The sequence below is a fragment of the Lepidochelys kempii genome, chromosome 12 (assembly GCF_965140285.1).
Source record: "Lepidochelys kempii isolate rLepKem1 chromosome 12, rLepKem1.hap1, whole genome shotgun sequence".
NCBI lineage: Eukaryota > Metazoa > Chordata > Testudines > Cheloniidae > Lepidochelys > Lepidochelys kempii.
This window is the reverse complement of record NC_136391.1, coordinates 10,651,445-10,890,098: the sequence shown is the minus strand read 5'-3', so window position 1 is coordinate 10,890,098 and position 238,654 is coordinate 10,651,445. Positions and strand designations below refer to the sequence as shown.

Sequence of the window (238,654 nt, the reverse complement as noted above, 5' to 3'; positions counted from 1 at the left end):
GAACTGCCAGCACACTGGACAGAGCAGTGCTGCTAGTAGGGACCAGGGGAGCATGACAGAGCTCCTGGCTGGCTGCTGGGGTACAGGCTGAGGCCCCAAGGCAAGAGAAAAGAGGATGCTGGGGCCACGAGGAAGTGGCCAGACAATTTGCTGCAGTAGCCACTAAGAGAAGTGACTGAACAACGGACTGCAGGTCTCCCGGAACGGGGGAACACAGAGTGCGGCACAGCTGGAGGGCTGTGTCGCTGAAGAGGATGCTGCGATCCTTGGAGAGACCTGGGTCCTAGAGCAGGAGTGACAGCGGTGAGGCACCACCCGAAGAGGGCACACTACCATGCAGAACGAATTCCCAAGACAGCCCGCAGGAGGTGTAACAGTGGTGAGCGAACTCCTTTAGATGATACAGTGTATGAAAGCTTTTTGATAGGCTGATGCTGCAAAGTGCTGAGAATGAATGCTATTAATGGTTTAAATACAGCATAACTTAATCTAGATGTACAACATGGGGATTTCTTTTCACTAAGCAGCAAGTATACCCCTCCTCTGAATGACTGACCATGAACCACAAGCTGAATTTTTTTCCCCCAAGATTTAAATTATTTTTGACAGGTCAGCTAGACTAAGAGCCTTCAGGGATCCGTCTTTCGTAAGGAATGGTGCATTCGGAGTAACAATACGCAGTCATTTTTAATGAAGCCTATCACTTTGCACCTGCATTTCAAAGAACAAGGGATATTTTCTGAACAATATTTATAGAGCCTTTAAATGCTATCAGTGCTTTACAGTAGGTAGAATGTATCAAACAACAAACCTCCTCCAAAGCTGCAGTTATTTTATTTTCAAGATCCGTAAGATACTGAGGGTTTCTACACTTGATCATCCTATGCTGAGAATGACAGGGGAAAAATGTTGCCTTTCATTCATTTTGTCAGTTACGACAATTGCTTACCAAGAAAAGTGTCCACTCCTCAGAGACCCTTTGAAGACAGAAGCGCTACTGGGTGATGATGAGTTCAAAAAATATATATTTGAAAAGGCAGTGTTTTGCACAGAAATGTTTTCCATTGGAAACCTAGATCTCAATCTTGAGCTCCATTTCTCTGAAAGCTCTATAGATTCATGAACCTTTTCAGTGATTCAAGATACATGAAGGATATGCATCTGTCAAGGTTCCTCCCCCACTCTGAACTCTAGGGTACAGATGTGGGGACCTGCATGAAAAACCTCCTAAGCTTATCTTTACCAGCTTAGGTCAAAACTTCCCCAAGGTACAAAATATTACATCCGTTATCCTTGGACTGGCCGCTACCACCGCCAAACTAATACTGGTTACTGGGGAAGAGCTGTTTGGATGCGTCCTTCCCCCCAAAATACTTCCCAAAACCTTGCACCCCACTTCCTGGACAAGGTTTGGTAAAAAGCCTCACCAATTTGCCTAGGTGACTACAGACCCAGACCCTTGGATCTTAAGAACAATGAACAATCCTCCCAACACTTGCACCCCCCCTTTCCTGGGAAATGTTGGATAAAAAGCCTCACCAATTTGCATAGGTGACCACAGACCCAAACCCTTGGATCTGAGAACAATGCAAAAGCATTCAGTGTTTTACAAGAAGACTTTTAATAAAAAATAGAAGTAAATAGAAATAAAGAAATCCCCCCTGTAAAATCAGGATGGTAGATATCTTACAGGGTAATTAGATTCAAAAACATAGAGAACCCCTCTAGGCAAAACCTTAAGTTACAAAAAAGGTACACAGACAGAAATAGTTATTCTATTCAGCACAATTCTTTTCTCAGCCATTTAAAGAAATCATAATCTAACACATACCTAGCTAGATTACTTACTAAAAGTTCTAAGACTCCATTCCTGTTCTGTCCCTGGCAAGCGCAGCATACAGACAGACCCAGACCCTTTGTTTCTCTCCCTCCTCCCAGCTTTTGAAAGTATCTTGTCTCTTCATTGGTCATTTTGGTCAGGTGCCAGCGAGGTTACCTTTAGCTTCTTAACCCTTTACAGGTGAGAGGAGCTTTCCCCTGGCCAGGAGGGATTTCAAAGGGGTTTACCCTTCCCTTTATATTTATGACACGCCCCCCAAATCTCAGCTAGGGTGAAACACTGGCTGGGATTTCTTCCTGGAGCTCTAGGAAAACAGAGTTAATAAGACACATGCATCTCTAAATATACTACCAAGTACATAAAGACTAACAATATTTTCCACATCTCAAGGACGATTTTAACCAGTTGATTCTGGGAAACTTTCACGGGAGAGTGCATCAGCCACTTTGTTAGAAGCTCCTGAGATGTGTTGGATGTCGAAATCAAAATCTTGGAGAGCTAAACTCCACCGAAGAAGTTTTTTGTTAGTTTCTTTGACGGTGTGAAGCCACTTTAGTGCAGCATGGTCGGTTTGCAGGTGGAAACGCCGTCCCCAAACATATGGGCGTAGCTTTTCCAGAGCGTAGACAATGGCATAACATTCTTTTTCAGTGACTGACCAGTTGCTTTCCCTCTCAGACAGTTTTTTGCTGAGAAACACTACAGGGTGGAATTCTTGATCAGGACCTTTCTGCATTAAAACTGCTCCCACACCACGCTCGGATGCATCTGTGGTTACTAGGAACGGTTTGTCAAAGTCTGGGGCCCTTAGTACAGGGTCAGACATGAGTGTCGCTTTAAGCTTGTTAAAGGCCTTCTGACACTTTCCGGTCCACTGAACAGCATTTGGCTGTTTCTTTTTGGTTAGGTCTGTCAGTGGGGCAGCGATTTGGCTGTAGTGCGGTACAAATCGTCTGTAATAACCGGCCAAGCCTAAGAAGGATTGAACCTGTTTCTTTGACTTTGGGACAGGCCACTTTTGGATAGCATCCACTTTGGCCTGTAGGGGGCTGATAGTTCCTTGACCCACCTGGTGTCCAAGGTAAGTCACTCTGTTTAGGCCTATTTGACACTTCTTAGCCTTAACAGTTAGTCCTGCCTCCCTTATGCGCTCAAGGACTTTTTGTAGATGTTCCAGGTGGTCTGCCCAGGAATCTGAAAATATGGCCACATCGTCAAGGTAGGCGACTGTATATTCTCCTAATCCCGCTAGGAGACCATCTACAAGTCTTTGGAAAGTGGCGGGTGCATTTCACAGCCCGAAAGGGAGTACATTAAATTCATACAGCCCGAGATGTGTGATGAAGGCTGACCTTTCCTTGGCAGATTCATCTAGCGGTACCTGCCAGTACCCCTTGGTTAAGTCCAAGGTAGAGATGAACTGGGCCCGTCCCAGTTTCTCTAATAGTTCATCAGTGCGTGGCATTGGATAGTTGTCTGGGCGAGTTACAGCATTTAGCTTACGGTAGTCCACGCAAAAACGTATTTCCCCATCTGGTTTGGGAACTAGAACCAATGGAGATGCCCATGCACTTTCAGAGGGGCGGATTACACCCATCTGTAACATATCCTGGATCTCCCGTTCTATAGCAGTTTTAGCTTGAGGAGACACCCGGTAAGGGTGGACCCTAATTGGGTGAGCATTACCTGTGTCAATGGAGTGGTATGCCCGTTCAGTCAGTCCTGGGGTGGCTGAGAACGTTGGCGCGTAGCTAGTGCACAGCTCCTGGATCTGCTGTCGCTGCATACGCCCAAGGGTCATGGAGAGGTTCACCTCTTCCACACCACCAGCACATTTCCCTTCGTAATAGACACCTTCAGGCCACTCAGCGTCGTCTCCTCCCTGGGCTGTAAACTGACAAACCTTTAATTCTCTGGAATAAAAGGGCTTTAGAGAATTAATATGATACACCTTAGGCTTTCGGTTGGAGGTGGGGAATGCTATGAGATAATTAACAGCTCCCAGGCGCTCCTGGACCACGAATGGCCCTTCCCACGATGTTTCCATTTTATGGGCCTGGAGCGCCTTTAAGACCATGACCTGGTCTCCTACTTTGAAGGAACGCTCTCTGGCATGTTTATCATACCAGGCTTTTTGCTCTTTTTGAGCATCCTGTAAGTTTTCTCTAGCAAGGGCTAAAGAGGTTCGGAGGGTGTTTTGTAGGTTGGTTACAAAGTCCAGAATGTTAGTTCCTGGAGAAGGTGTAAATCCCTCCCATTGCTGCTTCACCAACCGCAATGGCCCCTTAACCTCACGGCCATATACAAGTTCAAATGGGGAAAACCCTAAACTGGGATGCGGTACAGCTCTGTAGGCAAAGAGCAACTGCTGCAATACTAGGTCCCAATCATTGGAGTGCTCATTTACGAATTTACGTATCATGGCCCCCAAAGTTCCATTAAACTTCTCCACCATGCCATTTGTTTGATGATGGTAAGGAGTGGCAACCAAGTGATTTACCCCATGAGCTTCCCAAAGGTTTTTCATAGTTCCTGCCAGGAAATTAGTCCCTGCATCTGTGAGGATGTCGGAGGGCCAACCTACCCTGGCAAAAATGTCTGCTAGTGCCTGGCACACACTTTTAGCCCTGGTGTTGCTTAGAGCTACTGCTTCCAGCCATCGGGTGGCAAAATCCATGAAAGTCAGTATGTACTGCTTTCCTCTGGGTGTCTTTTTCGGAAAAGGACCCAGAATATCCCCAGCTACTCGCTGAAATGGAACTTCAATGATGGGGAGTGGCTGGAGAGGATCTTTGACCTGGTCTTGGGGTTTTCCCACTCTTTGGCACACCTCACAAGACTGGACATAGGTAGAAACATCCTTGCGCATTCCCTCCCAGTGGAATGATCCCCCCAAATGGTCTTTGGTCCTGTTCACCCCAGCATGGCCACTAGGGTGATCATGGGCTAAGCTCAAGAGCTTGGCCCGGTATTTAGTTGGAACTACCAACTGTCTCTGAGGATGCCAGTCTTCCTGGTGTCCACCAGAAAGAGTTTCCTTGTATAAAAGTCCTCTTTCTACAACAAACCTGGATCGATTAGAAGAGCTGAGAGGCGGTGGGTTGCTCCGTGCCGCCGTCCACGCTCTCTGGAGGCTTTCATCTGCTTCCTGTTCGGTCTGGAACTGTTCCCTTGATGCTGGAGACATCAGTTCCTCATGGGATTGTGGACCTAGGCTTGGGCCCTCTGGAAGCGATATAGGGGATGGAGCTGTTTCTGTTGACTGTGAACCGCTCTCCACTGGTGCACTATGTTGGGATTCAGGCTCCGGCTGAGCCTCTTGTGTAGGGTTATCGGCTGCTGCCAGTTCAGGTTCGGTGGGGCCCTCTGGTGTTGAGGTTGCAAGTACTGGATTCAGTGCTGACATGGGGTCTGGTGTTGGTTGTTTGGCTGGTTCCGGTTCTGGGACTGGTTCCGTCTGGGTCTCTGGGACTGGATCCACTACTGCTGTTGCAGACATTGGCCTGGGGTCCGGGTCCATCACCTCTGACCGGGCCCTGATAGAAGTTTCCGGAACAGAGCTAGGCCTCACGGCTTGTTTAGCCTGGCTGCGGGTGACCATTCCCACCCACTTGGCCTGCTTCACATGATTGGCCAAGTCTTCCCCCAACAGCATGGGGATGGGATAATTATCATAGACTGCAAAAGTCCACATCCTGACCAGCCCTTGTACTGGACAGGCAACTTGGCTGTAGGCAAATTGAAAGAGTTGGACTTGAAGGGTTGAATCGTCACTTGGATCTCTGGGTTGATTAAATTGGGGTCCACTAAGGAAGCATGGATAGCTGACACTTGTGCTCCGGTGTCCCTCCACGCGGTGACCTTCTTCCCGCCCACACTCACAGTTTCCCTCTGCTCCAAGGGTATCTGGGAGGTATCTGGGCCTGTGGACCTCTGGTGTGATTCCGGTGCAATGAACTGTAATCTGTTGGGGTTCTTGGGGCAGTTGGCCTTTACATGCCCCAGCTCGTTACATTTAAAACATCGTCCAGCTGACGGGTCACCGGGGCGAGGTGGGTTGCTGGAGAACGGGGTGGTGGGACGATAAGGGGTCTGGAGGGTTCTTTGGGAGGTAGGTGGGGCTTTGGGCGGCCCCCGGTAATAGGGTGTGGTCTGGGGTGGTCCCTTCTGGTCTCCGCTCCAACTGCGACCAGTTTTCTTCTTCTCTGCCACCTCCACCCATCTGGCTCCAATCTCTCCTGCCTCGATTACAGTTTTGGGTTTCCCATCTAGGATGTATCTTTCTATTTCCTCAGGAACACCCTCTAAGAATTGTTCCATTTGCATTAGGAAGGGCAAATTTACTGGAGATTCAACACTTGCTCCTGATATCCAGGCATCCCAATGTTTCACAATGTGGTAGGCATGTCGGGTAAATGACATGTCTGGTTTCCACCTTAGGGCTCGGAACCTCCGACGAGACTGCTCGGGTGTTATCCCCATTCTGACTCTCGCCTTGGATTTAAACAGTTCATACTTGTTCATATGTTCTTTAGGCATTTCAGCTGCCACCTCAGCTAAGGGTCCACTGAGCTGCGGCCTCAGCTCTACCATGTATTGGTCAGTAGAGATGTTGTACCCAAGGCAGGCCCTTTCGAAGTTTTCTAAGAAGGCCTCAGTATCATCACCTGCCTTGTAGGTGGGGAACTTTCTGGGATGGGAAGTGGTACCTGGAGAAGGATTGCTAGGGTTTGTTGGTATATTCTGCTGGGCCTTTATCCTCTCCATCTCCTCCACATGCTTCCTTGCCTCCATTTCCCTCTTGTGGGCAGCCTCCTGTACCTCCTTCTCCAGCCGCATGAGTTCTATCTGTCTTTCATGTTCCCTTTGTTTTTCCTCAGCCTGAAATTTGGCTAATTCCAGCTGTAGTCGAGCCGAGGATTTGGCCATTCTAACCTCTCTGTTTTTAACTAACTTTACACCCGAGGTTTAGAAATAAACAAACAAAACTTGGCTGTAAAATTTTGCTGTGCTGGAATAGAATACCTATTCTCTGATAGTGATTGTCAGCCTACAGAAAAAGACAATTCCCTTGTCTCTGCTCTGGGCCCAAATTAAAGCAAAAAACCTCCAACTACTTGGAAACCTACTTACCCAGCCCAAAGAAAAAAAAAATTTCTTTTCAAACCTGTGCTCCTTGTAAAACAAAAAAAAATCAAAATCCTAAAAAAAACCCTGCCACTTTTGTCTCCAGGCAAATGGGTAGAGCCACACACCCCCTATTTACTTTTAGGAAGAAAAGAAAAAAAAAACCTCTGGTTTGGAAGACTGTGAATTTCCCTGCAGGAGTTAAGTACCCTGCCTCCAGGCAAAGAAAACCTGCAATTCACAAGATAATCCCCTTTTGTCTCTGCTTGGCCACAAAGCAGAGAGAAACCAAGCTGCTTTCAGTTTCAAAGCTGCTTTCTGGACTTCCTAAAAATTCCTTTTTAAAATCTGTATTTCTAGTTCAAAAAATCTCAACTGGATCTCAAAATGATTTCAGGTTAATCCCACCACTGCGCCACCATGTCAAGGTTCCTCCCCACTCTGAACTCTAGGGTACAGATGTGGGGACCTGCATGAAAAACCTCCTAAGCTTATCTTTACCAGCTTAGGTCAAAACTTCCCCAAGGTACAAAATATTACATCCATTATCCTTGGACTGGCCGCTACCACCACCAAACTAATACTGGTTACTGGGGAAGAGCTGTTTGGACGCGTCCTTCCCCCCCAAAATACTTCCCAAAACCTTGCACCCCACTTCCTGGGCAAGGTTTGGTAAAAAGCCTCACCAATTTGCCTAGGTGACTACAGACCCAGACCCTTGGATCTTAAGAACAATCCTCCCAACACTTGCACCCCCCTTTTCCTGGGAAATGTTGGATAAAAAGCCTCACCAATTTGCATAGGTGACCACAGACCCAAACCCTTGGATCTGAAAACAATGCAAAAGCATTCAGTGTTTTACAAGAAGACTTTTAATAAAAAATAGAAGTAAATAGAAATAAAGAAATCCCCCCTGTAAAATCAGGATGGTAGATATCTTACAGGGTAATTAGATTCAAAAACATAGAGAACCCCTCTAGGCAAAACCTTAAGTTACAAAAAAGGTACACAGACAGAAATAGTTATTCTATTCAGCACAATTCTTTTCTCAGCCATTTAAAGAAATCATAATCTAACACATACCTAGCTAGATTACTTACTAAAAGTTCTAAGACTCCATTCCTGTTCTGTCCCTGGCAAGCGCAGCATACAGACAGACCCAGACCCTTTGTTTCTCTCCCTCCTCCCAGCTTTTGAAAGTATCTTGTCTCCTCATTGGTCATTTTGGTCAGGTGCCAGCGAGGTTACCTTTAGCTTCTTAACCCTTTACAGGTGAGAGGAGCTTTCCCCTGGCCAGGAGGGATTTCAAAGGGGTTTACCCTTCCCTTTATATTTATGACAGCATCTGTTCACTTTCTTAATTTGCAATCTTCCCTTACTTATTGAATGTTTAAATTTTATATCAAGGAGTAAGAAAGTACTTAGCAGACTTTAAACCTTAATAAAAACATTATCCACAACCATGGATGTTTCCAGAAAGTTGAAAGTACGAATAATGGCATAAAAATATAGCTGTAGCAGAAAAATGACTGCTGCTTTGCCTAGGCAGGCAGAGTATACAGATCAGTAGGTTACAATTTCTGAGAAGTAGGAATAACAACTAGATCTTATAGTGGTTTTTATCACTAGATCTCAAAGTGTTTCACTGTCTTTTAATGTATATATCCTTAAATACCTCTGTGAAGTATGGACATAATATCCCCATTTTTCAGAGATGCTAAGTGACTTGCCCAAAGTCACACAGGAGATCTGTGTTCAATTCCCTGCTCTGTCATAGGCTTCCTAAGTCCTAGGCTAGTGCCCTAACTACAGTACTGTCAACTCTAAGCATTAAAAGTAAGATTCCCCAAAATGAACAACTTAAACAGAAGTTTTAAATAACTCCTAAGCCTTTTTGTTTGCCTTCTGGCATTTGAGTCTGTCAGGTTTGTGATTTCCAGCTTCTCTCTGAAATCATGAGGGCTAGGCACCTCGTTAAAAGAATGGAGAGTCACATGATTGCAGGAGCTGGGCTTTAAGAAAAAGCAAATATGGCAAGCGATGGCAACGATGCTGCAGAATAAAGAAAAAACACTATTGTTAATAGGATGTTATGGGTCAAATTTTTCAAAAATTGCATCTAAACTTATACAGCAATTTTGCCATTGCGGCAAATGATGCAACTCTTTGACCATAGACCAGATAATTAAATGGCTAAGTCCCATCACTTGCATCCACAAAATTTTGCCCATAGTGAATTTCACCCGTGAAGTTTGAGGTCACAAAATTCAAAGCTGGGTTGAAATCCTTCAGACACACACACACACACACACATATATATATATATATGTTCAAATTACCTGAAAGTGTAAGGAATCCAGGCAAATTAAGGAGATGTACAGATTGCAGATAGAGAAAATAGTTTACTATTTATGCTGTGCTTCAAAAGCTATTGAGTGGAAGTGGCTGCTCCACATTGTGAAGCGAAGCAGAATAAAACACTATCCCTTTATAGTTAGAAAAAGCAGACTTGGTGAATGTAATATGAAAGGATTTTTCTGTGCTGCAGGGGGAGAATTATTACGTATGAAACTAAAAGGAAACTGTCTGTAGGTGAATTCATGGGATATTTCACAAGGGCATCACTAACCAGGTTATTTCAGTCACAGTGTCGTACAAAGTCATGCAGCGCTGGTGCTCTTTTGCATATATAAAGGGCTGACGGCATAAAATGCATGTCTGTTCACAGGTGAATATGAGATGCTGATCTTATTAATCCATTCATAGTTCAGGTTTTTGGTATACTTTTCAGTGTTTGTACTTGTACAATATATATATCTGCAACATATTTGGTTGTGTGATAATATTTGCAATAGGGATCATTTAAAATATATTGTGAACTGTACAATTCTATTGCCGTTTTGGAATGGCAGATCTGAAAAATTTTCTCCTACACAAGCTTACAGCCATTCCACCTTATGGTATCATCCTATCCTATTTCACAAGCTAAGCAACATTGAGCTGGATCACTACTTGGCTGATGCTAAGAGATTCCCCGTCTAAATGTTGGTGATGTGTTGATTCAGGTGATGGCACTTGTGTGCTCCCACCATGATGAACAGAGACATTGCACTCCTTTAGAGACTTACTTCAAGATGTCTTAAAACAGAGAGCTGATTGCTTGCGGTCACTAAAGTGCGCATGGCACTTCTCGTAACAGTGGGGTGTCTGGGCCAAATTCCTACTACATTCATAGTTTCTGTTGAATTACAGCATTCTTCATTCCCACTGTCATGTAGTGTTCCTATGTGTTAAACAGCTTTTGTGTTCCACCCCAAAGATGACTTCATTCGTGGGTGAAGTGATCCATACGTATAGCTTGCATATACATTTGTGAAGCATTTTTGGATTCTTCAGGATGAAACTTTGATTTAAATGTTGAGGCCCAAAACTAATCCTGGGCTGATGACAAGCCCTAATGATAAGGATATGTTTTGGGGCAATTCAGGTATTTGCGTTTGCAATGATCTGTGCAGCCAAACCTTGAGGCTTTATGCACAATATATTTGTACTATTAAATTTGGCTGAGTGGGGAGTTTGAGCACTCCTTCCTCACATCCCTAGCTAACGAAGCAAATTTGCCAAGTAGTGGTGAAGGACTGAAGAAGGGTACAGGAAGCAGTCAACTGTAATATCCATAACAGAGAATTAAAATGATTAGTAGATTGTCTAAAGAGGACACATTTTATTGAAGCTGTCATCTTTCAAAAGCCTTCAGACCCAGATGCATCCTCTGAGCTCATCTTTGTTCAGTTTGCCACCTTGAACATCATTGGACCCTAAAGTATACTTTTTAGGGCCCATTGAATTCTATAAAGTATCTTAAAGTGATTGTAAGTTGGTCATAAATTAGAAGTGATTTAACTAATCAGAGGAAGAACACCCCAAAAGCTGTAGGTTGGGCACCTCACTGTATAGTTTTTATCCCTTGTGCTATGCATAGACATTGAGTTGTAGGCTGAAGTGATCTTAATCTGACCTGTGTAAACAATCTGTGTACTGAGTAAAATGCCCCTCTGTGCAGCATTTGAGTCCTCCCTAAACCTTATTTTGAGGGCTTAAATGATGGCTCTCTGAATAAGAATAAATCTGCTCCAGTAGGTACAAAAGGAACAATATTCTTTCTCAGTGACCTGTTTCAACCTAAGACTCTGTGAAGGTATAGCTCAGTGATACACAGTGTAGGTGAAATCCTGGCCCTGTTGACTTCAATGCGGCCATCATTTTCACCCTACCTCAACATTGCTTCACAAGCCTATAAAATATCATATACACTTCCCTCCAGAAAGCTGTTCTTGGGTTTGAGAGCTACAAATGTTGATTGTATATTATTCAGCTATGTTGATCACCCCTCCATAGTTTAAGTTAGCTACGTGAGCAAGTTCTGTCAAAAGGTACTAAATATGCATTTCAAAATGCCTGCTAACTTAAAATTGTCATTCCTCTTGGTCTGAAAAATCTAGGCAACCACCAATCTATTTACAAATTTACGAGGAGGCATATGGTGTTGCATATGGTAATTCAGTAAATAGTGATGACCTCTGTATCTTTCCAGAAAGAAGGGCTATATAACGAATGCCAGCTTAATGTGTAGATTGTTTTGTTTACATTTCATTCAGGAAATGTGTAGAGCATGTACTGAAATACTAATGCAATTCACTCAAACTGATATACAAAACTTTCAAGTTTAAATATTGTAGTCAAGTCCGATAAATCTGATGGCTGTTGCTGACTTTTTTCTCCCCCATGCAAATAACACCATGCATTTCAGCATTCTGTGTAAACCAGTGTGTCCTTCACAAACCAACCTATTTTGAAAATGGAAGAAACTTCCTTATGTCCAATTCCTGCATTCAATGGAAGTCTTGCCTGAGTTATTCTTGAGTAACTCATAACAGGATTTTGGCCTAAATAAACATGTTTCTACAATATGGGATACTTCTTCTGAGGGAAGTATTGACCACAACTGTCGCTTTTTTTGTTTGAGTGGTAATTCTGCCTATGAATATCTTTATTGTGTAGTAACAGACTTCCTTCAGACTCGTCACTAAAGTTATTTATTGGAAATAAACTCCTCAACACAAAGTTTAACTCAAATTATACTATGTAACACACATACATATTTAACTGGCATCTTATAGCTTAATAGTTTACTGTCTTTTAGATGAGACGCAAATTTGATATCTTTACCACTGGTGATCATTCAAGAGCCCATGGCACTTCTTGCATGAGCATAAGGCTTAGTAATTCAAATTAGGATTTGGTCCCAGCTCCAAAACTAATTACATCTTGCCTGCCTACATTTCTCCTGCCATTTCAGTGGGCTCTGATATTCTTTACTTTGTTTTAAACTGTTGCACACAGTTAAACAGCAGCTGCTGCATTGTATCCCAAAGGTATTAGCATTTTGCTGGTTGGTGAAATCAATCCTGTACATACATGTAGCCCTAACTTGACACTAATGAAACTATTTGCTTTAGTAGGCACTAAGCTCACTAGTGTTTGGTGGCTATAGCTTCTAGTTTGTATGGTAGGTAGTCTAGGATTCTTTAGGATGGTAGATGCTGTTTTAAAAGTAAAGTGTTCCCGATTTCAAAATAATTTGAGACTTGCATTAAACCTTGAAGTTCAAGGCTTCCTAGCATATCTGATGGGCCGCATGCAGATGCTGCAATAGCATATGCCTCCCAATATGAGACCTGTTTATCAGCAGAGAATTGGCTTCTGAAAAGAGGTTTGGTTTAATTAGGTTTCTCTCTTGGGACTGGCTTGATGGTATCTTTCATGTGAAGAGCTAAACTTGGCAAACCGTGAAGAGAAGCAAATGAAAGGAAAAGGCAGCCTTGTGTGTCAAAGTATCAATGACAGGTTTTCACTAGCTGACTATCTGTATGTGTAGGCTGCCATGGCTAACTTAGAATCTGTGCATTGCAGCAAGAGAGTTTGGGAAAGGGTGAGGTCACAAATATTTTATGAAAGTTCTGGCTGTTGTAAGACATTGTATGAGACCTGCAAGATTTGTATATACTTTGAAGTGTTTATGAACTTCTCTAGTACAATCTGAAGTCTCCTTTTAAATACTGAGAACTTGTCTACATAGTGTGGCAATGTGCACTAAAAGGGTGTGGATTTTAAAGTTTACACCAACATGTTGCACATTAGCTGGTCTGTGTAGACCATTCTGGTGTACACTAAAAGTTCCTTAGTGGTGTTTGTAATGCAGTTTTTGGATATGCTGAGTGCCAAGAGCCAAGCTTTGTGCATATTGGTGTATTATCTCATCATATTCCTCCATGTCTAACTTCTAAACATTTAAAGTGTTTCCCTCCCCATAGACCAATTTTATAAGGTATTAATCAGCCAAACAAAATTTCCCACAGAGTTTGAGCTACAGACTAAGTAGCTACAGTTGCAAATTTTTAGATGCAGCAGGTCTGTCTGCCAATAGCAGGCTCCTTTCCTTGACACAAGGATTGTTTACATGATGACTTGTGCAGCAAGCCAGGATGTAAGCATACAGTGCGCTAGGCTTCCATGTGGTAAGTTTCCATGTGGACCCTGTTACTGAGCAGTTAAACTTCCATATTGGACTTTGACGTACTGCCATTTCAAAGAGGGGTAGGTCCGCTGCTATAGCCAAACAGCTGATGCAAGTGGGGCCACTGGAGGCTGCTGCATTCAAAGCCCCACTACTGCCATATATCCCAAGAAGAAGGTGGGTGGGATGAGAGAGAAGAAAAGGTGAGAGGAAGGAAAATAGTGAGTGAGAGAAGGGAAACTTACCAAAATTTAATCACACATCTCATGCACTTTGTAGGATGTTCCGATAGACCTACTCAATTATGAAAGGATTCCTGTTCCTAAGGGTCCTGCACTTAGGATGGAAGAACCCAATGCACAGCTACAGACTAGGGACCGAATGGCTAGGCAGCAGTTCTGCGGAAAAGGACCTAGGGGTGACAGTGGACGAGAAGCTGGATATGAGTCAGCAGTGTGCCCTTGTTGTCAAGAAGGCCAATGGCATTTTGGGATGTATAAGTAGGGGCATAGCGAGCAGATCGAGGGACGTGATCGTCCCCCTCTATTCAACATTGGTGAGGCCTCATCTGGAGTACTGTGTCCAGTTTTGGGCCCCACACTACAAGAAGGATGTGGATAAATTGGAAAGAGTCCAGCAAAGGGCAACAAAAATGATTAGGGGTCTGGAACACATGACTTATGAGGAGAGGCTGAGGGAACTGGGATTGTTTAGTCTGCAGAAGAGAGGAATGAGGGGGGATTTGATAGCTGCTTTCAACTACCTGAGAGGTGGTTCCAGAGAGGATGGTTCTAGACTATTCTCAGTGGTAGAAGAGGACAGGACAAGGAGTAATGGTCTCAAGTTGCAGTGTGGGAGGTTTAGGTTGGATATTAGGAAAAACTTTTTCACTAAGAGGGTGGTGAAACACTGGAATGCGTTGCCTAGGGAGGTGGTGGAATCTCCTTCCTTAGAAGTTTTTAAGGTCAGGCTTGACAAAGCCCTGGCTGGGATGATTTAACTGGGGATTGGTCCTGCTTTTGAGCAGGGGGTTGGACTGGATGACCTCCTGAGGTCCCTTCCAACCCTGATATTCTATGATTCTATTTAGCATGATTTGTGTTTTATATAAATATTCTGCACTGGGAAGGAAGCTGGTGAAGAGTTTATACTCCCAGCAAGTGTTACAAAATAGTTCTACATGCATGTGGAACACCTTTGGCTGATCAGATCAAAGCTTTTTCCCCAAGCCATTCTATAATCTCACTTAATCACTGACACAAAGAGACAGATTTAAGTGAAGAATAACAAAATTCCTCAGAGAGGAATTCCATTGGTTTTAGCAGTGAATCAGTCCCTCAGTTCTGTGTCTCCCATTTCTACACAATGCATGTTGTGCTTGAGTATATTTTCAAAGTGTGAAGAATTCACTAGGATTGGTTCTATTTCATTTATGCTCTTATTTTTTTTTTAATTTTAAAAAAACAGGCTAAATTACTCTTTTTTGGGAGATGGTTTGAACATGCCTGATCTCTTCTGCACTCTTTCAAGTCTTGCTGTAGTAGATGCAATTGACCATATGCTTCAGATGAAGTTTAACTAGTAATTTATACAGCAGTAATCCCATCCCCCTATCACCTGTTGTTAATTTCTCCTTGATATACAAAAAAATGTCTCTAGTCTCTTCCCAGACAGTATTAAGATTTCATACACTGCATCTTCTGACTAGTGATTATCAGGCTTGCTATATAATCTAGTTTTGCATCTTCCACTCATTGCTGACGGTAACTGAAAGACAAATGAAATGGGGCAGCTGCTATGTTAAAGCTGCTGTTTCTGGATTTAAGGCCTTTCAGTGTGCCTGCTTGGAATCTGAACTTAACTGTTTCATATTCTGGTGTCCAAGTCGCCATTGAAGTATGGGAACCTTATGTGATTTTTCTTTTTTTAATACTTTCCCCACCTTTGAATAGTGGCATTCCAGTGTGTTGTCAGCTTTCCCATCGTTACCTAATCTAAATCACATAATTCTGTCGAGACAGAGGAATACTTGAGAGCCTCTTATTTGTATCTCCACTTCAGTTAGCTCTCTGGAACATGTCCTTTTTTTAGCATGTCTGTTTGAAAGATTCTGTACCTTTCACAAGTCAGTTCTGTTTCTATCATTCACTTCTTGATTCCTCATTTTTCTTTTTCTGTAAATCTAATTTTTCAAAGGTCTGCTGTCTTTGTTTCCAAAGGCTAATGCAAAGTAATGGTTTAATCTCTGCCATTTTCTTTTCCTTTAATTCCTGTCTGTATCTGAACCCTCACAATTATTCTTTAGAAGGCCTGATCCTTCAAAGCAACAATGTATTTTTGGTTCATAATTTTTTTAAACCTCAAGTTCACTCAGTCTAGAGACTAAAGAGATTTATTACCGCTTTCTATGTGTACTAGAATCATTGATGTGGTGTAATGGATTGAACACGAGACCTAGGAGTCAACAGATCTGGATTCTATCCCTAATGCTGCCAGTGATTTTTCTTTATATGATCCTGGGCAAATCTCTGTGTCTGTTACCTCTTTGGTAAAACAGGCAAATAAGCACTTTGGCCCAGATTGTCAGAAATATTTATTTCAATGGAAGTTAGGAGCCTAAATATCTTTGAGGATCTTGGACTTTATGTATAATTATCTGCTGTATAGAGGGCTAGCAGAAAGCATATGCACTGCTTAACCCTATTTTAAGGACTCCTTCCTGGGGGAGAATTTCACTCTATGAGCACAAATTTAACAATCTTGTTAAATGTTCCAGTTAAATATAAAGCCTTCCCTTTGGATGACCAACTATATGTCCTTTTGTATTTGTGAAAGTAGTCATTATAACTTTAATAAATAAACAATTTGAACGATGCCTGATAGTAAAGAAATATTACATCAGTGACCTAGTCTGTCTAGATTGTGACTGTGTATTGACTATCTCCATCACAAACACTGTTGCCACACAGCCAAGATTTGAGGTACCTGAGCAACCTTCTCTGATATCTACCTTACTCCATCAGACTTCTGGCCAAGAGGGACTTTATGCCAGGGCCAGCTGGTGTAGATTCATCAGTACTTCTAACCAGAGCCAATCCTAGACCAAATGGCACCCCGGCAAGAGGCGTCATCGGCACCCCTTCCATTTGTTAAACTTTTGAATATCTTATTTTTTTATTGCCTTTTTAGCCCATTCATGACTTTGCCTGATTTGCATGCATGATTTATCCCTCTCATATTAGACGATAAATTTGCACGCTAGGATCTGTAAATCTGTATTTATCTTGCCATATAAGCAAATAAAAATCATTTCCTCTAAGCTTATAAAACTTTTTAATTTTAAGAATAACTGAAATGTACTAACATCAAGAAATTGAACTGTGCGCCAGCATTGGGTGGACCAATATTAAATAGTGTTACAGTTAGAATATTAATCCTAGTCCTTTAGTTTAAAAGGTCTCTATTCTTGCCTTTGCTCTTGCAAACTGAAGCAGTGTCAGAGAGCTCCAAAATCTGGCCAATGGCATTTTCAAATGATAAAATAGCAAGCCATGTCAGTTTCTCATTGGCCATCATCAATCAAAGATGTTTTAATGACCATGAGCTTTGAAAAGCTGTGCTCACCACGCGACTGTGACGGCACCATGAGCAGAATCTTCAAAGCTATCCACGCACCAGAAAAAGATAATGTTCCTTTACTTGAATACCAGTCATCCTCATTGTCAACAAATCTTACTGTAAATGACATCTTTTCACTGTGACTAATGTTGGGAGTGCAGTCCATTATTACAGTGTAGTACTTAGCTTTGCCAAGTCACATCAATATGTTATCAAGCATCTTCCTTGCCATAAGGTCAATCAATTCATTTTGAATTGTTTTGCTGCAGTAAGGGTCCATAGCTTCTTTATGAAGTACTTGACATTGGTACTATGTATGATGTTGTATTTCCCACGGAGCTCTGCCAAACGGAGGAAATTACCATTATGTTCTGTGAACAACTTATCTGACAAGCCCCAGAAAGTCAAATTATTATTTGCAAGGAAGAGGATAATTGAGATTAGATGCTTGAGCACGGTCCTCCGATGCTGGGTTTCTACATTAATAATGTACTGATTTTCTGCACCTATGCATTTATTCATCTTGAGCCTGGACTCTGCCTCCATCCATTTGGAATAGGCCATAAAATGGCCAGGTGACTTTTCATGTTGCTTCAAAGCATCAGCTAAGTTATGTCAGTAATTGTACCCAGAAAGCTCAAGCAATGATTTGGCATTCTTGTCAAATATTTGACAACAAAAGCAGAACACTTTGATTTCAAGTAAACTAGCCAACACCAATTCAGTTTCTCACCATTTGTCAAGCACTCTTTTGCAGTGTGACTTTAAGAAGTTTCAGAGTAGCAGCCATGTTAGTCTATATCAGCAAAAAGAACAGGAGTACTTATGGCACCCTAGAGACTAACAAATTTATTTGAGCATAAGCTTTCGTGGACATAAGCTTTCGTGTCACTTCTACTCATTTATTGGAAATGTCATATCCCTGATTTTGCCTGGCCCATTCAAAATTGTATGATCAATATCTACAGAGTTTAGGATTGCCGCCCATAAAGCAAGATCTGATGTATCGATTTGTGGTGTGCAGTTTTTCTCACTGCTGTTTCTGTCATCATCTGAGGCTGATTCGTTTTTATTGTTTCTCTCCTTTTCATGTAAACCAGATTTTTCTTTGTCATTACTCTCTCCTTTTCATGTGAGCCACTTTCTTCTTTATCATCACTCTCCTTTATGCCGCCAGGAAAATTGGATGATTCTCCATCCTTTTCTCACATTTCCATTCCTTATCTTCAGGCAAACCTGTTAATTCCTTAGTAATAAGACTTCCATCATTTATGCTTTGCTGCTCAGTTTCTTCTGCATGATCACTACTGCCTAAAGCCTGGTCTATGTTGTTCTGTTTCAGATATTTTCCCATCAAATTTGCCCCTTGCTGCAAACTAGATTGCAGCTGAGCTTTTCACTTCTTATACTGAGCTCTTGAAGGCTTCTTTGGGGCATCTTTTATTTTTTACGGGGGGGAAAACAGACAGTATTAGGGAGAGCAAAAGTCATTGTTCCACAGTCTTAGAAAGTCATCAGACATGAGGTGTTAAGCATGACAAAAGACATAACAGTATTTCTTTTATATTGAGTAGATAAATATCTCTGGCATCTCATTAAATATGTCCTTATTAGTTCCTGCTTACACTCTTGAAGTTTTAAAACACAAGTACACTTTCACAATTACACAATAAAACAAGGTTCACAATATCGCAGCTGGGCTGTCACTTTGTTCTTATATCTCACTGACTGACTGGTGGTGCTCCATCCCTCATATACCCAGGAGGGCATGGCTGATAACATTCTGGGAGATTTCAGGAAAATATAGCTCTCAGAAAGTCTGGAATGTTCCACAAGAATCTACAAAAGTCCAGAACATTCTAGGAGGTTAGTGAAAAAATGAATCCACATACGGAATACCTAAAATGTTTTACTTCAAATGTTCTATTTTCCCTTTTGTCATTAACAAAAAAAAACACCCTGAGCCTGGCATCCCCTCAAGCCTGGCACCCCATGCGGTCACCTGGGTTGCCTGCATCTAGCCCTGCATCTAACCACTAAAATCTACCAGTAACTTTCAGCTACAGTAGATACCAAAGAGAGAGTAGGCCTTAGTAAAGCCTACAAAATACAATGGGTGGAATTAGACACTAACACCAAGAAAATATAGGACATACAGCTCGCTGTTAGTTACAGTGGAAACAGAGATGTAACTCTGCTTTACAGATAATGTGTCAGTCTGCCCAACTGCACCTGTAAAAAACCCTTTGGAGTAGTACTGGAGAAAAAAAGCATATTATAGTTGGTTGTGTCTTATGCCATTCCCGCTTAGAGTTTAAAGTATTGATTTTCTGAGAACTCAAACACAGGAAGTAGAGGAGTTACTCAAAGGATAAGACTTAAGCTCCAATAACAGCTTGAATTAACTAATATTTAGCGAGGCTAGATATGCATCACTTTCTCACAGCCAGAGTACTGAGACCTGTGAAGAAGGAGAAGCTAATTCTCTGAAAATACAGAATGTACTCCTTCTATCTAAAATATTGTAGCGGCCAGTCTCGGCTGCCAGGTACATAATTTCTGGTATAAACAATAAGACTTCACAGTTCCCAAATAATCCTGTAAGGTGGTGGTGTTTGCAGTGGTGGCAGTCCATCACAGTTTAATCATGGCGATACAACAGAAACTAATAATATAATTAGCTTCTCAAATCTTCAAAGACTCTACTTTGAGAAGTCTTAAAGCTGACTGATTCTATCATGCTTAAAAATTGGGGACGTGATAGTACTAAGGACTCTTTGCCTATACACCTCATTCCCGAATCCTGACTGCATGCTCATCAACGCATAGGGCCAAATGAATCCATGGACTTCAATGAAATTACAGTAGGGATGCACGTGGGCCACTGCAGGATTCATTTCCCCCTATAATGTAACTTTCAGTTTCAGTATAATGTAAACTACAGTTTCAGTGCTGTAAAGTGGCAGTGTAGACAAGGTCTAAACTCATGACACTCTGCGAGTGACTAAAGGTCACATAACGTTGAGAATTTAAACAATTAGCAGAAAAGTGAAGCTGAACCACATTTAGTGGAAAAGGGCATTGTAAAAGCTATAAAAGAACTTGGATTTTCAGTATAGAGAACTATGAGTCCTTGGGTTGGAAAAGTAACATCCATTTGGTTTTAATGCCAAATGCTTTCTTCTTAGATATTATTTCAACACAAGGATCAGTAACTTTTCAGTACAAACCTCCCTTCCAGTAAGACTAGATAACAGGGTTGAGATTTCAGCATTTTATAGCTTTGTGAACTACATAAATCTGGACAGCCAAGTGCTCACAAACCCTACTTGAGCACACTCAACCTGAGTGAATAGGTTTGTGGTGACCTATTAGTATATGCAAACACCTGTGCACCTATCTAGTTGTGGGGTTTGTACATGCAAAAGGCAGTGCATGCAAATATTCTGATAAAATGGAGGCTAATTGAAAATTTGGTCTAAATTCTTGGTTGTCTTTTCCAGAAGTAGTTTAAAACCCACTTGTTAGAGAGGCTTGTTGCTTCATTTAAATATGCACAAAATGATTTTTTGTATATGCCTCTTACTAAGATATTTACACGTATGCTCTGTACAAAACCTTTCTCTGAACAATTAATGTGGGACTGAAACTGTCAGTTAAACTTGTTTCCTTTCATATAATATGGCTTGAAAACCACCTTCTGCACCCTCTTTCCCTCAGCAGTTTTTAAATGGGTAATTATTTTTAAGATTTAAGGTTGGCTAACCCCTAGACTGTAATTTCCTTGACAATGCCACCTACTTGTCTATTGAGACATGGAATATTAAATCAAAATGACATTATTTAAAATCTCATGTGGAGGTTGTGCTTTAGTAGAATTCTGCAATCTTCCAACCTGAGTACATGCAGTCATCTGTGCCCAAATTTTTCATGGCTTTAGATCTGTTATTACAATGACTTGTTGGGAATCAAGGATTTTTAATTCTCTAATCAAAATTGAAAAGCTTTTTATGAAAGCTTCAGATTGTCATTACTTTTTCAGACTAGTATTTTTGTACCAGATGCAGTTGTAAGGAGATATTGCCAATGCTTCGTTTAAAGCTCTGTAAATACACCTAAGTTAAAAACAAATGAGGATTTTCATTGTTTAGAATTTGTCAGTACTTGTCAAATAAGCAAAATTCTTCTGTCTAAGTGAGGTGGTACAGCTGCTATTTTCTCAGATCATAATTCACCAGCAACTGATATAGAAATATCTGTTTTGGTTTTGGACCTTAGGAGCAATATCTTGGCAGGCTGAAATATATATTGCAACAAAACCCAATCAAATAAAGGTTAACTAGAATGCTCTGCTTTCTTTTCTTATTCCACTATAAAGTGTTTTGGAACGCTGGGGAGGGCAGTCATGCCGCACTGCAAATGCAAAATTGTACTGCTTTGGTAGGCTTATTTTCATAGTGTGTATACATTATAACTAAGTATTTTTTGCCATTTTTGCTCTTCTTCTAAACTATTACATGATCTCATAGGCGCCAACTCTGTGGGTGCTCCAGGGATGGAACACCCATGGGGAAAAATTAGTGAGTGCTCTGCACCCACTGGAAGCCAAGCTCCCTGCCCCACCTCGTGTCTGCCTCCTCCCCTGAGTGCACCGTGTCCCTGCTCCTCCGCCTACCTCCTAGCGCTTGCTGCCGCAAACAGCGGTGTGCTCAGGGGAGGAGGCAGGGAAGAGGCGGGGACATGGCGGGGATTTGGGGAAGGAGTCGGAATCAGGGCAGGGAGGGGGCAGAGTTGGGGTGGGGACATTGGGGAAGGGGGCAGGGCCGGGGGCAGAGGGGGGTCAAGCACCCACCAGCGTGAGTAGAAGTCAGCGCCTATGTATGATCTACCGGCATATAGTAAATTAAGATAAATTTTAGAAGGAATTACAAATACAATCTACATATGGACAGTCATTTAAATGTGGAATACTTTTGCATATTCTGGAATACAATTTTATTTCTTTCCATAACTGAGATGACTGAGAAGCTATTATTTGCAGTTGAGAAAAATGTTATCTAGCTAAACTCATGTGTAATATTTGCAAATGCCAGATGATTCAAGAGAAGTTAGTCTCAACTGTTCAAATGTGCTTTGATTCACTCTCATGCTGGATGTTTCATACAAAGAGAGGTGTGATGGGCTGGATCACAGAAACCCCTTTGGGACTGCCACTTGATGTGCCTAGACTACCTCTGAGCCCGTTTTCCCTGCCAGCTTGGGACTTCAGTACCTTGCCTTGTTTGAGCCAGACACGATTGCCTGCTGCAAACACAGATCCAAGTCTGAACCACGTCCTCCACAAGCTGCAAGATTAACTGAAAACAGCTTAAGAAGTGCTCCTGTCTCCAGCACTCAGATACCCAGCTCCCAATGGGGTCCAAACCCCAAATAAATCCACTGATAAATTGTTCACCCTCTATAACACTGAGAGAGAGAGATGCACAGCTGTTTCCCCCTCCCCCCAGTATTAATACTTACTCTGGGTTAATTAATAAGTAAAAAGTGATTTTATTAAATACAAAAAGTAGGATTTAAGTGGTTCCAAGTAATAACAGACAGAACAAAGTAAATTACCAAATAGACTTAGACTTACGTGTTTTATTTTAATACAGTAGGAAACTAAATGCAGGTAAATCTCACCCTCAGAGATGTTCCAATAAGCTTCTCTGACAGACTAACCTCCTTCTAGTCTGGGTCCAGCAATCACTCACACCCCCATAGTTACTGTCCTTTGTTCCAGTTTCTTTCAGGCATCCTTTGGGGTGGAGAGGCTATCTCTTGAGCTAGCTGAAGACAAAATGGAGGGGTTTTCCAAGGGCTTATATAGCCTCCCTCTTGTGGGTAGAAACCCCCCCGTCTCTCCCTGTGTAGAATTACAGCTACTAGGTGGAGTTTGAGTCACATGGGGAAGTCACATGTCCATATATGACTTAGTTCTTTACAGGCTGATGCCATGTTAGCCCAAACGTTCCCAGGAAACCTCAGATGTGGATTGGTGTCTATCAAGGTCCATTGTTGGCCAAGTACTCCCAATTACTTGAATAACCCCTTCACACTGTGTTGACCAAAGCTGCCTTAGGTGCTTTCTACAGCAAACACTTTAAATACAAGCATAGAGCCAATGCTCATAACTTCAGATATAACAAAATACGTGCATGCAAATGGGATGAATACATTCAGTAGAACATAACCTTTGCAAAGAAACGTTACATGGAATATGTAGCATAAAGCATATTCCAGTTATGTCATATTTAAATTAATAAGCATACTTTTATAAAGCATTATGGGGTGCAATGTCACAAGAGGTTCTATTCTGGAAAACTCTTTATTACATTAAAAAGCTCTAATAAAAGAATGGTCTGGCTGTAAAGCCAAGAACTCCGAAGATGAGAAATGCAAAATTACGGTTGATCACTGCCTCATTCAGTTAACAGGACTGACTGTATTCTGCAAATCAATCAGGGCTACATAGTGGCTGAGGCTGTTTTAAGATGCTCATCTGCTGCAGAAATTGAAGGTTGTGTAGTGAATGAGACACAGGCGATCATAGGAAGAGAAGTGATGATCTTGTGGTTGAGGCAATTGACTGTCATCCTGGGGAACTGGATTCTATCCATGTAGTTAGGTTGCACAAGGAGACTGAGTTAAGAAGCAGCCCTAGTTCTAGCATTTCCTAACTTTTGAGTGTTTGAGTTTGTAACTGTGTTCTTAACCTAGTTTCTTTTTAAAAACATAGGAAATCAGATAAAACATCTCACACAAAATATATCCTGTGGAACCAAATTGACCCCATGTGGGTTGTCAACAGGGTTGGAAACTTTAGGTCCACAGCACAGACCTGTCTGTGACACTGGCAGACCAAGTGCCAGCTTATGTCACAGTCCCCATATCTCGACTGAACACTGACAAATGCATAGCTGTAAGTGGATTCCTCCCATCAACTGAGTTTGCAGCTCAGAGTACATAGCAGGAGGGGGATTTAAAAAAAACCCTAACGAGAAATAACAGATTATCTTTATGCTGCTTGGACTCGGGGGGGGGGGGGGCGGTTAGGTGTGAGCAAGAGATCCTTAGCTGCTTAGTCTGAGTTAGCCCTAAAGGACAGATAGAGCTTGCTTATCCTAGAAGTGTCTAGTATCTTTTGAAACGGAAGATAGTAACTTATTTGTGTGTGTGTGTATATATGTGTGTGTGTGTGTGTGTATCTTTACCTGCTTTAATCTTGTAAATAAATTTAATTTCCTTTTCCTATTTAATACATCTTTATATAGTTTTATTATAGGATTGGCTACAAACGTGTCTTTGGTGTGAGATCTAAGGTGCAACTGACTTGAGTTAAATGACTCGTCCTTTGGCACTGGGAGTAACCTGAATATTGCTGTGATTCTTGGTGTAAAGGTCTATCTATCACAAAGGTATGCTGACCTAGGTGGTGAGATAGATCAGCGTACTCTAAGAAACTATCGTTGACTCCATGATTAGGCTGTTTTAGCACCTGAGAAGTTTACACTTGAGAATTGGCTGGTGAAATTTAAGTATAGAATTCACAACCAATTTGGGGTTTGTGCTGGTTCCTAACAGTCTGCCCTGAAGTTGGTATTAATGCCTTTGAGTCACTACAGGCAGAGTTATGCTATCGTGTGATGAAGTAATGGGTAGAAGTAGCAAGTTGTCATCCCCTTTATATCAACCGCTAGTTGGGACAAGAGACGCTATGGCAGGACATTTCCCAGCTATATACTAGACAACAGAGAAATGTTAAGATTCAAGAATTCTGTGTTCCTTTCTAAGTTCTGGAGGAGTTGGTGGTCTAGGGGTTAGACCTTTCTACCCTCATCCCCTCAACAGAAGTAGGATTGGATCAAGACTTAAATTCCCATATACTGTTTCCTGAAGCCCCTAGCTTCCTCCCCCAACATGCTATAAAAACTCCAGGGCCCTAGTTTAGTGAGGGAGAGGGGTTGCCCTTGGGGCTCCAGGCTTCAGCTGCTGGGCTGGTAAAGGGAGCTTAGGGCTTCTGCTCTGCAGGGAGGCAGGGCTCTGGGCTGCAGCTATGGGGAGGAGGTTCTCAGGGCTTTAGGACCATGGGAAAGGGGTATGCTGGGGCTTGGCGCTTCAGCCCCATGGGGTGCACCAGGGCTCCCTCTGAGTTTGAAATATTTATCAGAGCTCCACTCCAGACAGCTCTGGATGAATTTAAGCCCTGGATTGGACTCAATATAGAAGAAGAGGAGGACAGGGAAATGTATCCATAGTTTGACCAGGGGTCACGATCTTCTTATCTTTGTTTCTAATTCAGCATTTGCACTAATATCTGATACTGTGGTTCAGAAACAGCCAATGAATTAACAAACTATCCTCTGCAACGTGATAATCATTAAAGTTATGAGATTGAACTAAATGTCTCATATTTGATTTAAACAGTAATGGGGTTATCAATTTCCTGTGTGCAATAAAAGGATAGCCTGCAACCCAATCCTGAAATATTAAAAGATCAATAGCTCTCGGGGAGAGGAATTGGAAAAAGGCAGGGACAATTGTACAATCACCATTAAGGAAGGAGAAGATTAGCAGCCCAACACAGTAGCCTAACAGGAGCTCAACAGCAAGTAACCATCAAATAAACAGATTATTGGTAGGGGCTAACACTGGGAAAAACTTTCTTTGTGAAATCTGAGAACAGCAGAAACTCACCTGGATTTGGCTTTCATTATACATGTCAAGTATGGCCAGGTTTACCAGTTCTTTTTGATGTCAGCAAGCCTGGGACAAGTGTCATGCAAATCTGGACTGAACTATGGTTTCAAGGGAAAACCAGGAGAAATTCCTTTGAGGGTGAAAGAGGGGGAAGGGCAGAGAACAAAGAAGGCAGTTAAAATTTGGCTTGGAGGGAGGGCAATGGAACTTTTTTTTTTTTTTTTTTTTTTAAAGCACAACCTCTGACATACTGGCTGGGCAAAGTGGTCTTCATAGCAATTCAAAAAGGCAGCACCTGACTTAATGATGGTCTATCTAGAGTTGGCTAGCAGCTGCTAGTGTGGTGAATTTAAATTATAAGAAGAGTTATGAGCAGAAAAGGGTGAGGAGCAGGCTCTCTGTGTTATAAATTAATGAAGGAATGAGTATTTACCTTTCCTTCACAGCATAGCAAAGCCATTTACAGAACATACTAGCTGTATATGCTATCACAAACACAGGGTCCCTACTCTAAGGGGCATGCAATCCAAGGTCCTAATCAGTGCGCTCTAAATGGGTGTGTCTCTGTGCTGGACGGATCACTGTTGATACAGGGATTTGTCTGTTGAAGCTCATTGCAGGATTAGGGACCTGTCCTTTATTTGTGAAAGTAATCCTCTGGGATAATATACATGGTAATACAGTTGGACTATAATAAAATATTGGCAAAATCCTTTAGAAATGTACCTCTGTAAATAATGCAGGAAGAAAACATGTCGTCATGCTCCCTCCTCTTGTTCAAATCATAGATACAATTCAGATGTAGAGCCATGAAAAACCTTTATTGTACATGGCTAATAACTGCTTTATTAATCTCAGGAGAGAAAAATGTTTTGTTCTTGGCTACAAAGAATTTTTTAAAGGGTGGAAAAAAATCCAAGCCACTCTGCTCAAATTTACATGATAACCTTAGAGGCGCTATGTCACATTTTAATACTCTCATTTTACCTTGCAATATTATTTCAGGGTTGTCTTTTATAAGATGTATCATGCTGGAAACCAGAATCTAAATATATCAGATAACTTAATGGAAAACTTGTTGATATTATGTCATCCCTTCAGTGAGGAAGCTTACTGGTGATAACACCCCCAAGCAATTTCTGCTAGGATTGTTTGTGAAAAAGAATTTTTATTCCAGGAAATCATCAGAAAGAACATTTAAAAATGTAGGGATTAATTCCAAACCCACTGAAGTCAGTGGAAAGACTCCCTTTGACTTCAGTGCTTTGAATCAGGCCCTCACAGTGTCCCATTCTGCAAAGCTGTTGGATCTTCAAGAGCTCCTTCCAGGCTTAGAATGTCTGGCCACATACATACACAGATGCATCCTGAAAAAAACAATCGTATCAATTTCTGACTGTTGAGGTGCCTGGTAGAATTAATAACACATGGCTGACATGATACAGCCTAACAGTAATTTCACAGCTGTTACGATGCATCATTCATGACAGGCAGTAATGGAGATATGTGCCACGATACCCTGCAACTGCCCCCAGGTCAATCCCTTAGTGTGAAACCATCCAGGTGTTAATAATACCTGGAGTGTGTCTCAAAAGCCACAACTGTAAAAATATGTACCTGTCTTTAGCTGTTAAGCACTTTGCTGTTTTCCTGTTTTTATAAAAAATGCCAAAATGTGCCAGAGTGATTACAAAACTGCTGCTAAGTTTCAAAGCTTCTTCACTTTGTCACGTAACTTCCATTAAAATCAATGAGGTTCATGTTGGTAAAACCCAGAAGGCCAAATTTTCAGGAAGCCTCCCCCCATGTTAAGTTAAATGTTGGCACATATTTGTGCATACAGTGTGTATGTGTAGAAATGTGTGTGCAGAAAGTTTGAGGGTACACCTTTGCATACTTACTCAGAGAATACTCTTTTATAAAGTAGCCTATTTTATTCATGATATATACATTTTACAGCTGAGAAACAAATCTGAATGAGGGGGGGGGTTGGTGTATTTTTGTCTCATTCTAACACAAAAAAAAACCTCATACTGCTTTTAAACACACTTCAAATTTCTTCTCTTCCATTCTCTTTTGCAATGCAGCTTGCATGTGAGAGACACAACAGATATTGGCCATTGCTACCACTTTTTGCGTGGCTCTGTAAGGCACAAAAGGCTAGATGAGCTGGCCTAATCAGCCCACTGAGGATTCCCTTACTTTGGGAGAATCCTTGACTATAGTAGAGCCTTTTATAATTGGCCTTTATCACCCCTCTCTTCATTGCCCCAACTTAGTTTTGTGGCTGGGGAAACAGGACATGCTGAAATGCTGCTGCTTTCTGGTGATTCCCCAGCTGGCCTTGCAGACCCATAGGGGATTGTTCACCTCTGTGCATTAGTTTTCCCCATCTGTAAATGTGGATAGTAGCTGCCTATATCATAGGAGTGTTGTGCTTTTTAAATTTGTGAAGATAACACTTAGGTAGCATTTATTACTGTAACTTTTATCATATTTTATCCTGTCACTGTATATTTGACACTGACCTGAGCAAAAAGCATCAGGGATGATATTTTGCTTTCTCTCCTCCTCTTCTCTCACCTCACGTTAAATTTAAAGTGTAGTATTTGAATGTTGGGGCCACAAAGAGAATCAATATAATCTGTCCCCAATCCGTTTATAAAGAGACTGCTCAAACTTTTTCCTTTTACAACAGAAAAGGAATTTAAACCCTATTTACGTTAATTTCCATGTCATGTGTGTTAAACATTTTCCTCCAAAAGATGGACATTTATGTTGGGTATCATTAGGTGACATCATTTTAAAGCCACTAATATCACAGGCAACTCAAGAGCTGTCACTCTGATCATGAAATGTAAGAACATGTCATTTTGGGCTCCTCACAGACACTGCAATTAATTTTAAAAATTTATATTCTGTTGCCCTTTAAGGGTGAGATAAAGAATACTGTTTGAAACTTAATGAGTTCTTGGCTAGAAATCTTTGGAAATGTATATTTTTAACAGAGGTAATTTTGTCAGAAGGTTGGCGAGAAAGAGTGGTTGCTGCCTCTTTATGCCTCCAAGTAAGGTGAAAATTGCATTTTCATTATGTTCCTTTTGGTGGTAGAGGTGAATGGTGAAACTATTGTGGAGGAGGCTCTCAAAACCAGCATGAGGGCTTGATGCTTTTTTAATGTGCATGTCAGACTCAGATCAGTCTTCTTGGTTTCAGTATGCAGAAGGGATATGCTACTTCTGACTCCAGCCCAACAAGGAAGTTATACTCTTGTTTAGACGTAGCACAGAGAATCTTTAAGCATTCGTATGTTTTTCACTTGGCAATTGTAACAAATTAAATCTTGAATTGAGACATGATTGAGCCTTAAACACATTTAAGGGCAGATATTGTTTTCTAATGGTCAAAACACAGGACCTAGGTTATGTATTCCTGATTTTTCCCCACACTCACTGTGTTACCTTGGGTAATTTGCTTAAATTTTCTGGGACCTTTTCCCCGTCTGCAAAATGGGAATACTACTTTGCAATCTTTTAATGAAAAAGCATTTTAAGTTGAGTACTATTATTATATTCTGTATGCCAGGCAATAATTTTTTTTGCCTATGTATCCTACTTGTTTTTGAGTTATTGAAAAGGCACAAAATGAGGTGGATTTAGAAGAGAAGAGAGACACCTCTTTTAAATGCTATCTGATTATTTATTACAACTCCTATTTCTTCTAGTTACAATCCTAAATATATTCCTTGTTAACTAATTTAAGAGGCTCTTCTTTTATTAGCATCACACACTGGCAGTATTTTGCTGATTTATATTGGGGACGGGGTCTATGAATTAGCATATTTATTTCTTTATCTGAAAGGGTGATGTTGAATGCTGATGCATATCATTTGTACAGTTCATGTATCACTTTAAGTGATTGTGACCTACCCAGGGTACAATCCAGACTAATGAGTAGCTGTGTCACTCCTGTCCTCTGACCTGGGGTGCTCTTTACACTGCTTTGCTGCTGTAGCCTCCAGCCTGGACACCTTACAGACAGCCTCCAGCATGCAAGTCACTCCCAGCTATGATTGTAAGTGTGTTGCAACCAATCAACCACACCTTGACTTTTACCAGCCTTGGTTATATTGCAGGGTAACCCCAACGCACACCCAGTCCTATATTTTTCCTTAAGGAAATGTATGTCCTGTGCTACCCAGCCTTCTCCTGGACAATACAAATGTATATAAAGTCTGTCATTTGATTATTAGAAATGATATGCACACATCTTGTTACCAAAAATGGTGTTTTCCAGATACTTCGATTTAAAAACAATGGATTAGGTAAATCAATAAAACAAGTTTATTAATTACAGAGAGAGAGATTTTAATTGAATACAAGTAATGAGGCATAAAAGTGAGAAATGATTGTAAGAAAAATAAAGATAAAATGCAACTGGTGCCTAATTTAACAAACTATGCTAAATTCAAGGCAAAGTTTTTCTCATCACATGCTCTCAGCAGTCTTACTAGCTGAACATCTTAGGCCAAGACCCCTTCTCCAGTTCAATGGCAGCTTTCTTTGTTCCTTCTAGCGTAGTGAATCGATGGACAGAAAGAGAAAGAGGAGGGGTACCTGTCGGTGTCTTTCCCCTTCTTTTTGTAGTCCTGTCTCCGCTTTGAGAAGCAATTTCCAGCTGGGAACAAAACAACAGGCAGTCTGTGTGGAAGGGAATTTGCCCTTGCTGTTTCTTTTCTAAGATGTGGATTTTATGCCCCTGCCCCCTTTCCTACTAAAGACTGCCCACTTAGCAAGTAATGGTCCATCAGGTGTCAGCTTGCCCTTTGACTCTGAGGAACTGGTTTGGCCACTCCCCAGGTGTCTTTGGAAAACATACTTTTAGTCATGATCTCAGTTTATGTTTATAACTTTGGTATAACTCTCTTGGGTTTGCAAGTGCTTCCTTGGTGATCTTCTTTCTTGTCTATCTGTAAATAGTTATATTAAACTACAACTAGAGCTATATATGTTAGTTTACTTTGGGGGTTCCCCCCCCCATAACTTCTTTCCCAGGACTGGGGCCTGCCTCTGTCTCAGGGCTTCAGGTCGTGTGGCTCATGCCTGAAGCCCATGCCCAAAAGGGACCCACACGATTCCTATCTCAAGTGCCTGGGGGAAAGTCACCAGCCAACAGGTGCAGAATCTGCAGGGACTTTACCCCCAGAACTAAAAAGGAGCGGAACTCTTGGCTGAAACTCCTCCTCTCAGAGTCAGCCCTTCGCCCCCAGACAGCGCTGGACCTGGCACCAGGAACTTCAGCGCACAGTGCCCCGGCCTCGGTGTGGGAGGCTTCTGTCCCAGGCAGAGCTATCACTGCACATCAGCGTCAGAGAGCTCCGAGCGTTGAGACTAGCTTGCCAGACATTTCAGGCCTGTCTTCATGGCAAATGTGTTTCAGTGTTGATGGACACCACCACAGCGGCATTCCATATAAACAAACAGGGTGGTGCTTGCTCCTCTCCCAAGAAGCCCTCAAACTGTGGGACTTTTGCATTGCCCACTTGATACAGTTAGAGGTGTCATACCTGCCGGGCTCACCAAACGAACTAGCTGATCACCTCAGCAGGTCCTTTCATGGCTACAAACGATCTCTCTGCTCAGACATTGTCAGCAATATCTTCCAGAAGTGGGCCCTCCCCAGATAGATCTGTTTGTGACACGGAGTGACAGGAAGTGCCAGCAGTTCTGCTCCTCCCTGAATCACAGTCCCGGCTTCATCTCAGACACCTTTCTCCTCTTGTGGTCAGGAAGACTACTGTATGTATTCCCACCCTTCTCTCTCATCCACAAAGTCTTCCTTAAGGTCTGGCAAGACAAGGCATCGCTTATTCTCATAGCACTAGTGTGGCCCTGCCAACACTGGTTCCCCACGATGTTAGACCTCTTGGTGGACACGGCCATGTCCTTGCCCATGATTCCGAACCTCATCACGTAGGACCACAGCTGCCTCCAGCATCCCAATCTGGAGTCTCTACATCTCACAGCCTGGAAACTCCATGACTGAACTTGTTAGCGCTCCAGTGCTCCGATTCGATTAGGGAGGTTCTTCTGGGCAGTTAAAAACCCTCCACTCATGCCACTTATCTGGCCAAGTGTAAACAGTTCTCTGTTTGGCCCTCTCAGATGGGAAACCTTCCACTCCAATCCTCAATCCCCTTTATACTGAACTATTTACTCTACTTAAAGCAACAGGGGCTGGCGGTCCCTTCAATTAAGGTGCACCTGGTTGCTATTTCCGCTTTCCACCCAGGTGCGGTAGGATGGTAGTATTTGCTAACCCCTTAGTTGGATGCTTCCTTAAGGGGCTAGACAGACAGGTGCGGCAACCGATCCCCCATGGGACCTCAACCTGGTCCTCTCCAGGCTCATGGAACCCCCACTTCGAGCCTCTAGAAACCTGCTCTTTGCTCTGCCTCTCTTGGAAGGTGGCTTTTCCTAGTGGTCATAACTTCGGCCAGAAGGGTGTCTGAACTCAAAGCGTTAACTTCTGAGCCCCCTTATATAGTTTTCTATAAGGACAAGGTGCAGTTGCGGCCGCACCCAGCCTTTCTCCCCAAAGTAGCTTTGCAGTTCCATGCAAATCAGGACATTTTCCTGCCAGTGGTTTTCCTGAAACCGCATGCCAATGACAGGGAGCGTATGCCCCATTCCCTGAATATTAGATGTGCATTGGCTTTTTACATTGAGAATACAAAGCCGTTTAGAAAGTCGATGCAACTCTTCGCCATCACTGGAAAAAAATTAAAGGGCTTCCTATCTCATCCCAACAAATTTCTTCTTGGATCATGGTCCGCATCAGGACGTGCTATGGACTGGCAAAGATTCCAGCCCCAGCGTTGACAGCGCACTCCACCAGAGCATGGGCTTCATCTGCAGCATTTCTGGCACAGGTCCCCATTCAGGACATCTGCAGGGTGGTGACATGGTCATCTTTCCATACCTTTACATCACACTACGCCACCACACAGCAGGCTAGGGATGATGCTGCATTTGGTAGAGCAGTGCTTCAGTCTGCAATGTGGTGAATTCTGACCCCTCCTCCGGGGAACTGCTTGGGAGGCGCCTACTTGGAATTGACATGAGCAATCACTTGAAGAAAGAACGGTTACCTACTTTTTGTAACTGTTATTCTTAGAGAGGTGTTGCTCATGTCCATTCCAAGATTCACCCACCTCCCCTCCATTGGCGCGTCCAGCAAGAAGGAAAAGAAGAGGCAGTGGGTTGGCAGGGACCATGAAGGCACCATTCCAGGGGGCTCCACAGCCAACCCGATGGGTACAGCTAGGGGAAAAACCTTCCGACTATTTTGCACACGGTGCGCACACAAGCAACACATCTCGAAGAACAACTGGTCCAGTGTCTTAACCGTAAAACCTTATGTTCCTCCTAGAGAGTTAAGTCCTGATTCTGGAAAGAGTTGGGCCTTGATGGGCAGGTACTTCCATTTGGAACGATAGGTGGGTGTAACCCTTTGCAGACTGGGGTCTTAAATTTATTATTGTAAAATGCTTGAAAATACTTTTTCTATATAAAGGCATATAGATAATTTTTGTATTCATTATGGTATTTTTATTAACAACGTAATTCTGTGGTTTTTGCCTTAATAAAATAAACAGATATATTTGAGAAACAATGTTAGTAACATTCTTCCTCTTGGCAACCATGCCTATTTGTAACCAAAGAAGTGAAAATTTGTTAAGAGCAAATATAACTTCCCCATTATAAACACTTACATAAGGTATAAGCAGTGCGGAATCCTTTTTTCATCCACTTTTTTTAAGTAGTCATCTGGCCAGGCAGCAGAGACTTTAATTGAATTTTAATAAAAAGCACTGGTGGGAGTACACCAAAATCATCCTTTTTTATTTCTTGGGAAGATTGTCCAAATCTTATCACCTATTGGGGAAACTTCTCCTAGAGAGAAGTAACAGAGCTAATGTATTTCTAGGAAATCTCTGCCTTGTTTGTCATTTTTAGTAGGAAGGCTGCACTAGCTGCTGGCTGTAAAATTAATCCAGATTATTTCTCTGTCTTAGTCTTAAAGATATTTTGAGTGTTTTCCATATATGGAAAAAGCCTGTAGAAGGATGCACAAAAGGCATCCTCCTTTCCCCTTTGATCTATTACACAGGCAGCATCAGTTTTGCATGTTTTTAATGGGAAGTGCAAGAATTGCCTGGTGGTGGGAGAGCTCAGTTTCTTCATTTCCCCTCCTTCAGCAACAGTATGTCCTGCCACTCAACCACCTTCTTCTGTAGCTCCTCCCCATTTCAGCCCATTTCTACTTAAAGAAAAGCTTACTTTACTGCAGTCACTCCTAGCCCTGGGACGTTAGCTGCCAAAAGAGACACTATGTCCATAGGACTGACTCTGTTGGCACAACTGTTTTCTTTGTCCTTCCACAGAGAGCCAGACAATGAATGGAGACTTTGTATAACCTTATTCCTCACAGAAGTTGAATGATTATATCCTAATGTAGTTTTCCCAGGGGGCTGTTGCAAAGCTTTTTTCACATTTATCACAGTTCTGAACATGGATTAGTCATAGCTGATTCCTCTTCACTCAAAAATGAACAAACTCAGGAGAAGTTGCTGTGAGAGTATTCCTCTCTGCGGCTGCTGTGCATTAACACCTATAAGTAGATGTACACATCCCATCTTCACTGTTGGCCTGCCTGTGATGAGTGAACCTTCAAATGGCCATAGGCTTGGTTCATGGGTATTTCAGATTCGTATTTGAACTGTCTGGTCTCCAGAAGCCAGTTGAATGACCATATTGTCTGGGATGTCCCATTTCTCCTGAGTAGGTCTCCTTTTCAGACAGCCCACTTACCCTAATTCAAGTTAAGCATAATGGGATAAAAAAGTTTGTAGGTGACCAGATCTATCCTTCCATTACTCCTTCAAGATTAGCAGTTTTCCCAGTAAAGTGTGGAGTGTTCCCTTTGGCAAACGTTGTCTTTGCCTTGTGTTCAAATGAAGTGATTAGACACTGCTTTTAATGCCTAACTTGGGCATCCAGATATGAAAATTGGGTTATTTGGAACGGAAAATAGTAGTTAATGATCTACCTACGAGGAATTTAGCCTTTTGCTCTCAGTAGTTCTGAAATGCATGAGCACAAAAGAGTCTCAGCTCAATGTATTCTCATCAATGCTAGTACAGTTACATAACTAAAGCCCAGCACATCAAGCTGAAAGTCTAGTATGAAGACAAATGGTTGTGCCCTTTCCATTGCTAGACAAAATGTATCTTTTATAGCAAAAAAGGCCATATTTTGTGCAATTTAATTAGTTATTTTGCTAGTAAAACATGCCTATTATTGTTATACAAGCAATTTTCTTGCAAAGCATGGTGGTGTATTTTAGACTTAAATTTGGCACCAGATTATTTTTTCCTTTCAGGAAACTAAAGCGGTCTACTTAACTAGTGTTAGTACTATAGCTTTTAAGATTCAAGTCTTAGTTTGGATTGAATGGTAACATATTTGGCAGCAGCTCTTAAGATATTAATTGCATACTTAAGAAGAGTTATCTGAAGAGCTCTTTTTTTTTTTTAAACGAGTAAGTAAAATATAAGTGTTTGCATTTTTACCATCATCATAGTAGAAAAAAGTGTAGATTTTGTTCCTAGGCTGGGAAATTTTCATGGCAGTGTTGCAAATTTGAATTATTATCTGTAAAGTACCTATGACAAAAGTATGCAGGTACAATAAAATAATTACAATACTGAACACAGTAGACTTGATTTACATACAAAATCATGTCCTGAATGAAAGCTTGCATGGCCTAAAGCATCAATAAACAAAATATAGTGGGGTGGGGTGGGGAGGAACAGTCCAAATCCTGACTAATTATTGAAAACATTAAAGAGGATTTGAACCTTGCCAAACTCAGGATTAGACACTTGGGAGCAAATGGGAGCTCCAGAGGTCAGGCACCAGAATGACACATTCTAGGTACTAACAGCCACGTTGGCCCAGTGAAACATCACTTCAAATGGGTTTTGTGGTGGGTTGCACAAAGAACAAGTGAGTGCATGACTTGGTCCCTCTACACTGAAATGCATTAATTTTTAAGAGCCTGTGAGGGGGATTTCCATGAGTGATAAATGGCAGACAATTTCTGTTGGCTTCTTAACTAACATGCTTGCAAGTTTACACAATGGAGTAGTTATGGTTTCATTAAGAGAGCCACAGTGTTGCACTGACAAGATGAAAAGGGAAGAAAAATACATGGGTCAGCTAGAGGTGGTGTTACTTTTCCCAGTACTCACAAGCCAATATTATACTTTACGTGACTCTCCTTGTCTCAACCGAAGTAACAAGTAAGAGCCTTAAGGGAACAGTCAGACCTGTATCTTCCATATTGCACTTGCAGACTATTGCTTTCCAGCTGTCTGCTAATTTCAGCTGCTAGACTTAGGTGTGAGAAAACATGGTTACATGCATCTATTTGACTATCGGGTTTTTATTATCTATATTTTTATATGGCTTTTTAGTGGAATATGTTTGTATGTATTAAAAGCCTGGAATGCACTAAAAGCAAACAGACTGTTTTACCCACCAGTCTGTTTCTCCCACCAATTGCGTTCAAAGCAGTGATCTTTTGTCCTGTGTGAATGACTAAGGGCTTGTCTTCAAGGTGGGGTAAGATGTTCTTTGGGCATGTGATTTCTAAAGTGCACGAATGTGTTGCGCATTAATTCGTCTGTGTAGACCCTGGTGGTGTGTGCTAAAGGTTCCCTAGGTCTAGTGCACTTTAATATAATGCTGTTTCAAATAGCACTATGTTAAAGCACACCAGCAGGGTCTACTTGCACCAGTGAATCCACAACATTAGTACTCTTGAGAAATCACACCTCTATAGTTCAGCATTACCCCACCATCTAAACAAGCCCTAACTCTGCAGCGTCTCCCTTAGATGAATTAAGCGGACTTTAGTAATGGATCACAAACTACTCCCTTGTAGTGCTTTTAGCAAATGTCTTTTCAATATTCTAGCTACTTTTCTGGAACAGGAGAGACCCTGGTAATGAAGAGACATATCTTGGGCCCTACCAAATTCTCGGCCACTAAAAACGTGTCACGGACCGTGAAATGTGGTTTTCCCCCCTGTGAAATCTGGTCTTTTTTGTGCTTTTACCCTATATTATACAGATTTCACAGGTGAGACCAGTCTTTCTCAAATTGGGAATCCTGACCCAAAAAGGGAGTTGAAGCGGGGTTGTAAGGTTATTTTAGGGGGATTGTGGTCTTGCTACCCTTACTTCTCCACTGCCTTCAGAGCTGGGTGACTGGAAAGCTGTTGCCCGGGTACCCAGCTCTGAAGGCAGTGCCCTGCCAGCAGCAGTGCAGAGGTAAGGATGGTAATACCATACCAGGCCATCCTTCCTTCTGCGATGCTGTTGGCAATGGCTCTGCCTTCAGAGCTGGGCTCCCGGCCAGCAGCTGCCGCTCTCCAGCTGCCCAGCTCGGAAGGCGACGCCGCCACCGGCAGTCGCACAGAAGTAAGCGTAGCAGTATTGTAACCCTCCCACAATAACCGTGTGACCTCCACCTCCAATTCCTTTTTCCATCAGGACCCCTACAATTACACTACCCTGAAATTTCAGATTTAAATAGCTGAAATCATGAAATTTATTATTTTTTAAATCCTATGATGATGAAATTTACCAAAATGGACGGTATCTCGACATATCTCATGCCCTGGAACTGTTGTTTCAGCTTATTATTATAAGTTTATTTTTAAAGACTGTTTAAATGAAAAACTTTGATAAAGCTTTTCTCTGATATGTGAACAGTTTAACTACAGTAGTTGCATAGTGTTACTAAATGGTTTTCTTTGTTCGGACTTTCATACAAGTTGGCATATATCCGAATCACCTGCAGTGACATTAAATGGGAACTGTATGTGGAATGTGTATGTAAAAAGCGGAACCATTAACGTATTAAAGAGGGTGCTTTTTCTTGTAAATTGCAACACTAAAAGATCCAGTGCTCTAGAGAGGGATTCTTTGGTTCGTCTCCAAGCCTGTAGAAGACTTGAAACTTTAAGGAGAGGAAATACTGAGAATGTTTCTCCTGGGAAATAAACTGCATTATCTAGCACTGAGCGACATGTGTAGAATATACACTCTTTATTTGAGAAGTTCCAGGAGGGGTGGGGGTGGTGGAACAATTTCACATAGAGTACACAAAGTTCAATGTTATTGTCTGGCGAACATCCCACTAAAGAACCTGGAAAACATCAGAAGTCTTGTTACTTAGGCTGGAATTTCTTCTGCTGTATAACTGTGAATGTATTAGGTATAGTATCGTGCATGCTATGTACCTCCTTAGCCTGTAAGGTTCTGTATACTGTAGGGCTCAGATCCACAACCCTTAGTTATCGTAGATAGATACTGTAGGATAGTAATCTCATCAAACCCAACAGGATTACTAAGCATGAGTAGGGGTTACAGAATTGGGGCCTTAGATATGACTCTGCAGAAGATAGTTATAGTGTTGCTTCCGTTAAAGTCAATGGAAATCTTACTGCTGACTTCACTGAGAGCACGATTAGGGCCAATGTGTACATTTCTACCCTTTATAAATGTACATGGATCTAGAATGTCATTGCAAGATCTTTTAAATCAGACCTTAGTGAGGCACTCGTCGTTTTCCAGCATTCCCACCCCCACAATGTGTCCCACTTGAGGTCCAAACTGCTTATATTAGAGATACAGAGGGGCAGTGGCTACTATTCTAGCCTATAGGCTAAAGTAGAGTAACTCCTCACTAATGTCAGGGTGTCCCCCTCCCCCTGCTCCTGCACCCCGCTTACCCCTTCTCTGTAGAGCAGGGTGGGGACAAGACAGGGCTCAGGACAGAGGGAACTTGCTGGCCACAGCTTCTGTCTCAACTTCCTGATCTACTTAAAAAGGCAATGTACTTAAAGTGGTGTCAGCATACTTAAAGGAATAATGTGCATCTTTCTCTCTCACACAGGGTGTGTGTTTCTGTCTCTGTCTGCCACGCTGTCTCCCCTCCCTCCATTCATGCTGCCTTGTAGAGTGTGAGGCTACATTAACAACAATGTGTTATCCCTTGAGGGCTCAGCGAAGTGCTAGTTTGTCAGTTAGCAGTAAGGCATTCCCTGGGAAATATCCCACCTTCTTCCACCCTCTGACTTCACCACCTCAACCAAGCTTCACAATCATCCTTGCTGTGTACAGTGTTAAACTGTTTGTTTAAAACTTATTGTGTATGTGTATGTGTATATGTATGTATGTAGTTTTTTGTCTAGTGAAAAAAATTTCCCTGGAACCTAACCCCCACCATTTACATTAATTCTTATGGGGAAATTGGATTTGTTTAACATCGTTTTGCTAAAAGTCGCATTTTTCAGGGACATAACTACGTTAAGCGAGAAGTTACGGTAGTAGCTGCTGAGAGGCTGTGCTCTAGCCTCACTGCCTTCCCATGGATTTGAGTTGGTGGATTTTATTTTTCAAACGCCTACAGAGAGGCTGCAGGCAGAGATGAATTTTACTCTGTTATTTAACTAGAGGATGCATTGCTAAAATACTTCAGTATTCACGGTGCACAAGTCAGTTAAAAATATTAATAATTAATGTTTATTATAATAGTGCCTAAGGGCCAACCAAGAATGGGGCTGCTGGTGCACAGAGTAGGAGACCGTCCATGCCCTAAAGAGCTTACAATCTAAATAGACATGACAGACCTGGGTTGGTGAGGGGTAGAATACACCAGCAGAGTGAACAGTGGGTTGACAACAAATGTCATGTTAGTGCAATGATTTCTTTCTTGTTGGTAGGTTTAGTTAGGAGGGCATCAGCTAAATGGAAAGAACAGGGAAGGGAAGAGGGGACATTGAAAGGAAGAGGAAGAAAGGGTAAGAGGAGTGATGGAGAGGTGAAGAGACTGTGGGGAAGAGGGAGGGTTGGAGCAAATAGCCAATCAGCACAGGGCAGAGAAAGTCCAGTCAGAACTCTAGAAAGATTTCCAAAGGTCCCTTCCTTGGCTACTTTTGCCCCGACTGAGTCCTGGCTGGTTCCTCTTTGCAGCTTTCTTGCAAGCCTATGTGTGGGGGGAGTGGGGTTGGAGGGGAGATACAACCTGGGTCCTAATGCCTCCAGAATTGGAAATAAATACCTTACATCTCCTGGCATTTATTGATCACTAATCATATGTAATCCCTTTAATTAAGGAAGAATAACTTATCATCCTCCCATTACTAGAAAGGTGCTCTGTCTTTGTTCAACCTATACCTCTTGATTGTCTTTTCATACACCTGTACTGTCATTCTCTTGTATTTAAGTTTCTTCCACTTGCTGTAGAAAAGTCCCTCCAGATTTTTCCAGTGGCTTAATGAGACATAATAATCTGAACATCTCGAACCATTTTCAGCCTTATAAGGGCAAAGAGAGATGATGTTCCCTCTCTATCCACTCCCATTCAGGAGTGTTTTTAATTTTAACCCTTTGAACTGTAGTGGCAAAATTCAAAACCTCTTCCCATATACCATTGGCCCTAGAGCATATCCATTACTGGCAAAATCCTGTTTGTGAGAGCAATGGGATGTGAATAGGGGAACATTCATTGGCCCAACAGATGTGACAATTTATTTTCTCTGCCCATTTGACAAGGAAACTTTTTCTTTTGCAACCAATTTGTTGTATGTGCACATTCAGATTTAAAAAGTAGGATTTTTTTGTTTAAAATTTCATCTTTATCCATATACATTTCACTGTAGTTTGATACTTAGAAAGTTTAGGCTGTTAAAATACTATATTTTATGCTTGTTTACTTATTGGTAATTGGAGAAAACTAAATTTTATTTTGTTTGTGGCTCATGAATGAATCATTACATCCCATTTAAATTGGAGGACATGTAAATATTAGGAGACTGTTTGTTTTGAAAAATTGTGCTTATAGAATTGTGTATTCAAAAATGCTCATGCAATGTAGATGCCTCATTCTTGTGTAGTTACTACAATTGTATTTATATGCCAGATAGTTTTTGTTGCGTGGTTGTCATAAACATACATACAATTTATATAGGCTAACTTGCATATCTAATATCGGAACAATAGGGTAGTCTAACACTCAGATAAGTTACTATAGCGTGTATGAGTAATTGATGCAACTGCTGTATCCATCTTCATAAGAAATCTTACATAATGTAAATCTAATTTCAGGTGAAGAAATTTTCAGATACACATATACAGAAGCAGCAAGGATTGAATGAAAATCTGAAACAGAAAGAACCAACTATACACATTCTTTTCCAGGTATGTTACTTTTGCTTTTATAATTGAACCTTAACTTAAAGTTTGATGACCCAAGCTTGGAAACAATTTGTTAGTTTACTAATGGCATGGTATTTCTTTGTTATAATCCTAAAAATACTAGAAGAATTGCACTCTTGCTTTAGTCTTAAGTAAACAAAACAAAAACTGGCTAAGAACCTGTATTCTAGCAGATATTCTGTACGAGTACTATATATTAATTTCCATATTTCCTGTCCACCTGGCACTTTGTTCAGTTGCATGCAATGGCACTCTGATTAATTATTTGTGTTTATGGTGGTACCAGCCAAGATCAGAGCCACATTTCTCTAGGCACTATACATACATAGTAAAAGATAGTCGCTGCCCCTAAGAGTTTACAAAGGGTGGAAGAAGGTAAGTGTTCGTTTTGCCAGTTAGAGGGGATATAATTTTTTAGAATGGAATTAATATACAAGCATGGATGACTCTTCTATTTCAAGTAGTATTGTTTAGTTTCTGTAATTTGTCATTTTGTTGCTGATAAACATAATTTAGAAGCATGGGAAAATAGCACTTTGTGAAACCCATTAACACATACAGCAGGGTGGATTAAGCAGAGGAATGTAGACAGGACTGAAGTTCATCAACATCAGCTCTTCAAACCTAGGAAGTTGAGTCTGTGATGTACACTCAGAGATGAAGATAGCTCCATGCCCTACAGAAAGGTGGATGGATGCCCAGGGTTGTTGCTAATGTACCATGGCTGAGACCATGACCAAAGTTAGTGATCAGTTCAGTCATATGAGTGGGAACAAGACCTAATGTCAAACCCCCAGTTATCCTTTTGATGCTGTTGATATCTAAAGCCAGTCACATTTGAAATTGGTTCCTGTGAAGATTTCAGATGAAACACTTTTACCGGAGAATTTGTTTTGATTCGAGATTTTTGTTTGAAAAATTTGTTTCAAGTTGAAATTTTCATTTCAGTCTTCAAAAATGAAAATTTCAGTTTTCAGATTTGTGATATTCTCTGTCCCCACTGTCCCTTACTTTTACTTTAAATTAAACTACACTGCAGTAATTTTGAAGCATTCAAATGAAACTCTGCTTTGTGCAGAACAGAGTCAGCCTGTGGCTCTCACCTTCACAGGAGGTCCCTGAAACAAACATTGTGGCTGGATTTTTAAATGAGCTATATAACTTTGACCATTAGTAACACCTACAGCTATACAAGCTAAGAGATAAGAGTAACCACATTTCATGATTCAAAGCCTGGCATGATTTTTTATCACTTGAGAATGTGGGGATTAGGAAGGAATTTCTCATATGCAGAATTGGGGTTGTTGACAATTTGTTTTGGGTTTTTTTGGAGTGGGGGAAAGAGGGACAGTTACTTTTCTCTTCAGTATCTGATACTGAACACTATTGGAAGAAGCGGAATGCTGAATTGCCTGCACCAGTAGATCTGTTCTAGGTTCCTTTGGTATAACTGTCACTGTTAATTTGCAATACAATACACAGTGCCTAAATTCCCTGCATACCAAATATATCTTATTGTGTAATGTTTATTTTGTTTATACAATAATGACGATTTTAGCATACAGTTTATTTATAAAACGGTACTGCTGCAACTGCCTTGATTACAGTGAAAATAGTTACAACAGTCTCCTCAACCTTTATGGATGAGGACTCAGGCTTTATTGCACATTTATCAAGCTCCTACTAAAAGGCACCAACTGTATCATACCAGTAAATAACATCCTCTGTAGATGTTCTCAGAACTCACAAAGAGGAATTGCTTGGGTCATTTCATAGATGACCATTTACATGCCTTTATTTGCAGCAAGAGGATAGCTTCGGTGCTGAGGGTCTGCTCCTAAAACATTAGGCCTGCTTGGATTATCATTTTTTCAAATTACTTTACACATAATGTTGAGAGCCATTCAGTAATAGATGCTTAATCCATCTCTAAATTAATGAACAGCAAAAACTGGATTCAGGATGGACTAGCATGTCAGGTTTCAAGCTGCTTTCTTGAAAGGCCTTCTTGTATTGGAGATAACACTGATAACTATGTCAGTTTTTTTTATCTTGGATTTCCACCGCAGCACGTCAATATGTGACCTGTGAGACTATCCAGTTCCTTTCAGTTTCTAGCCACAGGTTTAAAATGATTTTAGTCACACATTTGTTCTGCATTTTAACAGCTATATCAAAAATTAAAGGAAGTTGAATAGTAAATTTTCTTACACTGGAAGTATTGTTGAACTGCTTCTACTTTAGATGCCCTAAATGAAATAATCCCAAAACCACACTGCTCTCTAGTTACACCTCAAATAGGAATCCACTAACTCTTCTATTTTCCAGGTTAAATAATACTACTCTTTAATATATGATGAGACATTGCAAAGGACACTATAGGCTTGATTGTGCAAGGTCTCAAGTACATAAAAAAATAAGAATGGCCATATTGGGTTAGATCAATGGTCCATCTAATCCAGTATCCTGTCTTCCGACAGTGGCCATTGCCAGATGCTTTAGAGGGAATGAACAGAACAGGGCACTTTATCGAGTAATCCGTCCCTAGGCTTGCCAGGCATCCAGTTTTCAACCGGAACACCCGGTTGAAAAGGGACCCTGGTGGCTCTGCTCAGCACAGCTGACCAGGCCACTAAAAGTCCGGCTGGCCACAGCATCTGGCTCCACATGGCTCCTAGAAGCGGCTGGCATGTCCCACCAGCTCCTGGGTGCAAGGGCGGTCAGGGGGGCGGCTCCCCGCTCTGCCCCTGCCCATGGTGCAGGCGCTGCCCCAAGTGCCAGCTCCACAGCTCCCATTGGCTGGGAACTGCGGCCAGTGGGAACTGTGGGGGCGTTGCCTACAGACGGGGTAGTACACGGAGACCCCCTGGTCCTGGCCCCCCTGGGCCTAGGAGCCAGAGGGACATGTCATTGCTTCCCGGGAGCTGCCTGAGGTAAGCGCCGCTGGGAACCTGTGCCCTGCACCCCCTTCCACACCCCAAACCCCTGCCCCAGCCCTGAGCCTCCTCCTGCACCCAAACTCCCTCCCAGAGCCCGTGCTCCGCACCCCCTCCTGCATCCTAACCCCCTCCCACACTCCGAACTCCGTGGCCCCAGCCCGGAGCCCTTTCCGGCACCCCCAACCCCATATCTCTGGCTCCACCCCAGAGCCTTCAGCCCTAGCTGGACCCCTCACTCCCTCCCACATTCCAACCCCCTGCCCCAGACCAGTGAAAAAGAGCAAGTGAGCAAGGGTGGAGGAGAGTGAGCGACCGAAAGAGAGGGAATGGAGTGAGGGGGGGGGGGCTCAGAAAAGGTGTAGGGGCAGGGCCTCGGGGGTGGGACAGAGCAAGAGTGCTCAGTTTTCTGCAATCAGAAAGTTGGCAACCCTTGTTGGATCATATTAAAGAAGTTCTGTATTAAAATCACAAATGAGTTTGATTCCCCAGAGTTTAAATTCCAGGGTACTACTAATTAAGAGGTCTCTTGGTTTTTGGTACTGTTTCTCTCCCTCTATGTATGAAACTTGCAAGCTGCTAATTGTGTTAGTACATTCTAAGACAGAGTCTGTTCTCAAAGCAATTCACAGAGAGAGAGACTCAAAGCAATACTCTAACAACAGAAACAGCACCCAGAGACTCCCCACCCTTTTGTTGTATTAACCATTGTGATTAAAATAGAGATAGAGGATGTATGTGGATGGATGCTTGGTGTGGATAATAACTGAATGATCAGGGAGGTGCCAGCCTAAGAATCCAGTGTCCATCGGCTGAAGAAGGCGTCAAGTGGAAATAACCAGAGGACCCCACCCGGAGGGCAGACTGGAATCCACCCAACAGCCTCAAGAATGGGAGAACCAAAGAACAAGATAACATCTTGGAGCCGTCAGGAATGTGCTATCTGCTGATTGATTCAGCAACAGCATGATGAAGCAATTCCCATAGACTGGCATAGGAAGAAATTCCTATAAAAATAGACTCTAAAAAGTGAGAATTTTGGGGGTCTGATTCTGCAAACCAACTTCCAGGAGCATCAGATGAGCATCTGACAAGGCCCTGCTCCCTCCTCATGTCCAGGCCACCTGGCCAGTGGCTTGGCATGAGCAACTCTAAGGCTGGTAACTATGATAACAACCTTGCAGAACCTGTGTGTGTGGGTGTGTATGTGTGCGTGTGTGTGTTTGTATGAATGAATGTGTGAATAAATATGAGATTGAATGGAATGTTATAGCTATAACTAACTGCTTACTATGATTCTTTCTGTATTCACAATAAATGTGGTATTTTGCCTTTTTCCCTTTAATAAGATCCTGCTGGTTTTTATTTTATTGGTATAACACCCTATCCATCCCCTGTCATATGGTCCCAGCTTCTGGCAGTAAGAAGTTTAGTGACACCTAGAGCATGGGGTTGTATCCCTGACCATCTTGGCTAATAATCATTAATGGACCTATCCTCTATGATTGTATCTATTTATTTTTTGAACACAGTTATATTTTTGGCCTTCACAATATCCCTTGGCAATGAGTTCCACAGTTTTGGCTGTGCTTTATGTAAAGAAGTGCTTCCATATGCTTGTTTTAAACTTGCTGCCTATAAATTTTCATTGGGTGGCCCCTGGTTCTTGTGTTATGTAAAGAGGTAAATAACACCTCCTTATTCACTTTCTCCATACCATTCTTGGTTTTGTAGACCTCTATCATATCCCCCCTTAGTCATCTCTTTTCTAAACTAAACAGTCCCAGTCTTTTTAATTTCGCCTCATACAGACTCTGTTCCATATCATTTTTGCTGTCCTTTTCTATATTTTTTCCAATTCTAATATCTTTGTTGAGGTGGGGTAAACAGAACTGCATACAGTATTCAAGGTGTGGGTTTAACATGGGTTTATAGGATGGCATTAAGATACTTTCTGTCTTATTATCTATCCCTTTCCTAATGATTCCGAGGATTCTGTTAGCTTTTTTGACTGCTGCTGCACATTGAGCAGACGTTTTTAGAGGACTATCCACAATGAGTCTAAGATTTCTTTCTAGAGTGGTGACGGCTAATTTAGACCCCATCATTTTGTGTGTGTTGTTGGGATTATGTTTTCCAGGGTGCATTTCTTTGCATTTATCTGAATTGAATTTCATCTGCCATTTTGTTTCCCAGTCACCCAGTTTTGTGAGATCTGTTTATAACTCTTTGCAGTCAGTTTTGGACTTAACTATCCTGAGTAATTTTGTGTCTGCAAACCATGTCACCTCACTGTTTACCCGTTTTTCCGGATCATCTCTGAATATGTTCAACAGCGCTGGTCCCTCAACTTCCATTGAAATACATTGCAAGTAAATGTACTCGGCACTAGAGCCGGTCAGGAAATTTTTGATAAACCTTTTTCTGTTTGAAAAATACGGTACATTGAAACTAAAACTTTTACCGAGAAAGGACTGGTTTTGACAAATTTCCCATTTCAGTTTTTTTTTTAAAAGTTTTGCAATTGTCAGACTCTTCATTATGGCATTTTCAGAACAAAGTTAATTTTTTTTTCCAGTTTGAAATGACTTTATTTTAAAATTTAAGATAATTTATAATAAAAAAAAAATTTAAAACCAAACTGGAATGTTTCATAATTATCAAAATGAAACATTTTGGTAGAGCCAAACTGAATTTTTTTTTTCAGTTTGCGAATGTTTTTGAGATTTTTTTTGACTTTCTGTTCCAATTTAGGATGGGGGAAACTTTTCCTGTCCTGGAAAAATTTGAGATTTTGAAAACTTTTTTTCTGCCTAGTGTCTCACAATAGATTCAGCACTGTGCAGATTTGAATCCTACTTAGATTAGAAGCCGTTTTGTACAACACCTACCACAATGGGGTCCCGGTGCGTGATTGCGGCTCTTAGGCACTACGGTAATTCAAATAATACATAATGATACAAAAGCTAGACCGAAATAAATGTTCGACTGACTGGTTACAGTTACAGCAAGGACTGGGTTCCAACCACCATAAGAGATTCCTGCACCACTTTAGCATACCAAAGGCTTGCTGCGTGTAATTTTATAATTACAATGCCTAGAAGGCCCAGGTGTGTTTTGAATCCCAGTTGTTCTGGACACTGTACAAACATAGTAAGGCAGTCCTTGCCCCAAAGAGATTACACTTTGAGGAGACAAGTCACACAAAAGGAGGGAGGGGAAATAGAAGTGCAGAAGGAGGAAGTGACTTGCCCACGGTCACACAGCAGGCCAGTGGCAGACCCAGGGATAGACTCTATATCTCCTGAATGCCAGTCTAAGGCACTATCGGTAGAGGGACTACAATGCCTCTAGATGAGTCATTGCAAGGGATCAAATGGACAAAAATTACACTTTCACACATGCTTTATATCTTTCTCTATTGCCATCTATAATATTCTGCCGCGTGCGCTGAGAATTCTCTCCTCACTTCATTGCTTTTTTTTTTTTTTTTTGAATGCAGGTTCTTTTTTTCCTCTCTCCTTAGTTGCTATGTTTTTGACACGTGTTTGTGGTTGACAAAGATGCTTTTGCCACATTTTACTTTTGAGATTTTATTTCCTGGTTTGCCTAAGGATAGTTTCCATTTTATAGTTTTTTTTCCTCCCCACTTCTTTTTTCTTGGTTTTGTGCTCTTCTTCTTAGTCCACTTTTTAATATTGTTTTGTTTTGTTTCTTCCAGGGCCTAATTAATCAATTAGCTTAGGGTCGAATCATTCAGACATAGGTGCCCGTGCCCTGGCCCTGGCCCTATCTTAATCTCCAGGGCTCATCACCCTGTGGCAAAGTATTTGTTGGGATAGTGTAATACTTAAAAATGTCCCCTGCAATTAGCCTTTTAATTTCAATATTGTGTAGAAGAGACCTCACCTGACTATTGTTAAGCCAAAACTGATATTGCCATATGAATGTGGGTATTGCAGTGCAAGTTCTACATGGTTTATAGAGCACTTTAGTATACTTTGTGCAGACCTTCTTATTTGACACTTTTCATATCCTACTGGGAAGATTAGGCTGAACACATTTTTGCATTCAGAGTTTACTGGTCAGTGTCTTTCTTTTCTCTCCACCCAACTTCAAAAAGAAAAAAACATCAGAATCTACATTTGGTATAATGACCATATATTTTATTTCTGTGACTTCTCTGGCATTTGTCCTGAGTTTTAGACAACGCCATACATTTAACAGACGACTGGAAAAACTCCGGAATGGAAGTTTTGTTTTGAAAATCTTAACCTTTCAATTACTGTCCCTATTCTACTTATGCTACATTGATGACATCTTCATCATCTGGACCCGTGGAAAAGAAGTCCTTGAGGAATTCCACGATGATTTCAACAATTTCCATCCCACCATCAACCTCAGCCTGGACCAGTCCACACAAGATATCCACTTCCTGGACACTACAGTGCTAATAAGCTATGGTCAAATAAACGCCACCCTATACCGGAAACCTACTGACCGCTATACTTACCTACATGCCTCCAGCTTTCATCCAGACCACATCACAAGATCCATTGTCTACAGCCAAGCTCTAAGATACAACTGCATTTGCTCCAATCCCTCAGACAGAGACAAACACCTACAAGATCTCTATCAAGCATTCTTAAATCTACTGTACCCACCTGCTGAAGAGAAGAAACAGATTGACAGAGCCAGAAGAATACCCAGAAGTCACCTACTCTAGGACAGATGAACAAAGAAAATAACAGATACCACTAGCCATCACCTTCAGCCCCCAACTAAAACCTCTCCAGTGCATCATCAAGGATCTACAACCTATCCTGAAGGACGATCCCTCACTCTCACAGATCTTGGGGGACAGGCCAGTCCTCGCTTAAAGACAGCCTCCCAACTTGAAGCAAATACTCACCAGCAACCATACACCACACGACAAAAACACTAACCCAGGAACCCATCCTTGCAACAAAGCCTGTTGCCAACTCTGCCCACATATCTATTCAAGGGACACCATCATAGGACCTAATCATATCAGCCACACCATCAGAGGCTCGTTCACCTACACATCTACCAATGTGATATATGCCAGCAATGCCCCTCTGCCATGTACATTGGCCAAACCTGACAATCTCTACGCAAAAGAATAAGTGGACACAAATCAGACGTCGAGAATTATAACATTCAAAAACCAGTTGGAGAACACTTCAACCTCCCTGGTCACTCAATTTCAGACGTAAACGTCACAGTTCTCCAACAAAAAACCTTCAAAAACAGACTCCAGTGAGAAACTGCAGAATTGGAATTAATTTGCAAACTGGGCACCGTTAATTTAGGCTTGAATAAAGACTGGGAGTGGATGGGTCATTACACAAAGTAAAAACTATTTCCCCATGCTAATTTTCCCCCTACTGTTACTCACACCTTCTTATCAACTGTTTGAAATGGACTATCCTGATTATCACTACAAAAGTTTTTTTCTCCTGCTGATAATAGCCCACCTTAACTGATTAGTCTCATTACAGTTGGTATGGCAACACCCATTTTTTCATGTTTCAGAGTAACAGCCGTGTTAGTCTGTATTCGCAAAAAGAAAAGGAGGACTTGTGGCACCTTAGAGACTAACCAATTTATTAGTTTTTGGTTAGTCTCTAAGGTGCCACAAGTCCTCCTTTTCTTTTTGCCATTTTTTCATGTTCTCTGTGTGTGTATATATATCTTCCCACTGTATTTTCCACTGCATGCATCCGATGAAGTGGGTTTCAGCCCATGAAAGCTTATGGCCAAATAAATTTGTAAGTCTCTAAGGTGCCACAAGTACTCCTTGGTTCTTTTTGACCCTTCTTTGTATGTCTTTTTGGAGCCTACGATGTTCTAGATGTTACTGCAAATAATTTAATTAAGTTATCATGAGTTTCCTTTCAGTACCATAATTAGATTTTTAATTCTGAGGCTATTTGTGTAGATGGATGGAAAATTTAACGTTTGTGGGTCTATCCACTGCATTTGCAACCCCCCCATTTATACATATAGATACAGGGTTTTTTTTTCTGTTTAGGAGGTATTTGCCTGCAAATATTGTGTGCACAGTTAAAATAACTCAGCCATCCTCATAGCCAAACTTTAAAATTGCACCTGCAAGTTTTGCTTTCATAGGGCTGAATCCAATTCCTATAGAAGTCACCAGGAAGATTCCTGCCCACTCTGTGCCAGTTGTCTACGCTGTCTCATAGAATCCCCGTAAAGGAGTGCTGTCGCAAAAGTAAAAACTTTTGTTCTCTGGTTCAGAGGGATTGCAATATATGTATCAGGGCCCTCCAGAGGCAGGCTGCTCTGTGCTCAACTTTGGAGCTGCGCTGATGAGGCACCTAGTGCTTTTACTTTGGTGCAGAGCGAACCCCCAGCACTGGGTTCCTCCCGGCACTGATCCCCATTGCCAGTGCTGAAGAAGAAACCTAAGAAGATGGCACCAAGCAAGCCCAACCAAGCTTATGCCCACTCTGGACCCACAAAAGGGCTCAACCCCAGAGAGTTTCTTCCCCCGAAAGGACCCACCACCGACTCCAGGGAGCAGTAAAGGGCCCAAGCCAACAGTGCTTTCGACACCCTCCCAGTTCCTGTTCACTGGCGGCAATGGTGACCTGCCAGACCCAAGCCTCGACAGCCCTGCCCTGGTCACCAGAAGGGGACAACATCTTGGGCTTGGAGGCGCAGTTCAACTCTTTGCCCAGACAGCAACACAATTGGGCTCCAGAGGGCACATCTACGGCATAAGTGCCATCCTAGCAGCAAGGCCAGTGGCCGACCCAATGGCCTTATTGGAATGCCTGGGGAGTTCCCATCATGCCGTTGCCGCGCTCCCACGAGTCCTCAGTCACCGAACCAGATACAGGATGAAGGCAGTACTGATGGTACCGGACTCGATGCGGGATGCTCCGGTAGCCATCACGGGTGAGGAGCCACTAGCCACCCCTAGGCCGCCCTCTCTGGTGTGGGAGGACACCACCAGCCCTCCGCTGGTAGTCCAATCCTCCTCCTCCTCTCTGGACAAGTCGATGGCGGGCCCCTCGAGAGCTAGCCCACCGGACGATTTTAGGGCGCATCAGGTGCTGCTCCGCAGGGTGGCTTCCAAGTTGGGCCTCAAGGCAGAGGAGATGGAGGAGCAGATGGACACATTGTTTAATTTGTTATCAGCATCCACCCTGGCCCACATCGCACTCCTGGTGCGGTCCTGAACATTGCCAAAAACATCTGGCAAACCCCGTCCTCCATCCTGCCCACTTCCAAGAGGGCAGAAAAGAAGTACTTCGTTCCCATGAAAGGGTTTGAGTACTTGTACACCCACCAGGATAGTTGGTCATGTCGGCAGCCAACAAGAGGGATAAACAGGGGCCCACCTCTTCCATGCCTAAGAATAAAGAGGCCAAAAGGGTGAATTTCTTCAGTCGAAAAATTTATTCTACAGCTAGCCTCCAGTTTTGGATGGCGAACCACCAGGCCTTCTTGGGTCCCTATAACTTTAACTTGTGGGACTCTCTCCTGAAGGTCAAGGACTCCATGTCCCTGGAGTCCCCAACTCTGGTGGTGGAGGGGACTGTGGCAGCTCGGTGCTCCCTCCAAATGCCCTGGGATGTGGCTGATTCAGATGCCTGAGTGGTCACCTCGGCGTTGGCCATGCGGCACAGTTCCTAGCTCCAGACCGCCAGCCTGTCCCAGGAGATGCAAGCCTCTATTCAGGACCTCCCATTTGGCAGTGTCAGCCTTTTTTCCGACCAAACGGATGCTCGTCTGCATAGCCTGAAAGACACACGGGTGAACCTCTACTTTCTGGGGATGCACACACCTCAGACATTGAGACAGCTGTTTCAGGTTCCCCTGCCACCTCGACAGTGGCAGCCTCAGCAGGCACCTGCAAGGAAAAGGAATGTAGGGCTTAGTCACTGCCACCCTTCATCGTCCCAGTTTCCTGCACAGCCTCGCCCGGCAAAGCACCAAGGGGGCCAGAAGTGCTTATTTTGAGGACGCATTCGGGAGTGATGCACCAGCCAAAAGTCCGGAACCTTCCCACCTTTTCCTCAACCACCTTTTTTCCCTACCTCTGAGCCTGGTTGCGGGTACATCGGACTGTTGGGTCCCAGACATAGTGGCTTGGGTTTTTACCCTGCAATTTTTGGCTGCCCCTCGCTCCTGCCTCCCCATTTCCCCATCCTTCTTCAGGGATCCTTTTCACAAGCAACTCCTCATTCAGAAGGTTGAATAGCTCCTTGGCTTGGGGACTGGGGAAGGAGGTTCCTTGGGATATGGAGGGAAGAGGATTCTTGCTACTTCCTAATCCTGAAGGCAAAGCCTGGATTTCAGACCCATTCTGGACCTGCATAGCCTGAACAAGTCTCTCAAGAACAAGTTGAAGTTCTGTACGGTCTCCCTGGCCTCCATCATCCTATCCCTGGATCCAGGGAACTGGTACGCCACTCTTGACTTAAAGGACTCTTATTTTCATGTCTCCATATCCCCGGGACACAGGCATTTCCTGCATTTCATAGTGGCCAGGCACCTCTTCTAGTTCACAGCGCCACCCTTTGTCCTGTCTTTGGCCCCCAGAGTGTTCACAAAATGTGTGGTACTAGTGGCGGCTTACCTGAGATGTTGAGGGGTCCAGGTCTTTCTGTATCTCAATGACTGGCTCATCAAGGGCAGGTCTCTGGGGAAGGTGTGCAGGAGCCTTGATCTGATGTGGTCCACCTGCGTGACCTGGGCCTGTTAAACACAGAAAAGTCCATATTAATGCCAGTCCAAAAGTCCATGTTAATGCCAGTCCAATGCATAGAGTTCATTGGAGTGGTCCTCAACTCCATGTGGGCCAGGGCTTTCCTTCAGGAAGTGTGTTTTCAGGCCATGTCAAATTTAATCTCCCACATAAAGAGCCAGCTCGCCCTGGCCCACATGTGCCTGCAATTGATGGGCCACATGCACATATGTGGTCAGCTACCCCCGTCTTCATCTGTGGCCTCTGCAAGCGTGGCTAGGCTCGGTCTACACCTCCAGTAGGCATCCACAGGACTGAGTGGTCACAGTGCTGAACCATGTCCTCCTGTCTCTGGATTGATGGCGGGATCCCAGGTCGGTGCTGCAGGGAGTCCCCTTTGTGATCCCATCTCCATTGATCACCCTGGTCTTGGATGCATCAGATCTGGGTTGGGGAGCCCATCTGGGCGAGCTCAGCACCCAGGACCGGCCGCTGGCTCCACAATGATCTCGCCTTTCATATCAATGTCAGAGAGCTCAAAGCGGTTCGCCTAGCCTGCCAGGCCTTCTTCACCCACCTGAAAGGCAAGGTGGTGGAGGGCCTCACAGATAATACCGCTGCGATGTATTACATGAACAAGCATGGCGGTGCCAGGTCTTCAGCCCTTTGTCAGGAAGTACTCAGCCTCTGGGACTTTTGTGTGCAACATACCATTCATCTGGTAGCATCCTGGCAGATCGCCTCAGCAGGACCTCCTCGTCTCGCCATGAATGGTCGCTCCATCAGGAGGTGATCAGCCTAATCTTCCACAGATTGGGGACTCCCCAGGTGGACCTGTTCACTTCCAGGCAGAACAGAGAGTGCCACATGTTCTGTTCTCTGCAGGGCAGGGACAAGGGCTCCCTGTCGGACACCTTCCTGATTCCGTGGTTGGGAGCACTGATGTACGCCTTCCCACCGGTGCCGTTAATCCGCAGAGTCCAGCTCAAGGTGAAGCGACAAAAAGCAACGATCATCCTCATAGCCCCAGCGTGGCTTTGTCAACACTGGTTCGACATGTTGCTGAGTCTTCCGGGAGCCACCCCGCTGCAGCTGCCTCTTCAGTCAGATTCACTGTCCTAGAGCCATGGCAATCTGCTGCGTCTGAACCTGGCAGTGCTGCACTTAACAGGCTGGCTACTGCGTAGCTGAGTGGGGACGAAAGGTGGTGTTCTGCTGCTTTGCAGCAGGTTCTTCTGGGTAACAGGAAACCCTCCATCAGGGGCACCTATGTGGCAAAGTGGTAGTGGTTCATGTGTTGGGCCTTGGATCATCACGTTCATGCAGAAGAGGCCCCACTGCAAGGCATCCTGGACTATTTGCTCCATCTTAAGCTCCAGGGCCTGTGACTATCCTCGGTCAAGGTTCACCTGGCGGCCATTTCAGCGTTCCACCCTCCGTTCCAAGGCAGGTCAGTCTTCGCCCATCCAATGATGGTTTGGTTCCTGAAAGATCTGGAGCACCTTTATCCACATATCCGGGACCCGGGCCCCCTTTGTGACCTGAATCTTGTGCTGTCAAGGCTCATGCCCCATCAAGCCCTTGGCCTCCTTCTCCCTTCTGCTTCTCTCCTGGAAGGTCGCCTTCTTGGTTGCTATAACTTCGGCCCGTAGGATGTCTGAAATCAGGGTGCTCACATCGAAACCGCCTTATATGGTCTTCTATGAGGACAAGGTCCAGCTGTGCCCACACCCAGTCTTTCTGCCAAAGGTCGTCTCCCAGTTCCGTACTAGTCAAGACATATAGCTACCGGTCCTGTGTTTAAGCCTCATGCAACAGATGAGGATCGCAGGCTGCATACCCTAGGTGTCAGGTGGGCACTGGCCTTCTACATAGAATGAACAAAGCCATTCCGTAAGTCTATGCAGTTGTTTGTTGCTGTCGCAGACAGGATGAAGGGTTGTCCAGTGTCTTTCCAGAGAATCTCGTCCTGGATTACGGCCTGCATCCGCTACTGTTACGAGCTGGCAAAGGTGCCCCCGCCGACGATTGTGACTGCTCATTCAACTAGGGCGCAGGCGTGCTTGGGTGTTGATCCAATAAATCTGTCGAGCCGCCACCTAGTCATCCATCCCCACATTTGCTTTGCATCATGCCCTGACCTAGCAAGCTCAGTTTTGGCACAGCGGTGCTCCAGTCCGCAAGTCTGAACTCTGAGCCCACCACCGAGGATTCTGCTTATGAGTCACCTAGAATGGAACTGACATGAGCAAGCACTTGAAGAAGACAAACCAGTTACCCACCTTTCGTAACTATCCTCCTTCGAGATGTGCTGCTCATGTCTATTCCATTACCCGCCCTCCTACCCCTCCATCAGAGTTGTCGGGAAGAAGGAACAGAGAGGGTGTAGATTTGGCAGTGCCTGATATACCGCGGCACCCCAGAGAGCGCCACAGCCGGCCCTACAGATACCACTACGGCAAAAGTCTCCGATGTCCATGCAGATGGGCGCACACATACCTAGAATGTAATGGACTTGAGCAACACGTCTCGAAGAACTACAGTTACAAAAGGTGAGTAACCGTTTTTTCCTCTGTGGCAGCATATCCTCCTGCCTTGTGTGGTGAATGCAGAATTTGCACGTAGAAGTTTACCCTTTACACTTGGATCTTTTGGGGCACAGTCTGGCCCTAATATAAAATTAATGTTTTATTAAATGTGCACCTGGAAAAACCTTCATTTAAAGAATGACCAAGCCCTTTCACTCATACCTGCAGACTTAAGAAATAGCAGTAGAGATTATCATATTTTTATTTATGTATACAAGAAAAGTTGAATCGTTGTCTCTAACGGCCTGTGAAGAGAAAAGTATGTCTCTTTTTATGGGTGGCTGCTTCTGAACAAGGTAGCTGGGGGAATTCAATAGGAAGTACCCATTGTCTTACCTTTCTTGTGCTATAGGCTCATTAAACTAGTCAGATGATGACTGTAAGAAGGCTAGCTAGCATTCAGATGTACGGTTCATGATGATGTGGTAATGTTAATAAAATCTTCATACATGAGTTTGGAGTGACTGCATAACTCACAAGGGGTAAAGCCAGTTATTCATCCCAAATAAGTGCCAATAATCTGTATAACACAGATAGCTTTGCATCTTGTTGATGCCATATTTTACAGTAAAATTCTGAAGTATTTCTGAACTAGTTTTAATAGATCCTATTGTTCATTCACCTCCATTTCCAAAGCCAGATTTACTTAGGACCATGAGTCCAACTGTGCAGGCTTGAGAGGAAGAGAATCTGTGTTATGTACTGCTAACTAACTGCACCCAGGATGTGAAGAAAGTGGGAGTGGCTCTCTAGAGAGGGAACTAGAAGCTAGGACACAGGAGGTGCTGGAGGGAAATGTTAGGTGATAGGTATAACCCTGAAGCATAGGGTTGCCAGGTGTCTGGTTTTTGACCGGGAAGTCTGGTTGAAAAGGAGATATGGCAGTGTGCCGTCAGCCAGAGACAATGCATAGGAGGGGCTTGCGGGGTCAAGTGTACCCCCCCAAGATTGGCTTGCCGGGGGCGGGGAAGGAGAGGGGCTCTGTCCTTCTCTCCCTGTGCCTTCTGGCACATTCAGGCACTCTCCTTGGCAGCTGTGCGCAGGACGGAACTGCTTCTTCCTGAAAGAACCTGGCTAGGGGGTAGCAGAGGCCCAGGGACAGGGACTGAGCATGCAGGGAAGAGGCGGGTAACAACTCTGGCTCGCTTGGTCCCTGTCCCTGTCAGCAGGGCCCAGGCAGGGGGCGGCCTTATGCTGCCCTAGCTACTAGGGGCAGGGGTCAAGTGAGCGGGAGCCCCTCCCCGCGGCATGTTTCTAGTTCACTCGGTCCTATCCCTGGCACCTGGGCCTCAGGGGAAAGAGGAAAGGGAGGAGGCGGTGCCTCGGAGGCAAGAGGAAAGGGAGGAGGCGGTGCCTCAGGGGAAGAGGCAGGGCAGGGGTGTCCAGTTTTCTGCAATTAGAAAATTGGCATCCCTACTACAGCAGCCCCTTTAACTTCTTAGTTCTACTTACTCTCCTCCATGCACAGTTGCTGTCTGAGAGGCATGCTTCCTCCAGCATGCCTTTCTAGGGCTGGCCCTTTAAATTTGACAGAGACAGTCGGCTGTGACTCCAAAGTGGCCATTTTGTAGTTAGGATCTGCTTGCCGTATCCTTCTTTTCCAGCTTGTAAGTACCTGTTATGCTTTTCCCTGGCTTTCCCTTTTTTATTGCTGAGGAGGACATAGCATGGGGACAGCTGAGCTCGGGGAACCAGGTTAGTCTGGTGTTTGTTAGAATTTGTCACTTACCAGTAAAGCTATATGCCAGGAAGAGGGATGAGTTTGGATTTAAACTCAGGGGCTGTGTGCTCTGTTGTGGACATGGTCATCCCATTCGCATTTCTTACTAGAGGTAGGATTTGCAGACATTCCCTGCACAAAGGAACACTGGCAGGCAGAACAACAGCTGCAGTAGCAGTAAAAAGAGACTTTATTCTCACAGTAGCACACAAGGGTTTTAGTTGTAGTTTATGAAAGAGTAACAAGCCCAGGTTGCAGCTCCACAGGAATTGCAACAAGTCCAAAATTTTGGTGGGGGAAAGAATTATTTTTGTGACAAGTTGTTTGTGTGTGTTGGGTTTTTTGTTAAAGACGATGGCTGCTGGGAAGCTGCTCAGAGGTGTGAAATGTTAGTAGTTGGGGCAGAAATGGATGACTAGATAGTGTAGATGATTCAGTCAAAAGTGCAAGATAAATGTAGTGTAACACACTGGGCTAATCACTGCCACATAAGAAATGTGAAGGCCAAGACTATAACAGAGTTCAAAAAAGAAATAAGTTCATGGAGGCTAGGTCCATCAATGGCTATTAGCGAGGATGGGCAGGAATGGTGTCCCTAGCCTCTGTTTGCCAGAAGCTGGGAATGGGCAACAGGGGGATGGATCACTTGATGATGATCTGTTCTGTTCATTCCATCTGGGGCACCTGGCATTGGCCACTGTTGGAAGACAGGATACTGGGCTAGGTGGACATTTTGTCTGACCCAGTATGGCCATTCTTATGTTCTTAAATCACAGAACCATGAGAAGTTACTTTTAGAATGTATTTTCACTACTTTGCTAAAGCCCTACTTTATGTGATAGACATGCTGGTGAATTCGGGCTTGGTAACTTAATTAATGGCAACTCTGTCACGTCATGGAAGAGATTAGGCAAAAGCAGATATACAGGAATCACTTTAGAGTATAATAGATATTTAAAAATTGCATTTTTAAAAAAATGGTGTTTAAGGAGCAGGTCAGTATTAGTCCAGGTGATATTTTACTGGTAAAGGGAGGGGGAATTAATTTTATCACGTTGCCTACAAGATTTTTATTCACAATGCAAATATAGGCAGTACAGACTGAGAAGCAGAGTGCTATAGTTGTAGACATTAAAAGTATGTGGCACATTTTTATTCATCTTAATTGTTAGCTCAGCTTAAAGTGCCATAAAATATGACCTTTTTCAATTCAGATGATAGCAAGCCTCTTTTATGGAGCTTACCACTTCTCATGCCTAGCTCAGTGACAATGTTTTCTGATTATACCCATTTAAAGTGAAAATCCTTCTGAGTTTCTGTGACTAGAAAGTATGGATTGTTTGAGCCATTGGTGAGACACATTTAGAACATACATTATTTATTTTTGTTACTGTTTTTGGTACCAAAATTTTATGCTTAACTAGTCTTTTCAATATGAGATAGCTGCTTGGAAATATTCTTGTCCATTCTTATTTACAATGTCTTGCTAGATAATAAAGGGGTTGTTATCCATGGCTGGCCTGGCAGTCTAATAGCAGCCTGATGCAGAGAAACAAATCTTTGGGTCATGAGCACAGCTCAAGCTCGAGGAGTGGAAGCATTTCAAAGGTGGTATGCTCAGCACCTAAGAGGAAGAGAAGAGAGCACTTATATGCTGCTGTATGGTGACTTGACTGTCTTTGGTCCGAGCATTGGCTTGCCCAGGAAGGAATCACGTCTCTCTCTTCTTCTTTGACTGTTACAAAACCCTAACATGGGATATAGGATATGTTGGAAGCACAGCATTAGAAAAGAGGGAGAGAAATTATTTCAGGAGACCACAGAGGGTGTAAATTCGGAAGGCTGACAAATTTAAGGTAGATGGAACACATAGTTCAGACAACAGTTAACAAAATGAATAAAGAGCTACAAGAACTGATTAAAGAAGAAGATTAACAGTACTAATGTGTCTAGTTTGGAGGACAGCAGCAGATCCTTTGAGCTATATTAACTACTAAAAATAAATTCTCTACTAGGAAGTCTCAGTAGCTTCCAAATATTGACAGATGGTGCAGTACTCTAATAGTTTGCCAAGTACAAGGAACAAATTGGATTATTAATACAAACCTGGAGGTCCACTAATGTAAATGATTTGTCTTTACTTCTGAATGATTTCATATGCAACACACTGTAAGAGTCTTGCTGTTCTCTAGTTATGCAAAACACGAACAAATAAAAATGTGATTAGTTCAGCCGCCATTCAGTTTTCAGGTAGAATAATCAGTCCATATTCTGTTGAATCAAAAAGGTGATTTAAGTTTTTGTTTGTTTGTTTTACACAAAAGACTCTTCCTTCCTCTCATTGTTAATATTATGTTACTGGTTTATATCATTGAACACTTCCTTATGTGATGCAATGTAACTCAAGTAATGGATGTAGTAAATAAAAGGGGTTTTGCATCTCCCTAAGTGGGAAATACATTTAGATTCCCCAAATTTAAAAAGACATTAGATAAGTTTAATGATTTTATTCTGAAAGCAAGTATAATTAAGTGCACTGCTGATGCAGTCCACAGAATACTAAGATAGAGTTCTTAGTTTTAGTGTTTAGAATTTAGGTGAAATCCTCAGTGAGAGATATTAAGAAAACAATTGTCAAACACTGTGCAAATGTCCCTATAAATTGGGTGTTATCATGAGTCTTTTTTTCTGGCTAGCAGTAGCCCCATGCACAGCCCCTCCTTTTCCCAATCCATTTCACACCTTGCAGAAATCATTTATGTAATGTGAATATAGATAAACAGGCAGGGCCGCATTGTAGTGAGTAGAAAGATTCCCATTACCTTCAGTTTGCTTTGAATCAGGTCCACAGCCTTCTCCCCTAAACCCAGAATACCCCTTTGACTACGTGCATGGAGGATCCACAGAGCAGCCTCTTGGCTGCTGTTATAGGGAGTGAAAGTTGAAGTAAACGCCTGCCACTCCATATTTACCCTCATATCTGTAAGTTTTCTCACACAATAACCTGCAAGAAATTGGAACCTGAATGGGACAATTTGAAGAGCTAGAGGTTACTTTGTTTCATTCCTTCCTTCCTATCTTTTAAATTATCCATTCCGGAACTGAGGTATATTAATGGAATATTTGGGTGAACTTCCACAGTATGTGGCTGTAAACTAAAAGTTTCAGCCTCCTGTTAAGTTATCATATTACAGTGCACTAAATATATTGAACCATCAGAAGGAAGATGAACATCCCTTTAAAAAACAACAACACTATTCTTAGCAAGTAGCTGAATTATTCTAAAACTCAGATCCAATTGATCATTCATCCATAACAGTTAAAAATGGATTTATACTAGAGGTCCCTGGTTCATCTCGTTTTTTTTCCCCTGCATGGGTGCTCACCAGGGATCCTAGTTTTCCCTGATAAAAACCTCGAAGGTCTCCGATTAAAAAAACCCTATAAAAATCCGTGGTTTTCTGCAATGAAAATGAAATGCTGAACTTTAGTTTCCCTAGCCACAATATATATAGGTATCAGTTGAACACAGTCTTTTATTGATTATAATTTTTAAGCAAGTTTGAAGCCTACTATCAACATGAAATTTCTCCTTGTCAAACTCAGTGACACAGTCTTTGGGGTGATTTTTAAAGTTTTCAGCATCTTTTCATAAGTTTAATTATGTCTGGAGACTGAAGTGAAATTTGAGATGCATTAAAATACGAACCCCTATGATGCCATTGAGTAACCTCTATACGCTGGAAGCAGTTTATTGAGGTATGTTTAGCTATGTAAATTTAAAGCGCATTCAAAAATAAGCCACAAGATGATGGGGAAGTTGCATGCATTGAATAAGTGACACTGGTACTTTTAGTAAAATTTAGTTAATAGTTAATATATATTTTAATTTTTTCCACAAAATTTAAAAACTGAAGAGTCTCTGTAAAAATACAAAATCCACATTTTTCTGTCGCGGATGGATTTCTAGGATCCCTGGTGTTCACCAATGGTTTTGCAGTTGCACACAGCCTGAGATTCAATTTATTATGTTGAGACCATTTGACAGAGACAGTGCATTTTTAGGGATTTATTTGCGTGGTAGTAACAATATTCAGATAGGCTCCCACCCAAAGCACAAATCAAAAGTAGTATGCTGTATTCCTTCCTGTTCATGCATCATTACCAGTAATCTTAACCAAAAAAGTGTATCCAATTAATTCAGATTAGATGAGATGATGCATGAGCCAGAGTGAACGTAGCTTTACATGCAGATTCCAGGTAGAGTTTGGAGTGGAAAAAAATCTTATCTTAAGGAAATTTGGTATGGAGTTTGAAAGGCTATAAGCATGGTGCTCTAAGAAGCCTTCCACCCCCTCCCCCAACTCCTGCTTAGATTACAACTACCTTATAGTATTCTGTCATATATGCCCTAGATTGGGACTAAGGAATAGATTTGGTCAGAAAATGGTGAACGTCTTTCACATAAAATTTTTACCTCTTTTTGACAATTTGTCAGTTTCAAACGATTTTTTTTACTAGCTCTATAAACTTTAAAAAAGGCAATTGTTTTGAAGATTTGTGCTTTTTTTCAACAAAATTTCAAAAATTCTGACTAGTTTTTGTACAGAAAGACTGACATGCATTCAGAAGCTCATAATTGTGACAGCAAACCAGTATATTCCTTAGAATTTATTGTATTGCTTTGTCTGTTTCTCCCTATCTCAGCTGCTTTCCATCTAAAGTAACTCACCCAATTTTGCTGTCAGTTACACTGGTGCAAGTCTAGAATATTGCCTTTGATTTAATTGACACTTCTGGTGGTGTGAATCTAGAGCAAAATTTGCCCTGCTGATTTCCCCTGCCTCCCCAAGTCTTCCTGCTTTTGCTCTGTTGCTCATTTGTTTTTAAAGACAAGCAGGTCGTGACTTCTTCACCGTTTGAATGCAGAGAACCAGGCTGTGGAAATGAACAGCTCTCTCCGCTCTGTTGCGTCTGACCTTTTAGAAGCTGAGGCCCCAATTGCCTGATCCAGACAGCTGAGGAAATATTTCCAATAGAATAAGCAAATGGTTCATTAATAATTCAAATTGAATGAGTTAAGACAGCCAGCCCATTTGTTATTCAGTGTTTGAATTAGTATAATCTTATTTCCTTTTATTTCCTGTGCTGCCTTTATTAAATCCTGTCTCGTCATTGCATGTGATTAGGTCATATCATGAAATAATCAAAACAGTTAGTGTGCTTCTTAACAGCATGTTATGTTCATTCTGAGAGTGACGACTGGACTGAATGGATACAAGTGGAAATTTATATAAATAACTGAAATGCTTCTAAATAGCTTACAGCCATAAATCACTTTGTGCTGTGATCCCAAGCAGATCTCAAACTAACTGCAAATTTAGACCAACCTAGTACTTCAGCAGGAGACTTACAAGAGACAACTATCAGAAGGGTAGCAGTGTTAGTCTGGATCTGTAAAAGCGGCAGAGTCCTGTGGCACCTTATAGACTAACAGACGTATGGGAGCATAAGCTTTCGTGGGTGAATACCCACTTCGTCGGATACATGTAATGGAAATTTTCAGAGGCAGGTATAAATATGCAAGCAAGAATCAAGTGGGAATAACGAGGTCAGTTCAATCAGGGAGGATGAGGCCCTCTTCTAGCAGTTGAGGTGTGAACACCAAGGGAGGAGAAACTGCTTTTGTAGTTGGCCGGCCATTCACAGTCTTTGTTTAATCCTGAGCTGATGGTGTCAAATTTGCAAATGAACTGAAGCTCAGCTGTTTCTCTTTGAAGTCTGGTCCTGAAGTTTTTTTGCTGCAGGATGGCTACCTTTACATCTGCTATTGTGTGTCCAGGGAGATTGAAGTGTTCTCCTACAGGTTTTTGTATATTGCCATTCCTAATGTCTGATTTGTGTCCATTTATCCTTTTACGTAGGGACTGTCCAGTTTGGCCAATGTACATAGCAGAGGGGCATTGCTGGCATATGATGGTGTATATTACATTGGACATGCAGGTGAATGAACCAGTGATGGTGTGGCTGATCTGGTTAGGTTTTGTGATGGTGTCGCTGATGTAGATATGTGGGCAGAGTTGGCATCGAGGTTTGTTGCATGGATTGGTTCCTGAGTTAGAGTTACTATGGTGTGGTATATAGTTGCTGGTGAGAATATGCTTCAGGTTGGTGGGTTGTCTGTGGGCGAGACAACTAGGTGCTGCAGAATGAATTAATAAACTGCCATGTTTTTAGTCAAATTAAGAAACTAAAATCCTGGAAACTTGTGGTCAATAGAGATACTGTGCTATTGCATTCTTCACAAGACTAAGGGCATTAACTATTGTACCCTGACCAGATTTCTTCCCAGGTAATTACACTCTCCATCTCTGTAGCGTCATCTGCATACAGAATTCTTTAGTTCTGACCATATGCTGTTGTTCAATGTTGTTCTGAGTTCTATTCTGTCTACTATTCTACTGAGTTTTTTAAATGCGCCTAATTCTGTAGTATCTGAGCACCTGTTAAACAGCTGCTGCATTTCAGTTCCAAAAATGATTTGGGAGGAGAGGTGCTATGCACAGGGAAAGGTTGGGGTTTTTTTTCGTAGCTGTAAGATAGATGGTACTGCACGAGGAAGGTGAGAATGCAGAACTCAGCTCTATGTTAAAATACAGATATTCAGTTCCCAAATAAAATACATCTAGGTTTCCAAATGATATGAAAAACCTATGATGGTCATGATATGGAGATTTATGCTTCTATTCCATATTAAAAAGTGTGCATAGCTGTGTAATGCAATCCTGCATTTCCTGATTGGTTCCAGCCTTTATAAATTAACCATGAGCCACAAGCCTAAGGCTGATACCCAGAGATTATTGCAAATAAATTGGAGACAGTGTGAATATGCTTGAATCTGAGTGATTTTTTTTAAATGGGTTCTGTAGACTTATAGATCAGCTTATGTTTAAATTTGCCTACAATGCTTTCACTGCTTTCCATGAACAAATTTGGATGATGAAGTGTCCCAAAATGCATTTGAAGGATTTTCATTTGCAGCTAACCTCTGCACATGTTAAGTATTAAGAGTCACTTATCACTATTTTATTTTTATCAAGACTGAAACGTACTGATGTTTTTTGTTTTGTAACATGATCAACAATGTGGGACAGTAGCAACGTTACGAGCCAGGAGAACAATATGCAACCCACCCTTATAAGAATCCAGATGATAGAAATAAAATTGCACCATGTATTGCTGTAGGATCTAAATATACTAGTCGTTCCTGTGCTCCACTGTTTTACTCAGGAATGTCTTAAAGTTCTTGTTATAGAGGAAATTCATTCTTTCCAATGGCAAAACAAAGATGACCACATGGTTACATTCCTCACAGTGTAGTAAAAATATAACTTTGATAATTATCAATTCTATTTCTGCCTGTCATTTAATTATTAGGCATGAGTAGAGTAGTATATGTGACCTGGATTCCATTCTCAGAATAAAGTGAGCAGTTTAGTAGTATTCAGCTTCAAACAATGAAATATTTTGACCTAACATCCACCTGGTCCCCAGTGATTTCGCAAAAACGTTCTGAACGCTCACAGGGGGAGAGGGTAGGGAGGGTTGGACTTTCATTGGTGGGATGACGTTAGCCCAGAGCAGTTATGAAACAAAATGGTCACAGGGTTGAGAAGTCTGGGATGATTACTTGAAATCAGCCAAGTTAGACAAATTAATTCAGAGTAGTAGCCGTGTTAGTACGAGGAGTACTTGTGGCACCTTAGAAACTAACAAGTTTATTTGGGTATAAGTTTACGTGGGCTAAAACCCAAATCATTGGATGCATGCAGTGGAAAATACTCTGTGTGTGTGTGTGTGTGTGTGTGTGTGTGTGTGTGTGTGTGTATACACACACACACAGAGAACATGAAAAATGGGTGTTGCCTTACCAACTATAAAGAGACTAATCAATTAAGGTGGGCTATTATCAGCAGGAGAAAAAAACCTTCTGTAGTGCTAATCAGGATGGCCCATTTCAAACAGTTGACAAGAAGGTGTGAGTAACAGTAGGGGGAAAATTAGCATGGGGAAATAGTTTTTACTTTGTGTAATGACCCATCCACTCCCAGTCTTTATTCAAGCCTAAGTAAACGGTGCCCAGTTTGCAAATTAATTCCAATTCTGCAGTTTCTCACTGGAGTCTGTTTTTGAAGGTTTTTTGTTGGAGAATTGCGACTTTTAGGTCTGAAATTGAGTGACCAGGGAGGTTGAAGTGTTCTCCGACTGGTTTTTGAATGTTATAATTCTTGATGTCTGATTTGTGTCCACTTATTCTTTTGCGTAGAGATTGTCAGGTTTGGCCAATGTACATGGCAGAGGAGAATTGCTGGCACATGATGGCATATATCACATTGGTAGATGTGCAGGTGAACAAGCCTCTGATGGTGTGGCTGATGTGATTAGGTCCTATGATGGTGTCCCCTGAATAGATATGTGGACAGAGTTGGCAACGGGCTTTGTTGCAAGGATAGGTTCCTGGGTTAGTGTTTTTGTTGTGTGGTGTATGGTTGCTGGTGAACATTTGCTTCAGGTTGGGGGGGCTGTCTGTAAGCGAGGATTGGCATGTCTCTCAAGATCTGGTGAGGGATCGTCCTTCAGGATAGGTTGGTCCTTGATGATGCACTGGAGAAGTTTTAGTTGGGGGCTGAAGGTGACAGCTAGTGATGTTCTGTTACTTTCTTTGTTCACCTGTCCTGGAGTAGGTAACTTCTGGGTACTCTTCTGGCTCTGTCAATCTGTTTCTTCACTTCCGCAGGTGGGTATTGTAGTTTTAAGAATGCTTGATAGAGATCTTGTAGGTGTTTGTCTCTGTCTGAGGGATTGGAGCAAATGCAGTTGTATCTTAGAGCTTGGCTGTAGACAATGCATTGTGTGATGTGGTCAAAAACAGACTCCAGTGAGAAACTCCAGAATTGGAATTGGAATTAATTAATAGCCCACCTTAATTGATTAGTCTCATTTCAGTTGATATGGTAACACACATTTTTTCGTGTTCTCTGTGTATATATATCTTCCTACTGTATTTTCCACAGTGACGTGGGTTTTAGCCCACAAAAGCTTATGCCCAAATAAATTTGTTAGTCTCTAAGGTGTGTGACAGGGTCGGGCCAGATGGCTACAGGAGAGTGATAGAAGGCAGATATATTAGCCCCAGGTTAAGCAGGTCCCTTTTCCCTGGGTGAGGTAACAGTGGCAGTTCCAGAATAATCAGGAACATGCTGGAACCAATTAAGGCAGACAGGCTAATTAGGACACCTGGAGCCAATTAAGAAGCTGCTAGAATCAATTAAGACAGGCTTATCAGGGCACCTGGTTTAAAAAGGACCTCACTTCAGTCAGTGAGGGGTGCGCAAGGAGCTGAGAGTAAGAGGACATGCTGCTGGAGGACTGAGGTGTACAAACACTATCTGGCATCAGGAGGAAGGTCCTGTGGTAAGGATACAGAAGGTGGTGGGAGGAAGCCATGGGGAAGTAGCCCAGGGAATTGTAACTGTCACACAAGCATTATACAAAATACTGTAGACAGCTGTGATCCACAGGGCCCTGGACTGGAACCCAGAGTAGAGGGTGGGCCCGGGCTCCCCCATCCCCCCAAGTCCCTATTGGGTACGGGAGGAGTTGACCTGGACTGTGGGTCCCACCAGAGGGGAAAGTCCCTGGCCTGTCCCCCAACCCACTAGGTGGATCAGCAGAGACTGTGGGGATTGTTCTCCTTCCTTTTCCCCATGCTGGCCAGTGATGGGGTTAGGGCTGCCATGAATCTCTGAGGCAAGCAAATCCGCCAATAAGCGCAAGACCCACCAAGGCAGAGGAGGAACTTTGTCACAGGTGCCACAAATTTGTTTTTTGACAAATTAATTCAACTCATTACCTTAGCGTTCCACAACAAAGGTTTCCTGGGAAAGAATGCCTAGGATTTAATTTGTGCTGCTGCCAAGAATAGAAATAGTGTGTGGGCAACCAATAAAGGGAAATAAACAGAACACTTCTGAAATAGATGTGATTTAAAAACTAGAGAAACATCTCTTTGCATTAATCTGAGGAATGAATGACTCTCTTTGAAAGACCAAATTACAATGTAAGGAATAGATTTGGCAGTACAAATAATTCAGAGTGAGCGGGGGAAAATCCATAAACCATCAAGCTAAGTTCTGCAAGCAGAGGGATGATCCTAGTTGTACTGCAATAATGCATCACTTACTATAGTTGCCCAGGGTATAGTTTCAGTTGATGCATTTTCTAACTACTGTAGAAATGCCAGGATATTATAAAAGCGTCTCAAATGGTTTGATTGAAAAGGTAATGCATTATGTTAAAGTTCAGTAAAGTCATTGGATACTGTAGTAGTTATTGTTAGCGCCAATATAGTGATGTTTAATTTCAAGTTGTTTTTATAAGTGTTAATTAGTTAATCTTCATAACAGCTGTCAGGTACTGTAGGTAAACAGAACTGGGTCAAGTTTATCTGTGATGTACATTTACAAATGGGGAAAACAGAGCCGTGACGGCAAATAGGTAAATTGTGTTAGAGATGGGATTACAATCCAGTGATCCTGGTTCCCAATCCTTTTTCTCTTCCCTGATATACAAAGACATGCTTAATTACGCTGCAGGTCAAGTTTCCACATGAATATCCTGGATATAACTTGAAGAACGACTCCTTTGTCTTTCGTTAAAAACAAAAACAATTTGCATATTAACTGTATCACTATGTATGAAACCAGATCCTAATGTGGTTATTATAAAATAACTTTGGGGCAAATTCTGCTCTGTTTGAAAACAACCTAAGTGATTTACTTTAAATAAACTGCTTTTAAAACAAAGAAATAGTAGCTTTTTAGGAATTTAATATTAATGGATTAAATTCTGATCTCTGTCACACTTCTGCATTTCCACGAAAGTCACTGGATTTGAGTGGGAGCAAGAGTAGAATTTGGCCCATTTCTCTTTCTTTTGAGGTTTGGGACCCTTTTGGTTGTGTAGGAATCAGGCCCCATTTAGTCTTAACACATTACTGTCCAATGACATTCTAATTCTTCTGAAAGATTTTTATTTCATTTAAGTGTGTGACCCATTTAAATTCCAAGTGAAAGATTATAAACCACCCTTTCTGACTTACATTTTTAACTTCCCTGACCTTTTAAAAATATTCTGTTGTTGTTAGGCTACCATAGCTACAGAAGCCAAGACCTTTCCTTTGATACTGAATTGCTTTCATTATCCATATTTTAATTACATTGATCTGGCTTCTACATACTTGTCATTCAAATTTGCTTTTCAGTTAGAGGAGAATGACTAAAGAAAAACCTTTGTCTGCTATGTGTGCTGTGTAAGTCATGACCTTTGAGTTCAGTATTCATTTTTATGGGGTTCACAAATAGTCTTTGTCACCAAAAATACCATCTTATACCTATTACCAAACAGCTATCAAATAAATAAAACGTTGGTCTACAGTAGGACCTTCCTTTGGTCCCACGTTGTATTTTATATTGTCTCATGACGGTTGTCATCTACTTGGGGGTCAGGACTATGTCTTTCATCTGTGTCATGCTTTCTTCTGTACCAGCCCTCAAGCATGAAACAATTTTCCAAACTCACTCATAAAATTACTACCCTGTCCTCCTTCAAATCCCTTCACAGTGATGCATGTGGGAAAGTACCACCTGATAACAGCCAGCCAGCTGACAAGTCAGGATTACTGATAAATACCAATATTTCTTGTTTGTTTATATCTTAAAACTAAAAAACCCAACAACATAACTGAATTTGAGTAAAAATTAGGTTACTGTATACACAGGGCTCAATACTTCAAGTTGCTGAGCACTCTGGCCCTGATCTAGCAAAGCACATACTTAAACACGTGAAAAGTCTCATTGGGATCATACATATCGGATACGTATGATTGGGATCAATGGGACTACTCATACTTAAAGTTAAATATATGCTTCACTGGATGGGGGTCAGACTCTTCAGTACCTTGTAGGACAGAGTCTGTAGTTTATAATACATTTATCATTTTCACCTATTGAAGATAACAGAATAGAATACAAAATACATTAGACTAAGTTATATGAGATCATATCTGGACTACTATAGAGCACCGATATTATTCATCTCACTAGTAAAGTTCCTTCTCTACACTTAAATTTCACACTTAAAAATATATATCCAAAGTGTGTGAGCAAAACTCAGATAGGAGTTAATTTAAATATTGGGGAAATTGTGCCTTCAGTTACACAGTAACTTGTGATTTTCATAGACTTTCATGGGTATAACAGAAGAATTTATCTCAGACCCTTCTGTCGTGCCCAAAATCCTGAAAACTGAGGATATACTTAGAAAACAGATATATTTAGAGCAAATTAAATAGTCACTTTGCTGATAGATTAGTGGACAGAACCATTAGGGACCAAATTTTTTCTCGGTTATACAGGAGTAAATCCATTGGGTCCAATGCTCAGGCCTGCCTGACATTTGGCTGGTCTTATGTGATACGGCCTTAGAGTAAGCCAGAATTGCCAGCCTCTTGACAGGCTCTGGCATTTTTTACACCAGAGGTTGTGAAATTCAGTGGTTGAGAACCAGCTGTTCCCGCTCTGTACCACTGGAGGATTTACACACACACACCAGGGGACTCCTCTGGTGGCCACTTTTGTCAGGTTCAAACTATCTTCAGGCCTGGGGGTAGGGGAGCCTAGGGAGGTGGAGGAGTTTTTCCTAGCAATGGGAAGAGAGGGAGAGGATAGACAGTCTTGGGGGCTCCTTTAGACAACTGATAAATACATTCTCCTTTGAAAAGTGTGATGCAATAAAGCCATTTGAGACAATGGTCATGTATTTCACAATCTGGTATGTAAGGAGCATGTGTCAGTAAGGAAAAGGGAGGTAACCAAGGATCTCTTTTTTCACTCACACTACCTGTTTCTTAGCACATTACTAACTTCTCTTTTTTCATATGGTTTCTCTGTACTGAAATGTTATGTTCTTAAGTTGCAGACCTACAGCATGTGAGGTAGTATATCCCAGTTGGCTGTTACACAGTTTAAGCCATGAGGCGTTTTTATTAATCCAGGTTTCAGAGTAACAGCCGTGTTAGTCTGTATTCGCAAAAAGAAAAGGAGTACTTGTGGCACCTTAGAGACTAACCAATTTATTTGAGCATGAGCTTTCATGAGCTACAGCTCACTTCATCGGATGCATACTGTGGAAAGTGTAGAAGATCTTTTTATACACACAAAGCATGAAAAAATACCTCCCCCCACCCCACTCTCCTGCTGGTAATAGCTTATCTAAAATGATCACTCTCCTTACAATGTGTATGATAATCAAGGTGGGCCATTTCCAGCACAAATCCAGGGTTTAACAAGAACATCTGGGGAGGGAGGGGTAGGAAAAAACAAGGGGAAATAGGTTACCTTGCATAATGACTTAGCCACTCCCAGTCTCTATTCAAGCCTAAGTTAATTGTATCCAATTTGCAAATGAATTCCAATTCAACAGTTTCTCGCTGGAATCTGGATTTGAAGTTTTTTTGTTGTAATATCGCAACTTTCATGTCTGTAATCGTGTGACCAGAGAGATTGAAGTGTTCTCCGACTGGTTTATGAATGTTATAATTCTTGACATCTGATTTGTGTCTATTTATTCTTTTATGTAGAGACTGTCCAGTTTGACCAATGTACATGGCAGAGGGGCATTGCTGGCACATGATGGCATATATCACATTGGTGGATGTGCAGGTGAACGAGCCTCTGATAGTGTGGCTGATGTGATTAGGCCCTGTGATGGTGTCCCCTGAATAGATATGTGGGCACAATTGGCAACGGGCTTTGTTGCAAGGATAAGTTCCTGGGTTAGTGGTTCTGTTGTGTGGTATGTGGTTGCTGGTGAGTATTTGCTTCAGGTTGCGGGGCTGTCTGTAGGCAAGGACTGGCCTGTCTCCCAAGATTTGTGAGTGTGTTGGGTCATCCTTCAGGATGGGTTGTAGATCCTTAATAATGCGTTGGAGGGGTTTTAGTTGGGGGCTGAAGGTGACGGCTAGTGCCGTTCTGTTATTTTCTTTGTTAGGCCTGTCCTGTAGTAGGTGACTTCTGGGAACTCTTGCGGCTCTATCAATCTGTTTCTTCACTTCCGCAGGTGGGTATTGTAGTTGTAAGAATGCTTGACAGAGATCTTGTAGGTGTTTGTCTCTGTCTGAGGGGTTGGAGCAAATGCGGTTGTATCGCAAGGTAACCTATTTCCCCTTGTTTTTTCCTACTCTTTCCCCCCCCCCATGTTCTTGTTAAACCCTGGATTTGTGCTGGAAATGGCCCACTTTGATTATCATATACATTGTAAGGAGAGTGGTCACTTTAGATAAGCTATTACCAGCAGGAGAGTGGGTTTGTGTGTGTGTGGGGGGGTGGGTGAGAAAACCTGGATTTGTGCTGGATATGGCCCAACTTGATTATCATACACATTGTAAGGAGAGTGATCACTTTAGATAAGCTATTACCAGCAGGAGAGTGGGGTGGGGGGAGGTATTTTTTCATGCTTTGTGTGTATAAAAAGATCTTCTACACTTTCCACAGTATGCATCCGATGAAGTGAGCTGTAGCTCACGAAAGCTTATGCTCAAATAAATTGGTTAGTCTCTAAGGTGCCACAAGTACTCCTTTTCTTTTTGCGAATACAGACTAACACGGCTGTTACTCTGAAACCTATGTTCAGATTGACTAAAAGGCTTTGATATCCGAATTCTCTCCAGCTACAGTGTCAAGCAGAATAACAACCAACCATGTATGATTTTTTCCAGACCAATCTGTCCCTCTTCATCCAGGTTTTGTTTGAATTGCTCTACAATCTGAGGCCAGTTGTGCTTGTGTTGCTCTCTCCTGCCGAGTTAGCTGCAGCTTTAAATAAACCTCCTCCCCCCACACCAACCAGTGCTATCAATCAGTATTTTCCTAATCCTGAAGCTAACAGAAAACAGTCATATGGCTGTTAATGGGGGGGAGCCATAGAACCTGCAGTTACCATGGTAACACTGTTCCCTGGGGTGTTACCAAGCAGAGATGAATGCTGTGAAATTAAGCTCTGCTCAGTAGGTAGGGGGGTACCTTTCCGTGGGGTGGGGTGGGATGAGGAGTGAGTTACACTAAATCCCCAGGTAGATTATATACTGCAACTGGCATATTAGTGTTCTACATTAACTCTCTTTCTGTCATTCTCTGCACCCCACTCACATGCTTCAGTGCCTTAGCTCCATATAGCATGAGGGAGCTCTGCATATTAAGGCACAGGCGAGAGAAATCCATCTTCCATGTAAGATATTACAAGATGTATGTGTAAAAAAGGGGGAGAGTGAATTCTGACTCTAATCTTATCTGCAACCCAGTCATCCTGACAAGCAGTCAAGTACCTGAAGTCAAATCCTACCCTCATTTACTGTGCACTCACACAGCCCCATTAGTAGTAGTTGCAAAAGGGATAAGTGAGGCCTTACATAGTGGAACTGCCTTTGTTCTGCAGCTATCAGGGACCTTTTGTACTGTGGCAGAACTTACTCCAAAGTGCACTTGTATTTTTGATGTGGGGAGTGTGTGTGTGTAAGACAGACCCATAAATGTACACAGTGCTATGTATTAGGTAACTTCTTATTTATTAGTTGTATTACTATAGTGCCTAGGAGCCCTAGTCATGGACCGGGACCCCCGGTACAGTCCCTGCTGCAAAGAGTTTACAATCTGAGAATAAGACAAGACACAGCAGCCTGACAGTGCCAAACAACTAACAGATTTCCGCTTCAGAGATAAGTCTTAAGTAGTGGTCCTCAAACTTATTTGATTGGGGCTCCTCTTCTTTGTGCCTAGTTGTTTATACCCCCCCTCCCACAAGTACATATACTGCCACTCAGCTCTGAAGGCAGAGCAGAGAGCAGCGGCTGCTGGCTGGGTGTCCAGCTCTGAAGGCAGTGGCATGTCAGCAGCAGCATAGAAGTAAGAGTGGCAATGTGAAAAGTGATATTCATCAATATCACTTTTCACAGCATATTTAGGGCCCCATTGCCATCCTGACTTCTGCACTCCCGGTGAGGAATTGGGGGGAGAGGGGAAGGGCTCTGGCTGTCCCCTTTATCCCCACTTCCCGGGTATGCACAGCTCTTCTGCACGAGCCCCAGTCACCCAGGGCTGACAGCCAGACCACTTTAAAAAAAAAAAAAAAGGCACACAGCCTGTACCTCCCTTGGGATGAATCAAGTGATCCATCTCATAGTTTAAGAACCGCTGGTCTAAAGGAATAAGTAGCTACACTATAGTATGTCATGTTACAATGCAGAAGACGCACAACCACATCTAAGAGACCATGAAGGGTACCATTCCACACAGCAACTAATAGGTTTCTCATTAATATATGGGGAATGATATGAAAAAAGAATTGTTTTTAAACTGAGGAATGTTTGTTTTCTTGTAAAATAGAAACAGAATAAAAAGAGGATATTTGGGTTTCAAAAGTGTAGACTTATGTCCTCTCCCGCTTAGTCGTAAAATACATGCAGGTGTCACCCTACTCTACAGTCAGAGCTTCACAAACAAAACAGTTTGACCCATCCATGGGCTAGATTAGACCTGTAAGGCACATCCCAGAGTGAGATAAAGTGCAGAGCTCCTCTGCACAGGGCAGTATCAGGAAAGCGGAAGTCCTCTCTGCGCACCCTCCAAAAGCCCAACATGCCAGGTATGCACATCCAGTACTAAACACTCCTCGGGGCACAGCCTGCTTCCTGTTGCACACTGTTCCTTCTTTGCCGTCTGCATAAAGAAAGGCTTGGACAATTGCATGGCTTTCTCCCTGCTCCCTTTGGGTGCCTTAACAGTCTGCTCTTTACTGAGTTCAGGGACTGCAATTCTTTGACAGCTAAGCAGACACTGCAAGGGATAGGGAGGCCTCCTTTTTCCTCTCCCAACTATCATACCCTTGCGTAAGGGCTGGGCAGAATCTGGTTCAGAATAAGAGGCTGGTTACTCATGAGTAGACCTTGTACAAGTAATGGTGATTTTTATGGCCATCATATACACTAATTGGAACTATAGTTGTGTCTTTGGTGGATATGGGCAGGGGAGAGGGAGGAGCTGGGGTTGGAGAGGATGCATGCTAAATACAGATACAATCATTTATACGTACTATATATGCCAGGGTTGCTTACTTGAACTTTCCTGGAAAAAACGGAGACTGGTTATGTAAGTGGAAATTCTGTGTTTTTTTGCTGATGCTTTTTCAATCATTTTAGAAATTGCATTGTTTAATGTAAAACCTGGGTTGGAAGACATCCATGAAGACTGAAAGCTTCATAAAGCCCAGGCAGCTGCAAAATTTACTAGTCTTTGTTAGATTAAGTAGAAGTGTCTTTGGCGAAATAACAGCTAATTAAAAACCTCTAAATTACAATAGTTTTACCTCTGTTAGACTGATTTTACTTCAGAGCCATAAAACAATGGAGGTTTCAGAGTAGCAGCCGTGTTAGTCTGTATCCGCAAAAACAATGGAGTAGAAATAATACTAAATACATTTAAATAGTGTCCTTCATGAGATTTTTTTTTTCTGGAACATGACACTCAAATGCTATTCAGTACAGCAATAAAGAATCATGTCTTTAATTTACATTTAAAAGTAAAAATGCAGCCAAATGGTCAGATCCAAGCTAAAAGCTAATTAAACTAATTTTGAGTTTACTGTGGATATTAGCCGCGTGGACATAAGAACAGCCATACTGGGTCAGACCAAAGGTCCATCTAGCCCAGTATCTTGTCTTCTTCCAACAGTAGCCAATGGCAGGTGCCCCAGAGGGAATGAACAGAACAGATAATCATCAAGTGATCCATCCCCCTGTTGCCCATTCCCAGCTTCTGGCAAACAGAGGCTAGGGACACCATCCATGTCCACCCTGGCTAATAGCCATTGATGAACCTATCCTCCATGAACATATCTAGTTTTTTTTTGAACTCTGTTATAGTCTTGGCTTCACAACATCCCCTGGCAAGGAGTTCCACAGATTGACTGTGCGTTGTATGAAAAAATACTTCCTTTTGTTTGTTTTAAACCTGCTGCCTATTAAGAATTCAAAGGACTTATTGAACTTAAACATGGAACAAATCAAAGAGCTGTTTTGCCATTGGACATACATCACTGGCTAGAAAGTTAAGATGGCTAAAGGTCTGGAACATGGATTAGACCCACTGGAGGCAGTTGAGTATATTGTAGCTATAAGAGTTTAAATTTGACCTTACTATCACACAGATAAGTGTTATAAATAATAATCTAGTCAAAAATTATAAAGGACAGCAGCTCCATTGTCAAGTCTTTCTTGTTAGGCACTGGTTTTGCCTGGATGTATCATTTAGATGTGACAGAAGGAAGTCTTTCATATTCCAGAGAGAACCTTCAAAAGGTAAATCTAATCCCCAGGTACTTTCTCAGTAGGGCTGAGAGAGGGGAATAGATACTGAAATTCTGACTGGGAGTCGTTGTGTAACAGATTACATTGTTAATACAGAGTTTAAATATATACATACATGGAGATGGTATACAGGTGATAAATCAGAAAGCCATGTGATACATTTATTTGTCATGCACTTTTGACTGGCTCACCTGCCCTCTGCCCACTGAAGTATTTCCCTGTGACCTATTTTAATATATGAAGAGCCTGAGAATCTACCAGTGTTGTTTTGTTTTAGTCAGCCTCCAAAATGTTTGCTCCAAATGTTTCTACCCCAAAAATATGAAAATACTCCAGAATCAGAAGTAGCTCAGGCCCAGGATTGGCAATTAGAGCTGAGCAAATATTCGATAGGTTTAGTTTGGTGGCCAAACCAAAAACCATGAAGAAAGGGTGGAAAGTAGATATCCTTTTGAACTGAAACGGATTTGTTTTTGTTGTTCTCAACAAAATAAAAAAAACCACCCAAAATTAGTTCAGGTCAAACAAAGCCTTTTTCATGTTGGTTCCTTCATATTTAATTTCAGAAATGTAACTTTCATTTTTGCTTTCAGGGTGGATTGTATGTGTGTTTGTGAATTTTGCATATGCTTTTGGCAAATAAACAGTTCCAATGCCCTGAAAGATGCGTTTTTCAGAGAATTTACAATTTTCCAAAAATATTTCACCCAGCTCTGAGTGCTAGGCCAGTGACAGGTTTTCTAGACCCAAAGTGTCATGATTTTAAAGTTCAATATCTTGTGAACCTAGAAGGATAGAAACAGGAACTTTATGCCATTGGGTTGTAGAGATGTACCCCTTTCCAACAGAAGCCAGCACTCACTTCTAGCCCTGGAAGGGTCTGAGATGTTGGACTTTATATTATTACATTACTATGTATAAAAAGCTATCTGGTATCATTTTTAGAGGTTCAAAAATGTCATTTTTTCCTCCATATCTGATCCCTGCACAGCTGGAGTCTTTGTTAAGCTTGGTGTCTTAGTTACCAACAGATGGATACAAAAATAGTCCTAAATTTAAAAAAAAAGAAAATTGAAAATACATCATCAGAATACATGATGATGTTGTATGATACGTAAGTATGACTGGTAATAACTCACATATGGCTTTGCCACTTGAGAATAGTGCTCCTAACCCAGACACACTAATCAAATTTTCATACTACATCATCATATAGTCTTTTTAGCATATGAATGCCATTTAAGATGAATTTGTCTTAGCGTGCCCTCCTAAAGCCGGCATTATGATGATGATAGTGCAGAGCAGCTGTGATACAGTGCAAAGTGATCTTGACACATGAGTGGGTCATCTCACTCATGGGATAGCACCATTTGCTTCATTAACACTACTTATGTAAGAAAGGCAGGATTTAGCCAGGGTTTTGTAATATAAGTTGCAATTCTTCAGGATGAAAAGTGAAATTTACATATGTAACAGAATGATTTAGCCACTGAAGCTTGAGAACTATACACCTGACTTGCAAAACATTTTGTAAGCCACAAACCTTCATAGTAAAGGTTTATTAACACTGCTGAGATAATAATTTGGAGTAATAACTTACTCAACAAAGTTTGCCTTTTTTCCTGTTCATGGAATTTCCTTGAACAGATCAAATTTCCCAAAATTATTTACAAATTTAATTTATTGTGGCTAGCTACTTGAAATCATGAGATTTGAGCTGTTGGTTGTTCGTCATTGGTCACAACGCATTTTTTCCTTTCCTTCATTGAATGAGCATAACTCTTACAATCAGATTTCTAGGGCAAAGCTTGATAAATTTCTTTTTTCCTAGATACTTTTAGCATACACCTTATCTGAGTTTGGAGCTCATCATAAATGTTTGATATACTGTGGGCACCAGGGATTGAATAATGACCACCCATACTATACTTCTTACTGTAAGCATTTACCATTATGAAGATGTCAGTGACTAAGCAGCATTGTGGCACAGTTGTCTCTGAGAGACTAGAAGTTGTAAGTTCTAATCTTATTGGTGTCTTAGAATCCCTCTGTTGTCATAGACAGCTCATATTCTCCAAGAGCTGAATATTATTAGTAGGCCAAATACTGTAGTCAATACTAAGATGAAACTGCCATTGAAGGCAATGGAATAACAATATATTCATAGTTTTCAAGGCCAGAAGGAACCATTGTGATCATCTACTTTGACCTTATATATAACGTGGGCCAAAGAACTTGCCTGAAATAATTCCTAGACATTGTCAGTGATAGAGAATACATGGCGACCCTTAGTAAATTGTTCCAGTTGTTGATTACTCTCACCATTAAAACTTTTCACCTCCTTTTCTATCTGAATTTGTCTAGCTTTAACTTCCAGCCATTGGATAATGTTATACCTTTATCTGCTAGGTTGAAGAACCCATTATTAAATTTTTGTTCCCCATATAGATAATTATGGACTGTAATAAAGTCACCTCTTAACTGTCTCATTGTTAAGATAAATAAATTGAACTCTTGTAAGTCATATTTTCTATCCTTTAATCATTCTCCTGGCTCTTCTCTAAACTCTCTCCAATTTATCTACATCCTTCTTGAATTGTGGGCACCAGAACTGGACACAGTATTCCAGCAGTGGTTGCACCAGTGCCAAATATAGAGATAAAACAACCTCTCTACTCTGAATCAAGATTCCCTTGTTTGTGCATCCCAAGATTGCATTGTCTCTTTTCACCATAGCATTATACTGGGAGTTCATGATCGGCTGGCTATCCACTATGATCCCCAAAACTTTTTCAGTCACTGCTTCCCAGAATAGAGTCCCCCATCCTGTAAGTATGACCTATATTCTTTGTTCCTAGATGTGCACATATACAGGTAGCCATATTAAAACACACATTGTTTACTTGCACCTAGTTTACCAAGCAGTCCAGATCACTCTGAATCAGTGCACTCCTCCAATGTTTGTGTCATCTGCCAACTTTATCAGTGTTTTTTTTCTTTCAGATCATTGATAAAACTGTTAAATAACATAGGACCAAGAACTGATCTCTGAGGGATCCCACTGGAAAAAAAATCTGACAGTATTTTATTGTAGACCTGCTAGTGCTACATAATACTCATAGGTTTCAGAGTAACAGCCGTGTTAGTCTGTCTTCGCAAAAAGAAAAGGAGTACTTGTGGCACCTTGGAGACTAACCAATTTATTTGAGCATGAGCTTTCGTGAGCTACAGCTCACTTCATCGGATGCATACCGTGGAAACTGCAGAAGACATTATATACACACAGAGACCATGAAACAATACCTCCTCCCACCCCACTGTCCTGCTGGTAATAGCTTATCTAAAGTGATCATCAAGTTGGGCCATTTCCAGCACAAATCCAGGTTTTCTCACCCTCCGCCCCCCCCCACACACACACACACAAACTCACTCTCCTGCTGGTAATAGCCCATCCAAAGTGACCACGCTCTTCACAATGTGTGTGATAATCAAGGTGGGCCATTTCCTGCACAAATCCAGGTTCTCTCACTCCCTCACCCCCCTCCAAAAACCACACACACAAACACACACAAACCAGCTGGTTTTTGGAGGGGGGTGAGGGAGTGAGAGAACCTGGATTTGTGCAGGAAATGGCCCACCTTGATTATCACACTCATTGTGAAGAGAGTGGTCACTTTGGATGGGCTATTACCAGCAGGAGAGTGAGTTTGTGGGGGGGGGGGCGGAGGGTGAGAAAACCTGGATTTGTGCTGGAAATGGCCCAACTTGATGATCACTTTAGATAAGCTATTACCAGCAGGACAGTGGGGTGGGGGGAGGTATTGTTTCATGGTCTCTGTGTGTATATAATGTCTTCTGCAGTTTCCACGGTATGCATCCGATGAAGTGAGCTGTAGCTCACGAAAGCTCATGCTCAAATAAATTGGTTAGTCTCTAAGGTGCCACAAGTACTCCTTTTCTTTTTGATAATACTCATAGTTTGTCATCCTTACTGACATTTGACGTTACTCTGAACGTGCTGGATTTTTGTTTTTTTAAGTCCCTTGTTCTTGCTGTCAATGTAGGGGAATAAAATATTTTAACAAATTTAAGTATCATTTAAAAAAACTTATAAATTGACACCCTATGAAGTGTGGTATGCCTGGCTAAGCAAGAGCTAGACAGTGTGGAAACCAGTTGACATGGGGCATGACAGCAAGGTTAAGGCAACATGCAATATATATGTCTGTTCCCCAAGATTAAACTTCAAAAATTTCATCCTCTAAGCAGTAATAAGCATGTCTGTGGCTAACACAAAGCCTTTAATCCTGAACTAGCACAAACCAAGCTAAATACACTTTAATCTTACACCATGCATTGTTCAGGCAGAACAAATGAAAATCTGATTTAAGAGGTAACTCTATTCACTCCATCTGCCTCCTACTAAACAGGAAATGAACTTTGTATTCTGATACATAAGTGAAGCTCTGCCCCGAATTAAAACGCATCAGATTGCCTGAATGTGGAAATTAACCACCTGATTGAAAGTGCACCTTATAAATATTAACTCTGACTGCATTCTAAAAATAGAAGGCATATTAAAACATCAAGCGTAATAAACATATGGCCTCTCCTTAGCACTCGTTACTCTTTATCCACTCCATTTTCTGCTGGGATGTTGCAGGAGAAACCTGTCATTTGACCTTTCCCTCAGTGGATTAATTTGTTGAATAAGGAGCAGAGTCTGGAGTTTACAGCTGGATCCAGTAGGGTGCTGGATTGAATGTTACTAAAATAGCCTTGATTTGTGAAGAAATAGAGGGGTAGAAAATTGAAACTCAGGAAGGGGCTATGATTGCACTGGATGTTGATGCTGATCTAATACAAACATTAGGGATTTGAGTTAAAGATGTTAAGAGTAGCATTATGCTGTGGTTGGTCTGATTTCAGAGGCAACCATTTGAATGTTTATGCCAGTGCTGCAGAGCTCTGTGACTAGAGCTTTCCAAGATGATAGTAAGGTCTGACAAGCTTCCTGAAATAGCTCTAGAATTTCACTTTGAAATTCTTTTCATCATTTCACCCCAGCTAATTACCACTTAGACTCAGAGAGAGTTTAAATTACACCATATTATGGGGAATTTATGAAAATCTGCCAACAAAGGTTCTCCTAACATGATCATAACTACAATTGATAAACATTAATTACTTGTTGCTGGAAGTCTCTAAAGATATTTCCCGAGTAGGTCTCAATGCAAGCTCTGTTTCTTGGAGGAGAGAGATGCTTCTGCCATTTGGAAAATTGTCTACTTCTGCCAGTGGATCATGCTGGCTGTCAAACAAAGAAACAAACAACTCCCTCCCCCCCAAAAACCAGCCAAATAAAAATGCCCTTAAAACAAATAAATAAACCCACCATGAGTGTTTTCTAAGTCTTGTTTGTAGTGGTGGCAAGGTAATGTGATACTTGTTCCCATTTGAAAGTTTTGTTTTTTAATGTCTCTGGTGATATTTTATTGTGGTAACATTAATTGTCAGAGCACCTTGAAGTCTTATAGGTGTGTGTTTTAGTATTTATAACTAAATAAATACAGTTATATATACTAGCAGTGAAAAGTACAAATACAGTGTAGCATATTCTAAGGTAAAATGTGGACTTCTAATACCAGCTCAGGTTGTTTCTATCAACACAGGTTAGTAAACTGTTCTATACCCGCTAGTACTGGTGACAATGTCATTTTTACATGCTAATATAAGGGTAATATTTTTGAGTATTCACTATAAGACTACCATCAAATTCAACAGGTATTGTACATAGTTGTTATATATTTAATACTGTTGATCAAAATATTTACTAGTAGTCAAAGTTGAAAATGGACAATTAAAAAGAGATGTAAGCAAAGGAAAAATGTGTTTTGGAAGAAAGATGGAGAGCTGAAGAGGGGGAGATGCAGGAATGATGCTCTATGTGATGGCAGCTGTAGAAAAGGCTTTCGCATGTCAACATAGGTGAGATTGCATGAAAGGAGTGATTGAAGAAGGGAGTAAAGAGAAATAAGATCTATGGAGTAAATGGTGTTAGACCACTATTTTGCATAAAGTTTCTTTAAAATCAATAAAATATTGGAATACATGTGCTGTAGTTTTCTAAAAGTTGCATTTTAAAAAAGCAAGACAAAATGTGATTTGGAAAGTCCATCCCAGTATTCAAATTCCCACCTGCATATATTTAGACTGTAAGTTTTTTTGGGCAGGGCCTGCCTCTTGCTATGTGTTTGTATAGTGTCTGCACTGTAATATTTCACCCCTGTTGTCTATATTTCAATGCCAGCTTGCATTCCAATAATACTCCGAATGAGGTGTTCTTGTAAAGATTCTCACCCTCACTGCTGGATGCTGAAAGCTCTTGATCAATTTATCTTAGAAATCTGAGTTCTTGCCAAAGCCACCCAGCATGTGAAACATTTAGCTATCTGATTTGGTCTATAAATCACTGAAAAGGAGGTGAATGAGTCTACAAATGTTAATGATTTCTATTGAACAGATGAGCAGGAATTTATATATAGTACGTGAAATTTCCTATCTCCACAGCGCTATTTGTTTTCAAAGCCATGTGAATAATACAGGTATCTCAGTAGGAAACTGCATACTTTCTGTAGCAGTCAATTTCAGAAACAAAAGTACATTTTCTCTGTCATTAGACAGCTCCCTATGGCATACAGCCTCTATCTAGTACGTTTTTGTGTTCTTAAATTTCTTTGGTATGTCTTTCCAGTGTCCCTTCTTGTCTGAATGCTTCTGATGACAACAGCAGTATATATTGGTGATGACAGGAAAGATCATTACTATAGTATATCTACCACATAATTTGCTACTCAACTTGCATTGTCTGTTCGAACCAGACCTTTCTTTGCACAAAAACCTGTGTTCTCCCATTCATTTCACTATCCAGTTCAAATTTGCCTTCCATGATTGTAAAATATTCCATAAATTTGCTTCAGTCTTGTGACAGACTGACCTGTATTACCCTGGGCAAGCTTTATGGAATTAAGATTAAATTTAAACCTTACTGAGTAAGTTTTAACATCTTTGGAGTTCATTGTATTAAAAGTGCCATTGCATGTGTGTTATTGTGGAAATGTGTGTACTTCCATAGGAGAACAGCAGAGGGTATTAGGCAAATTCACTAGGTAGTAACATCTTCAGAGAAGCCAAGCTCCTCCTTCCTCCCACTCTGCCCTGATTGGTATGCATATACTAATTCAAATTGGATTCTCCAGGGAGAGACAGACAATGAAAGGGGTTTTGGATAAATAGCTTGGCTTTAAACTGCCTCATGGACTTCTTTTTGATCCAGCAAATGGACAAGACACCTGGTCCGCAGAGGACCCGAATCCTTAGGGTAGGGTTGGAAAGACTGGGTACTGGTTTTGGGATGAACCCGTGATGAACGGGTAACCACAAGGAATCTCCCTTGGGCGAGGGGTTGACAGACTGGTCCTGTCAGAATCCATGTTAGGGTTGAGGTTAATTCTTGTAAGCCTGTGGGTTCTTTTATTGTTTAATGTGTTGTCTCTACTGATTTTTACCTTAAGAATAAAATAGGCTTGATAGAAGAAACTGCATGGTTCTGAAAAATTTACCAATTGCAACTACACCTACATCTATGAAATCACATCTGTTAACCATCTCTTAAGAGAGAACCAGCAGGTGTCCTGGCAACTTGACTGTGCTGGGAAATACACAGTGAAGGTATTCAATTGGAAATACCCCAGTCAGAAGAGAGAGGAATTTGTGTCTCCATCCAGGCAACAGCTGGAGAGCTGGAAGTCTGACGTTTGGGTGCACTTTCTGGACTACTGAGGAAAAATACAAATGCAGTTGCCCTGAACTGTGACAAGTCTATTTTGCCTTTATTGTATTTCTTTACTTGACTCTCAACATTAGTCTTTTCTGTACCTTCATGGTCCCATTAAATATGGTGAGACAACTTTTTTGTCTGCCTTTCCTGCCACTTGGAGCATCCTTCTCCAGCTTAGCTCTTTTCGAATCTCATCGGAACACTTATCTTTTCTTCCTTGTGTGCACCTTCTAATTTCTGTTTTCACCTGCTATTATTTATTGTTAGAGTTCAGCAAAGAGTACAGGAAAAATTCTATGATAATCCATTTGAATACTAATTTCATTTAGTCCCCCTGCATGACTCTCTGGATTCTCTTTTCTGCAAATGTTCAAGAGGGCAAGCTTCACCGCATAAGTACTGGGGGGGCTTTAAATTCAACTATCCACTAAAAATGAAATTATAAAAATTCATAAGGATAAAGTATCTGAAATTTAGACTTTGCACTACGTTGGTAAATTCCATCAGTCAAAGAATGAAAATCGTGCTATGTGATGCATGTGGCTTACCAACATTGAGCAAATTCTGAATATTTTAATGACTTTTTTCATAAACAGTTCTTATTGGGAAAAAGTATTCAAAGAATCAAATAAATTAATTTCAAGATCTGCTCACGAACCTCTAGCAAACAGGGAAAAGAGACTACTCATCTCAATTTATTCAAAATTGTTACAGCATGAGATGCTTTTCCCTTCAGCATTCTTTTCTGTTGTCAAATTGCAAAGGGACTTCCTCACTAGTCAAATGAAAGCCTCTTAAAACTTAAATTTGAGGCTCAATCTTACATATAGACCTTGTAAAGGATATATGTTATGCTAAAAAAGTCTCTGCAAAGCATCTCCCTATAGTATGCAGAGTCCCAGTACTTCTTGGACAGACAAACAAACATGCTTTAAGACAAATCCGCAATGTTTGTTCAATAAAAACAATACATTACCTTTCATCTTTTTCCTTAAGTTAAATTGAAATAAAGAATTCATGAACAATATTAGATTTTATTTGCTGACTAAGAGAATTAATGTTTCAAAATTTCACAAGGTTATCTAATTTAGTGGAAGTCAATTCAGTTCCTATTGCAAATAATTAGACTAATAAGAACATAAGTACAGCCATACTGGGTCAGGCCAGTGGTCCATCTAGCTCAGTATCCTGTCTTCTGACAGTGGCCAATGCCAGGTGCTTCAGAGGGAATGAACATAAAAGGTGATCATTGAGTGAGTGATCCATCCCCTGTCATCCATTCTCAGCTTCTTGTGTTATGTGAAGAGGTAAATAACACTTACTACTTTCTCCACACCATTCTTGATTTTATAGACCTCTATCCTATCCCCCCTTAGTCATCTCTTTTCTAAACTAAACAGTCTCATTCTTTTTAATCTCCTCTTATATGGACTCTGTCCATACCCCTATCATTTCTGTTGCCCTTTTCTGAATTTTTCCCAATTCCAATATCTTTTTGGAGGTGGAGTGACCAGAACTGCGCACTGTACTCAAGATGTATTCATACATCATGCAGATTTTTTCTGTGAAGATTTAACTTCTGTGTACAACTTTTGCACATTAGAGAGAAGAAGATAGGTTCACAAATGTGTGTAGTGTGGTATAGAACTTTATCTGTTAGACTCCTGTCACCTTGTCTGCACTGAAAATGTCTAGGTGACAATGATATGAAGCCTGTGCCTTGTATGCATTGCTGCTAGCCCTGGTGATGCTGTACAAGTGCTAGAGCAGTGGAGAGAATATTTGAGACAGCCGGTTAGATTGCACTCACTCTGTGGGAAAGAGCAGTTATGCCTGCAGTGTGGATTTGCCCTGATCACAGCGATTGCTGTAGCAGCAGTAGTGCAAACTCCTAGTTTAGAGAGGGTACGCAGCTGTAATCCGTGATCTGACGTGGTGCAGCTTGTCCTGGTTTCAGGTAGTCATAGCAGTACATAGTCGTTTAAAGAATAAGAGAAGGAGCAGATTGTCCACAAACACTAAATGTGCTTGAGAATGGTGCTTAGGCCCATTTCTCAGCTATCAGAAATCAGTCTAGAAGGAGTCAATTTTAATGAGTCAGAAAGGAACAGTAGAGGGAAAATTATCAGTGAAAAGAGAGGAAGGAGTAGAAAATAAACGCTGTTGCTTCATGGATAAAGGGATTCAGAGAGAAATCCTTTTGACTTCCAAACAAAAATTTAAAGGAAATGTCTGATTTAGTACAGCAGTTCTCAGACTGTGGGTTGGGACCCCAAACTGGGTCATGACCCCTTTTGAATGGGGTTGCCAGGGCTGGCTTAGACTTGCTGGGGCCTGGGGCTGAAGCCCAAGCCCCACTGCCCAGGACCAAAGCCAAAGCTTAAGCCCTGGGCCCCCTGCCCTGGGCAGTGGGGCTTGGGCTTCAGCCCCAGGCCCCAGCAAGTCTAAGCCCGTCCCCACCCCCAAGGGCAATGGGGCTTGGGCAAGCTCAGACTTCGGTCCCCCCCTCCTGGGGTTGTGAAGTAATTTTTGTTGCCAGAAGGGGTTCGTGGTGCAATTAAGTTTGAGAACCCCTGATTTAGTATAATATTAGGGTAAATCAGGAAATTAACAGGACTATTATTATCTGAATCAGGGGTGGGGGTGTGTGTGAGCATGATGGTGAGTAAGATTATTACTTATACTGCTCAGGGAAGAATAATAGATATAAATTGGCTACCTGAGCAGGGCTAGTTACTTTGAGGTGAATGACAGAAATAATATTAAAAATTTTATTATAGGAGACTGTTATGACCCTTCAGGACAGCATGAAAAGAAAAGGCAAAGATTTGGTATGATAAGGGATATCTGCGAACAGGCCAAGACACTGATCATAGCCTATTTGGACATTGACTGGAATTATAATTTCAAAACAACAATGGAAATATGCTTCCCTTTTTTAAAAGAATCACTGCAGAGTCTCCTTCTTTTCAGAGGAGGGTCTAACAGCTTCCTAGCAGAAAGACAGTTATACGTTTACCTTAGGAAATGAGCCAATATAAGATATATAAAAGACACAAAATAGTTTGAACCTCAGTGATTTGATCATTTGATATTGTAATTAGAAGTGAGATTAGGGCAGGCTCAGGAAGTAACTGAACAAATATAGTGGACTAACTTTGGAAGGAAAATGAAATTATGTATAGACAACTGATTGGAATCCACTGGAGAAAGGAGAGATATGTATAGAACAGTTCTTTATGAAAGAGATAAAGGCATGGATTCTGTTATACTCTGAGAAGAAAGCTTGCAAATTGCTTCCTTGAAATAATGACATACAAAATCTGTTACCCCAGAGATCCTGTTAGGAGTATACTTTCTTGTAAGATTGTACTGTTCCATTAGGAATGACTAAGGGAAAATGTAACAGGAGTTAAGTTTACTTAGTATCTAAAGGAGAGAGCCACTTGGATGATATCCCTGAATATTTTTTTTTTCAGCCACTAAATCTGGGAGACTCCACCCTTTCATGAACTGAAGTAGAGGGAGGTGTTGCTTTCCCACATCACATAGTTCCCCGGTCGTTTTGCCCCCTACCCCTCTCTGCTGTTCCATGAAAAAGAAGCTGGAGCTAGTTACTTTTAAGGCACTCTGGAGAGGGGCTTGCCCTTCAAAGTACAACTAGCACTCTGTGATTATGGAGCCTAACCAGGCTGCAGAGATGTAGGTCAGCTATCTACCTGAAGAGTGCTAAAATCAGGATTTACCCATCTTTCAAATACAGAAATAATGAGTTCAGTAGTTGTGGGCGAAGCCTGGAGAGTTTAAATGAGAAATGTTTATGGAAATTCTTGGAAGGAGAGTGATGGGAACCAGCCAGCACTGCTACGAGAAACTAAATATCATGAATCAATATCTTATTGGCTATTACAGCTAGAGTAGATACAACAAAAACCTTCTTCTCTTGACTGTTCAGTCACCATTTAAGCCTGAGTAATGATGAATATGTTGCCATATTTGGCTCATTTTTTATTTACCAAATAAACTGAGATTTTATACAAGAGCGAAAGCTCAGTTCAGTGATGTTGGAAGGCTAAGTCTGCCGAGATGCCACAGAGAAGTGAGGGTTATGCCACTTGTATAACCTGTATCCTTTCCCAGGAAAGGCAGGTATTATTACCCACTGAATTCCATTGGGGTTTCCACTGGGAAGGCCAGGTGTAAATTTCTATTGAGGCTGCATTGGAATTCTGCAGGTAGAGGGTTCACTTTAATCAGTATCAGCTCGTCACATCCACTCCAGCCAACACTAACCACATTGGACTGGCACTCTGTGTTCCTCTGTTACAGGGCAGGTTGCTGCCTGCTTATCATCTCTCCTTAATACACTTTCCACTTATGTAGACTCAAGTGAATCTGGGTTCATCACTTTTAAAAATACATTATTTCCCTCCTTTTTTTGCCCCAGGACATCCTTAGAAACGGTGGATATGAAGACTCGATTTAATCATAGTTTTCTACATAAAAGTGCATTCTTGTTGGTTGTTATAACCATAATACATATTCTTCACAACTCCGAGATAGATGTAGGTTTCATTTTTTGAAGGTACACACTATACATTTGTAAACAGTGATTTATTTTGAAAACTTTTCAGATTAGTTTTATGGCTATATCAGAAAATGAATGATTGTTTGGTTATTTCATTTACCAAAGGTAACTGAAGCAAATATTTATGAAGTCATTGGGAGGTGAACTATCTCCAATTCAACAGGTTAATCATTAATATTCGGAAGATTTTCTTGCCATGCTGTATTAGGAGGAGAACTTTACCAGACAGACATTTAAATTGTTTTATTTAACTAAAACAACAATATTAAGTATTCTGGATTTTTTTCTTCAACAGCAAACATAATATTTTAACAAAACAAGCATATGTCCTTCACGTCTCACATTTATCTCCAGACTTCTTCTCCTTGTCCAGATCTATTCCTCCCCCAAAATCTTCTATTCATTGAACTTTTTGAAACTTTGCACTTTTAGAGAGAGGTAAGGGATTGGCTCTGTGTACACAAATTTGCAGAGGGACAATAGAGTTGAAATCTGTTATTTCTTACCTCTATATATTATTTATTTAAAAACATTTTAGCTGTTAACAAACATGTTATCTCTGGAGACACAAATCCACAGTTTGAGAACTGCAAAACAAACTAAGCATCTCTGATGGTATCTTCTAGACTGAACACTGAGTCCCACTGGGTAGATAGAAAGATTAACCTAAATAATCTATACAGAAGCCTGTGGAACCCCATAAGATTGGGTCCCTAATCCATGAACTATTGGAATTCATTTACAAAACTCTTCTTAAACATTACATGAATATATTATCTCATACTATAGAATTAGAATTTATAATCCCTATTCCATGATGAGATATCTTTGAGCTATAATGGTATCTTAATTAAAACTATCTTTATATAAAATGCTTTTTGAGGAAAAAACTTATAAAAAAATCTGATTTAAATAAAAAAAATCCAATTTTTTTTAAATTGATCTTTATCCACCCTGTTAGAAATGAGATCATTCAATCTCAGTATATTTTTTGCTTGGTGAAATAGTGCAAATTAATAAAATAGCTGAGCTTTGAAGTACCTGAGATGAGGGACCATTCTGAGATCACGTGTAAGGAAGAGGCAAAGATATGAAAATGGATTACAACTCTTTGAAATCCTGTGGTTAGGTAAAAGAGCATAGAGTATCTCAGAGCACAGAAAAATGATGATATACGAGCATCGTGGTTTTTGTTGTTGTTTTTTAAAGGGAAGACAGCAGCAATGTGGTAATCTTACATTTTTATTCTGCAGTGTTCAGGTATGCTGCAAGGAGCTGTTGTCATAAAGCAGATTAATTTACTGCCCCAAAAAGAAGCACAGTATTATACACGTACTAGGCTTTTTCTGTTTGCAAGATTTTTCACCTTTGTCTGTTTATGGGCTTTTTAATTATATGCAAAATCTGTTCATTGTAATCAAGAAAAACTTTGAGAAATATGGCATGCTTTTCATTAAATGACCGATGGGAGTGTAACAGCAGCTGCAAGAATCATTATAAAACCATTGCTGTTATTTGGCATATGTATACTTCAGTCACTATGAATGAAATATTTCTTTCTGAAGATAAGATTTTCTATATAGTCCATCTGATTAGGCTTTGGCCTGGTCTACACTACGAGTTTAGGTTGAATTTAGCAGTGTTATCTCGATTTAACCCTGCACCCATCCACACAATGAAGCCTTTTTTTTTTTTTTTACTTAAAGGGCTCTTAAAATCTGTTTCTTTACTCCACCCCGATGAGGGGATTAGCACTGAAATCGACCTTGCCGGGTCGAATTTGGAATACTGTGGACGCAATTCTATGGTACTGGCCTCCAGGAGCTATCCCAGAGTGCTCAGTTGTGACCGCTCTGGACAGCATTCTCAACTCAGATGCACTGGCCAGGTATACAGGAAAAGGCCCATGAACTTTTGAATTTAATTTCCTGTTTGGCCAGCGTGGCGAGCTCACCTGCACAGGTCACCATGCAGAGCTTATCATCACAGGAGACCATGCAGTCCCAGAATCGCCGAAGAGCTCCAGCATGGACAGAACAGGAGGTACGGGATCTGATCGCTGTATGGGGAGATGAATCCATGCTGGCAGAACTCCGTTCCAAAAGACGAAATGCCAAAATATTTGAAAAAATCTCCAATGGCATGAAGGACAGAGGCTATAACAGGGACTCGCAGCAGTGCTGCATGAAAATTCAAGTTTCAGAGTAACAGCCGTGTTAGTCTGTATTCGCAAAAAGAAAAGGAGTACTTGTGGCACCTTAGAGACTAACCAATTTATTTGAGCATAAGCTTTCGTGCGCTACAGCTCACTTCATCGTCTTCTGCAGTTTCCACAGTATGCATCCGATGAAGTGAGCTGTAGCTCACGAAAGCGTATGCTCAGATAAATTGGTTAGTCTCTAAATTTAACAACCGACCAAAAGTGGCGCCTTAGGTGCCGACTCCGTGGGTGCTTTGGGGCTGGAGCACCCATGGGGAAAATTTGGTGGGTACAGAGCACCGACCAGCAGCTCCCTGCCCCGCCCGGCCCCAGCTCACCTCCACTCTGCCTCTGCCCCTGAACGTGCCGCTCTGCGAATTAGCTGTTTGTGCGGGAAGCCGGGGAGCGCTGAGAAGCAGGTGGCAGCTTTGTGCTCAGGCCCAGGGAGGCAGGGGCGGAGCAGAGGTGAGCTGGGGCGGAGGGGCGCAAGGAGGGCCTCCCGCGCCACAGCAGGTAACCTGGGGGACAAGCAGGGGAACCACTCCCCGGCCCAGCTCGCCTCCGCCTACCTGGGCCTGAGCGCGAAGCCACCGCCTGCTTCTCAGCCCTCCCCGGCTTCCCATGCGAACAGCTGATTCGCGGGAAGCCTGGGGCAGGGGGCGGAGAAGCAGGGCAGGGTGGCACATTCATGGGAGGAGGCGGAGGCGGTGCGGAGGTGAGTTGGGGCCAGGCTGGGAGCTGCTGGTGGGGGCTCCAGCCCCAGAGCACCAACGGAGTTGGTGCCTAAGACGCCACTTTTGATGTGATCAGTGGGGGGAGTGGCTGCTCCCTCTGCTCCCCGCCAGCTATGCTACCCCACCCCTAGGAGCCAGAGGGACCTGCTGGATGCTTCCTGGGAGCTGCCCCTTGTAAGCACCGCTGGGACTCCCCACCTTGTCCCCCAGCAGGTCCCTCTGGCTCCTAGGGGCAGGGCGGGGTGGGCACCCACTACGGTGGCCCATGAGACCCTCCTGCCCAGTTCTGGGGGCAGATGGGACGGGAGTGGATGGGGTAGCGGTTCTGGGTGGAGGGGCGTCAAGGAACACAGGGGGTTGGATGGGGCAGGAGTCCCGGGGGGCGGAGGTGGGGCAGGACCCCGTCGTGGGGTGAGGAGGGAACCGGTTGTTAAGATTTTGGCAGCTCATCACTGCTTCCAGCCCTACATTTCTATGATTCTATTATTCTGTGAAACTCTAGATTTCAAAGAGAATGCCAAACTTTTGATATACAAACTACACGGAGCTCTAGCAAAAAGACAAGTTGGAAGCGTCTGCATGCCTTTTTATTACTACTATTGTATTCCTCCGGTAGTTCTAGAACAATGGTTTTCAACCTTTTTTTCGTTGTGAACACCCCTAAAAGTTTTCAAATGGAGGTGCAGATACATTTGGAAATCTTAGACATAGTCGGTGGCCCCCCAGGGGTCCGCGGACCACAGGTTGAAAACCATAGTTCTAGAAGCAGGCTAGATTATTGATGAGCAAGGACATATGGTTTGTGTAGCACAAGCTATCATTTCATTAGAACTGCATATTTTAAAATTAAGATTCTCATGAAAAATACTGGTTTAAATGAAGGGAAATCTCTTGTTAAACTTGAATATTCTAAAACACATGGAATTCTTCCATCCCTAAGTTGGTAACTAATTTGGATAAATCAAATACATAAGTTTTACTAAACTCTGATCAATTTAATTCTTAGTCATGGGGTTTATTCATACAGGTTTGCCTGAACAGAATAGCCCTTGAGCACAACACATTTCTTTCTAGGTACAGTGTCTTCACATAGCTGATAACTCTGTGCAAGCTCCTTTCTTCTCAAGGCCTTCAGGAGTCTGATATGCAGAGGAGTTCAAGTGGGGACTTGGGCAACATTGCTTCAGTGTGTGCTGCGCATCTGTCTCCTTGCTCAGGAATCTGAAAATGGACTCATGATTCTAAATGGTGGATTTCAGACATGCTGTTTCCTGTTAGATCTTTGAATATCCATTCTGCAGTTGTACCCTACAATGGTCTCTGTCTTCGTTCTTCTCATGGCAAGGAGACAACATCTTATTGTGTTCCAGAATACAGTGCTTGTATATAAATTCAAATGTGTGTGCATGGATTTAAAACATCTTATGACAAACAGTTGTCACTTGGAATAATGTGACCTTTTCCATTAGCAGAATCCCTTAAAGTGCTTCTTGGTAATTGTATTTTCAAGTACTTTGAGTCACTTAATGTAACAGTAGCTTGCAGATCCCAGTCCTGAATTCTAAAGAGTGATGCTCTTACCCCACCTTACTGAGTTATATAAAAGCAATTTGGTTACACTCTCACCTGAAATTCAAACCTGGACCAGTTTCTGAGCTTCACTTTGATCTACTGTCTTGTCAGCAACCCTTCTTTTCCTTTTGCTGTAACTTTGTGTGTGCGCTCATGCTCTCCTCCCTGTATCCCTCACCGCACCCCTGACTGATTTTAATAGCTTTAACAGATTGCAGATTTCTTACAGCTATGAGTTCTCCACAAGATCACATGGTAGATAAGTTGTGCTTTTCTTGCCAAAGCTCCTAGGTTTGATCTCCACTAACTGGCGTGATCTTCTCTGTATTCAGTACAGTTCTTTACAAATGCTCTTTAGGAATGAGGCATGTCCCCCCAGTTATTTAATTCCATTGATACTATTGAATTCGGTCAACTCTGTCCAAAAGGAGGATTTCATAGTGTCGTTGTCGTTATTACATTCTGGAGCAGTTATGTTCTTTGAGATTTTTGGGGCAAAATGAAGATTTAACTTTGAACTGCTGGTTTATAAAGAGACAAAAAAAATAATCCCACCTCAGATATTTTGCTTATATTGGGGAGTATTTCACTCTTAATTCCTCCAAGAAAGTGAATAAATCTATGTCGGTGTTTTTGCAGTAGTGGAGCATAGCACTGATTTGTAATGCTAGGAAAAAGAGCAATAAGAACTGCAAGACTTCTTTGTCTGCTTCCTTTCCTAATTAAAGGGGAGATTTTCAAAGGCGCAAAGAGTTCGTGTGCCTAACTGCCCTTTGTTCCTTGGAAAATCCCTCTCCTATCTTTTTAGGGCTTGTCTACACTGTCAATTAACAGTGCTGCAATTTTCTCTCTCAGAGCATGTGTAAAAACACCCCCCAGCGCAGCAAGTTGCAGCGCTGTAAAGCGCCAGAGTAAACAGTGCCCCAATGCTGGGAGCTATGCCCCTCCTTGTGGTGCGCCGCGACCATACAAGGCACGTTAAAGGTCATTCAAAAGATTTTTCCTCTCATTTGAACAAGTTTTTCTTTTAATCAGTTTTACAGTTGTAGTTCAAACCTTTGTAATCTAACTTGCAGTCACGTAGCAATAAAACTGCACTCTCCCAAATGTGTTGTTCATAATATAGGCAACCACAATGCCTATTGGAATAACAGGTCTTAAATTTGGTTCTCCACTTGTGAGGTAACTCCCTTCCCTTCCCTTCATGTGTCAGTATATTTATCTCTGCATCTGTAACTTTCACTCCATGCATCTGAAGAAGTGAGGTTTTTACCCACGAAAGTTTATGCTCAAATAAATCTGTTAGTCTTTAAGGTGCCACCGGACTCCTTGTTGTTTTTGTGGATACAGATTAACACAGCTACCCCCTGATACTTGTGGAAAGGATGAGTCTTGTGAACGAAAACTGAAAAATGCTACCTAAAAATGGCAGAGCATAATAACTCATTGTTGACTATTAAATAAATGTGTTAGCTTTCCTAATACTCATTTTCATGGCTCCAGTCTGCAACAAAAATGAAGGCTTTGTTAGTTTATTGCTAGTTATAAAACATGTTGGCTTAGGTTCAGGTCCCACTGAAGTAAATTCTTTTTGCTGTTGACTTCATTGTACCTGTATTTGCTCTAGACTTCAATTTTGTCAGAGGTATCTAGATTCAAGTTCTTTTCTATACTAACATTTCTATCGCCAATAACTAACTACTGTGAATAATTAAAATACTGTATGCTTATTCCTTGGATGTAGAAGCTCAACTCCTTGTCAATCAGTCAATTATATATATTGTGACAAAGTTCCTCCTCTGCCTTGGTGGGTCCTGCGCTTATTGGTGGATTTGCTCGCCTCAGAGGTTCACGGCAGCCCTCAGTTTGGCCACTTTCGTGGCTCAAATCTGCCGTTCACTCAGTTGGCCTCATCACTGGCCAGCATGGGGAAAGGAAGAAGAACAATCCCTGCAGTCTCTGCTGATCCACCTAGTGGATCATGGAACAGGCCAGAGACCTTCCCCTCTGGTGGAACCCACCGTCCAGTTCAACTCCTCCGGTATCAAGCAGGGAGTTGGGGGGATGGGGGGAACCCGGACCCGCCCTCTACTCCAGGTTCCAGCCCAGGGCCCTGTGGATTGCAGCTGTCTACAATGGCTCCTGTAACGGCAGCGTGACAGCTACAACTCCCTGGGCGACTTCCCCATGGCCTCCTCCCAACACCTTCTTTATTCTCACCACAGAACCTTCCTCCTGATGTCTAATAATGCTTGCACTTCTCAGTCTTCCAGTAGTACACCTTCTCACTCTCAGCTCCTCGCACACAGACCACAAACTGAAGTGAGCTCCTTTTTAAACCCAGGTGCCCTGATTAGCCTGCCTTAATTGATTCTAGCAGCTTCTTGATTGGCTACAGGTGTTCTAATCAGCCTGTCTGCCTTAATTGTTTCCAGAAAGTTCCTGATTGCTCTGGAACCTTCCCTGTTACCTTACCCAGGGAAAATGGACCTACTTAATGGACTGGGGCTAATATATCTGCCTTCTGTCACTCTCCTGTAGCCATCTGGTAAATAGGCCTAATGGCCTGTGATGGGATGTTAGATGGGGCGGGATCTGAGTTACCCAGGAAAGAATTTTCTGTAGTATCTGGCTGGTGAATCTTGCCCATATGCTCAGGGTTTAGCTGATCGCCATATTTGGGGTCGGGAAGGAATTTTCCTCCAGGGCAGATTGAAGAGGCCCTGGAGGTTTTTTGCCTTCCTCTGTTGCCTGGGGCACAGGTCACTTGCTGGAGGATTCTCTGCTCCTTGAAGTCTTTAAACCACGATTTGAGGACTTCAATAGCTCAGACATAGGCGAGGTTTTTCGCAGGAGTGGGTGGGTGAGATTCTGTGGCCTGCGTTGTGCAGGAGGTCAGACTAGATGATCATAATGGTCCCTTCTGACCTTAGTGTCTATGAATCTGGCCCGACCCTGTCACAATATATATCCAGTAACATCTAGAGGCCCCAATTAGATCAGGACTCCATTTTAGTGGATACTGTATAGACATGTAGTAAGATAGTCCCTGCTCCAAAGAGTTGAAAATGTTAGTTTAAGAAAAGCCTTAACAAGCAGGTGAAACAAAGAGGGTTGTGATGGACCAGTAATTGTAATTACATGGTAATAGTAATATTAGGGTGCTTTTCCTGGTTTTGTTGTTTGCCGAACACACATCCATGAGCAGATTAAATTTCAATAATAATTTAAATACCATCACCTCAGAAAATATTCTGTTTTCATAGATAGGAATATTTTTATTTTATGATCCCATTACTGCTCCTACAACTCCTATGAAGAAATGTGATGCATTCATCCTTTGTTGCTCAGTGGCTGGCATTAGTTTCCTTATTTTCAGTTAATGCCACAATATATATTTAAAATTAATAGCTACTTTGCTGCAAAAGCAAAATCCTATTGATGGAGCTGAATTTTTCTTATCTACACAAATTACCCCTGAATGATACAGTCTGTGATTCTGCATGCCATGTGGCACCAGCCTATAGTACTTGTCGTTGCCCCCCCCCGGTAGACATTTCACTTCCCCGACCCGTAGTAGACAATAGATGTTTTCTGGTTTGCTGGTGAACTGCAAGGAGATAAAGTATTCCACCATTTTAGTTGTGTTGAGTCTGACTGAAAAAACTGAAGTGTAATGAATTGTGTGGCTTTTTTCTTTGCAAATTATAGGAAAAGAGAAGGCTAGTACAAATGAGAGAATAGGGTTTAGAAGTCTGGCTTTTGCACAGTTGGAGGTTTCTTGCAATTTACTTGTTTGCAGCTCCATCTGCTTCAGAAAGCAATAATGAGCCACTAGTTGGCATACTGGCTGATTAGAAACCTCTGCCAATTTAGAGAGGATTGATGGATTACTGATGTGTGACTGTTCAAAAGCACACCTCTCCCTGCCATTGCAAATTAGAAGGGATCTCTCATTTCAGCATATAAATTACCTTATCCTCTTAGAGACAGATTTACACTTACAGTGAGATGTTCTAGGAATATAAATATTCATCACATGTTATATTTGAGGTTCTGTTTTCAATGGTTGAGTGCAAACAGCATCTTTTGCTCTGGCAAAGACACTTCATATGTTACCCTGGTAGACACTGATCTGCATAATATTATGCAAGTGAAGGTGTGATTGTAACATAGGAAGATACATGTGTGCTACCTTTAATTTGGTGAGCATGGGTAAATAAGCACATGTAGATGTGATGGTATGGCTTCAGCATGAGCTAGCTGCCTTAGTACAAACTGTCTTGGGAACCTTGTGTGCCTGCTGAGATGGCTAGCTCATGCTGGAGCCCAGGCAGCTGTATCTACACTACTACTGTCACCTGTACTAGCTAGATTAAAACTATAATCCCCCTCTCACTTGCAGCATAGACATACCCTTAGAGTAGCTGGTCTTTCAGGGGGAGATTTTCAGAGGCACAAAGAGCAGTTAAATGCCCAATTCCTATATAAAGTCAATAGAAGTCGGGTGCCTAACTCCCATTTGTGCCTTTGAAACTCTCCTGTCCCGTTTCCCCCCCGCCCCCCCCCTTTCCAAATGGTCAGGTGAAAATTCTTAATAGTATATTTTGAAGTTTCTTTATATACTGTTTTAGAAGGATCCAGAATGGACCTGTCTCCAGATCTATGAGAAATTTCTCTCACTCCCCTTTGGGATCATTGCACAGTAGAATTACCCCTGCTGATTCCAGAGCTGCTGTGATGAATATTTAAGCATGACATTCTGTGCACTGGAGAGAAAAGACTGTATGAAGAGAACACTGCTGCAGCCTTTTATTTTTTTTCTTCTCTGTCTCTATTATTTTTTGTGGTAAATTAAAGTGTGTGTGTGTGAGTGTGTATACACGTACGTATGTATATATGTGTCTATGTATACATGTATATGTGTGTGTATGTATATGTATATATGTGTGTGTATCTATATATATATAATAAAATAAAATACTCTGCATTGCATGAATGAAAGCACTCCTCTATAGAGCCATTAGCACCAAACAGAGGGAAGACAAGCAGTGTTAGGTAGGCAGACCAGAACCAAGAAAAAGCCCCCAATTCTTTCCTGCTATTATTAAGCTGCTGTATAATCACATAACAGGTTTACCAGCCAATATTAATATATGCAAATATAGAATTTAAAGTTTATGCACATCTACACACTCATTAATTCACACAGACAAAATCTTAGTGGAAAAGTCAAGCAGGCATGTACAGTACAAATGAACAACTCACATAAAGACTAAGACTCCGATCCTCCACGTTGTTCTGCCTGAGCGGGTTCCCAGAGCCTATGCTAAACCCTGTTAATTTTATCAGGGCTCAGCATGGGTCTGCCCATATGGAACAAACTTGAAAGATTGGGGCCTATGGACAAATTCTTCTCTGAGATAATCTAGCTCCCATTGAGTCTATTCTAACCTAATCTGAAGGAGGAATCTGGCCCACAGGAAAAAATACAGCATTATCAATTGTAATGTGGGCCATGGTCTGCACTTAGTTACAGTGTGCAGCCCCACTGAGGTGCACAAACTGCACAAGTGTAATAGCATGTAGAACTGGGCCCATTGTATTTAAATAATGTGAAGTATGGGATTCAGGGTTGGGCATTTATCATAGCCACACTCTTCAAATACATTGATGTGGTTTGCAGAAGTGCTAATATTTAGTAATTTACCATCTGGTTAACTACTAAGCATTTCTCATTACTTTGTGATTCCACCCCTGCACATATATGATTTTTTATAAGAAGAAATACCTGGATTGTAAGAGATTTGAGGTAGGGATTGTCTGTTTATTCTGTGTTTGTACAGCGCTTAGCGCAATGGCATCATGGTCCATGACTGGTGCTCCTAGAGTGCTACAATAATAAAACAATTAAAAGGAGGTGGGGAGAAACAGATAAGTAAGCCTCCAGTGCCAGCAGCACTGTATGAATGGAAGACAGCTGTGTTTAATACTTTTAGTGGGCCAGATTCTGAAGTCCATGGTCTCGCTCTTGTTTTATGTTGTTGTGTGTGTCCCCGCTATGTGTGTACTTTACTACGAAATCAACAACAGTGCAGTTACCAGAGAAACCTACCTGTGAGGTGATCACATGTACCCAAGACAGAGAACAGCCAGCTAACCTACTCACAGCAAATAGGTTAGACACTCTCTTTATTTTTTTGCAACACTTTCAAGGTAATTACCTAGACTACAATTTAAAAACAAACATTTCTTGTCAGCTTGGCTGACTTTTCCTCACATACTGATATTTCACAAGCAAAACTGGAGATGATTCTTGTTTTGTAAAACCTGTGTCAGATGGCTCTTGGTTTTATAAAATCCAAATAAGAGGTGATCCAGATTTTATTTATACAATTCTGCAAAGTTTAGCTAGTGACAGAGTTGGATAAATGGTCTTGGCCTATCTATAGATACACAAGGGTTTGAGCAACTTCTTCCTTTTTTAAAGAAAATAAAGCTATAAAAATTGAAGGAAAAACGTGTAATTAGTGTAAAAAGGGAGTAATGTGGTTGTGAAACACTAGAAGTGTGTATCATGCAGTTAATATCCATGCAATATGTCACCAAAATATTGATACTTATTGATAAAGCCCCCTTAGTAAATCATGTAGCTGGCTCTTCTAAAAGCAAAGAGCATTTCTACTTGCCTAGACAAGACCTGTCTTCGTCTGAGAACCCTGCTTGAGCCAGTGTAATCCCTTCAGATTTGTAATGCTGCTTCAAAAATAGTGCATGGAGCCCCACTGGTCCTGCAGTCTTTGTACACCCAACACTTCTGTGGGCATAAACGGTGGGACTGGGTCCAGATCATGCTCTCCAGAGCCACACTTGAAAGCATTTGTGTTCTTCCATGACCAGTGCATTGCCAAGTTTTATGGCAGTTTTGATTATATCAGGGGTGGGCAAACTACGGCCTGCGGGCCGGATCCAGCCCCTCAGGGCTTTGGATCTGGCACCCCCGTGGCGCTGTGGGCCCTGCTCTGCTCCGGGAAGTGGCAGGCACCACATACCTGCAGCCCTTGGGGGAGAAGGGGCAGAGGACTGAGCGCGCTGCCCTTGCTTGTGGGTACCTCCCCCGAAGCTCCCATTGGTCGGGAACGGGGAACTCCTCCCCCGAAGCTCCCATTGGCTGGGAACAGGGAACTGCAGCCAATGGGAGCTTCAGGAGAGGTACCCACAGGCAAGGGCAGCCCGCTCAGTCCTCTGCTGCTCCTCCTCCCCCAGGGGCTGCAGGAACGTGGTGCTGTCAGCTTCGCAGAGCGGCGTGGGGCCAGGGTCAGGGCAGGCAGGCAGGGAGCTGCTGTCCAGTGCGTGCTGCTGCCACCCCTGAGCAGCTCCAGGTAAGCTGGGCCAGAGCCCGCACGCTGAACCCCTCCTATACCCTGCACCCCAACTCCCTGCTCTGAGCCCCCTGCTGCGCCTTGTACCCCTCCTGTACCCCAATCCCCTGCCCTGAGTCTCCTCCCACACTATCCACCCCCTCCTGCACCCTAACCCCCTTTCCTGAGCCCCCTCGTACACCCTGCACCCCTCCTCTGCCCCAACCCTTTGCCCTGAACCCCTTCCTGCACACTGCACTCCCTCCCACACCCCAACCCCCTGCCTCAGCCCTACATTTATGGCCCTGCATGCAATTTCCCCACCCAGACGTGGCCCTCAGGCCAAAAAGTTTGCCCACCCCTGGATTATATGGTGCTATATGGTGCTAGGTTTGTAAACACTTAGGTTATCTACTGGTTTATTTTCTGCGTAGCCTGTATCCTTGGAATAGCTTTCAGGCATCCTTAGATAATGTAATTTTTCTTGGAACTACAAATACAGTGTTCTAAACCAACATACTTGCAACTTGCCAGTTAATCTCTTCCTGGTCAGCTCACAAAGGTGTTTCTATTGGTGTATTCTATTGCAGAGAAGATGTCAGAGCTCAAAGGGTGAAAACCACAATGCCAGATGGCTCTCTGCTCTGCATTATTAAAATTATCTCTTATTTTTGCATAACAGCATTTACATGAGATGAGCCACCAAACATGAACCATTGACGATGATTTCTTCCAGATTGTTGCTTCCTTTTATCGCATGTTGCTGTCTGTACAAGCACAGTGCACAGCACCTGCATTTTGAAAACATTGAAACTAAAGATAACTTTAATGCTCATTGACATGCACAGAGTGAAATGAATTCAGTGGTAGAAAACAGAGGATTGTCACAAAAGAAAAGACAAAGATACAGGTAAAAGCCTACCAAATCCACTCTGTGAATAACAAATACAAATGTGGAGGAAAGAGGAAAGCAAACCGTGATCATATTTCAGTAAGTTAAGAGTTATGATGAAATTGAACTGGATTTGAGTCTGCTGATTTTCTGCCCCTCTTCCCCACCATTTCTCCCACTCTGTTACACAGTAGTTATGCTATACCTCATGGAAAGACGTATCTGTTATGTCCTTGTGGCCTTTGTGATTTACAGATTCCTCATGTTGTTGGAATTCCCTCCGAGACTCCTTTCCACTCAGCTTCTGAGAGCTTAGTTTGACTCCAGTCTCATTACTCAGGTTCCTTTATTTGACATACACTAAAGCTAAACTTAGTTGATCAGTCTCAAGCATAGGGAGTGTATAGGAAGTACCATACATCAAAAGTTACACAGAAAACCTCTTCCTTTATATAAATTTACACTTACACATTATGTTGTCTTTACTGTACATTGCATCACACATTTTGGGATTGGCTTGGTTACTTTGTTTGAACCACTCCTTGGACAGCTTGCTCAATCCACTCACTGTCCATGCACGACTTACTGTTTACCTCATCTTACATTCTAGGCTTATCTTGTCTATTGTAAATGGTTCACTGGGTGTACCCACTTATCTTAGCTAGTATGGACGTTGTGTCTCTTAGCTTACCGACTGTGACATCATCTGATTAAAGTATGACCATGCAAACCATTGTTGCTCCCACTGTTATATAATTGCAACAAATCTTATACAAAGTGTGACATATGGCCAGAAAGGGTTAAGCAGCTTGCAGGCTAAATGACCCAAAGTCAACCTTTAGTGACATGTTAGAAAAGTATGTGAATGTAATTAGGGCCACTCCATGGTAGATAGCCTAGAACTTTGAAATACAAACCTATATTGTTAGAAATCAGAGGTGATGCTAATTGTATGTGTGTACTCCTATCTTGTTAAATGTTCGCCATGTAAATAGACAGTTCCTGTCTGTCACTATAGCTATTGATTCAGAGATCAAAAGGGAATATTAACATTTAGATGAATCTTGGGTGAAATAATGTGATCGTCTATATATCTCTTTAAAGTTTGTGATAGACTGCCTAATGGATAAATTGACTTATGTTAATTTGTGTAGCTAGTTACTGATGATGCTTAGGAAATAGATCTACTTTGTCTCCATAATTGTCTATTGTTCGCCGAAGGACTCTGAGCTGTCAAAGAAGATTATTATGATTATGATTATTATTATTATGAGAAGATCTGAAACTGTATAAAAACCCGTTTGGTCCTAATCCTTTTTATCTCAGACCTGCTTAATGCTTCATTCAGGGGAAGCTTAAGTCAAAAGGTTGAGATCTTCAGTCCTGACTGAATGTCCCTGAAAATGGACATTGGACTATACCCTATAAACTAATTCTGAAAGAACTTTCTGCAACTACAAAGCTGACCATCTCTACTATGAATTTGATCTCAAACACTGTACTCAGATCTGTATGTATACTGATCTTTTAACCAATACACTCTCTCTCTCTTTTTTTTTTTAATTTAGTTTAGTTAGTGAGAATTGGCTGCAAGCGTGTATTTGGGTAAAATCGGGAATATTCATTAACCTGGAAGTTAATGTGTCCAATCCGTTGGAATTGGTAGAACTTTTCTATATGATGAATAAGATTTTCAGTGACCCTCATCATATTTAACTTGGGTATCTGGGTGGAGGCCTAAGGCTGGTTTACTTTAAGGGAACTGTATTGTTGGCTTCTGGGTAACCAATGAGGTATTATAGAAGCTTTTTTGTGCTGGCTTGGTAAATCTAAGTATTGGAATGTTCACCAGCTTTGGGGATTGTCTACCCCATTCTTTGCAGTTCACCCTAATTGAGTGTCCTCAGTTGGCTCCCCTGGGCCTCCGGTCACACCAACCCATTTACCTATCTTGGTTAGCACAGACATTCTGTTTCCAGCCTGCTGATCCATTTACCTGCCTAATCCTGTCTCTCTCAAGAAATGAGTCCTTACTCACATCTAATTACTCCTCTTAAGCCAGACCTGCATATGTTAGAAAATATCATCCTTATCCAAAAAAGAAGGTTTAGGTGGTTGGGCATGTACACCATATAGAAGATGGGAGACCTAGTAAGCAAGTGTTTGAATTGTCTTGTCTTCCTTGAATGCTCCTTTAGTATCTCAATTGTCCAGTGGCCCCACTGGTTGTTTCCTTCTTCTGATGTGCTCTTCTCTGACTGCTATTTTCCTCTGGATAAATAAATAAAATGGTGTTTTGAAGAAGCTGTTCTGAGTCACTGCATTTACCTGCTGGTAAATGAATTCCAAAGAGAATTCTTTTGCAGGTGCTAAACCCAGTTAGGACTGCTGAGGAATCACATTTGGTGAGGCTGTAACTCAGGATCCGGTCTGTCAGTGGGTGAATCACAGGATTCTAACCAGGGATAGGAAAAGGCAGGGGACTGCATTCTGCAGAGACCAGTGAGGAGTCAAAGGTGCAAATTATCCTGTAACTGTGGCACAAGGCTTAGATGACAAAATATGGAAGATACTATCTAACAGCAGCTGTAACATTTGGCTTTCTGACAGCATTTGCAGATGTTTTCTTTGGCAATTTTATAATTACTTCTTGTAATGTAGTTCTTGTTATGTATTGTTCTGAATTATTCCAATCTCACTTTCCCATATTCTCATTTTTAGTCTTTGGAACTGACACCTTTTGACCTATTTATAATGCAATCCCTTCCCCATTCCTTGGAGGAGGCTATGTGTGGCTTTGTTGTGGCATACTGCATGTGGACATTAGGTATGTTCAGTGCTCCTAAACCAGGCTTTCTTGTTGTGTTTTGTTTTTTAAATCTAATAGAAAAGTGTTTTGGTGGCTGGCCAAATGACCATAACATTACTGGGATAAACAGTATATGAGATATGCAGTACATTTGAATGCCATAAGAACGGCCATACTGGGTCAGATCAAAAGTCCATCTAGCCCAGTATCCTGTCTTCTGACAGTGGCCAATGCCAGGTGCAACAGAGGAAATGAACTGAGCAGGTAATTATCGAGTGATCCATCCCCTGTTGCCCATTTCCAGCTTCTGGCAAACAGAGGCTAGGGACACCATCACTGCCCATCTTGGCTAATAGCCGTTGATGGACCTATCCTCTATGAATTTATCTAGTTCTTTTTTTGAATCCTGTTATAGTCTTGGTCTTCACAACATCCTTTGGCAATGAGTTCCACAGGTTGACTGTGCCTTGTGTGAAATACTTCCTTTGTGTTTGTTTTAAACCTACTGCCTATTAATTTCATTTGGTGGCCCCAAGTTCTTATATTATGGGAACAAGTAAATAACTTTTCCTTATTTACTTTCTCCACACCAGTCATGATTTTATAGACCTCTGTCATATCCCCCCTTAGTCGTCTCTTTTCCAAGCTGAAAAGTCCCAATTTTATTACTCTCTCCTCATACAGAAGCTGTTCCACACCCCGATCATTTTTGTTTCCCTTTTCTGAACTTTTTCCAATTCCAATATATCTTTTTTTTGAGATGGGGCAACCACATCTGCATGCAGTATTCAAGATGTGGGCATATCATGGATTTATACAGAAGCAATATGATATTTTCTGTCTTATTCTCTATCCCTTTCTTAATGATTCCCAACATTCTGTTCACTTTTGTGACTGCCACTGCACATTGAGTTTTCAGAGAACTATCCATAATAACTCCAAGATCTCTTTCTTGAGTGGTAACAGCTAATTTAGACCCCATCATTTTATATGTATAGTGGGGATTATGTTTTCCAATGTGCATTTATCAACATTGAATTTCATCTACCATTTTGTTGCCCAGTCACCCAGTTTTGAGAGATCCTTTTGTAGCTCTTTGCAGTCTGCTTTGGACTTTAAGTATCTTGAGCAGTTTTGTATCATCTGCAAATTTTGCCACCTCACTGTTTACCCCTTTCTCCAGATCATTTATGAATATGCTGAATAGGACTCAGCTCAATACAGACCCCTGGGGGACACCACTATTTACCTCTCTCCATGCTGAAAACCGACCATTTATTCCTATCCTTTGTTTCCTATCTTTTAACCAGTTATCGATCCATGAGAGGACCTTCCCTCTTATCCCATGACAGCTTACTTTGCTTAGGAACCTTTAGTGAGGGACCTTGCTCGTTGACCCCCTCAAAGAATTCTAATAGATTGGTGAGGCATGATTTCCTTTTACAAAAACCATGCTGACTCTTCCCCAACAAATTATGTTCATCTTTGTGTCTGAAAATTCTGTTCTTTACTATAGTTTCAACCAGTTTGCCTGGTACTGAAGTCAGGCTTACTGGCCTGTAATTGTCAGGATCACCTCTGAAGCCCTTTTTAAAAACTGGCCTCACATTAGCTATTCTACAGTCATTTGGTACAGAAGCTGATTTAAATAGTAACCAAAGTTAGTAGTTCTGCAGTTTTACATTTGAGTTCCCTCAGAACTCTTCAGTGAATACCATCTGGTCTTGGTGACTTATTGCTGTTTAATTTATCAGTTTGTTCCAAAACCACCTCCAATGACACCTCAATCTGGGACAGTTCCTCAGATTTGTCACCTAAAAAGAATGGCTCAGGTTTGGGAATCTCCTTCACATCCTCAGCCATGAAGGCCGATGCAAAGAATTCATTTAATTTCTCCGCAATGGCCTTATCGTCCTTGGGTTCTCCGTTAGCATCTCGATCGTCCAACGGCCACAGTGGTTGTTTGGCAGGCTTCCTGCTTCTGATGAACTTAAAATTTTTTTTGCTATTACTTTTTGAGTCTTTGGATAGCTGTTCTTCAAATTATTTTTTGGCCTTCCTAATTATATTTTTACACTTCATTTGCCAGAGTTTATTCTCCTTTCTATTTTCTTCACTAGGATTTAACCTCCACTTTTTAAAGGATGCCTTTTAGCCTCTCACTGCTTCTTTTACTTTATTGTTTAGCCACAGTGGCACTTTTTTGGTTCTCTTACTATGTTTTTTAATTTGGAGTATACATTTAAATTGGTGTCTTTAAAACGTTTCCCTGCAGCTTGCAGAGATTTCTCTTTTGGCACTTATCTTATAATTTCTGTTTAACTAATTTCCTCGTTTTTGTGTAGTTCCCTTTTCTGAAATTAAATGCTACCATGTTGGGCTGCTGTGGTGTTTTCCCCACCACAGCGATGTTAAATTTAATTATATTATGGTCACTATTACCGAGTGGTCCAGCTATATTCATCTCTTGCACCAGATCCTGTGCGCCACTTAAGACCAAATCAAGAATTGCCTCTCCTCTTGTGGGTTCCAGGACTAGCTGCTCCAAGAATCAGTCATTTAAGGTGTCAAGAAACTTTATCTATGCATCCCATCCTGAGGTGACATGTACTCAGTCAATATGGGGATAGTTGAAATTCCTCATTATTTATTTATTTATTTTTATAGCCTCTCTAATCTCCCTGAGCATTTCACAGTCACTATCACCATCCTGGTCAGGTAGTTGGTAGTATATCCCTACTGCTGTATTCTTATTATTCAAACATGGAATTACTATCCATAGAGATTCCATGGTACAGTTGGTTCATTTAAGATTATTACTGCATTTGATTCTACGCTTTCTTTCACATATAGTGCCACTCCCCCACCGGCATGACCTGTTCTGTCCTTCCGATATATTTTGTACCCTGATATTACCGTGTCACATTGATTATTCTCATTCCACCAATTTTCTGTGGTGCCTCTTATATCAATATCCTCATTTAATATGAGGTACTCTAGTTCACCCATCTTATTATTTAGACTTCTAGCATTTGTATATTAAACACTCTAAAATCTTGTCATTGTCAGCCAGTGAATGCCTAAGTGTGAAATCCCTCCCTGAGGGCGTTAGTCTGTATTAAGAAGTATGTAGGCCTTGTGCTGGCCCTCTGTATAGGGGTGAGATTTGGCACCCAGTCAAGAACCTGGGGAATGGGGCGAACTATTTACAAACCACCAACACAATGGAAGCCTTTGCATTTATTTGAGTGGGCATTGGATCGGATCCAGAGATAAAATTACTCTGTCACTTGGGAACCCAACGTGTTTCTTGGGGGTTAAAACTTTATTACAATAAATTTTAATCTGTAGGATGGAGTAATGTGCTACTCACCATGAGTATAGGTGGCAGAACTGGATGCTAAAGAACAGACATGACTGACAAATAAAATTGTAATATACATGAGGAAAGCACAAGGTTAAGATAGGACATAGATTATGGGAACATGATGACATGGTTAGTGGGTTAGGGATACATCATCTAGGTGGTTCCAGAAAGCTTTCTTTAAGTGTAAACAATTTGCAAAGTAACAGTAAAAGAAATAGCTGGGGAAAATTTTCTTGCATCTCTCTAGGTGAAGTCTTTCAGTTGCAAAGGATTTGAAGGGGTAAAGTCTAAATTCTTGCTTTTTCATTTGCAAGACTGGAAGACTGAGAATAGATTTGGACAGAGGGGAAAAGGAAATGTTTTGATAGAAGGTCTGAGGGGGCTTACAAGAAACTGATTGTGGTATTAAAGACTGTTTTATTTTTTTATTATTATTATTTTGCTTTTACGTATTTACTTTTAATCCATAAAGGCTGTGTGACGCCATTCTTTTCCAGATGTAAAGTGGAAATATTGAAACCTAACTACATTTGCTAAGTACTTTGAGATCTCTAGATGAAAGATGCTATTTAAATACAAAGTATTGTTGTTGTTATTATTATTTAAATTGGGGCTCTTATTTTCTATGCAATAATATCTAGTTGAATCAAATCCCTTTAATCTGAGACGCCCTTTCTTCTCAGTTTTCATATGTCAGCTGGTTTGAATCACTCATCTGGTCATTCCCCAGTGATCTTAAATCCATGTTATTTCTAATTGTTTTTGTTTGCTAGAATATTTTGACTATCCTGGCTTTGTTAGTATTTATATTAAAAAGCTGTTTGTTTGTACACTTCAGGTTAAACTTGTATCAGTGGAGTTGCACTACTGTAAAAGCAGTGTAACCAAGAAGAGAATTAGGCATACTGCATCTAGTATTTTTCCCAGTTATTCAGTGGAACACACACCTTTATTTTAGCAAATTAACCTCAAAAGTCCAGGTGAATTACTGCATGACTTTAGCAAAGCTTTTGATATGGTCTCCCACAGAATTCTTGCCAGTAAGTTTAAAAAGTATGGATTGGATGAATGGACTATAAGGTGGATAGAAAGCTGGCTAGATTGTTGGGCCCAACAGGTAGTGATCAACTGCTCAATGTCTAGTTGGTAGCTGGTATCAAGCGGAGTACCCCAGGGGTCGGCCCTTGGGCCGGTTTTGTTCAACATCTTCATTAATGATCTGGATGATGGGATGGATTGCACCCTCAGCAAGTTTTTGGATGACATTAAGCTGGGGGGAGAGGTAGATACGGTGGAGGGTAGGGATAGGGTCCACAGTGACCTAGACAAATTGGAGGACTGGCCAAAAGAAATTTGATAGGTTCAACAAAGACAAGTGCAGAATCCTGCACTTAGGATAGAAGAATCCCATGCACTGCTACAGGCTGGGAACCGACTGGCTAAGCAGCAGTTATGCAGAAAAGGTCTCTGGGATTACAGTGGACGAGAAGCTGGATATGAGTCAACAGTGTGCCCTTGTTGCAAAGAAGGCTAACGGCATATTTGGCTGCATTAGTAGGAGCATTGCCAGTAGATCAAGGGAAGTGATTATTCCCTTCTGTTCGTTACTGGGCAAATATATAAGCTCCTCAGGAGGAACAGCAGCTCAGTCTGCTCTACCTCACTTCAGGGCTTGGAACTCTCTCCTGCCTAATGTGGTAAGACTCCCTGAGCCTGCTCCAGCTTTGCTCTTGTTCCCGCTCTTGTTCCCACTCTGTTCCTAGTCCTGCTCCAGCCTTGCTCTCATTCCAGTCTCGCTCCAACTCCATTGTGGACTCCTGATACTGGCTCTGACCCCTGACTCTGACCACTGGGACTGACAGCCATGGCTTCGACCTCAAGGCCTGATCATCCCCATCATAGTTTCTGACAATGGGAAGCTTCTGTCTGAGGTACCTGAAAGGTTGTGCCCTTCACTAGGAAATCTAAGCAAAATTCTCATGGCTGCTATCACTGGTCCAACAACACTGGAATAGTACTGGTGGGAGCCCAAGTATTAACAAAACTGTAGCACCTTCCTGCAGCTTAACTACCTGGTAGTGAAACCCAGTCAAGAGTCGGTTGAATTAACCCAGAGCTTTTCCCATTATGTCAGTTAAACTGCTGAGGAGCCTTGCACTAGGCAACTGGCAGTGCAGCTGAATGGATTGTAGCACAAGTAAGAATTTTTAGTGGTGGTACTGTGGTGGTACTGTAGTGGTACTGTAAACCATGGTGCAATGATTGGTTTGTCTATCAACTGAAAATTGCATGTTAATTGCAGGGGCTTTTGTAGCCATCTTGGTTCAGTTGATGAAATCACCCAACTGAGATGAGCCTAAAACGTAGACAAACTTCCTGAGACCAACATCTCATTCTCAGTGTGACTGCAGTGGAGATACCTGACTGTAACCCTCCCAATCATACTCTCTATCCACCACTGAGAAAATCAATTAAAGATATTATGACTGTCTATTACACTGTTTCCAGTCAGAAAGCCACTGTGTTGGGCAAATGCTTGTTCCTGATGGGTAAGTACAAAGTCCTGTGTTGTTTTTTGTTTTATTCCTGTTTTGGCTGAACAAGTTAAAATACAATAGAATCAAATCTGGTTTTGTTTGCACAGCATTCACAATAAAGGTAAGACAAGTCCCTTTACAAGGAATGATTTAGATGGCATGTGGTGCAATGTGACAGCCACCTGCATATGCACTCAGCATTACTTCACTACTTAGACCCATGTTATCTATGCAACTGCATAGGGACCTCCCTGCCCAGGAATCCCATGTACATATGCCTGACTTGCCAGTAGGGGGACTGGTTACAAGTGAGGCTGGAGATAGGTAAGGGTTGCACACACAGCTTTTGACATTGGGACATTTTATTTTATTGAGAGAAGGAAAGCTGACCAGGGGCTGCAACCTTCTGCAGTAAGATGTGACTGAGTTAAGTCACATTTAATGGCAGCTATTCGTGACTTGAAACAGGAGAGTAGAGGCTGTAGGTTTATTCCGTGTTCTTTTCAAAACATGTCTTGTGACCTTTAGTTTTCTTGGAGAGTGTCTTCTGGAGGTCTCCTATGGAGGGGCTCAGATTCTATGGTGATGGGAAAAGAAGAAATGCAAAGAAAAGTAAAGCAGAAAGAAACGGTGAATCACTGGAAATCCACTTGGACCTCTTCACATTGAAGTCCTTGTATTGGCAAAGAGGGGTTTCATAAGGACTTCAGGGTTTGGGGCTCCAATGTGGCACCTGAACCCCCTCTAAAGCTGTGCTCCAGAGCTCAGTCTTAAAATGTGGCATGAAACAAGCTCCTTTATTCCCGTCTCTGTTTTTTCTTTGCTGCATTAGGATTGGTGCTGCTGCAGATTATCACAGTCAGTTAATAATAAAGAGTTTCAATCCAAAAAGAGAGAGCATGCACCAGTGAATTACATAACTGAGAGTCGCATCACGGTTGCTGATCTGACACCACATAACAATAATGTATGATGGCTAGAGTTACCCCTCCATGCTCATGTTCTTTAGCTGCTATATTCATTGCTGGTAACTCAGTTAGCTAGGGAACCACAGAGAAAATGCATCTGCTGACCTTCAGTGAGTGCTTTGGTCCCCACGCTGAGATACTAGTTGAAGCAGATGGGGTAGAGCAGCATCAGTTTGTAAGAATCTCCAAGGGAGGATGGATTTTCACAGACATTTCAAAGTCTGGGAGGCATGAGAGTAGGCTTTCCAGCTCTGTTTCAAGTTTCCAGGCATGAGCATGCATGCGATTCATGAAGGCATATCCTGTCTGCTCTCTTCTGCCAGCTGGCTCTGTTATTGTGAGCCTGCAGTGTGCTGAAATGGACAACAGTCCTGCCCATAAACACAGGACCCTCACAGATTTCAATGGGAAGCCCACGGGGTATTGACACATACAATAATCTAGTGCTGAAGCTCAGGATTCCTGTAAATTTCAGTATTCTACCAGCTCAAATTGAGTGAGAATAGCAGTTAAAGCAGGAATACCATACAGGATCCATGCACACTGTAAAATGTATGCCCAAAAAATGCATGAAGCCTAACTCCCTGACATTGGTGCTTTTGCCCACCAAGAATCAGGGATTGTTTTCATTTTGGTGGGGCGATAGCACTGTGGCACAGAAGGAATGTTTTTTTTTCTAATGTAATTATCTGGAGTGAGGGGTAGAGGGTGAGAGCGATCCATTTTCTGTCTGTGAAATTTGACAGTATATTTAAAATGTTTAAATGTAGGCTGTATCTCTAGCCTGGAGGGCAGGAGAACAGGCTTTTAGGGGTTTTTCTGAGAGTCTGACAAAGGGAAGGTTTTTTATTTTTTTATTTAAATGTTTTTGTTAAGTAAACTGGACAAAAATTGTGTGTGGGTGGAGTTTAAAGAAAGAGAGGATTCTGCTTTTCCTACAGTCTTTGCAGTTCCCCACTAATGTTTAGATAAGTGGAAAGAGAGTGACTGAAACTCCTCTGTCACCCAGTAGCTAAGAAGGAGAGAAAGCTCTTTGGATGACTTGTAAACTTCAGGCTTCAGACCGTGCACTAATCTGCTACTGAACTTCCACTGATGTTCGTGGGAGCTGCACTTTCAGACTGAGGGCACTGTATAGCTCATGAGCTCTGCATCTGTGCTAACACAATGATTCTGCACTTATAGTAAATAAATAGATAAATAACTTATGGTTGTAGATTTGTCACAACATCTCACTAGTATTTGCATTTCCCCAGTGAATCTTCTCAGTAACAACACAATCGAGGAATCAACCCTATAAAACAGTCTGAGCAACATATGGTAAATAATTATGACAGGAATAAGCATTTATTCATAATAACCAGCAAACATGTATACTAAACGTTCAGATATTTAAATTAAAATTCAAGTGAAGCCCAACTACCATTAACTAATTTCTTGGAAATAATCATTGCTCAAGTGCATATTGAACTTTTTCACCTGCCCATTATAGGAATGTGTCTAAATGCTGCTCCTCAGTTGAGATGTTAATATTCAGGTCATGTCACAAGAGCGGAAAGACCAAATATATATATATAAAATGAAATAGGTTAATGATCATTTTCAACCTTAACAGAAAGGGAATGCAGTATCTTTGGTGTATACAACAGATGCTTCTATACAAGAGACAAGAGTCAAAGAAGGGAATAGAAGAGATTCAGGATTTCTGGAGATAATGCACAATAACTGGTTGATCAGTAAACTAGTTACCCAAAGGTTACATAACTGACTTATTTCACAACACAGAGGCTATGATTTTCATAGCAGCGTGGAAGATACTCATCTTTCATTACTTTTTTAACTCAGGTGAAACTTCTCCAGTCCAGACATAAAATCCCTGGCTGAGATTTTCATATTAAAGCATCAACTCGGATTCCAATGTCACTGTTTGAAATCAAGAAAACAGTTAAACTCTCAGCACCTCTCAGCTTCTTCATTTCAGACCCAGCCTTCAAAATCAAATGATGCTCCCAGAAAGTTTTCCCTGAGGTTGTCACAGTTCCAACAGATGATCTGTCTGGTATGTTGTGATTCCTGGGAAAGCTCAAGTGTTTTTCCTCAGACAGAGAGCCGCTCTTTCATAAACAACTAGAGAGTTCAACCTAAGGGTGATTGAAAAGCAAATGCATGTTTTAAAATATCAACACTTGTACCAAAACACAGATTTACCTAGAGACACTGACAGTTTATACTTGGTGGATAATGCATGCACCATGATAAGGGATCTTATTAATATTAAATACCTGTTTAATTAGCACTAATGTGACTGGGGAGCTCGTTATGAATATCTAAAACTTATGCGGGGGGGAGTGGCACTATATGTGAAAGAAAATGTAGAATCAAATGAAATAAAAATCTTAAATGAATCCACATGTTCCATAGAATCTCTATGGATAGTAATTTCATGCTCTAATAAGAATATAACAGTAGGGATCTGTTATCGACCACCTGATCAGGACAGTGATAGTGACGATAAAATGCTAAGGGAGATTAGAGAGGCTATCAAGATAAAAAACTCAATAATAGTGGGGGATTTCAATTATCTCCATATTGACTGGGTACATGTCACCTCAGGACGAAATGCAGAGACAACATTTCTCGATACTTTAAATGACTGCTTCTTGGAGCAGCTGGTACAGGAACCCACAAGGGGAGAGGCAACTCTCAATCTAGTCCTGAGTGGAGCACAGGATCTGGTCCAAGACGTGACTATAACAGGACCGCTTGGAAATAGTGACCATAATATAATAACATTTGACATTCCTTTGGTGGGAAGAACACCTTAACAGCCCAACACTGTGGCATTTAATTTCAGAAAGGGAAACTGTGCAAAAATGAGGAGGTTAGTTAAACAAAAATTAAAAGGTACAGTGACGAGAGTGAAATCCCTGCAAGCTGCATGGACACTTTTCAAAGATACTATAACAGAGGCTCAACTTAAATGTATACCCCAAATTAAAAAACACAGTAAAAGAATTAAAAAAGAGCCTCAGTGGCTTAACAACCATGTAAAAGAAGCAGTGAGAGATAAAAAGGCATCTTTTAAAAAGTGGAAGTCAGATCCTAGTGAGGTAAATAGAAAGGAGCTTAAACACTGCCAAATTAAATGTAAAAATGTAATAAGAAAAGTGAAAAAGGAGTTTGAAGAACAGCTAGCCAAAAACTCAAAAGATAATAACAAAATGTTGTTTAAGTACATCAGAAGCAGGAAGCCTGCTAAACAGCCAGTGGAATCCCTGGACGATTGAGATACAAAAGGAGCACTTAAAGACAATAAAGTAATCGCGGAGAAACTAAATTCTTTGCTTCAGTCTTCATGACTGAGGATGTTAGGAAGATTCCCAAACCTGAGTCGTCTTTTGTAGGTGACAAATCTGAGGAATTGTCACAGATTGAAGTGACACTAGAGGAGGTTTTGGAATTAATTGAGAAACTTAACAGTAACAAGTCACCGGTACCAGATGGCATTCACCCAAGAGTTCTGAAAGAACTCAAATGTGAAATTGCGGAACTATTAACTACGGTTTGTAACCTATCCTTTATATCAGCTACTGTACCCAATGACTGGAAGATAGCTAATGTAATACCAATATTTAAGAAGGGCTCTAAAGGTGATCCTGGCAATTACAGACAGGTAAGTCTAACATCAGTACCGGGCAAATTAGTTGAAACAATAGTAAAGAATAAAATTGTCAGACACATAGAAGAACGTAAATTGTTGCAGAAAAGTCAACATGGTTTCTGAAAAGGGAGATCATGTCTTACTAATCTATTAGAGTTCTTTGAGGGGGTCAACAAATATGTGGACAAGGGGGATCCAGTGGACATAGTGTACTTAGATTTCCAGAAAGCCTTTGAGAAGGTCCCTCACCAAAGGCTCTTACGTAAATTAAGTTGTCATGGGATAAGAGGGAAGATCTTTTTGTGGATTGAGAACTGATTAAAAGACAGGGAACAAAGGGTAGGAATAAATGGTAAATTTTCAGAATGGAGAGGGGTAACTAGTGGTGTTCCCCAAGGGTCAGTCCTAGGACCAATCCTATTCAACCTATTCATAAATGATCTGTAGAAAGGGGTAAACAGCGAGGTGGCAAAGTTCGCAGATGATACTAAACTGCTCAAGATAGTTAAGACCAAAGCAGACTGTGAAGAACTTCAAAAAGATCTCACAAAACTAAATGATTGGGCAATAAAATGGCAAATGAAATTTAATGTGGATAAATGTAAAGTAATGCACATTGGAAAAAATAACCCCAATTATACATACAGTATGATGGGGGTAATTTAGCTACAACTAATCAGGAGAAAGATCTTGGAGTCATCATGGAGAGTTCTCTGAAGACGTCCACGCAGTGTGCAGCGGCAGTCAAAAAAGCAAACAGGATGTTAGGAATCATTAAAAAAGGGATAGCAAATAAGATGAAGAATATCTTATTGCCCTTATATAAATCCATGGTACACCCACATCTTGAATACTTCATACAGTTGTGGTCCCCTCATCTCAAAAAAGATATACTGGCATTAGAAAAGGTTCAGAAAAGGGCAACTAAAATGATTAGGGGTTTGGAACGGTTCCCATATGAGGAGAGATTAAAGGGGCTAGGACTTTTCAGCTTGGAAAAGAGGAGACTAAGGGGGGATACAATAGAGGTATATAAAATCATGAGTGGTGTGGAGAAAGTGAATAAGGAAAAGTTATTACTTGTTCCCATAATAGAAGAACTAGGAGCCACCAAATGAAATTAATGGGTAGCAGGTTTAAAACAAATAAAAGGAAGTTCTTCACTCAACGAACAGTCAACCTGTGGAACTCCTTGCCTGAGGAGGTTGTGAAGGCTAGGACTATAACAGGGTTTAAAAGAGAGCTGGATAAATTCATGGAGGCTAAGTCCATTAATGGCTATTAGCCAGGATGGGTAAGGAATGGTGTCCCTAGCCTCTGTTTGTCAGAGGGTGGAGATGGATGGCAAGAGAGAGATCACTAGATCATTACCTGTTAGGTTCACTCCCTCTGAGGCACCTGGCATTGGCCACTATCGGTAGACAGGATACTGGGCTGGATGGACCTTTGGTCTGACCCAGTATGGCCATTCTTATGTTCTTATGTTACGTTATGTGATAGCAAGTAAGAATACAATTAAAAAAATTCCCAAGAATGCATTACAAAAAAAGTACTTCAATATTGGCAAATTGCTGTTTAGTTTTACTTATGATGTATTAGTAAATTAACTATTACAGGTTTTGTAGAAGTAAGAAAGGCTTAGTCATAGACCTCAGTAGAGCCCTCTTCTAAATCTTTGCTGTGAAATGGGGAGAGACAACCACCAATATTGCAGCTTACTGAAGAATTGACAAAGAAGTTTCTATTGTAATATGTAGCTGGGGAGCCTTTATGTATATTATGATTTATCCACAAGATTATTCTCCTTTTTAACCACCCCCTTCAGCAATTATTTAAAGGTTGGGGCACCTAAATCCTCTGCTTAACCAGATACATCATGTTCTGCAGCATTTTAAGCTTTCTCAGCTTGCCACATCAGTGTGTCTTTAGGATGAAGTCAAAAGTTCACATGGATTTGTGAATCTACTCTGGCATATGCAGCTACTACAGTTGCAGTCAGTATGCTGGATATTAGCATGCCTTAATACCCTGTTTTTATGTTCAAATGCCTTATTTCAATTCAAAGATAGGGGGATAAATGTGCACAGAAAATAGTTCAAAAATGTGCAGTCATTGGGCCCATAGATGTATGCCAATAAGCTGTAGTGTATTTTGGTTTCTGTGATGTGGGGACTCATGTACTGGGAAATGGGCTGAGATCACCAACTTAGTTCACATGGACTTCTGAACACTCATTTGAGGGTGACTATTTTTATCATCTTTTACTCATAATATTGCATATTGAAACCTCAATATTTCAAGGTGTCTACTGATTTACATAGATTACAAGGACAGAAGGGACCATTGCAATCATCCTATATAACATAGGTTATCAAACTTCCCCAAAATAATTCCTAGACTCTAGAGCATATCTTTGGTGGGGGGGAGGGCTCAGTTTTTGGATGCTCAGCTTAAGATGCCTTAAGTGGCCTGATCTTCAGAAAGTGCTGAGCACACACTTTTTGAAGGGCGAGGTGTTCAAGTTCTTGTAGGTGTGTGTGCATCCCATGCACAGGTCACAGAGAGGTTTCCTAGCAGTGGTTCTGCCCACAGCAGAGGTCCTCAAACTCCAAAGTAAGAGTATTAAGGGCAGAACTGTGCCAGTCCTCTTTCAGTTTCTTCTTGACTTGCAAACTGCATGCCATCATCTGTGGTTGGAACTTTTATGTTCCCTGAGAACATAAACTTTTCATATACTCTAAAAATCTTTATTTTATTTCAAGAACTTTTTGTTCTGTTTTGTTTTGTTTTCCCCAGGCAGCAGGTTCTCTGGGTCCTGCCCAGTACTGGAAGAGCCTATGCCAAGGTCCCCAGGTTTTAAACCATGCTCAGGCTGCAGAAACCCTGTGCTTGACAGTGACCCTCATTCATGCTGTCTCAAGTGCTTAGGTAAGGGTCACATTAGAGATGGGTGCTGTATTTGTCCTGCTTTCAAGACCAGGACAAAGGAGATGAGGGAGGAGAGTCTCCATTATGTCCTCATGGAGGCTACCCTTAGACTGGCATTGGAACCCCTATGGTGGTCGAAGGGTAGTTCTTTGACTCCATCCTGAAGTGCTTCCCCAGTTTTGCCTGCATACAAGGCCCATAGGAGATCTGCTTCTTCAGAACAGTCTTCTCGGAGGCCCAAAACTTCAGATCAGGCCAGGGAACAGAAACATAAGAAGAATTTGGCATCAGTTTCTTCAAAGTCCAGAACCCAGGATTCCTCTCTAGAAGATCATTCTGGTACCACAGTTCCCCAGTACCAGCTCACATGGAGAGACCTGAGTATCGACTCCAGTGCCCTCCCAGGGACCATCAAGACTGGTTACCCGTCGGCAATGGAGCAGTCATCTTTGCTCGCTGCGGAACAGAAGCTCATGTCTGTACCAATTATGCTAAAGGCTTATATCACAGCCAGGGACTTGTTAAGCCTGTTGGTACTGTTGTCACCATTGCTTCAGGTCAAAGTCCATTATCTGGCACAAGTGCAACTGCTGAGACTGTTGGCACCAGTACACTCCATTTTGGGGCTATCAGCTTTGGGCTCTGTACTGTCTCCTTCCACCTCTTCTGGTTCAGTACTGGATCCCCCACACTGCACATTCCTGGTAGCCAGGAGGCTGTCCATGCTTTCCCTGATACTGCATCCCCAATGCAGATTTAGATCTCGGTCACCAAGGACCTCTCCGAGTACTGTGCCACTTTGGCTCAGGATACTCTGATTCTTCATCAGACTGTGAGGTAGCCTCTTAGGTATCTCAGTGCTCAGAGTCCAGCACTTTCTGCCAATCCTGTTCCTACATGTATTGGCCTGGGTTGGAGAAGACTTCAGCCAGCAATTGGGACACTTGACCAGACATGCCTTGGGGGATGCCTCCAGCATCCGGATCTAGATCACCCATACCTTATATGGAGCTTTCCCAAGGGAGAGCTTTCTCCTGACAGTACCAAGAGAACTGTGATGGTTGGTACCAATCAGCCTTCAGATTCCGATGCTCAGGACTCACTGCAGACTGCCCTGGTGCTGCAGGAACAGCCTCAGGAGAAATCTTTACCTTTCCTTCAGGCATCCTCCTCATCAACTGATGAAGCTCTGGTACCAGAGGCATCATCCTCAGTTCCTGATGACTTCAAGACATATCAGGAGCTCCTCAGAAAAATTATAGCATCTCTGGGATTCAAGTGGAGGGGAAAACCTACAAACTGATTGACATTCTCCATCCCCCTGTGGAAGGAAAAGCCCTGCCTATCAGCAAGGCCATTATGCAGCCAGCCAAAATACTCTGACAACCCTCTTCTTCCATTCCACCTGTTGACAGACAAATGAAACATAAATACCAGGTTCTATCCCATGGGTCTGAGCAGTTCTATATACATCCCACACCTGGCTCACTAGTAGTGGCCACAGTGAAGGAGAAGAGCTGGCAGGGACAGGTTAAGGCTACTCCCAAAGACAAAGATGCCAAAAAGCTCAACCTGTTTGGTAGAAAAATTTATTCTGCAGCGAGTTTACATTGCCAATCACCATTCTCCATTGTTGCGGGTTGACTTCTTTAACTGGGAGACAATATTTCAGTTTGTGAGCAAGCTGCCAGAAGGTTTCAGAGAATAATTTTAGTCACTCATTGCTGAGGGCCACCTCATCTCTCAGTCAGGCCTACAGGTTTCTTTGGATGTGGCAGATTCTGCAGCTAGGGCAATGGATGAGTATGGGATTCCTATGGGGGTGCAACACAACTGAGGCATGTGCATTGTTCTCATCAAAACAGATGTGGTGTTGCACACGCTGAAAGATGATGATGAAGAGGACAAAATATTGTTCTCAATACCAACCTAGTCAGTAGTATTACACCTTACATCAGGCCGTCCAATCTAAGAGAAGACAAAAGTACCAGATGGAGATCAAGGACTTCTGCTTTCTTGGTCTCTTCATCTTGGTATCCCAAGGCCTTGAAGCAGCTGATTTGACTCTTGTGTCAAGAACAGCATACTCCCTTGAGCTGGATCTTACTGGCCCTTCCCCACCTTTCCAAGACAGGTTTTCCTATTTCCTGCACAACTGGCCTTCCATCACCTCAGACAACTGGGCGCTAAGCATAGTGGAATCAGTATATACACTGTATTTTATTTCTCTCTCTCCCAGGTCCTCCTCAGGCAAATCTGTACTAAGACAAAAAATGCAGACCCTATGTTCTTTGGGAGCCATAGAAGAGGTACTCTTCTACACTGAGGTAGGGACTTCTAATCCTGTTATTTTCTAATACCCAAAGCCAGGAGAAGTGTCAAATCCATCCTAGACCTTTGGAATCTCAACAAATACAACAAGAAAGGTTCTATATGGTAGCCCTAGCTACGATTATCTCCTCCCTGGATCCAGGATATAAGCACACTGCCCTTGGCTTACAGGATACCTCCTTCCATGTGGCAATCCTTCCTGGCCACAGAAAGTTTCTGAGGATTGTCACAGAAGACAACCATTATCAGTTCACCATCCTGCCTTTTGGCCTGTCATCAGAACTTGAGGTTCTTTACCAAGCACATGGCAGTAGTGTCAGCTTACCTTTGCAAAACAGATCCATGTGTATCCTTACCTGGACAGCTGATTGGTTTGCGGTTGTTCCAGACACCAAGCACAGGCCGCTGTCCATCAAACTCTGCATCTCTTTAATGCCCTGAGCCTAAAATTAAACAAAGAAAAGTTGATGTCACCTTTGCAAAGGATAGAATTAATCAGAATGGTCTTGGACTTGACCTCTGCCAGGGCATTTTTGCCTCTCTCAAGATTTCAGACCATATGGGACCTCAGTGCATTCCTCAAGGACCATCCTCAGATCACTGAGAGGAATTGCCTTAGGCTCCTAGGTCACATGGCTACGTATGGTCACAGATGACTACACCAGCACCAGAGGAGGAAGGAGAACTGGCTACTTTATGGGAGGCAATTGGCTGCTGGCCACCAAGGTGAAGAACTAGTATGTTGTACTTGCAACAGGAGGTGAGGAGTAGATCAAAAATAGGAGGCTTACAGCCACTGCACCCAAGAGAAGGAGGCATAGAGTGCTGATAATCAGTGACTTCCTTCTGAGGGGGATGGAGGCATCCATCTGCCGACCTGATGATGTGTCCCAGGAGGTGTGCTGCCTGCCTGGACCCTGTGTCCAAGACATTATGGAAAGTTCGTCAAGGCTCATCCGTCCCTCTGACCACCATGTCAGGCTGCTCATCCACGTGGGCTCTAATGATACTGCCAGGCATAACCCTGAGCAGATCAACAGTGTCTGTAGGGGTCTGGGAGCTGGGATGAAGGGATTGTGTTCTTATCCATCCTCCTGGTTGAGGGTAAGGGCCCAGGCAGGTATATGCACATCCTGGATATGAATGTATAGTTGTGCAGATCATGTCGGTGGGAGGGCTTCAGCTTCTTGAACCATGGGATGCTGTTCTGGGAAGAGATGGGGCCCACTGACTAAGATGGGGAGAGCATCTTTGTGCACTGACTAACCAACCTAGTCAGGAGGGCTTCAAACTAGGTTTTAAGGGGCCAGGTGAGAAAAGCCCACAATTAAGCATAAAAAAGGTGACTTTAACAGAGGGCTCGTTGTTTGGTGGGGATATAAAATTTTACAGTAGGGTCCTAGGATCAACAAGAGGGAAATCACCAGGGGGAATCTGCTCAGCATCTTATATGTCCATACACAGATGCAAGGAGTATGGGGAATAAACCCAGTAGAACTGGAAGTATTAGTACATATGCTAAATTTTGATTTAATTGGTGTCCCAGAAACTTTATGGGGTAAGTCTCATGACTGGAATATTAGTATAGTGGGATATAGCTTGTTCAGGAAGGACAAGGAGGTGTTCCATTATACATGAAGAATACATACACTTGTTCTGAGGTCCAGAAGGAGGTGGGAGGCAGACCAGTTGAAAGTCTCTGGGTAAAGATAAAAGGGATAAAAAATAGTGGTGATATCATGAAAGTGGCGTACTATAGACAACCAAATCAAGAAAAGGAGGTGGATGATGCATTTCTAGAACAAATACCAAAAATATCCAAAACACAAGACCTGGTAGTAAGGAGGGACTTTAACTATCCAGACATCTGTTGGAAAAGTAATAAGGCAAAACACCAATTTTCCAATAAGGTCTTCAAATGTACTGAACATAAGAACAGCCATACTGGCTCAGGCCAAAGGTCCATCTAGCCCAATATTCTGTCTTCTGACAGTGGTCAATGCCAGGTGCCCCATAGGGATTGAACAGAACAGGTAATCATCAAGTGATCCATCCTCTGTCGCCCATTTCCAGCTTCTGGAGACAACTTTTTTCTTTTCTTTTCTTTTTTCAGAAAGTAGAGGAAATAACCAGGAGGGATAGCCATTTTAGATTTGATTCTGACCAACAGGGAGGAACAGTTAGTGAATCTGAAGTTGAAAAGCAATTTGGGTGAAAGCGACCATGAAATGGACAGATTTCATGATTCTAAGAAAAGGAAGGCATGAGAGCAGCAGAATAAGGAGAAGGGACTTCAAAAAAGTAGATGTTAACAGATTCAGATAACTGGTAAGGTTTAAGTCCCATGGGAAGGAAACCTAAGGGGAAAAAGGAGTTCAGGAGATCTGGCAGTTTCTAAGGAGACAATATTAAGGCACAACTGCAAACTATCCTGATGTAAAGGAAAACTAGGAAGAGGCCAGTATGGTTACTTCAGGAGCTCTTTATTGACCTGAAATCAAAAAGAAACCCTACAAAAAGTAGAAACATGATGAATTGCTAAGGAGGAGTACAAAAGAATAGCACAAGTATGTAGGGACAAAATCAGAAAGGCTAAAGCACAAAATGAGTTACACCTAGCAAGGGACATAAAACGCAGAAAGAAGAGGTTCTTTAAATAAATTAGGAGCAATAGAAAGATGAAGGAAATTGGAGGTGATGTACTTAGTGGGGAAGGAGAGCTAATAACTGAGAACATAAAAATGGCTGAGATGTTTAATGCCTATTTTGCTTCCATCTTCACTGAAAAAGTTAATGGTGACCAGATTCACAACACGTATTACCAACAAGGGGAAAGGAATGCAAGCCAAAATAGGGAAATAAAAGATTAAAGAATATCTAAATAAGTTAGGTGTATTCAAGTCCGCAGGGCCTGATGAACTTCATTTTAGAATACTGAAGGAACTAGGTGAAGCAGTCTTGGAACTATTGGCAATTATATTTGAGAACTCACAGAGGCCAGCAGCATCCCAGAGGACTTTAGAAGGGCAAACGTAATATCTTTTTTTTTTTTTAAAGGGTAACTAAAAGGACCCCAGGAATTATAGATGACTTTGATACTTGGAAATGTTCTGGAACAAATTATTAAACAATCAGTTTGTAAGCACCTAGAGGATAACAGGATTATAAGGAATAGCCAGCTTCTATTTTGTCAAAAGCAAATCATGCTAAAACAACCTAATTTCCTTCTTTGACAGAGTTCCTTGTCTAGTGGATAAGGGGGAAGAACTAGATGTAATAGGTCTGGTTTTTAGTAAGGCTTTTGATGTAGTCACACATGACACTGTTGTAAGCAAATAAGGGAAATGTGGTCTAGTTGGGTGCACAACTGGCTGAAAGACCTTACTCAAATAGTAGTTATCAAAGATCCACTGTCAAACTGGGAGGCTGTATCTTTTGGGGTTCTGCAGAGGTCAGTCTTGGGTCTGGTAGTACTCAATATTTTCATTAATGACTTGGATAATGGAGTGGAGAACATGCTTATAAAATTTAGATGACACCAAGCTGGGAGAAACTGCAAGCACTTTAGAGGGCAGAATCAGAATTCAAAACAACCTTGACAAATTGGAGAATTGATCTGAATTCAACAAGAGGCAGTTCAATAAAGAAAAGTGCGAAATACTACACTTAGGAAGGAAAAGTCAAACGTACATCTACAAAATGGGGAATAACTGGCTAAGTGGTAGTATTGCTGGAAAGGATGTGGGGGTTAGTGGATCACAAATTGAATATGAGTCAACATTGTGATGCAGTTGCAAAAACAAAGCTAATATCCATTCTGGAGTGTATTAACAGGAGTGTTCCGTGTAAGACATGGGCGGTGACTGTCTGCTCTCCTTGGCACTCGTGAGGCCTCAGCTGGAGTTCTGTGTCCAGTTTTGGGTCCCACACTTCAGGAAGGAGTTGGACAAATTTCAGAATCCAGAGGAGAGCAAGAAAAACGATAAAAGGCCTAGAAAACCCTGACCTATCAGGAAAGTTTTAAAAACTTGGCATGTTTAGTCTTGAGAAGAAAAGGCTGAGAGGGGACCAAATAACAATGTTCAAAAATATTCAGGGCTGTCATAAAGAGGACTCTGATCAATTGTTCTCCATGCCCACTGAAGGTAGGACACGAAGCAATGGGCTTAAACTGCAGTAAGAGAGATTTGTGTTAGATAATAGGAAAAATGTTTTGTAACTGGAGTAGGTTTCCAAGGGAGGTTGTGTAATCCCCATTACTGGAGGTTTTTAAGAACATCTGTCAGGGATGATCTAGGTTTACTTGGTCTTGCCTTACCACGGGGGGGCTGGACTAGATGATATCTCCAGGTCACTTCCAGCCCTACATTTCTATGATTCTGTGCCAGGCTGCATCTCAGAACGTTGCAGGCATGGCCTGAGTAAGCCTGTCGTCCTCAGATTCACCATATAGACAAGTTGGTATGCATTCCAGAAAGGATATTATAATCTCTGACCTGATAGATCAACAGCTGCTTTTCAGTATGTTATGCTATCAAAGGGATTGCGCCTCCTGACAAACTCACAGCTCACTCAGAGCACATTCGGTGTAACATTTGTGGCACACATCTCAATTATGGATATCCATCTGCACGGCAGTGACATGGTCTTCCGTTCATACATTCACCAGACATTATGCACTGTCTGCTGCATCAAGGGAAGGTACACGCATAGGGAAAGCGGCCCTTCAGTCCCTCTTCCAATGAGGTTCTGAGCCCTGCTGTCTGGAATAACAGCCTGAGCATCACTTACAGTGTAATGGACATATGCAAGCACACAAAGGAGAAAAATGGTTACTCTCTCATAACTTGTTCAAGATGTGTTACATATGTCCATTGCACAATCCACCTCCTTTCCCAATGCAGTGAAGTCTACTATTGGCTTCCAGTACAAAGGAACTGAAGGAGAGGGTGGTGACTCCACCTTTTATGTATTATTTTCAGAGCATGAGGCACTTGGCTGTCTGCAGGGCCACTCCAGCAGGTACCACTAGGGAAAACACTCTGGCACCAGTGCACAGGTTGTATACTCACCTATAGTGTAATAGACACACACAACACATCTTGAAGGAAAAATTACAAGAAGGTAAGTAACCATTTTTCCTTTAAGATGTCTCAAATTAAACTGAGGCACCCAAAGTCGCTAGTCACCTTTGAACATTTAAGTATGAATAACGATTCTGATTTTTTTAAGAGCACAGGAATTCCTTTGCATCACCTACCTTTTTAAGATGGATGGTTCAGGGGTTAGGGCACTAGCCTAGGATTTAGGAGACCTGGATTCAATTCCCTACTCTGCCACAGACTTTCTATGAGATCTTGGGCAAGTCACTCAGCCTCTCTGTGTCTCAGTTCCTCATCTGTAAAATGGGGATAGTGGTACTGCCCTGTTCATAGAGGTGTTGTGAGGAAAATAAGTACATTAAAGATAGAGGGCTGTGCAAGTACTGTAGATAGAAGGTTATTTTCAACATAACTAATTGCATTTCATAGAAGACTAGAGACACTATGTCCTTCTGGGTGGGTTGCAGCATCTTTCCAACCTCAATGCTGCGTGAAAGCCCCTTGTATCTCTACAGCAGAAGCGGGTACTCAGCTGCTTTGCTGTTTCAAGAATTTACAGGAGACATCACAGTGTGTGTTCAGTAATAAATGCACAAATGAGTGTTGTGCATCCAGTGTTATTAAAGTCTTGAAGCCTGTGACATTTATTTAAAAATATAGCACTGGCAATAAAGAGCATTAAACTGTGTTTTTAAGCATGTTGCTTTTATAACATAATCTACCCATGATTATGAAAGTAGGCCTTGTTATGAGCCCTGAGGGGATGCAGCTTAAGTACATGTGTGGGTAGGAGGACAATACAAAATTGATTATTATTAAAATTATTTTTTTTCCCTGGAAAGCCCATAAACCTCTTTGTTGTTTTAGCCTTCTAAATACACTATTGAGAGCAACACAATGGGGGAACATTTGAACTGAACTGTACCCTATTAGATAATCAGTGACTAAAGTACTGAAACAGGAATGTTAAGCATGAGATTCCTGGCTCTTCTCAGCACCAATCAACTTTTGTTTCACAGCACTTCATCACACAGTAGATTCCGGATAGATTTCTATACTTGATAAAAGATAATGTGTAGACTGGCATTGAGCATTAGTGACTGCAAAACTGCGTGGGCTGAATGGCATTTTTGAAGAGACCCAGCTATGGAAAGACTGCTTAGAATTGGTTGACTCAAATTGTTTGTTGCAATGAATTACCCAGGGAACTTCACGCTTTTTTCTATTGGAGACTTGTTTGCTGATTTGGTTGATTGAGTGTGTGTGTGTGTGTAGACAGTGGGTCCTAAGCAAGTAGTCAAAGTGAACATTTCATAATTTCTGGTGTGTGGTTGGTTGCCCATGTCATATAATGTCATTTTTCCTGCCTGACTGGGTGACTGAAACTGGCTGAACAGAAGGATAACAAATGGTCAACAGCCAACATTCTTTTTCACCTAGGGAAACAGGGGTTGGTATTAAAACGGCCATTCCCCAAACATTTGAGCAAACAAAACCTGCACTTGAGAATGTTTGTTTGCAAATGGGAAATAAGAGATACAAACAGAGTCAAACAGAATAGCTATTTGGAATCCAAACAAAGGTTCGCAAACATGGGGTTTTAAAAAAAATATTTAACCAGCTTTATTTTGTATGTCCTATCACAAAGACAAAACTAGGAAGTATCTGTTTTCAGGTGTGTCTAGTAAAGGAAGTTCTGAGTGCTGCAGAGAATATTCAGTGTGACAATATTTAACCTAATAATTAATGTTTGATTTTAAAGAGAGGATTTCCTTCTTGGACAAAGTTTTCAGAACATACCAAATTTAAACACTAATCCGTAGCATTTGCGTATTGCTGCTCTTTGTTTTTCTTTCTCTTGTAATTTTAGTGATGTATGTATACATGTATGTTCATATGTGTATATAATATATATCTTGTACATGTACATAAAAGTCATGGAAAGGCTACAGATAATTATATACAAAGAATCATGTTCAAGAGCCCTTTGAATAGAAGCAGCCATGCTTAAACATGAATGTTTCTAGGCTGCTGTTTATCTAGGTTGGAGTTTTCAAAGAAGCCTGTGAGACTTGGGTGCCTAAGTCCTTTACACTCTGAAAATTTCAGCCCTAGTGAGGGCATGAGCAACAGCAACATCTTACTGCCTTTACTGCTCACTATCTGTGCCTCTTTGCTTCAGCGAAGTCACAGGGCTTAGCTGGTGACGGAACAGTCACTTCCAAAGTGATTGGCTGTGATCTTAATCACAGGGTGATGAATTCGTTGCATGCTCAAGACAAGATGTGCTAGAAGGAAGAGAATTTTCATTAGAACATATCTTCAATAGCAATACCAAAGGGAACAAATAAAAATGCTGGACAAGAAAAAATGTCCTTTGGTATGATGGTTCATAGCTTAGAGACTGGGTGCTTAGGCAATTGCTAATGGGCTATCCAGCCTTTTATCTCTGTCATCTGTTCAGTCCAGCACAGGCAGTTATAGCCAAAAGCTGAACCAGCTGAAGGCTGTTTAGTGCCCCATGTGAGTTTATAGTCTCCGACTCTAGTCCCCAATAGATAGATAGATGTCTATCACAAAACTATTTAGCATTGCCTGCTAACAGTGAAGGAGCATGGAGATAACTACATTCTCACCCTCAAAAAGGGCTCCACAGATCATGGTATAGAGGTACTTGTATAATATACAGATTTGGGGCATGTCTTTCAGTGGCTGGACCTAAAGATTTTAACAGCCTGCTACATACAGTCAAGGGAGTTACTCCTTTAGGTCACGTTGTAGTAGCTTGTACTTCTGGTTCTGAGCATCCAAGTTTGTTCTGTTCATGAAAATGGTTTCTGCATGTATGTGGCCATGGCACACTGGACTTTCAGGTATTTCATGTACTGTGGATTCACTTCTCTGTGGATACACTTCAGTTCCTAGTGCTGAAAATCTAGCACTTGTCAGAAGCTAAATTCACATGATATATTAGGACTAAAATTAAATAAGCGTTCTTCTTTTAGCAGGTTTGCTCTTGTGTTCGCTCCAGTTTTTGTTGTTGTTTTTTCAGTCTTATTGGTACACTTGGTGAACCCAGCAATAATTATCTCAGATAGAAATCTACTGTGTTTGACTCCCATTGACAGTGAAGCTCATTAGACCCCTATTATAATTATTACCCTCTTTATGTACACCTTGTTAAACACTTAAAAAGCTAGGATTCCAAAGGATGCTGTTTTAAGAATGTATTTAAATGATCAGGATGAATTATGTAAGGTGCTTAACAGTATGTTCCCTCCACTTCACTTACAATTTTACAGAACTCAGGATGTTTAATAATCAGTTACTCTGCCTAGCAGTGCTCTGATGCTCAGTATGCATTTGCTTCATTAATGCAAATTTGTCTCTGGAAATAATCCCTGTAAAGGCTGTGTGGGAGATCTAGGCATGACCAACAAAGGGCTTCTTTACTTGCAGCATTTATATGAGTGTACCTGATAGGACCTGCAAAATACAGCACAGGTCGGGGGAGTTCCCAGCAATGGCACTGCACACAGCCATAACAACTAACGCAGAGAACTGTTGTGGCCATTTAAAAGCCAACAGATGTCACTTGGTCGCTATCGTTTTAACCTATTCAAAGTACAGTGAGACAGTCAGACCACCAGTAGGTGGTAAGGGTGGACTTTTTTAATGGCAACCACTTCGATGCCAAATGGAAGCGCATGCTCAACGTTAGGTTTGGCAGAATCTGATTTTTTTTAAATATTATTTCAGCAGCAAATAGCGATGTTTGTTTATTTTTAAGCATTTTTTAGATTTAAATTGAAGAAAACTTGCACAGTTGTATGAAATTGTGTGTGTGGTGTGGGGGGGGAGCCAACATCACACTTCAAAATATACAAAGTAAATTTCCTTAATTCAAACTCTAGTACATTCTCAAGCATTATTTTCCTTACTTTGCCTATCTGTACATTCAGATGATCATCTGTGGAAATATTTTGTCTTCAGTTTATGTGTGTACAGTGAAATTACTGTTTATTGGCATTTACCAATACAAATATAATCCTCTCAAGCCTACTCATAATGGAATGAGAGTTCCATTTCCACTTGGTTTCATGACCAAGGTATCTTATGGCAGTGTTGAGCATGTGACATGCACAGCTATCTATCCTAATAAAGAATCTGCAAGGATTCCTTAATACTTTTAGAGATGCATTTCTGCTACATAAATTGACTCTTTAAAAATTATATGGGGTCCCACATTTACCACAGCTTGGTGATTTCCAGATTAAATTTGTTTAGTTATAAGTAAATACTTGCAACACTGCAAGCTTGTCATTGGATTTGGAAATCCGCTATGGCTCATGCGTCACCAATAATAAAGATTCTACAGGGAAATGCTGCCCTCATTTGTACCTGCACAAACCTATTAACTTCAATGGTGATTTGCAGATGTTACTGAGGGTACCAGTTGATGATAATGGGCCACACAAATGGCCTGGTAAATTTTACGTAATTGATTATTATACTGATGATCCACATGCCAAAAAAAAAAACAATAAAAAAAGATCAAGTTCAGTCCCAGAGCTGTGCTGGCTCTGTAGGGGCTGATTAGTAAAAATAGAATTTTTCACATTAAACTTAGTTCCTCTGGCTCTGAGTATACACACAGAAAGCAGCCCTGTTGAATAAAAAGGTGCCATTTTTACATTGTCACTCTTTTGACCATCGTCAAACTTTAGTCCACTACGATCACTTTTTCAATTAAATAATTATACTACCAAGATATTGTTTTCCCAATGGCTCCTCTTCAATATCATTACAGCAATAGAACCGCAATTGAGAAAACAGGGGTCTGGGAGATGTTTGTATGCTAAAAGTTCTGTGAGGACCATACTGTTCATATTGGGGATAAGCCCGCGTCTAAATGAAGATGCAGATTTCCAACACCTTAAAAATCAGTGTTGTTTTGATTAGTTGATTTGTTGAGTTTGATTTGTTGTCTCATCTCCTTCTCTAGTTAGGCACATAGCCTCTGCTGATTGATTATATAACAACTGCTGTGTTAAACATTTGACTTTCAATTGCAAGTAAAAGAATTTATGACAGTGTTGGCACAGTAAAATTTTAAAAACCCAGTGTATTAAGTATTAACCATATTTACCTTCAGTGCTACTATATCTTCATATGATAATGCTAAAAGAAAACTGTAATTATTAATTTTAAATTGCTAAATATTCTCTAGAAAGAGTATGTATATAAATATATATACACACAAATATCTATAGACATATATAGAAATGATATTTTGAAACAGTTTTTTAAAATCCTATCATTTTTCACTAAATCTATTGTGCAGCTGTCTCTGAGTCTGATATTTTGCTAATACTTCATTAGATGGGGTCACCTCTTCCAAAAAAAAGTGAGAAGGAAAATGCAGCTCACCATTGGAACAAATGGAAGATTTGACACCTTCAAAGCTCTGTTGCAACATGAATTAAGAAAAAATAGAACTTTGGTCAATTTAACAATTGGTTAACTCATGGTTATAACCACACTTAACTGAAGGACAATTAAAATAACAAAATTTAAGAAACGTATAGAATTTAACCTCCAGAAACTTTGAGACATCTAATTTTTTCCAGCTGATGACAATACTGAGATCTATACAATACTGTGCTCTAACATGCAACACCAAATTATCTGAATAGTTGCTTATTGTTTGCTTGTTCATTAATTTTTTTATTATATTTAAGATGCCAGTAAACGTCTCATACTGATATATTATTTTGTATTATGTAGTGTGGTATAATGACTAGGCTGCTGTTGTCACAGTTTTGCTTGCCTGTTTTCTTTTAAACAAGGATCACTGTTCAAACAACAGAAATGAGCAGTAGCAAGATTGCTCTTATTCTTGCTTTTCTGATACAAAGATTTAAAATATTTTGAGTGGCTGGCACCAGCAGCTATAAATGAGAAAAACACTTCTGAGGTTTCACTACTGTTTGGTTGTGCTAAATGTGCCCACCCATTCATATATATAAATACAATGGGACACATGGACTAGGAACCGCTGGAAATTTGAGACTGAAAGGCAGCACTGTAATGCAATTAGAGACATTCTGACATGAGCGAGTATCTGTTAGCAAGCAATAAGAACAGTAGAGTTATAGGCTATTAAGTGGAAAGTGCCAGAAACCTGGTTCTTGTCAATCAGTGTTAATACATTTCCAAAGATGCTTTATTTTTGAGCAATGCTTCCTATACTAAAGCACTAACGGCGTCCAATCATACAGAACATATATTTTGTAATTTTTCAGGATTTCTAAACAGGATTCCTAAAGGAGAGGAACAGACTTTATCTATACTGATTTTGTCTTTTGAAAAACTGTAAAGTTATTATGCTTAAAACTGAAAAAGAAATTTAACTTTAAGAGCAAGTAGGAGTATGTTGCAATCAGCCATTTTTTCCTGTAAGAAGTGAGAGTCTGGAAAGACTGTTCAAGGATGCTCTTTTGGGAGCATGAATAAAAAGTAAATAATTGAGAGCAAAGCTGATGCCGGATAGTGTATCAAAGAATTTCATTATGTTGGGGAATTGAATGGGCAGCTGCATATGCAAATGCTAGTTACCCCCTTTGTATGTATGAAAGACCAGAAATGGGTCTTTATCAAACCCTTGGATCTGAACCCATGTGAATGTCACACATTTTATGATCCAGTTCCTGTTCCAAACTGCATAGCAGGTCCTCATCACTGCACTAGGCCCCAGCCTCTTAACTATGGCTCTGGAATCCTGCTAATTTTGGGAAAGTTCTGTCCTGGATTCTGATCCAAACTTTGTGATTCCAGTGTCCCTTGATCAAAATCAGATGGGATTATCTATCAAATATTGTAGACACCAGCACTTAAGAGCAAAATATTTTGTAAAATCTGAACAAAATTCAGCCATAGCTTGTTTAAAGATGTCAAGAAATCCCTCTGTTCCCCCAGCCAAAGTACAGGTTAACTAGACTGAATATAAAAATCTATTATTCTATACAGTAGCTCCTCACTTAACGTTGTAGTTATATTCCTGAAAAATGTGACTTGAAGCAAAATGATGTTAAGCGAATTCAATTTCCCCATAAGAATTAATGTAAATGGGGGGGGGAGGTTAGGTTCCAGGGAAATTTTTTCACCAGACAAAAGACTATATTATATATATGTATATACAGTATAAGTATGTATATAAGTATGTATATACAGTATACACAGTATAAGTTTTAAACAGACAGTTTAATACTGTACACAGCAATGATCATTGTGAAGCTTGGTTGAGGTAGTGAAGTCAGAGGGTGGAAGAAGGTGGGATATTTCCCAGGGAATGCCTTGCTGCTAAATGATGAACTAGTACTCGGCTGAGCCCTCAAGGGTAAACACATTGTTGTTAATGTAGCCTCACACTCTACAAGGCAGCACAAATGGAGGGAGGGGAGACAGCATGGCAGACAGAGACACACACCCTGTGTGAGAGAGAGAGAGATGCGCATTGCCCCTTTAAGTACTCTGACGCCACTCTAAGTACATTGCCCTTTTAAGTTAAGACAGCAGCTGCTGCCAGCAAGCTTCCTCCGTCCTGAGCCCTGTCGTGTTTCTCCCCGCCCCCACCCCACTCTGTGGAGATGGGGTAAGTGGGGGCAGGAGCGGGGGGAGGGGGACACCCTGACATTAGCACCTCTCTCCCCCTGCCCCTCCGCACCGCAAGCAAGAGGGTCCCGGGAGCAGCTCCAAGGCAGAGGGCAGGAGCAGCACATGGCAGTGGGGGGAGGGACAGCTGAACTGCCGGCAATTGGTAGCCTGCTGGGCGGCTGCCACACAGGGAACTTAGGGGAGTGAGGAGCTGATGAGGGGCTGCCGGTTCACCCTGGTTCCAAGCTCCCACCAGCTCGCTCCAACGGGCTGCTGTTTCTGCAAGCAGTAGACAAAGCAGGCGGCTGCCAAACAACGTTATAAGGGAGCATTGCACAACTTTAATCGCACATGTTCTCTAATTGATTAGCAACATAACAACAAAACAACGTTAAACAGGATGACTTTAAGTGAGGAGTTACTGTATATCTTCTCTGTTGCATATACGGATATGAAAGAATTAAAACAATCCAGTCTAACAATGTTACAGTGATGGAGTGGGTTTAAAAACAAAACAAAAAATCATTTATGATAGAAACTGGAACAGATTTGAAACACCATGATGCAAGAAGTAGTGCCCTAATCTTAATCAAATTCCTGATTTACGGAAGGTCAGTGAGCTGTGTTTGGTGAATCTCAAAAATTTTGGTTTAGATGAGAATTTCAATGGTTGGATAGTTCTCTGGAAATCTGTCATGAGGACTGCAACTCATGAAAACAGGGTCTTGAAAGATTTTCAGTACATCCTGTTTCTGAGCCTGAACACTATGTGGTGCATTTTGGCAAGTGCTGACTCTTTTATGATCACCACAGTACAATATTAATTCTATCTGCTCAGAGGCAACATGATCAGGATAGGATATGGGAGTGAAAGTCAGGAAACCTGATTTCCATTACCAGCTCTGACTCAGACTTTCTGTGACACCTTGGCCAAGTCACAGCCTGTCTGCCTTTCAACTTTTCTATATGTGAAGAATTGTAATTAATTTCTCCTACGTACTTTGTAAGCAGTGGATGAGAATCTCTATAGAAGTACTATTATTTATTAGCAAAGACTCGTGTGTTTACTGTAGCTTACAATAACTTCTTACCAGGTGGTAAGAACCAGTTCAGCAGTATAAAAAGGCCAGTGCTATGGAGAATGACCACTAACCAACCCATAGTTGGCTAATGAGAAGCTTGAAGGTCATGGGTGTCACGTGAGAATGTATAGCCTCACCGCTTAATGGGAAACCCACACACAATGTATGTAGCAGATATTGTATTCTGGCCTCTTGTCGGTTTTAGCAGAGATGGTGACATATGAACAGGAAAAGTTTTTCTCCAATTCTGGCTCTGGCAGCCAAAGTTAATATTGTTTTCCTTCACTAAGATTAATTAAACAACCTGTCTGCAAAGATCAGATTTATTTGGCCATTATTGAGTTACACCAGCTCCTGTGAAAGAGGAGGCTAAACCAGACCAAAAATGATTTTGTAAATAGAGCCCATTCCAGTTCTATTGTATAAACAGAACTTCGTAGCACAGATTCACATGCTTCCATGCTGTGGTTGGCCTACTACCACTCTGCACCAAATAAGGACTCAAAATAAAGATCGTTCTACTTTTCAGGTATTCAATGAGATCAGCAAGCGGGTGGATGAGATTTTTCCAAGTCCTGCCCAATAGCAAGTCTCCCTTGAAACTCCTAGTTGTATGCCTGCTGTTTTTCCACACTTGGCAGAAATATATGTTATGGAGTCTTACTTCCATCATTTGCCAGTCCAAGAGACTGCGAGAACCTTCTTAAGATTTATTGCAATGTGCTACTATAGGAGCATTCTGAGAATTTGAGAGGCACGTTATGTGCAACAGCATAATATATGAGCAGAGGTAGCTTTGGTTTTATTTTTTTTGGTCTATCCCCTCCTCAATTTGTATAGAACTGCACACCCTAAAACGCAGGTTTCCACGTGGCAGATGTCTAACTGCTCAGGTTGTTTGTACAAATTCCTGGGGCACACACAAACTTGGATAATGCAAAATTATAGGCCATTTTTGCAAATTTAATACTATCTTTTCAAAATGCCTTACAAAACTGCATAATTAATAATCATTAATAAAACACGCTTTAACAAAAGCCATTTGCTGAGTTCTCTGGCCTAAGAGTATATACTCTACACTGCTATGCAGGAGTCAGAAGTTTGCATCACAGTCCCAATCTCTTGCTCTTCAGGGTGGAAGGGTTTGGGAGTACTGTGGTAGAAGGATATCCATCTCTTGGGGCTGAGAGAGGAGTATCCTACATCACTCAATCATAATGCTTCAACTGATTAAAGAACAGCCTGGGTGACATCCCATAAAGACTTCACGTGGAAGAAAAAGTGTAATGACATCACCCACAAAATAAGGGTTTTAATAATGAAGTATGTATCCTTGGTCTTTATACATCACTAAAAGAGTTGAGTGTGCATGTCTGTTTTCATGTCCACATAACTTGGGGCTTGCATTTTTGAGGCACTTCCATTTGGAAGGTTTAACTTACAGAGATTCATTCATAGGGCAGAGGATTTTGGTAAAATTAATGGCCAAAATTCTTTTTTCAGCAATGAGGTTAACTGAGAGCCTCCATTCTCTGCCATGCTAAACTCTGTGAAGTTCTACAGATAATGCTAAGTTAGTTATTTTTGATACCTTATCAGCTGCTCATTCTAGTATCTGAGAAAATGCTTCTATCCTTTCTCTTTCTTGTGTGGAACTCATGCAGACCTCTCCAAGCAATACCACAACCCAAACAAGTGATATGTTTGTTCTCATGCATTGTCCAAATGCACCTGTGTTCAAGGTGGTGTCCCCAGCCAAATGAAAATTAGTAGTTTTCTCAAGCAATGCATGTAGCTCACTTATGACGTTTATTCAGGTTTCATGAGACAGTTAGCAAAAGAATAGAAAATGACATTGCACAGTTTTTACCTGGAAAAATGCTTCCTTCTTTTTTGTTATGATCCTAAATACTGCAACCTAATTTGCATGGACAGACCCCAATGAAATCAATAGGGCTCCATTTGGGCAGAGGATACAATGGTAGTATTAATGCCCAGATTATGGGGGCACTGGTTGTGATTCCATTGTTAGAGCTGAGTTTTACATTTAAAGCAAGGGTTAAATCTCTTATGTCTGAATGATACATTATGTCTTCTCCAAATTTACAGCATTTAGAGTACAGAAATAAATTCCCAGAAAATTTAAAATAAATCTGTTGCAACAGGGCAGAATTAAGGCTACTTGCAGGGCTGGTTGAACATTTTTAGCAATTTTGATAGAAAAAAGAGTGACAATTATAACGAAAAATGTATCCCATTTTTCAGCTAGCTCCCATTATTTGTCTTATAAACATGTATTTTCATACATTAACATGTTTGGATTTTAAATCTAATCTTAACTCTGAATTTCATGGATATACAATACTTGTATTCTGGTTAATTACCACAGTCTATCATTTAAAGTTAGTGATATGTATTTTCAACCTTAACTCCAGTTTGATATAGGGTTTTGTGGGGGTTTTGGTCTGAGAATTTGTAGAGAATTTGGGACTGGTAAAAATACCTGATTGAGAGCTCTGGAGATGGTAGTAGTCTCCTGTCTATCCACACAAGAGGCAAAGCACAGTGCAATATTGACCACCAATAGGTCTCAACCGGAAAATAGAGAAACCCACCTCTAGGTGTGAGAGAGTAGTTTAGGTTCCATGCCAATTCAGTACTTAGTTTCTCTGCTGAGACACAGAAAGGATGTCAATTAAAACCAAATGCTCTGCTGAGTAAACACAACTGCAACCGCCAACTCATGTTATATAAGCTGTTAAGTAGCCAACAGAAGGTAACTTTCTCTTCCTACTGATCTGACTCTAATAGAGTTGGACAGTTACCCCAGGACTGAATTAGATCTATAAAGTTGGTATGCTTCGTATCCCATTCCAAATACCCTGAGCTACCAAGGCTGTGCCACAGGGAGTTAGGTGTGCAGCTCTTATACAAATTCAATAGTAGTGATGTGCCTGATTCCTTTAGGCTCCTTTGAAAATTCCAGCCCAAGTCCTCAATACCTTTTTGTTCTTATAAAAAGTTGCAGAGTGCATAGCACTAAACTCCTCAATAAGCATGCTAAATGCAGTGCTGGGTCCATTCATTTAAATAGAAAGTGATCTGAGCATTTGTGGATTTTTGCTGTGGACCTTCATTTGCTGGCTGACAGCCCTGGCTAGGCATCCTACAAGACTTATGAGTACACATTTAAATACGTTTTTACAGGATAGCTCAATTAATTTTAACAGCATGTTTACAATGGGTTATGCCTGACGGTAGCTTATAGATTCAAGTTACGGGGCATTTGGAGATTGTTTGATTAGCTCATTTTAAAAGATCATGAAAAAATGTGCCAAATACATATTAAAATTCAAGTCTATAACAACACTCCTTCCTCCCTGCATAACAAATCCTTAGGTGGACTGTATGCAGCTTTATTCATCTGCGTCAGTAATACTCTTATTTCAATACCATGTGCCATAGACCCTGTGAGAATTCGCATCCAGGAGTTGGTGGTGAGTGGAACTTGCAAAAGCTGTAAAACTCTCATTGACTTCAGTAGGAGCAGAGTTATGGTGCTTTTGAAATTCTCTCACAGTATATCTACGATGACTGCCTAGAGCTGCATCACCATGTCATGTTCTCATATAGGACAACAAGATTTCAGTAAAAAATTTTGGGTCTGTAATGATTTAAGATAGCAACTCCTATCTTTAGGGTGCTCAACACTTTCCATTATAAAAGATACTTGTCACCTTGTCTTTGAGAAGGTGTCACAGCCTATTGTTTGGAGACTTCTATAAGTGTGATGCATATGCAAATCTTCCAGCAGTCCCAGTTTTTGCAGGACAGTCCTGCTTTGACCCACAAATCCCCTTGCCCTGCGCTGATTGAAGTGGCTCCTGTCCTGTGGGGCTGGCTGGGTTTAGCTCCCCATTCCAGGCATTGCAACCCAGCTCCAACAATGGGGTCATAGTGCTGCTTGGTTCTGGGGAGGGGAGGGTGCCAAATTTGAGCAAGTGGCATTGTGACCTTCTGCGCCATGTCACAATGTCATGCAACTCACTTAAATTTTGCTTGGCTGGCCCCCCATCAGGGTTAATAAGAAGAATCGCTTTGTCTAGAATTAACACACACTCTCTAAAAAATCCAGGTAATATTTACTGAGATATTCCAGAGATGTGCCCTTTTTTCTCACCAGTTTTAAATCTGTGAACAATGAAATAGTACAATACGATTGAGGTATAATATGGTATTCACAATGTAGCTGAGCAAATAATTAAGACTAATTGAATCAGTTAACATTTTCTCTTTATTTACATTTTAGAAACTCTCATCACTAATGAATCATTAGCAAATTACAAGTATTATACTAAGGAAAAATAAAAATATATATAATGTAATTTTGTCAGATAATTCAATTATCAGTATCAGCTCAGGAAAAAGACCTGAGCATCGTTGTCTTGCTATGCCAGAAGGACAGGAGACCCTGGATGTGGTTTAATTAGGCCACAACTTTATTATTAACTGTCTGGGAGTGTACTGTGCAGGTAAAAGTGTACAGTGCATGATCATTTCAGTATATACCTGGGGGACTTCTGTCAGCCCTCCCCAGGGGTGAAAGTAAGTTAGAGGACTTACTGGTATGCTGGAGTCCTGAGCAGGAGGCGTGGCCTCAACTGGAAGAGTCAGGGCCTTAAATCCCTGGGCCATTTAAATCTTGATTTAAAGGACCAGGGCTCCAGCTGCGGTAGTGGCGGCTGGGAGCCCGGGGCCCTTTAAATCACCCCCGAGCTACCAGATGCAGAGGCAGTTGGGAACCCCGGGGCTCCAGCTGCCGTTACCACAGCAGAGCCCCGGGCCCTTTAAATCACTGAAGAGCCCTGGGGGCTCCCGGCTGCCACCGCTATCCCTGGGCTCTGGCAGAGCTTTAAAGGGCCTGGGGCTCCACTGTGCTAGCGGCTGCCGGAGCCCCGAGCCCTTTAAATCCCCACCTGAGCCGTGCTGCCCAAGCCCTGGGGTAGCAGCAACTGGGCTCCATCGGGAATTTAAAGGGCCCCGGGACTCCAGCCACTGCTATCGGCCCTGCCCTTTAAATCCCTGCCAGAGCCCCCCCACCCCAGGGCTCGGACAACAGGGCTCAGGTGAGGATTTAAAGAGCCCTTTAAATCCCTGCCACAGCCCCGCCGCCGCTACCCCAGGGCTTTAAATTGCCCTCTGGGAAAGCCGGTCCCAGTGCAGCACTCTGGCTCTTACCGGTACGCCGTACCGGGGCGTACCAGCTTACTTTCACCTCTGGCCCTCCCCCTTTGCCATCCTGGTCCCCAGCCTACCCACTATTTGGACCTTACTATCCCCCGTTCAAGTGAGGGTTAAGGTGAGCTATAAAGGAGAGGGGCTGGCTCCCTGCCATGCCAGTCACAGGAGCCCAGATCCTCCACCCCCCGTTTCCACTCCTTTAACAAATACCTTCTTTAAATCCTTTACCAATGCATTTATCGGATCACTGTATCCCTTCACTGTGGACAGTTCAATGAAGACATCTGCTCAATGTGTAGCAGCAATCAAAAAAGCAAACAAACTGTTAGGGTGCACGAAGAGTGTCATGGACAATAATATCAAAAATGTCATTATGCAAATTAATAATACACCCTCGCCTGGAATACTGTATTCAGTTCCAGTCACTCTGTCCCACAAAGGATATAGCAGAAATACAGGGGGTTCTGAGATAGGTGGCAAATGACTTGAGGTATGAAAAACTCTCGTGAAGACAGATTTAAAAGATTGGGACTGTTTAGAGAGGAGATGAATAAGAGGAGACATGATAAGAATAACCGTCAGCATGGATTTGTCAAGAACAAATCATGTCCAACCAACCTGATAGCTTTCTTTGACAAATTAACAAGTCTTGTGGATAGAGGAGACGCGGTGGATGTGGTATATCTTGACTTTAGTAAGGCTTTTTGATACTGTCTTGCATGACCTTCTCATAAACAAACTAGGGAAATACAACCTAGATGGAACTACTATAAGGTGGGTGCATAACTGGTTGGAAAACCATTCCCAGAGAGTAATTATCAGTGGTTCTTAGTCAAACTGACAGGGCATATTGAGTGGAGTCCTACAGGGATCAGTTCTGGGTCAAGTTCTGTTCAATATCTTTATCGATGATGTAGATAATGGCAAAGAGAGTACACTTATAAAGTTTGCAGATGATACCAAACTGGGAGGGGTTGCAAGTGCTTTGGAGCTGGGAGCTGCGGGCGGCTGTGCCTGCGGACGGTCCACGTAAACAAACTGTCTTGCGGCCCACCAGCAGATTGCCCTGACGGGCCGCAGGTTGCCTACCCCTGATGTAGACAAACACCTGTCAGGGATGGTGTAGATAATATTTAGTCATGCCATAAGTCCAGGGGACTGGATTAGGTGACCTCTTGAGTCCTATGATTCTGTGATAAAAGTAATGTATACAGAAGGTAGATTGGGAACTTCTGTTCTCCCTCCCTAATAAAGATGAATTCTGGAAGTAAAATATAAATCCTCATGCTTCAGGGCATCCATCAACCTCTAATTACTTGTGGTACAGCTGGACAAAATTTTTCATCCAAAACTTTTTTTCACTGAAAAATGCAGTTTTGGATTGATCGAAACATTTTTTGAATTTGTGTTGAATCCGCTGAATTGTTTCAGTCAAAAAAAATTAAAATGTTTCATTTTGACAGTCTGGAAACAAAACATTTAATATTTTTGATTCAAAATGATTTTTTTATAAATTTACTTAGTTTAATTTTTTTAAAATTAACATCTTAAAAAGCTGAACCAAAATGTTTAGTTAGACTGGAAACAAAATTTTAAAGACTTTTTTGGTTCAATGAAAAATTTGATATTTCTTTATTTTGGGTCAATCTGAAACAATGAGAGTTTTTTCGGTTTTTTGTAACAGCTAGTGAACCAAAAGATCAGTTATTTACACAACTCTAATTTGTAGGAAACCTGCCCCCAGGCAAAGTTATCTCATAACTGCCTATTGCAGGGGTTCTTGAGCACAATTCTGAAGCTGCCAGCCCTGGCCATAGTCAGAGCTAGGCTATTGAACAAGATGGACCACTTGTCTAATCCAGTATGGCAGTTTGTGTGAGTCAGCTTCACCACAGAGAGACACATCGTCTATAACATTAACACCTTTAAGGTCTCTGAGTTTATCATTCTGTATTCAAACTTTGTGTTACTATATTCCGATTTATTTATAAGTTAATCAATAGATTCCAAGAGTAAAATTTCCAAAAGCTTCCAAGCTAAATTCCCTCTAAGCTGCGTGGCCGTGCAGCTGCCTATTAAGCGCCGCATAGGCACTCAGGGCTGCAGCAGGGAGAGATGCCTCTCCCCAAGCCCCGGATCTGCTGCAGCGTCCCGACCCAGCCCAGTCCTGGATCTGCTGCAGCTGGGGGCCAGGTGCCCCTCCCCTGGCCCTAAACGAGCCTGGCCTGGACCTGCCGTGGCCAGGGGACAGGCGCCCCGACCCAGTCTGGCCTGGACCTGTCACGGCCGGGGGAGATGCGCCTCTCTCCCCCCAACTCAGATGCTGCTGGGGGGAGTCCTCTCTCCCCACCGGTGCCTCGGGGAGCCCCACTGCACCCCAAACCCCTCATCCCCAGCCCCACCCCAGAGCCCACACCCTAAGCCGGAGCCCTCACCCCCCTGCACCCCCACCTTCTGCCCCAGCCCTGAGCCCCTCATCCCCAGCCCCACCCCAGAGCCCGCACGCCCAGCCAGAGCTCTCACCGCCTCCCTGCACCGCAACCCTCTGCCCCAGCCCTGAGCCCCCTCCCACACTCTGAATGCCTCGATCCCATCCCGCCACATGAATTTTGTTATGTGCACCAATATGGAGGTGATATGTCACACATCACCACCATATTGGTGCAAATAACAAAATTGATTCCACACATGGGTGGGAAAAATTAGAGGGAACACTGCTCCCAAGTTGCTTAGGAGCTTAAATCTCATTGACTTGAGGGATTTAAGAGCTTTTTAAAATTCTACCCTTTACAGTCATGCAAATTTGATTGTAGAATGGTAATTCAGAAACCTTAAGTGGTATTGTGGTTACAGATGATGTTTCTCATTGTGGTAAAGCTGACTCACATAGGACCTGCCATAGTGGATCAAACCAGTGGACTATTTATTTCAGTAGCTTAAGTCCCATTTTCAAAAAAGGCAGCTCGGAGACTAAACTCACTGTAAGCCAATTTGATGTAACCTTCTAAGTCACTTAGGTGCTTTTGAAAAGGGGACGTATGCTCCCAAATCATTTACAGTACAATTTTTAAAAGCTCCTAACTCTTCATCAAATCACTATGCAAGTAGATAGGGAATTTTTAATTTAATTTTTTAGTAGGTGCATCTATTGTTAAATTAATAAGACATGCAAATAAACAACCCAAGGAACCACTAGAGCTTGTCTCTCTCACCAAGAGAAGTTGGTCCAATAAAAGATATTACCTCACCTTCTCTTTAGTGCACTTTTGGGGCCACTCTAGATAACAGAAAATACTAATTCTAAAAATCTTTAGTTGAAATCTTTTCACCAGATGCCTTGCTATCACTTCAACCAAGAACTTCCACCCCAGCAGGTTTAAGAAATTAAGTTCTTTTTTTAAGACTTCAAACACTTAGTAAACGACTAAAGACAACTGCTGTTTACCTTCTGTATGCTTTAAGAATACATTTCCTTGCACAATCTTCAGTTCTCCCTTAATCCCTCCAACCCCTGTGAATAAAGCATTGGATTACCAAGTAATATCCCTCAACATGAGGAATTACGCATTTAGCCTCAGGTTCCATTTAAACCACTGCACTAGGAGAAATATTACTGATGTCATTGTTCATGTTTTCAAAACCACAAACTGCTGCTGACACGTACAGAGCCCTTTCCTTCTTGGCATTGCAGAGAGCTGGAGTGGCACAAATTTCACATTTCTTCCCCTGTTTTGTTCTGTTGGTTCATTTGCTCTTTGTGCATCTTGTAGGTGATGGGTGGGTGGGGGCACGTTCTGGTGGCTAAGGTACAGGACTGAAAGTCAAGAGATCTAGGGTCTGTCTGTTCCTGGCTCCTACTGATTCTCTGACAGGGAAATCACTTAACTTCTCTCTTTGTTTCTGTAAAATGGGGATATTTTACTGTCTCAGGGGTATTGTTCAGCCCTTCCTCTGAATTGATTTGTTTTTGCCATCAGAAGTCATAGTCAACAATATTTTTGTACAAATCTCCTTTTTTAAAAAAATAGGTATACAACAGCATATTGAGAACATGTTGAATGCAAGAGTTCTTTATGCTTGTATAATCGACTCGGTGAAGCCATTTTCATTGATCATATTATAGCTCACTTGAAGAATACTTAATATACAATTTATTGACCCTTAAATCCATAACAGACTTGCATTGAGTGTGTGAAGGCCTACTTTAGTTAGCTTTACTGTGTCCTGTCATCCAGTAGGTGTTGACTATATTATTTACAAAATTGACACCAGGAATCATATGTCCCCCTGGGAGCCATTGGATCTACCATGATCTATTTAAGGATGCTTTTGTCCAAGGAAAATCGATGTGATAAATTATGTCTCTATCATAGTTCTACTTGTTTGGTATGGTATTTTTAAAGAGGTAGAAAAGAGAGGAAATATTAAATTTAAATTGAGTTTCTAATGTGGAACAAAATCAGTCTCACCAAAAAGTTACATATCATTAGACAAAAAACTGGAATATAAATCCATGTTCTACCCTCTCTTCCCATGCCCCAAACAATTGTGTGTTATTTAGCCAGGAGACAGTTGCAGATTAGAGCCTTTCAGGCCTACTGGGTAATCATGTAATTAGGCAGGGGTTTTAAAAAAACATTTTAAGTACCTAGTAGATTAGAGAGGGTTCTTCACACATCTTCTGGTCTACTGGATAATTACATAATTGGATGGGATTTAAGTTACTTTGATTTGTACATACCAGACTGGAAAGATGCCTTTCTGTGTAGTCTCTTTACATTATTTTAAAAGCCCTAAAATCTTTTGGAAAAATTCAGGAGAGCAGATTTATTAGTTTTTCTCCATCAGCACCACCCCAAAGTGCCAACAACTGTTAGATGGTAAATAGTAAGTCAGTTGCTTGACACTTGCAAAATAAGACTTTTCTTTAAACTGAATAACTGATTTTATGTTATTTATGAGATTATGAAAAAATGTGTTGAGCTGATTTTAAAAAAAATTTACACTTCTCAGTCAGACTCTGGGAGGCTGGAGCAGTTCCATCGGCCCAGAGAACTGAGAGACTTGTAGGGCTCACTGAAACTCCAGTGAATAATGTTGGCCTCCTGACATTAGCAAAGGGTGTGGTTAGCTTTTGAGTGATGGGGAGAATATGACTCTTCTCAAAGAGAGGACTTGGTGTCAGCTGTTTAGGGAAAGGGACTCCTTTTAATTTTTCATTTGAACCCTCTTCCGAGTGTCGCTATATCCGTACTTGTGTGGAGCATTGTTGGTGGGCCAGATTCTCCTCTCAGTTTTTTCCTGATGTATTACCATTGACTTAAATAGTTATTCCACTAGTGTAAATGAGAGGAGATTCAAGCTGATGGAATTTTGGTTGAAGGGGAAACCCCTGCTTTTATGAACACTCTCATGGGATCTTTTCTGTTCACATAGAACAGAAAGAACTTCAGCTTTCAGGTATCTTATTCAGCAGAGCATTTAAGCATGTGGTGAAGTCCCATTTAAGTCAGTAGGAGTTTAAGCATATGCTTAAGTGCATTTCTGAATAGGAATTGACTTGAAGTCTCATCCATCTGACCTCCACACAGTAAAAACTGAACGGAGTTTCTTGCACACCTTGCTTCAAAAGGTTGAATAACTGAGCTGATGCTGAAACTTTAACCTGTGGTCCCAAGGAATCTAGAAACAGATTCAGATCTGATGCTTAGACTTCTAAGCTCTTTGCTCCAGAGAAGGATCAGACAAAGATTTGCAAAAGTGAGTCTTATTGCAGCCTCCAAACCAAGCAATCTAGACATCCATTTTTTAATTAAAATAAGAGGGATTGTTCCACATCCTTAGTAAAGGTTCAGATCCTCCTGTACTATCGCTAAAGTCAATGGAAGTTCAGCCTTTTACCTGCGTGGAAGAAGGAGTAGGGCTGAAATGTAATTTTTGGGAGGAACCTAAATTTCCTCTTTACTGTGGTGGTTGGATTTTGCAAGGCATTGTCATATAGAAAGAAACTCAGCCTAATGATTGGGTAATTTAGATTTTTGTTTGCACTTCCCAGAACAAAACAGGCTCGTTGCTGATGGTAGTTTTGTGTGAAAAGAGAGGAATTCCAGTTCACCTTAGTAATCATTGGTTTCAAGACTCCGATTTTAGAAATGTGATGTGAAGGCCTTATCACAATGGAAAGAAAACCTAGAACTAGGGAAGAATTTCTCATCCCTTTTAAATGGATAACATGGCTGGGAAAGAGGAGAACTATTGACACCACAAATTATAACGGTGTTATTTTTATTATTACTGTTGACCTGTACAGGAGACTCTGAGGCTGCACTCTGGTTCTTCATATTAAGCACAGCAAAGAAATATGTTAGCGGTGGCAACATAAATCAATACTAAGAGCTTGGCCCAATGGGAGGGAAATTTACATAGTGAAAGAAAATTGAGGAACTGTTTTTGTTTTTCCTCCAATAGTATTCAGTGCAGTGTCTAACCCAAGCTTCTGCACATGTTCACTCTCTCAATAGCTAGACTTATTCTTCCTATACAGTTGTTTTGCTTGCTGTAACACATTTAATAGAAATGCCCATTAGAAGACCTAAATATGCACTAAATCACTTAAATTCACTGTCAGTGCTCAAGCAGTCATCAGTGGATCCAGCCCCAAACATTAACTCTGACCATGCCAATAAATATTCTCTTGCAATCCTCATTTTGTCCCCTCCCCAAGTACGAAAGGAAAGAGATGAGCATTGTAGCATAGCTCACTATATCCCCTTTCTTTCTCATTTGGTAGCTATGCCTTTAGTCAGCATGGCTTAATACTGTACAAATTCTAGGTTTTAGAATTATAGAAATCAATTATAGAAGGGATTTTTATTCCAAAAATTAATAAACACTTGTCACTTCAGTCTTACTAGCAGTGTTGACAAAGACACTGATTTGAATTTGTTTAGCCTAAGGTAAAGAATATAAAATCCTTTTATCCATGCTGTTACTCTCTTAGAATCATAGAATACCAGAGTTGGAAGGGACCTCTGGAGGTCATCTAGTCCAACCCCCTGCCCAGAGCAGGACCAATCCCCAACTAAATCATCCCAGCCAGGGCTTTGTCAAGCCTGACCTTGAAAACTTCTAAGGAAGGGGATTCCACCACCTCCCTAGGTAACGCATTCCAGTGTTTCACCACCCTCCTAGTGAAAAAGTTTTTCCTAATATCCAACCTAAATCTCCCCCACTGCAACTTGAGACCATTACTCCTTGTCCTGTCATCTGCTACCACTGAGAATAGTCTGGATCCATCCTCTTTGGATCCACCTTTCAGGTAGTTAAAAGCAGCTATCGAATCCCCCCTCATTCTTCTCTTCCGTAGACTAAGCAATCCCAGTTCCCTCAGCCTCTCCTCATAAGTCATGTGTTCCAGACCCCTAATCATTTTTGTTGCCTTTCGTTGGACTCTCTCAATTTCTCCACATCCTTCTTGTAGTGTGGGGCCCAAAACTGGACACAGTACTCCAGATGAGGCCTCACCAATGTCAAATAGAGGGGAACGATCACGTCCCTCGATCTGCTGGCAATGCCCCTACTTATAAACCCCAAAATGCCATTGGCCTTCTTGGCAACCAGGGCACACTGTTGACTTGGCAACAAGGGCATGCTTATTTCATGCTCCTTTATCATGGCTGTACTGATTACTTACCTTTTCCTGTCTTCACTGCTGTCCACCTGTTGGTTAAGTCCCCTGTTTCTCAGTTTGAGCAGAGTGGAGTTGCCATAACTGTTGCTACTCTAATGCAAATTTTAGAGAACAGTATAGCGAAGACTTTTTCATTTTGGTAAACAAGCATCAAATTGTTCTCAGTCCTTTATCACAATGTGCCTTTGCCTTCAAACCCTCATCACATAAATATTTTCTTGTTCATCCAAGGAATTTTATGTCACTCCAAGACAGATTAACTTAAGTGATAAGATGCTAAATATAATACTGTTTTACAACTACCTACAAATAACTGGCAAATAGAATTTGATGAGATGTAGATATATTTGATTTAAATAACAGTGCAGCCTCAAGGAGAGAGAGATTATAAAATTTAAAAAAACTTGCTAATGTAGTACTCAGGTTAAGACTTTAAATTTGCAACAGCAGAGAATTCAGTGTTATAATTTTCATGAAAAGAAGAGGAGTACTTGTGGCACCTTAGAAACTAACCAACTTATTTGAGCATAAGCTTTCGTGAGCTACAGCATCCGATGAAGTGAGCTGTAGCTCATGAAAGCTTATGCTCAAATAAATTGGTTAGTCTCTAAGGTGCCACAAGTACTCCTTTTCTTTTTGCGAATACAGACTAACACAGCTGTTACTCTGAAACCTATAATTTTCATGGTAACCTTAAACTCATTTGCATTGAATGGGCCGGATTCAGAAGTACAAGTGAATGGAGTTATTGCAGATTTACATCATATAGCTGAAAGAAGATATCACCCAATGTTTGGCAGACAATCACACATTGCCATTTAGAATGAAATGACAGCAACCAAAAGGAAAATAACCATTGACTTAGAAGAAAAACTGGTGTGAGTGTGGGGGGAACGAGGGGAGAACATGTTTTAAACCTTGAGTAAATATTAAGTATATTTTTACTTTTTTGTCTCTCCAGGTTTTTCATCTGCCCCATCTGAGATTCATTATGGTACCTTGCAGTGAGCAATGACCTCCTCTGAAGACTATAGGTGCCAAAAAGAGAGAGACAGTGGCCTTGTTTCCCTCGTACTTGACAAAGTGAAATGGTGCTCTTAAGGTGATAAGTGTTTACTACACTTGCAAACCCAAACTGTTGGCTGGACAATTTTTCCCTGACCTCCACCGCAGTGTTCTGATGGACGGTTGACAGTGACATCATGTAGTAGTCCCTGAAGTGTTGTCATAACTGAGTTGCAATGGTTTTATACACTTCCCCATTTCCCAACAGCTTTCTATCAGTTCTGCATTCCTTTTCCTGGGGCCTGATTTTCCCATGTTATTGGTTTGCAGATAGGCTTGTGGCCTCCTTTGTTCCTACCACCTATGAGAAACGTCAAAGGGCAGATGATCCATGCTACTTTCAAGCACTCTGCATCATTATTACCACTCCCATCTACTTGGCACTGCTGGTGGCATCTCTTCCTTTTGCCCTGATTGGCTTCTTGTTATGGTCACCTCTCCAGTCAGCTAGAAGGCCATATATCTACTCCAGGTTAGAAGACAAGAGCCAGGTCAATGGAGCTACACTACTTACTGAATGGAAAGCTACAGGCAATGGGAAAAGCTTCTGCTTTGGTAGTGCCAATGTTTGTCTGCTACCAGACTCTCTGGCAAGATTTAACAATGTGTTCAACACACAGGCACGGGCTAGAGAAATTGGGCGGAGAATCAGAAATGGGGCAAGCAGACCACAGATAAAAATATATATAGATTCCCCCACTAACACATCCATCAGTGCAGCCAGTTTCAGCAGCTTGGTCTCTCCCCAAGTTGGAGATGGCACTAATCGTGCTGTCAATGTAGGCATCAAAAGGACATCATCTATGGAGTACAAAGGAGACAATTCTGGCTCAAATAACAGTGAGGATAGCAGAGATGCTAAAACTGGAGGGGAACTAAATGAGGGAGAGGACAACAACACATGTATTGTGCGCATAAGTGGGGAGGATAATGGCCACATTTCAGACCCAGAAGCGGATGCCATTAGTGGCCAGGCTCATATCAGTAGCCCAGCAGAACACTCATTGGAAGGTGAAAGAGAGAGCCCAAAGGGTCAAATACCCAACCATAAACAGAAAGAAGGAGATTCTGGGAGTTTAGACAGCTACACTGCCTCACGAGAGTCCCTGGTTAAGGTTCGCATTGGAGATGGAACAGTGGACCAAAGTAACATTAACAACAAGCTCCTTTACAAAGCTTCGGTCATGAAGAAGACCTCTGTGAGGAAAAAGAAGCATATGGATGAAATCTTTGACCATGAGATCTCTGCTTTCTTCCCTGCCAACTTGGACTTCCTGTGTTTGCAGGAAGTGTTTGACAAAAGAGCAGCAGAGAAGTTGAAACAGCAGCTCCATCACTATTTTGAATACATTCTATATGATGTTGGGGTCTATGGCTGCCATGGCTGCTGTAGCTTTAAGTTTGTTAACAGTGGCCTGCTTTTTGCCAGCCGCTACCCAGTTATGGATGCTGCCTATCACTGTTACCCCAATGGAAAAGGAACGGACTCCTTGGCTTCCAAGGGGGCCTTGTTTCTCAAGGTAAGGCCCTTTCTTTTTGAAACCCGTAATTGTCTCTAGTGCACACTTGGTTATAAATAACCTGTACTATTGGTCAATAAACTTTGTTAGAGATGGGTCAGAGAAGCAGTTTTCAGATCTGGATTACATTTAGGCTAGAATTTGTGGTTTAGGGAATGTACTAAGGTGATAGACGTGCATGAAACGTTGAAGATTTGGGGGTAGAGTTTGAGTTCAGATTTAAGGGTGTCAAAGTATCAAGCTGTTCTCTTGGGATTTTGCTCTCATTTTGACGAAATCTCTTTTTAATAAAACATGTATGCTTTAAATAAGCCTCGAGAGACTCATTAACAGGTGAGGGATAATGATGCTAGCATTCACTCGCACTGTGTGTTTACAGAGCAAACTGGGGATGTTTGAGGGACAGGCAGCCTCAAAACAAAACAAAAACTAAAATTATTTCAAGAGATATGTGAACTGTCTTTTTAGCATGTAATGATGCCTCTCCCATTGTGTGAGGTGACAGTTGATAAAGAAGTAAGCAAAACCAAAGGAAAATGTTTGGCACTGAAAATTATGATAGTAGTTTATGCAGAGTAAAAGATGTAGTGGAGGACAGTGGTGAGTACCAAGTGCAAAACGAGTGGACCAAAAAGTCTGGGGAGCCTGTTTCACGTAGTGACTATTCAAGAGGGTTGTCTTGTAAAATTTTCCAGGCTTTGGAGAGCAGGTCTGAGATGCTTCTCTTTGGGAGGACAGTTTTCTACAATCAGAGTGCAACTGCCCATTCTGTTTTCCACATCAGAAGTTTGGGAGCATTATGTTTTTTTCACTTTCTTAGGACAATTAATTTAAATAAGATGATAGTTGTGAGAATATATGATCTGAAGTAAAGAGTTGTGCTTGTCAGAGTCAGAGGAGGCAGATACTAGACATCTCCATAAAATGAGCTGGTTTTGCAAGACTGGCAACATATTGTGTTGAATTCTTATGAGACTGGCTGTATATCTCACCGGAAACTACAAAGCACACCCCTTCTCATTTTGGATTTGACCAAGAACCAAAACTGTAAGGCTAGACTCAGATCCAGGGTTTCTAATCCAAACGTATCCAAAAATCCCCAGGAATATTAGATTTTAGGTTCTGGCCTTTGATATAGTGTGAGGAGTTTTCCCAGGGTGCAACCTGGACTGTGGGTCTGCTGAGTCATCCTGTCCCACCAACCTGGGCTCCCTCTTACACTGTGATGCTATTGGAAAGCTAAAAGCCTCTGGCAGGTACTGCACTTACGCAGACATCCACAGGCAGGGACACACCCAACTGAGTTGCACGAATGCTTCTCCTAGCCACTCATGAACCAACAATAGAGAGACTCCAGCAAATTCCCTCCAGCTCCCCAGCCTTGCACCCCTGAACTGTACTATCTTGCCCTGGACAGAAGCCTGACCAGTGTAAGTTCATTACCCAGTCTGCCCCTTCCTCGATGTTGAGAGGACACACACTAGCCTTTGTAAGCTGAGCTGAGATTTCCTAAACACTTCATCCAAAACACATTGTTTTAGGTAAAATATAAAACAAAGGTATAAACTACAGAAATATAGATTTTAAGTGATTATAAATAGTAAGTATAGAGCTCAAGGTTGGTTATCTAAGAAATAAAAGTAAATTTGCTATCTGAGTACTAGAATCTAAACAGGATTTGAATCGAGCAGTGTCTCACCCTGATAGTATAAACAGGCCACAGATCTTCAGTACTCAGGCTGGAACTCTCCTCCAGCCCAGGACCACCCTTCCCAGTTCAAAGTCTTTGTCCTCCAGACATGTTTCCAGATGTTGAGTTGTGGGGAGAGTGAGGCCAAGTAATAATGTCACTTCCCCTCTTGATAGTTTCTTCCAGCTTGCTGGAAAGATCTATGCTTGTGACATGGAGATCCACCCCCATTGGTCAAGCAGCCTCCATAGTCTACATGATGTCTCTGAGAAGTCTTCTGGGATGGTTGGGAGTGTGGATTCCCTTTAACAGACCATGAGCACATCTGGCTACTCCATCGTTGTACCTGAAAGGCTGGTTGTGGGTGTTCCCAACCTCAAACATATTTCAGTAACACACATAGTGCAAAACTTCATTACTTCACATACAATGATAGCACATACAACCTAACAGGATATTAAAGTTCAACAGATCAAGAATTTTAAAATGATACCTCACAAGGCATACCTTGTACAAAACATCATCATTATGTGTCAGTGGTGAATATGGGGGTTCCAGGGTACTGCTTTAAGGTACAGAGTGCCACATATACCTCCAGTTTAAGAATTTTCTCCAATAATTTAAGTCCAAGGTTTCATTTACAAACAATAAAATGTTTCAAGTGCTCAAGCAGATACATTTTTCTTGCAGAAGTGCAGTTTAGATTGTTCAAAATCCATTGTTGCAGTAGTCATTAAGAATAAGAGACTGAAAGTACAGCTTAATAAGGTTCAATGCAAGTAATGAACAATGGGAGCTCCTGTAATTTTTTCTATAAGGTGTATAGGTGAATGGATAGCTGATAGAATGTTTTGGTAAACCCTAATAACAATCAAATCAGAACCTTTAAATATGGGAATTAGAAGACAAGCAAACATACACATACATACGGTATATAATTTGTAATCAATTACCATTCCTAATGTATATTACATATTACAGAACCAAAATCTGAGGTCTGTACACCATGAGCTAATGAGGTTCACATTTTGGACCTGAATTTTGTAGCCTGAGGTATGTTTATCAATAAAAAAAGAACTAAAGTTTGTTCTGTCATCATTCAGAGCTGCATACATAAAACAAGTATAAACTCTCTACAATATGGAAACTACTCAGGTCACAGTGATTCCACTTCAATTTGTGCATATATTAAGGATTAAGAGATTGTTTTTAATCTGCTTTCAGCTGCCCATTGCTGCGTCATTGATTTGTTACCCTGCTAGGAAGTCAGCAGTGTTTCCATTCCCCTTGCAGAAAATTAAGCCTCTTTTCCAGATACCATTGGGATAATAGACTTAATTATTGATTCAAGTTCTTAAAGTCACAGTTTAGTAGGGGATGAGGGACCAATTTACTATAAAGACTCCAGAAGGGCCAAGATCACTTAAATTGGTACACATCTCAGACCCAGCTTGAAAACAATATTTGTTTCATGCCTGTGCGATTCTGACATATTGTATTTTATTCCCCAAATGTTTTTATTCTGAATTAAGTATACTCTGTACTATGAAATGCTTTTCAGTTTGAATTGTACATTAGTGGTCACAGGTCATTTCTTGCATCAGAAGATGCAGGATGATCTATATAGTTTAGCTTTGACACAACTTATTTAGTAAAAAAAAGTTTTTAACACTTCACAAACAGCAGAGTTTATGTATTACTGAAACGGTAACCTACAACAAATGAGGGGCTTGGATATTATGAGCCTGAGCCAAAGACCACTGAAGTTAGCAGGAATCTCCACTGATTTCAGTGGGCTGTAGATAAGGGTTTATATGGGGATGTCTGCATCTGTACAGAACATATAGTCCTGCAGACATCTCTGCAGCTGGGAAGTGTATTTCCTGCGGGAAGCAAATACCATGCAATGGAACACAGCCTGGAGGACAATTGGTATTGTAAAGCTCTAGAGCTCTTATCACGGAGTGACATAATTCATTTTGTTGTGTTTGGAACAATAGTAATGAGATTTCATAGGACAGACAACTGTGTTTTTAATAAGAGCTTAACTAGACTACATGTGAGGAGAGGCCATTCTAGGTAATTTTCAGCAGATCTCTGTCCCTAAAAGTCATCCAAGTGCCAGTACATTAAACCAAGGGAGCACTAAGTTAAATCATCACATCATCAGCATAAAATCTCTCTGATTGTAAAATACTTTTTTTTGCCATACCTGAAAGTTGTCTTTTCAAATTAACTGTTTCATAGAAAATATGGTGACCATGCTTAACAGTAATACAGGAGAGCAGCATCTGAGCTTCTCCCTTGACCATGGGGGAGCCACATGGCCATGAGGTAATCAGCTGCCTATTTCCTTCAAGCTGGAACATGGTGTGTCTTACAAGAGTTATAACATGGAAAATGTCCCTGACATAACGCCAGGTGTCTGGCAGTCCTATTCTCCACTAATTTTACAGGCTTCATCATTTGGCTCTTCTTAGTCTTATCTCATTCTTCATTCTCAGCCTCCAAATGCTCCCTGGAACCCCTCTTCAATTTGCTGTCCCCCACATGCTCATTTTGCAAATATATTCCCAAGCAATCCTCATCTATCTTCTCACAAAGTACATTCTTTAGATCCTGTTTTGATTTTCCATAGTCATTTGGGAGCCCCTGATTGGAACTGGATGTCGCTAGTTTCCAGATTAAGTTTTTCATTTGCTAGTAGTTATTCCCAGATTGCTTTGGACCATATTCAACCTAATCTGATTTAAATTAAGGGTTTATCTCAGCATGAGTCCATGTAGTCTTGTTGAGGAAGAGCCTAGCTGCTCCCCATTCTAATTTCAGGGATGGAGTTAAAATTACTCTTTATGCAGGCAGGCATATTGCAGGACTGTGTGATTAGATTCTGTCTGCTTCATGTGGAAAAGAGAACATGCTGCCATTTTAGGAAGAGGAAAGCTATCTCTTTCAAAAACAGAGTAGTACTTCAGAGTCTTCCTCTTACCTCTCCTATACCACAGATTCAGCTCTCAAGGTAAAAGAGGAATGACCTCCGTACTGTGGGGGAGAGGCTGGGGGAGGGGGGGAAGAAGAGTTGATTGGGGTGAGTGTCATGGGGTTATGTATTTAATCATGTACAGTTTCCAGCCATCATGATGACAAACTCTTAAATCTTGCAGAATCTCAGAAAAAAAGCTAGCTTCCAAAATCAGAAGAATGTTCACAGGGGAAAGGAGGGTGTGGATGTGTGTCTTATTTTATTGGTATCATCTGTCCCCTGCTACAGAGCAAATGCAGCATGAAGCTAGATTAAATTTAAATTCAAAACTGTTTGAAATTTGAGTGGCTTTTGCATTACAAAATGAGACTATTTCACCAAAAAATTCCCTACATTTCACACACTTGCATCTTTGAAATAAGCCCTTTTTCCAGTCAAGAGGGAGCTCCGTTATAAATTAGGATTACCCTGCCCCCGATTGGGAAGTTCTGGATTTTGAGGGGCTTGTGTAGACAAACAATATAGTTTATCTGGGGCTATAGATAGCTGAAGTATCAGTAGTAGTATCTGTAAAACACTCAACTCTTACCTTGTGCTTTTCATCTATAGATCTCAAAGCACTTTATAAAGAAAGGTCTGTATCTTTATCTCTATTTTGCAGAAGAAGAAATTGAAGCACAAAAAGCTGATGTGACATATTCAAGGTAACATAGTAGGTCAGTGGCAGAGCCAGGCCTAGAGAGAGAAGAATGGAATCCAGAGCCTTTTAATATTGGTTCAAACCTAGCCTTGATCAGTGGTGGCTGACTTGATGCCAGCTGACCGCTTTTCATAGGCCTGTGTAAAGGTGGATTTTATAGTCCATCACAGAAGCCACCATCATCCTTGGCACTTTGGCTGGCAATTTCATGAGCTAGACCACGGATTAGGCATGGAAGCTTGAACTAATTTCTCCTCTGTAGAAGGTGATATCTCCAGGTCAAGATTAAGGCATTCTAATAGGCTTGGCAGAACTCAATTTTTATTATTTTTCGAATTTTGACAACTGGTACTGATTATTTTATTTTTCCTGATTTTTAATTATTTTTACAGTTGTGGGAAATGGAGGGGGTAGAATTGGGATTAGGGCTAGGGCAGCGCTGACAGCAGGGCTACAGGGGGTTGCCAGAACTGATAGCAGGGTTGCAGGGGGCTCCCTGTTGGGCAGCGGGGCGAAAGACACCTGGGCAGAATGTGCAGGGGAAACTGTAGTCCTGGGCCAGCATATCAGAGACCCTGGGCCAGGGTTGCAAGGAGGAAAACAAGCTCTGGGCTGCAGGGGAGGCCACCCCACTGCTGAACAGTTCCTGCCCAACGTGGGCTCCAACACTCTTGGCTGGTGAGTAAGTGAGCAGGGCCATGACAGCAGAGCTGCAAAGGGCTGATGACACTTGATCCCAGCAGGTGCAAGGTGTAGAGAAGGCTGCAGTCCTGGTGGGGCAGAGCAGAGACCCCTGGCCAGGATTGCGAGGAGGAGGAGGAAGAGGGAGATGAGCCTCCGGTCACTGGGGATACCTCCCCACTTGAACAGCTCCGTCCCTGGGCAGGAGCCATTCAACAGTGGGATGGCCTCCCGCACAGTTGAGGTTTGGCCTTCTCCTGATGGCCCTGTCTTGGGGTCTCTGCTCTGCCCTGCCAAGACTGCAGCCTTCCACACACCTTGTGCATGTAGGATTCCAGTGTCACTGGCCTGTGGCTGTGCAAGGAGCTGTCTGCAGCTCCATTGTCCTTCCCTCCCTCCCTCCCATAACTGCAGGGCTACAGAGGGTTCTCTCTACTGCTGCAGGGTTGGTGACACCCAATCACTGCATGCGCAAGGTGTTGCACCGAGTCACTGTTGGAATTACTGTTGGAATTTTTTTGTGATTTCAGTGTGTGAGCTGAAATCCATGTTTACTGACATCTCTCAATTTAATTAGAATCCTGCCAAGCCTATGTATTAGCAAGACAGTGAGGGGCTGTTGCTTCCTGTATGCTCCATGTTCTGTTGGTAAGTGGAGAACTTAAGTCTTCAGAACTGTCAACCCAGCACCTTGTTCCCCTGAACCTCTGGCAGGGTTCTCCATCTCAAACATGAGGGTCCCTTTGGTACATAATAACAGAGATCTAGGAGAAAAAAATTCTACTCACATCTAAGAGACAATTTAATAGCTAATGCATTAAATCAACTGGTCTCTGCTGCCACTGAAGACTAATGAGAAAAAGTTACCAAACACTCCGGAAAACCAATCCATTTTCATACTCTGACAACTTGGGCCCTGCAAGACTCTGCCTTGGATTTGGTGACATTGTGTTCTAGCACAGAGTTCCCCATTTGTTGCCTCGGGAAACAACCTTAGACTCTTTTGCAGATTTTACATCTCCTGTCATATCCTTTAATGTTGTTTCACTACAAAAAGGGGAGAGATATCTTTGCAAAGTATGACTGGCTTACATGCTCTTCTGTGCTCATGATGATGTCTGTGAACGTCCATGGTAGTCATGAACTTTGCTTTAGCGTGAGTGCATTCACACACAAGCACACACATTTTTTTGTCCTACACTCAGCTGAAGAATAACTTAGTATCATAAATTTTATATAAAAGAGAATGTGTTATCTCCACTAGGTAAGGGAAAAAATCAGTCCATTTTTATTCTGAACAAACAGTGCACTGTATTTGTCAGAAGGTGAGGTCTTACCCGCAACCTCTTTTAAGCATGGACTTTGTCTTATCCACTTGTTCTACCCAAGAGTGTATGCCATAAAATTTGTCCACTTCCCTGCCACTGAAACTCCAATGCTCTTCCAAGCTGGGTTCTGATATTTGATATTTTTTATGTCTGCATTGTGATATCATTTTGTATCCTATGACCTAATCTTCTTTCCTACCACGGTACAAGTTGGGGATCTCAATCTCCCCATCTCACTATAGTACATTCTGGCTAATATTAACACCCTGTCTCTCTCCTCTTCTGAACAAAGAATAGCACAGTGCTGTAATGAAGTGTCCTGGTATGTGGACATCTTTACTTACACGCAACATGCTACAGAATACAGCATGTCCTCAGTTACTATGTATTTGTGTCTATTTCATAGATGCTTACAAATACAATGTTACTGCATAGAACAGGAAAATGGCTTAAAATAAACAAGTTTATGTAATGGTTTAGATAAACTCAGAAACTTGTATATTTCTGTATTGACAGTGGCCTGTTCTTTATAAATCAATGTTTTTGCTGATAGGACAAAGATAAGAAAATATTTGTGAGTTCTCATCAGGGATCCTAGTTTTCCATGAAAAAAAAACAAACTTCTTCAATAAAAAAACATAAAAATCTGCATTTTTCCATAACTAAAATGAAATCTGACCATGGGAGCCCTGCTGCCCGGCCCTGAAGCATCAGTTTCCCATATTCCTGTGTGAACACTAGTGGTATGGGGTTCTATTGTATATGTTGTTTTTTTTTTAAACCAAATGTAAAAATTAAAGATTCTCTGTAAAAACGCAAATTTTGCATTTTTCCATGGCAAATAGGTTTCTAGGATCTCTAGTTCTCATCGACATAAGATATTTCTACACTGTGACAGCGCCTGGATAAGCTAACTTGGGCTTGTGGGGCTTGGGCCACAGAGATAAAAATAGCAGTGTAGATATTCAGGCTGAGGCAGGAGCCCTGGCTCTGAGACCTATCTTCCTCGTGGGGTTCATGGAGCCTGGGTACCAGCCCAAGCCTGACTGTCTACACTGCAGTTTTATAACACCCCTGAACCCAAGTCAACTGACTCAGACAAACTGCAGTTGTCTTTTATTGAAGTGTAGCTACACCCATAGTTTTTCTCATAGAGCAGTGTGTTCTATGGCATTTTGCCCTGCATTTGAGTGGGAAAACTATGCCACCACCTAATCTTAATTCTGAACTCTCCGAAGTGGAAGTTGCTTTGAAAAGGAGACTCCAGTTGTGTGCAATTTCAATCAAATAGGTAATGGAGCTTTCATCCACAGTGTCGTCTAATAATTGTTTCGTAGTAGCAGCAGCAGCAGAAGCATGACATATAGAAAAGGAGTGTAGTTTCCTTGCAGATCAAGCACCATCTGATCCATAGAAATGTAAGGTTGGAAGGGGCCTCAAGAGGTCACTAGTCCAGCCACCAGCCCCATGTTGAGGTAGGGCCAAGTAAACCTAGAGACCATTACTGACCTGTGTTTGTCTAACTTGTGCTTAAAATCCTCCAATGGTAGAGATTCCACAAACTTCCTTGAAAGCCTATTCCAGTACTTAACTATCCTTATAGAGAGTTTTTCCTAACTCCTCCTAGCTTGGTGTCATCCACAAATTTAATAAGCATACTCTCCACTTCATTATCCAAGTCATTACTGAAAATGTTGAATTTTACTGGACCCAGGACTGACCCCAGCAGGATCCCACTAGATATATCCTCCCACTTTTACAGGGAACTATTTATAACTACTCTGAATATGGTCTTTCAACCAGTTTTGTACCCACCTTATAGAAATTTAATCTAGACTACATTTCCCTAGTTTGCTTATGAGAATGTCATGTGTGACTGTGTGAAAAGTCTCACTAATACCAAGATATATCCCATCTACTGCTTTCCCCCCATCCAGTAGGACAGTAATCCTGTCAAAGAAGGAAATTCGGTTGGTTTGGCATGTTTTTTTCTTGACAAATCCATCTTGCCTATTATTAATTACCCTGTTATCTTCTAGGTATTTACAAATTGATACTGTTCCAGTATCTTTCCAGATATTGAAGTTAGGCTGACTGGTCTATAATTCTCATTGTTCCCCTTTTTAAAGAGAGGTACTATATTTGTCCTTCTCCAGTCCTCTGGGACCTCACCTGTCCTCCATGAACTCTCAAAGACAATCGCTAATATTTTCGAGATTGTTTCAGCTAGTTCCTTAAATACTCCTGGGTGAATTTCGTCAGGTTCTGTGACTTGAATACATGTAACTTATCTAAATATTCTTTAGCCTGTTGTTTCCCTATTCTGGCTTGTGTTCCTTCACCCTTGTTAATATTAACTGTGTTAAGCATCTGGCCATAATTAACCTTTTTAGTGTCAAGTTAAACAAAATAGGTATTAAACATCTGAGCCTTCTTGATGTCATACATTATTACCTCTCGTTCCACACCAAATAGTGGACCTGCACTTCCCTTCTTCTTTCTCTTGCTCTGAATGTATTTATAGAACACCTTCTTACTGCCTTTTATGTGCTTTGTTAGGTGTAACTAATTGTGTCCCTTTTTGATTTTGTCCCAACATGCTTTTGCTATTCTTCTGTATTCACCTTTAGCCATGTTCCCACTTTCTGTAGGATTCTTTTTGATTTTCAGGTCATTAAAGAACTACTGATGGGACCATATTGGCTTTATGCTATTTTTCCTGTCTTTTCTTTGCATTGAGATAGTTTGCTATTGTGTTTTTGTGGTGTTGTCTCTTTGAGGACTTGCCAGCTCTCCTATATTCCTTTTTTCCCTCAGACTTTCTTCCCATGGGACCTTACCTACCAGTTCTCTGAGTTTGTTAAAGTCTGCTTTTGTGAACTCCATTGTCCTTACCTTGTTGTTCTCACTCTTTCCTGTCTTTAGAATTACATATCCTTTCATGTTCACTTTCACCCATATTGTCTTCTACCATCAGATTCACAACCACTTCTTCCCTGTTAGAAGCCAGTCTAAAATGCCTGGCCTCTTGGTTACTTCCCCCACCTGCTGAACCTAGAAGTTGTCCCCAGTACAGTGCAAGAACTAAATGGAGATTTTGTATTTTGCTGTATTACTTTTCCAACAGATACCTGGGTAGTTAAAGCTGATCTCTGTGTAGGGCCCTCCGATGACCTACGTGGATGTTGACTCTGTGTCCATTACTGGCAATCTTATCATGTAACCAAAGCTTTTGGTGACCATGTGATTGTTGACCCTGTAGCAGCATTTCTTGATAAACATGTTGTGTAATTTGTTGGATTCCATCCTAATAATGCATCTGTATCAAGAAAGCCACTAAAACCGATCTAGTCCTGATGAATTGCTGGTTTCGGCTACAAATATGATCACCACTTCACAATTTGCCTGAATAAATACATATTTCCCAGACAAAAGCTATGTTTAAGTAGAGTTAAAGGTAAGAGTAAATATCCACAATTTCAGGTAAATTACAGAGATGTTGTAATTGTTCCAAAAATAAGCTTTATAGCCCCAGGAAGTTCACAGGTTAAACTTAAAAGAATTCCAAACATCTTAAGAGTATGTAAATGTAGAGTTAAGACATTCAGACAACCACTGAGAACAATGAGCACAGCTGTGGTTTCAGTCCCATTGAGAACGATGGAAGATGGCTGCCATTTTGAAAGAAGGCAGTTATTTGTGGAATTCTCAGCAGGAAATTATTGTATCCTTCAGCCTCTCCTGAAAGAGAAACTTTTAGCTATGAAGAATAATGAGAAAAAGTGACCATATGTCCTAAAACAAAATATTCAAATGTAAACAATGCGCAAGATTACCGTGAGTTTTAAGTATATCAGAAGTTTGAAGGTGTTTTGTTACTGAGCCATTGGGGGAAGGAAAAAATAAAAAATAAAATAGAGTGAAACTGGTTGCTAAATTTCTTTATGAACCCATAGGAATTTCAATTCCTAAAGTAAGGAACAGATTTACTTGTAAATTCTCAGAAATTCATGCTGTACTCAGACTCTTCAGAGTAAGTGCTGTAGTTTTAGTGAGGATACACTATATTTTTCATACATTCAAAAGAAGAGTTTTAATCACTACTTCAGGTGCACAACACAACACATCCTTAATTATGGATTTACCACTAATATCTCCATCATAGATTATAGGATAGTCAATGACTCTGAATGCAGCTGATTCTATTCCAAGTCTGTTCTGAAATGCACTTTTTAGCATTTGTCACTCCCTGGAGGTTTCTTTTAGCTGATCAAAGAGGAGTTCCTTGAATCACCCTCTAGGGAGAGATTTTCTTTTTACGTTAGTGATTTAAATAGCTTTTACTTTGATAAAGTTTCTTCACTCTCCTTCACCAGCTCTTCCTGTTTCTTTCCAGACAGACTCCCTGTTTCAATACCACATTCAACAAATACCTATGTTTTGTAGAACAGTAAGTGGTAATGTGATTACAGATACCATAAGTTACCATCATTTAGTTTTATTTGTATGATTGATTTGGAAACTTTCTTCCTGAAGTGTGGAACATTCATTAGGTGCTTGTACTTGTAATGGGTTATGGAAATTGTACAATCTTATTACCCTATGTTCCAAGCTCACAAGGTGTAGTTTGGATATTTATTCCAATGCATTTGAACCATTTGAAGTCTCTCTTTCCCACCTCCCAAGCCATCTAACTTCTTCCTTTCCACCTGACCTTATCTTCCATTTCCCAACAACTCCCGTAACCCCAGTCCCTAGATCCCTTTTCTCAAGCAAAGAGCTTCCTCTCACCAACACCCAACAAGTTTCTTGACAACCAGCTCCCCCTTTTTGACGCCCAACATGCCCCTCCTTCAGTGACGTCATATTTTATTATCATGTTTATTATGATAGTGCCAAAGGGCCAACCAAAAATGCATCTCCACTGTGCTAGGTGCTGTACAAACACATCATAGTAGATGGTCTCCACCCCAAATAGCTTACTATCTAAATAGACAAGGCAGACAAAAGATGGCAAAAGTTGTAGAAACCACAAGCAGAAAGAGCAGTGTGATGGCAGCAATTGTACTGTTTTTGTTGCACTGCGGTGGGTTTTCTTAGGATGGAATCAGCTGAATGGAAGAAGGACTGAAGAGGACAGGGCTGGGGAGAAGAGAGTAAGGAGGGGCAGGTGTGGAGTGAAGTTAAAGATCAGTGATTTCTGGAACTCGCAACATTCAGGAAAGCAGCCAACCCAGAGTAGGTGTTTAGATTTGCTGGTGCTCCAAGATGGATTTCAGCATTGGTAGGAAATCCATCTTGGATTTGGGACTGGGAAGGGATGTGAATGTATGTATAAAGGTAGTTAGCTTACTTATTTTGTGAACTGAATAAAAGATTATTTGGGGATCTGGGCTGAGGGTTGGGATGGTTCTTGAGTTTTTTTATAAATTTGTTACCCGCATACCTGCAGTTATCCTAATATGTATAAAAGGGGCATATACTGCCATGCATGGTTTTGTTTAGCAACTTTTAAAAGCAGTTCCATTTAAGTCAGGTAGGTGACCTAAATATTTTCTACACACTCAACTTCTGTCATCATATAGTTTTAATGCAAAAAATATTTAGCATCTGCTAGGCCTGGATGTATCAGACACTGGTATATTTTGGGGGTTTTGTTTGTTTTTAATACCATGTATCTCCACTCTGTTACAATTAATATCTTTAAGAAGGATATTTTTCCCTCTTTAGTGACAGGAAAGTCTGAATTACCGGCCCCATCCTTTCTCTTTTTGCGCTTGGGAGAAGTTAAAATGCTACAAGGATAGAGCATGGGTGGAGAGATTATGGAACATAGGCGTATCCTTTCCACAGCCAGTAATTGCCAGTTAATGGTATTGATCATATCCAAATAGTTTCACTTTCCCCCTTCACTCCACTTTAAAACTTCTGCAAATCTTGCTAGTCCCATTCTCCCTTGCAGTTGTTTCAGCATCATATTTTCCCCCCAACTTCAATGTGAAGTCAACTGCTGTGACATGAACTCAGAGCAGTAGTTGGTAGGATGGGTACCAAAGAGAGTTTTGAGCTAATCTCACTAACATTTTAACTTACATGTAATTTATTTAAATTTAATGTGCTTAAATAATATAGTAATAATACATTAATTATGTTATGTTAATAATTTATCTCCTTTAGAAACTACAACAGATCCCTGAAGGCAAGAGAGACAGAAAGCTGCCAAAATAGTAAAATAACAATTTTTGGAGATCTTGTAGAACCTATCTAAACTAACCAAGAGAGACTACAGGCAGATAGTGTAGGAATAAAATATATCTTCTTTGGAAGCTTCACAGAGTCATTAGGCTTGGTCACCTAACCCATAGGATAGCAATGCAATGGAATCACCAGTAGAACTGGTGGACGTTTTTCCATTGCAGCTGTTTTTCAATAGAAAATTTAGTTTTGACTAAAAGAAATTTTTATGAAAAAAAGACTGCTTTCTGCAGAAAATTTAGACTTCTAATCAAAGAGCAGAACAACCAAAAAATTTTAACTGAAAATTTCCAGACAAAACTCAACAACTTAATTTGGACATGTTGAAATACTTTTTTAGACATTTCTGGTCAAAATGATGTGGTTCACCATTTGTAAATCAAAATATTTTGACTTGTTTCAACCTTAAATCAATTCCAGTATAGGAGAATTCTTTCCTGCAATATATTTTAAGTGCTTTTTCTAATCTAGTTTAGATATTCCAAGCAATAGGATTTCCACCACTTTTCTTGGAGATTATTCCAGTCTAATTGATCTATGAGGAAGATTTTTCCTGATATGCAATCTAAATGTTCTCTTCTGGTAGTTTCATCCCCTTATGCTTAATTATACCTCTCAATAATCCCTCTGCATTATTGGTTTTTACAGGAATTGTAGATGGCCATCGTGTCACCCCTTAAATATAGCTTGGTGATGGAATGTGTATATAGCCCTTCACTCATTCTTCATAAGTGAATCCCTCCAACCCAGCAATCATTTTGTTGTTCTTATCCTTGCCAATATGTTTGTACCATTCTGGTTCTTAGGTGCCCAAAGCAAATTCAGTATTGTATTCGATTTATGGTCTTGCCTCTTGACTGCGAGTTGAAAAGATAGGTTGTAACTTCAGCATCCTGCAAGATTTCTGAACCCAATCCTGAAAGTGAAGTCTTCAATTAAGTATATAAATAGCTCTGCCTAGTCACAAGAGCTGAGATAGCATCAGGAGAAGCAATTACTTGAAAAAGAGAAAAGGAGAAACTGAAGGGAGAAGGTAGAACACATCTCTTAACAATAGGAATTAGGGTTTGTCTACTGGGAAGAAATTGCTCAGATATGCTGGTCAATTTCCCTGGCTTAGACATGTCCCTTAGAAAATGTTTTGCCATGGGAAATCGTTGAGGCACTTTTGATAGAAGTATTCATTAGGTGATTTGTTGAAAAAAATTGAGAGATTACTATAATGGAATATTCTTACTCCAATCACGGGGATAAACTAGATACTCCAGTTTTTTCCCTTTACTACGTGTGTTGTCTCTCAATATGTATCTATCTCTATTAGCTTTTATATAGAGATAGATATATAGCTTTTATATATAGATATACAGACTCTCTCTCCCTCTCTCAGTAGCTCTGTCTATAACATATAGTTCAAACTCACATTCTGTGTTCTTCTTGAGATTTCTCAGCATTCCCTTGCATTTGAGCCACGTTGACGGAATCTTATTAGGAGGATTTTCCTGTAGTGGTAGCCTACTGTGCTTTATATATTATAAAGTCCTATTTATGTGTCATGCTCCTGTTCTTAATCTGGGATGCTTTATTTCCATGGAAAATAATAACACCATTGAGTCTACTTATATATCAGAATGGAAAGCCCCTGTTTGAGTAGTTTGTTTGAGCAGCAGTGCTCCTAAACACAATGTTTGTCGTTAAGGAGAGAGAATTATTGCTGTAATCTCATACCACTATGCTTGTCAGCTTGAGCTAGTCTTACCTCACAGTATTAAGGTAACTGTCTGGAGTTTTGCCATGATGTTAGGCAAATTTATCATGGAGTTCTATCATTTGGAGGTAAATCTTCAAATTAACTCGTCACTATGACAGCTTGTGTTTTGTTACTCATTATAAAGACAAATTTAGAATCTGAATAGCAGCCAAACCCTATAAAATGAACGATTTTTCTCACCCTAACAGAGGGTGCTGGATGTATACTGCATCGCACAATTCTGTCTTTTGGAGAGATTTGTGGCATTACATTGTTTTCTCCCCTTTTCCAGCTTGGGGTTTGTAGCGAGGCGGTCACCCCGCTCTGGCCCTGAAAGGGTTAAAACAGCCCTGGGAAAGGACTGCCCCGGTGAACCAATAGGGTAGGCTGATTGGGGAAGCAGCCACAGTTTGGGCCACACCCCAATCAGGCCACAACTGGCCCTGTATAAGGGCTCAGGGAGGAGCTGGGGGACACTCTCTCTCTAGCTCTTGAGAGAGATGGACCTGGCTGCCTGGGAGAAAAGGGTACCTAGAGTGGAGCAGGGCTGGGGAAAGGCCAGAGGAGCTCCAGCCTGGCAAGTCCCCAGGCTGAGGCTTTGTTAAAAGCCTATGCACATACTGGGGCTGGGAGGTGCAGCCCAGAGATAGGCAGAGGCACCAGGTCCAAACCTCCTCGCCAATGATGAGTTTACAGATTGCAGTCTGCCCCGGTGAGTGGGGGCTAGATGATGACTGGCAGTAGCCACTGAGATGAGGTGGGGATAGAGGGTTGGGGGTTCCCTTGGGAGGGGAGACCCAGACTGTGGGGTACTGCAATGGGCAGAACTCTGAGGTAAAGGGGACCGGAGTCTGGGCGAGACACTTGCCTGCAGATGGCGCTCCATATGCTGGAAAGCTAATTCCCAGGATGACCAGCAGGAGGCACCACACCTGTGAGTCGTCACTTCGCTACAGTGCTTTTCGGAAATCAGTTTTTAATTGCATGTGGGTATTGTGAAAGAACAAGAATTTGTATATTAATTTAATAGTAGCATGGAGATAAGTGATGCCAACAGTCCCTGCTCAGGAGCTACAGTGCTTATTGGTGAGCAAAGAGTTTACCATTCCCCCCCAACCTATGCTAGCACATTTCAATATGGGTTTAAAATGTGTGTACCTGTTTCCAACCTTTCTTATGTCGGCACCTAAAAGATACAAAGATGTGATAGAATTTGACTGTTATTTTGCAAGTAATATCTTGGGGACTTCTATGTATCCCCCTGGGAGGCAGGATATCAATGTTCTCCAGCTCAGTATGACAGTCATGCCAGGATATGGTAACTCCAAGTGACGCTCGATCAAAGAGCAGCTCAGAAAAATCTCACTATGACCAGTCATGTGATGAAATGAAAGTGGCTCCCTTAGCTCTGGCACTCAAATAACTGTTGCTGTTAGCAAGCATTGTGGATTTTTTGTTGCTGATAATGAGTATCTGTTTTGTCACAAGCTTTATTGGCTTGATTTCATTTATGGGAAGGAAAGAGGTAAGTCACTAGGGAATGAGTGTCTTATTCTATTAGGCCCAGAGTCAGTGCTAGGGTATTTTGGGGGAGTAGTGTAAGAAAAGAAGGAATCCCCTTTGTAGAGCTTTTTATTGATTTCAGTCTCCTGTGAATCAAAATGAAAGAGTACCAGAGCTGTTCACTGATTTTATAGTTCACAAGTGGAGGTCCAATGTAAACAAGGAGCAACAGAGACTTATGCTTGTTTCCTAATAGAATTGCCTCCTAAACCCTTTTTGAAATAAAAAGATCTTTTCAGAGCCTTACTAGCTGAGTAACTAACAAGCTTCAGATTTCCAACAGTGTAACAGAGATCAGAATCTGTCCTTGGATCTTTCCATACCTGTCTTAATGTTTGATTAATGGGTGTGCATTTATATCTTGTTTTACCTTTGCAGATGTACTATGAACTGAAACATGTTTTGTATGTTGCAGTATAATACTGAGAGGTACTAATTTTGCATTTGTCAATGTATAATTATATATGCAGGTCACTTTATTCAATCACATACACATTCTCTCAATTTTAATTCAGCTTTAGATAACATCAGAGTTTAGCAGGATGCTATGTATGGCCGTTATAAATTAGCTCCTCTTGCTGTGGTTTATCTAACCGAAAATGGTTTGGAATCTTTAAAGGCATATTTTAATATTAGTTTCTTGGAATTTTCCCTAGTAGATACAGTTTGAGAAGGAATCTATAACTCATACAGATACACTTCAGAAATGTCCACATGAGCAATATTGAGCCTGATACTGCAATGGGATTTTGAATTTGCAAGGGAATCTGTTTTAGGCACTTCTTCACAATCCCATGCCATTATAACAGGAAACTCAGTAGAAGGATGCAATGGCAGGTGACAATAAATTATGCATTTTAAGCTAGGTTTTGCCTTTAGGTACATTCCAGAGCAAGGGTTGGTGTGAAAATGGCACCACCACAGGAGTGTAGCCCTGAGAGGCATTGTGTACCTCAGGCACCCTTCTGCAATGCAGTTCCTGTGGTCCTCTGAGCTGGTGCTGAGGCAGAAGTAATCTGTTACAGGCCTGTAGAGCACAGCATGCTCCCTTCTCCTGTCTTGCCAGCTTCACGGTGGGGAGCATCAGAAATGGAACCCTGGTCTCATCCCCACACCTGGAATCACAATCTGGGCAGTTCTAATGCAACTAGAGTTAAGGGTCTTCCTCTCCCAGATTGCCCTGTGTGGCTGTATTAGACCCAGCCATAGCATAACCTGTGATATAGTTTTCCAAAACTGCCTAATTTGGGGTTCTTACTCTTGCATTGATCAGAGCAAGATTTTTCCTTTAAGTTCATATGTGGTATAAAATATTCTCTGTAACAAGGTAGAAAAGGAGACTGAAAGGCCATTCCTGAGATTATTAATACCAAACATTTGTTTTAGTGGGCGTACCCAGGATATTTCCTTGTGATAGTGGTCATATTTGACACTTACGACCCTTCAACCTAAAACATGCCAAAGCACTTTAAAAACTATTGCATAAATGCTGCATCCCTTACTATGTGAATTGTCCACTGACTCTGATTGTGGTGCTTTTGGATGTGGTCTGCAATCACACTGTGCAGACCATACTATTTTGTTTTGTAATCTAGGCTCTTGGGGTCCCACATCCCCATCCTTATGCACAGTCAGTGTATCTCATTTTACTAGTAGTCCCATTGAATAGACTACAAATTTTCAAAGGAAAGGTGGGAAGATTGGGCCCTGGGTGCCAGTAAACAGGATTTATGTGAACTTCAGCCTGTGGACTATCTGACATTTTTGGAAAACACTATCTAGGATAATGCCTCATGGGACAGTCTTCTAGATTATCTGTTATGGCACTGACCTTCTAGCACCAACAATGCAGTTCAGGTAAAGTGAATACCTATTTGAGTGATTTTGAATTGGGTTGCCCTAGTATAATTGCTATTTTCTGTACAAAAGTGGATTAGAGAGCACCTTCTGTGTTTGGCAGCAAGAACCAGAAACATACACTTATTTCTTGTCCCAGACTTGAGCAATCTGCTGGTCAAATATTGACCATATGACTGAGTTCTGTGAAGGTGGAAACTCCTTCCAAAGCTAAACTAACACACCAAGATCTGTGTTGCAGGGACAGTGAATGCTCTGGGTTGTTTTCCCACTGTCCTGCCTGCAGAGCTGTCCAGATAGCGTTCTCACAATATAATATAGCCATTAAAATGGAGCACTCTCAGGGGAGTCGCAGTATTCAGCAAAACAATGCACTGCTTACGTACGGAATTATAGGGTTAGTAATATTGTGGAGGTCCAGTAGCTATCATGGCTGTCCATACTTCAGTGCTTTTTCATTTACAGAACAAATAGATATGTAATCAAATTTTACTTATTATTTAGTTTATTTTTGTTTTTTTGTTTTTTGGTTTTTTTTCTGTACTGGGCTAGAGGTTGCAAGGATTTTGTTTTCAATTTGTAACCACGGATCTTTTCTTCCATCATGACTGCTTACAGGGACCCTGCCCAGTAGTTTAGGGTAATGGTGCCACTCAGTGAAACAGAAAAATCAGCTCCCTGTTACAAAATGGCAGAATTTTAGGTTTTGGGAACGGGCTATTCAGCAAGCACTCGAACATTGATACTTTCCATGGAAATATTGGCCATGTTAACTTTTTGGCTGTTACTTGTTACTATTTTTTTGGAAACTTCAAAAACATTTAGAGAGGTCCCTTCCATTTCTGTTCATACACATATTATTCACACACATACATATTATATTCATACATATACTTCGTGTTTCTGTGTGAGATATGTGTATAAAATAAATTTGATATATAATGTAAATACAATTACATGTACATACATACATCGTAGCTGTGCTTCTCAGATCAATTACAAAGGTAATGTGGCATAAGTGATTCCATTCTAACGGGCCTTTTCAGCTGGCTATAAAACTTACGCAGACTGACCTTTCAGACTGAAACTTTCCACATTTGGTCACAGCCTGAAAGTGAAAATGGTTCAGACAGTTTTAGACACCGAGGTGTAAAGTGTACACTCTTGCCACAATAAAGAACAGTTTTGCAACTGCTGTTTTTCCTTTTGCAGAGTGGAGTGGGAGGCTTGTCTCTCCTCAGATGTGGGAGAAATGTGTAATTTGCCAGAAACTCTAGAGGTGTAGATGTCCTTTTTGGTAGTCGAGTGAAAAATCTCATTTCACTTGGCTGCAGGTAGATGGCTTGAAAAATATATATTGCGCCCTGGTTTGTGTTATAGGATAGAGGCTTGTTGTTTTTAAAGTAAAACAATCCCACAGTGTTGTACTGGGGCTGCACCTACTGCATAAGAGACTCATTTAATGTGCATGTGGAAAATGGTGTGTATGTAATGAGGCAGCCTGCAGAAACAACCGCAGCAAGACTCTTGCAAGAGTCAGTGGCATCCAGCCAGGATTCCCTGATATCCCTGTGGGTCTGCAAGGATCTATTGGCTTTGGAGTAAAGCTGAGTTAATTCCAAATCTCCCCTATCCTTGTTCCCCTTCCACTTCCATGAAGAACACAAAGTAAAGTCTGAACACTGAATTTCTCTACCGCTGTGCAAGTGTAATCCATCAAGGGCAATGAGAGTAGTTTCTATAGGAATTTATATATTATTATATTAAAATGCCTTTAATAGACACTTTCCATAGAGCCACCTATAGGCTCAGCATAGCATCTCTATAGAAAAGCATCACTTAGCTGGAAATGATCTTTACCATTCATACACAGTTAATAACTCTAATGAGCTTCAAAAGTCCAGTTGGAAAACTGGTTAAAAGATGAGTGAGAAAGCTAGGGCCAGAACAATGTAAGATTTTTATTATGTGCTTTCTTTTTCCAGATGGAAAAATAATGAACATTGACAGGAAATTATCAAGCATAAATGACCTGTAAATTCACTGCCTGCAAAGCCTGTAAAATTAATGGGATATTTCTCGGACAGTTGGAGAACCTGAAAATCCAAACAAATGGACAAAACTCTACCCATCTTAAAACTAGGTTACATTTTTATTTAAGGTTGTCAGATGACATTTACGGCGGCTTCATCAAGTCCAGTGATACAGGAGTCATCAGCAAAGCTATGGAGTTTTTTTTTTGTTGTTTTTTTTTTTGAGGCTCAGATAAAACTTTCCCTTCCAGGCATTTTCTTTGATAGACATACTGTATTACTGTACTGTTTTAAATCCTGAGTAGGAAAATCAAGCACCTGCAGCAGCTTCTCTGTTCCATCCATCTAGAGCCAAATCCTGATCTCATTTAAGTCAGTGGGAGTTTTGGCATTGATTTCAATGGGGCCAGAACATATTCTGTACACATGCTCCACCCTTATTCAGTTTAAAAAAAAAAATCCGCCTGAAGTCTGTGTCTATCAAGTGATTTTCATGATGTTTTCTTGTGTTGTTGTGCTCTGTCGTAAGTTCTAGGCAAGCGGACCTTCCTCCGAATTTTGCTCTTTAGAAATCTGGTAGAGGGTTGGTTTGATGTGCACGCGGTATCTGTGCCCTCAGTCTATAAAGCATAGCTGGTAGGTTTCATTTTAATCTTGTCATTGGTGACTATTTCCCCATTAAGAGCTAAGTTATGTCTGCTGACCACATGCCGTCACTGGGGTTTTACAGAGATGCACCACCCTATGGGGAGAAGTTCTCAGACTCCTAGGAGGAGTGTCCACATTACTGTACTCTTTTAAGGAGCTTAGCATACTTCCCCATCTTTGGGTACAGCTGGCCAGTACTTTGGGGGAACAAGCCATGACTCCATCTACACTCATTGAGGGTCCAGGGCTCCCACAAGAACTAGCCAATGACCAGACCTTGTGCTTCAATGAAGGCAGCAACTGCAAATCTGCCTGACCCTTACACAGACGATATAAAGCATGGGGAAGTTCCTTACTTCATAGATTCTAAGGCCAGAAGGGATTATTATGATCATCTAGTCTGGTCTCCTGTACAACATAGGCAATAGAATTCCCCCAAAATAATACCTAGAGCAGGTCTTTTAGAAAAACATCCAATCTTGATTTTAAAATGGTCAGTGATGGAGAATCCACCATGACCCCTGATGGATTGTTTCCATGGTTAATTACTTTCACAGTTAAAAATGTACACCTTTTTTCCAGTCTGAATTTGTCTAGCTTCAGGTTCCAGCCACTGTCTCTCATTATACCTTTTCCTGCTAGATGGAAGAGGCCATTATTAAATAGTTTTCCCCACGTAGGCACTTACAGACTGTAATCAAAACCCCTTAACCTTCTCCTTTTTACACTAAATAGACTGAGGTTTTTGAGGCTGTCACTGCAAGGCAGGTTTTCTAATCCTTTAATCATTCTCATGGCTCTTTTCTGAACCCTCTCCAATTTATCAATATCATTCTTGAATTGTGGGTACCAGACCGGGACACAGTATTCAAGCAGTGGTCACACCAGTGCCAAATACAGAGGTAAAATAACTTCTCTACTCCTACTAGAGAATCCCCTGTTTATGCATCCCAGGATCGCATTGTCTCTTCCAGTAACAGTCTCACTGGGTGCTCATGTTCAGCTGATTATCTACCCCTCAAATGTTTTTCAGAGTCACTGCTTCCCATGATACAGTCCCCCATCCTGTGAGTATGGCCTACATTTTTTGTTCCTAAATTTAGCCATGTTTAAAAACTCATATTATTTGCTTGCACGCAGTTTACCATGTGATCCAGATTACTCTGAATAAATGACCGGTCCTATTCATTTACCACTCCCCCAATTTTTGTGTCATCTGCAAACTTTATCTGTGATTTTATATTTTCTTCCAGATCACTGATAAAATTGTTAAATAATGTATGGCTAAGAACTGGTCGTTTGGGAACCCACTGGAAACACATCCACTTGAGGCTGATTCCCAGTTTTTAATCCATTTGTGTGTGCCATGTTCATTTTACATCATTCTAGTTTTTAATTGAATTGTCATGCGGTACCAATTCAGTACCTTGCAGATGTCTTAAGTATATTATATCAACACTATTACTTTTACAACCAAACTTGTAATCTCATGAAAAAAAGATATCAGATTAATTTGACAGGATTTATTTTCCATAAACTTATGTTGTTTTGCATTAATTATGTTATTCTCCTTTAGTTCTTTATTAATTGAGTCTTGTAACAGCCTCTCCATTATCTTGCTTGTGATCAAGGACAGGCTGGCAGGCCTATATTTAGCTGGCTCATTCCATTTTCCCTTTTTAAAAAATTAGCACAACATTAGCTTTCTTGCAGTCTTCTGGAACTTTTCCAGTGCATCAAGAATTATTGGAAATCAGCATTAATGGTCCAGCAAGCTCCTCATCCAACTCTTTTGAAACTCTTGGATGCAGGTTACCTAGACATCCTGATTTTAAAATGTCTATCTTTTGTAGCTGATGTTTAACATCCTCCCAAGATGCCAGTGGAATGGAAAGTATGTTATCACCATCTGAGGAGACTATGTCATCTGTCTTTCCCCAAATACAGAACAGAAATATTTATTGAGCACTTCTGCCTGTTCTGCATTATTACTGATAATTCTAGCATTTCCACCTAGTAATTGACCAATAACATTGTCAGGATTCTTTATGTTCCTAATATATTTTTAAATCTTCTCTTTATTATCCTTCTTTATTCACCACTATTATTTGGTGGCTGAATAAGGCTGAGGCAGATCTAGTGTTAAATAAGATGAAAAGACTAAAGCACAACTTAGTTCTAGTGCCTGTGTGTCCTCCAACAGGTTTGTCTTACAGATCTACAGTCTAACGTGTGTGGGGGAGAGACGGAGTACATTACACTGTAGCAAAATGGGCTTCCGAAACCCCCTCTACATTTACTGGGGAAGTAAACACTTGTAAGGAAGAATCCCCTAGCTGTGTTTTAGAGGGTGTGGAATGCCCTAGTTGGGGGGGAATCTAGAAGAGCGAGGAAAAAATTACGTTTTCCCTGCTCTGGTTGACAGGTACAGAGGCTGCTGTTATGAAAATCTGCAGGAGGAAAATGTAAATGTCTAATTGAAACACAAAGCAAAATTCTCCAACACCCTTACTCCCTCTCCCCCAACAACAAAAATAGAGAAAATAATGGGAAAACATAGTGAAATAGAGAAAACAGTGTATAATTTTGTTTTTCAAAGCCTCCTTCCCTTTTTCTGAATTCCAGTTTTCTGTAAATGTCTAGATTTTTGTGTGTGTGGAGACTGCTAATTAGTCTCATGGTGCTTCTCAGTGGGGCTTTAATCCTGCACCCGCCAGAAGGGGCTGGGAGGATTGGGGCTGGGAAGTTGTTTGCAGGCAGATAACCAGTGAGATGTGAATGGGCAGGAGAGAGTAACAGGGAATGCTTTGCAGTTTGAAGTAGCAGTGGACGGAGAAGTTAGGCAGTGAACAGACAGGGAAAGTAGGACTTCTATTAAGGCAAAATCTCCTGTGGTTTTTGCTTCTCTTAGATCCATGTAAATGCTTAAAGTGGTATTGGATGAGAGAGGGAAGGAGTATTTTCAGGGGTGTAACTCAAGAGCTTCTGTTGAACAACTGAAATCTTACATGCTGCACAAGACAGAGGGCCTTGACCATAGTAGTGACATGTTCATTAACAGCCTTCTTTCTTCCTTTCTCTTAGGTGCAAGTGGGAAATACACCTCAGGACCAAAGAATTGTGGGATACATTTCTTGCACTCATTTGCAAGCTCTGGCAGGTATTGTCTGGATTTCCTTTTCTGAGTGTTGTTCTCATTGTGTTTCTAGTTCTGTGCCAGAAGTTTCTCTAATCAAGTGCAAGAGCAGTACATCTTTCCCCATTCTGCATTTGTAACAATGTCATGCAAGTAGCAAGGGAATGGAAAGAGAGAATAAGATATCTGTAAAAGCCACACATCATAGATTCTTCAGCCACTTCTTGAAACACAAACAAAAGTTGCACACCAGTAAAGATTTTAGTGATGGTATGTTGGGACCTGAACCTGTGCAGCACTGAGTACCCGCTACATTCTGTTGGCTTAAAAATCAAGGGTGCTCAGCACCATGCAGGATCAGGCCGATAAGTATCAAAGTAACTCCCAGGCATTAGGTACAATGGAGAAATAAACCATTTCTTTTCTGAAGCATCCGTTGGTGATCCAAAACTGTCACTATTTTTATATATTACGCTGCAACTCACACTGCTGCACCAAGAAGAAGAATAAAATAAAATTGTCGATGACAGTACCATAATTGGTCAGGAATTTTCCATCAAAATGTTTGAGACAGAAAATACAATTTTCGCAAAATTGCAACATTCTCATGGGAAAATGGAAATTATTTCAGTTTTCTGTTGGGAAAATCTAAAGAAAATATTTAGTTAGGGTCAGATTAACCCAAATCAAAACACATTTCTGATCAGGCAGACACATTAATGTTCCTGGCCTGTAGAGGACAATAGCAGCATGAAGACAGCAGACCCCTATGGGAAACTGGGGGCAATGAGACTCCTGAATTCAGCAGCTCAGGGAGGACACAGATTACTGTCAAACCAAGTCTACACAAAATATTTTGATTCCCCAATGAAATTTTTTCTGAATTCTCCAGTCCATGAAAAATTTTGAATTTCTCATCCCAAAACTTGGGGATAAAACCAAAAACTTTGAAATACCAAGTTTCTGACCTGCTTCTATAAAGATATTTCCCAGAATCCAAAGGAACAGTGTTTTCTGAGACTCATTCTAACGCACCAGAAAATCATAATAAAAGTTTATAAATAGAATAACTTCCTGCACCCTGAAAAACCATGCTAAGTAAAGCCGATCCATCATCACGCAGAGCAGTTCAAGTAGAAATCAAAAAGTTGGAAGAAGCCCAGATTCTCTGCCTGATTTTTGCTTGCCATCTCCAACATAAATTGTTAATAAGTTTATGCTCTGTTTAGAAAATATTACTGGTCCTATTTTAAAAACGTTTTCCATTTCTTCAGCTGCTACCATATATAGTGCTTGCTATGTTATATGCATTGTTTCATGAAATACTTTCCAACATCATGTAAAACAGACTACATAAAATACAATAAAAAGCCCAGCAGTGGCTCGGAGACTACGAATTGTATATGTTTTTGAACTCTTTTAAAAAAAGAATGGGGAAGATGTTATTTATCAGTAGATTTCTCAGCTCTTCTTAGTGTATGTATATCATTGTGGATCCCACTGTAGGTACATATGCCCCTTATGTACATGAGACCAAAGTCTTGATTAGCAGTATGTGTTGGGGCTGTGCATGTGCCCTGCGTCTCGTTAAGCTCTTTCTGTACAGCGAGACAGAACCTGGTAGCGGTCTGACGAACTAACCTTTACCACCCACTGAGTCTTTCTGAAATTATTTGAAACGTTCAGAACTTTTCTGATCCATTGATAAAGAACCACCACAAACAAAATCAAGCCATGTGGTAGAGCCGGGTAAAATTCTCTTTTTTTTTTCCTTCAAACAATGCAGATTTGGATAACCAAATTATTTAAAAAGAAAAGGAGTACTTGTGGCACCTTAGAGACTAACCAATTTATTTGAGCATAAGCTTTCGTGAGCTACAGCTCACTTCATCGGATGCATACTGTTCACAAAAGCTTATGCTCAAATAAATTGGTTAGTCTCTAAGGTGCCACAAGTACTCCTTTTCTTTTTGCGAATACAGACTAACACGGCTGTCACTCTGAAACCAAATTATTTAAAGAATTTGTGAATATTGGCTAATTGTTTCAGTTGAAAAACCATTTACAATTAAAAAAGAGAGTCAAAATGTTTGACATTTTCAAAATAAAATGTTCCAACTTCAATTCAAAATGACATTTAATTTCAAAATTACCTTTGTTTATTTTTTAATTAGAGGTAGAAAAGCTTGAAATTTAAATAAAACATTGTTTTGGATTGAAAGAATTTTTTTCCAAATGTTTTTGGACTTATCAGCTAACCAAAAAATGTCTACCATCTGGACTGAATGTTGAATGTAGACCGACTTGTATGCCCCCAGTCGGTACAGAGCACCTGAACATGGCAGATTCAACACCTGCGGACTTTAAGCCCTGCTCTTCTTGCAAAGGATTAATTCTCCTGTAAAATGGATACAGCAGATGCCTCTTCTGTTTAGGAGAGACCCATATACTGGAGAGGTGCTTGGTATGCTAGTCATTCTCATTGAGCATGCACAGTTGAAGTTTCATCTACTAAAGCAATCTCTGAAGATTTGGGAGGAGACGGCAAAACTCAGATACCAGATAAACAGACCCTCTTGAGTGCCCCAATGAACAAAGATGCCACACCTCAGACCAGCATAGAAAAGAAAATGCCCAGAAAAGACCCAGTGCTCATACTGATACCAGCACTGATGTAGAAACCAATGCCTCTGGTATGAAGAGAGGCCATCCTGAGCACAGGAGCAGAGACTCCAGGTGAACTCAATGTCTTTCTACAGGGACAGACCACATACTTTCTGGGAAGAAAATCACTAAGCCCCTCATGGCATAAAACCCAGTGGTAAAGAGCAGCCTACCAGCACAGCACAGAGTGAAAGCTCCCCAGCACAGACCATGGTACTGGCAACACATCCTTTGATGTCAACAGCTGAACCAAGGCCACCTGAGATGCTCCTGAAAAAACTGAAAGTGGCTTTGGTGCTGGACACCTTCCAACGTCAGTGTAGACTTTGGTACAGAGAGCACCATATGCCTTAGTGTTGTCCATAGAGGAGATGTACTCCTTTTCACTACCAGAGCACACATTGTCACTTTCCTCAAAGTGGAGAACCCTCTCCTGTTAGATCCATGGAGATATCCTAGAAAAGGCAGCTGTCTCTTGTTACAGGGCTCAGCCATTGTCACATCAGGAATGGTACGGTATCAGATAAGCCATACATATCCATTCAACATACCTCTGTTTCCCTGTTGGGCTTACTGGGATCTACCCTCATATTCTTCTGCAAGCCAATCTCTGTTGCATTCGAGGAAGAAGAAAAGATTACACTCCCTGGTGGCATCCCTCGCCAGACCATTGACAACAGACAGCAAGGAGTACCACGAGGAACCAGACCTCAGTCCAGAGTATCATCATCATCCTAATTCACCACCTAATGACCTTTCTTCATCTTCTGATGAAGCTGTGCCATCAGCACAGGTACTGGCACTGTACTTTGTCATTTCAAGAACTTGTCATGACAATTGCACAAACCCTAGAAATAGAGACAATGATGATGCAAGAAAAGTCTTATGAGGTATTTGAAATATTGACAACTTCTGGCCTGGCCAGAATTGTCCTCTCTATAAATGAAGGGTTTCTCAATCCTGCTAAGGCTCTTGGGCAAATACCTGCCATGATACCACCCATAGTGAAAAGAGTGGGCGATGGGGTGGATCACTTGATGGTTACCTGTTATGTTCATTCCCTCTAGGGCACCTGACATTGGCCACTGTCGGAAGATAGGATACTGGGCTAGATGGACCTTTGGTCTGACCCAGTATGGCCATTCTTATGAGTGGAACAGAGGTGCCAAGTCCCTTTAAAAAGGGTTTGAGTGCATGACTGACTTTCAGAAGCAGCCTTATCCCATTGGGCACCGTCTGTCATAACACTGGATAGTTGGGTGCTAGAGATCATCACCAATAGCTACCCTCTTCAGTTCTACTCTTCCACCCTATTCACCCACCCACCTTTCTCATCCTTGTTCGGGAACTCTTCTTGCAAAAGTCTGTTACAGGCAGAAGTCGCCTGGTTGTTTCATCAAGGAGCCATAGAGGAAGTACCACTAGAATTCAGGGGAGGAAGCTTCTACTCCTGGTAATTCCTTATCCTAAAGAAGAAACGACATCTTTGTCCCTTTCTGGACCTGAGGAGACTGAACAAATACATGTGCAAGCTCAGCTTCAGTTACACAGTTATGCTTGGTTTTCTCACAGCTGACAGAGTCAAGGTTCCTCAAGGGCCTCCTATGTACCTATCCAACTATGAGAGACCTGACTCCGATGTAGGATCTCAACATTGTCCTCAAGAAACTCAGGGAGCTTCTGTTCAAGCCACTTTTAGATTGTTCAAAATATCACCTTACCCTCAGGATGGACTTTCTATTTGCTATCACCTTAGTATGGAAAGTCAGCAAACTCCAAGCCTTTACAGACAGACATTCTTTCATAGGGACAAGGTGGTATTGAGACCACACCATAAGTTCATCTCTAAAGTGGTCTTGGAGTTTCACCTAAAACAGTCCATCAACCTGCCAGTCATCTTCCTGAAAACTCACTCGATGCTGGAAGAGAAGAAGCTACATAAGTTGGACGTTTCAAGAGTCATGCTCTTACCTTACCAAGACCAAGTCCTTAGAATCCAGTTAATGTAATAAATGAAACAGTCGTTGAATAAATGATTTTGATAAAGAACAGTTGCTTACCCTACAGTAAGAGTGGTTCTTTGAACATAAGAACAGCCATACTGGGTCTATCTAGCCCAGTATCCTGTCTTCCCACAGTGGCCAATGCCAGGTGCCCCAGAGGGAGTGAACAGAACAGATAATCATGAAGTAATCCATCTCCTGTCGCCAATTTCCAGCTTCTGGCAAACAGCGGCTAGAGACACCATCCCTGTCCATCCCGGCTACTAGCCATTGATGGACCTAAATGTTGAGATGTTGTAGTTAGCCTATACAGCTACAGCGAGACCTATGTTGTCTCCCCATCTCTTGGTAGCCATGTCAGTCTCATCCAAAGGCCAGGCCTCTTGTGACAGAGAATCTAAGTGGATCATGCAGTGTAATTCCACCTGCTGCCAGACAGTTGCTCCCTCTAAACGTCAAGGCATACTCCCCGGGGGCACAGGCAGCGCCTTCCGCCTGCTTTAGACACATGATCTGCAACATGGAGCAACTCACTGATCTTTTTGCCCTTGACATGGCAGCTAGAGCTGATGCTGAGTTTGAGAGAGCCGTTCTGCAATTGTTATTTGACTGATGCAGCTGAAACACCTCTTTCCCACCATCTAGTGAGATCCAAACTGACACATACTTGAAGGAAAAAAAAATAAGTTACTGTGGTTCTTCAAGGTGCTGTAGTCAGTGTGGATCCAGTGGCCTGCCCTCTGTCCCTGCTTTTCATAGTTCTTGGCTAGTGCAGACTTTGAATTATGAGGAAACAAAGAGTTGCAGCCGCTCCACCCTTTGTGCCTTCATACAAGAGCACAAGGAGGTAAAGGGTATATGAATGGCCCTAATGAACACTGCGGTTCAGAATAATTCAGTCTTGCGCCCACAAGGAGCACTGACCCCTACAGCTGGTTTCACGCTGCCTACAACATCTCAAAGAATCAGTTACTGAAGGGTAAGTCAGTGTTCCTTAGCAAAATAAGTTATTTGTTCAAAGGTGGTTTCATTTATTACACTAACTGGATTCTAAGGATTTGATTTGTAAAAGTTCATAATATATTTTGCAATATCAGCAATTCAGGTTTGGAAAATAAGCTGTGAGAATTAGCTGCCCTATCTCTAAAACCAAAAATGTCCTGTTCAGGTTAGAATTTATAGTAGTTGCAATAATAAAATAAAGGACAATCCTGCAAACCCTTACTCAATACATAGGATCAGACCCCAAGTTAGCAGGAGCTGTGTGTGCCCACAATGAGCTGTATTTTACTTAATGTGGCTATAATTGTGCTTGAAGTAGATGGGAAGAACAATCCCTTTTGGGCTGCACTAAGACTACTGCAGATATGGCCTTATGCAAAACATAGATTTATTATAAATGGATGGAACCTTGAACCTATGCTCCAGGTCAGAGCATGTTCACGTTAACCTAGACAAGGACAAGTAGCACACATTTTGTTTGGTCAGTGTTTCAGCAACAGTGAGACAGTCTGGAACAGAAGTGGCAATCACTATAGTAAATTGAAGAGACTGAATAGCTTTAAAAAGAGACATGACTTTTCAGCACCATTTTAATAATGTAAGATTCTTCTTCAGTTTTCTATTTTTATCTCTGTATTCTGGTAACATCTTGCTCTGAGCATTCATTTTCTGGAGCCTAGGGCTGCAGTTGTTCTGAGTCCTGATTTAGATTCTTAGCTTCCATTTAGCTCTGGTCCCTTTTCACCACCCAGTAACCCACTCTCTCAGCTAGGTTTTGACACCAGTGCTGTCTGTTTGTCCTCTAATCTTTTATGGAATCTAACAGAATGGGGAAAAACATGTTCACTTCTCAGAGTCTGAGCTTCTCCCTTTAAAAATAAGAAGTACCCTTCGTAGTTCTACTTTCGTATGTTTGCTTCATATTTTCAGGCTTATCTGTCAAGCTATATCAAAGACAACAGAATTACATTTAAGAGCCTACATGTCCTTCAGTTAGTCATATTATTTTATGTAATGAAATGGAAAACAAACTCCTAACAGTTTGGCACAGCTGTTTTCTGTTAAGTGTATTAATGACTTGATTCAAAACATTTCACCTTTTTAAAAAAGAGTAATGATAGAAAAAGAATAGGTGTGGCATCTATTAAAAAGACAAACATTTTAAAAGGTTACCATTTCATTCAAATAATAAGATACTGCTCAGGGTAATTTGGACCCCCTTCTAGGATATATAAACTTGCACACAACAGCTTTGATGTTTGGATAAGATGTAAAATGGAGGGATCTGAGCCCTTATGGCTATTAAAGATACCATAGCACTTACTGCAAGAGATGTCCTGGCCAAATTCTGTTGTAAGCAGTTATATATCTTTTTACACCTAAAATTCACCCTTTTCATTAAAATGGAACTGGATATAGATTTTTTTTTTTAATTTACTGTCCTGGACCTGTTTTGTAGTGTTTCTGTTATTAAATTGCTGCTTAGAATCATTCCAGAAGTAGCTGCATTTCAGTGGTAGATGGAGTGTTCCTTTAATGAGGCTTGAACTTCTTACCTACCTACCTCACAGGGGGATTATGAAGCTTGATTGGTTCTTTCATGCCTGCAAAATGTTCTGCTATCCACTGATAAAAGCTGCTTTAAAAGTGCCAGGTATTATTGTTTGGAAGGTGGGGTAATCATCTTCTGGCTTGGCTGAAGTCAGAGACCTTATTGCAAATGTAAGGACCATTTTTTTCAGTGAAGTACAACTAACACTTCAGTTGTTAATGGTCCCGGAGGAGTTTGCATATCCACTATGCAAGTGGATCTCCAAATTATATTATTAATTTATTTGAAGATGCTTTCTGTTTACAAGGTAACAATAGTCCTGAATGAACTCTGAGGTTGACATGTTGACAGCAAAACAAATCAACCAAAAAAACCATTTAAATCTTCAAGGATGCAGGCTGAGGAGTTTTAGCACAGGATATGGTTGTTACCCAGTGAACAGACAGTACTCCAAAACTATTATTATTGAATTACAATTTGTAAGTAAATATTCATATTTTAAATGAAAGAAAAATACAAATATCAAGATAAGTGAAGTTGGTAAGGGATAAGTTTTATTAAAAACAAAAAAATTAAAATCCACATTTCACTTTTCTTTCGTTCCCCACTTGTCGCCAGGCTTCACCAACTCCCATGTTTTTACCACCTTATTTCCTTCTTAAAAACAGCATAGTTTCTCCCTACAGATAACCAAGGCCCTCCTCCCTAGCTTTATATTAATCAATGGGAGCTTTGCCAGTGACTTCACTGGGGCCAGGAACTCACCCATTGCTTTTCAAAAATGAATGGAAAGGAGAAGCTGTGATTCTCCACTGGAAACACAAACAAGCCATTCATTCTGGGCAAAAGGGACTGGCTGACCTGGAGGAAGTGGAAGAGAGAATCCAGAGGGTTTTTAAAAAAATTCTCTTTCTGTGGTTTGACAGTTTGGTTTTTGTTGCTCTTTGGTATTTCCCACCATGTTCTTCCTTGAAAATGGTGGAGTTGAAGGGATTAGGAAGCATCTTTCTTGGTGGCAAGAGCTTGAAAATGTTGAATGCAGGAACCAGTTAAAACAGAGGATTTTGTCTTTTTCTAAATCAGTTGTAGAGACATAACTGTAGAGCAATTAGTGCAAATCTCTGTACTCTGGTTAAGTACTGATGTTAGCCAATCAGAACACAGAGAGTCTGAGTCTGAACAGTTACTGAGAATTGCATGCCTGGGGGCAAAGAAATTACAGTTTTTAGTTACAGTCTGGCAACCCTATTCTAAGATTTGCTGGGACAATTGTGTTTAGTGAACAGTAAGTGAGTGGTTTGTAGAATGACTACTTGGCTGGGTACTCTGTATTCTGGCAGGACTTCTCCATTCTTAGTTGTCATTAGTTTTGCATCAGAAGCTATTGATTGCTCAGGTCTGGTAGGACTGGGCACCACCAATAGTCCCCCTGCTGCTAGATACACAGTGTAGAGTAGCTGTCGTGCAGCTTTGGACTTCCTGCATTCCTGAAGAAATTCTTGGTGGGGCTGGCCTCTGGGGATCAGTTAACCTTAATCTCTCAGATGTAGGGAATGGGGCTTCTTCAAGGAGTGTCCCTATGAGTGCGCCACTTTAGGTGCGCTAGCAACCCCTGCACCTTTGATCAGAGATTTCTCATAGCAGCGTCTGTTTGGCCCGCGCATGCGTGTTAGTCAGTCTTAAGTGCCATTGTTAATATCACTGCATGGGTGAACTGCCCTCAGTTCTGCTGGAGCTCTGGCAGTTGTCCTATTGAGATTTCCACAATCAATTTCTCAGTCTTACTGATATTAGTCGCAGTGGTAGTTTTCCATAATTAGTAAATACTTTTGATATAGATTTTTTTCTTTAAAAAATTATTTTCTTTTTTCTATATGGTATTTAGATATTTGATAGTTACTACTACTTACTGGGAGGTAATGCCCAGTTCTCCTGGCTTCAAGCACTGTCTGTTGTGCTGGGAGGTGATCCCGGTCAGCAGTGGGCACTCCTGCTGTATCCATTTCCTCAGGGAATTGCACATTGCTCAAAAGTGCAACTTTTGTCTGGCACGGAAATCAAGATTCAGAAAAAAAGAGAGAGGAAGTTTCATCTCCTTATGATGGAGACCTCTCTACATCCAGCCTCTGACCCAGGCCAAGGAACAATCCCCTTCCCCTGTATGTTGGTCCCCAAGCAAGTCTGCTGCCTCGGAACCCCACACTTCCAAGGCATCTAAGAAGACGACACAGGACTCCTCTCATAAGCCTTTGAAAGAACATGCCCCTGGCTCTAAAAAGCAGAGGTCATTGGTTTTCTCAGCTACCATGGCACCACTAGCTCTTCAGTCAGGTACTGTTGAGGCTCCCAGTTCCTCAGAACCCATGTCACAGCTAGACTGCAAGGCAGCAAAGCCACAGGCCCAGAGAGACCATCAGTACCATTATCAGACTGAGACAGCAAGAAGAGCTTTTCCTGTGCTTCCTCTGACCATGCTTCCCTTGGAGCTCACGAGATCTTCAGTACCATCAACAACTGCTCTTCCCTCCAAGAGCCCAAAGCCTGGGTACCTTTAGTGTCCTTGGTCACAACTACCTCAGCAGAGACTTCAGCCTCAGGAGTTCTGTTTTCCCTGGGACCTGGCTGTATCTGAGATGCCCGGCTCTCTGCTCCTTGGCTCCAATGTGCTGTCAGTACTGAGAACATCCAGATTGCCTGAACTTCGCCCGATATCAGCTGTTTCACCTCACGTCTCTCCAGGCACGCCACCATTCCAGAGTGAACTTGAGGAAGAGGATTCTGATGAAGCCCTTGCCTCGTTCTCTCAAATGTCAGTTCAGGGCTCTCCTCCTAACTCCAACAGAAGCCCCTTCCTAGAAGCCTCTGCTGAAGCTGCAACTTTTCGTGGCCCACGATTACCACCAATGCCTCACTAGTATGAGCGCCCTTGGGTGGCTCCTCCTATGTCTTAGGCACCTCCTCCATGTCCATATTGGGACCCAGGGGCAGCTTATCACCAACAGTTTTCCAGAGCATCAGGTTCCACCCATCATAGACAGAGGCATCCAGCATCACCTATTCCCTCCAGGAGGCCTGATCCTCCAGGGGAATCCTTTGAAGAACAGGAGGCTAGAGCTGATGAAGGGATTTCTCCTATGGCTAACATTTCCTTTTCATCGCCAGATGAAACACTTATGCCTCCTCCTCCTCCATCCCTGGCAGATGATTTTAAACATTTCCAGGATCTGGTTAGGAGGGCCGCAGATGCTGCAGATGACCTTCAAGGAGGTGACAGAGCCTCATCATAAACTGTTTGGCATCATCCATTCACTCTCCTCAACCTGCAGAGCCTTGCCTGTTAATGAGGCTCTTCTGAACCCAGTGAAGATCGTCTGGCACACCCCAGCTTCGATTCTGCCTACATACAAAAGAGTAGACAAGTAGTATTATGTCCTAGGAAACGAAATGTTTATATTCTTATCCATCACCTACTCTTTGATAGTTGACTCAGTGAATGAACATGGTAGTTAGCACCATGCTAAGACCATGCCTCATGACAAAGACCACAAGTGTAGGGACATACTGGGGAGAAAGTTTAGAATTGCCAGTTATCAGGCTTCGATGGCAAACAACAACCATGTGAATTACACCAAACCGACCTCTTTTGTGGACCATCTACTGACAGAATACAGGGAACAGTTCCAGGCAGTTATTGCAGAGGGCCAGCTACTTCCCAGGACAACCCCGCAAGCCTCTTCTGAGCCGCTGATACCTCCACCTGTTCGATTGCTTCAGCGGTGGGAATGAAAAGAGCCTCCTGGCTCCAACTCTCTGAATTTCTGAAAGAGGTCCAGAGTACAGTACAGGACCTTTTTTTTGATGAGTCCAGCTATTTGCAGATGGCATGGAGGAGTCTCTGCGAACACCGAAAGACTCTAAAGCTACCTTAAAAAGAAAAGGATTACTTGTGGCACCTTAGAGACTAACACATTTATTTGAGCATAAGCTTTCGTGAGCTACAGCTCACTTCATCAGTTGCATCCGATGAAGTGAGCTGTAGCTCACGAAAGCTTACGCTCAAATAAATTGGTTAGTCTCTAAGGTGCCACAAGTACTTCTTTTTGCATACATTTTGTTTCTTCTTCTTTGAGTGTTCAGTTGTTTGGATCCACCAGTTTTTTCCCAGAGGAAAGTCATTCTTCAATGATGTGCTGAATGGATGGAGTATTATTGGCAGCACAGGGCTGGTTCTAGAAAATGATAAATTATCTGAAAAATCAGGCCACAGGGCTCTCGAATTGGGTACCCATTTTTTGACATGAAGGTCTGTGCTTCAGTTGCCCTTGAAAGAGGAGTTGTGAAGCTAAATCCGTCAGTGTCTGTGTAACACGCAGATGCTAAATAGGACTGAAAGGGACTTTCTGGATCATCTCATGCAGTCCCTTGCTATTGCAGGGAACAGTGTCATACAATCCTTTTCATAATTTATCAAGCTTCATCTTAAAACTGCCCAAAAGTGTTGTCTATGAAAATGAGAGAGTCCAGAGATGTCCAAGAAGACAGTAGTACAATACAGTATATAAAGCCATCCTAGCAACCCCCAACAGGCTCAAATGCTGGTTTAAAACAGACTTGCATGGAATCTGCTTATAAGATTGGCCCTACGCAACCTTGGCATAGGAAAAAGGAGATGATTATCTGTTGTATTAATTTAGATGGAATATATGGGCCCACAGAGTCAAAGGTGTTAATATGATCCTGTAGCTGTCCAACATTAAATGATTTTAAACAAAGTTTGATATACAGAAACCTCAGCCTGCTAAATACTATGGCAAACAATTAAAAATCCTTTTAAACCTTTTATTAAAGATACAGAAAATGAAGAAAAAACAGTTAAAGCATTTGAAATGTAACATATTAAGTAAGGCTTTCATTTTAACAACATCCTTTGTTCCCTTTCCTTTTCTCTGGAGTTAGTCTTTAGAGGGTATTCTTTTTGGGGGGGAAAGAAGAAGTTAATTGAGAGAGGCTGGAGCTACCATTGTTGTTAAAGTCCAATCCTGTTTCCTAGAAAGCAAAACAAGACACACACACACACACAAAAGCAGAAGAAAGAAAGAAAATGCAGGTTCTTTCTTTGGTGTTTACGCTCAATTGCAACTTCACTGCTGGAAAAACATGGGCACAGCATACAAGCTTTTCAACCACTCCAAGAACTGGCAAATTTATTCATCAGGCTGTTTAGGGGATTGCTTTTATCTGCCTCTGCTCACAGGCTTACAGTAATGTTGCAAAATATGCAGTCTTGGCCAGCTAAGCCAGACTCTTGTTAGAAGACAACAGGAGAAGCATAGGAAATAGAAGAAAAAAGGTGGGGAAGAAAAAAGACTCATTGGATTGGGGTGACAAGGTCTCACATGCCTGGTGGCAGTAAGGAATCAGCCAGAACTGGTGGAGGTGGCAATGTCATCCGAGTTCCTCTGTTAGATCGGTCTGGTAAGGACAGCTCTTGGGATCAGGACTACGAAGGCCCACTGATGTTACAGTGGATCTCAAGGATAAATGACGGTGGCAGCCATGATAGTGAAGCTTGCTCTTTCCCCTTCTTTTAGTCAGCAGTTGTCCCCCTTCACTTCCTCTGTAACAACTTTGATCTCAAAGCTTCTTTTATTTTAAGGACACTGAAAGGGAGTGAAGGGCAGAATAGTCCATCCACCCACTATTTTGTCCACCTGCAGGCCTAATTTCTGACACCAGTTTTGATTAATTGATTTCTGGTCTTGCATTGTTCTTGTTTATGTGGCGTGCTCGTAACACAGTCCTTGCATTACATAAGTAGGTGTTTTTGTTTGGATTGATACAGTCTGTCTCTGTCTCTTTTTTGCATCTTTTCACACCAACATTTGTTATTATAGGTTATTGTAACATTTTATTAATTTTCATTCAGTTTTCAGAGATGAGCTCTGTCAAGGTTCCTTCCCCACTCTGAACTCTAGGGTACAGATGTGGGGACCTGCATGAAAGACTCCCTAAGCTTATTTTTACCAGCTTAGGTTAAAACTTCCCCAAGGTACAAACTGTTTTACCTTTTGTCCTTGAACCTGCCACCACCAAAGTGTCTAATAAAAATAACAAGGGAAGTGCCCACTTGGAAACGTTTCCCCCCCCCCCCGCCAATATCCCCCCAAGCACTACACCCCTTTTCTGGGGAAGGCTTGATAAAAATCCTCACCAGTTTGCATAGGTGAACACAGACCCAAACCCTTGGATCTTAAGAACAATGAAAAAGCAATCAGGTTCTTAAAAGAAGAATTTTTAATTAAAGAAAAAGTAAAAGAATCACCTCTGTAAAATCAGGATGGTAAATACCTTACAGGGTAATCCGATTCAAAACACAGAGAATCCCTCTAGGCAAAACCTTAAGTTACAAAAAGACACAAAAACAGGAATATACATCCCATTCAGCGCAACTTATTTTATTATTAAACAAAACAGAATCTAATGCATATCTAGCTAGATTACTTACTAACTCTTTACAGGAGTCCTGACCTGCATTCCTGCTCTGGTCCCGGCAAAAGCATCACACAGACAGAGAGGACCCTTTGTTCCCCCCTCCACCCTCCAGCTTTGAAAGTTTCTTGTCTCGTCATTGGTCATTTTGGTCAGGTGCCAGCGAGGTTATCTTAGCTTCTTAACCCTTTACAGGTGAAAGGGTTTTTCCTCTGGCCAGGAGGGATTTAAAGGTGGTTAGCCTTCCCTTTACATTTATGACAAGCTCACAATTAGGGTAAATTAACTAGGTTGTTTGCGCCCACTACTCCAGTTGGAAGGCTGTTCCAGAACCTCACTACTCTGATGTTTAGAAACCTTCTAATTTCCAGAAAAAATTTATTCCTGGCCAGTTCATACCCATTTGTTCTTGTGCCAACACTGTCGTATAGCTTAAATAGCTCTTCTTCGTCCATGGTGTTTATGGTGGTGCATGCTATAGTAAAGCCCCTGGGGAAACTAATAATTCTGTAGTCTATGAATGGTTTGAATGGTTAGCAAGCCTATAGCCTCATATCAAACAATGAGTATAAAATGACCATCCATTCTGAGAACTGAATGGAGTGGAGGTCCTGTGGACAAAATAGTTTGCAATCATGAAATTAAAGACTGTATCATAATGCGTATACAACCTTAATTCTGGAACTTCTTAACTTAACTTGCTTTACTTTGCAACCTTAATATTATACAAATTACATATAAAAACTACATTTAAAGAGAGTGTAATTCACCCCTTTGCAGAGAGCCAGCAGAAGGTCTACAAACCATTTAAGTCCCACTTCAACCTTATGTCAAGGACTTACACAGTGTATAGGCTTTGTGAAAGGTCTCTGCACAGAGGGTGAATTTTATTCATACTGTCCAAAACAATACCAGCCACTTTACATACAAATAGTAAGATATTCCTTTCCCCAAATTGTTTAAATATACACCCTGCAGTAGGAGAAAAGATGAAATACAAGGGCTTGTTTAGGGAGAGGGTGGATAGGAGGGATTGGAGTGGGTTATGCTTTTATTCTTTTTATCTCCCTCCTGCGTATTTTGCTTTACGTCCCTAACTGTGTTCGTTAACTGCACGAGAGGCATGCAGCATTCAGAGTATCTATCTGTAAAGTTAAATATTGTTTTAAGCACATTCCCTTGTACTCAGGCGTTTTTACTTCGTGCTTCCCATAGGAGACACTACTGTTCGATGTGAGCAACTCGATCTGCTTCAAGATTGGCTGGCTGATTTCCGAAAATCTACCTCCTCCTCCAGCACAGCCAATCCAGAGGAGCTGGTGGCTTTTGATGTGATCTGTGGAGACCTCAACTTTGACAACTGCTCATCTGGTAAATCAAGCTTTTTTCCTTCCTCTCGAATACGTAGCATCACAGTGAGCTAGTAAGTTGTTGTAATGTCACGTCTAACTGCTTTAGAGCAGTGATCTGCAATTGTATATGGCTTTTGCAATCACATTTAAATAAGAATAAACTGCTATAAAAACTTTTAAAAATGGGAGTAAAGATTGTTAATCTGAGTGGGCAAACCCAATGTTTAAGAGACATCTATTCATTAAAGGGGAGATTTCTAAGGCACAAAGGGCAGTTCTATCATTTGTGCCTTTGACAATCTCCACCAAAGTCTAGAAGAATCAGAAAGGTGGCTCTTATCTCCTCTGCATTTTTATTGTCACTATGGCACCTATATACCCGTTCTTTCTAGTTACTAATATATATCAACAGGCATATAATCACGGGGTACCTGTGGAAAAAATCTTACATAACTATGTAATTGAAGACTGTATCATAATGCATACGCACAAGGGGGCTGAATTAATGTTCCGAAGGCAACTTTAATTCTGGCATTTACTAACTTTAAGGACTTGAATTTGCAACTTTAATATTCTTTTAACTTATTTTTTGGAAGTTATTCCTTATATGGAGGGCAGAGGGCACCATTAAAAATAGACATTTACTACCAATAGATGTTAAATTTACAGTGGGATTCGGAGTAAAGAATATCTCACACACTAGGATAAAGTCAAACATGGTACAGTAAATGTTGTTTTTAATGGCATGAACTGTATGTGTTTGTATAGATTTGCACAGTGTGTATAGGCAGTTACATAAATAGATGTGAATTTATTTTAGCTGGCTCATCACTATACTAGCTGGGCATACCACAGAAATTAAAAAACAATTATTACCAGCAATTGGCACAAATCAAAAAAATCCATCCCAGCTTCTACCACTAGTGCCAGTTAATGCGGGATCCTTCCAAATTATGTTCTAAAAGTAAGAAATATTCCAAGTAAAAAAAGTCTAGCATTATGTTCCAAAAGTACATGAACTTGGACTCTGGTGGACTGTAGGAGAGAGCAAATTCCGGAACCAAAGGCTGTCTGCTAGTGATGTCCTACTGCTTGCTCAAAGGAGTTTAACCCTGGGCCCAAACAACACAAGCTTTGCCAGAACAGCAACTGCTCTGAAGAGTATAGGGAGAGGGGTTGTCTAAGACAGCCAGCATTATAGATACTAGCTACCACCACCAAGAAGCAGCTTGGAAGCCAGGACAGGGTGTAAAGCACAGGTGTGTGTGTGTGTGTGCGTGCCCCACTAAATAGGCAGGTAGTTGCAAACTGCTTTTGCTGAAGCATCCAAATGACTTCAAATGGTACCCTAAATAGAACACATTATAGCAGTGCAGCCTGGAGATGGCAAAAGGCATGGAGAGGGCTACATCTGAGAGGAAAGGTCAGTGTCTGAGCTACCACTACTACATGGGCATACAAAGAGATGGATCCACTAGGATCCTCAGAGTGCGAACCAGTAAGACAAGGGGTGGGAAGAATCATGATCCCCACGAGTCTCTTAAAATGTTCTCTATTATGCATAGTGGTTTATACTGTGCTTTTAGTCAGCTAGGTTAGAGATAAATTCAAGTGTTCAGATTGGGATCTAAAGTTTAGGACCAGCAGATTTATGGATTCGTAGTCACTGTTCATGCCCATTTGCTTAGTGGAGATATTAGTGTCCATAGGGAATCTATCCCTTCTAAGGAAGCTGGGTGTACCAGTTATGTCAAAGAAAAAGATACCTCCAGTACAGTCCAAAATAACGACTATCCTCTCATATCATGTGCTTTTCTTTTGAAATGGCTGATGAGATCAATATAGTGCTGATCACCACTGAAGAGGTTAATTAATCTGGTTTGGGTAGATAGATGTTCAAATGAAAAAATTCAAAATATTGACTGCCCCTGCATTGCCTAGTCTGGTCTCATTTGTGCTACTACTTGGCAGCCAGGATTCTCAGGAGATGAATAACCTACCATGCTCAGCTTTGGATCAGATGCTCACGGTCAATTTAGTTATTGCATCTCCAATCTCAAATGAACCCTGAAGTTGAGTAGAAAGGTATCTGAAGAACAGAACATGAAGTTGGCAGACACTCTGAGCTGGCATCTGGAATTATGAATCAGCATTCTAGAAATGAAAGTCAAGATTTATTGACCGGAGTTTATTAGTAAAGCAAAAATTTCCCTATACTTTATTGGCTCAGAGGTAAATCAATTTTAGCTGAACTCAGATACAGCCAAATCAGAATTCAGTTATTTACATGCTTGTGTAGCTTTGCTCCAAATCTTAAATAAAAGAAGCTTCCTGGCTTGAAAACATGATCATTTCAGTCAATGAATGAGCTAGAATAATCTTTTTATACACTATGTAGCAATTGTACAACATAGTATGTGCATTCTATCCAAGTGTCAGATGTTACTTGGTTGACAATCTATTTTTATACTTGTGAACCGGGGTACAGTGGTTGAGTTTTTGTAGGCATGTTTGCGTAGGGGTTTAAATTATTGAAACTTACCCATTGTTAAAGGGGATGCTATCAAGGTAAAAGCTGTTCTTAGATGTGTTGCTAACAATTAAAATTATTAAAAGCATTTAAAATCTTTTACTTTTGCTAGCTATGAAGTTTACTGTTTTGCACTTTTGAAATGGAAGTTGAAATTAAGTTGATCACTTTCATTTTCTATTTATAGTCGGTCTCACTTTTTGGTTCTCATGCATTAAATTAGAACAGTGCTGCAGTATTTGTGTTTACAACTTTGCAGGGGAATGTTTTTAATTTAAAAAGTCACAGATCTTTGTTAGGTAATGTACTTTAGACCGAAAATGTAAGTTTTGTATTTTTAAGTACTAAATCTTGATATTTACCAATTTTGCACTGTAAAGAGTCTGGAAGGTTTTAAGGAAAAAAATATTAACTGAATATTTTTAGACATGCCAACTTTCTTTACAAACTGTGAAATTGTAGAATAGTTTGTTTGCTCCCGTGAAAATCTAGCTCTAACTCTTTGTTGAAAGTTATACCATTAATCCATCTTACATTCGCAAGTTCCTTGGTCATCCCATGTTTTAGGGCCATTTGCAGCAAGTCAGTTGTACCCTAGTACTAGAGAGTTATCACACTTCTAACATCAGTACATTGAATTCTCAGTTATCAGGAACTTTATTATAAGGCTGTCTTTAATGTCAGGCCGATGTAGTCTGACTCTGATGGAAATCTATTATATTTTAAACCTTTCGCTATGAGATGAAAAAACCGTTCAATGAGAGGGGCTAGGCTGTACTTCTCAGCCATGAATAGTAACAATTGCTGTATGAAAGTGTATTAATCATCACAGAACGTTATTCCTTTCCATGGCTTCGCTGATGAAAGTTTATAGGCATATGAAACCTTGTGACAGAGCAAAACTTGAAGAAATAAAATTGTACAGATTTCATCTGGTCCTTAAATAAAAATACCTGAACAAAATCAATAACCTGCTGAGAACGGAGGGATTTGGTTTAAGCGTACCTGTCAAGTCTTAAATACCCTAGTTTTCTGATCCTCTCCAATTCCTCCAAGATGTCACTGCTAATTTATTACTGCTTAGCCCCAGAATTGTCTTGTGGTTCTAAAGACGGCAGCTGAGACATTGCGGGTGCAATAGTTGAAATAGGGGTATCAGTTCTCAGCTCAGTAAGATACACTGAACAAAATGCAAGAATGGGATCCTGTGGCCCTATAGCTAGGGACAAAACAGATACAATAACATAAGAGCCTGTAACAGCCTTGGGGTAGTAGATGGTTAGTACGAACGTGGCTACAGACTGAACATTCGTGTTTCCATTTTCTGACCCCTTCTAGTTGGAATTGAGATTGTCACACAGCATCATCCCTTGCCAAGAATAATGTTGCTGTCCTGTAGAAGCAGGTCTGGTTTGCTCCTGTTGATGCAGATCAATGTCCTCCTTAGGTGATGCATCTAGCTCAAACTTCAAAGAAGTTCCCCCTCCCTTGTTTTTGAGTGTGTCCATTTTCATACACATTTATGGATTTTGTTGCCTTGACAATAGACTGTGACAAATGACATCATTAGTTCCAAGTGCAGGCATTTGTGAATGTTCCAAGGATCCCTAGAGGGAACTTGAACTGTTGATAAGAAATTCTAAAACGGTGGAAGTGCTGCAAAGAAGAAGATTGTCAAGGGACGCTTTCAGTTTAAAAGATTTTAAAAAATATTATTGGATTTACAGCAGTGTTGGTATTTTCAGTTTGAGAGTCTGATCCTGCAAATCCTACTAGATACGAGATTTACTATAATCAATAGTGTACCCTGAATTATAATTCTCCTTGATCCAGTGCCAATAGTACTAGTTTGTTGCATTAAATAATCCTAGAGGCATATATTTGCTATTAGACTTGAAGTAGAATAATTGGTACTAATTGTGCTCTGACAGAAATTAAGCATTGAAAATGCATGTAGTATTCTGATTGTAATTTGTACTACTTTAATACTCAGGATAACAATATCACAACACAAAATACCATTTCTCTGTCTCTTTCAGTCTGTTATGTAACCTAAGTGTTTCATGAACAGTGCATCTTGTAAGGCAGTCATACCACAAGCTTCTAACTTCAACAACTGCACTGCAGAAACTATATACGTGCCCAGCTCTCCATATGTATTGTCAATATGAAGCCAGCGGAGCTAGTTCTGCACTGTCTAACATTTAATACCTACATTGTGTAGTCATTTACATCAGTATATAGTGCAAGGCAATGGAGAATCAGGCCCATTAATTGCTCCCAAAAATCAGATGGGCAGGATTCAGCAGTGAATCACTTTTTGTTGTTGTTTAGACATTTTCTTCTGTTTTAGAGTGCTATATTTTCCAACAGTGAATCTTTGTACTTAGTGGAGTTTTGTTGGCAGGGGCATTTGGAGAGTTCACGAAGTTGAGAATAGGATATTAACTAATTGTATACAGTAGCAGCAACCAGCTGCAATGACATTAGGGCTCCATTATGCTGGGTGCTCTATCAATGCACAGTAACAGTAAGGGCTAGATTTTTAAAAGGTATTTAGACACCTAAAAATGCAGATAGGTGCCTTGTTGGAATTTTTCAAAATTAGGCAATGCCTGACTCCCATTGGGCACCTCTAGGTGCCCAAGTACCTTTAAAAATCTGGCCCTAAAGAGTTTAGGCTCCTAATTAAGACAAGGTGCAACAAGGCAGTATAATGAGGAAGTAGAGGCTTGGGGTGGAGAGGACCAGGGATAGGAAAGTGGCCTATTTTTCATGATTTACAGTTTTGGAGGATTTGAGATATACAGGTAACATTTTTAATGCCATTAATCTCAACGGGCCTAAGGTCTTTCACCTTTAGGTCACCAGTTCAAATCCAGCCCAGGTAATTAGGGCCCAAAAGTCATCATTTGCTGTCTGTTCAATGGGCCAGTTGAAATGAGTTATATTAACCCACCGTGTGCCGCCACCACAACTGGCACTAATTGGTATGCTGTTGGCAGTCTTGCAGAGACTAGAAATCGAAAAGGCACGGTGACTGGTCCCTCCAGGACAGGGGTTATGTAAATTACCCAGGCAAGGTGGGAAATCTACATTGCCATTGCCTGCAATCAGACCTGTTTTGAAGATAAATAAGGGGCATCAGTTCCTTCAGCTGTCGACTTAGCATTAAACTAGTGATGAAAGGGAGACATTTAGGAAATACTTTTGTCAACTCTGAGGACTAAGATTTAGAGAATTTATAAAATGTAGCTCATAGTTAAGAATCTTGACTACTATTGTGATTTTTTTTGTGTGTTTTTAAAATTCATTACAGAATGTTGCTTATATCACCTTAGAAACCAAAATGAAATCAGGTTCCAAATTAAATTGGTGCTGCTGTAGTCTTGAACAGAGAGGTTGCTTCAGAGTGATGGAAGGACCCTCCTCTCCCTTCCAGGGGCATGAGCTGAGGACACAGACTGGAGAGTCAAGTTTTGCTTTTGCATCGTACCAGTTTTTGCACTGTATTTTAAAGCTTGCACTATGTGATTGATTTGCTTTTCCTTGGACTTGTTATTTCCTTGCAGAGGACAAGCTGGAGCAGCAGCACTCCCTGTTTACACGCTACAAAGATCCATGCCGGCTTGGTCCTGGGGAGGAAAAATCATGGGCAATTGGTAAGGTTTTGTCTCAAAACGGTCAGAGGCAACCTATTTTATCCTTATGTGGCCCTGAGACACCACCTCCAGGCAGCACATGGTATAACTAAGGGGCAGTAACAGCAATTAAGTGGGGACTAAATATTTACAAACTATGGTTTAAAAGTACTGTCCTCAACCCATGTCATATCTTTTGCAAACCTCAGAGTGCTTTATTGTACTATACCCTGTACCCAGATAGTGGATGAGGTGATCTCTGCCAAAACGCAGCCCCTGCTGGAATTGAACATGGCATCAGTTTCGAAGACTACTCAAGTACCCTGCCACAGTTTAGCGACGTTAAAATTAGTTTTTAAAACCCAGTTGAACCATTGTGGTTTCTTTGTATTCCAATTCTAATCTCTCAGTTGCACCAAGCTATTTATATGTAAACTGAAGTATTCAGCTTATGATCTGACTCTTCCAGCCCCATTAATTTTATATTATATATAATATTATAAACCATTGTTTGTGACAAGGTAATTAAACAATTCCATTGGCACTGTTTTCATTTTTACATCCAGTTCAAATGGCATACCTTAGGAAAAAATTTATTCCTGGTGTAATTCCACTGATTTCAACTGAGTTACACTGGAGATTACTTTGCCCACTGGTCTTCCACTGAAAAGCTTTAAAAACAGGAGTGGAGGAGGATTCACTTTAATTAATTACCTTTATTTGACTGATTGAGGAAGTGGTTGTATTTAGTCACATGTGGAAGAAAGTAGACAGCAGGATTCAGGAAATCTGAGACTTGGAAAAGCTAAAGAGAAGCAGATCCCTACAATCAAGACCCAGGGATTTCAGTGGAGATGGAGTCAAGGCAGTGGTTTACCCAGACAGCATTGCAGAGGTGGTGATAGAAAAAATTTCAGATGTGGACACTTGGCTGCTTTTAAGGGTTAGGTAGAAAGTACAAATATACAGGGTTGGGAGGAGGGTTTCTGGCAGTTGAGAGGGAGTCTCACCCCAGCTCCCTGCTGTTGAAGCCTTTTGCTGATAGCCTATATACACTAAACCCTGCCTCCCTGCAGCCAGTTTTCAACTTATCAGGGCCTGGAAATAGCAACAGGTGAGGAACACCTGAGTGTACAGCTCTGCTGTGGGGAAGAATGAGGAAGAAAAAAATAGACCATGTCTGCAACAGAGTGGAGGGTAGGTCGCCAGGAAGGTTTAAAAAGCTCGGGGGGGGGGGGGGGGGAAGAGGTTCTGTGCAGGAGGCAAGGGAGAAGAGACACAAAGGGATCAGAAAGAGGGAGGATGGAGGAACTGAGTGCAAGCATTCCCATCCTCATTGCAATTAGAAGGTTTTTTGCATTCGTTCTGACATGGAAGAGTCCCATTAGATCAAAAGCATAGCCTGCATGGGCAAGATACAGTCCCTGAAGGGAGGACATGTCCAAAGCAAATGCAGTCGGTTTAATATAAGGGTGCTAAGTGAGTATAAAATGCTATCAAATCAGAAAGGAACACTTTCTGATTCCCCTCCCTTTGCACAGCTACAAGTAATTACGCAAGGTGCAAGTAGCAATAGATATGCTGAGTTAGTCACATTTTCTGTTTTGTTCACAGGTACCTTGTTAGATCCTGAAGGATTGTATGACGAAGAAGTGTGCACACCAGATAACCTACAGAAGTATGCACTCATTCTCTCTTTCACTATTAATTGAAAAGCTAGTTTGTCATTTTCCATTTAATATTTTAATTCAGGTTATAAGTGACTAAAATTTATTATCTGATGGCTGTTTGGTTGCCTTTGAGAAATGTTGCTTACCTTTGATTTGGCAACAGCAGCAGAGGTACTAAGGATTTAATTAATTCTAGAAACTGTACTTACTTTGCATCTCTATAGGTGGTCCTGCCTGACCCCCAGGAATACTGTGAATGTGGCATAATGTAAATATGTATCGATAATAAAAGGATAAAGCACTATCGTATTACTGCCCAAGCCAGATAGGGGAGTCATGCTGTCTTATACCCAAGTGGAAGACTTCAGATTCTAGAGATGTAACTCTGACATCTTTAACCAGCACTAGATTTACACCAAAACAGTTAAAAAATGAAATGGGTGTGGGGGGGGACAGAAACAGGACTAAGTAAACTCTGGGTCTAACCAACCTTGAATTTTGAGGAAGTTTGGATCATGACTCCAAAACCTGTGGCTATTAACCATATTATCAAAAGAGGTATGCACTATAAAATTCAAAGCTGGCTAATATTCAGTGAATTCACACCTCTGTATACATTCGGTTTGTTGGAACAGGACAACAAAACAAAGGTCTGAATGCTACTAGACTGGCCCTAACACAGCCTGTTTGAAGATCTCTCCACACCTGACCAGTCCGGTGGACTTGGTACTAACAATGAGGGAACTGGTTGAATAAAATAACTGGCCCAAGAACTACAACTCAACCCAGACTAACCCGGTGAGGTTATGTAGATGCTGTCATAGTAGTAGAAAGTTCCCATAATTCATTGTATATAAACCAACCCGGGGGGGGGGAGGGGGAGAGAAGATGATCATTACATCAAACATGCCATGGTGGGGGGGGGCGGGGGGGAGGGAGGGAGGGAAGCTGAGTATCAGCCAGTAGTACTGGCCTGTACTTGCAGTTTATTTTCAAGGTATGTTTGATTTAGCTATATGTCTTGGGCATGTTCCAACTTACTGCTGCAAAAGACCACTTACCAAAGGCTGACAAAACCTGAGGAGACATTTCTTTAAGGACTATATGAGACCTTAGATAATATACTGTTGAAGCAATTCCGATGCTAGTTTAGTACTTTGCTGAGCAACATCTTTAACAGACAAGCATGTGCTTGTCCTTTGGACATTGTCTTCATTAGTAGATTGTATAAATCATAATGATAAGTACAGAAGATCCAGCTGCTGCATGGTATCAAAACATACTTTCTACAGAATTTCTGGAAGCAAGTCTATAAATGAAATATACTACAGTGATAATAAGGTTGTTTGAAACTTGGTTAAATATGTAAAACAAGGGTTGACATGAAACTTAACTAAGTTAAAATTTAGTTGTATGGAACTTACAGATTTTAAAAGGTAAAATCTGTGCCTAGCCTATATTCAACAATTTACAAGCTGTAGCCTGTTTTAGGAACACCTTATTAATCAGCAGTTAGGAGCAGTTATTAAGGGTAAACTTCTCAACAGGCCTCCAAAATCTACAAATCTATTTACATTTGCATATTTGCCTGTGCAAGCCAAATGACCCCTCTCTTACATGTACATTTGCAGGCGCATCCATTCAGATGTACAAGATGCAAAACTATCCTGTACTAAAGGCATTTATGCAAGTAAAAGAGGGGTCCAATTGGCCTGCACAAGCAAATCTGCACATGTAAATATGCATGTGCACGATTCCCCATTTTTTGGCTCCAAGTGCAGGCAGGGAGACTTACAAACTGGAGCTCCCTAAAATTTTTGTGGATTAATTTTCAAGGGCTCCTTTGGGACAATTTGTCATTGAACAGATTTACTGTTCCTATTAAAATAAAAAACAAATATACAAAAACCCCAACCATAAAAGGAGCTATTTGCATTTAGTAATGAAGATGGGTCACATTGATAAATGGTTTATAAAGGATTAATACTTACGTTACATGCATGAATAGGTGAATAGTATAGATTGTTATAAGCAACCCACTGAACTCTTAATTTATTAGCCATTTATTCAAACATCTGTCATTTATTAACTATCTAGAAACTATTTATGTGCAACCGTAATATAAAGTATGACTGAAAGAAAGGGTTCAGGAGTTTTGTTACAGGATTAAATGAAAGACCTCTTACCTGCCAAGATTAGCATTGGGGTTCTTCTTCTCTTGGAACACTTAGCAATTCCCTCATCCTCTGAAGTCCTCATCCAAAACCTACCTAAGTCAGTGGAAGGAAAAGGAGTACTTGTGGAACCTTAGAAACTAACAAATTTATCTGAGCGTAAGCTTTCGTGAGCTACAGCTCACTTCATTGGATGCATTCAGTGGAAAATACAGTGGGGAGATTTATACACACAGAGATCATGAAACAATGGGTGTTACCATACACACTGTAACAGGAGTGATCAGGTAAGGTGAGCTATTATCAGCAGGAGAGCGGGGGGGTGGGGGGAACCTTTTGTAGCAATAATCAAGGTGGGCCATTTCCAGGAGCTGACAAAAACGTCTGAGGAACTGCGCGGGGGGGGGGGGGGGGGAGGGGAGGAGAGGTGGGAATAAACATGGGGAAATAGTTTTTACTTTGTGTAATGACCCATCCACTCCCAGTCTTTATTCAAGCCCAAGTTAATTGTATCCAGTTTGCAAATTAATTCCAATTCAGCAGTCTCTTGTTGGAGTCTGTTTTTGAAGGTTTTTTGTTGAAGAATTGCCACTTTTAGGTCTGTAATTGAGTGACCAAAGAGATTGAAGTGTTCTCCGACTGGTTTTTGAATGTTATAATTCTTGACGTCTGATTTGTGTCCATTTATTCTTTTACGTAGAGACTGTCCAGTTTGGCCAATGTACATGGCAGAGGGGCATTGCTGGCACATGATGGCATATATCACATTGGTAGATGTGCAGGTGAACGAGCCTCTGATAGTGTGGCTGATGTGATTAGGCCCTATGAATAGATATGTGGACACAGTTGGCATTGACTTGAATGGACTTTTAATCAGGCCCTAAAGGAGGACAGGGATTTTCATAACTTTTCTGAAAGTGATTTAAGGCTTTAGAGAGGCCATCCCCTATAGGAGGGAAGCATTGGAACTTGGATTCTTCTTCGAGTAGTGTCCCTATGGGTGCTCCACTTTAGGTGTCTGTGAGCCCCTGCACCTCTATTCGGAGATTTTTGGTAGCAGTGTCCCGTTGAGCCCCCGCATGTGCTCTCGCTCCCTCATGGTCTGCCTCTTAGCACTGGGGGGGCGGACCCCCCTCACTTCCTTCTCTACCGCCTTTGGCCTCTGAGGGAAGGAGCAGTTGTCCCTTCCTTATCTGTGTCATTAGCATAAGTAGTGTTTGTTTTGTTACCTTTGTTCTCCCTAAAAGTACTCGGGCTAGTATTTTGTTTTATTTTATTCCTTTGGTTTAAAAAGAAAAGAGAAAAAGGAAAAGAACTTCACTTTCCTTCCCTGTCTGGGGGCATTCCCCCCTCTCCGCAGACATCTAGTAGACTCATAATTATTTTCTTTTTCAGTTTAAAAAAAAAAAAGTAAAGACGATGTTCTTCTTCATATTCCTCCCTGCTAGAGGACGACACCCCCTGTCCGGGGGCTTGCCTGGCTCTCTCTGCCCCAAGCGGTGCCTCTCCTGCCTCGGTAGGACAATACCAGCAGCGGAATCTCCTGCTGTGAGCTCAGCTGCCGCTGGGGGTCAGCACAGAAGCTCTGGAAGCTGAAACCTGAGAAGGGGCTTCCTGCTGTGAGCTCTGCCCTGCTCTGAGCTCTGTTCTCCACACCTACAAGGGCTTCTGTAAGCTCTGTGCTGCTCTGAGCTCTAATCTGGGCAACTACTGCACCAAGAGGGCACAGTTACCGTACCATCTCTAAAAGAGCGACACAGAGAAGCCCGGCTGTCAGCTCTGCTTTGGCACAGAGACACCAGAGGCTTCCACCTTCATTCTCTGAGGCAATGGTACCATCCCCTAAGGAGAGGGGACAGTTACTGTACCATCTCTAAAAGAGTGGCATAGAGAAACCCTTTGGTACCAGATGCAACAAAACTCCCATCTAGGAAGTGTTCTGTACCTTCCCAACCATTGATACTGACTTCAGACATTCCTCCGGGGTTCCGGATGAACCCATGGTAACACAGGTACTCTGATACTCTGGAGACCTGTGGCCTCAGTACCCAGAGAGAGACAATTACCATACTGTCTCTAAAAAAGTGGCACCAACAAACTTTTTGTACTGGGCAAAACTCTCATTTAGGAGTGCTCTGCCCAACTATCGGTACTAACAATGTACCCCGGACCCTTCTCTGTGGTACCAAATGAACCTGTGGTACTGCATGAGCTCTGGTACCGTGGAGACCTGATGATTGGGGAAGAGCCACAATCCCCATTACTTGGTACCAGGACCCCTGTATCGAGCACATCCCGGCACCCAGAATCGCTCTTAGCATTGGACTGTATACTGCCAATACCCCAGTCAGCAGCACCCTTACCCACTGACGAATCTGACACTGGCAAGGAGGAGATCATTCCCTGGCCCCTCAAGGTGGCCCACCACCACACTACAAGGGTCATCCCCAATTCCATCACGCCAACCGCCTGTGCCTGCCTTCCTGCCTCTTCCTCCCAAGGCCATATTGTAACTCTTCGGGTATATACACGCACATGGCGCGACCGTCTCCGGTGTCTCTCAGGGAGAGTCCACCAGATGGTTTGCTACAGCCTGGCACCTGAGCCAGGGTAGGAGAGCACCTGAGCCAGGACAGGAGAAAGCTTTTTCAGAACAGGAAAGAAGGGGGAAGGGGGAAAAAAAACCACCTGAAGAGGAAGCTACCTCTTCAGCACACTTCTCATCTCTCCCAGATGAGAGTGTGCTGCCCACCCCTCATCACTAGGTGAAGATTTAAGAACTTTCTGTATCTTATCAAGAGGGTGGCAGACGAGCTGCAGATTCCCTTACAGGTGGTGGCAGATACACATCACAAGTTGGTGGACATTCTGCACACTACCTTCTCATCCAGAACTGTCCTCCCAATTAATGAGATGATTCTAGATCCTGCCAAAATAGTCTTGCCGAGACAGCCTCCATCGCACCAACCAGCAACAGAGTGTAAACACAAACAATCCTACATCTCTTCCCAAAGAGGCAGACTTTGTTTTCAACATCTGTAACCCAACTCCATCATAGTGGATGTGGTTAATGCATGAAGCAAGCAACATAATGCCAAGTCAACTCCCTATGATCAGGCTTCGCAAGTTGGCGTATTCATCAACAGCATTACTGTTTAGAGTCATAAATTACCAAACTGTCATGGCCAAAACAATTTTGTTAATCTTGGGAAACCCAAGATGTTTCTGAAACATTACTGGAAACACAAAAAGAACAGATTCAGACCATTCTTAGAGAAGGTCAGTTAAGAGATAGACCGGTCCTAGAGACACCACTGGATGTAGCTGTTACAGCTGCCCGCCCAGTCTCCATGACAGTGGTACTGAGGTGGGTTGTGGGGTTTGTTTGTTTTTTTTGTTCGCCACACCTCTCTAGATTGCCCAAAGAACTACAGACTTCCAATTTGAAGGGCCAAACTCTTTGCGGAGAAGACAGATTTTCTCTCCACATCCTGAAGGATTCTCAGACCACACTACACTCCTTAGGAATCTACGCTGTGGAACAGAAGAGAAGATATACCTCTCAACCACACCACAGATCACAATCTTCTCAGTACTCACCATCTCTGTGCTGTTATGAGCCACAGTGTAAGAGGCCCAGGTCTCAAAAGTGAGAACAGTCTGCAACCCAGTCCATGACCTCTCAAACTGCCGCTTATAAGCACTGAACAATGATAGCATCAGCTGCCATCTATACACCTGTCACACCACTCAGAAGTCACCTTACTTCACAGCAGTTAGGACCAGCTCTAGAGCAAAGAGATTGATTTTAGCCCTGAACTTACAGGGTGCCTACTTCCATATCTCAGTACAACCATTGTGCAGGAGATTTCCTACTGCTTACCTTTGGGGCAGGATCATTATAGGTACAGACTGCTCCACACAGGGTAGTCTCCAAGGTTCACCTCATTGTAGTGGCATACTAACCCTGGTACAGTGACTGGACTGTATCAAGACCAACCTGATGTAGTACAAGTGAGAGTGCTCCTCTTACTACCCACATTCACCACCCTGGGACACATGTCTCTGTAATATGCTGGGGAGCTCACCTACAAAGCAACAAGGTTCAGGACAAATGGCCTTCCACAGAAATGACCTTCCATATCACTCTTTTGGGGCTAGGGGCTGTCAGGAGTGCCTGTGCACAAACTCTGCCTTTCATTTAAAACAAACAAACAAAAAAACAACCCACACACACAAAGGTTATGATAGACTTTATACAAAACATACAGGTCACATTAACTGCCAAGGAGCTGCCAGATCGCCCTCTCTCTGCAAGACAGCATTCAAACTTTGGAATTGATGCACCCATCACAATGTGCTCATCTCAGCTGTCTGTCTACAAGGGATACAGAACGGGATAACCAACAGTCTCAGTTAGAATTTTCTCATGACAATGAGTGTATACTTCATTCACAGGTGTCAAGATATAGCCTCCATTGGGGAAACATTCACTGATAGTTGCCCTCATCTTCCCAGCGGACAGGGCCCACTTCTGTGTCTTTTCCCAGTTTCCTACCCTATCCAAGATTCTGTTGAAAATCCAACAAAACAAAGCAAGATTGTGATTGCCCCTCTTGACTATGACAAGTCTGGCTCCCTTACCTGACATAGATGGCAAGTGCCCTCCTGTTCTTCTGACGTCAGCCCATTCCTCACCCACTCTCTCAAAACAGTGGGCTGACCCTTCACCCCAACCCTTGGGTCCTCCGCCTCCAGGCTTGGATCTTTCTTTGTTCCAAGGCTTAGAAGCAGAATGCTCTGACAAGCTGAAACACGTTACAACACAACCACAAGTTGACCACTCCACATACCTATCTACAGAATGGAAATGACTCCAAAGTTTGTACCATTCCAAACGGACAGACCCAACCTCTTTTTTCCTCCCTGTGATTTTTCATGACATTTTAAACTCTCACTCAGCTCTCTTAAGGTACATCTCATGGCGAAAATGGCTTCCCACTTAGAGTTTGCTCAACCACTAATGCGTAGACTCTTTAAGGGCATTGGGACTCTCTTCCCCCATGTGACACCACCCGCTCCAGCCTGGGACTTTAATCTAGTTCTCAGGGCTTCGACTAGACCTCCCTCCGAGTCCAGGGCAACTTGTTCTCTCTTATACCTGTCCATGACGACAGCATTTCTAATTGCCATCACCTCAGCTAGGCACATAGGAGAAAAGCGTCCCTGATGGCACACCCATCATTCACGGCCTTTGTCTTTAAAAAACAAACAACTCTAAGGCTATATCCCAAGTTTCTCCCTACTTTTTCTGTACTTTCCATATGAATCAACAAATCCATCTCCCTGTTTTTTCCCAAAACCACATTGTGACAACTGGGAGACAATTGTGCATATGCTAGATATTAGAAGGACATTAGCATTCTACTTGGACAGGACTGAGGACTTCAGGAAATCCCCTAAATTCTTCCTTTCGTCCACAGAAAGATAAACTCTGTGATAACTCCTCAAAGACTATCCAAATGAGTCTCTAGTTGCATTAATCGCTTAGCAAGGGCGCAACTTGCTTCTGTCCATACACACTCCATTAGATCAGTTCCTACCTCAGTCACATTCCATAGGGATACCCCTATCTCCCCTATCTATAGAGTAAGGATTGAGGCCTCTGTCCATACTTTCGCAGAACATTATGTGATCACTGATGATTTGGCCGCTGACACCATCTTCGACTCCACAGTACTCTCTGAAGTAAAAGACTCCGCTCCGAAGTCCCAGCCTCCAGTGGTGGGTACTGCTCCGGAGTCACCTAAAGTGGAGTACCCATAGGAACACTACTCGAAGAAGAAGAGGAAGTCACTCACCTTGTGCAGTAACAATGGTTCTTCGAGATGTGTATCCCTATGGGTGCTCTACAACCCACCCTCCTCCCCTCTACTTTGGAGTTCTCTATAGGGCTCTGTGGTAGAAGGAAGTGAGGGGGGGGGGTTCTCCTGTGCGTTGCTAAATAGCCTCGAGGCAGACCACAAGGGAGGGAGAGCACATGCGCAGCTCAACGGGACACTGCTATCGAAAATCTCCAATTAGAGGTGCAGGGGCACACAGACACCTAAAGTGGAGCACCCATTCGGGCACAAATCTCAAAGAACCATCATTACTGCACAAGGGAGTAACTTCCTCTTCAGGCCTTGGCCAGTGATTTGCAGGTACTATTAATAAAAACATTTATCTGTAACTTTAGAATCCACATTACATTAATGATTTTAGATTGATTAGATTTTTAAAAGCATTTTAATTAACTTTTACAAAGCTCATTCATAACTGATATGCATAGAGAATCTAAAATGGTATCATCAGCATAAAGATGGAGAGGAGCTTCCAGCTGTCCGACTTATATTGTTAATGTAGATGGCAAACCAGATTGGGCTTAAAATAGATGCTTGCAGAAATCCCTCAGTAATAAAATTTGGCTGTGATATAAACCCATCCAGTTTAACAAACTGTTTATATTGACATAGGTAGCTCTGGAAACAGTTCAGCAAATCACAATCAATGCCAATCTCCTACAGTCTATTAATAAAATCACCGTCCACATCATTAATTGCTTTAGACTAGTCAATGAAGGTACAGCACGGACTTGTCCCTTATTAAAAGGATAAGTAATGGGAACTATCGTATGAGCCAGAACAAGCCTGACCCCCTCATTAGAAGAATATAATAAGCATAAATAGTGAGCAAGCTGTTTATTAACTAATCTTTCCGTAAAACTGGGACAAGTTAATAAGGTAGATATTGATCTTTTACAACTTGGACTCTACAGTGCACCATTGTTCAGAGGTGAACACACTTCCATTTTGAAAGAGCCTTAGCTGTAATGCTGAGCTTTTAATTTAGGGCAAGTAATTTCTTCTCTCAGAAGGTGAAAAGTACCCTGATTCAGAGGGCCAACACAAGGCCATCTGCATCATTTAAACACCACACAAGGTCTGTGGAGGTGGAGTGGCGGGTGGAGTATTCACTGGTTTTACAGAAGTACCGGAGCTCTATACTGGAACAAGGTCTCCATAGTCCAGCACAGAAGGCCGCATTAGGGACCAGGCAAGAGATGGGATTCAGATCTACATTTATGAAGATTCAGTGGCCCCAATGCAATGTGTGTGTAGAGTGTGTGGTCCACAATTCCATGCCACAAGCTGGAACAACATCAGCAGAAGGGCTATGGGGCCTACACAGTTTCCTGCCCCCCTGGTTTGTGGGATGGCTTACCCAAGCTTTATGCAGGTGGAGTGAAATTGACTCCAGAATGTCAGATACCAGATCACATTCTCTCACTCATGCATCATACTTTTTGCAGGTGTTGCTTTTCTGTGTGGATTCATCAAACAGTCTGATATTCAGTATTAAAAATGAGCTGTGCGGATTAGTTGTGATTGGCCACTGTAGTCACATGCTCTAATTGGAGGAGTCATAAATTTTGTAATAGGCAAGAAAGTTTTTAAAAAAAGCCTCCTGGGGATATTAAATCTCTCAAGGAGAAAAGATTCGGAAGATTTTTTTTAAACCCTTTCTCCTTCCTGTGTCCTAGGTCCTATCTGAGGCATCAGCCCTATAAAGTTTAGATTGCTGTGTATATCATATTGGCATAACCTATTACATTCACATGGAGTAGTTATGTGCTACTTCTGTGGCATGGCATACACCCTGCTGTATCAAGCAGTATCCCCTCACATATAAATGATACTAATTTTACTGAGCATACAAATTTAAAATTCATTGTCCTGGAGTATTTGAGATGAAAATTCCTTTTCCATAAACATTTGTGCAGATAACTCAGTCACTGAAATGGTCACAGGAAGTGAATATAAAAGTGTGTGTGTGTGTCTGTCCCCATCCCAGTATTTGTCCAGCTCTGCGCAGCTTTTGCTCAACTTCGTTATTTAATTTGCGCTTCCCAAGTCTGCGTGGGCTGCTGCTTTTCAATAGAGGTCAGCTTGATTATAGCCAGATCACTTTCTTGAATCTAAATGAGACTTTCACAAAGAGCACAATTTTCAGAAACAAGCTGTAGAATGAACAGTCTGACTCTCCATGTAACAGGATCAGAATGTTTTAATAAGCTAATTTAACACAATTAAATTACATGACAGTCCAAATTTGAAACATCCTATATGAAAGAAAATTTCCCTTTATAAGATGGTTACTAAAAATAATCTGTCTGGTCTTAGATAACTATCAGAACATTCATATTTAAATTAATCAGAGGAAACAAATGAACTGCAATACGTTTATATTCCATAGACTTAATAATCCACCGTAACATGTATGGTTGGCTATTATCTTGTAAAGGTGGGTAAAGTACTTCTTATAAGAATCAACTTTAGCCAATTATAATTTGCATTTACTCCCAACTTGCCAAAAAACTAAACTGTCCTCTTAAGTGTTGCAGTTCTTGCCTTGTCCCAGTTCAGATTCTTTTGAAGGAGGGAATTTTGAGAGATGATGATAAAATCAGGGACGATTTTTCTTCCTAACATCAAATCATTTTATAAGAGTCCTGTACTTGTCACCTTTAACACACACACACACACACACACACACAAAAACTAAACCCTTTCATGATCATTTTAAAAAGCCAGGACATCAAAATGTCATTTTTTTTCTCAAGATGAATTTAAAGGCTTTGTACCTGCTAGGACCCAAGTTCATGGCTCAGTGTTTCTGCTGCAACAGTTGATGATGTAGCTTAATGATGTAATCAACTTTTATAAGGGAAACCACAGACCTCTGAGCTCAGGTTCTGGCAGGTAAGTAAAGTAAATCATTTTCAACTACTTGGTTTTAGAAATCATTTGTTTGTACATTTTAGCCCAGATTTTCATAAGATTGCATGCACAAAAGGGTGTACCTATCTGCATGCCTAAATTAACACTCAAAATTTCTGTGATTGCACATGCTGATGACCAGTTAAGTTTGATAGCCTGCAAATGGAGTTGCTGCAGGTATCTGCAAATGCAGTAATTGTATATACCAAATTCACATGGTGGATCTTTATGCCAATATTCTACTTTCCTTCCCAATGCAAAACTCCTAGTGACATCAGGGTCAGATCCACACACATAGTGGGATATCAGTATTGAGACTCATTGTGAGAACATCCAAGCAGAACTGTCCCCTCAGTCAGCTCTAGATTAATATAATCTTATGCATGCCTGAAATAATGGATTTCACTCCACTACTATTTACACTGTAGACTCCTCCGGACAGCACATAACACAATGTGCGTGGGGGGAGGGGATGGGGGGGGGCTGCATTAAAAATACTGATGATAGCTTATTCTACACATAGGGGTAGAGCTGGGAGATATTTAACAGGCTTGTGTTTTTTGTAAACCAGGGTGCTGGAAAGTGAAGAAGGGAGGAAAGGATACGTGGTCTATCCCACCAGCAAGAACCACAGTTCAAGTCAAAAGGGGAGGAAGGCATCACTAAAAGGCAGTGGGAGGAGGATTGACTACATGCTTTACACAGAAGACGGTGTCTACCTGGAATGGAAAGTGGTGAGTTCTACCGTGAAGTGAACTGTAACTCAGAATGTAAAGTTTCAGAGTAACAGCCGTGTTAGTCTGTATTCGCAAAAAGAAAAGGAGTACTTGTGGCACCTTAGAGACTAACCAATTTATTTGAGCATAAGCTTTCGTGAGCTACAGCTCACTTCATCGGAAGCATCCGATGAAGTGAGCTGTAGCTCACGAAAGCTTATGCTCAAATAAATTGGTTAGTCTCTAAGGTGCCACAAGTACTCCTTTTCTTTTTTCAGAATGTAAAGTGCTTGGATGGCACATAAGGCCCTGCAGATTTGTGCATAGGGCTAAATTCAAACTCACATCTCCAAAGGGAACTCACCATTCAGACCCTCTCTCCTGCTTCTGTCCTGTGAGGTCTGGGACTTCTTGGAAGTGAGAGAAGGTGTCTCGGAAGTGGGGTGGGGTAAAGAGGTTAACCAGCTACTTAAGTGTTTAAGCAGCCTAAGATAATGTTTGCCAAACTTCCATGAGCATGGGCTCTGTGCAAGAACGCATCAGATCTCAAAAATAGGCTCAGTTCAAATGGGTTTGATTCTAATATCTCACATAGCACCAATAAGTACATCCTCTACTCTCCCTTATTTCATGTTTATATAGTGACTAGCATAATGGAGTCCAGTCTTGGTAGGGGCCGCTAGGGTGGTAGGATTATTAGCTACAGTAATACAGATAATACTGCATACGGATTGTTGGAAAGTGGAAGGATGTTACAAAATAAAAATGGGAATTTTTTTCCCCTCCAGCCTTAAATTTGGCAGGGGTAATTTTGTGGGGGCAGAAGGTGCTTTTTCTTATGCCCTCTAGCATTACTCTCTAGTTTTTCATTTGATGGTCACCAATTTTTGAACTTTTGCAAAACCTTATAGAATATCCTGGCCAGTGTAACACGATGATGATGATAAAATAAATACACTGTACTGCCAATGCACCGTGAATCTGGGAGGCCCTCAAAGTAATATTAAACCTGTTTGCTATGTGATACTATATGCAGAGCTGATAAAGCTGCCTATTCTTAAGGCTGCCCAAAATGTCTCATTATAAGGCCACTGAATGAGGCAGAAGGAAAAAAATGTGATTGCATACTTAAATATTATCATAATGCATGCGCACAAGGGAGCCAAATTAAGATGGCATGTAGTTTTTTGTGAAATTATACAGTTGGTGCAGATAGGGGCACCCTATGATGCCCGCAGCCATATGCATAGTATGAATAGTGCGTACCACTGGCAGTGGTGAGGAAGAGCGGCACGGATAGCCCCGCTGCCCACTCAGGTTTGGCCTGGCAGCCCTTCAATCATGTCTTTTTGGCCAAAATTAAGTGAGCAGCATTGGGACCACAGTGCACAGGGGTTGCAGCACTCCTCAGATTTTAGCATGTGGCTCCTTCGTCATGATGGAGGGGCTAAAATTTGAGTGGTATTATGACCCCTGTACACATAATGTAGGGGCTGTGGGGCTAAACGTGAGTTCTGTGGGGACGCCTTGTCTAGCATGTCGCAACACCAGTTTGGCCCTGCTGTACCACCCCATTTGCCCCATCATGAGAGAGGGGCCGTGGAGCCAAACCTGAGTGGGTAGTGGGTGACCAACACTGCTGCTTTGGGGCCAGCTCCCGCACTAGGGCTCCCGGCCACACATGGAGCCTCCCCCTTCTTCTAGAAGCCTGTGTCCCTCCTCAGAGATGGGAAGTGACACTGCACCTGGGCAGGCCAGGCTGCAAGGTGGGGGCTGAGTGTGGCACAGATTTGGTGGATGAAGCATGGAATCAGCAGCTGCATTGGGGATGGCTCCACAGAGATAGATGGTGGAAAAATTGTTGGGGCATCCCTGGAAACATCAGTAGTTAAAGTTGCTCCAACACTTGCCATCAGAAGACCCTGGTTTTGGTTCGTTATGACTTTGTGAAACTTCAGTCAATTTGAGCTGACATTCTCTGTGCCAGGATGTCAGCCTGATGGAATTTTTTTGGGAAAAAAAAAATAGTTCAGCTCTTTCGGAGATGGAGGTGAGGGGAAAATACTTGGTTTTGTCCGGGTTAAAGGATTTGCATAGCCATTTTATTGACAAGCACTAGCTCCTCTATGCTTTGAAGCAAGAGTTTGTGATTTGACCATGGGGGGAGGGGAAGAGGTGTTGTTAGGGTCAGGGGTGTGCCTTTTGCCATTCCTGTGAACAGCTATCCAAATTATGAGCCTCTGAAAGTCTCAGTTCACAGATGCTCACAGGCTCATTAAAGTTTGGCAGGCAGACTGTCTGAAGGTTCTGTTTGCACTGGGCATGCACCACTCAAGGGCTGTGGGGACTGAGCAGGACTTTCCCTGCTATTGTTCCTCCTGGCTGCTGGGGTCTGTTGTGACACAGGTCCAGAACTGGGAGCAGAGAGACAGTGTCCTGTGCTCTGAATATCTCAATGCTCCTGCTGCTGAAGCCCGGGCAGAGGAGAAGGAATCAACTTGACTTGAATTCAGAGGGGTCAGGAGATGTGGAGAGGAGAGCCTGGGATGAGGACTGGGACAAGGACAGACTGGAGGGCCAGGTGGCAGAAGTCGCTGTAATAAACTACGGTACACTCCTCCAAATCTGGAACTGAAAACAGTATTCCTGAGTCTCAGTATTCTTCTAAAGCAGTCATTCCCAAACTTTAACAGCCCACGAACCCCTTTCACTAAATTGTGAAATCTCGTGAACCCCCTCCTAAAAATGAATATTTCGAGGGATTTAAGTTTAAATTTCCTCCGCACTCCATGGGGCTCCTGCTGCTGAACCCCTCTGACCGCCCCAGTCATCTCTGAGCTCCGGCTGCAGGTCCCGCTGACTGCCGGGGCTCAGGCTGCCAGCCCCAACTGCCCGGCCCCGCTCTCCCTGGGGCTCAGCATGTCTGCCCTGCAACCGGGTCCCACCTGCTGCCTCCAATGCCCAGGATCCTCTGGCCGCCATGAGTGAAGTTTTTCTGGCAAATCCCCTGTAATGTTCTGTGAACCCCAGTTTGGGAACGACTGTTCTACAGCTAACAGATAGCTTTGATGCCCACTGGCAAAATGTGTGCCGTATCTCCCACTAGTGGCTGGCCACAGAGTTTGTCAACTTACTAGTGCTATCAAGTGTTCCTCAAGTAACAGAGGTCTGTGACATAGATTAAAAGTTCTAACCCTGTTGATACCAATATGGTTACACATGACAGTTTGTTTTTGCCTGTTTGCTGCCTTTTTCTTTCTTCTTTTTTTTTTTTAAGGACACAGGAAGTTACATTAAAGAAGGTTTAGGTTGCTAAGCACTCATGAGTTAGGAAATTGCCAAAATTAAGATTGTCTCTGCAGCCTTAAATTCAGTCTCCTCATGCATATGCAATATGACAGTATTGAATTACATAAGCACATGCTATTTTCCCCCAAACAGGATACCTGTCTCATCCAGTAGGTGTGTATATATTACAAGTGTAACCTTTGTACTCCAGCAGACAGAACCCCACCCCCAGAGCACTGATTACTCTCTCCCCTGGAGCTTTCTGTGGCAGCTTACTCCACCTCTAGCACAGTGGAGCCACTGTCTTTTGGGCCCTCTGCATCCACGGAATCAGGGAGATAGGTTTTGGGCTTAAGAAAGTAAACTGGGAGGAGATGTAGAAAATCTAAGCCTGGTGCATTCTGAATACCTTGCATTGATTTTTGCATTCCCCTTTTGTTCCTTTGCAGGAAGTGGAAGAGTTCAACTTTATTACACAGTTAGCAGGTTTGACAGACCACCTGCCAGTTGCTATGCGTCTGATGGTATCTACAGGGGAAGAGGATTCTTAAAACTGACCAGTTTAGACAGAAGATTAGAAGAGGGAAGTTTCAGTTTATGACTTATATCAGAGGATAGGAAAGAACTTTTCTGGTGCCACGTTAGAAAAGGTTACTAGACCTGACCCAGGCTCCCCCCCACAACTCAACTGGCTTTCAAGTTCCTCTCAGAATGTACCAGCATTGGAGGATATAAAGGGAAGAAATTGTGTGGGTTGGGACCAATAACAAACCACTGTCACAAGTTGGTCAGGCAACAGGGCAGGGCTGTATCTCAACGCTTTCACTGTGGACTGTAAGGAACCAAGATGGAAGTCCTTATTCCTTTTGAACCAGTGCCATTCTTACTAAACCATGTTTTTATACTAATATATAGCACAATTTAGTTTGTAATCCGTCTGTGAGTTAGTGCTGCTCAATGGATTTTTGCATAATATCTTTGTAAAACTAAGCTAAAGCTTTTTATTTCTTTTCTTTTTCCAAGCCTGTTAATGTCGTAGTAGCATGCCTGCATCAGTAGCATGCGCCCGCATTGCATGCCACTCTAAGATAGTAGTCATTAAGATACCATGGGGAAACAAGAATAGAAATGGGAATTCAAAATCAGAAACTAGCCAAAGAAAAGCATTCTGGGACTGGCTAAACATTTTCCAACCAACTTGATGGGCTTTAAAACAAAAATCTGTATCCAATTGGCAGATAAGAATCTTACTTTTTCAGAGTCCTCCATTTAAGGATTATGATTAAAAATCAGACATTAAAGTTTAAGAATCCAGTCCTGCAATCCTTACTCCAACTATATTCCCATTAAAATCAACAAGTTTTGCCTGAGTAACAGCTCCAGAATAGAGCCCAAAGTTTGCTATTCACAGGATATCACTTTAATCACTTTATTACTTTAAAAAGGGGACCATATTCTCTCTCAATGTCATAGACTTCCTTTCCCACATTTAGGGCAGTTCTGATTTACAGTATACAGTAACAGAATATTATGGTCATTTTGAATAGATTCACGTGGTACCATTGATAATACCAGAGTCAATTCACTGCCCTGACTGGATACAATGAATAAGGAAGGCTTGTAACAAACATGCGAGACATAGGGAAAACAAAAGACGCGACTATTTCAGAGAACAGATGAAGAAAGCAGAGTGTGATTGACAAAAGACTGGTTAGGACTCTGATTTTCAAAGGAACAAAAAGTGGCGGCGGAAGAAAGAAAGAAAGAATGGGGAATTGAAATGTGAAGACTTTTGTAAAGGAGAACTCTCCTCCTGAACTGAAAATAATTTTTAATGTATGGAACAAAATCCTTCTTCGAGACTTGGCCAGTTAATTTGTATATTTTTGGTGGTGGTTTTCTCTTTCCACTGCACAAACATGTACATCAGCCCCTCCGTTAGCAGTGAGTTCTCTCTTTATTGTCCTATCCCAGTACCCTACCCTTTTCCCCTTCCTACCTCCCCGACTCGTAATTAAAAAGGGGATTCATAACTGAGCTTCTCGGCCCTTTGTCCATTTAGGGATGTAAAATGGGGCACGAGCAAAGGAGGGGATGGAAGCAAACACCACACTGAAGAAATAGGCTTTTGTTCCTAGGGAGAAGAGTATTCTACTCAAAAGGATACCTCTGGGCCCACACAATCCACTAATTACCTGTTGCTCTTTAATCCAAGCCATTGCTCTGTTTTTACAATGTTTTCCCTATTCTCTTATATATATAGGTTTTTAAAGGAAAAATAAATATTGAATTTACATCTCATCTGGGCCCAAACATGCACCAGTTTAAACAATTTTTAGCCAACCGGATACAAACATCCATGTGAATACTTATATTGTGCTTCAGTTTAAACCTGCTACAGACTTAAACTAAACTGAAATAAGCCTGTTTAAAACAGAAATGAGTGCATGCAGATTCTTGCATCAGTTTAACTACCTAAATTTAAAAACCAAACACTCAGTTAAACCTGTGTCACTCTGCATGCAGAGAAGCCCTTAATGAAAGAAACAGACGGATATCACTGGCTAGAGCCAGGCAGGTGCTAGCAAGTTTTCTCCCTCACACTGCTTTGCCATTGCACCTCAATCTTGACCCGTCACATCCCTCATTTTCCAGTTCTGGGCTCCTTTGAACACATACTGCCTCTCACAACTGAATTGTGCCAAACTGCATGGGGGTTTGTGACATACAACAAATGGAGACTAGAAAGAGACCAAATTTAGCACCCCTCATGGTCTAAACAAGAATTGAAACCAAGTGCCAAGAGGTAGACGTCTGAAGCACTAATTATTTCTCTCCTTATACAGAGTGTGTGTGCACAGTTTCCTGCTTTCTTAGCTCTGCAGTTAACTCAGAAAGACTTTGAAAAAAATGCTCGTAATCCTATTTTCTATCTTGCTTGTATTTTATTAACGTTTTTAAGAAAAAAAAAACAACAGTACCAATAGCAATTTGTGTACTGCCCAGCAGCTATGCTGCCATACTGCTATCAGTAGTAGAACTAAATCTGAGGTTCAGTATTTTTAATAGCTTTCCTAACAGTGTAAATTAGTTTGATATCAAATTCACTGAGTATCAGTTACAGTTGCTGAATTTATTGACACAGTGTGGGATGTAAACATAAACAATTACTGCCAAACAGTGTTATGCTATTTACAGTAAAAACTAATGATGTCTAAATTACTTTCAGTTTAGTTCTGTGAAGTCATGCTGACTCAAACACAGGCACTTTCCTTGCCCTTTTGGGATATGATGAGAGATCTTTTCAATTTTGAAGTAAGCAGTTTCTTAGATTTTGACGTTCTTAATTTTTCAGTGCTCTCTGTTTTTAATTGTTGATCAATGGATAGTTGTAAAACAGTCTCTATTTAAAACAAAACAAAACACACCAACTAACCAATATAGTTAGTTGTTACTAATCTTACAGATCTAACTTTGCAAGAGGATGATGCTGGGAGGTACAGTATTGTGACTCCATTGTACAAATGCTCTTTGCTTTATTGCATCGATCCTGTGCCTTCTGATGCCTTGATACACTTGAAGGATTTAGAAAATACATTTAGAAGATTGTAGAACACACACTTCCCACTCCAGAGGACAGTGTGCCATGTGAAAGAGGAACAGAAACCATTTTCTCCACACTGACTCAAAAAGAACCACTCAGTAATTCTGTTGGCAGAATATCGATCCAAAAAAGCCTTAGAACCCAGGTCATGTGATGGGATATTTTTATTTTCCTTACTTTTTTAAAAAAATAACTACTACAGGAAATTAAGATGCAAGCAATTCTTCTAAAATAAATTCCAGCCTGATTAAGGACAGCATGACTAGCCCCATTAGCAATATATGATTTACAAAGGGTTTGAGTTAAACTTCCAACAGCTATCACCCTATTGGGCATAGGAACTTCAGTTATCTCCAAAGAGTGGGTGATAATACTACTTTGTGTTTAATAATGTAGCATCATTGAACATCAGTACTATTTCTTTATGGGATGACTATGGACAGCAGACACTAGCAGAAGTGTCACCTCATGATTTTTTAAAAAGACATAATATACACACACGCCCTGAAGCTTCAACTTCTGCTTTTATTACACTCAATTCTCATTTTACAAGTAATTTCAGAAGAACAGGAGAATGTTCCTTAAATGCGTATAAACTAAGGATAGCATTTTAAAAAAGGCCTCAGGGTGTTAGGCATCCAAACCCTATTGGCTTTCAATGGGAGATGGATGCCTAACTCCCTTAGGCCTTCGAAAATCCAAGCCCAAAAGAACAGTCTCTAGCCTTTCGGGGCTCGTTCAGATCTGGTTAATCTGTGTATTATTTGTTTGCCTGCCTGGGGCTCTGAAAGGCATCACTGGACTATATGCGATCAAATGAGATACCATGCTACAGCCTGCAAGAGTGCTTGTGACATTATGGCTGAATTCCACATAGTGTAATGTTATACTTATGACAGTTATATTTTGGCTTATGTATTCTGATGGAGTTGCCATAGTATGTAGTTAGACTTAGAAATGGGCTGCTCAATAAATGTGACCTAATAAAGGTGAATTGTACTCAATATTGACTTCAAGAAGAGCTGCGCTGCTGAACCGAGATCTGCATCTGCGGTTACTTTGAGGAGAGGATGTTGCCTAATAAAAATTCTCTTTTACACCTCACTGCAATATCTTGTCCCAGTAGCTGTGACAGCCAGTCCCTGACTCCTACCTGTTGGATAAAGCATGAAGATTTACGATGGGGCCTGCAATTATTTTTCTTTAAAAAAAAATATTTTTTTTAAATTGCACTTGTCCAGTGATTCAAATTAAACAGATCTGACTGTCCTCGGATTAATATGAGCAGCTCTCAGGCCACTTTCGGTTGGCCTGAGTTCAGCCCAGCTCAGAAAGTTATTTTTTCCACTCTCTTTCTGGGTCAAGAGGGATGAGAGAAGAGGAACACATAGGAGTCTAGAGTGATGAAGAATTCCTGGCTCTCCTCCATCATGACGATGGTCACTAAAAATAGGTATTAAGATTGTTTGTCCATAACCATCTTGTTTTAAATATGACTATTAATCTTGATGTTTTTAAAATATTGTATTAATGCTGAGGTTTAGAAACCCAATATAAAAATAACTTTTTTATTTCAATGATTTTTTTGGTATTGTATCCTTCTGGGACCTAATGTTTTTATATGGTAAGCACACACCTGACATTTTGTTACAAATGTATAAAAAACAAGAAACCAAACGTTCATTGTTTTCTTTGCCTGTAAGAAAACCACAGTCTTACACCTGATAAAAACCAGATATTTTGTGGGGAAAAAAGCTTTTTTTCTTTACTGGTGCTGAAAGGAATTAATGGTTGATGCAAACAAGATAATAAAATTTCAAGGCTCAAACATTTCTCTGGAGTCTATTTATTACTTTGGTTTCAATGTGTTGGAGTCTAAAAATATTAATGCTGAAAAGAGTCTAATGCAGCTGATAGAACTATGATTCTTTATTAAGTTTTCCTATGTAGTCTCATCATGTTATCATTATTTATATTATTGTAATATCTACTCTGCCCAACAGAGATTCCACTGTGCTAGGCACTATACAAACACATAGGAAGACATTAGTTCCCATCATGAAGAGCTCAGCAATCTAAACTACTAAAGAAAGGGAGAAATAAAGCATTAGCCCTATTTTACAGATGGAGGGGATCAGTGCCACAGAGATTAAGTGACTTTCACATCATCCCCCAGGAAATCTAGGGTACACCACATAGCACTGAACCTAGATCTCTCAAGTCCCAGTCCAGTGCCTTAGCCACAAGATAATCTTCCTTCCTCTTTCTCTAATAAATGCTACTTGCAAAGGAAAACTTCACAGAGCCATGTTTCTTGTTATATAATTGTAATCTTGGTGGCTCCGTGACTTTAGTCCAATCCCTGAACTAGTCAGTATAGATTCAGAAAAAGCCTGTGCTTCCAGTCAACTCAGTTAAAATTAATCAAAAAATACACGAGTGTTCAGAGTTCAGTTTCTATTGACTCAATTCACTTTACTAAGAAGAGAATCCACTATGGTGTTTCAGCCCTTTTTGACCATTCCCAAAGGCACCTGAAAAAAACCCACAGGGGCCCTACTAGAATTTTTTTTTATTCTATGATCATAGAAAAAGAAATCACTAGACCACAAGTCAATAAGAATGTGTACAGTGCAGGTATTTCTTTTAATTAGCTAGGAAGGGACCTTTTCATCTTGTGAAACGGGAAATCAGAAACTGGCCCCTGTAGCCCCCTCCCTTATTACCTCCTTGATCCTGTCTGCACCCTACTGTCACTGTTGCACCTTGGGTTGGCAGGCAGTTTGACCATTGCTCTGGTGAACCCCTGGGGTGTCGGACTTACTCATTCTTTGACATCCTTCTTGGTCTGTACCTCTTCACCACCTGCAAACTTCACTCTTTACCAGCAGTAGTGTTAGCCCTCAGATGTTACCGTTTTGCACTACAATAGGCCCTAATCAAGATTAGGGCCCCACTGTCACAGGCATTATGGAAACATAGATACAATCTCTGCCCCAGATAGTTTACAATCTAATTAGTTAAAGGCTTATAGAGCACTTTATACATATAAAGCAGTATGACAATTATAGCCCTGCTAAGAATTATAATTCCCTCCTTCTCCCAAGTTTTTAATTTGGTTAATTATGAGTTTATGCACAGCACCCTGAGCTCAATAGAAACGGGGTTGCTTTTTGTATTTATACTCAATTAGCCTCAGTTAGCTTCTAATTGTCAGAAGCTGGGTGTAGATGACAGGAGATGGATCACTCAATGATTGCATGTTCTGTTCATTCCCTCTGAAGCACCTGGCATTGGGTTAGATCAGAGGTGGGCAAACTATGGCCCCCGGCCAGGGAGGCTAGCCCTCAGCCCCTCCCACACAGCCATGACACCAGGCAGGTAGCATGGCTTGCACCAGCCCACTTCCCAGGTTTTCCAATAAGCCAGTCCTGCCGCTCTGAGCGGCCTGGTAAGGGGGTGGGGACGGGTTACATAAGGGGCAGGAGGTCCCGAGGGGCAGTCGGGGGACAGGAAGCAGGGGGAGGTTGGATGGGGCGGAGGTTCTGGGGGTGGTTAGGGGCAGGGGTGTGGATAGGGGTCAGGGAGCAGGGGGCGTTTAGAGGTTCTGAGGGGGACAGTCAGGGGCAAGAAGTGGGAGGGGTGGATAGGGGCGAGAGCCAGCCTGTTTAGAGAGGCACAGCCTTCACTACCTAGCCCTCCATATAGTTTCGCAACCCCAATGTGACCCTCTGGCCAAAAAGTTTGCCCAACCCTGGGTTTGATAGACCATTGGTCTGACCCAGTGTGGCCGTTCTTATCTTCAGTTATCTCATCACCTTAAGTTCACAGGACGGCTGTAGAATTCTTCACAACAGTTCAAAGCACATAGTCTCTTCATTCTCATTAAGTTGAGAGACTGCCTGAAAACTTATTTCTTGCCAACTTCAAATGGTCACTTGATTACAAAAAATGGGTCTAGGTACCTTCCACTTGCAGGTTTGCTAAAGACGGACTCCTGCTGACTCTGTCCCTGTGGCAGTGTTCAAAAGTCCACTCTTAACCTCCCTCATTTCCCAAATGAGCCTGTGTTATGGATTATCTCATTTACAGCTTTTGTTGTTGCATTAGTTACTTATATACCCTTCACTTGCATACCTTCTCCCTCCTCTCTTTCATGTCCATTGACCTTTGGTTCCCAGAATTTAGCCTCACTGGAAATGAAAAACATGGTCATCTGCTTCAGGTGCACAGTATTTGAAACTGGAAAAGACACACAGCATCCCTTTATATATATATATATATATATATATATAACTTCTGGGGGAATTCTGTGCCAAAAAATTAAAAATCCTGCACACAATATGTTAGAATTTGACAAACAAAATATGCAGAAATGACAATATAATCACACCTGTTTCAATTATTTTTGCTGACAGGTATTTTGAAATAAATGACCAAGTATGTCTAACAATACAGACAACAAAAAAGATTCAGGAAATGTTTTTTGACAAATAGATTCTTTAGTAGGCATATTAATACATAACTGAGTAATTCATTTAAACTACAATACAGAACCGTATTTCCCACACCACTTAGAAGCAGTGCAAAGGCATGGGGGAGTCAGGGATAATGGAGGAGCTGAGTCATTCAGCCAGGTACATCTGCCCGTGTTCCTGCACCCCCCGTGTGTCCTTGCATCCCCTGTCCACAGGTGTCCCTTCACCCCCACTCCCCCCACCCCACATGGCCCTGCATCCCCTCTCCCATCCCTGTGTCCCTGTACCCCCTCCTCATGTCTGTGCTCCTACTCATCCACCCCCTGTCCCTATGTAGCTCTGCACCCCCTCCCCAGTCACCATGTGGCCCTGCTCCTCCCGCCCCCATGGCCCTGTGCCTCCACTCCCACTCAGCCCCTGCCCCAGTTTGTCCTCGCCCACTAGCCCTTATGAGCCCCTGTCCAGCCCCCGCCCCCAGCACTCCACACTGTCTGTCTCCCCATAGCCCCTGATCTGGCCTGACAAGTGCAGCAAAGAAGGCAGGCTCTCTTTCTTCCCCAGCTGTCTGGGAGCTGCTGCTTTGTTCTATCACCACAGTGCCCTCTGGTGGGCAAAAGGCGGAACTGCAGCAACTGTTCAGCAGAAGCTTTTGTTCTGCGCAAAAAATTAATAACAACCATGGCTCATTAATTATGAGCATGTGCACTAGTGCAGAATTCCGCCAGGAGTCATATATAAAAACACTACAGTAAAACCCCAAACCACCGCTATCTCTAATTTATGGTGTACTATTTTTCATTGTTGCTGTAGTACAACAGTAGTTCCTACCTCCCTTCCCCCCCGCCACACACATACACCCATTTTTATATAAAGACCCTTGCTCAAAAATCAGTAGAATCTGAATCTGCAAAAGGAACAATTCTAGTTCACCCTCCGTACCATGTGTGTGTAGGATGGGTGGATAATTCAGGCCAGTTCACTGCTGAAAGTGCTCACCAGTGTGTCAATTAACATTAGCCATAGGGATACATTTTGTGATGTGGACGCCTGCTGACTGCAAAATGGGAAATAGGACCAGACCATTTCACACAGCCCACCAAACGCTCCCATAGTAACAACAGTTGGTTCAAATCTCTATCAATCAGGTTAAGTAGCAAACAACAACCTAGGCTGCATTTCCCAATCCAGACCTCTAGAGTTCATCCAGTTCCCCCCAAAAGAAGAGCTTTTTAAAACATTTTAAAAGTAGATGCAAATGCTCATCATCTAAATTAGCAGAGCTTTGCACAGTGATGAGCTGCCAAAATCTTAACAACGGGTTCCCTCCTCACCCCACGAGGGGGTTGTTGCCCACCCCCACCCCCCGGGACTCCTGCCCAATCCACCCCCCTCCCCTGTCCCCTGACTGCCCCCAGAACCGGGCAGGAGGGTCTTGTGGGACACCGTAGTGGGTGCCCACCTCACCCCTAAGAGCCAGAGGCACCTGCCAGGGGGCGAGGTGGGGAGTCCAGGAGGTGCTTACCTGGGGCAGCTCCCAGGAAGCATCCAGCAGGTCCCTCTGGCTCCTAGGGGGCAGGGGAGCGTAGCTGGGGGGAGCGGCTGCTCCCCCACTGATCACATCAAAAGTGGCGCCTTAGGTGCTGACTCCCTGGGTGCTCCGGGGCTGGAGCACCCACGGGGAGAATTTGGTGGGTGCAGAGCACCCACCGGCAGCTCCCTGCCTGGCCCCAGATCACCTCACCTCCGCTCTGCCTCCTCCCCTGAACGTGCCGCCCTGCTCTGCTTCTCCGCCCACTCCCCCAGCTTCCCACGGGAAGCCTGTGAGGGATGAGAAGCAGGCAGCGGCTTCCTGCTCAGGCCGAGGGTGGCGGAGGTGAGCTGGGGCAGGGTGCGGTTCCCCTGCGTGCCCTCCCTCCCTCATGTTACCTGCTGCGGCGCAGGCGGCCCTCTTCGCCCCCCCCCTTCCCCCAGCTCACCTCTGCTTCCCTGGGCCTGAGTGCGAAGCCACCGTCTACTTCTCAGGCCGCCCCAGCTTCCCGCGCGAACAGCTGATTCGCGGAAAGCCTGGGGGGGGCAGAGAAGCAGAGCGGGGCGGCGCGTTCAGAGGAGGAGACGGAGGTGAGCTGGGGCCAGGGGTGGGGAGCTGCTGGTGGGTGCTCTGCACCCACCAAATTTTCCCCTTGGGTGCTCCAGGGCTGGAGCACCAATGGAGTCGGCGCCTAAGGCACCACTTTTGGCCAGTTAAATTTAGAAGCCCTTTTAGAACCGGTTCTCCCTCACAGAACAACCGGTTCTAAAAGAACTGCTAAATTTAACAACCGGTTCTAGCAAACCGGTGGGAACCGGCTCCAGCTCACCACTGGCTTTGCACAAAAACCGAACCTAACACTGTGCAAATCATGATGTAACATAGTTACCTTAATAGCAGCCAGTAAGCTTGTAAACTCAACCTCAGAGTGGAAAAGCAAACAGCAGACACATGTTTGCCTCTGACACTTTTGCAAAGCACAGCAACAGGAAAGGTCAGTCAGATGAGCTTTGGAGGGAACCCTAATGCATTCTTCGCTGCTGCGCTGTCATTAGCATAGTGAATATTGATGTCTCGGACCACTTTTCATCTCGCTAAAATGGAATTTGCCTCACAGATACATATGCCAAGCACTATATTAGCAAGTAATTGATACAAATCCATTTGCTTTAACTATATGAAATGCAGGGGTTATTACTAGCTTACTGCTGTATTGTGTCAGAGGAGCTGTGCTACTTGCAAATAATGGTGAAGGATAGAAGTGCATTTCCAAAGAGAAAAAGGATTACAATTTAACCTTGTTAAACCACTAACCCATGTGAATGCCAAGCAGGATAACGTGTGCACATGGTACAGTGCAGTATGCCAACTATGGGATGAGTCAACAAACAGGTTCAATAATTATAGAAGAGTTTTAAATTATAGACAAAATAGCAGTGACACCCCACATGGGAAAGAGAAAACTGTGAAGACTTTTTTTTTAAATACAATGGGTAAAGGACTAAACAGTGGTTTTGTGATCTCTGAATAAGGTAGCAAAGGGTGTCAGTAGTTCAGGGTCCAGATTTTAAAAACTGGAACTACAAATATAATGAAAACTATAAGCTATGTGCCTAACATTGCCTCAATCATTTTTGTTTCTGTGTTGTAATCCTTTCCCCCACCCTTCATCTGCTTTTGTCTGTTTAAAATTGTAAACCCTTCAGGGCCAGGATCTGTTCTCTTGTAATTCTGTGCTCTATTTATATGATAAAACAATACAGTCATTTTAAACTATTGTAGTTACAACTGCAGCCATATCACGTTATGCTGGGATCTTGCTGAGCGCTCACATACTCAGTACGGCTAGCTCAGTTCTTGGATGGGAGGCCTCCAAAGGATAGCTAGGTATTTGTTGAAGGTGATGTATTCATTGTTCAGTAGGTGGCACTTGTGCATATAAGCATGAATTCTAAATCAATCCTGCAGTGGAACATAAGGGGCAACATGATGGTGAAGGTGCCATCTTTCACATGGGACGGAAGCAGAGATCCTGACTATTTTTGGTTATTAAAGATGCCAAGGAATCACAAGGGTTTTGGGGCATTGTTAACTTCAGCGTCCTGGCCAAATTACAATTTTGATAACATTCTCGCTACTTAAATTCTCTCTACTATTTCAACTGAGTACAGTGTTCTTCACTTCTTAGTTTAAACTACAATCGTTTAGTGTTGCAGTGTGCTGTTAAATACCTGATGCATGCCAACCAAGATGTGGTTGCATTTCATTGGTGGTTAAAGTGATCTCTTTGGGTGAAATCCTGGCCCAGCTGAAGTCAGAACTCCCACTGAGTGTTTGTATGTCAGATGATTAAGCACATAAAGCCCTTTGGGATCCCAAGGGATGGCTGGCAGGACACATACAAGACACTAACTAAGTGAAATCTATCTTTAGTCTAATAGCATGCCAGCAACTGTGCTCAAAATACTTTGGAAAACAGTAAATGTCATTAGCAACGTACTCAAACTAATCCTCTGTACTAACCTACCCCCAAAATAAAGTTGTTTATAAAAATGGCAGTTCAGACTCTGGTAAAAATCTCTTCTTGGTTACATATAATTTCCCTTTGCCATGTTTGCTGGAAAAAGTTATTTGTAGCCATGATACACTCTGCTTTCTAATAGAGAGGGTCTTGTAGTTCACAGCAAGGACCTTATGCTGTTGTTGCTTCTTTAACTACTTGGAACAGGAAGGGGGAGGGGGACTCTTGGACACACTGCTGCTTACCCCAGTGAGGAATTCTCCACTAACCCACAATTGGCCTTGCATAGGTTTCAACCTCACCTTGGAACCCTTCCCAGCTCTGCTATTCTATGGACCGACTGTTTGCTCCACTGTTAAACACCACACTTACACGTTCTAACTTATGTGTTGACAGAAATAATAGTAGATAAATATTGTATTGGCCAGTCAAAAAGATCAGGTTTTTGTCCCTCCAAAGCACTCAAGTATACTGGGTTTTTGCAGAACATTCCACATTTCAGCTGAATCAGTACGTCCACTAAACCTTAAGAGGAGCTACACACACACACACTCACACACACACACAAATACGTCAAGTCCAATTGGTTTGCCCTGAAAAATCATTCATTTAGAGAATACCCAAACTGCTGGCCAGTCAAAGACATTCCAGGGTAAAAATCAAAGAGGAGCCCATATGCATGCATCTTGCTGCTGGGGAGGGAAGGGAAGTGTTCCTCCTGGAAGTGTTTTTTTCATTTCTTTAACCATGGATAACTCCCCCCGGTTTTAGCTATTCAGGGCCAGACCCAAACAGGGTCCAAGACAACTCAATGGAGCACAGTGATTATTCTAATCAAGTTTTTTTGCTTAGGCCTAGAAAGTTGTGCCTTTACCATTGTCTCACGACAGAGGCAAAAAGCACCAACAACCTTCCTTCTTCTTTCCTACGTAGACATCAGAGCTTGATGTCTAAGTTTGGTGCCCAGTTGTGGCAACTCTGGTAGAGTCAGAGAGCAGCCTCTAGAGCCTACAATCCAGTAGACGAGGTAGATGCAGAGCTGGAATCCTGAGTTTCCTTGAGGGTGATTCCACCCTGCGAGGACATCATTTTTGGCTCCCTGGCAGCACTGATAACCTGTGCATGGTAAAGGGTTAGTGGCACTCTTGTCCAAGAGTGCGTAAACTGCTGTAGCAAAGAGACATGGTCAGATCAGCAGTGGTAGCAGCACGAGTGAGGTTCCTCCCCTTACTATGAGCAGACCTTTTAGTTGGCACTGTAGGTTACTTCCTGACTGAGAACGGGGTACCAGTCAACTGGAGATGTAATAGATTGGTTTCATCCGGTCACAGCTCTGCAGGCAGATGTAACAGTAATGGCATCTCATCAAAGTTCTGGCAGAACTATGTGCACTAGCATGTACAGCCTGGAGACGGGTATATAGTTCAAGCAGTCAAAAATAATAAGAGTGGCAAAATTCAGCTCCACGTCAGTAAGCTGAGTGTGGTGACTGAGCCCCCAGACCACACAGCAATATTCAGCTGGAGCAAACTGCAGAGCCAATATAGATGTATGAAGGACTGAAGGGTCTGCTCCCCATGAGGTTCCTGGTAGTTTTCTTTTCAAGGGGATACAGAAAAGTTCTTCATTTTCAGGTGTTCCTGGCGAGGGCAATATGTCAGGCTACAGTCAAGTTTTACACCCAAATATGTGATAGCTGGTGGGAATGGCAGTAGCCATCCTTGGACATGGATTGAAATGAGCTGATTGGCAAGATGATTGTTTAGGTGGAAAGTAGTTACCCCTCTCTTGGTTTCATTGCTGAAAGTATGTGGACAAAGTATCCATGTTTTGTCTGAGATTCCCTCCACTCCTGTGGAAGTTGTTTCCAATTTCACCAATACAGATGTCATCAGCATACATAGTTTTCAGGCTGTTTTTCAGGAAGGTTGTGCGTGTATATATTGAACAGAGAGGCAAAATTGACCCTTGTGGAAGGCCACTGTGGAGCTCTTTAAGGCAACTTATTTTCTCCTTCACTTGCAGGATGAAACTTTGGTTATGAATAATTTCTTGGATGAACTGTACCATCAGTCTACAAGGAATAATATGCAGCAGTCTGGCAGTCAAGCCAACACACCACACAGTGTTGGAGGCTGTTGTCAGATCAACCAGGACTGCACCAATTCTCTTTCCTTTTTCAAGTGTATTTTCTATGGCTCGAGTCATACAAAGTACCTGATCTTGGATACATCGTCTCCTCCTGAATCGAGTCTGATTCCGGGCACAACGTAGTAACAGTTTCTTTCCATCATTCTTGCCTGGTTTGATTAAGAAGGTGAAAATGGTCTCTACATTTATCAAAAGCCTCCTTTTCATTCTTGGTGTATCTAAATTCCTGGTATAGTCTGGTTGCATCAGATGACCATCCAGTAATAAATTGTTGATGAAATTGCTGAGGTATACAGTGGCCAAAACTTTATTGCAGACACTGACATTTTTCTGAATATCTGATTCTGAGTCTTTACCCACAAGAGACTCCAACTTGGATTGGAACAGATCCCAGATTGCTTTCTGGAAATTCCACTGAGGTTTTTGGAGACTGCTTGTAGGTGGAATTTGCATGTCTCTTGTGATCAGGCATGGCTGGTGCTGGGACCGAGGAAACTTATCAAGCACTTTACGCTCTATGACTACCACAAGGTGTTGTCTAGATGTAGAAAAGAAAAGGTAAGGAAAAGTACTCAAGGTCTTTATGTCATTGTAGAAAGTACGTGGCTGCATGGGATCACATGGAAGCTGCAGGCCAACCATCAATGGCTACTCCTCTTGCTTTACTTTATCCACATCATTATCAGGGTATCCAGACTGGGAACTATATGAATTAAAATTGCCACATTATACTGAAGGTCCTGAGTAGGCAGGTAAGACAACAACAGGCCAGTTGGAAGTTTGTAGATGTTATTTAAAAAAAACCAACACAATAAAATCAGGTCCTTCACTTTAATAGCCTGCCATTCAATGACATCATTTGGATTTGGTGCTGGAATACCTTCCCGAACATAGGATGCCATTTTGTATTGCCTGTGATGGAAGTGAGACACAACAGCAAAGCCAAGAATTGATAATTGAATCTGAGTACTAGAGTGTGTTTCCTGAAGCAAGATTATGTGCGCTTTGTATTGTGCAGCCACTGAAATTCTCCTCAATATTGAGGTGCAGCACCTTGAAAGCTGATCCTAGCACCAAGATTCACGAGGATAGCCTTGCAAAGCTTCCCCATATGGCCCCAGACCTAGATGCTGCCTAAGAAAGGAGTTTTGCCAAGACGATTTGATAAATCAGTGCACCTCCTTACTGCACTAGCTGTCTCAGTACAGGGCTTTTTGAGGAAGGATCCTGGTCCATGACTAGGACTCCTAGGTGCAATTCTAATACAAATAATAAATTTAAGAGGGGAAGGGATTATTTGTTGCTTTCATTTATTAGCTGGCTGAACTAATTTGTTATCTGTACAGGGAGATACAGAAGGGAGAACTACCACCAGACCACCTTCAAATGCATTCCCTTCCAGTGTGCAGTGGGCCAGGCAAGTGCAAGAAGGTGGCACTCGAAACTCCCTGCTCTGGCTGGGATCAACCCAGCCCTCCTCTGCCGTGGGAGAATTCACAGATCCTGTTGAACTCCTAAACATTTTATTACAACACCTAAAACTTCTTGTTTTTTAATTGAGAAAACTGTTCTCTTCTGAGCCCTGATGAGGGCACAAACCTCTAGGAATGTTCAATGCTGAGTTTCCTAGCTGCCTTGGAACCACTCCAGTTGTGCATGTTTCTGAGAAAAACAGCAGCTCTAGTTCTGCTTATGAAAAATACAAGTCTAAATACGTTATTCAAATGGTACCTTTTGCTTTACTATAATTTTCTTGCTGTTGCTAATAAATCTTATTTTTAAACACAATTATTTTACCTGTGGTTCATTGGCTGGTTGGGCAATTTCATGCAGACTGCCTCAAAAGACAGAAAAATCCCTCAACCTCTAAGAAGAGGCAAAGCAGGCTACAGGGTATGTAAAGCCCTGAGTCCCATTGAGGAAGTCAGTTTAAGGGCCTGGACAGAGTTGTCTTCTCTCATTAAGCTCCATAATAAACGGCTATGGGTGTGTGAAGACAGAGAGAAAGTGCAAGTTAACAAGGGTGTGTTGGCTATAATGTGCTACATAGCTCTGAATAGCTGATCTGTTGGGTGATTGTATGTTTATGTTAGTGTGGCAGACTAAATCACTCAACTGATTGCCTGTGTGACACATAAGGAAACAGTAGTGTTCTAAATGAGGATGTATTCTCTCAATGACTGATGCTACAACAATAGGGTACTGCCTAAAAACATAGTTAGCATAGAAGGGCCAAACTCTAACTTTAATCTGTGCACAAGCCTCCCATTGACATCAGCATGAACTCCATTGTTGACTGAAAAGCATGGAATTCTGCATTCATGATCTACGCCACAAACCATCATTGAAGGAATTCAGCACTCTCCATAGAATGAGTCCTAAAGACCTGTTCTAGGACCAAATAGATCCTCAGGTGTTGTAAAATGACATTGCTCCATTGAAGACAAAGGTGCAACATCGATTTACACCAGCAGAGAACCTCTTCATCAGCATTGTCTCATCCCCCTGCCTGCGAGTCACACCACACCTTCTCCTCCCATTACGGTTAACATTTGGTTATTATCTGTATTACATCATTGCTTATGTGCCAACTAAAATCAGGGCCTCATTGTGCAGACAGTGCACAAACTTAGTGAGAGACCATCCCTGCCCAGAAGAGTTTACAATTTAAATAAAGAAGACAGACACAGAAAGCATTATCTCTATTTTACAGACGGAAAATAGAGGCACAGAGAGATTAAGTGATTTGCCCACAGTTACACAAGAAGTCTGTGGCAGATCCAAGAACTGAACTCTAATCTGATCCCTAGTCTGATGCATTAACAACAAAGTCATCCTATTCATTATTAAAAACTAATGACAGTCTCTCAGATTCTGACTGTCTGACTTCCCCATTTCATCCTTTGAAGTGATTATGAGTTTTTGACATTTATTTCTGTGTAAATGCCTAGATCTGGTAACGGGACAGACTGGTTAATACCCTTGTAATTTACTTATTGCCCTTGTAATTTACTTATTTTGCTGTGCAATATAAACTGTGTTGCTAGTATTTCTGGGACTGTTCTTGGTCAAATGTGATCATGCGAAAACAAAATAAATGCACCTATGAAAGAGCATGCGGGGGGTGGGGGGGTTAGGTGTGTGTCCAATTCTCTAGCACCTTCTTACAAGACCGCGATGCATGCTTTAGAACAGGGGTGGGAAAACTTTTTGGCCTGAGGGCCACATTGACCTTGTGAAACTGTATGGAACACCGGGTAGGGAAGGCTGTGCCTCCCCAAACAGCTTGGCCCCTGGCCCCTATCTGCCCCCTCCCACTTCCCACCCCCCTCAGAACCTCCGACCCATCCAACGCTTCTTGTCCCCTGACCGTCCCCTCCCAGGACCCCAGCCCCTATCTAACCCCCCCTGCTCCCTGTCCCCTGACTGCCCCAACCCCATCCACATCCCCATTCCCTGACAGCCCCCCCCCGGGATTCCCATGTCTATCCAACCGCCCCCTGCTCCCTATCCCCTGATCGCCTCCTCCCCAGAACCTCCGCCCCATCCAACCGCCCCTGCTCCCTGTCCCCTGATTGCCCCCCTGGGACCTCCTGCCCCTTATCCAACCCCCCCCTTACCATGCTGCTCAGAGCAGCAGGAGCTTGCAGCCCGGCCAGAGCCAGCCATGCCACCACCGCACTGCCCGGCAGGAGCGGCAGGCCAGAGCACTGCCGGGAAGGAGGGACACCAAGGGAAGGGCCAGGGGCTAGCCTCCTGGGCCGGGAGCTCTGGGGCCAGGCAGGATGGTCCCACAGGCCCGATGTGGCCCGCGGGCCATAGTTTGCCCACCTCTGCTTTAGAATGCTGATTTTTAAGCAGGTAGGAAGTAAAAGTCTGTGAAAGCAAGAAGAACCAACATACTGTACTGGGGTCACTCTGGTTCTGTCAAAAGAGCAAATTTGACATCAGTGGAAGATCCATGCTGTATGAACGTTTCCCAGCGGCTTTCCCCTTTGAGACAATTTGATCTTAATAGAACGCTACAGCTATAAATAAACTAACACAACAAAGAAACTTTTAAGAGAAAAGAAAAACTTGTATCAAGATAAACCTAAAACACTTAACCTCAAGACAATTCACAGGTCACCCTGAAACTCTGACCTTCACACTTTCTGTTCAAAAACAGGATTTCAGACAATGAATATACTGTAATCTGCAACATACATTGGAATGAATATCCCTCACCCACTGAGATTTTCCATTCTGAGCCAAATGCACCTTATTTGAATGGGGACTCTGTGTTAGCTTATTGGCATTCTAGTGCCAATGGAGTCAAGGATGGTACATGCTTTGTTATAAATTCCCATCTATCACCCCCCCCCCCCCAAGAAAGTTCATGTTATTTTGGCCAGGTCAGCTCCAATGGTAGAAAGAAACATTTTTAATATCTAACCTTGTTTGTAGACAGAGTGTCTTTTTGTTGGAGGGGAATGGAAGTGCTACACCACCTTACCGTGTTCTGGGATACTTCTTGGTTTGTGCTGCACTAATTAGTCTGTGGGGACTGTTTTAAAGGAATATTGAAAGGTACAAATACGCTAGCCCCCCAGTGCAGGCAAGGTCATGTGTTTCATCCAAAAATTGGATCACAAGTGACACCACCATCACTGCAAAGCAGTGTTAGGATATAGATATTCAGGCCTGTCTGTAAAGGCCTATACTCTAAGAATTTAGGTGTATTCTTATCACTTGGCTAATTATAGGGGTATAAAAGAAAGAATCAAAATAACTATCTGCTGGTGTAAGAGCCTTCTCTTACTGTGACAGTCTGAGGCCCTGTTCTTAGGCTAAGGCCTTTGACTAAGCAGCAGAGGCAGCCATAAGCTAGGAAGCAAACAGTCACATCCTCACATTACAAACTAGTCATATTGAAATAAGGTGCTATTGGGCTGTTAGGTACTATCAGGACAGGATTGTATTCCCATCACCTCCAGAGAAAGGGAAGTGCCTAGAAAATGTAAACGGAAACTTAGTTTGATAGCATCCTGTCTAGCAAGAACTCACTTATCAATAGCTGGGATGTGAAATCCTCACTTCTGTATTGTCTTGTCATTATAGTTCCCACTTTGCTATTGTTTGTCTGTATAATCTCTCTCTGGTTCTGTGATTGTTCCTGTCTGCTGTATAATTAATTTTGCTGGGTGTAAACTAATTAAGGTGGTGGGATATAATTGGTTACATAATCATGTTACAATATGTTAGGATTGGTTAGTTAAATTTCAGGAAAATGATTGGTTAAGGTATAGTTAAGCAGAACTCAAGTTTTACTATATAATCTGTAGTCAATGAGGAAGTGAGGGGGTGTGTGTGGGAGATGGGAACAGGGAATGGGGGTAAGGAAATTGCAATCATGTTTTGCTAAAGAGGGAAATGGGAACAGGGAATGGGGGTAAGGAAGTTAGAATCATGTTTGGCTAAGGGTAGGAATGGGAACAGGGACACAGGTGTAAGGCTCTGTGGTGTCAGAGCTGGGAAGGAGGATACTAAGGAAGGAAACTGGAATCATGCTTGCTGGAAGTTCACCCCAATAAACATCGAATTGTTTGCACCTTTGGACTTCGGGTATTGTTGCTCTCTGTTCATGCGAGAAGGACCAGGGAAGTAAGTGGGTGAAGGAATAAGCCCCCTAACATCTTGGTGCTGGTGACTCGGATGCATCGCATTGGATAGGTGAGTGGCAGCCTGTAAGTCCCCCTCCCCAACAGTCCGCGCAGCTGTTTGGAGGGGGTATTGTGAACTCTCGTGATGGTAGTTGCAGGTTCTGGCAAGCCAGTGTAAAGGATTTTTTGGATAAATGAATAAGGGAGAACCAGGGCCCATACCAGATACAGGGGTCAACCTGGGATGAGATTAAAAAGGAAATGGAGGAAGTTTTAGGGGACCCAGAGGGATGGGGGGTGGCTGAGGAGCCCACCCTCCTTGGTATATGGGTAGTGGAAGAAGGTCCCTGCTCATGGGGGCTGAATGCCTTCCAGGGAAAGGAGGCACTTCAGTCCGCTTGTGAGCTGTTTGAAGTAAGGGCAGCATTATGGGAAGCTGCCAGTAATCTTTCAAGTTTGGTGCTGCTTCAGCAAGGGCTGCTGAAGAGTTGTAAATTAGTTAGGGGTAGTTAAAGATGATTTGGCACAAAAGGGTTTAAAGTCAAAAGCAGGGTTAACAGACCACCTTTAGAGACTGGATCTTGAGACTTGGTCCTGGGGGAGTGGAGAAAAAAAAAGTTTCAAAGTGCAACCTGCCTTTCCACACTCTTTTGTTTTTCTGAAGTTTTAATGGAGGGTACTTTGGATACTTATGCGAGATGTCAAGAAGGAAGTTTTTGATTAATGATAAAACCCAGTTATATAAATGTAACTGTATGTGCAACTGTGCAGTCACATTGGATGGAATCTTGGTAATTAAATTTTCCAAGGGGGTCAGGTAGAGTGGCTACTACCACCACTATGCTTCTGTCCACAGAAACCTTTACAGCTATTCTGAGGAAAAATGGGCCCTTTTCCCACAGAAATGGTCTATAAGGGACTGCTGCAGGCAGCAGGCAGAGAGAGAATCTGATCAAAATTATTTGACTTTTGGGTAATGTAATCAAAATCACTAAAGGATGGAAGGGGTTTCTCTTGGAACTTAACTTGGCTGCTCCTGGTTGTGTCTAGTTGTACAAGATGGAAGTGTAATCGGGTACAGTTGTGTATTTGAGTAATCACAGTGCAAGGGATGTTAGGTAAAAGAGAATTTTGTATGTGCACAGGTAAAAAGAAAAGGGGAGGAATGATGGGAACACTGAGCCTTGGGATGGCTCTGGGGGATCAGATTGCTGCTTTGGTGGGTGTGCATGAAAACTCTGTAGGCATGGGGGAGGCAGTTACACCTTGTGTAAAATTAATATGGCTAATATAATGTATGGAGGTTAAACTATATGGAAGGAATGTGCATTTTCCCAGAACGTGTGCAGTGTATATTGGAGAAGGAGTAAAAGAAATGCAAATAAAACATGGTACTTCATTAAAATCCTAATAGTGCTCCAAAAGGGACAACAATAGGTTGTGCTTTCTTTTTCAGATCTGTGTGTGTTTTGGAGCAGGAGATGAAAGTGGAAAGTAATCAGAACTCTGGTGGAAGTAAAATGCTTCCCTTTTAAGACGGTGTCTGAGCTGCTAACAGCTTTGGATCCAGAAGCAAGCTAGTAAGCCTCTGTGTGTAAATGCAAATTACCTAGCTGATGGGCACAAAGGAGCTGCAAATAACGAATACATCTGGTCAGCAAACAAGCTACTAGAAGACTCAGATTATGGCCCTCCAGGAAAGGGAGGTGAAAAAAAAAACAAGTCAAGCCTGAAAATAAGGGGGACAGGTTAACCTTAAGGGGGTGTGTGTGGGGGGGAGATGGGAACAGGGAATGGGGGTAAGAAAATTGGAATCATGTTTTGCTAAAGGGGGAAATGGGAACAGGGAATGGGAGTAAGGAAGTTGGAATCATATTTGGCTAAGGGTAGGAATGGGAACAGGGACACAGGTATAAGGCTCTGTGGTGTCAGAGCTAGGAAGAAAACTGGAATCATGCTTGCTGGAAGTTCACCCCAATAAACATCGAATTGTTTGCACCTTTGGACTTCGGGTATTGTTGCTCTCTGGCCATGTGTTTCATCCAAAAATTGGATCACAAGTGACACCACCATCACTGCAAAGCAGCAGTAGAGCCCAGCAACGTATTCGGCTCCTCTCACCTTCTAGGAGAAAGAACTCAGACTCTTGTGCTCTCCCTATCAGAACTACCTTATGCAGTAAATCCCAATCTCAGCGAGGTATCTAGCCTCCACATGTGCCACCACCAATCTTAATGCACAGAGCTTCAACACACCTTTATGGTAGGAAACAACTTGGTTAACCAATGTCTTGGCCAGCTGTTGCCCTCTCATCCTCTTTCCCCCCCACTCCCATACAGTGATTTGCACTTTGTGTGTGGATGTGCATGTGGACATGCATACATAGTCCCCTGCTTCCCCCACTTCTCATACACCTGGCTCCAGGGATGAAATCCTGACTCCATTAAAGTCAATGGGAATTTAACCACTGACTTAATGGGGCCAGGATTTCATCCCAGCACTCTTCTTACAGCAGCTTCTACATGGTGGTCCCTGTACTAACTCTGTGGACAAAAGGATTTCATGCACTACCAGACTTGGAATCTGGAGAAATGATATTGCAGCTCTTGGAGGACCCTGGGACACAGGTGGCATGTGGGAGGGCAGAGAACATTTTATCAATAAATTGGGGAGAAGCCACTCAAAGTCATTAAGCCATAGGAATGGATCTACAAGCAGGTACCTGAGGTCAATCTTATTGGCACCCTTACCTAACACACTACCAGGGCAATATTGTCTCAAGCTGTTCCTGATGGCCAATAAACTCCTGTGGTAAAAGAGACTAGGAATGGTTATGTCTTAACATAATGGACCTGCTCCCGTTCCAGTCAGCAGCAAAGCTCCCACAGGATGCAAGGGAAAACAAGATTAAGTCCAATCTTAAAGAAATTGTGCTGCACAATTGGGATTTTTTCCCCCAAATCCCCAACCAGACCTCAGACCCCCCTCGCCCCTCCCCCCAGCCAAAAGCAAAAAACATTCGCTCCCCAAGAACAAGGGAGACTGCGAAAACATTAGCATTAGTATGCACACAGCAAGATGCATAATTGTACGGTGCTTAAATACTGCAGCTGTAAATACTGGTGCCTTAAAACAAAACCATCTTCAGTCCTACAAGTTTGCTCAGTAACCGACCTAGCCCAAACACTATGGCTTAGACCTGCTTTCAATGGTTTTAAATGCATCTCTAAAGGAAGAGCTGAGGCTCTCCTGCAAACTGGACCCTAAAAGAAACTACTTAAACATTCCCCCTGCCATGGAGAGATTGACCATACCCAGTAGCACATACACCTCAGAACATTTTCCTTCCCCTCACAAGCTTCCCATTGAAAGCCATGAGACAGAGGTTTCATTCATGGGAAGAATGGGGTCCCAGGAGGTGTTCTGCACAGATGTGCAACAACATCAATAAGGAGAAAAACTGATCCAGTAACATTCAGGGTGTTGATTACACAACCACACACAGGGGAGTTTTAAGGTAAGGCCACTGCCCTGTCCTTAATTCCCCCTGCTTGGTGCCGTGCCCAAGCAAGCTGGGCTACACTCCGGCTGTGACATGGAGTGGGGCATTATACAGGAGTAACAGGGTGGCCGTATTAGCAGAGAACTTTCTTGCCTTTCTCAGTTTGAAAAAAATCACAGTGGTGTATGTGTGTACACCCACCCCCACCCCATCCCCGCGTGGGCGGGTGCAGTGACCCCAAGGAGAATAGTCTCCCCTTGGCCCAGGACTGCACTCACTCACTCTGACCAGGGCCTGCTGCTTCACACCCAACGCACGATGACTCAAAGCACCAGGCTGAGCTGTGAATTCAGGCACTTCCTCAGCTTCAACCCAAGGAACTGGCAGCTCCCCGGCCCAGCCCCTTATCCCGCTCTCCTGACGCTCCGTGGAGGCGCCACAGACCCCTACCAGGGGCAGCCCGTCCGTGGGCATCTGGAACGTTAAACTGGAGCAGAGCGAGCAGCAAATGGCGATTGCCACTGCTGACGTGGGCTCTGTTCCCAGCTGCCCCACACAACGTGCCCCACGCGTTACCAGGGTTATGAACCCGAAGGGGAATTAGATGAGGTAAAAGACACAGACACACACACACCCTGCCATTAACGTACCAACAGAGCTTGCCTGCGAGAGGCGGCCTCCCCCTACCCAACCCGCCTGAGAGGGGACCTGCGGCCGGTTCGGTCTGGAGGTTTAGCCGGACTAGCGGACCGTATGACAGCCTCCAGCAGGCTACGTGCCTGTCTGGCCTCACACCAGCCCCCGTCAAGCCTACCTGGTGGCGTCTGCGTGGGGGAAGGTCCATTATTCCCTTCATGGGTGGGCAGGCTGTTCCCTCCTCCCGTGTCTTCAGGGCCACTTGTCCCCGCCAAGCCTGGCCAGCCTTGGGAGCACAGGGCCAGCAGGATCCTGCTGCCCCCCAGGCTCCTAGAGCCTGCCCATCGCCACCCTGCCACTGAGAGAGGGTCTCAAAATGGTGGCCTGTGCTAGCCCCTGAGGGCCCGGGGGAAGACTCAGCCAATCAGGGAAAACAACCCAGGCAGCCTGTGTTCAGGCACTGAACTTTCCCTCACCACAAGCCCTCGCTTCGGGCCCAGATTGGCTGCCGCTGAAGTCAATGGCAAAGCCATGTTCAATAGAAGCAGGGGGGAGGCGCTTTAGGGTTAGTGACTTGGGGAAAACACAATTCAGCTGGTGGCTGGCAAGTGAAGAAGGTAGTGCTTTTCTGTGCTGTAATGAGAGGTGAAATGCTGATTTAACGCCTGGGGAAATCTGTGAGGTCAGTATAAGAGGGGTAAAGTGCACTGTATTGAAAACTCTGCTCAAATTGTAGTCTGTCGCCTCACATTTCAGGGTTTGTTTGCTTTTTCTCCCTGGCCTTGCTTGCAGGCTAGGAAGCTCTGTAGGGAAGTGTTTGTTGGGCCTAGCAAACTCAGCCTGTGTGAAGCTGGGGTGTACTATGCCCCTCAGATTTAGGGAGCAGCCTACATTGTGTCTCTGTTTTTGGATTCTTGTGTGTTAGCATTCTGAATGTTAGGACAAATGTTGCATTGCAACCTTCCAAGAGGAGTGTTTAGGTTTTTATCTATCCTTTCTGTATGTCATTAACATAAGGCTCCAGCATTTTGCAATCACCATTGCTTGGAGATGGTTGTTTAGGGAGATTTCCTGTTAGGATTCCTCACTCTCCTGCCCCTCTAGCTGCTTGTCTGCTTTATCCAAATGCTCATTTCACGGCTTCTCTCCTAGCTTGGAGTGCCAATAGAGTCCCTGGGACACTAATGATAAATAATACGGGGCATTTCTGTTGCCCATTTCATCCAAGGGTATCAAAGAACTTTATAATCATTCATTCACTCAGCCTCACACCATGCTTGTGAGGTGGGAGGGGAATTATATATATGGCTCTCACCATTCACAGTGGAATGACCATAACTTTAACAGCTCATAAACACACTATAAGAGGGAAGGCCAAGAGGATCTTGATGCAGCATTTCCTTCAAGCACTTGTTGAAGTCTCCCCACCCCTGTGGGTCCCAAAGGCTGTTGTGACTCCTTTGCTGGGTTCTAAGATTGTGGATGGTTCCTTGTAGGCTTCAGTAATGTGTGGTGAATGCTTGCTCTAACTACAGACATGCAGGTACACTAGGCAAAAATGTAAATGGGGAGTCCTTAATCTACACTAAGTAGGATGTTGTTACAATACTGTAGGCAATCTTGCTTAAGAGAAGCTCTGTTCCACAAATGTCTGAGGGGGACGGCAGTCCCCTATTACTTGAAATAATTGCAAAGCAAGGCCCTGATCCTCCAGCTGAGTCCACATGGGTGCAGAAGTCTGCCCAAGGAGAGACAGTTGCAGAATCTAGGCCTAAATCTTTACAGCCAGGAGGGCAATCATCTAAAATCATTATTATTACTGTTATTCATGGAGACAAGGAATTGATGGACCATGTCATTTGTGCCTGAAGCTGGTGAAAAACCAGCAGATAATTTCATGCGACTGGGTCAAACATCAAGCCCTATGGTTAAATCCTTGTTTTCTCTGGAGTTTTTTTGCCACAGGTGAGAGGGATAAACCAATGATTTGCTGCTACCAAGCCTCTCTCTGCTGTATCTCTCAGTAAAACTTCATAAGGCTGCAGTATTGTATGTGCATTAAGGAAACAAATGATTAAAGCAGAGCAACTGCAAGTCAGGGCATGAGTTTTATTCCTGATTCTGTCATAGAGGTACATGTCCTTGAGCAAATGATTTAAGCTCAAAGCCCTGATCCTGCAATGAGCTCTGTGTCGGTGAATCACTACACACGCACAGCACCATTAGTTTCCTAATCTGAACAACAGGGATAATACTCTAATGTTCTCTAAAATGTGTATTTTTAAATACTACTCTCCCTTTTTTTCCTCCCGCAGCTGCAAATGTTTCAACGCTTCCCCTATCATCTCCATCCCAGAGACTAGCACAGATAAGAAGGGGCTGAGAGTCTTAATTCACTAATATGGGTAAAGTGCTTGCAGCTCTCTGGAAAGAAGGTGCTGTAAAGCATTATTACATTAGCATTATTGCTTATCTGTTCATTATACATAAGTCCATAGCAGTCTTGTTTGCAATGGTAAATTGCAGTCTTTTAGGGACAGATTTTTCAAATTAGGTGCATGCATATATGGTGTGTCTAATTTAGCATCAAATACCTCATATACACACAAGCCAGCCAGGAGCCTTGTACAAGTCTGTCCCATTATGTACATTTCTGAGGGGAGAGGTAAGCCTAGAACATCTCCAAACATACTTTTTTTTAAAAAACCCTAAAATGGATTAGAAAGTGAATTTTCAGCACCCTCTAGTGGCTCAGTGGTGTCAGGCTCAGCTGCTCTAATAAGTATAGATTGTTCCTCCTACTAAACATGGAGACAGGTTTCAGAGGGGTAGCCGTGTTTGTCTGTATCAGCAAAAACAAGGAGGAGTCCTTGTGGCACCTTAGAGACTAATATTTATATGGACATAAGCTTTCATAAACTATGGCAAGGATTACAGGAACACTTATAGGAAGAAAGGACAATCTTAGAGCAGATTATTACAACCCAAAATGAAAGTTAAAATGGAAAAGTGATGAAGTTCCTACACCCCCATGTACCTTCACATCCAAAATACTCCTTATAGTACCTGTTCATGATAATTTTGGCTCACTACAACATATCTGAATAGAAACTATAGGCTAACTTTCTCCTACTTCCTCCATGAAAGGGTGACTAGTTAAATACTGAGCCTCCAGTATATAAAAATGTAAATTCTAATTCTCCCCAGTG

At 41.9% G+C, this 238,654-nt stretch overlaps 1 protein-coding gene across 1 annotated transcript; it reads left to right on the top strand.

The window, feature by feature from the left end:
- Window positions 1-41,146: 41,146 nt before the first annotated feature.
- Window positions 41,147-216,815, top strand: SMPD3 (sphingomyelin phosphodiesterase 3). Its single transcript, XM_073307569.1, has 8 exons — window positions 41,147-41,235; window positions 147,239-148,862; window positions 173,432-173,507; window positions 188,409-188,564; window positions 194,648-194,737; window positions 196,331-196,394; window positions 207,951-208,113; window positions 211,833-216,815. Exons 2-8 carry the CDS (start codon window positions 147,519-147,521, stop codon window positions 211,932-211,934), a joined length of 1,995 nt encoding a protein of 664 aa, XP_073163670.1. The 5' UTR covers window positions 41,147-41,235; window positions 147,239-147,518; the 3' UTR covers window positions 211,935-216,815.
- Window positions 216,816-238,654: the final 21,839 nt, after the last annotated feature.

Coding starts and splice junctions, on each gene's coding strand:
- SMPD3 (XM_073307569.1), top strand. CDS start 147,519: ATGGTTTTATACACTTCCCCATTTCCCAACAGCTTTCTATCAGTTCTG. Junction 148,863..173,431: donor AGGGGGCCTTGTTTCTCAAG/GTAAGGCCCTTT, acceptor CCTTTCTCTTAG/GTGCAAGTGGGAAATACACC. Junction 188,565..194,647: donor CTTTGACAACTGCTCATCTG/GTAAATCAAGCT, acceptor ATTTCCTTGCAG/AGGACAAGCTGGAGCAGCAG.